Consider the following 286,098-nt stretch of genomic DNA (forward strand, 5'->3'; position numbering starts at 1 on the left):
GATTAGGACAAGTGCTGCCTGCAATCACATGCAACATGCGATCTTGGCATCTGATGGCTTTTCTGTATTCATATGGATCCCATAAAATACTTATAAAATTGATCATAAATTTTAGAAAAAGATTCGATGATTGTTGTCATTATAATGACTAAATGCATGTTTACTGGCCTGCATCTCAATAATCTACAATCTCTAGTTAATTAAGGCGTAGAAAATGTTTAGATCACCACCTATGAGAATTATGATAGAATTTTCCTTTTTTTTTCTCCTTTTAAGTAGGCATTATGAAGTATACAACTAAAGAAGTAAAGGAGGAGCTGCTAGTAGGCTGCGGTTTTCCCTTTTATTTTACATAATTTCTGAGTTGCCATAGCATTTTTCAACTCTTTATCAGACGGTTGATGGGCAAGAATTAACATAGAATAGTGTGAGAGTCTATGCCCGAAAAAACTTAGGTATCATATATAGATCCATATGGATAGAGAAAATTATAGTACAAATCTTTCTAAAATTAATGATGAGTCGATGTGTTGTTTATGATTGAATTTGATAAAATTTGAATTCTTAGGATACCGCAGTAGATTTTGGATACTTAAAAGATGCCGAGAAATACAGATTTTCCCATCGTATTTTGAAAAAGGGAAAAAAAAGTATAGCATACGGTGGTAGAGAAATGATTTTTTTCATGGTATTTTGAAAATAAAAAGTACAACATGGACTGGCACATACTAGCCCACGAATGCTATTCAACGTTGAACAGCAAATCCATGCAACTCCGGATCAAGATGGCTGAAAGTGACGTCGACGTGCAGTACGGAACGCTCGACAGAATCTGGAGAAGGAGAACGAGGTCGGCAGACATGTTCGGATCCTCACGCGTCCGATCCCCATCAGACCGCACAGAGCCGATCACCCCTCACATGCTTCCACTGCCGCATGATTCCTGCGTCTCCTGTCCGTGCATCGCAACGATCCACGTTTTACGCGCCGCGGGATAAGTGCACCAACTGCCCTCCGATCGATGGACCCCACGGGAACGTGGAAGACCGACCCACTTCTTTGACCAGTCATAGTGTCCAAAAAATTCCTCCGGTCGTCGGGCCGGAGTCTGGTCACCGTCGTCGATCGAAACAGCGAGCTTAGAGAGTTCCGAGGGGAGGATCGGCGTCCCATCCTCGGACCGTCAGGGACGGCGGAGGGTACAAGCTGTGGTGACCCGGCCGTGGTCGAGGGAGGTAAGCACACGAGGGAGTAAGCGAATCCATTAGTTAGTTAAATTTCCTGGAAGCCAGTTTAATTGGGCCTAGTAACGGTTCTCGTTAAATGTGTGGGAGAAAGAATAGGAGAACTCCGGATGACTGCTTTCCTCGCAGGTTCGTGTTTGTTTTCTAATGGATTTTATATGTATTTATTTCTAGTGTGTTTCTGCTTTTTTTTTTTTTAATGCCTTGTGAAATTCTTGGCTGATATTTTTTCATGGTGTTTCTCCGTAACTTTTGTTTGATGTTTTTTTTCTTGTTTCGGCGAGCTCTTTGTTTAATGTTTCTCGTGGAGGATTTCCGACCTCCATTGCGTGCTTTGGGGAATGTGCTTCGAAAGCGAGCGACGAAGAGCACCGCAAAGGGATAAGATCGCAGGGTCGTAGGCCACAATGGCTTGGACTGGAGATGTGACCTGATGCTTGAAACGCAGCAGCAAAACGTGCTTCGTCTCTTGTTCAAGAAAGTAATATGAGAAAAGGAATAATTAAAAAAATAAAAGTACAATTATTAAATAGCTTGGAGTGCTATTGTCATTAATACTTTTGTAATAACTTTATCTTAAAAAATTAGCTAAAAAAATTTATTTTTTTTAATTCTATACAAATATTTAAGATCTCATAAGGTACAGGATCCAACACACACGCTTACACTGATTCTCATTACTTTCTCTTACATGATTGCGGTCATCTAGATACTTGCCGGCAACTTTATGTTGGGAGATCAAATTTAAAATCCACAATGATATAGGACATGACCATTTCCATTCTTTATGAAGCGAATAAAAAAAAATTTGATATACATAATAGACAAGTAGAAGATTGGTTAGTCACTATAGATACAGGGTTGAATCATGTGACCATGATGTTTTCAATGAGTATTTCAATGGTTAGGATCAGATACACAAGATAATGACACAAAGCTTTGATGGTGGCATACTTGTTTTCTCAATCACAATTTTATCTCTACAAAAGTACATAAATTGTGGCTATCTCCATCCATAATTCCATATTATGCAAAATAAGATAAAAATAAAAAATTGCACCATGCAAAATGCGAGCGTAGTTATCGGTCACCATCGGGTGGTTTGCAAGAGAAGAGGAGAGGAGAGTAGCTAATTAGTTTTGTTTCGGGTAACCAAAATGCATTGGTGCTTTGATTTAAATATGAATGGTTAAGATCAATGATAAATGCAGGTTAATCCTTCTGTTTTGGTAATAACAAATTGAATCCCTCTGTTTAATTTCATGAATATAGTAAAAGAAAACAAAAGGAAAAGTTGGTAGTTTTCTTATTGAAACATTTCATGTCATGTCACCGTATACTATCCAAAACCAACCCCACGGGCAGCAGAAAAACAATGCAACTACCCTGATGGACGTCACCAACTTGAGACTGCATTTGTCATTTCTCAATGCAATTAGGATATGAAAAGAGGTCGTTGGCAACTCTAACTATTATACTAACAGAGTATGAGCAAAATTCTTCTATTTATAATTATATTCTTCGATGTTTTATAAAAAGATAAGACTTGCTCCCAAACGTTTCTTTGAGAATATGGTAATTCTCCCACGCTGTTCTCAGAAGATCTTTTTTTCCATGGAGAAACTCATTAACGCTCACCAAAGTAACAAAGATGCCTTTTAAGTGATCTAAACTCAGTCCTCTAAATCGTGATAGGTCATTACATGCATATATTCTTTATCGGACCATGAATTGGTATGTCAGGGAAGCCAAATGGCGACCAGGGAAGCCACTTTACCAGGGCCATAGGGAGCTCAATGATCCGGCAACAAGATTAGCTCATGTTTGTCGGCACTGATGATTCATTGGATACCATCCATCTTTCCACCGAGTCGCAGTTTGGCAGCCAATTAGCTTGCTGGCCTTGTCCTCTATGCTGCAGTTATTGAAGGTTGTCGATATAAATATGCCTCAGCAATCCTTGAAGAGCAACAGCTATGTACCCAAGTGAGCATGGAATGAGAGATTGCAATTGTTAATAATGCAGATTAATCATGGAAGCCATCAGATTTCATCCATTGTATCGGTATTTTGTACTCCATGTGGAAGTAGTTTGGTGTGTATGGAAATGGATGCTTCAAGGAGGCACTTCCTTTTTGGTCCCCTAAGATAAGCACTTGGAACTTCAACAATGGCGAAGAGATGGAGTAGTTGAAGAGATATCTGGACCGGAGGACTAGAGCTCTGGAGAAAATCTCAATATTTTGTGCCAAGAAGCCTCAAAAATCATTGTACAGTGGACTCGAGCATGGTGTGTGGGTGTTTAGATTCATCCAGAATTCTCCCAAAATGATCCAATGAGCTTGCACGCAGAAAACTTGCTTGCCAAATCTAATCAGCGTCGACAAGGCTAATGAGAGTGTACTACAGAAGGAATTGATGACGATTACCTGGAGAATGAATCGAAATTAAGTATGTATCTGACTTATAAATAAAAGAGTTATGTGCTTATAATTTGGTATTAGAGCATGTGTTGGACTGAAGTTAAATGCTAACCTTCCACAATAATTATGTGCCTGGAGTTGCAGAGCAAATAATAAAATAAGACCTCGTGCCCGTGGAGTTTTCTTGCTAAGGATTCCAAGTGAAGATTAATTGGCGACGATCTAAAACTTGATCGGTATCCTAAGCCCTGATCTGTGGATAACGGTGAGAGTAGGAACACAAGGGTGGGGAGGAATCAGCCACCAATGTCCAAAGCTTAGGAGTTGTTCTATTTGTTTGAGGTGCACTTACAATTCTGCAGGGTATGTCTACCTCTGTTCAGAATTATTTTTCTTATGGTTCTTTCTTCTGCTCTATAAAGTGCCCTTCCTGAAAGAATATTGCTTTCAGTTTCTTTGATCCGAAATTTTTGGGTAGTTTACGTTTTCAGGCAGCAATTCATGCTGCTGCTCATACAGATGAGTAGTCTAAGGCCAGTTGGTAAATCGTCTACTCTCCTTTTTGTAGCTGTTTCCAACCAAACTCAATCAGTGGAAAACTACGTACACATAGTTTTCACTCTTAAAAAGGATGATCTTTGTTAATGGTGTTGTTGATTATCTATGTATAGTTTCACAATACAATCAAGGAGCAGTCCTACCGAGCCAACTCATATCCTCCAGTTGAAGATTACATAGAGCGAAAGCAAATAGAACATTTTCTCTCTCAGGAATATAGAGAATGAAGAGAATAATTTATTAACCCACTCAAACCAGGATGCTGTATAGGTACATATATAGTTCTGATGAACTGGTGAAACGAGGAGATAAGTTCAGAGTTGTTTCCAACGTAACAACTTAGTTACAAGGAGCTTATCCACTAGACTTATCTAAAGAGAGATAGAGATAGAAACCAGTGCTACAGGATCACATCTGTTACAAGGAACAGTCTTCTAATCGTTCAACTTCATGCTCTCCAACAAAGTCCTGCCTTCAAGTTTTGCGGAGAAGAAGGTCTTCATGTAGTCTTGGTAGCTCATCGACTTATAATGCTCTTTGCCTCCTTTCAGGAGTTCCCGAAGAGGGCCAACCATGGAGTCATGGTCTGGACCATGGAATGCAGCGACTGAGAGGCGTTCTTTCTCGGTGTTTATGGTGGCCCTATGCACGCTGCTTTTATATTTTCCATTACTCAATATCTGTCTCAAAGAATAATTGGCCGTCAGTCATATGAAATAAACTCAGTCCTCTCTCCATCTCTCAATCAAAATGCTTAAATCTTTTTTGTGGAACTAATATAACCTGTTTGTTGTGCTGAACTTATTAGTTCATGGCGTCCTACAAAGCAAACAATCGCCATCTGGTGGTCCGGAAGTTTGTGCAAATATATCTGACTCGGCGTGTCTTAAATGGTCTGAATTAAACTATTCTCTTACGTGTTTCCTGCTGAATTTTTGTGTTTTGTAATCTTTTTATATCTCGGCATGTCTTCATTAATGGTCTAAAACAAACTATCCTCTTAACGTGTTTCCTGCTTCATTCTTCTTCTCTGCGTTCTTCTTATATCTCAGGACTCGCATATTAAAAATAAGGACCGTCTTTAAAAGAAAGGCATGAACAGAGTCCTTGATATAGGATTTTGATTACTTTAGTGGCATGAAACGACGATGAGGTAAGAAATTACTGATGCTAGAATAATTTACCTCTCTCTCTCTCTCTTGTTTCACATTATTAATATGTGACAAGTTCTATCAATAAAACACCATGCTCCAAACTTCAGTTGAAATTGCAAAAGTTTGGAAGCTTAAGCTTATCTCAAGCCTACAAAATATTTATTACCAAAAAAAGGACCAACAAAATATTGGTTTTCAGAATCTAAAATCTTTTTTCCCCTGATGAAAGGGAGGATTACTTTGCCCAATTTTCATTACGGAAAAAAAGGGTGGAGTGATATCCAATTTCATTAAAAAAATGTTTAGGTTCTGAAAACCAATATATTGTAGGTTTCTTTGGTAACAAATAATTACAGGTTTGAGATAAGCTTAAGTTAGTTTTATGCAATGAATATAATGTAGGCTTTCAGAATCTGAAATCTTGAAAATAGTTACTGGGCACTTATGACAGATTGATTAAAGAAAAACAATTTAACACATCAATTAAACTGAATAAAAATAAGCTTTAGAGTTAGTTACCTCAAGGATATCGCCAACTTGAACAACAAAAGCACCAGGGAGTGGGTCCACAAGGAACCATTTGCCGTCCTTCTTTATCTGCAATCCTTGAACGTCACTTACCTGAAGGAGCAATGTCAAGCCGGTGGCATCTGTGTGAGCTGAGAGGCCCAACACCTTATCGGCTTTCGGGCATGGTGGATAGTAATTAATCCTCACTCCTTGTGGCTGGTCCTTGAAAATATTGGAAATTATCCCTGGTTCAAGCCCCAAACTCTTAGCCAGAAACTTAAGGAGACATCCTGCCACTTGCTTCAGCTCCAACGAGTAGTTATCCAGGGTAGCCCTGAAATTGTCCAAAAAACAGATAAAATACATTTTGATGATACTAAGATATGAGAGAGCAATGGGAACTAAATTATTACCAATACAGAGACCTATGAAGGGGGGTCAACTTTAAGGGCCTTTTTTCAAAGAAAGATGGAGGAATTCAGAATTCCCAAGCCATTATATTTCTCAAGTGACAGATGCACTGATTGTTTTTTTTTGAAGGTTCCTCATGCATTCTACGTGCATATAAAACAGTGCTAATTAACTACACTATTTTCTCAAGAAAATACTAATTAATTAGACTAGAGTTATTCTTATTATTAAAAAAAGTTTAGAGGACAAATGTTTATGGTAATTATACTTAAATACAAGATCCGCCGTCTCGGTACTGGACCCCATATCAGTGTCACATTAGTACAGTACGGTACATATTTTTTTGGCATATCGAGTATCGGTACGATACGCCCCGTACCACTCGGTTGAGGTTGGTATGGCGTAAATAGATATGCCAAATCTGTTTGATGCAAATAATCTTGAGCCTCTGTTCAGGACTGAGAGGTTGAAATTTTTTTAGAAAGTCTAACTATGCTTCTCTTATTTTATTAGATTCTAAGGAAGGATAAGATCGAAACTAATAGAATGAACAAATTAGTGATGCACCTCCTAAATATTGGACCATTATGAATTATAAGAAGAGGAATTTGCATCAGTACCTTTTTCTTTCACTTATAGTATTCATTTAAATAGTAAATCTTAGTCAAAGAGCCAAAGCTCCTTGTTACCCAGATCTTGCGTGAGAGAAAAATTGGAGTCCCAAAAAGCATCCTAGCAGCCATCGAAAACCTCGGGCATCGAAAGCGTTAGAAGTCGCTCTTTAAATTGAAATATGGAGTATAAGATTCAATCTATGCAGTCCAATGAAGGGTTGATGCTTGACAAACTAGAATGGATTCATATTTAGGCTGCTTGACATCAAACCAAAAACTTCTGCACAAAAATTTTGTGAACCTGAATGTGGGAGGGTGAGTAGGCCAGAATCTCATGTTCCTTGAATGGAGTGGTCGAGAAATGAGGTAAATCATGTCTGCCCAGTCCAACTTCTGGTCCTCTGAGACCACAAAAGCTTGGCCATAGCCTTCGAGGCTGTTCGGTAGCTGAGCAAACGCCTTCTTTTCCTCCAGTGGAAGCTTGAAGAATTCCATGATGTCATCCTTCATTCGCTTGATCACTTCATCAGGAACTCCATGATTTATCAGCTGCCAAAACATTATGATTGTATTGTTAATCTTGGGGTAAGGATGATCCAATCTTAAAACAAATATAAATGAAAACAAGTAAGTTTATTGCATTAAAAGATTTGAAAGTCTAATAGAACTCTCCAATGCTGATTGTCACTGAAACTCTTGGTCATGTTCTGCTTGCCAGTAAAACTGAACAGGTGACCGTCCATATGTAACTCATTGGGCCACAACGTCATTCTAAAGTCCAGTTAATGCATAAGAACTCAGAGCAGCTTCTGTAAAGCAAACAGTTAGTTCTACATTAATCTTTTTATTTTTTTTATTTCCATTTCATGCATCTAAGCAATATCGCGCAATCTCTTTTCATACGTGAAAGCTACATATCAATACTCAACTACTTGAATCCTTGATTCAATTAAATTAGCAAATAGATGCAGAGTCCTCTCTTGCTCAAAGTTAATGATCGACAAAAAAGAAAAAAAAACATAACGAAGCCCTATCAACTGAGACAATATAGAGAAATATTTTAGAATATATATATATATATGCCGCCTCATGTGGATGTTTTTTTTAATTCCATTAACCCTAATAGCATAAAGTACTTTTTGAGAATGCCAACAAGTATAGTTGATAAAGTCTTTGGAGGTTGGCACTAAGTACCTGAATCCAAGTCTTGCTATCACCTAATTTTGACCTGATTTTCTTCCATCCTCTTCTCAAAAAATAAAAAAAAAACTACCTTATGATTAGATCAATTCAAATTTGACTTCAGTAGAAATTGGATAAGGATACCCCATCTTCCTTAATTTCTCAGCATTCAAGCAGTCATAAGTTACGTTATATTTGTTTATCAACCATCAATTAGAAGTCAGGTTGCCCCCTTCTACACATATATACTTTACAAGCATTCTCAAAAAAACAAAAAGGGGATATCCTTCACAAGAAAAGGAGTATTATTCTCTATTTCTGGAAGCAAATCAAATGAGCAAATAGATTATATGCTTCAGTTAACGCATAGCTTTAGCACCAATCTTTTCTCATTTGTTAATGAAAGCCAACTCCAAATAGTTTACAAAAAAAAAGAGGAAAAAAAGAATGAATATCATTATGATGATGCAAGGCATCAATCTCCTAAAGATTTTGTTGAGATAAAAAGGCATCCCAACATATGAGACTCTCAATGCTCCACGGTTTGGAAAGAGTCAAATATCCGACCCTCAAAAAAAAAAAAAAGAATGCCGAGATGTGATACTCTAATTTTCTCTCTCTCTTTTAAATTAGTTATTTTAAAAATAATTAATTAATTAGAATTATTCAATATTTTATAAGCTACGCATATATTTTATAATTTATATAAAAATTATTCATGAATAACTCAAGAAATTTTAATAAAAATACAAATTAATGATACTATATGCTGTCACTACTTAGTTTGCTTTGTTATTAATTTCTTATGTCTCCCAACCTTTTCACCTAAATAAATACATGTAAGTATTTCATAATTTTGTTTTCTTTATTTTTATATGTTAAATTTTATTTGTTTGTGATATTTTTTTTTGAACTTTTAGCGAATTATTTTTTGTAAATTTTTTAAATTTCAAATCTTTACCTCCAGTCAACGAGTTAGGCAGATAGGAAAGCATGCAGCCTCAGAGTTGTAGGCATTTTTTAAAATAACCTATGCATCTGCAAGAGCTTTGAAATGACATAAACAAGTTCCACCAGCAAGTTGGAAAATCTGAAAAAATATTTCTTGCGTAGATGTGAAGTACTAGAAAAATATATGTTAGGACGTGTGGGAGTAGACTTGCAACCACTCTCTATCTTTTCTTTTGTACCTTATATCTACGTACGTACAGAGAATAAGGTGGGGATCACTGGTTAGAATTAATTCCATTAAGCACTTGTGAAACATCTCCCAAGTTTCTTTAAAATGACTGCAATCTTGTGCAACTTCACAACTGCAACCCCTCCACTTCCTTCAATTTCTGCCTGAAACATCCTCTCCTTAGCTTAAGCTAGAAGTTTTGAAATTATATTTCCCAACCATAAATAGGATTGGAGAACTTATATGTTTGTTAACTTTTCTCAATGACAAAGCCTTAAATTCCTTGTGCAGGCCCCTGCCAAGCCTTGTCCATGCTTAATTTGTTCAAGCGTACATGAGCATTCACTCAAGTATGGCCTTGAACATGATCTATCAAGCGTTTTTATGCCTTGTACAATGACATAGGCTTGTAAACAAAGAAGATCCATAGCTAGACCTGTATTTTTTCTCGATTTCCACATCCTATCCACTATATATTATATTTCAGTAATCAACAGCCAACTCGGAGTAAATTCATGGCGTTCGCAAAACTAACCTGGAAGAAACCCCACTCCTGGCAAGCATGGTCAAGTTTGGCAGTCTCGTCTTCAGAAAATTCGGGATCGAGCAGTCTTTTGAGATCGATTACTGGAAACTGGCCGTCATCATCACGAGCAATTGGATCGGACTCAGCTTCAGGCCTGATGTACCTCGGAGGGATGTCCGTCTGGCCATCGATGGCAGCTGCAAGAGCTTGCACGTTTGCCACCGGGACGGAGTGACCCAGGGACTGGGAGGTCACTTCGGCCATCTCTCTCTTTTGATGATAAGGGAGGCAACGGAGCCCCTGCCTTTATTACGGATAAAAACAAGGGGAAGCTAATGACCGGTCCATCTATTGACCGGTCTCTAACGTTTATTCTCTGTTAATTGATTGTTTAACAACCCATCCAGCCACATTTCCAAATTCCAACATAAGACGAAAATACCCCCCGTCCCAACTGATCTCCCATTCTTACCGACGAAGGGGCAGAAAAAGGCCCCCGCCGGCCGCGGGCTGCCCCCTCTTGCGGCCGCCACAGCCGCGCCCCCACGGTCCCTTCCGAAGAAGGGGAAGAAAAAGGCCGCCGCTGGCCATGGCCCGCCCCCTTCAGAGCCCCCCTCCCGCGGCAGCCGCTGGTCACGGCCCGCCCCCTCTCGCGGCCGCCACGGCCCTGCCCCCTTCCGCACCTCCGGGAATGCCCCCGTCCCCACGATCCCCTTCGGAAGAAGGGGAAGAAAAAGAGCCCCGCCGGCCTCGCGGGAGGAGAAGAAAGAAGAAAGGAGAAGGGAAGAAGAGAAGAAAAAAGAAAAGAAAAAGAAAAAAAAAGAAGAAAAGGAAAGAAAAAGAAGAAAAGAAAAAAAAATAAATGAATAAATAAATACATAAATATATATATATATATATATATATGAAGAAATAAATAAATAATATATTGTAATAAAATAAAATAATAGATAAGAAAAGAAAAGGAAAAAAAGAAGAAAAAGAAAGAAAAAGAAGGAAAAAAAGAAAAAGAAAAAAGAAAAGAAAATTATATATATATATATATATGAACGAATAAATAAATAAATATATTGTAATGAAATAAAATAATAAATAAATAAATAAATAAAGCTCGGAACTCAATTCATATAGCTTCGAACACAGTTAACTCATCATTGCAGATAGGTTAGTAAGCTTGGTACACAGGTAATATAACACGGCACACATTTAAGTAAGCTTAGCACGCAATTAATCAATGTTTCAACACTTAATCTGTTCTGGCACATAGTTAAATCTTCTTGGCATATAGTTAAGTAAGCTTGAAACATATTTAATCTAGCTTGGCATACAGTTAAATCATCTTGGAACATAGTTAAATCTTCTATGCACACAGTTAAGTTAAGACGGCTCAATATTGCAAAAAGTTTTCCCTGCACATACTTAAATCTTCTTTACACACAGTTAAGTATTCTTTGTATACAATTAAGTCTTCTCTGCACACAATTAACGGAGTAGGTAACTCGTTCCGTATCTCTGTTTATATTGCATTCTATCTCATCGTATCACATTTTGTTCTACAATATTTGAGAATTGTTGTCAATACCTCGGTGTAGATCCGGGATAATCCCTTGTAAATAGCCAGTTAAGAATTCTCAGATCGGATGATGTACTAGCAGTGCATCTTTGATGCAGTCATCGATTCTCCTGATAGGCTACAATTACCGCAAGCAGGGACAAACTACTATCCGAACAGCGTTAGGGCTGTTCCAATGTAAGAGAGATGATAAGTATTCTCGAGCTGTTTCCAACAGTGTGGGATATGGAAAATTTTAATTTTTAGCATGAAAATTCGAGTTTTTTTTTTGAAAATATCTTTAAATTTTTAGATAGAATAAAATATTTTTTTATTAAAGGCATAACAGATTTTTTTAATAATTTTTTTAAACAATTAGATGCTTTTGTAAACATAAAGTATTTCGGAATAAGTCACTTTTCTATAATTAACTAAAAATGTAAAAACTATTTCTTTCTGAAAAAAATATTTAAATAAAAAATTTTTCCACCAGATGGAGAAAAGGTGAGGGCTGCTTTTATAGCCAAAATCGTATATTTAGACTAGAAAAAATGGAGCCCTAAATATCTCCGAAGAAGATGAATTCTTTTTTAGAATCTACGGGCCGTATGAGATGATTTTTGTTTTTTCGGGTCTTGCGCTAAGATTCGTGCTGGCGTTCACGCACATGGGCCGGTCAACGAACTGGGCCGAATCTATTCGGGACACATGGTGTGTCTAATTAAAGCCGTAGATGATTTGTACTCCAAAAAAAAAGAGCATGAGGCCACAGGCCCACAACTGACTGCAACTACGACCAAGTCCAAAGAATGCAGCTTCCAGCCCACTGACTGCGGCAGCCTAAGCCATATCCAGGCATGACACACTTATCCATCTGCGTCCCATTTTCTACTAACACCTATCCAAATTGCATCACACTTGCCAAAAAAATTGACTTTTAAAGAAGCGTACTCAAATTGTATCGCACTTGTATCACATTTTCTGCTAACACCTACTCAAATTGAGCTTTAAAAAGCCTACTCAAATTGTATCGCACTTATCCATTTGTACCACATTTTACCCAAAAAAAAACACCTATTCAAATTGACTTTAAAGAAGCCTGTCTTTTGTACAGCCGTGGACTGCATAAGAAACAGTAATGGATTCAGCTACTTGACTAGAGGAAAGGATTAGGAATTTGGATAAACATCTGATAAATCCCATCCAAAGAAAAACTAAAATAAAAGTTAAAAAATACCTTTGCAAAACTGTCCGTTGCCTCCTCCAACATACAAATTTTTAAAATGTTTACATATTTTTTCTTACAAAATAATTATAGAAGAGTAATAAATGATGCATGGCAAAAAAAAAAGGGAGGGGGGGGGGGGGGGGGGGGCTACAGTATATGGTATTATTAGTTTGTAACATATTAAAATATCTTAAATTGATTATAAATAACTCATAAATAAATTGTAAGTTCCATAGATAAAGAACTTTCTGCTCATCATTACTCGCAGGACCGGATTTTTCTTTTTTTTTTTTGTAATAAAAAGATCCCGGGAGATCTTATACCTAGATTGTTTGGACTTGAGGAGGTGCTTTTGTGCTTCCAAATAGCTTCTTTTAAAATTTTCAAGAATTGATGGAGATGGAGCTTGGACAGGAGAATAGTGACTCATCTTGATGCCACATCAACTTTAAAAAGATGAGGGCGCCGCGTATGGATGGCGTCAGATGTCAATTGGAAACAGTGGTGGAGAGATTATTTGAGAAAGCACTGCTTGTAAACGAACTCCTCAGCTTGACCCAGGTCCGACCGGATGATTCATATGTCTTTCATGGAACAGGACGCATAGGAATACTTAAGCAACTTGGATACCATTGATGTCTTCGTCGTCTTTTCGGGGTTGTCAAAAGGAGGGAACGCCTTCTACGAGGATTTTCGCCATCCCTAAGGAATAGGCTGGCGAATGTCAACTGTTGTTGGCTTCGGAGGGGCCCGTTATACTTTAACATGGGAAATCCTGTTCCCAATTCCATGAAATCCAAACAGGACCTGAAAGGGCACAAACAGGTGACAGCACGACACACCAACCTATTCTGGACGTAGATTAATGAAGGTTAGGTAGGATAAATAGTTTGGAATTAAGATAAATGGTCAGGAGAGAAGCTAGCTCCCTAATCTGCACTAGTGTTAAGGTTAATCCTGTGGCCACTCTCTATTTGTGTAGTACCTGCTCTAGTATCGTTGCTAAAGAAACTCATGACGCAAAGATGATGCACCAAAAGCTTAATCCCACACTGACATATGATACTACTCACAAGTAGTACTTAACTCTGGAATGCTCAAGGTTTTTTCTTGGCCAAATAAGCAAATTGGTAGGCCATTTAAAGCTCTTATGGAGTCATATCACCATGACATAAACTGCACGGTGGCATCTACTCATCAATCTCTCCACCGATATCCGCAAGCCGGGTTGCAGCAGACAAAGAACAGGGTCATACCTTCTTCCCCTCTACTAGAAGCCTGCAATTCCATAAATAAGCCACATCAGCTATATATAACATAAACTAACTAGCAGGTCTAGAAAAGCAGATTTGCAAAACTAGCCAGCAATAATTCGGCGGTCTGCATGTAATTTACCCGATTCCAAAAGCATGCAAAGAGATGTGGAATATGGCATCTCACGTGCTGGGTAATGAGATTTAGATAAGCTACAGTAAATTTTCAGAAGAGAGGGTATTGTGGACTAAAGAAATGTGGGTTGATTTCCAGGATGTCAACGTAAGAATGCATGGCTATCCATATACATTCAATCATCCAGGTATCTCCTCTTGATGATGCCAAGGAAACAAGATTTTACTGAAAACAATGGGATCACCAGGAACAAGTATGATATTTGAGAAACATGGCTCTTCATTACCACCAAGCACATCCATCAACGTTACGCTTATTGCTTTTCTAAGGTAGTGGCATGTCTCTGAAGAGCTGCAAGTGCATTCATGTAAGATACTACTTGAATACCAACTTTCAGAATCATCAATTAATCACATCAGACACTAGAACTTGCAAGTATTGGTTCTTAACTTTCGATCAATCGTACAGTAAACACAATAATTTGACGTCTGTTTCAAGTATGTTTTCTTTTTTTTTTTTAAGACTCTAATTTCAAACTCCAAGAATCCTTGCCAAACTGGGAAAAAAACTCAAAAGAGGCAAAAACAAGAGCTACTGGCATCAACTGCAAGACGAGGAAGTCCAAGAAGCAGGAGTTTGGTTCTTGATATAGTTTGAACTTGGTTTGCATATATGTGAAATTTTGAAGTTGGATTTTCTTGAACTTGTTACAGGACACATGTTTAACAGTCACATTCAAAAATACATGAAAAGTTCACGTCGCTAGAATCATCACCAGACTATCATGTGAATGTTGACACTCTGAGGCGTGTATGTTTCCTTTAATTTATTCTTTGAATTATATATCCGAAAGTAATTTAAAGGTTAAATAACTTCCTGAGTACACGCCTTGGCAGCTTAACATATGTATCTGCCAAATTGAAGCGAACAAAGAAATTGGGCTTAGAGCTCCACTAGATAATCAAGTGAGTATAAGTAATGCCTTCTTTAAGGACTCTACGGCATGGTAACTCCAATGCCCATGCCTTTTTAAACCTTAGCATTGAGAAGTCAACTCACAGCAGGACCTCTAGAAACAGTCATCTTGATGAGTTAAGCAAAGGACTTTAGCAGCAAGCTTCATGAATATAATCACAACATGGTAATCCACACTCCTTACAACCACACAACAAGAACGTGATGATCATTAACAATTATCGTTGTTAAATCCCACATTCAAAAGAAGAATATGTAGCACTTCTGAGACAGACCATAGCCCTACCTTTTTGGCCTCAAATTTGCATCTAATCCTCAAGGGCCTATACTTTTTCAGGATAAGCATATAATTCACAATGACATATGATGCCTGATGCCAGGTTTAATTAACACTGCAGCTCCTATGCCCTTAATAGTTGTTCAAAGCTTTGTATAAATCATAGCGGAACTCTTCCAAATCCTACATGCTACAAATAGCTTTTTTTGGGTAAAAATGTGCTAAAAATAGTGCAAGGACAATAGTTTATCTTATCATCAAATAAATAGCTCGTTGCATGTCATGCACATGATCATTGTCGCCCTATGCAATCTGTAGTAAATTCATATCACATCTCATGAAGCATATTCTAATGCTGCATGTGATAACCATAACAGATAGATGGTGTTTTGGAACCTTCAATTTTCTCGCCTCCTGAGGCTAAGAAAAGGACATTATCCTACAGGTCCTTCAGTTCTTCTCCAAATAACAAGGACAATAAAAGGATATAGAAAATATGATCCTAATATATTGTACAAAAGTAAATTTGTTCAGTACTTTGAAATGGCAAGGTGTTTGCAAACTCCATGTGGCAATTACTCTTAGCAACAATTCACAAATAGCTGGGAAAAATTCACTAGATGTCTAATACAATTTCACTCACAAACTCTTCTATACAAAGCAAAGCATTGAAAAATTAAATAAAATCAAAATAATGATAGATTTGTTTTAAAATACCATATAACTGAATTTGGTAAAGAACTAATAGTGAACTTTCAAGAATCACTAACTTCATTACAGCACACTAAAAATTGCACGGACAAATGTAAATAAAAACATGTCACAACTCACAAGAGAATTTTCAGTTTGCTAGAACTAGTGCAACTTAATTACTTCTAGGCTGCAAACACTGTTTCTACAAGGATCCATCAAGGATCCTGAGAGTAGATGATTTGAGTAACAGACTGATAGAGTGCTTTTGAGACTACTTCAATATGTGATGCATGGTGCATCATGTCACCATCTCATCCTAGCGACAAGGAAAGCATCATAAAGTAACACTGTAGCACCACAGATGCATCATTGCAAATCCAATGACAAAATTTGAAGATGTTTCATAAGGATTCCACTGTTGGAACAGGTGCAATAGTTAGTGCATGATTGGATACCTACCCGAAAATAATGAGGAAACTCAAGTGCCATTAATTGTGCTCAACTGAGCTAATAAAGTAAGAAATGGTGTTACTAAATACATTTTACTACTGGACAATATATGGACAGGATAGAACAATGTCTTTATTTTTCCATGAAAAATATCAGACTCAATAAAGAAATGAACATCAAGAATTAGTATAACTGTCTGTTTCTGTTTTTTTTTCAGTTCTTAGTATAAAACTAGGCCTTTTTGGAATGCAACAACACAACTCAAGAAACATTTAAGATTAAATCTTTAGAAGATATATTCTAGTATTTTTTTATTTTACTTCATTAGACAATGAAAATCTTTGTAATGACAGCTAAGACCACGTCAAGATAACATTTATTGATCATTGTCGATAACTAAAAGAAGCTGTAAAAGACGATAGACATAACTGGACAACAATCTTAGAGGTCATGCTGATAACTGTACAAAACACTTTCAAACTTTTTGAACCTAAAAACCCCCTCATTGAACACCTTTGAACTATACAAAAGAGATTATCCACTGGCTTTTTCGAATTAAATCCACTCCTGAATCCTCATTCACCAAGCATAGGTTTATTTCAATAGACTAGATTTTCCTTTAAATCATAGGCACCTATTCACTAAGATGTATGCATTACTATTGTGTCAGCTATTTGTGACCCATCATCTGAGGTCCAAGCTACTTCAAGCCCCAGCTTAAGAAGGTTTTAGGGGTTTGATCTCTCTTAAGAGTACTTAGCATATGACCATTCAAAACCAACCATGATGATGTTTCCAGCTCTCCTTAAAAGATCATGACTACAGAAGCACGTTCCTTGAAAACCTTAATTCTCTGTCTTCCCCATCAAACTCCGTTCACATGTTGTAAGGTGGCCCAAATCCCTTTTCCATCGAGACGAGCAGTTCTAAGTGCCTCAAAGATGGTAGTTCTGTGATGAATTTATCAGTATGTTGTGTTGACATGATTAGTTAAAACATCAATAAAGTTGTTTAATCAAATTTAACCAAAATGGTGATCTTATATAAAATCAAGCTTTCTTACTTCAAACATCAATGCAAGGAAGAGTTATTCAAAAATGATATCAATAACCAGACTCCTACCATCTAATTCAGCATCTGTGCTCATCAGTATAACATTACATATGGTGAAGTAGATCTGACCTGGAAGAACACAGCTTCAGGATGGTCGCATTTCACACATCTGACATCCTTGGTGCGAGGAAGAGTAGGATCATTTGCGACATCTTGTAGGATTTGAGTACGTTCACCAACTGCATGGTGCACTTCATTTCTATAGACACAAAAGCTGTCGGCAACCTCCTGCATCAGAAAAGATATTATTTCAATATAAACTTCAATGGAGCAGCACCACTAAAAATGAAATGATAAGAAAATTTTGTTACAGTTGGAATGCAAGCAACATAGGATAGAAATGTCCCTTGCAAGGATGGGATCTTAGATTTTGGCTGCCTGAAAAGATGATCAATGAGACCAAATAAGAGTCGACCTGTAGTTTCAAAAAGGAATTGGAATGTGGAAGACTTATCCTTCAATATGAACTAATAATGAATCAGAATCCACAGAGATAAACCAATCTGATATAATAAAGCTTAGTGATGCAGGACAGAACTGGGATGGCCTAAGTTGTATGAGATGACAATAGAAATAGGATAGTTTAGGGCTTGAAGCAGCTTTGTTGCTGAGAATAGGACAACAAAGAAATAATATTAGTTTTTTAGGATGAAGGATCAAAGTAGGTCCGCCGAACCGGTACTCAGACCCGTATCGGTCGACGGCCGATGCAGCTCAATACTGGTTTGGTACCGAACCGATATGGATAGGGCAGGCCGGTTCCGTACTGGCACACCCACTTTTTTTTAAAAATTTTCAAGAATATTTAATTGGTAATCGCTCTTTGAAAACTTTTTTAATGATTTTAAATCTAATTTGATTTTTTTTGTTGTTTTCTTGATGTTTTTTGATGTTTTTATGATCCTGATTTAATCTAAATAATGTATTTTATTGTTTTAAAATGATACAAATCATAAAATGATTAGTGAGATGTTGCATAAAATGATTAACATCTATAGCTATTCAGATGTTCAGATGCGCATAATTCAAGTTAACATGCCATATCCACCCTTATTTAGTTGCAAAACAATTTACTATTGCTTTACTGTTTATAGTTACTGTCATGAACAGTAAGACTCGTAGAGTATGGTTTAGAAACGAGAAAAAAAAAGGTGGTTTCGGAGTTTTATTTGAAAGGGTCACATGCTATATTTTTGTTCAGTGTTTGGAGACCTGGGGAAAGAGGGAGGGAAGAGGAGGGGGGGGGGGCTGCTTCCCCAGGCTTCCTGGTGCTTTCTTCTCTCTTTCCCTTCCCTCTTTTCTCTTCCTTTTCCATCCCTCATCTCTATATGCTTCCTTCTCTACATCCTTTGCTAGCGTTCTTTGCCACTTTTGCATCAATTGCCAACTGGATATTTCCTCTATTAATGCTGATCATATTTATCAAAATTCAGATTTCATACAAAATCATGAACAGCTATTCTTTAGCCATTTATTGGAAGTTTTGACATTCTAAAGCATTAATTTTCTGTCCATTACATCTTCTGAAATTTTGCATGTTGAAATTTCAGAGCAGCAATTAAACCTAATTCTTCTTTCCACTGTGCTAAGAAAACCTAACCTAGTGGTTCCAGCACTTAAATTGGGTCATATTGCTTGCTGAAATTTCTGGACAGCACCCAGAAATCTGGGAAAACCTAAATATTCCTTTCCAAAAGGCCTGCAGACCCTCTCGCATGCATACCTAGCAACAGGGCTGCATCACAGATTCATCAAAAGTCTAATTTCCTGGTCGACTTTCAGCCCATATTATCCCGTGAACTGTGATAATTTTTGCGGATGGATCTCCTAGAGAAGATGTGATCTGAACCACTCAGTTATTAGGTTACCATATGCACATGTTTAATTTAGTTGAGGAGCTGTTTGCACGGAGTCGATGATTATAATCCTGTCTAAATAAAGTCATCCAGTGATAAGTTTGAGGCCCATTTTTCACTTAGATGGAATTTATCTATATGGAATTCATCTATTTGGGGTTTGGAGTAATAATTAAGGATTTAGCGCCCATATATTGTTCAACTTGGCAAATGGCCAATGTCAACTAAGATCGAAAGATGGAAAAAGATAATCCAGGATCTCGGCTGATAAAGAGTAATCAAGATATCAGAAAATATACCAAAACTAAGATTAAACACCTAAGGCATTGGTTTCATATTAAATTACTGAAAGACCCATTTAAAATGTAAAAGAAAGGTTGGTGAGAACCTATCCATCCATCTAATATTCTCCCATTTTATTTTATTACATTGTATCTATATAGTTTATCTTATTTATGTTATTTTAAATTCTTGTGTACTTTATATTTTATCGTTTACATCTAATTTTTGGTCAGTTATATTTATTTTTGTTTTCTATTTCATTTTATACATTTTTATCCTTTCCTCGAATGTGAATTGCATATACTGGATCTACCATGTCATGCACCTTAACAAAAGATAACAGATCAAAAAGCTGAATTCCCAGCAAAAGTTGCCATGCGAATGTCAATTTTCTCAAAAAAAATCTCTAGAATGAACAGCTAATTTACTATACCTTTTTTGATCTTGTATTTAAATGTCTTCTAGTTGCTCAACTTTCAACTTTGCTATAACTTTATAAGTTTCAGGATCCATGACAAATGAATAACTAGATCGAAAAGGTTTTTCAGTACTTCTAGATGGTTTGGATATCAGGATCTGCAGGTTAAATATAGCCCCAGCTCCCAAGTCAAAGACATTAAAAATTTTCCTTCATTCTGCACCTGCTTTGCATCACTAGCATCAAGTTATATATATGGTGGATGAGATCATTCTCGTGGAAGAACTTTTCACTGATACAAACGAAGTTTCCAGCTACTTAAGCTGTTATCTCATCATGAACATTGAAGGAAACGTGGAATATGATCTTAACAAGCTTAACAAATTTGAGGAAGTTACCTCAAGGAATTTTATAAAAGAAATGACAAAATTTAGAATGTGGTCTAAACAACTTATAGCATAACTGAAGAAGTTAGCTAAAGGAGTATAATTGAAAAATTGGGAAGGTTGCCTATGTTTTAGGTTGTGGCCTAAACAATCTATACATATTGAAGATCATATATTCAGAGAGATATTGCTTTGACAAACTAAAGCATTGATTAATTAGAATTTAAAAGCACCAACATATACAAAATAACATAGGCAAGAACATGAAATTAGTCGGAAAACAGTAAAGGCTGGTGAAGACATAGAAATTAAAGCTATAACAATCAATGTTTATACCAGGACAAGCTATATATCTCTTCTTCTTTCACCACTTATTCCTGTTAAATCCTAAGCTGATTCCGTAAAAAAGCCAGACTAAGTCACCACGACACATCATCTCACGACCATCTAAGTATGTTTCTCCACCACCTTATCATGAACTGCTAAAGCTCGTAAGGTTCCCTTCGAAAGTAACCCTGTACTACAACCCTAATCTCGTCGTAACTCAAATCCACGCTAACAGCATCATCCCCGCTGTTGGACACTCCATATAGCACAATGTTTCTTGTTCCCGACATCCATAAGAGAGCGAGACAGATGAGAACATTAAGATGGATACATATTAAAAGCAGGCGGAGCGTTAGGTTAGAAACTGATCACACCGTGGAGATGCCATTGCGATCGATTGTGGACGAAAAAAACTAGATAGAGCAAATGGATGAATAATTCTAACTAGCTTTGATCGCAAAAAAGAAAAGAAAAAGAAAACAAAACCCTAGCAACTCGTGATTGCAGAAAAAAAGATCATCCCAGCACTCAAAAAAAAACAACGAAAAAAGGAAAAGAGAAAAGACGAGCGCTGAAGGAAGACGAAGAAGACCTCATAGTCGCAGTTGCGGCAGGCGAAGAGAAGGATCTTCTTCTGCTTGTCCTCCTTTGGGTACAGAATGTTGTTGCTGCCTCCAAAGAGAAAGGAGATGATGAGAGCTGAATAAAAGAGAGGAAGAGAGAGAGAGAGAGAGAGAGAGAGAGAGAGAGACGGAAGGGAAGGGAGAAGGTGGCGAGGGGAATTACGTACCACTCGCGGCAGAACTTCATGGCACTCATGGCGGCGGGCTGCTGTCCCCGTTGCCGCTGGCGGCTGTGGTCGGCCCCCCTGCCCCCTTTTTTTGACGCAGTGTCCTTCTGGAGTCGCTCTTTCCGATGGTTTATTGGGGGTGTGGGACCGTATGTCGGACCGGCCGAGGTATGTCACGTGTCAGTCACGTGAAGATTACAAATTACTCGCCACCAACGTCGGTCACGTGAGAGTCCAGCTTGACTCGGATCCTGAGGATTGACCCGGCTCATTTCTTGTTACAAGTTCGAGCAAGGTTTAGATCATGTCAAAATTCATAGGCGCAATAGTGTTATTATGTGAACGATGACGTAGTACATGAATGGAACTAACTACTCGAGCCATTGTTCTTTTTCTCATGCAAAGTTATTACCTATTAATATTGTAATATGGTGCATAAATGGAAAGGTCGCTATTCCTATCCCTTTGGATGGACTGCAAGCTGCCTAGTTGGAGGACATCTACCAATATCTTGCATACTAGATTTAATCCTCAATGCATACTTATAAATCTACTTTGTTCTTTTTTTTTTTTTGTACATTCATTTTTTTTTCTTCTTCTTTTTTGATTTGCGGAACATCAAATCATGAACCAAGATTACTTTCTCGTTGCTTTTGCACTTTCATGTTTAAATGTTTGTGCTAATGCTAGGTACCAATTATTATCTACAAAAAGAAAGAGAACTTTCCTCTACTTAATTCTAGGAAGAACGGCAATGCATTTTACATTCAAATCAATCAAGAAAAATAAAAAAAAAAAAATCATGGTTTAACATTTTAGGCAAATAAAGAAAATTCCAGAAACACATTTTAGTGGTCCGAGGAAGTTTGAAGAGAGCTAGATACCCTGAATTGGAAACTAATAAACTCGACAAGAAATCAAAAAGAAACAGAATTGGTGAAGCCCATCTGACCACAATTGATGACCCCGCATCTCACTACATCAACGGCCAAGAAACCAAGAGGGACCGCGATACACGTTCCCATCATCAGGGTCGCATGCCGGACACCGAGCGTCATCATTGCCCCCCGGTAATCCCGCTATGTTTTTTTAATTCTCCCAAAATCCCACTGCTCGTTCGCTGCTCGGTTCCCCGTGTAGACCACAGAAATCCCCTCCCCTCCCCTCCTCTCTCCTCCGCTCTCCCTTTCCACGGTGCACCGCAACGAGGCCCTAACGCCGTTTCCCCCATTACTCTCCCACCCGCCATTACGATCCCATCAATCTCTACGTACTAAGAAGATCCCTCCGTCCGTCCAGGGATCGATGATTGGCCCGCGCCGTTGATGCCGTGGGCTTTTAATTCGACGGCCGGGCCGACCGGGAGACTAGGGTTTGATCTTGATCGCGATGGGCGTGGGGATGGCGAGGAGGTTGGATCCCCACGGCTTCTTCTTGTTTTCCGCGAGGAAGCGGCTCCGCCCCACCTGGGCCATCCCTCGCTCGGTGCTGTGCGGGTCGATGCTCTTCGCCCTCGGTCTCATCTCGCTCTTTAGCGGCCAGATCGCCGCCGACCTCGAGTGGTCGCGTCTCCGAGGACGGTGGCGATCCAAGAAGGTACGAGTTCATTTGACAAGAATTGTCTGAGTACCAAGTTAATGATGTCGGCATTTTATAATTAGTTTCTGTCAATCCTGATATTGGATGAGCACAGCTCTTTATTTTTTTATTTTTTTTTTTGCTTGTTTCTTTCGATACGAAAAAGGAAAGAACGAAATAAAGAAAAAGAAAATAAGAAAGAAGATAACTAGCTATATTTATTTATCTTCTTTCATTTTTTTTCCTCTTTTTTTTCTTTCTAATTGCTAACTTGTTTAGTTATAAGGAGTGTGAAGGGAGCATTAGGTACTGGCTGCGTCTTGTGGACTTTCGGGTTGGTCGAACCTTCCGATGGTTTGAAAGTGTGCTCTGATTCTCTTTATTTTAGCAGTTTGTTTGACTGTAAGGTAATTTATGTTGACCATGGAGATCAGGCAACTTTTTACTAATTTTTGTTGGTAATAACCAATAGGGAACGGATGAGCATGATTGGCCGCTTCCTGGGATATGATGCTTATAATAAAAGCAACATTCTTTTTATTTTTTAATTTTTTCTCCTTTTTTTTTTTGGTGAGGGCGATCAATCAAATGACAATTATTTCTGCGTGGTGAGTTTTGCTAGGGCAGCTTGTTAACTTATCATCCTTATAGTTGCCTGTTCCTTTTCCGTTCTTTTTCTCATGTAACCTCATTTATCAGGAGGTTGTTGCATTGGGATAGTCCTTGGTTTTTGACTGTAACTGGTTACTAATCTGCTGGAAGGGAACTTGCTGATAGCATTTCCTCTAGGCTTGATTGTGAGTTAGATTGCCATGCCTTTTCCTTCATGAAAAATGCATGACCACCTTATTTGCCCCCTGGCGAAGTTTCCCTACATAACCTGGACCTTTTAGTTATAGCAACTACTCATCTCACAGATGAAACCACATCTGCTACATTATAACATCCGTTAATTTTGACTTGTGAAATCTTTTCCATTGCTGTCAATTTCATTCTATATCTAGATGAGGGTCTTTAACTTTATGCTGGTCTTAACATAAAGCATGTTTTCATGAATACTTTTGCACTGCTTGCTTCCAAAGATCGTTGACACGACCACCCTCCATTCTAGACCTTAATCTTCGAGGATTTTTGGGTCATTCCTATTGCATTAAAGTTTTATCATTTGCTGTTAAATGTATGGACTTTTATGATGCGGAGACAACAATCAAGGCCCTTCATATGAGCATGAAGGCATGGTACGTAAACATGGCTCATATGGAGAATTACCTGTATGAGATCAAAATAATGCCATGTTGGTTGTTGTGTGAATGATTGGACACATGAAAGTGAAGATCTTTAAAAAGAGGTCATGCTAGAGATGGTGCCCTGACAAGTATGCTTGGTCTTCGAAATGTGGTCGTGGAATGTGCAAAAAGGATACCTCATATTGATCAGATAATCTTTGCGGATTCAAGGTTGAGATAAAATTTGATGAAATGTTTAGAAGGCAAAAGACCTATAATTCACCAATCTGATAATAGGTACTATGAGGAACTATGAACATCTGCTGCTCATTATTGCTCCAATCCCTATATATTTCGCCATAATTTTAAAGGTTTTCCTTTTTTTTGTCTCATTCTTGATCATAAAAATTGCTTTTAAACATAGAGGCACATGCTAATAGTGATCCCTTAATCAAGACTAGTACAATTTCACAAGATTTTCTGCTCATTGTTGTTACATTCTCACGACATTTCATCATAATTTGAAAGGATTCTCCTTCTTTGTATCATTCTTTATCTTAAAATTGCTTTAAAATAGAGGCATGTGCTAATAGTGATTTAGTATTCTGGACTAGAAGTAAAAGTTCATAATCATCGAGTCCTTGTAATTAGGTCTCATGTCATATGAAATTTTAGAACACTAAGCACAGTTCCTTCGTATTTAGTGGATTGCCTAGACCACTGCCATTGATCACCAATTCAAAATTTATACATTATTCTTAGAATCAGTCCATGATCCTAAACTTATAATGTGGATTAAAATGGACCTGAATGATCCGGATCTCATTCTTGGAATGGGATCATTTAAGATCATAAGATTTAGCTCCATGCTATGGATCATGCAGTCTCTTGGATCATAAGATATCACTCGATCATGTCATATGCAAATCAAATCATGAGGAGTTCTGCTTTCATTGTAATTTAGTTTACCATATGACTTATAGAATTACTTATCTGCAACCAATAAGCCTGGATGATCATGTAAAAAATATAGCAAGTTCATTAGAGTTTTTAACCCCTAAAAAGTAAATAAAAAATTTGGAGCTCAGGAATAAAAAAAAGCAACAGGTAAGCATTTTGTATATTTACAATCATTCATTGAAATATGTTTTCTTTCTCAAAAGTATTCTATCTAAAAGGATAATTAAATTGATATCATGATTAAGTTGACAGTCGTTACACTAGACATGCTATATACAGGCTTATGATGGTGGAAACTAAAATTTTTTGGGGCATTAAATTTGACTTTAGAGATATCTGGGTCCATGCCATCCTTATCATCTGATCTTGTGTGGCTTTTTTCTTGATGAGCATATTCTCTTACCCTATCACCTTCATGGAGCTCGATCTGCATTAGAATTTTGTTTCAATACATCTTATATTGTTTGGCCTCACCTCTCTAGTTTTCTATTCAATCTAGTGAACCTCATGAGTACTAGTTATACTGTAGCTACTAGTTCATGAAACAAGTAAGGGGTACATTAATGATCATGTGTACATACCAATAAGTTGACTGATGATAATAATCTAGTGCGTCATCTAACACCTAGCTAAAACTTTTTTTTGTCAGGTATCCTCCTGTAATTTTGACTGAAATTGTAAGAGGGTATAGGAAAAAATTGCTCATGACATAGGAATCCTCTCTAGCATGACTTTATTGGTATATTTATGTCAAATATGGTGATGGCTGAAATAATCAAAGGTGTTCAAAGAGGATATCAACATGTAAATCCTTTACATAGTGGGTTATTAAGGCTAGGTGATCATGCTCCAAAATGATATGCATTGCAAACTTTTATTGTGATGAATTGTAATGTCCATTCATTTAAATCATTTTGATTAAGTGCCACTAATTTGAGCTATTTGCAGGATCGCAATGAACCAATTAATATATGGAAATCAAAATATTCAAATCTCTACTATGGTTGTAGTGATAGAGGTGCTCATTTCAGACGTAAGTTCTTTGTCAGTTCATCTGGCAATTTTCTTCCCAATTTACATACTCAGTTGCTAGTTTTTTTACCTTGAGGCAAATGTAACTACTTTCTGCATACCTATTCTTAGGAGTTTTCAACATTGGCTACATTGTAAAAGTACAAAATGCGCTAATAATTCTCAAATTTCCTCCAGAACAATGCCTTTTCACACTTTTTCTGCTCTTTCGCGTGCTGCCTACAAACTTGCTCTTGAATTTTGTATTAAACTTGCTCTAGCCATTGGATGTTGTATCATCATTGCAGTTAACAAATTTTTCTCATCTCTATTTGGGTTGGCTGTTCAAGTTCTTCTTGAAAATTTATTCTTTTGATGTCTTTAATGCATTCATCACATATGAGAATATGTTGTATGTATGTAGCATATGTTTTTTCAAAAGGGAAAACTGATACCAAAATAACGAACTGATTTGTCTTAAGACTACCAATTTAAAGAGACTCCATTTTCTATTGTAATGTACTGTTCTGAAGATTGTGTTGCTGCATAATTGCCACTAAAGATGTGCAACATAGGAAGAAAAGTAGCAAAATGTCAAATCTTTCTATTGGCAGCAAAATTTTGTGAGCTTTGAGGCTGGGTCATGACAACATGTTGCATTAATGGATGATACCATGTTCAAAGTGTAGGCGAGTTAGGTGAAGGAAACTAAGGAAGAGATGATCTGGAAAGTTATATTATTTGCAGTTTTGTGGGCTTCATGGAGTGAATGAAACAAGTTTGCTTTGAGGGAAAGAAGATGATATGCATACTTTAAATAATGCAATAGTGATGTATTATGACATTTTGAGGGGTTGGAGCAAAAATTCCAAGACCTAATGTTGTTGTTCTAAGACTTCTCTTATTAATCTTGAAGGGTTGCCTCTAGTAGGTTTTTAGATAACCTAACAATTAATCTTTTTAGATGCTATATATAACTTACATATGCTAAGGTTAGATGTGGCAGTAGGTTGGGCCAGATTGAATTTGTGCTGGGTAAACTTAATGCTCAAGCAACTACAAACATGACTTGTGGTCAAATTCATTTGTTCTAGATGGTAAGGATCAGATCATGCTTGCCATTTGGTTGAATCCCATGACCTCACCAAAATTTGTGTAGCTTGGAACTTATGAATATCAACTGAGTTTGTGGGTCGAAATGATTAGAAATACCAAATTGACCAACCCAACTTGAGATAGCTCACCCTAACACTGACTTTTCCCTGGCAAATGAGCCCACATTTTCCAAGTTTATTATAAAAGAAAGAGAGCAAATCTTACCATATCTTCTAGGTACAAAAAATTAGATGTATTAGTACTGGAAATGGCTCAACTAGAGGGGATCTTTGTAAATGTTGTCACCAAGATGGATAATGATAGGCACTTAGCCTTCTGGATCTCTAAGTGGATTGCCTGTAGTTGTTGAAGGGTATAAGACCATATGGTCGTGACTCGTGACAAACCAGAAAGAGAGATTATCGAGCTTTGCAAGCATTCCCATTTGCTATTAGAAGAGTTTGGGACCATTTAGGACTCGTAGCTAATCAAGGGCTGGGTGGGGTGGGGGTTGGGGGGGAATATGGGCAGACTGAACAACAGGCCTCCTTTTTGCCCTTAAATAAAATCTCTTACTTTCTAGAAAGATTTGAAGTACTAACTGTGTTGCGGTATTGTACACCCCTTACTGAGACATATGTACCATGTGCCATACCCAGGGATGTCGACGTATTGCGAGTGGATATAGGGGCATATCACAGTATGTACAGTGCTGGTATGTGACCAGTATGCTTGTGAACTGTGCTACCTGAAATCTAAATTTGTAGTTGTTTTGGAGGTTAAGCTCAAAATTTATATGATTAACTTAGAAACCCCATCTGGATTCAACCATCATATGTTTATGTAGTCATGACATCAACCTGAGTCCAAGTTACATGGATCCGTTGCGAAAACATCTGACGAAAACCAACTCAATCTGTAAGTATCATGACCCAAATTCAATGCAAATCATGTCAATTTGGGCTCCACTTATGAGGCTATCAAGTTTTGCTAACCCTGCTTGAGCTCTAATGCTAGTTAGCTTTACAAGAGTTTCAGTCTTTAACTTAAACATATGCTCCTAGGATCTGGTTTTAAGAGAAGCAAATACGTCTTGTTGATCAGGAAAGAAAGATATTAAAGCTTTGGCAAAGTCTAGGTCATAGTTCCTTCTCAGACCATTTTTCCCTACTCAACAATTACCATATGCCGTCATGGCTATCATTTTGAAGCCAATACTAAGGTATCTCCCACCTCCCCCTTTTTTTGTCTGCGTATGTTCTGCAGCAACTGTTAGCAGGAAATTGACTTCAAGGACATCCATAGTGAGGGAAGATGGAAGACGTTTTTACTTGGCCTTTTATTTTATGAGTACAGTTTCAGGCATGGAGAGAGGGGTTAGTGGACAATACAATCAACAAAAGTTAGCATTTAATGTCTGCTAACAACAGAAATTTCAATATAAGAATTATTAATCAACCTTAATGTAACATCATTGTTGATAACTCCCTACTTGGACCATATAGCTCAGGCACATCAAAATTTTGTTTGATCACTATGTTTTACAAAGCATTAATTTTTATCTGTACTGGTTTCCTCACCATCTCTATCTCCATGCTCACCTTTTTCATATACAAACCTGGGTATTATTTGAATAAGAATCCACCTCGCATTTTATACTTGTTTGCATAGTTGCCCATTTTTTCTTTGCTTATTTCTATGTGCACTAATTGCTTTATCGATGTCACTGAATCTTCAGATTTTAGAAGCTATAAGCTTCATAAGATTTTGGGCAAGATATGGTTACAAAAAGGTTTAGTCGAGTAGCAACCCATCTATCCAACACCAACATGATGACACCTATTTAAGAGAGGGCCCTAATGCAACTAACATGATCATTTTCGATTTTCGTCCATTTGTAGCCATATTCTTCATCAGTGTGTTATTCTTTTTTATGCAGTTTTGTAGGAGAATGTTTTTGATATCTATTTGTATCCTTGGATCTTTTGAACCTGGGGAAACATTCCCATGGTTATTGTTTCAATCAATGTTCACCATCTTGGTACTGGACTTCATACCGGCACCATGCTGGTAGCGTGTCGTTTATGCCCGATACAGGAATTAGTTCAGCATAAGAGACTCGGTACGCCCTCGGTACCGAGTTTCAGTTTAGTACTAGTGCGGTACGGTATGTCCAGTATGGAGCGGTACTCATTGGTATGGCAAACTTTAGTTTCAACTTTTTAACTACAATTTGTACATGTTCAAAAGATCCAAGGATACAAATAGATATCAAAAACATTCTCCTACAAAACCGCATAAAAAAGAATAACACACTAATGAAGAACATTCCCATGGTTATTGTTTCAATCAATGTTCACCATCTTGGTACTGGACTTCATACCGGCACCATGTTGGTAGCGTATCGTTTATGCTCGATACAGGAATTAGTTCAGCATAAGAGACTCGGTACGCCCTCGGTACCGAGTTTCGGTTTAGTACTAGTGCGGTACGGTATGTCCAGTATGGAGTGGTACTCATTGGTATGGCAAACTTTAGTTTCAACTTTTTAACTACAATTTGTACCTATTAGTTGAATGATAATGAAGCCGTCGTATAAACAGCTAGTCAATATTTTCTCGAGTGGTTTGTGAAGAGTTTCAAGAATTAGTAAAGATCATTTCTTTCTTGCACAATATTAATCAATTTCCTCCACATGTTTTTATTGTGACTAAACAAGTGTTTGTCCATAATCAGTTATCTGATTTTGCACACTTCATGTTTCATCAAATCATAATCCTCTGAATTAGTTTCGCCTCTTCCCAATGTGCTACATTGTATCTCTATTATTTTTTTTGTTCTGCTGCTTTGTATATGATGTTTGTGGTTACTATATAATATGGAACGCCTCTGGAGAAACATTGATATTTTCCATTCTTTTAGCGGAAGAATGCTTTCTATTCTGATTTATTATATCTTGCTGTGCTTATGTCTTTTAGCTGCGGTACGTGAAAGCAAATCTAATGGTTACTTATTAATCGCAACAAGTGGAGGACTAAATCAACAAAGGACAGGGGTATGCTTTTTTTATAAAAAAAAATCTTTCACAAATTTATGTTTTCTCTCCGTTTCATTTATTATTTTAGTGTAATCAAGCAGCAGTCTAAAGTAGGGTCTACATGTGTTACATTGGTTTTAATTTGCATGAACTTCAATATATTGTTTCGTTGTCTATCCTCTTCATTTTTCACCTTTTTTTGAGTGGTAAACTATCAGGAATGAGAAATTCAAAAGTAGAATACATAGTTCAAATCTTTCTTTTTTATGCACATACATATGTATGTATGACTAACATGTCCTCTTGGAAGTAGGCTACACTGAAATAGACCTATATATATATTTTATTTGTTTATTTATGTATTATGTAAATCATAAACTGCATGCCACTTATCTCATGGACTATTTAAAATAGAATATTGACAAATATGCACTGCTTTGCTGCTGGGCTGTACATGCTTATGTAGCCATTTGAAACTTGAATGTTGTTGAGATTGCTTCATGATGGAAGGTACTATATGTTTCAATTCTTGGAGTTCCCCTTTGGTATGGTTCATTCAATTGACCTACCGCCTTTGGTACTAAAGAAATTGCTAGCTAGTTTATTATATTTTTAATGACCTTCCGGATGCTTCAAGTACTTAATCATCTAAGTCATCTCATATCCTGAATGTGTTGCAAAATTTATGATGAAGCCAACCGATGATTCCTTTTTTCTTTGGCCTTAAAGTGAACATTGATGTATTATGGGAAAAAAGCGAACAATCCCAGGTTATCAATGATTTTTCTAGGTTCTCATTACAGCTTCAAGCAAGGTCCGGCGTACCGATGGCCGGTCCGTACCGGCCAGTACCGGTACTGTACCGGCCACTTAAAAAACTTTTTTTTAAAAAAGAAGTGGCCCGACTAGCCACTTCTTTCTGAAACCACGCGCGGCGCAGTGGTTTCAAAAACCACAGCGCGCGGCATTGTGGTTGTTTAAAAAAAAAATAAATTGGTACGAGGCCGGTACCACTTGGTACCGACCGGTACAAAGCACGTACCGGTCGGCTCTGCTATAAAAACAACCCGGTATCGGATTTCACGCGGATCCGGCACCGGTCTAGGGCTGGACCGGTACGGCAGACCATGGCTTCAAGTACTTAATAATCTACGTCATCCTATACTCCTGGATGAGTGGCAAAATTCATAATGAAGTCCAACAGATGATGCATTTTTTTTTTTGGCTTTGCACATTTTATTTACTAAGGGGAGAAGGAATGAGCCCGGGTTAGCAGCCAATGCTTTTTGTTGGTTCTCATTACTTTTTTTGATATTCAGATAACAGATGCAGTTGTTGTTGCGCGGATTCTAAATGCCACTCTAGTTGTTCCCGAGCTGGATCATTATTCTTTCTGGAAAGATGACAGGTAAGCTGAGATTCATGAAAATTAAATGGAAAAGTGCTTCAGGGTTCATTACTAGATTTGATTTACGTTTATTTAATGAAAACTCCTTGTGCAGTGACTTCGCCAACATTTTTGATGTTAACTGGTTCATTTCTGCACTTTCAAAAGATGTCACTATAGTTAAGAGGATACCAGATAAAGTAATGAGATCAATGGAAAAACCTCCTTATACGATGCGCCCTCCAAGGAAATCAACTCCTGAATATTATCTTTACCAAGTACTGCCAATTCTCTTGCGGAGGCATGTAAGTAGGCCAAGTAACTCAACTACGTACTTGATCGAGACTTTATGTCTGAATTATTTAATTGAAATCTAAGAAATCTACAGTACTCAGATGTAAAATGTCCTGCTACTTGCATCTTTACTTCTAGACCCTGGAGTATAGAAGACTTTGGTAACTGTAAACAATAATTTAATTAACATGCTATTGATGCATAAACACTGGCTATTACAACAACTAGTAGGGGTGGCTGACTTCCTTAAAATTACCTTAAATGTCTCTTCTTCACCAAAGAAGTTTAAAACAAATATATTGTTTGTGAGATATTAGACTAAAATTGCCATGTTGTTGCCATGCTGTTTTCTGATACAGTAGTCATTGACATGCTTGAGAGATGTGTGTATATTTAAAGACTTCAAAAAATTGCAGGCTGTGCAGTTGATGAAGTTTGATTACAGGCTTACCAACAGACTTGATGATGACCTACAAAAGTTACGCTGCCGCGTAAATTATCATGCACTAAGGTTTACAAAACCTATCAAAGTACTTGGTCAAAGATTGGTAAAGAGAATGCGAAAGATGGGCTCACGATTTATTGCCGTTCACTTAAGGTATACTCTTTTTTTGCATGGAAATTAAAATGGAGCATTATCAATTGCTAGAAATATGTTTAAGAAAATATGGCTTCCTGTATTCTTAGTTGATGTCGAACTTTTACTGTGATATCAAATAAGAAAATAGGCATCTGTATGTCCCATTTATACTGTCCGCCACTTCAAATCTTTCTTTCCTTCTTTCTTTCTTTCTTCAGATTCTCTTGAAATTGAAAGATCTTGCCTCTTGCATGATTGTCCAATTGACACCTTCATTTACAATATTATTTCCTTAAAATCTGAGATCCCCTTTATTGAAATTCACCATAATACTGAGAATCTCAGTTAATTAAAAGGTGGTCATGGAATATGTCAGAGTTGAATGGAAGATTGCCTTCACCAAAGTATAACCGGCAAACTTCATACTTTGTCAACTCTGACTTATCCCTCCCTGTTTTGACTACAATAAAGCCAATATTGTAGATTTTGCTGTTTTGAGGTACTACAACAATTAATTTTGATCATTGCTAAAGATAGCTATTCTAGTTTTGCATTGTCTCATTCTCTGGGCTTGACTGATTGGAAGTGCTTAGAGGCTCATGGATAAGCTAATTTAACACAAGGCATATGCATTAGAAAGAGAAGCTCATGTGAAGTGCGTGCATCAGACCTTATATTACATGCTATGAATATTCCTATGATTATTTCTAGAAATAATGAAATATAATGAATCTTGTATCCGCTTCCTTACCTAATCAAAGTAATTGTTCTATAAGTTAATGTATTTTCTAAATGGTGGTTCTTCTTTTTCCACTTATGAGCCACACTCTAAATCTTCTTTTCCATTGACACTGCAGGTTTGAACCTGACATGCTTGCATTTTCTGGTTGTTATTATGGTGGTGGGGAGAAAGAACGCAATGAACTAGGTGAAATAAGGAAGCGCTGGGCAACACTACCTGTAAGATTATTACTTCCATTTTTTTTATATTGTCTTATCATTTTAGAGTAAATTTATTATATGTTGAATAATTTTGTGGGAATTTATTTTGGTTTAAATTTTTGAGGGTTGACTCCGTACTTTATATTGGACATGGATAAAATGATTCTTTGTGCTCTCCTTATCTGTCAAGGTTTCTGTTATGTTATTTCTCTGGCAGTATCTTGATTTATTTTCACATTGATAAGAAATTTCTTAGCAACAATGGTCACATCCTGAGTCACTATGTTGATAAATTTCTGATATGTCATGATACTGCTATTAACTTCTAATGTTATTTATCATGATACTGCTATTAACTTCTAATGTTATTGAAATGCATATAGATATTATGCAGTTATTTTTATCATGCCTACAGAGCCACAATTTTTCAGTGCAGATCATGGTCTTAGAGCACTATCTATTGAATAAGCCAATTGAATCATTCTCAAATAGTAATTTATTGCTACAATATGTTACATGTCTGCCTTGGCTCAAGTCACTCTCCAAGGCACCACATGTGCCAAGCATGTCGAACCCCTGGTCCACATAGTCCCCAAGGCTGCCATGCAATGCTCTTGAAACATGTGGCTTGTGTTATTGAAATGCATATAGATATCGTGCCTTTGTTCTTTTTCAACTAAACCTACAGAGCCACAGTATTCTGGTGCAGATCATGGTCTTAGAGCACTGTCTATTGAATAATTCAATTGAATTTTTCTTGATCAGTAATGTAATTGCTAAGGTATGCTACATGCATGCCTTGGCTAAAGTCACTACCCAAAGCATCTACATGTGCCAAGCATGTTGAACACTTGGTCCGCATGGTCTCCAAGGCTGCCAAAATAGCTTTGAAACAAGTAGATTGTATTAGTCTTTGAAATCTTGAATTTAATTCTTAGCAATTAACTTGTAGGATGTATTTGATAGTTGTGTATCAACAATGTATTAAACATATGCACGTATCAGGTACTGTCTTGATTTAAGACATGATTGAAGCTGGCATCTTGGCAGGATCTGAGTGCTGAGGATGAGCGCAGTCGAGGGAAATGTCCATTGACTCCACATGAAGTTGGTTTAATGCTAAGGGCTCTTGGTTTTGAAAATGATACACACATTTACATTGCATCTGGAGAAATATATGGTGGAGAACAGACCCTCCAACCTCTTAAAGATCTTTTTCCAAACTTCTACACTAAGGAGATGCTTGCTGGAGATGACTTGAAGCCATTTATTCCCTTCTCTTCTCGTCTTGCTGCCATTGACTACATTGTCTGTGGTGAGAGCGATGTGTTTGTCACGAACAATAATGGAAACATGGCCAAGATTCTTGCTGGCCACAGGTGTGGGCTTCTAATCTTTATTATTTTCCCCTCTTTTTCTTTAATAATTTACTTTTGTTCAAGACTGTTGCTTTCCATGATCTGTGTCTTATTCTAGAGGCAAATAAATTCATCTGGAGGCCTGGCTGTAACCATTACAGGTATGATTTAAAATAATGGCCATTAGAACATTATAACAGCTGTTATAATGTTTTTGAAGGGGATCTGTTACTGCTTATTTAAGTAATGGCCGTTATTTGACCACAGTTGTATTATGACAGCCATTATATAGCAGAAATGATAGCTGTTATTTGACATTTGCTCTTTTCCTCAATAAAATAATTATTTATAAATCTCAAATTTTTATACTAATTTTCCTTCCTAAAATAGCTTCTACCACCTGAATTTTGTTAATGAGTGAACAGTGTTTTGGACAATAATGCCCTTATTTTTTCATTATTGCTGTTATTTTCTGCTATACTAGTCATTATTTTAATACCAAATAACTCCACATGACACATGATGGAGTAGATAACAGCTGTTATAAAATTTTATAATGGTAAAGAACAGTTTCGGTGGGTCTGCTATAACAGAATGCTGCTACTATTAAAACCTTGGTTGTTGGTAATCGTACAAAGTTCTGGAGACGTTTCTGAAAATTTATCCATGTAAAGTGTATAGTGCTTCCCTACCCCTTAACAAGTTTTCTATGCCAAGTTCATGATTGTGTCCTTGCTCAGTTAGTAAGACCCATGTACTTGATACCCTATGGTATGCATTCTTTGTTGCTAACACTTACTGCTGTACTGCCAGCAAGCTAACTTATTTCTCAATCTTGGGTGTTTCTTTATCTAGTCTTGGTATGAAACGTTTGCATCTGTACATCTTAGTGATGTTATATGTACAAAGACTACTGATTCGACTCAAGTTTCTTATTGGAATTAGACTTTTGTCAATTTTGGAGTCCCAGCCGCCTTTCCAGGGGCATAGCTTGAGTTATTCATATCCATTTGAGGCATCTTAGAATTCATCTTAAAGTTGATCTGAGATCCTAGTTTCTTTTTTTAATTTTAACTAGGTCGGTCATTGCAAGTCTCAGTCATTGGCTTACATTTTACTATGGGATTAATCTGAGTTTAGTTGAAATCAGAGATGCTTCTTGTAATTTTTGGATTGAATTAAGTCCTATGTGGTTTTTTCAAGTGTCCTATGTGGTTTAGGTGTTGTTTTAGTGGGCTTATATATAAAAAAATGAATAATCACGAATTTAACAATGTATTTTCCTTGATTTGTGAGTAAAAGTTTATCTCGCAGCGGCTTCCATGAAACCCAGAGGATCAACCCTTGGCCAACTTTTATATATTCCCTTTCTGCCATCTCAAAATCCCGGAGTATAAATTGGCAACATATTGATGCCATGATTCCACATTTGTTTTGACATTGTAGGACTCAGAGGTGTGCCTTATGTACCTATCTATGTAGATTTCTCGCACCTATACATGGCATGGATCGTGATCCTTGTGGTGTGGGCTCTGCTGCAGTCTATGTTGAACCCAGATGGTGGGGACCCACATAATGGGGAGGAGGATGCAGCTCGTGCTGTCTAGTTGTGAGAAACCTACATGTGGAGCCTAAGCATAAGTATCATCCCTTTACTTCTGGTCGGCTATAAGTGTCCTACTTTGCCCTTGGCTCCTCCTAAATGCCAAGGCTTGAAACTTGACTTGAAATAATTTATCCACACCCCACTAATTCTTTATTATTAACTATCTTCTCTTCTCTGATCATCCACCATTTGATGCCGCTTTTCATGAGGGCTTTCTCTAGTCTATGCTGTTCATGTCCAAACCTCATGTCTCTCACTTTGTTTTGTATAGGCATTGCCCCTTAGCCTCCTAATATCACCTACAATATGACTCTTACATCCTTTCCTTTGTTTATGTTTATCTCCATTACCCTTCCTCATTGTCCGACATTTGATGTGCATGATGGATCTGCTTTTATTGGTGATGCAGCCTATTGGTGATTACCCTTCCTCATTGTCCAACATTTGTCTGTCTAACTATTCGATGGACCGAAAGGAGCAAAAGCAATTTGTTTGGGGATCCTTTTTTTTTTGTTTTCTTTTTTGTTGTGTTAACGTTCTCTTCTCTCAGATACTCTCAGATTCCTTAGGGTTGCAGAAAAGTACTGATCTCCAATTGATTGACATTGAAATTTGCAGGAGGTACATGGGACATAAGAGAACTATACGGCCGAATGCTAAGAAGCTTAGTTCACTATTTAAAGCACGGAAACAGATGGATTGGGGGACATTTGCGAGGAAGGTGAAGGCATGCCAGAGAGGCTTCATGGGGGAACCAGATGAGATGAGGCCAGGACGAGGTGAATTCCATGAATTTCCTTCTTCTTGTATCTGCAAGAAACCAGATGAGCCCCCCAAAATCGGCGAGCATTCGAACAACCCTGTCAGACAGCTTACTGGAGTGCTTCATCGGGTGCCTGCCTAATAGTGGAAGTAAGGCAACAAATTGCCGAGCCTGACTGAGGGTAAAACTATTTAAATAACATCTTCAGGAGATACTATGGGAAGAGTCCGTGGCCAAGTAGAGTCACGGGAAAGGAAGAGGCTGCATGAAACAGTTCCCTGCATCCAAGCTGATACTAACTTGGTTAACTCAACCAACCTTCGCACTGTGGTCGTCATTTTCTAACTGGAAAACCATGCCTAGGCTGATCTTGGCCAGTTTTATAATGGCTGGGAATGTCAATTTCGTTGCTATATTGGTAGCTCAGGTTTAGGAACACTCACTCACGTAGAACAGTAGACTCAGATCTGCGTCGGGGGGAATGGAAACGACTGTAACTTGTGTATACGGCTTCTTTGTTCGCTATTTAATGCTTTGGGTCAGCCTCGAAGGAGGTCTGTCTGTTATTTCGTATATGGAAACGCTGAACTATTTCCAATGTGTATGATCGGTTTGTGGTATGTAGACCAAATGGGGCCTTTAGTTGCCTCGACTCCATAGGTGTTGCCAATGTCCGAAGGAAATAGAAAGAAATCTGTAATATAAGAATTCGCCATCCTGCCAATTGCTTGAGGTGGACGGTTAGAAACGATGGCAGCCGGTTTTGTCAAAATGACTCAATCAGTTGGTTCATCTCCCGCACTTGGCAAGGTCTGACACCTTTTAAAAAAATTTGCAAGACGGTCAAGAATGAATCAAAGTAAGTAACATTCCTCCTAATTAAATTAGCCAGTCTTTCAGCACTTGTACAACTATTTTTTTGATTGAAAGGGAGGGGTAGCCAACGATTGTACAACTCACTTATCTAATATTAGACAAACCTAGGCAAACAACCCTCTTCAAATTTCCTGGAGGACAATACTGAAATTAAAAGCTTTCATACCAAGCTCATAATATAAGAGAAATTACCAGTAACGAAGGAACTGGAATCGAATAGAATTAATCGAACACACGAAAACCTGGAGACCGTATCTATGACCAACAACGCCTATCCCAAAGCAAGAGAGAGAGAGAGAAATCAAAGGATCAGGAAAGGTGGTCAAGGGTTCCATGCGGCAACGGTGACCGATGCTTGAACTATCGGTGCACCAGCCATGCGTAGGTATGCTACCACTTTCACGAGGTGTGAACTACCGGGGCACTAGGTATAAGGTGGGAACTTTCAACTAAATTATTTTGATCCAGCTTGCTTCATGGCTGAAACGGAGATAAGGTGGAACCTTATATTTAAATTTTATTTTTAATGCATATAAAACTTAGGTACCAAAATCCATTCATGAAACAAAATTAGCCCCAAAAAGTAGTATCTCAAGAGGCGAGAAATCAACCGACATAGAAGACTACTAGATGGGCAAACCGTCAGAAAGTAACAACAAAAATTACTCCAGACTGGATTTGAGTATTTCTGTTGTCATGATGGAAAACCTTCTGTTGTCATGATGGAAAACCACACGAAATGCCCGTTTTAGAAACTCCCGAGCACCACGAGACATCTCGTCGAGCATCGCATTATAGAGGCCACTGCGACAATGACCTTTAATCAGGGCGATACGGCCAGCGATCGATAAAGGCAAGATTGGAATACCAAACTCGAGGCCTCGCGGCAAGAGAAACGGAGCGTGGTTATTAGTCCTCCCACAGGACTCGTGCCTTTCTATCCAGGGAAGATGATGAATTTAATAAGTATTATTGTAATTTTGGTAATACGAATGCGCCGGCACATTCCACGACTTCCATACCGCTAAATTTGTCCTCTAAAATATTTTTGCATCGAACTACGAAACGACTTCCCCAGGATCTTGGTACAGCGGCAGATTGGGGCTGCCCGTGACCCGGGCAGCAAGCTTCACCAACACAAGTCGCAGGAATACATGCTACTTTCTAATCCAGCGGTACGGTTGTGTCACCCCAATTGGCGTGCCATACCATGAAACGTATATTCTGGACCAAAGGCCAGCGAGCCGAGTATCCTACTACCATGAAAATTACCATATAAGTAAAATATATCAGAGGCGCAAGGAAAAAACCTGTCTGAACCCCCAAGAAGAACACCTGATCAACCTAATTAAACATTGGATCTTCATTGCTGAAGCTGCTATTCAGTCCTCAATTTTCACTCGCCAAAATATTGGGGTCAGGCATCATGTTAAACTAGTTGCTGATACCTCCATGTGGAAATTATTATCCCACTATTTCTGCACCATCCGATTCCACTGAGCCAACAACGATCATGCATCCGAGCGTCGCCGACTGGACATGTAGAAAAGCCCTGCAGAGAATGATTTATTTGCAATGGAATCAACATTAAATTAAGGATAAATCAAAAAAATATCACATTTTTTTTTATGTTTTCAGACCTTTTTTTGATAGAAAGAGAGACCGACCAGGACTATAATAACCCATCTAGATTTCTGGAATGTACCACCAACGAATCAAATCCAGAACCTTTGGTTACTAAACAGAGGTATGATTACCAGGGCAAGCCCCAAGTCCTTCTGAGGTTAATAAAATGAAGGAAAAAAGCAAGAAATGTAAATCGAAAAAACAAAGAGCAAGCAACCAAACTAGCAACTTTTAATTTACTCATGCTCATAACAAATGTAGAAAGAAATAAAAGCAAGGAGAAACCACATGTAAATACCAGCAATTCATGCCTGCAAATCAGCAAAACAGATGATGCATGTTCTAGTTCTGTCAATCTGTTGCATCACCTGAATCCGCAATATATGCGATATCTAAAGAGATGTCTCATGGGTGAAATATATGAAATTTCTGGTTCTATCGACAAATCAATAAAAAAATAAATAAATAAATAAATAAACAGGAATCTCCAGCTGCTCAAGATAAAGAAAATGATAAGATTAATTTAAGCTCACTATAGCATTTTACATCTAAATATATAAGACCAAAGCTTTCTGGTTCCACTCCTAAAATGTTACTTTTATGTACAAAACCCCTGATTGATGAACTTTCACTGAAACACAGGATTCCTATATAGATCAAATTACAGCATCCAAAAACCCTCCTCAACCATGAGCATTCCCTGCTTCAACAATTAAACTTAACATTACTTGATCTTGAATCCATGGGAAAAGAGAATCAAACTATTCAGAGAAAAGAAGATACCTCTAGAAGACGATGCACCTCTATGCTGGGCTCTGGCACCCCTGTCCTGTGAAACACTAGGAATCTTGGATATGATCAGCGAACTTTGCAGTCCCTCTAGCAACTGTTGCATAAACATAGCAAGTGTTAACTTCAAACATAGACAATTTGGGCTAGACAACAAGAAATAAAACATTCTTCATAAAGAGCTCTTTTTTCTAAACAAAAAATGGACACAACCCTATTGTCAGTATAAAAAGCTCTCTCTCTCTCTCTCTCTCTCTCTCTCTCTCTCTCTAGAGGGGAATGGACCAAGAGAATTAGTATAGAAAACATCACATCAAATAAATGATAATAGGATGAGACTGATGGAGGCTGGAGCGATGAGAGGAAGAATGGTTATGGGCTTACTGCACAAGTAAAATTCAAGATACAAAGTAGAATGGCAAAGTGTCAAACTATGCAAGGTTCAATACACTCCTGACGTAAAATGTCAAAAGTTCAGGTCGACAATTTGATCAGAATAAAAGTGACTTGCACTAAAATGGTTTAAGTGGCAGATGTTATTGTTAATGGACAGCAAAGTATCATTGAGCTTTGCTGAAATGGTTATTGAGATTTAAAAGGGAAAAGAGGATAATGAATCATATAGAGATTAAATGTTTTTCTTTGTCAGAAAATTATGCTGAGCTGAAAAAACTACAGGTATAAAGAATTATAGAATATAACGGCGAAAAGATGATAATGAATCATATAAGTGAAAAGGCTTCTACATACTGAGAGACAGGGAAACTGGTTTTCAAGTAGCTAGCTTATCACTTTTGGAGAGAATGTCTTTGTAGTAATCAATAATAATTCACAAAAATTGCAAGGAAAATGTTGATCTAGAAAAGTTCCTAAATGTTTCCTATGGAACTAAGAACTGTCTACCTCATATTACTCAAGGTCTGCAAAACATGGGAAATAATGAATTATTCATCTTAATATAAAGGAATAAAAAATAACCTCGATCTGGAACAGTCCTTAACATCTTAAATGGTAAGCTTAATGTTCCTTCGGAGCAAACACCACTAATTATTAAATGAAATATCATATATCATCGATTCATGGGCCAAAAAAAGTTAAACAATTTGTACCATCCTTGAAGTCAAATGCAAGGTTTCAACACTCTAAACATTTGCTAGAAGATTTAAGCCAATATATAAAAGAAGGTAGTCTAGAAGAGTTGCCATACGTATATCAACTATGAGCTACCAGTAGGATGGTAACAATTAAAAATAAGAATATTCTACAAATGGATACCTTCTCAACCAAACAGAAAAGGAAACTCAACAAACACATCACCGTCAGTCAAAATACTAAACATAGCTTACCCTCGAGGTTGGTTGAATTCTGCGGTTGGATCTCCGAGGCTCAATGGCATCAGGGACAGTTTTAGCAGGATTTTCAGAGCCCTTAACTTCAATTCTAGTTGATTTATCGGTAGCATGTGTAACCTTTCCTTTTACTCCTTCAGCCTCAACAGCAGTGGATGACTTCACCTTAGATGATGGAACACCAGGCATAGGCATCACAGAAGACTCCACCGCTGTGGTATCTGCTGTTCCGAGGCTAGTTGACAAAGGACCAGCTTCCAGTAAATTTTTCCTTCCTATATTGTTCTCTTCATTAGTAAAAGAAGCTTTGACATTTGGTAAAGAACCAAGACCACTTTCTCCACCATTTGAAGCATGCACAGTGGTAAGGGATGAATTCTCTCTCTCAACTGTACCTCTAGCCTGAACGTATTGCGATTTTACAGATTTGAGCCCCCTACGCTTGGAGTCACTGCCCCGTTTTCCTTTGGCATCCACTTTTGAAGTACTTCTCCATAAGCGGGATGCTTGTGGCATCAGATACTTTGCAAATTTAATAGAATCATTCCCTTCACTTGCCTTTTCAGTCTTATCTGCAGTGTAATGCTTGCTTACTTCCATAAATTTTCTTTTCTTTCCAGGCTTAGGTACACCAAAGACCACTCGTGATCCTTCTTTCTGCAGGCCAGTCCGTTTTACTCTCAGAGCATCAGAATTACTTTCTCTTACATTCTTTCCAACAGAAAAGATCTTATCCTTTGCAGATAAATTTAGTGATCTTGAATCTTCAGGTTTTCTAGAATCAGCACTGGACATATCTGTTGATGTACTCCCTACTCCTCTGCCATCAATTCCTGAATTGATCTTGCCTTCAAGCCTGCCAAGCTTCTGCCGTTTCTCATAGGGAGTATCACCCTAATAGTCATCATACACAAATCAGCCCAGTGAAAGTGATAATAACATGACTACCCATAGACAATTTCCCATAACATCAAAAATACCAAGAAAAAACAAAGAACTATATGCAAACCTCATAGGGTTCCACTGTATTTCTTTCTCTGACACGTGACCACAATATCCATTGACCATCCTTCCAAATGAGAGATGGCCGAAGATTCCAAGCTCTAACATTTGATGCATCACCTCCAGCTGCATATAAGCAAATAAATGCAATATATAGTTTCTTCAAAAAAAGGACCATCATGCAAACATACAACTCGGGAAACAAATAATGTCAGGATTGTTTTCCAAAAGAAAAGCCCAAGGCGGCTACATAAAAACTGACAATAATGAAGCAATGGTTAAAAGCACAAGAGTGTTCATTAAGTCAACTTCTTTGTAATAACTAGTTGTTTAGTCATCTTTAATTTCAAGACGCACCATAATTTAGATTGCATAAGTGAATTATCAAAATCCTGTATCTGCAGACCTGCTGTTCGACAAAATCTGTTTTTCTTTATTTTTCTAGGTCCGCAAATTGTTGAAGTTAGTGAACTCTAACCAACTCTGCACACTTATGTAAATGTTTCATGTTATTCATTAAAAGGTTATAGGCTAGCCATTTACATGAATCTATCATTGAATATAATCAGGTTATACATCTCTGGATGTGAAGGAACGTTGCTGGGAAATCACTCAGCAAACAGTGAACTTCATGCTCTAAATTCCCTCCTTCAACAACCAATCAGCTGCTTGATTGGCTTCATGGCAACTGATTGCAGCAGCTAATTGAAAGTTCTGCTGCAAGGGCTAGGATATCATTTAAGAACCACAAGCAGACAGCCGATCATAGTGGAAGATTTTTCACAAATTTCTTCTTAATTTCATCCACATTGTGAATTAATTACACTTGCTAATTTAATCACAAGTGCTGGTTTAACAACTAAATGAAACAAAAATTAAGAGATGTCTGGCTGCAGCTGTTACAAACATGTTTTGAAAAATAGAAATAAAATTTTATCAAAGGATACATTTTATGCAATTCTATTGATTAGCTGTGCATACGCTTCACCACAAAACTTCATAGACATCTACATTGTTAAGATCAGGATGGGATCACAAATAGTAGTGGGAGGTGGCTCAGATTGGGTAGTAGATTATAAGATGTTTTTCAGATTTCTTAAGAAGTATAATAAATAAAAAAACTGAAAAGTGAGCAACAAGTCACAAGAAAGAGGAGAAATCTGATTATCAGTGAGAAATCAGATATTTAACGGCAGTATTTTAACACATGAAAAAAAGAACACGCATAGTTGGCTTAAAATGAAAAAACAGGGATAAGGAGAGCTGAAGGAGAAGAGATTAATATGAAATAGAATAATAAGAAAGAGGAGAAGAGAATAAGGAGTCTGCAGCAAGTTATTTTACTAATCCTCCTCAGAAAAAATGTCAGTCCAATGTACTCCCAGCAGCCGGATATAGATCATTTAATAGGTTCCACTGACTCTTTTGCTTCTCATATAAGGCCTCCCAATACACTAATATAAACAGTAGACCAATACTCACCTATCACTGAATGAACCGGACTTGAAATGATACGGACTAGAATTCTTCATAATAAACAAGCAGGTAGCTGACAAATTGTTACTATGATAAAACAACCAGCTGGTCATATATTACACCCCAATTTGAATTCAAATAGAACTGTTTGAAAGGAGAATAATTCAAGAACCACATCCAAAAACAAATTAGCAAAATAAATTATAATTGCGATCTGAAAAATACCAATCTTAAAATAAAATCGACAATAAAGTTCAGGAAAATGCTCTGGCATCAGTTCATGAGCAGTGCACAGCCTGTTTAAGTCGATTAGGTGATCCAACGGATCAGATGATCCACATTTTGGATCATGCAATCCAAAATAAGATTGTCCAGTCCCTTCCAAAAAAAAATTAAAGTGCTCGATTAGGATCGGCATTTTTTTATCCAAAACAAACATTCTGCAAGCTACATTTGAATTGCAAAAATGGACTCAAATCTTGTGATTGAATATACAGACAAATTAGTTGCATTTCCAGTGACAAGATTTGTTGCAATAAGAAGCAAACCCCTAATCACTCTCTAACAACTGAAATTCAAAATTGTATAATTTTAATATATTAATTATTTTACTAGATATTATAAAATATGAATTTTTATTATTATAATAAAATATAATAATATAAAAAAAATATTATATTATATTATTATAAATATTGTTATTATAATAATAATATAATTATTATTATGATGACAATACAATTTAATTATTATTAACATTACTTTAATCATAGTAATATTAGTCATTACAATGCCATACTGTAAATATATTTTTATAATTGTAATAATATATCTAATTATTGTAACAAACTATTTTATTTTATAATGGTGTAATTATTGCAGTAATTATTGTTATAAAAAATCAATAATAAATTGATATTATTATTATCTTTCTATTATAATCATGAAATAATATGACAATTATTATATTATAATAGAAAAGGAAACAGTTCACTATTTCCAAGGGGGTAACCTTATGACATCATTTGCGAGGTTACCATATAATCAAACATATGCAATTGAATTTGCAGTTTTCAATTACAGACAATCCAACAGAAACAATTTTTCCAGCTGCAATTTCAATTGCGGCCTGTATTTGAATTGCATACAATTGAATTGGAGACAAACAAATGGCCCCTAAATACCATAGACATGTATTATTCAATGTTTGTTTATTAATTCTTGGAAGGCTGAGTTAAATGTAGTATCGTCTGATGTAGCATGCCATAATTTCCTATAATCCAGTATTAATGGTTTATGAAAACAGATGGTTTTAGTTCCATTCGGTTTACACCTAATTTAGTCCGACTGGAAGCTTAAAGGAAATGCTTTGGGGTGTCCGTTATGTGCACAAAAAAGTTGTCCGGTCCCACTATAGCTGGGTTGGCAACTCCACAACCAGCACCCTCCATTTACAGTGCACCAATATCTGATGATGATACCAGTCCATATTAACAGTTCCAGTGCATTAGATCATAAGATCAAATAGCTGCTTCGGATTTGTCCATTAGATTGCTTGCTTCTTAGGATGAACTTAACAGTTCTGGTGCACAGGACTCTTAAGTTTGATAGTTCTGTGCAACTGAAGCAAACCACTCCGATGGATTTGCAACCTTTGATCCCATAGTTTAAGATTCCTCGATGCTCCATCAATATAACTTGAAAAACTGTATGGCTCGCTAATATGTTCTTAGGAAAAGCGTGACATCACAATTATAACCAGAAAACTATTTTTAGGGTTTTTTGGCATATGAACACCTCAAAAATCAGTTATTTGCTTATTTACCCTTCAAGCAGTTGATGGTGCATTAATATCCTACCAAAGGTCTGAAATTTGCAAATGCACCTATCCTATCATTTTGTCATCATAGCCCTAGTCTGGCTAGGTTTAAAAATTAATTCAGCTTGTCCATTTAGATCATTTGAAAACTGAATATATATTTTTAATTTCAAGGCAAACATTTAGAATTTTGTGCTAATAATGTAAATTGATTTTTCCACTTTTAACATGCAAATTAAGTGACCAAGCACTATCTAAATAGCAGTTAAAAAAAGAATCCTTGAGGAGATAAAATGACAAGATAGTATGGTAAAATTACTTATCAAGAGGATGCCATCTAACCACAGAGGGCATATATCGCTTTTTAGACTTTGGCCAGACATATATGCAAGTTTCATAAATCCTATCAGATAGAAGTTTGTATGTAGTCATAAAAAGATCCTACGTGAGAAAAATTGGTTATATGTGCACGTCTTACACCTATTGAATCACAAAAAAAAGGCAGATGCCAGCATATGAAGACATCTGGATTACACCTTCAAGGGGCACACCTGGAAACTGGATGGTCAACTTTGTTTCATCGCCTGGGCTTTTCTCAGCGACAATCCCTTCCCACCAACTGAGCATAAAATAACCACAAAAATTAGGCGAGGATAGTTAGGAGGATCTGATACTAAAACAAAATGTTGAAGTAGATAAATGTCATGTAAACATGCACAGTTGAACACACATACACAGAAATATTGGAATCAAACATAATTATCTCAGTTTTGTTTATAGTCATGAGACTGACAAGTAAGATTTAAGAAAATCTATATCGAAATTAAGGAGAAATGATTGGTAAGGATTGATTTACCAGAGGAATGACCATTAATGAACAGAATTCTTAAATGCCAACCCAAAACATGCAGCTTTTGCTTTGTTGATTAAACAAAATTAGGTATCAGAAAATAGAATTGTGATCTGGTTATTTGGATAAATGAAGACCTCTAACTATCTGATTCAGAAGGGAAAAAGAAAACAACAACAAGAAGAAGTGTGCGCACCCAAATTAAGCATTACAAAAAAGAAAAAAAGTTTCGGTAATTAGAGGAAGCCAAAAAAAAAAGACAGAAAGCTCTGCTTACCTGATTATTTTTGTAAAAAAGTGAAAAGTGCATGCCCAAATTTTGAAAAAAAAAATGCAACTTTATCAACAGGACTTGTCCATCTAGATGCATTGTCTTTATAAATCAATATATGGTCCACTGAAGTTTGAGGACGTTTTACAACCAGCATTCAACCTGAATTAGCTCTCTTAAATTCGCAGGCCTGAGATGGGGAACAAGGACAGTACCTAAAAATCATATTGGCAGGTAATGTTAACTAATATAGCTTAAATCCATTCAATCATGGGATCACTCCAAGATGTCTTTGGACAAGGACAAAGTCTACATGAAGAGAAATATGACGTTGACAGCAGATCCATGTCAGATGCACAACTACAAAGGAAAACTGAACAAGTTCTGAACAAAAATATTTAAAAATTGAAAGATGAGGAGACCACAATTTAGAATTAAAAAGATGAATACGATGAAAGTTGAAACATGATCGCCAACTTCCAATGATCTCAAAGTTAATAAAATAGAGCAAATCAAGAAATACGAAAAAGCATGCTCACCCATCCCGTATCCATGCATCTACCCTATCTCCAACTGCCCAAGCATAATTCCCTACAGCCTCTCTACGCCGCTTCCTTGTTCCTTCAGATTTCACTGCAGTTATAGGATGAGCAACACGTATTCTAGGAACTTTATCTTTTCCACTCTCAAGTGGTATCCACTCTGTCAGCTGACCAGAGCCTGCATACAAGGAATGTGGTTTGGTCATAAAAACAAACCAATGAGAAGGGAGCGGAGATCGTCCACTTATATAATCAAAATGCAGAATAGAGTAGCTTCAATTAATTTAGAAACCAAGATTAGATTCTGATAGCCAATAGCTTTCTCCTCAACAAAGATGTATCTGGTGCCATTTAAAAACAGCCGTTTACCTTCAGCAGGAAGAAGATCATTGTAGCAGATAAATGCTTTACCATCTTTAACATCAAGAACCCGTGCAGAAAACCAAACCCCTCTGAGACCATCCTCATCAGCCACAACCTGAAATATTCAAAATAAAAGTATCAGGTAATCCTTGTGGAAATTTCAGAACATTAAAAGAACCAAGAGTAAAGAAGAAAACATTTCTTCCTAACGAACTGCAAAATTCAAAACCAGATATCAGAAAAGATGAGATAAACAAGAAAAAACAAATAGATGCTGCAGCCCAAGCAACCTCAGAAGCAGCCACACTCAAGTGGCTGCTTGTCACACAGGGTCCGACCACCTAGGTGTCCGCCTCCAGTGGCCTAGCTTCCTACATGCAATCAAGCAACCTGCCTAGACCGAATAGGTACATGTACCATCTAACATCGTTAAAAAATAAATGGTTTAAAACTAAAATAACTAAAATACCCTTATAGGTAGATATGCAAAAAAAAAGTTACAAGGATATACACGCAAATAGCAACTTTATGAGGGTATTCATGTAATTTTTCATATTTAGAAGGGTATACATTCAAAAAATCTATTAAAAAAAATCAAAACTCGGCTATCATGATTTAGTTGGATTGACAAGTCGAAAAAAGATTAAGCCACACTGTCAATTTTTCTTTTTAAGATCATGACTTGGTCAAGTTGGAATATTAAGTGATCATTTTGATAATACTATTCTCCATTTGATTTTGATATAATTATCATTATATAATCTATAACATCTATATATTCTTCATTATTTTAAAAAAATTAAAGCATATCAAATTTAAATTAATTATAGATGCTTAGATTATTAAAATATATTTTTAGTGATTAGTAAATGTTCAGTTTTTTGTTTTTGAGGCGAGAATTTCGTAAAAGCAATATGATTCATTCTATAAGAGTTGATATTAACATGAGTTTATGTGACATGATAATGTTAATATTTTTTTGCCATCTTTTTTTTATTAAGAACAACTGAATTATTTATACTAAATTTTGGTCATTTTTTATTGAATTTTTTAAGTGTATACCCTCCCAACTTTGCAAGAATACCCTTGCAAAGTTGCTATATGCATGCATATTCTTATAAAGTTTTCTTTTTGTTCATCTACCTATAAGGGTATTTCAGTCATTTTAAATATAAATCGTTTATTTTTTAACGACATTGATTATATGGGTACATATATAAAAAAGAAAGAAAAAGAAGGGTATACATGCGAAATAAAAATTTTATGATGGTATACATGCGAATAGCAATTTTACGAAGGTATTCATATAATTTTGTATATTTTGGAGGGTATACATGCATAAAACCCTAAAATGAATGACTTGAGTCCACTTGTCTATTAATTAATTCTCAAAATTGTCGTTTTGTTTATTAAGTAAAACCTTATCTTAAGAATTGTATTCTAATGGCACATTAGTGTATACATTACAAAAAATCATGTCAAAATTGCTCAATTACCTCTCCATATTTAAAGCAATGTTATCGCTTTCACACACTATCACATAGGGCTCAAATGAATGTCGATAAATCTCAAATGTTCTGTTATCTTTCTATGCACACATCAGCAAATACCATGTCATCCTAAACTAACATAGGTCCTCACGTAAATGTATATGTATTTCCAACAAATTTTTCTTTCCCAGAAATTTAAGATTTGCATTTACTATGGAAGTTTCTACTCCATCTGCGGAAATTAGAAATCTATAGAGATGCTACTTGGAAGAGCAAATTACAATAAGAATAAGCTTGTACCTCAACAAGAGTTCCCTTTTGGATGCTAGTTCCTTTAAGATTACTTGCCACAGAATCTCTTTCAAGTCTATCAGTTGGAACAGTTACTGATGTGATTCCTAATTCTGGTAGAGAAAGCCCAAATATCAACCAAATTGAAGTCTTCAGATATTCCATCTGCAGTAATCACAACTTTTTGAAAGATTGCAAGTTTAGCATACCTATATTATTTTCCTCTGACTGTGTGGCCTGTTCACTACGGGAAGTTATCCCCTCTTCATCGGTAGTTTTCTGTATCTCTCTATGACCTGGTGATCGCTTAGTAGATTTGTTAACAGATATGTCATGATCACCAGGCACGTCAATACCCAAATTCTCCTCTTGGTGCACGCCATTTGTTTTTGTATGTATCTCAATTGCCGTGTGCTGAACTTTCCAATAACCTTCAGGACCAGCTTCCACCAAATCACTGATAGTAAATGGTAAGGGATCCCCCATCGCAATGATCATTCCTGCCTGTGAAACAGCTTCTGCAGCCAGTTCTGCAGCTTTGAATATGGCATCTAAGTTCTCTGCTTGCTTTGTGGCAGCAGAAGCTGCTTCCACCCTTCTTCTGGCAGCCTCTCGTGCAGCGGAAATGATAGAACTAGATTCATTGATTTTGTCCTTGCCCTTCAAGATTGAAACAGGAGTTAACCTTGCCAAATCCTTTCCTACATCAAGGTCAGTTTCAGAATTTTGACCAGGATGTCCTGTTTTGGCAAAACTCAGAGCTTCATCTGCCACCATCTTAGCCTGCAAAGCAGCCTCAGATGCAACCTTAGCAGCTTCTGCAGCCACTTTTGCAACAGAAGCAGCTGCTGCAGCTGCAACGGCTGCAGAGACAAGTTTCTCTTCTACTTCTGAAACTAAGCCAGACTTCTTTTGGATAGCTAACTGACTCCATATTTCTTGGCTGTGCCGGATTGCAGCAGCAGCATGAGCAACAGCAGCTTCTGCTTGCAGCTTTGACTGCTCAATTCTACTGCATGTCTCCTCAGAAATGATGACCCTCTGTTCAGCATTACCACTGCCAACTATCTGAAAAGGAGGAGGAGACGTAATGTAAGATGAAGCTGAAGCAAGACCACCATGTGCAGGGGATAAAGGGAAGCCTCCAGAAGTTGGTAGATGCATAGAAACAGCAGTAGCGGAAGCAGGTTCAGTTTGAGGTTGAGAAACCAAAAACATTGGTCCAAGCTCTTCAAGCGCTGAACCTTTCTTCCTCTTTCTGGACTTCTGAGCAGTAGATGCATTCTTCGTAGTTGAAATTGCTGACTTATTTTGGCTTTCAACCTGAACAACAGATGTTGCAGAAACACTCATAGGAGCCTGAGTAGGCAGCAGAGTATTAGGGTACACAAGCTGCATATTGGAGGCACGAGGTGTAGATGAGTCTCTCAAAGGTGTTACTTGAATTGTTTCAGCAACAGGTGTTGCAGAATACTGTGAGCTAGCATCTAAAGTTGAACTTTGTGATGAAACAACCCAGGAACCAGGACGAGGGCTCAGAGAAAACAATGGTGTAGTGTTGCCTGTATATTGCCTCAATTGGGAAGATTGAAATGAATGCAGGGGAGGTATAGCCTGATTGAAGTCTAGACGTGTGCCTCTTTGTACATTAGAAGCTAAGGCATCATGAGAAGAAATACTCCACGGAGGTGGTGGCAGAGACATTGTGGAATTTACTATAGTTGAAGGTACAACCTTGATGCCACTTTGGCAAGCAGGGGTACTGAGGGACTTGCTTTGAAGTGGACTGGACTTTGTTGCTTGCTCAGTAACCCTAATACCTGCAAATGTCAATCACCCCAACCAATCATATAGTAATCAGATACATTAGTTAACAAAAACAATTTTCTAGACAAAAATTACCTGAACGAGAATGTATCGGTGTTTCAAAAATATTGAGAGGCGGTTTCTGATTCTGAAACCTTTCTGTAGCAGCACGCCACACTCCCTCCCATACACTCCTTCCACCATCTATTTGTTCATCAGCAATGATCCATCAGAATAGAACAGGCTAAGATGCATATCTAAAAAGTTTCATTAATTATGTCTTGCCGAAATACCCACCAGTTCCTCCAAATGCCGATAACATACAAGCCTCATCGGGTGGGATGCCTTGACTGCAGCAACATCCAAAAACATTTTAATAATAACTTCATAAATATAAAATAATCAACAAACAGAGATAACAACTCACATTAATGATCCATAAACAAAGATTTGTGCACGCAATTGAACTTGCTGTAGATCTGTGAAAGGTTGGTGAAACAATGCTGCGCTAGACACTGAAGTATTCAAGTCGGGCAAAATAGATGTCTGAACAGTCAGAGAACAAGAAGCCTTCATACTGCTGCCCTCGACATTAGGGATTTGTCGCATCTCCTCCAGCTGCATGTTGCTGCTTATAGTAGTATCACTGGTAGGAGAGGTACTGCATGTATTCCTTTCCCTTCCTTTTGCCTTCTTTGGTGATGGAGTTTCTTTTGTTGTCCTCTTTGATGTGCTTACTTTTCCAGTTCCACGGCCAGATATTTGCTTACTTTTAACTTCACCAGTAGTATTGGTGGTGGTTCTGTGTGGACTTCTTTCTTCAGATTCTTTAAGACCACCTTGAGAATTCTCTTTTGAAACCTTACAATTGGATTGCAATAGCCACAAATAGTAAAAGACTTACCAGTCTTCAGGAAAACACTATGACATGAAATATAAGCTATTTAAATTAAAGAAGAAGAAGAAGAAGAAGATCCTGTACTAGCTCAAGAGAGAGAAAAAGAAAACCAGTTACCTGAGGAAGTTCAAAAGAATGCATACTGGAAAAGGGTTTCCAGTTATTAGCAGTGGTTTTTTCAGACAACTCTGCTAATGATCCAACCTCAAATGTAAAGCTTCTATCCTCTTCAGATGTGGTACCCTCCTTAGAATCACGATCACTGGATTTGACTTTACCAGCACCCATTATTGTGTCAGAAGATATATGAGGCAAGTCATCTGAAGAAGCCCCAGTACGCTCCAGAACTCCTTTACCACCCTCTTGACAACCCACTCCATCTTGAGAATGTTCGGTGCAACTGATGACTGTGGGGGAACCACAACTTGTCTCAAACGAACTCTGAATGCCACTTCCAGGTTCCAGCAGGCGCGATTCAGCATTACTTCTAGGCATGGTGGACTGGGGAGATCTGTTTGTATGGCCATTTGATGCATCACCTGCAACAAGGCAAAGAGGGAAACTATCATAATGCCTACTCTCGTTAAACTATACTTACTAAAGAACCAGCAAAACAACACATGAAAAACAGATTCACTTATCTGACTAGCATTGGACATGTGCAATGCACATGATAAGTGAATAAAGAACAGTTGTAATTAGACTAAAAGGATGAGAGAGAGTAGTCCATCAAGATGGTCTGTGGTTTCTCTGGAGGGCATAATTTTTTTTGTTTTTCCCATCTAGAGAGAGAGAGACCAATAAGATATGTAAATAGGAATGGATTTCTTCAGGATTGAGTCCATTTCCCAAGAGTTATTTTTTCCTTATGTTCTCCTATTTCCATGCTAGGTTCTCTCTCGCATGGTGACACATGAGAGAGTTGAAAGTTCACAGCAGCCACAAGGACTTTCCATTATATAATAGTATATAGATATGCTACAATAAATATCAGCTGTATTAAATTGGCTGTCTCTACAACGGATGCCCCACACATAGGGATGCATGTGGGACAGGCCTCAGTTATGGATATCCAAAATTTTGAATAGGATTATTGGCATATGACCTGGCCCAAGCAATATTAAAATTGCCCATGATCCAGTCATGTACATCATTACTCACCTCCATGCTGAACTTGCTATGAAGCACTTGATATTAACTTGAAATCAGGAAGTCAAGTAAAGACAGTGAGTAGAACAATTTAGGGTACACCAAAGGAAATTTAGCTACCTTGTCTATGTAAGATCCTGCTACACAATACCTTTCATCTATTATTTGCTCAAAGAGAAAATTTCTAGTTCTTTTTTCTCAATCAATAGAGACAAATGAATCTATACACATCATCTTTTAGTTCCTAACTTCATAAAACAGATATTACTGATAAGAAGAGTGATAAATCAAAATCTGATTTATCAACATGTGAAACATTTAAAATGAAGAGGCAACTCACAGATGATTTCGCCAACAAGATTCTGCTTATCACAGTTACCTCCTGGAGTTAAATTAGCTTCACTATTTTGCTGTTCATTTTGGCAAATACCAGGAGAACATTCCCGTGCGGATGGATGTAAAGGCACCGGCTGCTTCTCATGATTCTTGGTGGTTTCTGCTGTAAAGAACATAGTTTTAAATAGAAGCCATCATTCATTATACATATTCAAGCAAGCATACTTAAATGATAGAAATAGAAAAAGAGGCAGAGTTGCACTTCCTGCCACAGTAACAAAGATAAAATTATTCCCACCTGAACTCCCACAGACCAACCAGATCCAACCCAAAGATCTAAAATCTTCATTAGTTTTACCCACCTATGGCACTGCCAACGACAATTGACATTGCTTCCTCATTCTCTTGAGATGAAAAAAATTAGATGCTTAGGAATTCATGTTACCCTTCAAAACTAACAAAGAAGACCAGCAGCCACGCCACAAATATATGAATAAGCTCCATCATTTTAGAAATTAGATTTCTAAATTTATCCATGACTAATATTATTTAGTAAAACAACAGATAAGATTACCTGAGTCATCCAGAAGCCTCTTCCTTGGTGATGAGCCATCCAGAACTGCATCAGCAACTGTAGTTGGCTCACTTGATACTTTGGAATCTTTGTTACTCTTTGTAACTGATACTAAGATTTTCACATCATTCTCATCGGAATGGAAACACTCTGATGCAGGTAAAGGTGACACAGCTGCCACTTTCTGTCCTACAACCACATCAACAGCAAGAGCATCTTCAGAACATGACTGGTGGAGAACAGCCGAATTATTGAGTGAAGTTGACGCGACACCAACAGTAGCAGGATCAGCAACTGATCAAAAGCACGTGCACATCAGTTCCAAAAATGAAGAACTATGCCTCCAAAATTAAACCAATAATCAAAAAGAGGAGTATTCAAAATGAATGGGAAAATGTAATATTTACCAGATTCATCCTGAATTAGTTTAATGACTGATGAACCATCTGTTGCCATACCAGCATTCTGGTCTGTAAATGAGGCCTCTTCCATCTTCTCAGTAACATTAGAAGTGTCAGTATTAGAACTTGCACCACATGAACCAGCGGATAGTGCTGTGTATTCCTTTCCAATAACAGAAATATCCTGAGCAATCACATCATCAACATTAGACTCAGCATCCAAGGTACCAGGTTTTTTCATCTCAATTGATTTGTCATGAGTGGAAGATAAGACCTGTACTTCTGCATCATGCTGTAAAGCAGGCAAAGGAGATTCTTTTAAAGAAGCATCTTCTGAAGCATTCAATGTAACACTTGATTTCTCAGCAGTATCTCTAAGATCTTCGTCCTCTACACTCTTTTCTATAACAATGGGTTTAGAATTATGAGAATCATTGTTGTTTTTGTCAGATAACTGGCCTTCAAGATTTTGTTTTTCTTCAATGACTTCCTTAAAAGAAGCGAGTTCTTTTTCCTCTCCAAAATGAGTAATATTTGTGTTTATAATCGGCATAGTACTTACATGAAAATCATCATCTTTAGAGAGAAATTTAGTTTCATTATGGCTGACATTTTTAGATGCTTCCGTCATATGAGATACCTTCTCCATATTTTCATTGCTGACTTCAACAGAATGCCTCTCAGTTTCCCTATCTCCTTCTACCTCTAAAGAAGATTTCTCATTGATGTTTGCCACAACTTTATCACCTGTCTCACTATCTCTGTTCAAGGCCTTACCCTGGTAAGCAATAGCTTCCAATAGTCCATCAGAGTTCTCAGAAAATGCAGATACATTGCACCCTTCATTTAGATACACCAAAGAGCCCATAGATGGATCCAAACACGAAGAATCTTTTATCCTGCAAAAATCATTGTTGAGTGCACGGCCTTCAGAATGCTGATCGTCCACTTTACCATCTCTGCATTTAATATGATTATATGCTTTCTGAAGATTATCAGGTCGGGGACCTTCTGATTTCTCAAGCATGCCAACCTCTTTGTTTTCCTCCATTATTTGCTCTGAGAATGACTGATTTTTCAGTTTCCCAGCACCCATACCAGATATATCAATGGATACGGCTGCAGGGTCATCTTCAGTATTCCTGCATTCAGAACTTGTTTTAGTGTCTCCACTTGGAGCACAACCATGATCATCAGGTGTGCTCTTCCTCATGAATGCATTATCCAAAGAATCATCATTCTTAACAGTCTCAAAAAACTCATTAATAACTTCATCAGAAGTTTTATCGGCACTATGTTGCTCAGGAACGACCTTTTCATCCGAGTTAAACTGCTCGTCTGACGAACCTATGTCCGTGTCTTTTTCAGATTTCTCATCTTTGGAAGTTTGAGACATACCTTCAACCTGAGGCACACCCCTAAATGCATCCTTATCTGACCCTGAAAGGATATTATTAGACTTATCAGCCAGTGGGGTGGGATCTGAGCACACAATATCACCCATGAAAGGGTTCTGCGAATCATCTTGTCTTATCAAGGGATCCATTTGATCATCTATCCCATTCAACTGATCATGCATATCTGCCTCTTCAATGACAGCTTTGTTGTTTACAATCTCATCTTCTCCGACAGCTTTCAGTAACATCTCCACAGATTCGGAAGACGTAGCCTCAGACCAGACATTATTACGCCTAGAAATGCAGCAAGATTCGGCAGCACTTGAACCAAATTCTATTGCACTACTTCCTGGTGAAAAATCCTTAATCCAATTATTTTCTTGACTTTGTATGCCAAGTAAAACCTCTGGTTCAACTAAACTGTCAAACCTCAGATGGACCTGGAGGTGTTCGTCAAAATCAAATTTTGGTAGAGCAAATGACCTCAAGCTTGGAGGAAATTTGCTGCTGTCCTCTCCAACTAGTTGAAAATTCTGGCTTTGAAAATCATTATCATCATAATCCATGGATAAATCCCTGCAACAAATTGAAATGTATATATGCAGGGTAAAGTACATATAGTAAATCCACAAATACGTTGGCCAGCTATGAAAAACCTTCTACTTGGAAAAAATTGGTGACAGCTTTACAGTAGAAGTTATAGAGGTACACGCAATTCTAGTCATTTTATGCAAGAACCAGTCTATTGAGAAAATGGAATGCACTGTTCTTGGAACATAAAAGACATTGCTTAATTATATACATAAAATGTTGTTTCAAGCTAATGGAGTACTTGAAGAATACAAAACAGGCCTGTAAACCATTGAAAACACCTTATACAACTATTTACCTGCGCATACAAAATTTGTAGGACAGACCTAATTTATGTTTGACCTTTTTCACGCCGTATTTGCTTGACCATCCAGATTGGTTTCAACAAAACCCTTATCCTACAACCATCTAGAAAGGCACAGCTCCACAACAATGGTGTACTCATTGGCCATATTTCATCTCTTTATTATCCCTATGACCCATGTACAGGGTCATTATTGATTCATAAACATAAATGTTTATAAGATTCGGGAAAGATATCCATACAGTAATGCGAGATGCTGTTGAAAATGAAAGTACCATGGTAAAAATTGGTTAAATAACAAGGACCATGAGACCCTCTATACAGGGTGACGGGTTTAGTTTCAGCCAAACCAAGCAACGTGTTAATCTCAACCGGCACTTTGAACATAGGCCAAAAATGCTTCCAAAAGATAGTAGGCAACCTAGTACTTACATATGAACCATGGAGGTACCAAACTAATTTTGGCCCAAAAAACCAAATAAGCAATTCAAATTATTGTGAGGAACCCGGACAGTTCTATTCGTCCGTAAAAACAGCTAATATAAGTCTATACAAGTTTTGAAATATGTCGGAAACCACTACCACTGACATGTTTTGACTCTGAATAATTGTAACTCCAGAAAAAGAAATATTACACAAGCTTTAACACAAATTGAAACACAATAACATCAACATATTATAACTGTGATAGCATTAACTCCAGAAAGTGAAACTACCCAGTTTTCCAATGGAGACTCAAGGTCAGCAGTCGTTTCGAACCTACTAAGGGTTTTTCTTTATAATTTTCTCCTACTATTAAAAGAAGGGCCATTACCCAGCTATGGTCCTAGCAATCCAAGGCCCTGTGACTGGCAAACTAGGGATAGACTTAGCATTGGCAATTTTTTGCACAAAGTGATTGCCCCAGGAGTCAAACCTGTGCCATTGCACAACCCAAGCCTTTTACCATTGGACCAAGTAATGGCTCCTATAATTTTTCTCTCACTATTCTAGTGCCCCCCAAAAAAAAAAGCGCTATTTTAACAATATCTGTGCTCCTTGTTCAAGATGCTAAATGATATTTTCCATTCTATGAGCAGCTACATCAGTGATGTTGTACCGGATAGTTCGAAAATAGCAGACACATACTAGCAAACTACCCGAGTTTTACATATGCTTTATTGTTATAATTTACCTCATTTGGTATTTTTCAAGATTAATATTTTTTTGCTTCAAAAGTTTTCAACTATTAATCAGTCCAGCACTGAAATTATTCCTTTTTGCACCAAAAAGTATTTGCTGCAGGCCAACTAGTTCATTAAAACACAACCTAAATTAAAGTTTCAATTGTTGTTTAAAAGTTAAATGCCAATTCAAAGTTGATCGTGCATGAATTTAAACAGCCTTCTTCCGCTAATGATCCACAACAAGAACGCTAAGGCAATGCAGAAATAAATGCACTAATTTCTCAATCACCACCTCTCGTGGTAAGGGCACCCCTTATAACCCATGTATTTACTTGGTAATAGGTTTGATTCATGGTAATAGAAGTACATTATAGTCTGTACCATATATAGCCAATAGATCTACCAGCAGAGTTACCTTGCTTTTCTTGGGTTATTGGACCAAGTAGAACTAATCACATTTACAATATTTTGCATTTACTTACCCAAATAACTAATGCATGAGAAGAAAATTTGAAATAATGAGGTCTGCAAAAGTGATTGGACTTGACGGAAAAGTGGTTGGACTTGAAGCAATCCATATTGAGGTTTGAAAGTGTTTAAGTGACATGGGAGTAAATTGGTTGACTGATAAGAATTTTAAAGATTAGAAAGATGCCTGACAAATGGAGAAAGGGCATGATAGTACAGATATATAAAAGTAAAGGTGATATTCAAAATTGTTCTAACCATCATGGTGTTTAACTTATGAGTCATACTATCAAACTTAGAGAAAGGGTGACTAAGCACAAAGTGAGATGTGATACAAAAATATCAAAGAACAAATTCGATTTTATGCCAAAAAGGTCAAGTATGGAAGGTATCTCTCCCCTTCAGACGTTTAAGTATAGAGAACAGAGATGAGATCTTCATATGATTTTCATTGATTTAGAGAAAGTATATTATAAAGTCCCTACAAAAGTCTTATGGAGGACAGAAATAAAAGGAGTTTCCATTAGATATATAAATGTGATTAAAGACATATACAATGCAACAACTACTAGTTTGAGAACTACTAATGATAAAGCAAGTGAGTTTCCAATTAAAATAGTCTTACACCAAGAATCTGCTATAATTTTTTACCTTTTTGCGCTAGTCATGGATGAGCTTTTGAGGCATATTCAAGGCGATATTCCTCAGTGCATGCTATTTGCAGATGATATGGTCTTAGTGAATGAATCTAAGGTCGGGGTTAACCGCAAGTTAAAATTATGAAAAATGCATTAGAACCCAGGGCTTTTAGGTTAGGCATGACCAAAACAGAATACATGAAATGCAATCATAGTCAAATCAGAAATAGAGATAAAGATGGAGTAAAAACTAAGGATCATGAAATTTATTAGAGTGATCATGTTCAACATTAAGGATTGATTATTCATAATAAAGAGGAGATTAAAAAGAATGCCAACCATAGGATTAAAGCAAGTTGGATAAAATGGACAAATGCAGCTAGAATATTATGTGATCATAAGATACCAAGTTGAAAGGAATTATTTATAGGATAGCTATACAACTAGTTAGAAAACAACATATAAATGAGTGCGGCCAACATGAAAATGTTGAGATGGATATATAGTAATAAGAGAAATGATAAAATAAAAAATGAAGTTATTCATAAAATATGGAGGCGGCAGCAATTGAGAACAAATTGAGATAAAAACAACTTCGATGGTTTAGGTTAAGGAATACACCAGTACAAAGGAGTGATTTGATAGATGTAGAAGAAAAGATTGGTAGAGATAACTGAAAATCACATGGTAGGGAGCAGTGAGAATGGACTTGATATCTCGACATCTTAGAGAAAGTATGGCCCTCAAACGAACATAATGGAGGAAAAGGTTCGTGTAACCATCCCCAACTAGTTTGGGATTAAGGGTTAGTCGAGTTGAGTTGAGTTGATGCTTCTAAGGTCAGAACATTTAAAGTTATACAAGAATCACCCTAAAATACGGATGCAAATGAATCTTCAATAGGATTTTCAAGTTATATTTGGTTGCAGCATATTTGGTTGTTTCAAGTTATGATTTGCACCCTAAAACCTTATCATGTCAATTCCACTTTAACTTGACTAGATCTGGGATAAAGAAAACACACATAACACATAACTGCTCTCTTAACTTCGCTACTAGTGATTGGTGTCAATACCTTCGACTTCAATAATTTCAAAGATCAACAAAATGTATTTAGAGGGTTGAAGCAGGAACAATATGGAGCAGCTGGAATTGATTCAAACCCTAAAAAGTTTAAAACTTCAAAGATATCTAAAAAAAGGAAAATTTGTCATCTCCAAGTATTCCTAAAATGACATGTCCATGTAACACTGCTGTCAACTAATTCTACTTGTATAAACCTCCAAACTAACCAGTTAACCTGACTTCATCCATGTTAACACTGTTCAATTGATCAAAGTATGTTCAGGTAGTTCTGGCAATGAAAAACCAGCCAGTAATTTAATTAATACGTGCACAAAATTTTTTAAACTGAAATGCCTGATCGCAAATTATTAAGCCATCTACTGTTCCCATTTAACCAGTAAAATTAGTTAAAAACTTCAAAACCTAGCAGCCTACATTGTGAGATCGAAATCAGTTACCTGGATCAACTCAGCAACAAAAAAGCCCAGACACATTTATCTTTCAGCTTGGATGATGTAAGTTCAACTGATCATACATTTCAGGCTAGTTCAGACCAGAAACTTAATTGTAACTGATCATCCCATGGTTCTCATGCACTAGGGACACGTAAAACAGAAATCAAGGGCACTAAGGACATTAACTAACATGTCATCAACAATACTGTATTCAGTAACTAGATATAACCTTAACCCACATAGTATACTGTCTGGTTCACCAGAAAGCATTCTCCGTTGTGAGCTAAATATACTTTCATCCTAATACACTGGATGGTGGTAACGTGAAAAGAGTGAAATTATGCTTGTATAAAACCGGCAAAATATTAACAAATAATTTACTCATACGTAGCGCGCGCGCAAAAGGAGAGAAATTCGGGGTCATCCAAGACCCAATTTATTGCAATAAAGCACATGTTAGTAAACCATATTTTCTACCAGAAAAGTGATCAAGTTAAAAGCAAAAAAGAAATAGCAATAAAGCCATCGGTTCAATCATTCCATGAAACGAATCACAAACCAAAGCTCTGCACGCAACACGATATAACCCTAAGCCAAGATCGTCGCTTCATTCAAAAAAACTCAATAAACAGAGAAAATCGCACAATTTTCAAAAAAACCCTAGCTTTCAAGAACGGATAACCGCGAAGGAAAACAAGATAAAGATTCCCGCCACATACCATTCAAATCGAGCAAATGAAACACCCTAATTTTTCTTCCGGGCTAAACCACCGAATTATAAGAAATAGTGAAACAGTAGGCAAGTGGAGCGCAGAGTGAGAGGCGGTAAAAAGAGAGAAGGAGCACAAGTACCAGAGAGAGTGTGCCTACGCATCCACCACCCTCCATCCGGAGACGAAATCTTGGCTGTCGAGCGTCCGAACCCCAAATCCTACGGCAATTCGCAGGCTCATTTCCCGAGGGACTCAATTGGCATCGGAAGGCTCCCCTCCGGGCACCAAACCCTAGCTCCGCGACCTCCCGACATGTGCTCCCGACGCGGCGGACGGCGGCAGCGACTCTCTCCAGCGAGTCTCCAAGAATTCTCCGGCGGATCGGAGGGCGGTTTCGGGGCGAACGCGGAGAAAAAGAAAGGCTCTTTTCTCTCTCTCCGTTCCTATTCCGCTTCCTTTCTCTCGCTCCCTCGCTCGCACGCGTTGTCAAATCGAAACGACGAGCGTGAGATTGGGGGTGAAATTTAATAAGGACGGCATTTGAGTGAGGAGCGCGGCCGGAAAGGCTCATGGTTTTGTTGGATAATTACGGGAAGACGCCGCACGTTCCTTTCACACGTGCGAGATGATGGAAGAGTGTTTTTTTTTGGACTAGGTAAGCAGGATCCGAAGCCTGTTTCCCTTCTTACACTACACGTGATAGTGTAATTACTCTTTTGACCCTGTTTCTCTTGTTATTTAACCATTAGGACTCATTGAGCAAAATTGTATTTTCCATTTTTTTTGTTCATTTGATGATCATCTATTTCTTAATAACTGGTTCATAAAAAAGCCAGGATACAGCTAGGACAAAGCAGCCCCAGTCATACATTAGGTTTCACTAATAATGTATAAAACTTTACGCATGTATAATTAATTTCATATTTTCTAGAAATAGAATTTACAACATTCAATTTCGTAATCTCTGGCAATCGAATGGAAGCATCTACCTATTAAAAAACATCGAAATAAAAATACTGGCAACTGAGGAATATGCTTAAGAAGAGTTATATACGGATTTTTTTTCTTAAAAAATAAGAGCCAATGCTTATCATTGTAGAAATATTGAATTAAAATTCAAAGTCCAAACAAGTGGAATAGAGGAAACTCTAGGGTTGTGTGCCCACTTCGCTAAGTTTTGTATAAAACTATAAGTAAGAGAATAAAAAACAAAGTATAGATGGGCATCACTACATTACACGAAGTAAAAAACAATGAAAAATTGTTGGAGACGTATTGTTAGACTATAATAAGATCAATGATCAAAAAGTGATTTTTCTGGCAGTACAATTCCAATAATGTATCCAAAAATAATTACTATAGATTTGGTGGACACTTTTCCTTGGTGCAAGGATGTAGGCAAAAGTAGCACATAGAGAGGCATAATTGGATGGTTAGTTGGTGTGCAATAGGTGTAGCTTGAATACTGATCATGCATTTTTAACGACATAGCTTGAATACTGATCATGCATTCTTAGCTAGTAGCAAGAAAAGCTACAAGTTGTTTTAAGGATTGGCAACACTCTTTCATTTGGCTTGACAGGCGTCCTATCCTCCTACCACTCTAGCGAAGAAAAACACTTGATGCACCCAATCTAAAAAACATCCGAACAAATACCTTCCAATTTTTACAGGCGTACCTTACGTGCAAAATAAGCATTCACCCTTATTCATGCGAATCCAGCATTGAATCGCACAATCATCGCTTTGAAAGGGATGAATAAAAAAGTTCAAGTACTTTGAGATATGCAAAAGATGTGATCCAACGGTTGGCGTCGTAAAAAATGTTCAATCATTATTTGGTGCTTGCGAAAGATACAACTCTTATCCTCGTTGGTAAATGGTCCCCATCTTGGATAGCCTTCAACCAAGAGGCGTGTGGCTGCCCGTTTTGCTCGTATGGTTGGTCGCACACCCTGGGATCCTGTGGATTTTTATTGCCCAGGGCCTAATATGTCCTAAAAGTTTTTCGGGGTCGCACTTGCTGAATCCTTCACGAGTGTGGACCCTCCGCAGCGTTGAATCAACATGGGTCCTGGTGACCCTTGAGTCCACTTACTAGTGTAGTACCTACGACGAGAAGTTCTAGGACTTCCCGTTTGATAGGAAGACTGCACAAGCTTAGGCGATGCTTGTCAAAAAAAAAAAAAGAAGAAGAAGGTACACAGATGCTGTCCTTCTCGCTGCTTCAACACTGGCGTTTTCTTATACAAATGAAGCGGAAGGCCCAACGGGGATGCTGAGAGAAACTTGGGATGATACCCAGTTGAGTGAACTCAAATTGCAGCTCATTTTAATTTTTCCAAATCCGCTGTATTGATTGTTGCAAGGAAGCCGTATGAGTCCAATGCAAGCCTGGATCTAATGGTGGGATAAGAGCGGCCATTTTGGACTTGGCCCCCCGCGTACTGCACTAGCTCGCAAGTGGTAAAAAGATGGGATATACGAAGCAGGCTGGGAGAGAAGCGATGCCTTTGAACTTTATTGGATCATTATGCTCTTATCATTAAATTAATGCACACATTTAGCTTATAAATGCATATGTATTTGTAATACATGTAGATGTAATACAAGACGATACACATGTAAATGTGTCACTTTACTGGTCAAGGGAGAAGGGTTGTAATGGTCCAGAAAAAAAGGAAAAGCCAAAACGGAAAAATTGTTCCCATGCAAGACATGTCGGAGACTGACGGAATTATTCTGAAGGGAGATTTTGCTGTATTGATTGATCGCCTTCAGACAGAAAGACAGAAGGAGGTGGAGCACCCGCTTCTGTGCGACATATGACGAATGCTATAGGAATGTCGAACTATCCAGATCAGGCATATCCTTCGAGAGCAGCTTGGTTCGCCTTTTTCGTTATTCAGCATTCCGAGAAGTTTCTATGGGTCTAGCAATTCTTAGTTCCTTTTGCTTTATAGTGATATGGCTAGCCGTGCTCATATAAGAGCAGATTGAGCAGCCGACCCACACACACAAAAAAAAAAAAAATCAATTTTCAAATATAAAAATAAACCTTTTTTTTTGTGGCAAACCTGCATAAAAATAATGCATGTTTCTTACCTTTCTTTTGCCCTAAAGTACATAGTCTAAAATCTAGAATATGGATTGACACGGGTATAGATGGAACTTTTAAGGGAATGGACAAAAATCCATTAGAAGATTGAGTTGTAGCTGAGATGAAAAGTCTCTTAGACTGCACTCGATGAGACAGTAAGGAATATGTACACAGATCAATGTTTGATATCTATCCTTTCGATATCAGCAGAAGTTGGGCCCGTGAAATTGTTACACAATTTACTAACTTCTGAATCATTGACAAGAAATTTACACCCACCAAGGTTTTTCTGTCAAGTCTTTCCCAAAGACATAATGGAATCTTGTGCTGTATGGTAACCATTCAATAACCTGGGAGGCTTTTCTCTTGTTCTTTGAATCCATGCATTTCTGGATTGACTCCTGCAACTTCTTATCTATGTTCTGCGACACCCAGACGAGAAGATCATCAGAGCTTTTGCAGGTTTCTTTGGCATATCTGTCGAGAATCTTTGGTAGAAAAATCTTCCTGGATTTCCTGACCACCACGTTGGCTTGAAGGAACTCCTTCTTGGCCTTCTCTAACTCATCCGTTACATTTTTTGCAGTGTAGACTCTCAGCTGCAAATGATAAGAGCTGCTTAAGAGATTTGTGAATTTGAAGTCGGTGAATGTTTTTGAAAGAGCTGAAGATTACCATAGGATCAGAAGAAGCTCCGGTACATAGGGCGAAGAGAACAAGTGGATGGGAATCAGTGATACCAAATTTTGACCCAAGGATCTGCTTTTCTTCTCCAGATTTCTTCCGCATTGCAGTTGAGAGTATAGTTTCAAACCACTAAAAAAATGTTGGAAATATTAGAGATGTGGACACAGGTCTCTCTCTCTTTATCTAATGATATGAACAATAGCATAAAAATACTTTGTCAGATAAGGTCTGAGATTATTTTTTTTGAGGTCATGATAAAGACTGCCATTAAACATTGCTTGATGCAACGCAAAAGACGCAAGCCAGCACAAGATAGAAAAATGGGCATAAATGTTGCTGGATACAATCCCTATGGAAGAACAATTACATTTTCAGATAGTTTTGGTGAAATCAATTCACTGAATAACTAAATGAAACAAGTTGAGCTTACACGACCAATTCGAGGTGTGCGACAGCTCAAAATGAAGTGCTCTACGGTGTTGGCAGTGATGATGTGTCCTCCTATATTATAAGCAGCCTGCAAGAACCAACTGAATAGTTAAAACCCTCCCAAAGAAAAAAGGAAAAGAAAAAGAAAATTGACATCAAAAAATATTTTTCTAGTATGACTTCAGTCTTTAGAAGCGCATGCAGATAAGTAGGAAAAACAGCTTTAATATCATTTTAATAACTTACATGTAGAAATAATTTATAATTTGGGTCCAATTAAATTGCAAACAGGATGGTGCTTATTCAAGGGTTGAAAAAGTATGTTTAAGAGTTTACACAGATCATTTTTCTCTGTTACATAAGAATCATTCAGGATAGCTCTGGTAATGACTTTGGAAATGTGGCTTTTCAATGAAAAGTAAATAAACAATTTCAGGAAATTATAGCAATTGCAAACTTTAACTTTTAAATGGAAGAAAAGGGAAAACAAGATCACATTCTGCTTGGTTAATAAAGAAATATATATCATGAAAAGATGTCAGCTAGCAGCCTAGCACAGTATCACATCTAATTGATCCTGGGAAGATGTCAGCTAGAGCTCTGAATTGTGGCATGAAAATAGCCTTTCATACCTTATGGAACAAAGCAATCCGTCTCAGAGAACTATGGGGGATTCCATAAGCCAAGTATGCCTGAAAATAAGTAATTGATTAAATACAACTTACATCCAAGACATGTATGCTGAGATTTATCAATTTGTAAAATATGAGATTTACATGCATAATGAGAGAATTGTAGATATTGACCCAAAATGCCAACTTGGCACTGCTTTCCAACACACTCAGATCTACTCTCTCCAGTTGTTCCACCAGTAACCTGCAATAACAACAGGAAAGATTAAACAATTTAGGCACTTCTGAATGATTTGAATCAAAGAATAACACAGGAAAATATTTTCTCTCTTTTCTGTTCTAACCTATAGTTATTTATTGCATATGATGCACTTGAAAATTGGCTCTTGTCTAGAGATATTGAAGATATTTCCACTGTAGATTTGCTAGACCATTGCTGCTCATCTGCAGTGCCTCTTCGAGGAAGGATAACACTGGTAGATGATCTTGACAGGAAGGGCGAGCGGCCTTTTTCAGGCTTTTCAGATGAGTCACTACGTACCCAACAATATATAGCAGCCATGCATCTAACCAATTCCTCAGATATTTTACTTGGACACTCGTAGAGATGGTCTTTCAAAGTACGAGCCAAATAATTCCTCCTGGCAGTTGGAAACTAGTCGAGAGCAAAAATATCAAATATTAGAGCCGTAGAATGTTTAGATGCAGTAGTTCATAACTGAAATTTTAGAACCCTGAAAATACAAGTAGAAAGTATGACTAGCTATGAGACCTCTAGAAAATTTACGCTTCCCTTTGCTGGGAGATTTTAAACTAGTATTCTACAATGAGGACTTCAGAGAAGGACAAATCTTGCTTCTGATATGGAGTGTTTATACGACTTCTAGAAGGCTTTTGCACTAATAGTCAACTATCATATTCTTACAATGATGATACACTAAATCTTGCTAAAGATGATATATGCACTGAAATATTATAACTAAATAGTGACTGCTTTTTAAATATCCCTAGGTACAAGCAGCAGTGGAACATAATATAGTAAGAAACATAGACATGTCATATATACTCATACCTTCTTAGGATCTGAGGAGTTGCTATCAACACCAGTATTCAAGTTTTCACTTGACAGTGATTCATGTCTGCCCTTGGGCTTGAGCAATGGATTACTTTTCCCATACTCTTTTATGGAAGCCAAAAGCTGGAAAGCTTGCAAGGGGAACTTTTTTGAGGAGCAAAATGCACTTGATATTATGCTTGGGTGCTTCCTTGCTCCACTTTTTGTGTGAGCAGGAGAAGCCATGCCTGAACTTTGTGCTGATGATGGCCCACTAATGCATTGGTCAAAGATACTTCTGTAGAGAGAAAGAACATGTTGCTCGCGATTTGCTATTTCTTCTTCAAGTAACTCGATCTCTGCAATAAGCTCCCTTGTCTAGAATGAAAAAAAAAAATCTTGAGTTATTTCTATCCAAAATCCACTTAAAGACCAGCAAAGAAAATTAGGGCAACTACTGATTATGGCAGTTATCATATTGCAACAACCTACAAAGGAGTCCAACGAAAATTGAATAACTTAATTGCAAATATGCGGGGAAGCAATGCAAAATTAACAGATCAAAAAAAATCTTTCCTACACAGAAGATCAAACTAGTTATCACTCTAATTACGGGAAGCCCAAAAGTGATAAGCAAAATATTGAATGAAAAAATGCACCTTCTATAAGTATTGTTCTCTATCATGAGCTCTTTACATTGTAGATTCACGTCCAGTTGGACCTTTATTAATTTCCACTTAGTTGATAGCTCCTAACTAAACAACAGAAACATCTCATTTCTCTCTCTCTCTCTCTCTCTCTCTCACACACACACACACACACACACACACGCACGCGCACACACACACACAAACAAAAGTAAGCATAAAGAGGAAAGGAGTTGTCAAATAAATATTGTTTAAGAATAAATATAACCATAAAAGTATGACATCCAGCTTGTCTAAAGCAACCATTCTATTTAGAATAGACAAAATGTCCTGATGACTTCTTGGACGCTATAAGTAAGCTGGACAGCTTGATCCTGGAATCAGTCTACACTCAAATCTTATATCTCTTGATTTGTATCTTGGCATTCATGAGTTATATCTTCTGTTGGTCCCATGACCATCTTCATTTTTCATCTCCCACCCACTCCACATGCTACGTATGAATGCACATACAGAGCACATCAGACAGAATTTGAACATCATTCTTAGTTGATCTCTTCAGCAAATTCTCAAAAAGATTTTATATCCCAAAAATTGAAGGAACATACCTTTTGAGAGATACTAGTTTTTCAGAATTCTGAAGATTACTTAGCATTTTATTAGAAATTTAAAAACTCAGACGACAACTAATTTAATAGTGATAGTCAATAGCATGAGCACTTGACAATTTCCATTATGGATGAACTTCAATGTTTATGAGAACTTAAGCAAACAATAGACCTTGGAAGTTGGAAAACAACTTAGAGTAATAAAGGTTTTGCTGATTAATATCAACACTGCATCCAGACCATCAGAGTGAAATCTTCCACATAAAATAGAAAGTTGTGATCAAAATTGAGGTCATTTGATATTCTACTATGGAACTTAAATTAGATGTGCCTTTTACACCAATTAAGAACGTTTCATACACCATTTTTTTCATCATTGTCATCTAATATTACTGCCTTACTCCAACCACCATCCTTTCTTATGCTGGAGTATAGCTATTTATTCGAATACCCTTTCATGTCAGATAACATCCATTCACCAAACTGCTCTCCTTACTCCCCATGCAACCTGCTTGCTCTAATGTAGATAAGGAGTATAGATATATTTTACTTTCAGAAGATTTAGATCATAACAGTGGAGGAACTTTCTTTTAGATGGTCAGACAAAAGTTAGGGCACTCAGCCTCTACTGCATTTGACAGAGAGCTGCCTAAAGAAGAATCAGATACTAATGTGATGTGATATAGAAAACATCATGCAGATGCAGGAATGGTGGTAGGAGTTCAGAACTCCTTGGGACAACAGTCAAAAACCATAAACTGGTTTGAAGCGGTAAAAGATTTCATAAAGAACCAAGGGACCTAAATCTTGAAGACAAAAATCACGAGTTTATTGTGATCTCATATTAGAGATCTAAGTTTTATGTGCATTTTAATATCATTCTGAATCTTTACCATAAACTGGTAGCATATACTGGCCTCCTGAACTAGCAAGAATCAACATTGCTATTTGGATTATAAGCATAAAAATGAGAAAAGAATACACATGAAACAAATGCCACAAAATGGGGAATACAGATAAGGAAAGAAATATAAAATGGTAAATGCACACACACATGTCCATATTTATACCCTGAGTAAGCATACACCATGTCCACTTGTATCTTATACTGCAGAGTTATAGCCATTTTCCCTTTTTTTTTCTTTTTTTTGTGAGAAATACAGGGAATGCCACTGCCAGGGTTCGAACACTGGACCTCTCCCATGTAAAGAGGGATGCGAACCAGCTGAGCTAAATCTGGTTGGCTGGTTATAGCCAATTTTGAGTGCGCCAAATTGGCTATTGCCTCCCATTGTGGATTGCCGCATTCCAACATTTGGAACTCAGGTAACATGATAGCAGAGCTATCTTTTTCTAGGTCCTCGTTGCCAAGTACAGTGCATATATGGAGCATTTCACCTTTCATAGTTGTTCGCCATCATTGTTATACAAAACTGGTTAGGGTGCATAGCTCAGGTCCATTCATCGAGCTATTTTCGCATCTGAACCTGGATTTTGTGGAACCAAGTGCTTCAAATACTCTCGACAAAGAATGAAAACCCTACTTTTTCAATTGCTCGAATGGTGAAAAGAATGCAAGGTAGAGTCCATATTAGGTCCAGCCTAAATTTATACTGAGCAAAAGCCGAGCCAACGCAACGCCTAGTTCAGACCAAAGTTTGGATTTAAGCTGAGCCACAGGCCTACTTCAAGTCACACCTAAACTGCAGGTTAGTCATGCCTCATAATAAAGTAACTGCGAAGTTTAACTGTGCCTCAGAAGGGCTCATCAAATGCTTTCTCCATGGAGTCAAAGGGCATAAAGGATCAATTTAGTGCTGATTTTTGCATTTTTCAAGCAATAAACAATCTATTGAAGAATTATATCAATAAACCATTGCTGCAATTCTAATGATCACAGGCATCAATAAATTCAACCTGGACTTTTATTATGAGAGTTTAAAGGAGAATTCAACCCTCAAAATTTACTAAAGAACTTCATAAGTTAAAAATATGAAGTTTACAAGCTTATCTGATTTAGTAGTGAGCATACAAAAGTTAAAATCATTGTCTTTCATATTTTACATGCACCAACAACTGAAGTACCTCTTTAAGGTAGATATAACTGTAAACCTGACCAGTAAATCATAACTTATTATTTGTAGGTCAGCAAAAAAATCCAGGAGCTTTTTGTTTTCCATGACCTATTGAATAGAAACAGGCTAAAACAACATTAAAAAAATATTTCTTGTCATAAATCTAATCAATCCAACATTTGGTGAATCAGTTTGAATTCTATGATTCTAGACTACTATTACACCTGCTTAGTACCAGTCAAGATATCCATTTAACGATGTTCCAGCTAAAAAAATTACAATGGGGCATCCATCATACCTGAGCAGGGAAATGTCTGTGTCCAGGAGATAAAGTACTAGAAGCTCGACCAATCGCCTTCTCGAGCATAAATCTGATAGTCTTTTCTTGATATAAATGCATCTGTAGTTGTTTGATCTGTAGAAAATTACATTCTTAGCCTAATATCCACAATGACTAATATTTTTAAGCCACACATCTCTATGCCTCCATTTCTTTTTTTTAAAGACTTTATGGTATGGTTTAGCACATGAAGCAATCCAACACTCAACAAGACATTATCTCCCCTCATCATGTGAAACTATACATTTTACTACTTTTGTCTCAGGGTCTCTTTATATATTCAACTTTTATATAAAGGATCCTATTGGTATGAATTTTATTTACATTATAGAGTGCCCTGCATGCATAAGTATTATGTGATTCATTTCAAATTGAAGATCTGTAGTATATGATCTTGATTCTCATATTTATTGTGTTATTACAGAGTGTGTTAATGTTGTTAGGCCACTACATATGATGGACCCATAACTGGTAATGTAACACACGCAACGAAGCCCATAATTCTGATACAATCATTTACCCATAAGTCATGGCACCCAAATTCTAAGAATAAAAGGACAGAGGGGTTCTGTCAGAGTAACAAGGCCAAACAGCCCCTTTCTCCTCTTATTCCTTCTCATTCTTCATTTACTCTCTTCTAACCATCTTTTCGATTATCCTTGCCTTTATTCACCACGTTTGTTTATCTTTTCTAATCTCTCCAAGGATAAATCTATATCTAATTTCTGCATGTCTGCAGTTACTTTTGCATCATTTGTCAGCCTTTAAAGCTTCTTAAGGTTAATTCTTGAGCTACTGTGTTGACATATAGTCTCTACATAACTAACCTAAGGGGCAAGTTTCAGAGTGAATCAGCAGTCCTGTTAAAGCGGACAATTAAATATAGTACAATGCGAATGCAAGATGAGGATGTTGCTGCACAAGAATAAATGTATTTATTGAATTTATGTATATAGAATAAACACAAATTCATTTTAAGAATGCAATAAGAGGTTAATTGACAACAGCAAGAGCATATGTACAGACACATTTCACTACACCATGCTTCTACTTCTGACCCACTATACACACCACATGAATGACCTGTATATGTAAATGTTTGTTTACTAATGTGAATGTGGGCAAGCAAACATATATATATGCTTTATGGCAGTTTCTTTGTCAATCCAAGGACTTTAGATGTTGTAAAGACTAAAGAGGCACTTCACAGTTCTGCCACTAATTCCAATTCCATTCACGATTCCCCCTTGGTAAAACATATAGATAGATTTGTAGGTAGCTACGTATGTACACACACACACATAGTAGCACATATAGGATAGAGATATAATGCTATTTCTCCCACTAGACCAACTTTCTGAGTTGATCTAGGGCAAAGAACAAGCTTACCTCCCATGTATTACACTTATAGTTTAACAAGCATAAGGGTCGTTCTATCATCTCTCATGACATCAATGCACCTTTTCGTGCAATAATTGCTTCAGTTTTTAGCATATTAATGGCATGAGCCAAATGACAAAAATACCCCCGTACATTTAAAATAAATCGATTAAGGGCATTGATCATTTGCAAGTAGTGTTTGGAAGCCAAGTGTGTTTTTGTGTGTGTGTGTGTGTATGTGCGCATCTACCACAAAACAGAAAGTAAAGAAAAGCCTAGAACACCAAAGAATGTTTACAAGGATTTTTTCTTACATCATTTTCCAAGGAAGCTCGGTGGTTTGATGAAGTCTTACTGACATTGTCGCTTGAATCTTGATTCAGAGAACCGTAGGTTGACTTCATTATGTTTCGCAAAGTCTAGGCATGCAGAAAAATGATGAAATAAGTAAGTAGCAATTCTCGGTTTCACAAATTCATCAAACTATGGTTTAAGGGATATGATATCCAAACAAGATAATAACATGGAGCATAATTCTCTGAATTAATCAGATAAAATACACTTTCGGAGTCTCACCTTAGAGTCATTGAAATCCTTTCCCATGCAATACAAAGTCCCGTGTTTCACAGTATCTAGGTTCCTATCAGATGCACTGAACAGGAAAACAATTGTTCTATGATAATTAGCAGCAAAAGAGTATGAAGAAAGACATTCAGCCTTAAGAAGGAAAATAATCTTTAAGTTCTGGAGTAATTTAACTAAGGTGATTGATTCTTTCACTATAAATTTACATATGCTATGATATACAAAAGTACATTCAGAATATGCTAGCATTGTCAACACATTGAAAAGTTTTAGAATTCAATAAACAAGGCTAACCTCAATGCTGGTGGTATGTTTTAACATGACATGCAGAAAAATAAGAGGTGGACATTAAATAGATGAGACTTTAATACGTCTTTGCCATTTCATAGATTGTGCTATTAATGCAGATATGGATGGAACCAGTGCAATGATGACAAGGCCTGATATGGTAAGTAGAAGAGAAAGTGAAGGAGAAGAAAGAAGGAAGAAACGGGGAAGACAAGGCCGGCGCAGTACACTGGAGGGAAGATCAGGTATATAAAGAAATTCACCTCAAAAAGAAAAATGTTTAACAATTAATTAGAATATGTAGTATCCTTTTTGTAAAGCCTACATCATACTCGGCTAAACTTTAATCCCTTGTTTAATCTGAACGTAATCACGTAGACTTTACTGACTCAGAGGAATCTTAAATATAAACAATAAATCCTTTAGATATGGAATAAAGTATATCAAACTATCATAAAGCCTGAATTCTAGATAAGCATGGATTCCAGAGCCTGAATCTTCACCCAAGCTAATGGAGAAAAGTAATGCAATACTTCTATATTTCGAAACATGTCAAGTATAATTCTTAGAAACATTTCATCTTGTGTCTGTTGATGAGTAATGGATAGTATTTAATGACTAAATACTTTCTGGTCCAGTGATGTCATATCCACATCAGCGTCATCGCTTGCAGGTTGTCTTTTATCTGGTCCATTGTTCTTTTTTACCAACTTGGAACCTTAGTAGTAACACCTAAATATTTAATTCTTCTATAGCCAAAAAACATTTTGTATTACAGTCGAATATGCTCAAAATTATAAAAGCATGATCCTCTTTGCATCTATACAAGTGTGCTGACAGTATAAATGGGATCATATTCATACTGTCTTTAGCATGCACATTTTGACAATGTAAATTTCAACCTGCAGAGATCTAAGTTTCATCTTTACCAGATCTTGCATAGATGCTTTTACAGCTTCATAGGGATCCTCTTTTACAAGCTTGTTGCACCAATATACAGCTTGAACTTATCTTAAATAAACATAGAAAGGATTCATAGTCTGAAACTTTTCCATCATAACTGAACCAAATATCATTTGAATTTGTGCTCGCACTAGCAGTGATTTGCCCTGACATAGATTACTTCTTCAATGTTCACTATGATACACCTGCATGTATTTGTGCAAGAGTCTTTTCTTTGTCAACTAATGCTGAACATTATTTGACGACTCAGGGAAAATCCAGATCAAACAAAGCTAAGTCAAAGGACCCTAGCTAGAAAGATCACAATGATATGTCCTCCGTTGCTTCCAGAAACCTTAATTTTCAACTGGTTACTATAACAACCAATTCTGACAAGTAGTTAAAAAGCTAAGGATCACCCCTAAAATGCATTGATGGCTTAGGTTGTTCCATGAAACAACTGACAAAGCTGTCGAAACCAGTCTGAAATTCAGAGTTACCATTTATATCAGGTTTGAGATTTAAAGTTGCCTTAGGCATTAGAATCAATAGTTTTCCAAGCCCAGTCAACAAGACTGAGTTAGTCTCAAAGTTGTTTGCTAGTTGTTTTTTTTTTTTTTTCAAATAACACCATCCATTATCCTTTACTCGCAACAAGACTGCCCTTTTTCATGTTTTCAGTTTAACACTTATATTTTGCTTCGATAATCCTCTAAGTTAAGGTTTAATCAGCAAATAAGACTTGATTAAGTTACCCTTCATTCATCGGCATCTTTACTCAGCGTCCATCATCATGTAGAGAACAGAGAGGCGGATGGTCGAGTCTGCAAAGTGGAAAAGGGGGGAATTTGGACGATTGGATAAGAAACATAACTGAAGGTAAGTCTGTACTTTTATTTGGCTAGTTAAGTCAATTAATACCAGCACTTGAATCCTTATGTATTTATGATAGAGGTCAATGGCAGGGGGTTGTTGGGAAAAATTGGCATAATGCATATAATAAGTTGTAAATTTGAAAAATGAAGGTTACAAAATATAAATGATAAAGAAGAGGATGATTTGCAAAAGCACATTAAAAATCTAGTATCTCATGTAAATTAGGGCTTATGATGCAAATCGGCTTTGCCCTTGCATGTGGCCAGTAATTTCGTCCAGGCTCCCTAGTGCATCAAGTGCATTCATGTGATTAATAAATTAAGTGCTCAAATCTTTTACTGGACGGTTCGTTGTTTCCATTGATGACATATTATACCCATGTTAAAAGCATATTTTTGTCATTTAAAGGAGATGATTATTATACTTAAAACTGAAATATGTACATAACTTGAGTTATTCAGTAAATGGCAAAGGGTAAATACATTAATTTTGATGAAGAGAACGTGGAGAAGGTGGCGGCCATTAGGAAATGGCCTGCATTGAAAATGATAGTGAAGCACAAATTTTTCACTGATTGACTTATGTCTGTAGGTTACTGAAGAAATCAAGCAACACAGTCCTTTATTTTACCAAAAAGGAATGAATGAATGAAAGAAAGAAAGAAAGAAAGACAACAGACGCAAAAATAAATAGTGGTCAAAAAGCAAGAAAAGTGCCGCATCAATGATAGTAATGTTATCTTCTTATCCTATTCTAGACGGCCAAAATTTGGAAAGTTTATTGGGTTGCCATTAAGGCCTCATTTGTTGTTACTGACACTATGTTGTCAAAAGGAAAACTAGTATGCTTATACCATATAGGTCATAAAGATGCCTATAAAAAGTGACAAATGTATGACATCAAGTTTTCTGTCATGATTCAAGCCAGGAACCATTAGAGAAACTAAATCCTGTATGAGTCTCAATAAGCAGGTCTTCTAACATGTCGATTGTTAAGCCAACATTAGATGATTGTGGAAAGGTAGTCGCCTTTCCCTTGCAGTATACTTATGTCTTGAAACATAGCCCAAGCTCTTGTTGCTAAGAACAAGTAACTTAGGGAGCAGTACATATAGTATATGTATGTAGAAGGTAAGTACTTAAGGATGAATAACGTCAAGTGCTAGATGGGATAGAAAAGTAAATTTTCATGCCTGATAAGATTTTCTATTGAGGAAAATATCTTGGCCATCCTGGATGTTACCTAGGAAAAAGGGTAAACCAAATAGGTTTTTCCTAGAAAATCATGTGGTCTGTAAAAAGAGATACCACTGGAGGTAGCTGAACAGAAAAGAGTTATATACAAAAGGTCAGAAATGTATCCCCAAGTTAATTGGTAGTAGAAAAATTTCAAAGCAGCATAACTCGACCAATCACACACATTTTCGAAATAACCAGCCTATGGTAAACAAAAGCTTATAGGACAAAGCTGAAGTGCCCAAAACATCTTACACACAAAATTCCTCCTAGAAATCAACGATTATGCATCTGAGCATCGCGATCATCCTCATTGAAAGATCGACCAATCAATTCAATCAGAAAATCATAAATCATGGAATTCCTCGAGTACGATACCTGGCGTACAAGCAATAGCAAGACCCCAGGAGTACTGTTAACAACACAAATCCTGAATTCAAATGAAATACTCGTTCATAGCCCTTTTTGCAGTTCAGATTATCTTAGATGAAAATTTCAGCTTCTGAACTGGGATGCAAGCAAGAAAATAATCATGTTTGTCTAATCAAAACAACAATGCTAAAAATACAACAGAGGAAAATTACTGGTGCACCACGAAAATTGGACAAAAATAAGCAATTATGAAGCCTGTCCCTTGGGATAAATCCAAGAACTAACTATATAAGAGTAATGCACGGCAGCAAAAACGACACAACCGCCCACTATCTCTAACCTTCCCAAAAGCAGTCTGTTTCGGGATAATTGGAACCTTAAAAACATAAAAGAACCCGCACATAACACCCAATTCATCATCCCGACCAAGAAAAACATCGGAAACAGAAGAACTTAGATAAAAATCACACCTTTTAGAGCGCTTGTGACGCAGAGAACAACTAGAGGAAATCTTAGAAACAGAAGCCACGCATTCGTCATTCTTTGCATCCGCGGCAACTTCCGCTCTCTCCATTCCTCCCCCCTCTTCCCCTTCTTCTATCCCCGGACCTCCACCACCTGCATCCGAACAAGTTAAGCTAAAACAGCACTATAGTGTGTGTGTATATATATATATATCTCATTCACATGGTCATAAAACCCGGATAACAAGCAAACGGAGGTTCTTCAGCAACAAATAAGTTTGGGGTTTCGCTCATTAATGGCGTCTCCTGAAATCTCGGGACCGACGTCGGATTAGTTGGGTAAAACAGAGAGTGGAAACAGGAGGCGGCAGAGGCCTCGGCCTAGCTGGGGTGGCCGCGGCCGACGAAGAGCCCAGCTGAATTACCGCGACTATTGAATGCCGTGGGGGCCCAAGGTTGTTGGGGATTTCAATGCCCAGAGTTAATGCAACCGAGCCATCGATCGCCAGAGAGAGGGGGAGAGAGAAAGGGAAGGGGGGAAGAGGGGAACGGTAACAGGGTCGAGGAGGGGACCTTTGGGTGGCGTGTGCAAGGGATCAGTGGAAGCTGAAGCTGTTCCCCCTACATGAGCCGTCGGGTGGAGTGAGAAATGACAATCGTACGGATGAGAATTTCTTGGGGTGGAGAGTCGATGCTGTGCCGCGGGTGAGTATAACGGTACCTCTTGGTTTCACCAAAATGGAGGCGCGGTACTCTCCTCTTCCCTGATCCGTATAGTTTTGATGATGGCTGGTTTTGCCACCTGTCGCGGTTCAATTTTGTTACGGCGAGCGGAGTGGGATGCCAAGTGTAAGAGCGTATTTGAGTTTATCATTCATGTGGGGATTTGGTAACAGCGTGGATCGGAGGGTGCGGGTGCGAGGGAAGCGTCGGCTTTTGGGGGATATCATGAATGTGCATGGGCCGAGTTGGTGATACAGTGAGAGGGTATCGGTATAAATTGGTGCCATTGGAGAGACGCAACAAGTTATTGCCATCAATTGGTTTGGTCACAAACTTTATAGCTCAAACGTACAAATTCTATGCATAGAATTTGAAAATCAGCAAGTTATTCCTCCTTTATCTTGTGCATTTGATCCATCTGCAGTGCGGGCCTATTGATGTTACAGCATAGAATTATGCATGCTGTTCAACTTGTTGACATTTTTGACAGCATCATGCTGCACCTCATCTACTTGACTGTAGAGAAGTGATGAGTGCTAGAAAGATAGGCATAAATCCTAAAAGAATTGAATATAAAAAATGAACTTGACTGCTCAGAATCTTATTGGTTGCTCGTAAACACCACATCAATCCGAGAAGACTTAGATATCAAAGCCTATAATTAAACAAAGATTGGTGATTGACTGCTAAAACAAACATGAGAATGGAATCCTAAAACTACAACAAAGTCGTTGAACATCGTTACTTGTGCATTAATTGAGAAAAAAGATGAGATTCAAAGAAAAATAATTCAACGAAGCAAGAACAAGATTGCACAACATAAGACTCATCTACCAATGATCACATAAAATAGAGGTCCCATTTACAAGACTTCCCCCTAGGATAAATATGTGGCTTGCTTTACCCCAATGGTTCAATTCTCGAGGGCAAAAATGCGAGCAATCAAGATAGGATCTATATTCTTTCACTCTTGTTGTTGCTGGTCCTAACCAAAAAAATCAGCAGATGGTAGAATTCAAAACTCTCAAACTTAGAGCACTAGAATAAATCCCTTAAAACTCTAATAAAATTTTTAATGTTTTTTTCAAATTTTAAATTTCAAAATAGGCCGTATTTCATAAAATCATACTTTATTCAAACCGCAGCACATTTTTCACTCCAGATAGGATAAAGTAGAGTGATGTAGCTAGATGCATTTTGGTCCCAGAAATATTAAACAGCCTTTCTCGCAAATACTAGCCATAGCAGTTATTCTTGCAAAAGAAAAAAGAAAAAGAAAAAGCTATTATACACACATACATATAACGGTGATGTTAGCATCATTTTTTCATGATGGGGGGAGAGAGATAAGAGATTAGACTAGCGTACGTAACTCTATTTTGTAATAATGAGGGAGGGGGTGAGTTAGATCAGCGTGCCAACTCTATTAACTCTGCCCCATGACACATGGCATGTACTGGGGTCATCTATAATTCTCCGTTGACGGATTCAAACGAAGTCAGCCCCAAGTGGCCGGACATGCTTTGTCGTGTCCTTCGACCGAGGAAAAATTGGCATCGATGTTTCTTTCGTGCAGGCTGACGACGGACCGGTTTGGACGTGCGAATGGGCTGACCCCAGCTGGCCGGTTTTAGAGGTACGATTCCGCTGTTGACCGCGCGGATGAGTCATACTTCGCACGGTGGGACAGCATCCGGTGATTCGCCCACTGAGATTTGCAGAATCCTGCGCGGCAAAACCTCGCCTGCGATGCACGCTGTTCAAAGAGGAATCTATTTGTATCTTTGGTATTAAAAGCGGGTCTGTACGATGGCCAGCCGTTACTGTGCCCGCAGGAGAAGAAGAAGGGAATCCGAAGTGCGGCATCCGAGGCGATCAACTCCTTAAATTTGGCCTCGCGCTAGCCATGAACCGCACAAAGCAGGACGGGAGCACGGTGGGAACGGACAGAGATGCATGTCTAATTAAATCGGCTTGCGGGAAGTTTGAAATTTTGTATTACTAGCTCTGTGCAAGTGAGGGAAAAACATAAATTGATATGATTATATAGAAAATGTAGAGAAAAATATTGAACATCCAATTAGATCGGTTTCCTTGATATCGGTATTACTTGGGATTAACAACTTTGGTGGAAACTAAAAAGCCATTTCGCTCTGTGCTAATAAAAATCAATAGTCATGGCAACATTGTATTCAATGCATGACCAATATAAGCGGTTTTCATACTGTAAATAAGGTTGCAAATGGGTCGGATCGACCCGTGATCTGATCCGACCTGACCTGCGTAGATTCGATCCGATCCGAATTTTTGGATCCGTAGATCCGGGTCGAATTTGGGTTTACCGAACGGATCCGATCTGATCCGAATGGACCTAAAGAGAGAGAAAAATAGAGAAAAAAGAAGAAAAAAAGTTTTAAGAGGAGCAGGAAGGATAGCAGCAGACATAGGTTCACAGAGTCCAATGGAACCTTGGACCCTCACGATTCTCTCTCGATCTATTAGACTGTTGATACTTCTGGTCTGGTGTCTCGGTAGCTGGTTTTTTTTTTTTCTTCTGATTTTTGGTTTTTGTTTCTTTTGACTTTTGAAGGGAGAAAGTGAGGGAACACTGAACTGATAGGTCATGTGCCAGTTTTCTGCAATGGAATCGGATTTTGGAAGAAGGTCAGGAAATTTTTTTGCCCTTGTGAGAGGGGAGCTGGGAGACACCAAGTTCCGTCCAATTAGTCATATCGATAAGAAAAAGTGTGATATGAAATTTGGCTTGTAGACCGACTTAGTTAGTACGTCACGGGCTGTTTTGACTGGAGGTCAACTGCAAGCCTTTCAAGTCATGGGTCACCCAGCACCTCATAATTATGATATGACCAAACCAGATTTGCCCAAATTCTTTCCCAAAAGCAAAAAAGAATTAAAAAAAAAGAAAAAAAGAAAAAGAAGACCGGATCCAAACCCGATCCGACTCGGACCCGATCCAACCCAATCTTCAACCTGGTTGGACCTGAGTCCAAAATTTAGACCCAAACAAAAAACCGGATTGGATCGGGATCACTCAGGACCTGATCCAATCTGACCCATTTGCACCCCTAGTTGTAAATATACAGCTAAATTTTATTTTACAAGTAAATTACATCATGCTAAATCGAATTGGTATACCATCTTATATAAAGAGGTGGCCTAGAGGTCCTCAACTAAGCTCATTCGTAAACTCCATTCTACAGAATTTCTTCTTTTCACGCTGTTGCTCTATTATTTTAACTTGGGCATTGGAGAATCTCCTGTCGGAAATTTTTCGGCAAATAGATTTTTTGTAAGTCATCTTTGAAGGCGACTGGTTCTTCCTCACGTCGATCACTTCATTCAATTCGGCTCTCACTGACTTTAGAGTAAATCGGACAGCACAACGACTTCGGTTCGGAATTTAGCAGCACTAGAATGAAATATAAATTTATACAATTCTTAATTTGATGGACTATTTCTAGGAGGAAAGGCTCGAGGAATTTTTATTGTAATAATATGGAAAGGTTTTGGTACATAAACTCGTATCAACTTCAAGGCTTTGGTCCAGCATGATAGAAATCATGACATAACTTTTAGAGTATCGCTACAGGTCACCATCCATTCGCCATTCCGAAGTTGAGGATTGTGTCGATCATAACACTAGGTACTGTTCAACCGACATCCACGCGAGGATACCTTTGTTTCGTAAAAAAAAAATTATCACCAAAATAAATTTTTCTAAAAAATTGATTTTAAAAAATATAATATCTAAAAAAATTAATATTAGCATGTTTGGTTGGCTATGGAAAAAATAATACATTCTAAAATAGCCTATATTTGGTTGAGCATCTATTTTTTTAAAAAAATATATAAAATTTTTGTTATATTAATAAAAAAATTTATTTATAAATTTTGATGGCTTGAATATAGTTTTTAAAATAAAAAAAATTAATTTCCAATTGATAGAAAAATAGTTTTTTATATTTTTCATCATTTTTTTATAAAATATAGAAATTTTATCCTAATATGAATGTTACTATTCCATCTTCCTCTTCGATTTTTTTTTTTTTTGGTACAACAGCTCTTCACACTGTTCTCGTATGAGTGCAACCAGCTCCCTCTTCAATTTCTAGCAGATGAGGTTAGGCTGCTACACTAGGGGTGGCAATCAAGTCGGGTCGGGTCATAAACTGGTTGGGTCATATGCAGGTCGGGTCAGAAAATCATAAATCTGAACTTGACCTGTTTATTAAACAGGTCAGAAATTACAATCTGAACCTGACCTGTTTATTAAACAGGTAACCCGACCCGATCCGTTTAACCTGTTTAATAAACAGGTAACCTGTTTACCCAACCCGACCCGACCTGTTTAACCTGTTTGCCCAATCTAACCCGTTTAACCTGTTTAGATCTGTTTAACCTGCCTAACCTAATCTGTTTAACCTGCCCAACCCGACCTGTTTAGACCTATTTAGACCCGTTTAACTTGTTTAACCCGTTTAACCTATTTAACCCGTTTAACTTGTTTAGACCTGTTTAACCTGCCCAACAGTTAAACGAGTTAAACGGTTTAAACAGGTCAGACATCTAAAACCCATATCCGACCCAATTAATAAACAGGTTAAATGGATCGACTTGTTTACGACCTGAACCTGTTTAGGCCAAATCCAAACCTATTTATGGTGGATCGAATACGAATTGGATTGGCAGATCCGACTATATTTTGCCACCCTTATGCTACACCCGACTATTAAAATCTGAACAACTTTCAAGCGAGGCCTACGCTTAACAAGCCACTAGTTAAATCATCATGAAGTTACGTAGGCTCGTTTGGTTCGCAGGGGAAAAACCAAGTCATGGGCTGGCCCGTCGTGTTTAGCTAGGCTACGCGTGTCAAACCACGATGTTAACCCAATGCAATCCAAAATCCGTACGACGTTGCACATCGCAGTGGTCAGGTATGCATAAAACAAGGAATTAATGCACCAACCTCGATCTCATGCCACCAAAAGCCACACACGTTCACTGACATGGGTGTGTCAACTGTTTCTCATGACAGGAACCTCTTATAGCATAAGTACTTACAAAAAAAATAAAACTAAACCGCTGAAAACTAGATAAATAAAAAGAATTGAACCCATTCATCTCAACTTCAAATATGATTCTAACATGGCGAGGGGCAAGCTGTAGCATGAAGCAATCAAGAAGGTACAGGGCCAAGGTGTTGCATGAAGAAATGCAAGAAAAATATATATATAATGCATCACTATATATTCTAACAAAGACTTTGAAGGATCAATGTTTTGGGTGTTAGGCTTGAAGGAAAAAAAAGTAAAAGAGCAACTCTTGGATGAGGATGGGACCATTTAATTTATTAGATACTACAAAGCAGACACCATCATAGTTTTATGGCAAATAAAAAATAATAATAATTTAAGAAAAATAAAGGATGAATGCTCTACCTAACCTCTGCCATAATCAGCAAGAGAAAGCAAGCTAACTACTACCAATAATTCTCTACTTAAGAATTTTTCCAAGTGTCAGCAATGCAAGTTTTAAATTGCAAACGTTGTCCGGTGCCCACTTTGCAATGCCCGTCTCGTAACACCTCCCTATTTTCCTCTTTTTCGCTTATCTCTTTTCAAGAGAAAGTTTTATGTCCTAGCCGTTGTATCATCATCGTTTAGGTGAAAAATCTTCCATATGTTCTCTCGTAGACGTAGCCGATTCTGGATGAACCACGTAAATCTCCGCATGTTTTTTTTTTTTTTTTGCCCCGTTTTTTATCGAGCATATTTACTATTTTTTATTTTGGACTTCCTGGGCTTGTTGCGCCGCAGGCAAATGCCTCAATTCTGCAGCGTATATATATTACAAAGCTGGCGGACGTAGAACGTGACAAGCAACGGTATTAGTGCAGACACTTATATATATATATATATAATCTACTATTTGTTACTTTTCTTTCACAAATAATCATCTACCGGATACTTTTATTTTATTTAATCTAAAGCTTACGTGTTTCTTTATGCCAGAAAAAAAAGAAACGGTAAGACTCCACCACTATTTTTACTTTTTTTTTGTAATCTCATATATGGCCAAATTTTTTTTTGTACTCTCGCATTAGACATCAATCTTTGCATATGAGTTGTTGCCTGTTTTTATCATAAAATAAACTTTTTTAGCCTGACAGACTCTTCTCTATCTATGCACCCACGGCTCTAGAAGTGAACAAAATTTTGTTTTCCATAAAGAGAAAAGATATTGCAAGAACCTCGTCTAATCCACGCGAGATGAACTCAATTCTGGCAATTGAGTAGCGTCTACGCTGGAGGTGATTCTGTTAGCGTGTATTATCAGGAAATACAAAGAGATCCGTTTGGAGAACCGCAATAATAACGTAATTATACAATAAAATCAATATGGAGTGAACTATCCGATGGCATTAAACTACTACTACGAACTACTAGTTAAATCCCAAATAATGTCGACCACATCAGCACCTCAACAAGTGATAGGACAAATTATTAAAACAGCTCTCTCGGAACGACCACAAACACAATTAAAAAATATTGGGGCTAGCCCCTTTCTTACACCCAATCAAGAAAATGACATATCGTCGGACTGTGGTTGATAATGGCACAATAAGCAAATACATGTCCTAAACGTGTCCCTGAGGCACAGTTCTCATCACCAAACATGCTCTCATCCTCTCTGAAGCACTCTCTTTTTTTTTTTTTTGCTTAAGCTTTGAAGCACTCTTTGCCCTCTGTCTTGTGGCATCTCCACATTGGACGCCAGTGCATTAAAAATGGAGTGAAGCAGCTGTCTTCACTCCCATTACTCCCATTAAATCTAAACAGGGCCGGTTGGTCGGCCATCCATGATCAAATAACTAATAATCCTCGTGATTAGCTCTCACCGCCCACAATATTATAAACCCCTAACGGCCACACTTTTTCGTCATTGGGCCGTAAAAATGGGCCCACGGGCGGTGCCTGGTAGGCCCAATTGTCCTATAAATAGTGCCCATAGGTCTCATGGCTCCGACGTGCAAAGCAAAGAGGGTAACAGAAGAAGAGGAGCAGTAATCAAAGATGGTGAAGCTCGCCTTCGGCAGCATAGGTGACTCACTTAGTGTGGGGTCACTGAAGGCCTACTTGGCTGAGTTCATCGCCACCCTCCTCTTCGTGTTCGCGGGCGTTGGCTCTGCAATCGCTTATGGTGAGGAATGCTACATACATAGCAACATACGTATTACAACTATAAAAATGAACAAGGATAAACGTATATCTCATGTTTTTCTTTCTCTTACACTAGAAAAATCTAAAATAATATATATTAGAATTTCATCTAGTAATACTTATAATTTTGAGAAAAGTATAAGAAGAGAAGAAAAAGCATCCAATACTTAATTTGACAAAATTAGCGATGTTTATGATTAAAAAAAAAGGGAAAGAAAAGGAGGAATTAAGTGAATATCCAATCAAGTATTGCAGGTGTGGTTCCAATGCTAGAATCGTTTGCCTAACGCGTTTCCCCACCTGTGGTGGGGCTACAGGGAAGCTGACGGCGGATGCGGCGCTGGACCCGGCAGGCCTGGTGGCGATCGCCGTAGCCCACGCCTTCGGTCTCTTTGTGGGCGTCTCGATGGCAGCCAACATCTCCGGCGGCCACCTTAACCCTGCTGTCACCTTCGGCCTTGCGGTCGGCGGCCACATCACCATCCTCACCGGCATCTTCTACTGGGTCGCCCAGCTCCTCGGCTCCACCGTCGCCTGCCTCCTCCTCAAGTTCGTCACCGGCGGCGAGGTGAAACAGAACAAGAACAACTCCCACTGCCCGCCATCATCCATCAAATAATTCAATATCTCTGAACCGTCTGATTCGTTTTTTCATTTCAGGCGATTCCGACGCACGGGGTGGCGGCGGGGATGAACGAGGTGGAGGGGGCGGTGATGGAGGTGGTGATCACCTTCGGGCTGGTTTACACCGTCTACGCGACGGCGGCGGACCCCAAGAAGGGCTCGCTCGGGACGGTGGCCCCCATCGCCATCGGCTTTATCGTCGGGGCCAACATACTCGCGGCCGGCCCATTCAGTGGTGGCTCCATGAACCCGGCCCGCTCATTCGGACCGGCGGTAGCTGCCGGGAATTTCGCCGGCAACTGGGTCTACTGGGTGGGCCCGCTCATCGGGGGTGGATTGGCTGGGCTCATCTATGGCGACATCTTTATTGCGTCCTATGAGCCGGTTCCGGCCCAGGAATACCCGTAGAGACGTTGAGGCGAACTGTTGGAATTAAAATATTCTCTCCCTCTCCCTCTCCCTCTCCATCCCCTCTCGTGTTTTGTGTTTTCTCTCATGGCATCATAATAAATGTACATGTTAGAGTACATAACGTGGGCCCTGTAGAATGTATGTATGTCAAAAGTGTGATCGAATTAATCATCACGTCTCTTTGTTTTGAGCTGTCTAAGCTAGCCTTCCCTCTCCCTCCCCCTCTCTTTACCTATTTATTTAATGCGAGGAAGAGAATATCACTTATGTCCTAGTATAGAGAAGTCTATAGCTCATGTTATTTTATACTACAAGATGACAACCCACGCATGGTGACAAGCCTGTATTTCTGCTTCAGTGGATGTTTCAAATCGGACTATTGATATATTTCTCCAATGCATTAAAGAATGTTCGCTTAGAGGTAATAGGAGTGGAGAGATAATTATGATGGTTTATATAGCTTATAATATTTGGTTGACTATAAATGGTCACATCTTCTAAAGTAATATTTGGAATTCCAAATTGATCCTAATGAATGCAAATAGCCATGCTCAAGAGTATATCAATGCAATTGTCTCGGAGATATTCTTTAACAATTAGAAAAATTGTGACTCTCCTTTTGTAAATTCTACAATCTCATAAATAATTTATTTTTTTTAGAAGCTAATATGATATCCTAAAGGTCAACTTTGACTATAGTGTTTTAAATAATGGTGAGTTGGATGGGGCAAGTTTTGTCATTAAGTGCAGGTAATACGGTAGTGGCGGCAGGTGTTAAATTGTGTGATTCTATAATTTTTATGGTTGAATTATCTACTGCATGGGAAGGCATGGTATATGTAATTGAAGTCTTGAGAGCATGCTCATATTATATATATTGGAGAAGGATTTTTGACTGTTATTAGATGGCTTACTAATTCAAGAACTTGAGATAGAATTGCTGAAGAATGAGATCATCCTTTCAGTCTTTTATAGAGAAGCTAATATGATGATAGATTAGATGGCAGCATATATTGCTGGTTATACAGGATATACTCCATGAACGATCGTGAAGAATATTCCTTTTGAATTATTAGATATTTTATTTTTGGATGCTTATAGATGTATTTATTTCAGATTGATTTAATGATTCTAATTTATCAAAAAAAAAATGAGAAACATAATGGCCAGAGGGAGTGATGCATAGGGCATAAGTATGAGCCACATGGTGCCGACCATTCCTAGATCGCCACATGCTTGATGAGCGAGTGGCAATCCAAAGCATCTACCAGACAAGATGCTATCTAAACTATTTCTTGGAAGCACAGATGTGATAGAATAGCCGGAGGGATTCTTCTATGACCGAAGTCGCAGGTTCTACATTGGACCATTGGCTAGGCGGCTAGATATGATCCTAAATAATATTTTAAAACAGTATAAGATTGAACTGATGGTTCTCATACCAATACCAACCCCCTAATCAAGCCAACATGATCATCTACCATGTGATCGGTGATTTATTTATCATAATCATTTTACGATGAGCGATTGCTAAGGTGTACTGTAAAAGGAAAGCAGACTACTTGTCCTTTCAGTGTCCTTAGACTGCAATTTCTGTAAGACCCAGGATCGTAATTCGTACGTGCACACCTTGGCTTGATCCATTCAAAATGCATTTAAATAAACTGCTGAAAACCTCACTTTATTGCTGTCACATCTCAAGTCATTTTATTTGAATATTGTAGAGAATTCACCAAATGGGGAGGACAACTACAGAATTTTCTAATAATTTTGGTGGCCTTGCTGCTGTGATTTAAGGAACTCGGGATCCCTTTTGCACCATCTTCTAGTTATAATCCATGCAGCCCCCCAAATCCGTTGTACAATGTAAACTGCCTCAGTTACTTGATACTGACAGTATCCAAAACTCTAAGCAATATTAATTTGAATTAAGCCAAGGAAAAAATACCTGGTGGGAAATTACAATTACATGTATATCAAACTGAGTACAAAAAAATTAAAAAAATAGTTGCAGGAAAAACGCCCTCTCAAACCACTACGGCTTCTTCGTGCCCGGAATCAGAAGCAGAAGAGAGAGACGGGTACACGAGATTCTGGTGGACCAGCGCGGCCAGGGCCGCACCGATCAGAGGGCCCACCCAGTAGACCCCGTGGTTCTTGAAGTCCCCACTGATGACGGCCGGTCCGAAGGACCGGGCCGGATTCATGGAGCCGCCCGTGAGCGAGCCGGTCGCCAGGACGCACGCGCCCGCCACCATTCCAACCGCCAGGGGCCCCACTGCCGAACCGGCGGACGTCCTGTTCCCCCTCTGGTCGGAGGCCACGTACACGGTGTACACCAGGGCGAACGTCGTCACGCTTTCCAAAATTGCCCCTCCTAATCCTGTCATCTCCGTGGCTATCACCGTCGTCGGAATCGCCTGCTTTAAGGGCATGTTAGTCAATTTACTTCCAAAATTCATTAAAAAAATATTGACCTTTTTTTTTTTGGTTTACTGACCTGGCCTGCGGAGGCGACACGGAGGACGAGGCAGGCGAGGGTGGAGCCCACCAACTGAGAGATCCAGTAGAAGATGGCGGTCGGGACGCTGACGTGGCCGGCGACGGCGAAGCCGAAGGTGACGGCGGGGTTTACGTGGCCGCCGGAGGGGTGGGCGGCGATATACACCGTTGCGAAGAGCGCGAAGCCTTGCGCCACTGCCGTCGCAACCAGGGACGACGCCTCCGATGTCACGTTCGGAGATAGCATTCCTACAAACAGAGAAAATGGAGCTTAGAAATAAAACAATTGAAAGAGAGATAGACCCGGGGGGGGGGGGGGGGGGACTGACGGGCAGAGATGGTGGAGCCGACGGCGGCGAAGACGAAGATAAAGGTGGAAAGGAACTCGGCGAGATATGAGCGGAGGGCAGGGAGAGAGAGGGACTGCTTGAACTGACTTCGGACAGTCATTTCTCTTCTACAGTTCTACTTTGTTTCAAAGTGGCCAGCCAACGAGGGAGGAAATGGCGGAAGTAAAAGAAGGGAGACGGTTGGTGGTGTTTTAAAGAGAGAGAGAGAGAGAGAGAGAGAGAGAGAGAGAGAGAGGGTTTGGGTGAAGGGTTATGACCGTCTGGGGAAGGACGTTGGAGGTCGTTGCTGGCGGTTTTCCATCCTTACGTACGGTTTTCTACGATGGTTTGCGACGTTGGTAACTGCCATGAAAAAAACCGGGCCGAGAACTTGAGAGATTTCACCGGGGTGTATGTACCTTGGATATGGTGGAGCTCACAAGGCCTTGGTGAAGTCGTGCTTCGCCAGTCCTGGAGGCCCAATTGAAATTGGCCCAGGATACCGTTTCCCAAGAGATAATGGGCCTGGTTAGGTGGGCTTGAGACGTCTGTCAGGGTAGCGCAAAGTGGGTTCAATTTTTTGCCCGTCTTTCAAGGTAGAAAGTCGTGATTATATAACAACAATTATAACTTGAGATATAAAGCTCGGCAGGAAGAAATTAGAAGGGCATGTTGCATGAATATATATTGCATGCTCAATAAGTATATGCATTCAGCATTCAAGTTATTTAAGTATATGGATGGAATGTATCTACCGAAGCTAGAGAAAAACATCCAAAAATTCTCAAATTAGATCATTTGTGGAAAATAGTAAAATAAAAAGTGATACACTGGTTATGTTAATTTTGCAAGCCAAGCTATATGGAGTTTTCATTTCTCTCCCGAAAAATTAAATACTATGTGAAACATAATGTTATCATTTAACAATCAAATCTGAAATTCAAAATTCAGTACAATTGGTAAAATCAGAGAAATAATTTTTTTATTTGTTGAATAGTGACTTGGACAGATGGACACTAATAAGATTATTAATCATCATCTTCTACTATAATGATGAATAATAGCTGCCGATTTTTTATTTTAGAAAATCTCAAGCAGTATGGCTGTAGACAAACAACAAGCACTATAATTAACAGCAATTATAATGTGGATATTGTGCTGATGCATAAGGCATACAAGCAAGTTATTAGGTGAACCAGCCAAGGTCATCCAATTTATACCCGACTAAAATGATGCCCCCAGTGTTCTTTCGGCTTTCTAGAATTCTGTAGCACGATAAGACTACGTGCAGCTCATTTGGGAGCGGCTCGATATCCTTATTACAAGCTAGCTAGTAGTAGGTTTCAAGCCTTTCTCCTCTTTTATCGCAGTGGGAAAGGCAAATATCCGCTGGGAAAAACAGCTGACCCTGCAGTCCTCGAATTCCAATCCGCCCCTCCGTAGGCGGCGTTCCACAGCCTTTCTGAAGGGAGGAAGACTGAAAAGAAGGTGACAGCCAGTCCTATCGTAGCCCTCACTTCTGAGGCCCAGCCTTATTGGCCGACATGTTGGCCCGCCCAGCTGGCCCGTCCAGCATCCAAATGCAGCCTAGAGGCCCGGCCGAATCAAAATCAGGGCAGAGCCCTATCTGGGTACGGTAGAGAAGGATGAATCCTCCTTCTTCTCGAACTCTACCAGAAACTAAAAAACCCAAATCTCCACTCTATATAAGCTCCTCCCCATCCTGCCCCACTAAAAACCTAGCCTCAATCAGAGTCTAATTGCCAAATTTCTCTTCGATTTCTTCCGCAATCGTTGACTGTATCAGCACCGCCGCCATAGCCCACCATCGCCCAAAGCCAAGTAAGAACCGGACAACTTTAAATCGACCTTTTTCTCCTTCTTCCGTGACCCTTGGAAGCCCGATTTCGACCACTGATCATTGAAATTTGGCCGAGAAAGGGCAAAGCCTCTATTTTTCCTATTTTTAAAAAGCAAGCTCTTTTTTTCTTCCGATTTCAACAAGTTCTTGTCGCTAAGGGCTCCCTTCATTCCTCTGCAGCGGCATGTAGCCTTGCCTAGAGTTTCGGTCGTCGGAATACCTTGATTCCGTGATTTAAGTGGTTGAAACCCTTGTTTTTGATGGTTTAGACGCCGTCGACCGCCTATTGGCTGGCTATGAGTCCTTGAACTCGGGCACTACTTGCTGCCACCTCTTTTTCTTCCTCTTTCTTGGTTAGAGAGAAAAACATGTTCTATCTCTTCCTCCCCCTTTTCTCTCTCTTTCCCATACTTTCTCTCTCTCTGATTTCTCTCTCTGCAAAGTTTCTCTTTTTATCTGGACTTCCTCTCTCTAGGGTTGATTGAACTCCGTAACTACAACTCTTAGTGATTTCTAGATCGACTTTGGTAAAAAGTTTTGACCTAGGGGCATCGGGTAGCGTGTCATCTTCCATCTTGGCTTTGCTAAACACTGTTAGATTTGATCACCTTCGATCTCTATTAGACCATCTGTGCCCTAGTCTGAGCATGATTCGATGAAATCACCTTAATCGAACTAACCCGGATGTCAGGCGCTTTTGCTTGGTTAGTCTGGTGAGGGTATTGAAATTTAAAATTTTATTTTTAAAATAATTATGATGAAATTCTAATAAAAGTAAAATTTTGGAATATTAGACTATGAGAAGGATTTTTGGGATTAATTTGATTTATTAGTTCGATTGCATTTGCAATGTAAGTAATGATCTGCCTCTTTTAGATTTTTTATTTATATAATATTATTTTTATATCAAAAAAATTATTAGTCGATTTATATGGGGCCTATAAATTTTATGAGTGGTGTTTTGAATGAAAAATAGATATATAATTTAGAGTACTATTTTTCAGACTATTGTTATATTGTTTATTGATCTTACATTATATATGCATATTTTGATTGAATTATGATATATATGTTATTTTATAAGTAAAATTTTTGATATGTATGAGATATGAACTTTCAACCTAACTATATTTTGAACTTTGCTAATTGGAGGTTATGCATTGGCACTCTGACTATTATATATTGAGCTTATTGATTTTGCTTCTAGTCCCACCACAGGATATAAATATGGTATTCTGGCTTGCTCCGTAAGTATAAGTATAGTTTTTTGGCCTACTTCGTAGGGTATAAGTACCTTTTTATTTCCGGTCTAGCCATAGGATTTAAGTATGGCCATAGTCTAAAGTTGTTGAGTTGAATGTGATTTATTTCGAATTACATTTATGATTACCTATACGAATATTTGAAAAATATAAATTTTTAATGATTTATGTTTTGAAACGAAATTGATTATGCCTTTATATTGATTTATCGTAATTTATATTTATATTTTATGTTATTATATGAATTATCTAGTTAAGGTATTCATTACTTATTGGGTTGCCTAGCTCATTATACGATTTTTTACTATTTTTATAAATTTAAATAATTAGCTCGACTCGGAGATTTATCATGAGAGAACGATTAAAGACAAAATGTTGATATCTTTATTTAGACTAGATTTTGTTTTAAAATTGATGCAAAATTTTGAAATATTATTAGTTTTGTAACACTTTTAATTGTATTATTTAATTAAAATTTGAACAATATTATTTAAATTATTTTTACTGTTCAATTACAATATTATGTCGAGATGTCTTGCATGTTCATAGGAAGAATTTTCTATAAGCATACGGCAATTGCCGTAATTTTTGGTTCGAAATTAGAGGCGTGACATCGCTGGACGTGTCTTGATACTTTGGCCCCATGCCAAACCTTTTTAAGTGTTGTCTTCTGAAGTCCCAAATGCTTCATAACATGATAAGATTAAAGAACGTCCCAGATAAACCGGAGATTCTGGCAGCAGGAACCCAATAACACTAATAAAAATGGTACATCATGAGCTATTGCTTCCTCCACAAGCAAGAGAAAAGATGGAAGCTTATGCCAAGCTTATCCTTTTATAAGTTATGAATCAAAAGGCATCGATACCTCACCAGCACTAGATTCTAAAGTCCGACCCACAACGGAAAGGGTTAATAAACTAATACGAGCTTTCAAGTTTGTCTTTTGTTCGGCTTACAGGGCGACGGGGGCATGCAAGAGACCGTCTACCCGATCAATACCTGCCAAATTAGTGGATGCCCATGGCCGGCTTGGAGTCACCATTTCCTCCTCGCTTTGATGATGATGCTTTAACTTTGCTGTATATTAATGATCTTGAAGAATATATTTAAAAGTTTGAGCAAGACGAGAACGTTTGACTCCACTCGTCTCTTTGCCACAGGCCTAGCATCTTTTCGCAAATCACTTGCACTCATCCACATATAATGAAGTTGAGCATGGGCCCATCCGCAATGTAGTGTGACAGCTTGATTGAGTCACCTCATTTATTGTTCATCATTTAAAAGATATTACCTAAACCTAGCTATCTGCCGTTTCTTTTGTTTTGTATAGTTTTATTGCTAGTGATCCAGTTGGCTACACTTATGTGAAAGCAATATGAGTGATGGAGCTGGCTGTAAAATCAACATGTCCTAATTAAAAAAAAAAAGAAAAAACAGCAGCAGCAGCAGCAGCGATCGAACTTCTTTTTTGGGCTATAAAATCAAACATATCTTAATTATCTGCTCGTCGATTGTTTTAAACTTAAAGATCATTACCTAAACGCGCATATTCCAATGGGGCCTGAGAAAAGATAACTCTGGTGTTTGGCTTCAGATGATGTGATGTAGAGTATGACCCATGCGAAATTGAAAGGGTGTGGATTTAAATGTTTACGGGGATGTGCACCTAGAGACAAGGAGAGAATGTCGTGACAACCCCTTTGGGCCGATCAAATGGCTCACAACACACTGGAGCCAATTATTGAAGACTATCTTTGCATCACAACCTGAGACGCCAACCCCCAAAAAAATAAAAAATAAAAAATATTTTTAGTCTTATATAAATATTTAAAATATTTTTAACAAAATAATTAATATAAAACTAAATATACATATGTACGGATCCTCACATACTCATTCTATTTAAGTTCTGATGTCCTTATCACATCAAATATTAAAATCTATTCAAATCTAATCACAAACACCATGATCAATTTCTAATCAGCCTCAATAAATTAATGCTACAGTATCTCATAGTCTATATTAGACCATGGGCCGAATCGACTATGATATTATTTGTTACAACCTAAAACTATATCTTAAAAAAACTAACTGAAAGATATCTTTTTTAAATTTCTTAGTGCTATAAAAGTATCCAGAATTTTCTCAGTAAATAATCGATGCGGAACTAAATACACATCCGTATAAATCCTCATGCTTTGTTTGCCGCTAACTTGTAATCATGGAAACTCTCTTATTAAAAATGGTAGAGAGAAGTAGAATATGAGAAACATACCACCTAAATTATCTCCAAATGTAAAAAACAATATCATGTTGGCGCACTCACTCCCTAGTTTAGTCTTTCATTCGCCTTTTCATAGAGAAAGCTTCCAGCCACCCACCGATCAGAAATGATCCAAATATAGCCAAATCATCCACTTAAACAGAGCCGAATTATAAATAGTTTTCGAGGTATAATTTATCCTTTTTCCCCTTCCACCAACACGTACGTAACCTACAAGACTCCAAGCGAACGTGAAAGTGAAAGGCCACAGCAAAACAGTAGGTCCGTTGGGGACGGGTGAATAATTCCAGCAACAAAGTAACCATCACCAGCCAAATTCGCTGTCCTACCGAAAGTTCCATTCCATCACCAATAATGGACAAAAACGAAGGCCCCAAAAGCGACGTATCGTCGCCACTCGTCACGTGAGACCAAAAAAAAAAAGAATAAAAAAAAGAGCAATGAAACAGCAATCCCCACCCTCCCTCCATTCCGCCATACCGACAAATTAATCTCCGCAACAAGAAAATAAAAGGTGTAGGGAATCGCGCAGCAGCTCACGAGCCCACGCCGGCTTAGCAGGATCACATGTTGCCGAAGTTTCTTTCTCCCATAATTAATCTGGTTTCTTGCACTCCTCCATTCACTTTTTTAGGATTCCCAGATTAGATTAATTATGGGATCGCTCAAGTCCGAGTAAATGATCGAACCCCAAACAACCTTGATCGAGTTATCTCAAATACTGGAGTGAGGGCGTGATCGATGGACGTCTCTTGCCACTATAAAAAGCTATACTAAATTGACCAATAGACAATCTTTTTTTTATGGAATTATATATATTATAGATGTCTACGCTGATATAATTATTATAAAACATTATTTATTTATTTATTCATTCAATTGCAAGATATTTGTTTGAATTATTTTTTTTAAAAATCGATAATTATGAGTTATACGTTATTTTACTACGACTCAGGAGTTAATCGACTCATCTGGGTCTTCATGCAACCGGATGACGGGAAATTCGAACGAACCAAAAAGTCGAGATTTCAAACGCTGCTTCCACCCCAATGACCCCATAACGATCTCGGTAGTCCATTGTCCACCGTATTGGGACGGGGGACAGGGACTCTAGGAATAGTTTCGGGAGCATAGAAAGCAAAGGCTAGAAAAAGGATAGCAGAGGGCCTGTCCACCGTCTGTCTCCCTAGTGCTCCGTGTGGCCTCCCTCGCTATATATAGCCAACACTAGGAGCATTCCAAGTGCCCAGTTAAAAACTTAGAAGGGGGAGGAAGAACGATCCTAATATCAGTAATTGGAGGAGGGATGGAGATGGGTTATTCATGGGGGAGAAAGATGAGAGGGGATTTAATTAGTCTGGAGAATGATGTGGGAGGGGAGGGGGAGGTGGAGGTTCAGAAATTACCGGCCATCCCCCCGCCGCAGACGCCGAGGGAGCCGATGGAGTTCTTGTCGAGGTCGTGGAGTGTGTCGGCCTCGGAGATCTCGAAGGCGCTTCTTGCCTTCAACAAGAAGAGGAACTTCGTCGTCGATCGCCTGCCGGACATGATGATCCCCGAGAACTTGGTTCTCGGTGCTGCTGCTGCGGCGGCGCAGAGTCAGCACAGAGTAAGCTAGTCTATTAACTGTAGTTCAAATTTCTGACCGTTTAGACACCGTTGAGACAGTTTCGTTTACTTGATTTAAAGTAGATTTTGGTTAAATACTTATATTGTTTAGAGATCAAGAACTGTCGGTCTAGTTGAAATCTTTGTCATATTGTTTCGTTACATCTGCTGTTAGGAGAAGTGACTTTTGTTATAAGGAGATCGAGGCCATGAACCATGTAAGGGTGTGGGAGTGGTGGTTGCAACAGGACCACAAGTGCGACAGGGCAGCATGTTGCATATTTAGGTCCATCTAGCATTAGACCATGTGTAAAGAAATAGTAGCTTACATTCTTTTGAGACAGCGGAACGTGACATGATAACGATTCTTTCAAATCATAGCACTAAATTCCTCGATTTATATCTAAAGATTTTTTTTTATATACATTTTACAGTATAGAATTTGGAAATGCTATGGCATTCTGTCCAAGTTATGATGACGTATTAAGTATGTTCTGAATTATGATGATATTCTAAAAACCTTTGAATCATACCAACGTAGTCATTTTTTCAAGATAATGAATTGACGATTAAAAAGAATTTCTAGTGCAAAATAATTATAGTTTGCTTTGCACGGATCTCTAAATAAAGAACTAAAGTTAAAGAACCGAACCCAAGAATTTCATCTGCTGAATAAATGTTTTATCGAGGCATCTTTCTGATTATTGGGCTGACCAATTTTACGGTTGGCCTACTTCAATGCTTTGGTTGGACTTTTCCAACCTTTTGCTTCAAACAAAGAAAGAAAAAAATTCCTCCTTCGTCAAGGAAGCACGAAGCTTTTAAGATAGGCAAAATTGAACATACAAATCCATGAATTCAGAATGAGTTTGTGCCCAAAAATTCCAAATTGACATCCAGGAAGCAAAGCTATATTTGATGTGCTAATTTTAGCTTTACGAACTCTTTCTTAAGAATGATTTTGCATTCTCAACTCACTTCCAATGCATTATGATGACTGCAGCCGTGCACAGGCATAAACTCGATCATCACACACCGTGCAGCAATCGGGAAATGGTTTCACCACAAGGAGCCCAACAGGTTCAAAGTAAAGAACAAAGAGAAGGTTCGAGCAGAGAAAGCCCGCATCCATGCTGCAGTATCAGTAGCTGGAGTAGCCGCAGCAGTTGCTGCCATGGCTGCAGGCACGAGCTCAGAGAATCAAAACTCAAAGATGAGTGCAGCCATGGTCTCTGCCACTGAGCTCTTGGCATCTCATTGCATAGAGATTGCAGAGCTAGCAGGAGCCAGCCATGAGCACTTGGTCACTGCTGTTAGATCTGCAGTAGATGTTAGAACCCCAGGTGATCTGATGACTCTCACAGCAGCAGCAGCAACAGGTTGGTGTTGCATCCAATTCCCAAGCGAGCACCCTGTAAGACTGTTCTACTATTATTTTGTTCTTGACTGCTCATTGATTTCAATCCATCAGCATTACGAGGAGCTGCAGCATTGAAACTGAGGGTGCAAAGAGAAGCAAGAAATGATGCAGCGGTCATCCCTTATGAAAGGGGCCACTTTGGCAGTCCAGATATCTGGTGTAAGGAAGGCGAGCTGCTCAAACGCACAAGAAAAGGTACATAATGTTCTCACTGTGATCATGACATCCAGTCACACTATGAAGTTTCTAAATGCAATGGAAGGTTTCAAAAAATCCAGTGACAATCAGATGATGCATTTCATTCATGTTGCAGGGACTTTACACTGGAAGAGAGTATCAGTGTATATTGACAAGAAGTCACAGGTAGGGAATTGAAATAATGGATATCACAATTTACTTTCCGATACCATGGGCTCTAACGCAATTCAAATTAATTTTAGGTTATAATAAAGCTTAAAAGCAAACATATAGGAGGCGCATTTTCAAAGAAGAAAAAGAGTAAGTTTTAGGATTCACCTAGTATGCTTAGCACTTGAGTCAATTCATTTAGCCTGCAGAAATGGAGGTTTCAAAACATTCTGACAACAATCTGTGATGATCAGGTGTTGTTTATGGTGTGTACGATGAGGTTCCAGCATGGTCAGGGCGTGAATGGGATTGTGCTGAAGAGAGATGCTCTTTTGGCTTGAGAACAGCTCAAGGACTAATAGAGTTCGAAAGTGAGAACAGGACTAGCAAACAGAAGTGGGTGGATGCAGTACAAAACCTGCTTCGACAAGTAACTGGTAGTGAAGAGCAAGTAGAGCACTCTCTGGAAGTACTAAAACTCACCTAGTGTGATTTATCTATAAATAGCCAGCTTTGCCCACAAGGCAATATGTAAGAACAGTGAAGTATATAGATACTCAGAAAGCAAAGAAATTTGGTTGTTTCTCTACTCGAAAAGCCCATATCACTGAATCATTGATAAAGATTGTGAAGCATTCTTCCTCTCATCGATAGAAATGAAGATTGTGAAGATTGATGCAAGGAGACCACAATGATAATATAAAAACCAAATAGGATATCAAACAGAAGAATCCTTATACAACTGAATTAATAGAGGAGTTGAACAAATTGAAGCAGTTTAAAACATACCTCCTTCAGAACACAATGATCTTGTTTGATTCATAAGGTAGCACTCGAGGTTAACAGTACGATTTTATTGCCTGTGCCAAACATTACTTTTAAGGATTTCCAATTTCTGCACAAAGCTTTGTAAGGTATCTCTTTGAGAAACTCTCTCAACCTGCTTTGAAAAAACAAAGCAACGAACTGGCAATTATTAAATTTGACATGGATGTAAGGAGGTTACTTTTGTACAGCAGAAGGAAGAAGATAAAGAGACCAAATGCAACTTCATATCCCATGTACATTCCGTGAATGGTTTCATCTGATGAGATCAACTCATAGGCATTTCGGTTTCAGGAGTCAAAATGAGATCAACTCATTTTGTGTAGCTTTGTTAAGCATCTAGATACTCGCATGCTTCACTATAGCATGGTTTCATGACAGCACATAGATCCATAGACGAACTATCTGAAAAAGCAAGAAATGGCATGAAAGGTTGGGAGAGATAAAGATCTTAATGGACAGAATGGCATATAAAAGTTATTTCCTTGTCTCTCCTTAAACCCCATCGAGCAGGTTATTTCAAAAAGATCTCCTATATATCTCCTATAATAGTTATACAATACTTGTTGATATAAAGTACCAGAGAAGTCTCAGCTCTCCATGGATTTCCCCCCACAAGATCTATGATGCAATTACTTGACAATTATAAGTTTACAATTGCATGTGCTAATGGAGTACAATTTTATAAGTTTAACTCAATGCGTAAAATGTGTCCAAAACAGTATCAGAATGCATTTGTCATTCTCACTCTTGCAAACTAAATATTTATTTACTTAGATGCCCAGATAAGAATGCAGTCATGAATTCTTAAGCCTACTGCTGTAAGATTTGAGAGTCTCTGCAACTCTTCCTGTTGATAAATGACTACTCCTAGACCAGAAATTTTTATAAAACTGTAAAGCTATTTAATTATTGAAAAGATTTTACTATGTAAGTTTCTATTCCAACCCCTTTTAGATATTGAACAAAATTCATCACTAGTTCCAAAACCTTTTTTCATCTCCCAATAAAATTTTGATTCTTCTAGGCTCTGAAATTAACAAGCAATAGAAAGGACACATGTCGCTTTACTTTCAATTGAATGCCAATGATCTTCAATTCCACTTCTTTTTTATCTTCTTTCTCGTCCAAGGATATAGGTGCTACTGGCACAAGGAATGTCTCATGCCAGCATGTCATTTATGCTGAGAAAAAAAAGGGGTACCTTTGGCTCAGTACAGAGGGTTGGCGTGCCCAGTATTTCATACTGACCCAGTGCCAGGTGTTGGTACCGGCCAAAATCTTTAACACATATTATAACTAACCATTTTAGAAAATACTAACCATCAACATTGCTTTCTTAGTTTCAGGTGCTGAACGAAACCTTTTCCCCCTTCCATTCCAATGGTTTGAGAAATATAATCCAAATCATTTTAGGCATCCAATTTTCAGTATAATAAACTCAAATAGTAACTAAAGCTAATGCAACTTTTAGTTTGTAAAAGCATGGAGTAATAAAATCATTAGCAAACATCCTGGAGATAATTCAACCAAAAAAATCTAGGTATAGAAGTGAATTGTGCTACTATGCTACCTGCATATATCTCATAAGTACAAGAAAATCAGTATCTACAACTAATGTCAAGATCTAGTCTTCTCTTTCATTCCCTGGAGTTGTTGGCAGGTAATGATATGGAATCCAGTGTCTTTCAAGAAATCGTAGGAGATGAGTATTCGGAGCTCAAACATGATTGCTGTGACAATATAATATATATTTCAAAGTTAGTGTAATAAAAGAATAGTAATGTAAAAAAGCATTACTAGTAGGGCTGAAAGCAGGTCGGATTATATTCGACCGTATTCGCTTCTGTATCCGATTCAGGTCGGATTCGGATTTGGTCTGATCAGATCCAGATACAGATTTGGATAATCAGTTTAAAAATCTTTTGGATATGAACACGGATACACCTGATTTTTTCGGATTCGGATTTGGATCCAGACATTCGTATAACAAGGATAAGTGAAAAGAATAAGTTTAACTTAAGTCAAATTAGAAAACCAATTAAGTGATTAACTAAACCTAAACTAAAAAAAACCCATATATCGGATGGTTGTCACTTAAGATAGTAACTGAAATACAGAATACCTGATTTGAATAAAATTTTTCGAATCGCCCTGCACGTCTGAAAGGCTAAAACTTTTTGTTTGTTTGTTTTGTTCCTCTTTCCTCTTCGTTGTCTTCAAGCAACTAGAGTTTTGAAAATTCCGTCCACTTTCTAGTTTCCACTCGACGATTGTAACTAGCGATAGCTGTGAGACACCTTCGGTGACAAGCAAACTTGAGCGGTATATCCTCTATAAAATTGTTAATTTTTATTATTGATAAATGCTTGTTAAAATTATATTTTTTAATTGAATATTTCTTTTAAGATCATATCTTTATTGCTAGTTTTTATCATTGAATTTTGCTCAAATTTGATTAATATCCGAAAAAGTATAGGATTTATAACCGTATTCGGATAAGAAAATATGGATATATTTAATATCCGCTTCGTATCCGTATCTATTTATAATAAATATGGATATGCTTAATATCCGATTCGTATCCGCATCCGTTTAGAAAAAATATGGATATTAATTTTGATATCCATTTAATATTCGTATCCGTATCCGTATCCGTATTCTTTGAAAAATATGGATACAAATATAGCTATATCAATATCCGATCCATTTTCAGCCCTAATTACTAGATATATGTTTCACCTTATGACACAAAAGATATCCACAGGAAACGTATCCTCCTTCCATCTGTGTAATAAGTCCACCAGGCAATGATCCTACAAAAGCAAAAAATAAAAATGATAAAACAATTATGAAAGAGGTATTATAAAGGAGACCTAAGAATGAGTGTTGACTAGAAAACCTAAAATGCATCCCACGGTGGAAGAGGGTTGGGGGTGGGGTGTGGGTGCACAGAATGAAGATCTCAGCACACATCTGATGTAGGATATGCCATTATTAGAATCACAGTGAGCAACTCTTTGTTTGCTAAAAAAAACGTAAGAAATTTTTGAGGCCATAGGGGGTTGATCCAGGCATGAATGCTTTTAATTATGAACATATTTCATCTAAATAAATTCAACAGAGCATATCACACCTGCTTTGAACAACTTGCAAGAACTGCATTATTGTATTTTCAGTCAAGATAAGGTACTCGAACAACAGAACTTTCTGCATTGAACAACTTGGATAATATCATGGTCATTGTTGATCTCAACTCGCGGCCAACATGCAGGATCAAATACAAACTCACCGCCAAGTTGCACCACTACATACTCTTACAATAACTTTAACAGCATAAGAGATAATAGAAGCATGTAAATCAAGATATTGTGGAACTTATGAGCACTCAACTATAGTTAAAGAACTCATCTTTCTCAGTGATACATAATCGTTTATGGTAGAGTAGAAGCATATCTATGTATAATACACTAACAAGCCTATAGCAGATCATCTTAGAAATCTCTTTATGGTTTTGAAATCAAAATAATAATTAAAACAACTGTCCAAATTGGAAATTCTACTATTTTTCATCAGGATAACTGAAGTGATATTTCGGCTGACAAATCATGCTAAGTTAATCATATCCAAAATTATAGTTAACCTGCTTGAACAAATGAGTAAAGTAAATCATATGGTGCCATAAGAAGTTCAATTACAGGATAAAAAGAAATCTTTTTCTTTTAAATTTGTTCTGACCTGTCTATACACATTTTTAAAGGCAATTTAGGAAATTAAATGGAGTTCAGCACATGCTAACAATAGGCTGATCGACTTAAAACAGTTTTTGGAAATGATTTTTGTTTCTTCATTCATCTTATTTACAATTGACTAATATCACAATTCTCTGCGGTTTTTATATTCTCAAATTTTTGAAAGAAATCAAAGAGTTCTTATGATCCATGGAACTTTTCAATCTGACCCTCTAATATTTGATAACTTGATGACATTTCTAACATCATTGTTTCGAGGCTGTATGGATGCCTCACCTGTGGAAGCTCCACCACCATATTCATGTGATGTCTCCCACAAAGGTGGAAATTAGATAAGGAGTGGAGGCAAACAAAGGGAGAACTAAGAGGGATCAAAAATGTCACTGACCAGTGACCACACAACCTTTAGATTCTCATGATACTTTTCAATACCTTATGGGACTACAACATCTCTCCCGAGCCAATTCCTCCCATGCATTCCTTAGATATGCTAATATGGCAATCACGTTCTATCCATCCAGGGATACTTGGACAAAAAGAATCAATCAATTAGGAGGTCTTCAGGTGTGTTTGAATGTCATCTGCTTGCAAAGTAGTAACTGGGAGGTCTTCATCGCCTTGATATGTCACTTATTCGCGCTCTTCTCATTCAATATTTAATATAAACCATGGCCGTCCTCCAGTTTCATACTTAGAAACTTACTATATTTTAGTAATCTAATACACAAATTTTCAGGGTATAGAGAAAAAAATAACTTATTAAGGAGGCCAACAGCCGTTGAAATGGTGAAACACAATACCTTGATCTTCTAAGAGAAATGAATCCGATTCCATTACTTTCTTCTTATCCTTTTCAACTAAGAATGCAATTAGGCTCCATCAAAAATTCATTTCATAATATCAACAACCCTGATTTCGACCAAACTTCGCATAAAGGAAATTTGAATCAAATGATAACAGTTAAAGAAAGTAATCGCAACCACCACCTGGAGTAGAAGACCAGAATATTCTCGGGAACAAACACATCCACACTCTCTCATCCCCCCTCGCAACGCAACACATTCCGATAGCTTCGATTAGAACCCTAACTCCCATCCATCCACACTCTCTCATCCCCATTACTTCCTCAAATTAACAAACAAAAACCAATACATTTTTTTTTAAAAAAAAAAAGAGAAGCGTACCGGGAAGGAGAATACATCGATTCAGCAGCGGCGGCGGCGGCGAGTCCTTCGGAGATTCTGGACGAATGGAGCGCTCTGGAGAAAAAAATCCCCTTGGGATTCGGAGGAAGCTCGAGGAGGAGGAGGACGAGGACGAGGACGAGGCTCCCGCAGGAATCATGACCTCGTTTTGCCTTTCTTCTTGTTTTGAGAGTTGGGTCGGTGACTCCTTGGGTTCAGGGAATGTTACCAGACCGCCATCGGTTCAGCCCCTGAACCGGACCAAGCTCACCCCTCCTGATGTCAACCATGTGGTAAGTGGTGACCCGATCGCAACGAGAAGCTTCCCAGTTCCTCCGTCTACCTTCTCCTGTCGCTTCTTGCCTTCTTCCTCCGCTTTTACCTCGCTCGCAGATCGGCTTCAAACAAGGATGCCGGTAAGCCTACCCCTCCTCGAATTCCCAGGATTAGGGATTTGTCTAGGGCGGTCCAAAATTGACTAGGTTTCGGCGGTGTTGGGTTCCAGATGAGGAGATTGATGGAGGTGGAGCCGCCGGGGCCGCTGAGGTATCTGATAGGCGCGGCGATCATCATGGTCGGAGTGGTGCTCCCGCTCGGGTACATGATGTTCCGCAACAAGCGCGTCCCCTCCTCATCTTCCTTTTCCAAGCAGACGTAGGTGTGCCTTCGATGTTGTTTTTTTTTTCCTTCCATTTTAATCTTTATCTTTCTATTCTGGATTTTTTTTTGGGGTGCCCTTTAGATCGTAAGTTCTGGTTTTCCGACAGCATTTGATCTTTTTTCTCCCCTCTTTTCTTTTTAAATGGGTTTGCAGGAATAAAGGACTGATCTAGAGATACCAAATGGGCTCTAGCTCTATTCTTCTGCCCGATTCTTTTTCCTATTTATCTCTTTTCTTGAAGAATTAGCGGCGAGTTGGGGGAGGGGAAGGAGCGAGAGCAAGCGGGTATACTGAATGAAGCCACTTTATTTCATTTTTTTGCTGGATAATGTATTCTTGTGTCCGCTAGATAGTTGATGTAGTTTGTGTGCGGTGTTTCTGACATGAAAATGCTTGCTTAGCCATATTCTTTGATCTGAGCATTGTGAAATAGTGGCAGCCTCGCAGTCTCCCTTTCATCAACTTTATAAGCTTTAGAAACTGTACAAGAACTTGCAGGCTAATGGGTGATTAAGAATCATGGTTGGTAAGTATTGCTGATCTTGCTGTTTCTTGAATCTCTGCTCAGTTTATCTACTCTTGTGGTACACAAAGTACTTACAAATAGAAATATTATAGTTGTATTGAATCTATTTCTTCTGCCTAGCACGAAGAATATCTCATTTTACTTTTTCAATAAAGTTGTTTCCTCTTGTTCTGGCGATCCCTTGCCTGTGCATCGACTCATCTCAAATTAAAGTAAGATATTCTAACGGCGTACTAGCATGGACATGAACGAAAAATCACGTCAAACAGTTCATTTAACTCTCCCATATTTATCTCTTAACGGCTTCTTTGGGAATGGTCTGCGAGATCCAGCAGGATAAGGAGGGGAAGAGAGTGCTGGAGGGGAGAGAGGGAGGCAGCGAGAGAAGGAGATTGCTGGGGTCCCGGTGGGATTTAACAGAGACCTCTCTAGGTCTTTTTCTTTAATTCAATAGGGATTGGGGCCCTTGACCCATTGCCCTCTCATGCGACTCTCCTGCTGCCTCCTTTTCTACCCTTCGACGCTCTCTTCGCCTCCCAATCCAGCCAGATCCACCGGCGGACCGTTTCAAAACAGGCCCTAACTGATTTTTTTCTCTTTTCAATTTCTATCCCATGAGACTAAGTCATAAATCTGATAAATCTTAAACCTTTTATTTCCAAAACATGCATTTGCACATGCCTGTTTACTAATATACAAAAATGTGGATGGTAGGCATGGAAAAGCAGAGATGTTATCTGCATGTATTTTTAAGCATATTCTGTTATGCTATCTGCGTATATTTGTAAACGTATTCTGTTATAAAAACACAATCTTGGTTCCAACATTTTATGAACCACTGATGGAAGCTTAATTTTTTTGCTAGTGTACTTCTTTAAATTGTCTTTGAGTTAATGTTGATATCTATAAGGAGTAACTTAATTAAAGCCGGCACAGAAGTTTGTCTTGAAGAGAATTTGTAAGGTTAGTGTAACATTAAATTGGTGAATGCTAATCAAATTATCCATTTAGCAAAGCAGTGACATAGCCTAGCATGAAATAAACAACCTCACCTTAGTTTTGTGTGACAACAGTGTGCAACCACAGAATTTTGTTTGAAGTCCTGCCTGCATTAGATGTGCTTGTTGTTCGGTTCCTTTTGGGCTTTCTAGGACAAGCAAAGGTTAAAAATTGGATATTAAACTTTGAAAAAAAAAACTCTGAAGTTGTTTTTTTTCCAGAAGATTTTCTGTTATTTCTAATTCTCTTATTTGATCACTTTCTGAACATAAAAAACTTGATCCATTTTGTCTTCCTGATGTGGCAACCTCCCTGCAATCAAATGGTCTCCCTTCTTCTTTCTTTCCCCTTTGAATTTTTTCAATTCTTTGGTCCAATTTTAGATTGGCTAATGTCTAATGCATGTCATTTTGGATGGCCTTTGTAATAATTTGGTCAGAAAAGAGATTAGAAAATAACAAATTAGACAATATCAAGTTCGGTTGACTACCTGCTTTACCATGAATTTCTAAAGTTAAACATGGATAGAGGCTCATTATGAAACCCATGGTTTATACTTTTTAAGATATGAATGAAGTATCAATGTTCGAATTCTGGACTGATAGATATTGAGGCTTGCTTACTACTTTAAGGTTTTGAGTACATCTGCTTGTTGGTGGGCCTTGGCAGAGCAAATAGTCAGATGTTGGATCCAGACAAAGTGGTAATTGAAGCAAATTGTAGCAGTGTCTTTGCGTCAACACTAAACAATGAAAGGTAAACTTGCAAATTGAATGGGCATTGTCATGCATCACGTCTCCAACTATAAGGTATGATATTACAAGGCTAAACATACAACAAGACTTGAGGGGCATGAATTTAAAGTTGTTTGTAGACTTGCAGATGTGCTCTTAGAATTGGAAGCAAGATATCATCGAGCTCTCCTTTTTAAATTACATCACCAACTCTGCTTTTACTATTGTTGCTATTGATATTATCTTACTCCATTTTTATGTAAAACTAGTTTTATCATCATCAGTCCATTCTCCTCTTGTTCTATGAGGACCTATTCGGGCATGTGTTTAGTCCCACATCTGTTATTTGCCGGATAGATCTTAGATACTTTTACAGAATTAAGGAACCAAAGTAATACATTCCGGCTAGCCTTTTTGGGTGAAGTTACATTCACATTACATTCTTGCCATTAGAAATAGTCTGATAGTTGAGTTTACAGTATGATGTTATTTTTTTTCTGTTATAACAATTACCGAAGGGTACTAATCCAGGGTTGTATATTAGTCAGGAGAATTGGTCCCGGCTATATTTACCAGTGTTGCTAAAGAGCTGTCATGAATAGCACTGCAGCTCACCATTTTGAGTTGCACTAAATATTCCTTTAATTAAAACTTGTGCATTATCTTGTATGATGCTAATCATTTGCTATTTGTAGCTCTCGTGAGAAGAAATTTGACATTCTGGATTGGATTGAGCTTTTAGATATCTCATGTTGCATTTCCCCTGCAAATTTGGATACCTTGCACCATTCATTTTGAGATATGAAGAGAGATGATAAATGACATGTTAATTAAGCGGTGCTCTGGAGTTTCCTTCTTTGAGAGAAGCTCTGGAGTTTGTTGTTATCATGAAAGATTTTTTTTCCCCGGGATAGTTGTGGAAAAGTAACTAGAAAGGTTCAGTGATAAATTTCTTCAAAAGATAAAGTGTCAGTTGTAAACAATGATGCTAATTGGAGGGTTATGATCATTTTCTGTGGCAATCTTGTTTCTTCTTCTAATACCATGGGAAAATCCATTATGCTCCAATTTGCTTGTAAGATGATTGGAATATTAGTTGCTGTTGGTATGGCTTCGGTAAGAGGCAAATCCAGATAGATAGTCTGATTGCTGATGAGGGCATTATCCAGAGAACTGGCAACTAACGGACTTCCTTTGTGAAAATGCTTTTCGTTTTCCTGTGATGATTGATTTTCTCTGATGTTATATGTAGCAGTTTGGTACGAATGGAGAGATGATAGAGCTAGGATATTTGTCGAAATGCTACTAGGCATGCCTTCAGAGACGATCGAGCAGCACTTAGGTCCGTTTAGATTCCAGAATTAATGTCGGTGCAATGCCAACAACTAGGGCTGTATGTAGCAATGTCCTCAATGGTGTCGGACCCTAAAATTTTACAATAGACTTAATTTTCATGGAAGGAATGATAAAATTAAATTGGTTAGTTGCAGAGCCAAAAAGGAGATAAAAGAGTATCACTCTGGAGTTGGGGCCTGGGGGGTTCTTTTCTCTCTTTTTATTTTTGTCTTTTTTTTTATACACTTCGAAGACCAGCTAGTGTTGTACTATGAGGAGAGAGTCTCGAAACATCCTGCTGCTGTTTCATCCATCAAGTTCCATTGGAATATTAGCTTTGAAGATCTATTGCTCCTCAACTTACACCCGATGTCCATTTGAGAGAGGTGGCTTGCAGCTGGTTGCTTGCTTCCCTTAACGAAACTGGGGATGTCATCAACGATAATGATCTCATCTTTTTTATTACCAAAAAAAAAAGAAGAAGGAAAAGAACAAGAGTTTTGTACTTCAGCTGGTCTGAAAGCGATATGGCTGCCATTGTCACACATTCTGCTAGCCTTGTTGCATTGTCAATTTTGCCATCGAAGTTAAGACCTTGTTTCTTCAAGCACCAGCTGTGATGTCCATTGATCCAACAGTAATATATGCTGTACTGAGAATAATTCTTCACTCCTTTGTTTAAAGATCAGCTCTAATAGTTCTTCAGTATAATAACTTTTTAACTGTCATTTCCTCCAATTAGCCTGAATCACTTTGATGTCTTATTCAAATTAACCCTCTCTTCAATTTTCTGTCGAGAAATAAATTCTGTGTTATTAACAGGTAGCTTCCACGATACTCTCCAAACTAACCTAAAGAAACAGAGGTGTTTCCTGATGTTAAATCTCGTACATGCTAAGTTCTTGCTAGTCCAGAGCATGCTAAGTGAAAGCACGATATTATTCGGCCAACAAAAAGTTGAACAAGAAAATTATATCATAAGCAGTACACTCAACAGTCAACATTGTTACTTGACACAGGTATCAAATATTACGATTTCAAGCCTCGCAAGGTCATTTTTATGATATGAAAATTATTCACGGTGCCAGTTACGGGCTCCAGCCTCCAGGCAGATGGGCCCGTGAAGCATCTGTGGGATGCACAAAAAGATCATGTGAGTGGGATGCGATAGCGAATTTAGTTCCAAAAAAACAAAGGCTCGAGTGGTGGGCGGCATGAAATCAAAACGTACTTCCTCCTGCAGGACATCACAAACTCAGGAATACACATGATGTATTAGAATAGCAAGCACAAAGAACCCTGCACATCTTTAAACAAATACAAAGCAAATAAAAGCCACCCCACATTTCTGAAGTAAATGAACCTCTCACATTGCTCCTCTAAACAAAATCTGCATGAACTGATCAAAATGTACATTTAACAAGTCCTATCTGGCCCAAAGAACTGAGCAAAAGGCTCTAACGCAACATTTCCTCTTTTTATTCTTTCACCTTTCACACAATTGGTCGGTTCCCAGGCAAAGATATAACATGACATTCTTAAGCTAAAGAACACAAAAAAGAAAGACGCCATAATGTAAACCTAGTACCTTTTTTATCTTGTCTGTGTGGGAGAACAGAGCAGACCTGATGCATCTGCACCCACCACCGCAAGCTCACAAACAGCACAAATCTGCCCCTCTATGGCTGGCACAAAGCGAGCCCCACAATACGGGCAGGAAATATCCTTCTGCCCGTGGTAGATTGGAACAAAAGTAGCCCCACAAACTACGAATGGATTCCTGTAATCATAATTCAGCTGGTTGGTATCCTTTTTATCACCGCAAGCCTGCAACACCTGCCTAGCCTTCTTCACTTGGGCTTCAGTAGGACTGTTCTCCAGAAGCATCCTAGCAAAATTGGATGCTGTAGCAAAGTTCCCTCCCCTGTAGCAGCTACTCATTGCGCTTGCAAGCACGAGTCTCATGTGAATCTTTTGAAGCTTACAGTTGGTGAAGTAGCATGCCAACTCCTGCTGACGAATTGCATTGTCCTTGATTTCCTTTCTTTTCACTTCCATCTTCAAGCCCAGGACATACTCTCTCGCTATCTCAATAAGCTCCTTCACTTCATCAACTTCCCTCCTCGAGTCCACCACCAAAAGGGGGATAGTGTGCAGGATACTGAGAAATTGACGCAAAGCCTCTGGAAACTTTCCCTCTGTTGTGACTCGGTACGCAGCCTTAAGCTTCTCATCCATCTGTGAAAACTTAAAAACAAGTGCTGGTGGGCCCCTTACATTAGGACTGGCAGACTCAGTCCAACCCTTCTCAACAGCAATTGATATCACTGGTGCTGTAGCGAAAGCACGAAGATATGTGTGGCTACCTTCGTAAAGATCCACAAACAACGGCTTTAAGGGACCAAAGTTCTTTATGCCCAGTTGCCGGCTAAGCAGGCGCATGGCAGTGTCGAAATTTCCAGCTGCCACATGCTCCCCTGCCAGAGAGGATTTCTGAATCCAAATTTGGCTTACCGGCATGCCTGGTGTGGGAGCGACAAACAAAGGTGAACGAGCATTGGTACTAGCTTTTGGTGTTTCCATATCTGGTGGTAATTCCAAATCTTCAAGGTCCCAACCTCCTTCCTCATCATTCTCTTCATCTGCTTCACCATCCTCAACTTCGGCTGCTATATCGCCATTCTGAATTACGCCATCAACATCAACAATATCCAAATCCTCATCACCCCAGTCAGCACCGTTAGCTTCTTCCTCCTCATGTCCTGCACTCCCAATATTATCCAACTCGCCTTCAAAAATACCTCGCATCACCCTTAACAATGGCCAGTCACCACCGCACATGAGCGGCTGAGGTGGCATCAGAAGAGAACTGACTTGTCCTTCAGGTATAGATGGAACATTATCTCCCAATTCAGCTGCAAGCCTGTCAGCAACATCAGCAAGCCCATGAGTGGCAGCTGTGACATATGCAAGAGGCAAATGGCCAGCTCTCTCCAAGATCGTGACACGTTCGCGTACGTCACCGAGATACAAGGCATTGTGGAACTGGCCCATCACATCATTTTTAATCTCAGCTATCCTCAACATTTTGGACAGTTTTTCCATGTTCCCTGTTACAAGATAGAGAAAAGATAGCCTCTCGAAGTTTTTAGTCCTCTGGTACGCATATTCCATAATACTGGTGTTTCCCTGCCGGAGAGCCTCAATGCCCAACCTGTACCAGTAGTCCTTCTCATCTATATCCTTTGCTGAAGCAACGGCAATCTGGATGTTGCCACTCTCAAGAGCCAGGTTGAACCGGGTCCTCTCATCTTTGACAAAATGGAGAGCTACTTCAGGGAAACCTTTCTGTTGCAGATATGCGATCACAGCCTGTCCACATAGCTGTGAATGCCTGATCATGCTCATCACATGGTCATACCTTTTTCGCAAAAGGGCAAGCTTGAAAATGTATTCTGTAGCATCAATTGACATAACCCGATTCTTCCCGTCACGATCCAAGCAATAGATATTGCTACCAGAAACCTTGGTTATGTAAATAGGAACATCAAGGGTTCTCACAATTCCACTGTCCCCATTAGGAAGGCAGTACTTAATATGGTTCAAGGTTGTATAAATAAAGACGCCATTCTCATCCCAGGCACCACTTTTGACACGGATGGTCTCATGAAGCGTGCAGCGGTGCGTAAGTTTCTTGCTAGCAATGACTATAGCATGTTTGCTCAACAAGGCAACAGACTCCATATCACTTGACCAAACAACATATTTGACAGATGGGGTCTGAAGTTCCCCAAGAACAAGCCTCTGCTGGAGATCAAAGATGACCACCCTATCCTCAGCCCTACACAACAGATTGCCCGTCCCGGCATAAAATATCGCATCTGTAGCAATAGGAAGAGGACTCTTTTTAACAATCTCATTCTTAAGGTTCTTCACCAATGCTTGATTGTTACTCTTGTCCAGAACTGCAAACCTGTTGCGAGCTACAAAAACAGCTGAGCCCCCAGATCCCTTCTTTGCTTCCTGCATAAAATCACCCCTTCCAGCAGAATCCTTGGGAACAATATAGAGTTCATATGATCCCCCATCCACATCAGAGCAGAGCAAGACAGCATTCTCTGTGGGGTTGTAAGACAGTGTTCTGGGTCCCTGATTCAAGCTGACAGAACCAGGCCTTCTAATTGGAACCACTTGATTATCCTTTTCGGATGAAAACTCATGGAACCGCAAAAACCGATCTTTTACATAGTAGAGAGCATCTCCACTCACAGAGAAAGCAGGGCGCTCTCTCTCCAATTTAAAAACAATCATACCGCTGTCATGACCAGCTGCAAGAAGGTTCATTTCTGGATGTGCAGCAAGAATCCAGAAACGGTCATGTTCACGGTGAAATGTCTGAATACCAGTGCGCTTCGTAGCATCCCAAATGCGAATGCTTTTGTCCTCCGAGTTTGACACAATAATATCCTGCTTTGCGTGGAACATTACACAAGAGACATTATTCATGTGCCCTCTCAACGTGTCCACTTCCCAAGCCTTTGTATCTATATAGCAAGACAAGTGACTTGTGTTAATACAGTTCCACTCTATTTAAAGATCAGAAGGTATATTAAAAGCTTACTTGTTTAATTCTTGAACATTAAAATTGTAAAAAATAATCTATATTGTTTATTCATTTTATTTTCATGATACTCACAAGAATCTATGCTTATTCCCCAGATTCAACATAGAGCAGTAATTTACTAAAGCTTCTTGTGTTGTTTCAATTCTTCCCCTTCATGGATACTTTAAAAGACATGAGGAAGCTTGGAAAGAGCTTGTGAGTTTACCATTCATTCGCCATAGTTTCAACTGTCGATCATCTGCTCCAGACACGATAAGAGGCAGGCTAGGATGAAATGACGCCCAGTTGACTCCACGATCATGACCTTCCAAGACATACTTGACAACAGCATCAACTCCACCAAACAGATCGGTGTTCATCTGGCTCAGGCGCAAGATGTCATCAGCTGGGGACACCGTCTTCTTCCTCAGCGCACCAATATCCCAGACCCGGACCGTCTGATCCAGGGAAGCAGATACAACCAGGTCCTCCTTTGGATGGAACAAGGCACACATGACATAGTGGTTGTGGCCTGTTAATACTGAAATGCAGGTGCGAGACTGCCAGTTCCAGATTCTAATAGTTTGATCATCACTAGCACTAACAATCCATGGATACTCATCATGAAATTGCACTGTCCGAATGTAATCGAGATGCCCAAGAAGGGTAAATAGGCACCGATGGGTCTTGTAATTCCAGACCTTGATCTTGTAATCATCACCTGCAAAAATATAGCATCAGTGCAGTTGCAGATATGGTGCAGACACTAGAATTGCACACATAAATTAGGTAATCCGAACTCACTATACAACTTCATAAAACTTAGCAATCACTATTCATTTCACAATATTTAAGATCTCAAAATATCAGATCAAAGCGAAAGCAAGCAAAGTTCGATCTTTTAGGTTTTACGGCAGATAGACAACAACATCAAACTCAAAAATAATTAGGTTAACATAAAAATTAGATAAACAAAGAACACACTCCAACATTAACTCACGATCCCGATCTAAATCATTTGCATGCAATTCATAAAGAATTGAACGGAACCGCCCAGATCTATATATATGATGATTAAAACCAAGATAATAGGAATTTCCTTATTTTACATTATTAACAACCAAAGTAGGGAATAAAAAAACTCCATCCGTAAAGGGAGGATTCTGATAACAAGAAGGGGAAGAGGAATCACCTCCGGAGACGAAGAGGGGTTGAGACTTATGGAAGTGAACGCCGCGCACTGGGCCGTCGTGCTCGTCGAATCGGTCGATGAGGGTGCCCATCCGGTAGTCCCATAGCTGGATCACGCCGCTGTGGAGGCTGGCGAGGATCCATGGCCGCTTGCTGTGGAAGCTCAGCCCCTTCACCCGATTGCTCTTCGTCTCGAACTTGGTCAGCATCTCTCCCCTCCTTCTTTCCTCCCTTTCGCCGCCTCCTTAATCCACCTGATCTCCGGAAACCCTAACTACCCCAAGAAGCCTGCGAGATCCAAAGAAACCCATCGAAAGGATCCATATTAGACGGGGGGAAATCAGATGCCAGCTTTAGGGTTAAGACTTGGATCGAAGAGTGGATCTGGAACCAAGAAACGGCGAGGGCAAGGGCTCTGACCTCGGGATCTCAGATCTAGATCTAGAGAGAGAATTGAGGAAACGAGAGCGAGGAGAGAGGTCGAGAAGAAACGATATCCGCCGGGCACGAGATCGCCGTTGCCGCGAGAGAGGAGTGGGGGGAAGGCACCACAATGAGATCTCTCCCGTTGTTACCCACTGCCACTCCTCTCTCCTTCGTTGTATGCTTTCGTTTTGTTTTTCTTTCCCGGAGAAAATTGCAGATACAACTCTCCTGGCCATTTACATTTAGCTCCTAAGCACATAACAAATACCAATTAACCATCAAAACTACAAATCCGTTATAATATGGCCCAGCGGTTTATCATCGTTATAAAATGTTATTATGAGAATCCTTGATAACTAAACTTTTATTAAAATCCAGAACTGCCTCTCCCACTAACTTAATAAGGACATTAATTGAAAGAGGGTGCTCAGATCTATTCAACTAAATGAATAAAGATAAAATGCTTTGAAATTTATACGGATGGATGAATTATAGCGTATGCTTCGAAATTTATACGGATGGATAAATTATAGAGAATTTAGTGTTTCGAGATACGTACAAACAAATGAATGATAGAAGATGTAGTGCTTTGAAATCTTGTAAGTGCATGAATGATAAGGGTGCAAATAGGTTGGATCGGGTCATGAGATCAAGATCTTAATTTTTGATACAGAGTCAACCCATTTGAAGGTCGGATCGGATCGCATTGGATCCACGGCTACAATTTTTGATCCAATGGATCATTCAGATCGGGACGGTCCATGTAAAACCCAAATCTGATCCAAAAAATTCGGATTCAGTTCGGATTTGAGTCAGATCCGAACATAAATTGATCAGTATAAAATTAGCCAGAGAAATGAGTGAGCTTACAACTTAAAAATGCCCATACGCTCTAAACAGCTTCGCCGCTGCATCTCCGAGGCCTTCATCTTCGGCTTGTCCGTAGTAACACCTGCAGAAACCTCGGCACAATCAGTATAATAACAGCAAATGTAGTCGCTACTGTTCACGTACAAATGTGGCACCCATTTCTGGGCCTCTGTACACAGTGTCTTCTGTCCAGGTTTAGAATCCTTTGCCTCCTCCCTGTCAAGCACGGCCTCATCACTCGGAGGCATTGCAACCTTGATTCTCTTCCAGACAGAACCAACTTTCTCCCCAATACTCCTTAGACTCATGGCAAGAGAAACAGAGGGTGGGTTAAAACAGATGGCATTCGACGAGCACCCCTTGCTTTGCCAATGCTTTGCCCATTTGGAGAGCGCAGCCAGCGCCCAGGGGAATGCCCGCCTATGCACACATTGCTGCTGCCAAACCTGTCGACCACCGACTTCAGCGCTTCCAATGCTCCGCCAAACCTGACAGAAACCTTCAAGCTTTCCAAAGCAAGGAAGCGGAGGTCGTCCTCTAAATCTCTCCTAATTGTCGAGTCCGGGTATAAATATAAAGTGCGACATAATGGAGAAGGATGCATGCAATAATGGGTGCAAATGTGCAATAGTAGTCTAATGACAAATTCCTACAAGTACTTAATGCAAGCAGGTGGCTTACAAAAGGATAAGTCTTGTCCTTACACGGAAAGCAAGGTGGATGCAGGCTGCGGCTGCAGCCTATGGTCCAAATGGACAATCCGGGTCTGAATTGGGTCATTGGGTAAACGATCTAAAATTGACCCAAAAAATAATAGATCGGGTTTAGATTCAGTAAATCTAAACCCAACCCAAAAAAGGAACATGTCCCATTTTAAAATTCGATCCGGCCTCATGGATCCTCTAAAATAGATCGGATCGGGTTGGGTCACAGATCAACCCGACCCATTTGCAGCCTTATGGATGATCAACAATGGAGTGATTTGATATTTGTACAGACGGATGAATGATAAAAAATGAAGCACTTTGAGATCTGTGCATGTAAAAATGGCAAAAAATGGAACACTAAAGATCTATTCGGGCAGACAAATGTCAAAGAGAGCTTTGAGATTTATATAGGTAGATAAATGATAAAAAGACGAAGTGCTTTGAGATCTATGCAAATAAATAGATGACAAAGGACGAAATGCTTTAAAATTTGTGTAGATGGATGGATAATATAAAATAGATCGCTTTGAGATCCATATAAGCACATATATAACAAACGATGGAGTGCTTTGAGATTTGTGCAAATAGATGAATGATAAAAGATGGAGTGCTTTAAGATCCATGCAGGCAAATGAAAGACAAAGGACGGAGTGCTTTAAGATCTATGTAATGAGATGGATGAAAGAGAATGTAGTGCTTTGAGATCAATGCAAGTGGATGGATAGTAGAGGATGAATTATTTTCAAATCTATTTAGATGGATGGATAAAATCGAATAAAGCACTTTAAGATCCATGTAGGCAGATAAATAATAGCGGATGAAGCGTTTTGAGATTTATGTGAATGGATAGAAAATGGTAAATGAAGCGCTTCGAGATCTAACATATAAATTGATGATAGAAAATGAAGTGCTTTGAGATCTATGCAAATAAATGCATAATAAAGGCTGGAATGCTTTGAAAAGTATGCAAGCTATAGATGATATAGCGCTTTAAGATTTAGGCAAGTGGACGAATAATAAAAAATGGAGAGCTTTATTATTTCTGCAAGTTGATGAATGGAGAGCTTTATGATTTCTGCAAGTTGATGAATCATAAAGGAGAAAGTGTGCTCCAAATTCTACGAAAAAGGGCATTTTAATTTTTTTCTCTCATCGCGCTAATGATGTCAGGATGGCTAGAATGAAAATAAAATTTTGATAGCTAATTGACTAGGCATGCATATATCAATTACTTGTCTTCTCTTCTCACTGAATCATAGGCATCTAAATATAGCAGGGTACATCCACGTAATTTCGGCCTCGTATGTTTCTGTTGCTAAGCCCAGGGCTTGTCACAAACAAACAAAAAAACAAGGCAGACAGCTGACTTGAAACATATAGAGCTCAGAAACCACTGCACTGATCAACTGTGATCTCAAATTGTTGCCAGGATTAAAAGTACAGAGCAACAAATAATTAAGAGGCAAATTCAATATAGTAGCCATTTAATGCTTAAAAATTATAGTAACCAAGCTGGACTAGAAGAATTCAAGATACTAAAACAAGGTGCAAGAAAGATTACTCCTCCATGGCAAAAAATTTGCTAATAATGACCAACGATCTCGAGAAGAGTTCACATGTGAGCAAATGGGCATTGCACGCCAGACACAAAATCCCCAGATAACCTTTAGCATAAAGATTTACTTTTCCATTGAAGAGCACCTACCACCACATCTTCCGTGAAAATGGAAGAAGAAGATGGATCGCTTTTTGACATCTTCTCCTGCCCCTGCTGTAATCCAGGCAACGTGTCTGCATTTCATCAACAGTTAGGGCCCAGCGAACATCCATTTGATATTGATCCAATATAAACTATTAGGTATTGATAGATAAGAAATCCATATCAAGTAGGATACGATGTGACTGAATAACGGGCTTGCTTTTTCTTTAGATGTCATCATAGTACAATCTGGCGAGCACATTTTGCTTGCCGAACTGACAGAAGTCAGACTGAAATGGCCTCACAATGAACGTTCCAACCATCTGCACTTCCCCCAATGACTTCAGGCTCAAGGCAGGAAGCCTCTATTTCTGTATGATTCACAACCCATTGATTCTCTGTTTTGCAGGATACCATGTTGATTCGGCTGGTTGCCAGAAGTATATACTATGCTGACAACGTTGCATTTTTAGGCGACAAGAAGGAGAAGTGTAGTAGGAATAAACAAAGATTAAAAAATGCAACACAATATGAAAATCTAGAAGCTAGCTAATCTTGCAATTCTTTGACATTCCTGAGGCAGTAATTCGTCGAGAAAGGAGCTAAAGATGTCATGGAACCACCCAATTTTGGAAGAAGGAGCAACCTTCAGGAAGAATATGTCTGCACAATGCATTCATGGATAAAATATCTGAGCTGCGGTCAACTCATCTTGTTCACTTTGACCGATAATCTGACTGCACCTGCATGAAGATGTAGCTCATCAATCAGACAAGAGTTCATTGAAATAGTGTTCTGCAAGACTGAAAACAGCTTTTACATACGCATGCAAATTTAGATGTAAGGCCCAAAGTACATGCTAGATATACCTTATTATCCGTGGTAGTGTTTTCATCAAGCTATGTCCATTATGAGAGGCCAATATTCATGTGCTCGGCTGTTAATTTCATCTGAAGACCACAGAAGCTCAACCCTGTCAAGATTCATCCCGGCAGCTTTCCAATCTCGATAAGATAACAACCAACTGTTTGGAATTTTTCAGATCACCCCCAATTTTATAGTTTAGCCGTGCAAACTAATCAGAAATCCACATACAGTGCACCCAGCAGATGTCAGCTTGCTCACATCGATTGTCTTCATGACACCCTGATGAGAAGCAAAAGTACTATAAGCAGAAGAATGCAAGAACATAAACATTTTTACCTGCGATGACTTTGGAAATCCAGAACCAGATAGTCATTTTACAAAATTTAAACAAGGTTTTTCTTGATTCCTTTGCGGTATGAAGATATAAAAAAATGTTTCAATGAAGTTTTTGAGCATTACAGAGTGATGTCATCCAAGAAGAATGATGGCCTATAAAGGATCAAAAAGTGGAGGAAAAAAATTGCAGAATTCAGACAAACAGAACGTAGAAGACATGAAACTGCACAAGAAATGATCATATCAAACTGGTCTTCACCTATCAATTTATTATCACTATGTTATCCTGCGAACTATATAAAAGTGCCAATGTTCCTCTAATGCGAGAACTTTCACACCTAGATAACATAAAATTAAGATCATGCGGAACTTACCCAATCAAACCATACGACCTCCCATCTCTATTACAATGTTAGGCAATCATGGTTAGAGACCTAATGGACCAATTCTATATTCAATAACGTGCATGCGTTAAGACTATCTCATGTTTTCAACGTCTCAACTAAAACATAACAACCCTTACATGTCCATCTCCTATCTACGAGATACCTATTGCTGCCAGGCTTCTGATGTGCACTCACTATTTGAAGTCGTGGAGGCTTCAAGCTCTCCATATATCCCATCTCTCTTCTTAGCAACACCAGACCCGCAACAAGATAATGCTATATCTCTTACAAGCATTTTTTCCATTGAAATCTGTCGCAATCATTCTTGGAAACCAATAGTCTGCCAAACAGGTCGCACTTCAAAATTTCGTGCTCGTCATATTGTTAATTTATAATGTTAGGCTCGAATCATGTTGACTAATCAGTTAATTTATACTCCAATCATATTTGTCCTGGTATAAAGCATGTCAAATGCAACCAAGATTGCTGCTACCCCTTCGTAAATAACATCCAGCATCCCTATATCAATCCTAATGGCCTATACACATTATCAATTATCTTTTGGCTGGACGCAGCTTGGGTATATACGACAACTGGGAACTAAGTCCACAAAGGATAACTACGCCACCCAAAGTCAACCTTCAAAATGCCTTCTTAGCAATCCTTTTTGCACACTGATGATTCTTACTACCAATCCACTCTCTCGTTAAAGCAATAAAAAGAAAGTTACTCATCATATCCTAGGATAAAATAATTCACTCGGAGAGTATATGATTTTAAAAAAACCAAAATGAACCAAACAGATCTACAAATTAGTTAGCTTGTGTTGAACTTGGAAACATGTGACTCCTTTAAGATTGGGGCCAAGCAAAATGAATTGAGGATATTGTGGCAATAAAAGTGCTGACTAGTACTTCAATGACCAATAGGAACAATCATGACTAAGTTTCCAAGTCAAGACCCACTGATGCATGCCCTCCCATCGCCATCCTTACTTTATTGTGTGAGAGGGAAACAAGGAAAGTATATCAATCTAGAAATGAAAGTATGTTTAGTTTTTCCAAGAACGAAAATAGGTAGGGAACATAATGAACCCTTCTAAATAAATTCACCTTTGATTGCAATACTTGGATACCCAAAAGATATTTTCTAAAATGCATGAAAAGATGTTTTGACTTTCTCTACAAACAATGAATAGAACTACTAGCATGGTTGGCTGAAACGACCTGATCCAAGCAATTCAGGCCATACCGAGCCGAACAGCTCAGGCAGTTGGGTTGATTTGGCCCTATAAAACCTCACGAGCCACCAACTTCTTGGCCTTTTAAAGGCTCTCGAGACCCCCAAAGATGCTCCCGTGCATCCCGAGCCCTCCCCCTACCAAAGCCCTAGAAGAAGGTCCTCTCTCCCTCCCCCTCTCTCTCTCTCGAAGCCCTGGATATCCCAAGCCCCTCATCTTCGTTGCTCAGCCGCTGTAGGTAGCATGGTGGACACCGTGAACGGGAAGCAGGATCCCAAGCCCCTTGCCTTCGTTGCTTGGCTAGGAGGGCAGTGTCGAAGCTCGAGAGGTGCTTGAAACTTGGTTGGAACTCAGAAGAATACAAGGTACTCTCTCCTTCTCTCTCTCCCTCTATCTCAGTCCCTCCCTCTCTCTCTCCTTCTCCCTCCCCCCTCCCTCGCCCTGTTGTTGAGTAGTAACAGTCCTACATCTGATAGGTTAAGAACTTTTGTAGTGCTTATATACTCTTAGGCCCATTTATCTAAATGCTCAGATTTTTAGATGGGATCTTAACATGGTATCAGAGCCCACCGATCCTTCTTGCCTTCTGAAACCTCCACACTCCCGCTTACTAATCCACATGCCGCCCCTCATCTGGATTCGATCCTTTGGGCTATACAAGTGAGAAGGTGTTCAGGAATAATAGTCTCACATCAGATAGGTTAAGAACTCTTGTGGTGTTTATATATTCTTGGGCCCATCTATCTAAATGCTCAAATTTTTAGATAGGATCATAACACCTATTTCGGTACGTCCTAGAATAGCACAATACAGACCCGTACTATACCATACCGGTCACAGACCGCTACGAGCCTTGGTACAGATTTGTCAAACCTTGACCACTAGCCTTATGAATTAAAAGTTAAAATGATTTCTCAACCACCATGAGAAGCAATTCATAAAAAGTTGTTTGACTCATCTATTTATTAACACCCAATCTACCTATTTGTCAATAGGATTGGTAGAGAATATTTATTTATGCCATGAAAAAAAATCTTTTGAAGCCAAATACTCTTGGATGGGCAGTTGAATAGGGAGGGCAAGAATTTTTTTCTCCCTCATATTTCATAAAGTATATCACTTCAAGGTTATGAAAACTTATACTTTAATCCTTAGTTATGCCCCACCATACATTAAAAGAAAATCTATCGTAGTATTATGCACCTAAATTTCATCAACTTGATTAAATTTACCCTTCAAGTTAGAGGGGTTAGCTAAAACCATCCATCCCCTCTAAAGGGATGAATTAAAAAAAAAAAGAATTGCATCTTATGTCAAAAAAGGATTATGATAGGTGGGTTTGCTACCATATCAAAGGAAACACAAAAAATCTAGACCAAAGGAAGAGATGATGGTGTCAAATAGATTGGGCAACAATACATAAAGCCGTTTCTCGAAATCCACTCCAAGCTTAGTAATTATCTATTCAATCAAATGATTATCTTTTAGAGAACAAGGTTCCTTGGTTATTCAGGCCCTTGAGGGAAGGGGTCCGGTTGTTAAGCCCATCACACACAACATGCTCCGGAGCATTTAACTACCTGTTAGAACAAGATTTAAACTAAGAGGATAAACAAGAGCATGTCAAAAAGACCTTTTTCCTCATTTTTATCTCTTTACAAACTATCTAATGGATCTTGACAACCAGAAGGTGGAAGCCCAATTAGTGGTGCTTTCATAACGTGACATGGGACCCGCCTTACATAGCACCGTGCCGCCATAATCTAGCACTCCAATAACTACCCCAATCAAGGTTTTAAATATCAGTATTGAAGGCTGCATCGTTTTTCCATCAAAACAGTATATGTACGGTTTTCATACAATATCAGTACTGACAAGTACATATCAAAATTGAAAACATCAAAAGGAATGAAAAATCATTGGTACCAATCGATACAGTCAGTGCAGTACCATCATGGCTGATACATATCGGTACTCAGTATGAATGTTTTCAGCATCCCAGCAACTGTATCTATGCCGGTTTCACATTGGAACGATATAGTACCAATGGTACTATCCCATTCTAGTGGTTTTTGAATGCATGACACCAATCCTAATTGCCACAACAACCCCATCCCCTTTACAACTGATGACAAAGCCCTCTACCTCCAACAAAGAACCACAATTATCCTAACACTTATGACATCAACTAAGGAAATGTGATTGTCATTATGCCTTACTCATACCCGAGGAGGCTCAACAATGATGGTAGCAACAAATATGGGGGATCACATTGTCCTACTAATATAAAGATAGAATTTGGACTTGCATAGCTCTACAGTGAAGATGGTGATTTTGCATCATGAATTTGAGCTTGTCAGCTGCAGACCCAGGCACGTGCATTTGATTCTTATCTCTATTCTTTTTTAGAAATTTAAAGAACTCTTCCGTGCTTGGATTTATCGCATGCTATACAAATCCATTCGAGTTTTAAGGTTTCTTTTAGGGAAAAAAACTCTAACTCTATTTAGAGGATGAAATACTATCTGTTATATCATCCTACAACCCATGCCTTACTTAAACCCTAGTAGGCCTAACGAAGCGTATGCACGCCTCCAAGCCATGCTTAGTTATAGCTTTAGGGAGGCTCAATTGCAATTGCTGCACAATGTGATTGTTGAGCACTTCCTAACTATCAATCATCATTACGAATGGTGCGCACACATTTACATCCTCCACAACCATCCCTCCTATCACAGCCCTCCTTTTTCAGCCTCTACCGTGATTTCATTCCTTGTTTAAATAAATTGCTACATTTTGTTTGAAGCCTAGATTTCTCTACTCTCTATGTTGACTTCCGGAGCTTCCATGGCTTCATTGTAATGGATTCCTATTAGTTTGCATAACTAGTGTCCTTTCCCCTATTTATGGGTTTCAAGAAATTCTAGAATGATAATTAATCTCACAAACCTCACAATATGTTGAAGACTCTAATAACTTCAGCAACATTTTTCTTATATGGTTTCCCTTGTTCAGGGGCTCTGGGCACTTTCTGTCACATTTGATCTCACAAATCTCATGTTAAGCTATAGACTCTTATAGGGGCTCTGACCACTTTCTGTGACATTTAATCTCACAAATCTCATGTTAAGCTATAGACTCTTATAGCCTCTTCAATTTTAACTTCTGCCCCTTCCTCCTATTTGTGGGCTTCAAGAATATTTCGAGTGTCATGCTTGATCTCATAAACCTCCAAGTGTGTTGTAAATGGCGATAATTTCCAATTTTTTTCTTTTTATCCTTCTATCTGTGGACTTTAAGAATTAGAATGTCACACTTGATCTCACAAACCCTGACAATATGTTATGGCTTGCAAGAATTGCAACAAATATTGCCACATCCTCCAACAAGATTGCAATTTTTTTTAAAAGAATCATTAAGCCCAGCATAAGATAAATCCAAACAAAAAAAAGCCATCTTCAAATTTAAAGAAAAAAGAAATGGTAGAGAAAGGAAAAAGCGCACACAAGGTTCCACAAATAAGGGGCTATGTTAGGCATCAATTCATTCACTGCAGAGCAATAAAAGCCTAGTCTTTTACCATCATAATAGTAGAACAAGGTGGCCTCTTTTCCTATCGCTACCACCGCTATCAAGCCTCACCAAAGTATGAGTTATGCATTGTGAGGAATATGTATGCCTAACAGGGTTGTTATCTTGGGTTCGGGATAGGTTAAGAAAAAGTGGAATATGAAACTCACATTTATGGGATAGTTATCTACAAGTTATTCATGTTTTTCTTTAGGGTAAATTATTTGGACTAAGGGTGTTTTTGTTCATAAAGATTAGGAGCCATGTATAAACAACGGCCTTATGCCATGATTAGATTATGAAACCTTTCCCTTGGAATAGTTATATATGGCATAATCAAGTTTGACTAGCATAACTATTCCTTGTGCCTTTTTCAGAAGTTGTTTGGCAGGCAAGAGACTTACAGAGCCTGACATTTGCTTTTTTTTCCAACCAAATGCTGCTAAAGGAGTAGTTGGAAAGTGGTTGAGAATACTGGTGGAGCCAGATCAAGTTAGGGATGTGGTGATGCAGGCATCCGACAGTGCAATGTAAATAAAGGTTGGGTCCAAAGTGGTGCTGCAGCAACATCACCATCCACCCATCGATTGCCATAATTCATCGAATATCTTGCACATAGAAATGAGGGGGAAGTCTCTTGGGCAAGCTCTCTATCTTTGTCCAACATTTTGGCTAATGAGGTCAAGGACTAGGCGATGTTGGAGCACATGGATATATGATGCCTGATGGGCTCTGCGAAACCCCCTCCCCTCCTCAAGCAAGCACAAACATCCTTACTTTTCAGAGGTTAAGCTTTAAGAATAGAGAATTCTTCATCTTACATAAACAAGTTATACGCAACCTAGAAAGAAAAGAAACATAGTATTGTCTTTCTAGTGAATTGATGTCACCCCTTGCATAGACTAGATCACTAACATATCAAAGATACTATTAACATTCTAATTCAATTACTATAATCAGAGAACTAACAAGCCTTATCCTATCAAATTGGAATGATGGATCTTTAATTTTCTTCATAATTTGCTCTTGCAAACGATAGGCATAACCTTCATAACCTATTAAATTAAGCTTTTCAACTCCACTCAGTGTACTACATATATTCCTACTTCCGTTCATAGCCCGGCAAAAGAAATCCAAGTGCCCCAGTAATTTTGTTCTAACCAAACCTCCATTCCATGACCCCACATGGTAAATAAAGTAGAGCTGCACTAAAATCAAAAAACTAGAAACCAAAGACAGTCTACCACATGGCTACACAACTAATCTTCCAAGCAAAGAAATTGTCTTCTCAAATAAAACCGAAAACCATATTTGGGTCCTAGGCGGTGCAACTTTTAGAAGGGAAAATCAGAATAAAAAACAACATTGAGAAATTAAATTACTAAACTGTGGTAATATCTGGCATTAGACGACATAATCATTGTAAATTGTAGAAGTTCCCTGTACCCAAATTAGATGTCACTTCTAAAAATGATAGCAAATAGATAAAGATCAAAACATCTGAAATGATTAAACCTGGGCAATGTGCATCCTCCCTGATGGTTCAGAGTCTTCAGACCCATCATAGCAGATCGGATTCGGTTTTTTCTCGAGGAGGTTTCTGGTTCGTCTTCTTGTGTGCATTCCCCTCCCACGCTCCTCACCGGCGCGTACTTCTCTTTCAATATTTACCTGTAGTCCAAGCGGCACAAAAAAAGCGGAAATTGTACCAATAGCCGAGATTGAGTTTAACTCTCCTCTTTTTTTTCCAAGGAGTTTGGATTGGAAGGAGTAAGAGATTCCAAGGTCCTTACGAGGCGGGGGCCGGAGCCGAGGAGGAAGGATCTAAACAAAGTGAGGCGACGTTTAGTGAGGATTCGACGGCGGAGATCCGCTTGTCTGTTCCTTCCGCCATGGATGCCTCACGGGAGGGACGGCGCCAGGTTTTGCATGGGGTTAGGGTTTTGGGCCGTTTACAAGCGGGAGGAAGAAGTCGATGAGAGCTAAGAAGGCAAAACTTCGATCCCCGAGCGAATGTATACTTGGAAATGTACTCAATAGACCGTAGATCTATTTATTAATTACCTAATATTAAATATAAAATTTATATTATATATAAAAATAGATATTTTAAATTTTGGTTTTTTTTTTGGGTGGATTTTGGTATATTTCTTGAATGATTCCATCCCCCTCTTAAAAAAAAGAAGAAAAAAAAAAAACGCTCTCCGCATATTTCTAAAAAAAACCTCAACATAATTGTTATTTGTTAGAGGGTTGGGGTTGTACGTTTCGTGTGATTCACCTTTGGATCACCCACCGATCGCTTTGACATCCGTGCAGTCAGCCAATTTCAGCGGTAGATGGGGGCGTCGGCATCTGCGAGGTTTGACCACGAGTTCACAGGTTTGCTCTGCGAGGAAGTGGAGAGAACCACATACAGATGTACCAAAAAAAAAAAAAAACAGCGACCACATTCAAATGTACAGTGATCCCACTGGCTCATTCCAGGCAGTCGGCATGCCTTCTGAAAGCACATTCTGCACCTATTCTAGGAAGTGCAGCATAGAATCTAAAGACCAGAGTTCCCATTTACCATCCAATGTACCAAAATCAACGTTTTAATAGGAGATTCAAAAGACACGTAACCCGATGCAGATCTACTAGCAGAAAGTGTGCAAAAAGTGGTTCTCCCGTAATACACATAAAAAAAAAAGCATTTCGCCCTGCCAGTCCGCCGCCAACACGTCTCAGCATCAGGAATGATATAAAAAACTCACAAGAAGTCAATCTGCCATCTGATCTTGATAAGAAAACATGGAGCCGATGGAAACCATTCGTATCAATTATGAAATTTTTTGCTAGCGGCAAGTACAGCTGGAGAAGCCAATAAATGGGAATAGATTTATCCAATGGTTAAAAACAAAAAGAGCACTAAGCAGTGCATAACTTAAAAACAAAAAAGAGCACTGAAGCAGCAGAGAGTGGAAACCTAGGAGAAAGAATGGATTTTAGAGAGGCAGGCCATAAGCCCGGCACTGTAGTAGTAAGACACCACCTAAATAACTAAGTCAGCCATAGAAAGCTTTCATCATGAACCAACAGCATGCCTGTGAAAGGAGAAACATTAATCAGGGTTTCAAAGCATATATCATTACAAGCCTGACCTCATATAGTCCACATCTGTTGCACTTTTAATTAGTTACCAGACGGATTGCCATGAAATGGAAAGTGTAAGCAAAACATCACACTCCACATGAAATCTTTTCCAACCTCTTACTCCTTTATCTGTAATAAAATCATCACTGGTTACTGCCACTTCTCACCTCTTCAGTATAATGACTTATATCCTCCAATTAGCCTGAATCACTTTGATGTCACATTTTCTTATTCGAAGTAACCCTCTCTCTTCAACTTTCTGTGGAGAAATAAATCCCATGTTATTGACAGGTGGCTTGCACGATACTCTCCAAACTAACTTAAAGAAACAGAGGTGCTTCCTGATGTTAAATCTCCTAGTATAGAGCATGCTAAGTGAAAGCAAGATATTATTCAGCCGACAAAAAGTTGAACAAGAAAATTATATCATAAGCAGTACATTCGATGGTCAACGTTGTTAGTTGACACAGGTATCAATTATTATGATTTCAAGCCTCGCAAGGTCATTTTTATGACAAGAGAATTATTCACGGTGCAAGTTGTGGGCTCCAGGCAGATGAGCCCATGAGGCATCTGTTGGCTGTACAAAAAGAACTTTATCAGGTGAGTGGGATGCGATAGCGAATTTAGCTCCAAAAAAACAAAGGCTCGAGTGGTGGGCGGCATGAAATCAAAAAGTAGTTCCTCCTGCAGGACATCACAAGCTCAGGAATACACATGATGTATTAGAATAGCAAGCACAAAGAACCCTGCACATCTTTAAACAAATACAAAGCAAATAAAAGCCTCCCCACATTTCTGAAGTAAATGAACCTCTCACATTGCTCCTCTAAACAAAATCTGCATGAACTAATCAAAATGTACATTTAACAAGTCCTATCTGGCCCAAAGAACTGAGCAAAAGGCTCTAACGCAACATTTCCTCTTTTTATTCTTTCACCTTTCACACAATTGGTCGGTTCCCAGGCAAAGATATAACATGACATTCTTAAGCTAAAGAACACAAAAAAGAAAGACGCCATAATGTAAACCTAGTACCTTTTTTATCTTGTCTGTGTGGGAGAACAGAGCAGACCTGATGCATCTGCACCCACCACCGCAAGCTCACAAACAGCACAAATCTGCCCCTCTATGGCTGGCACAAAGCGAGCCCCACAATACGGGCAGGAAATATCCTTCTGCCCGCGGTAGATTGGAACAAAAGTAGCCCCACAAACTACGAATGGATTCCTGTAATCATAATTCAGCTGGTTGGTATCCTTTTTATCACCGCAAGCCTGCAACACCTGCCTAGCCTTCTTCACTTGGGCTTCAGTAGGACTGTTCTCCAGAAGCATCCTAGCAAAATTGGATGCTGTAGCAAAGTTCCCTCCCCTGTAGCAGCTACTCATTGCGCTTGCAAGCACGAGTCTCATGTGAATCTTTTGAAGCTTACAGTTGGTGAAGTAGCATGCCAACTCCTGCTGACGAATTGCATTGTCCTTGATTTCCTTTCTTTTCACTTCCATCTTCAAGCCCAGGACATACTCTCTCGCTATCTCAATAAGCTCCTTCACTTCATCAACTTCCCTCCTCGAGTCCACCACCAAAAGGGGGATAGAGTGCAGGATATTGAGAAATTGCCGCAAAGCCTCTGGAAACTTTCCCTCTGTTGTGACTCGGTACGCAGCCTTAAGCTTCTCATCCATCTGTGAAAACTTAAAAACAAGTGCTGGTGGGCCCCTTACGTTAGGACTGGCAGACTCAGTCCAACCCTTCTCAACAGCAATTAATATCACTGGTGCTGTAGCGAAAGCACGAAGATATGTGTGGCTACCTTCGTAAAGATCCACAAACAACGGCTTTAAGGGACCAAAGTTCTTTAAGCCCAGTTGCCGGCTAAGCAGGCGCATGGCAGTGTCGAAATTTCCAGCTGCCACATGCTCCCCTGCCAGAGATGATTTATGAATCCAAATTTGGCTTACCGGCATGCCTGGTGTGGGAGAGACAAACAAAGGTGAACGAGCATTGGTGCTAGCTTTTGGTGTTTCCATATCTGGTGGTAATTCCAAATCTTCAAGGTCCCAACCTCCTTCCTCATCATTCTCTTCATCTGCTTCAGCATCCTCAACTTCGGCTGCTATATCGCCATTCTGAATTACGCCATCAACATCAACAATATCCAAATCCTCATCACCCCAGTCAGCACCGTTAGCTTCTTCCTCCTCATGTCCTGCACTCCCAATATTATCCAACTCGCCTTCAAAAATACCTCGCATCACCCTTAGCAATGGCCAGTCACCACTGCACATGAGCGGCTGAGGTGGCATCAGAAGAGAACTGACTTTTCCTTCAGGTATAGAAGGAACATTATCTCCCAATTCAGCTGCAAGCCTGTCAGCAACATCAGCAAGCCCATGAGTGGCAGCTGTGACATATGCAAGAGGCAAATGGCCAGCTCTCTCCAAGATCGTGACACGTTCGCGTACGTCACCGAGATACATGGCATTGTGGAACTGGCCCATCACATCATTTTTAATCTCGGCTATCCTCAACATTTTGGACAGTTTTTCCATGTTCCCTGTTACAAGATAGAGAAAAGATAGCCTCTCGAAGTTTTTAGTCCTCTGGTACGCATATTCCATAATACTGGTGTTTCCCTGTCGGAGAGCCTCAATGCCCAACCTGTACCAGTAGTCCTTCTCATCTATATCCTTTGCTGAAGCAACGGCAATCTGGATGTTGCCACTCTCAAGAGCCAGGTTGAACCGGGTCCTCTCATCTTTGACAAAATGGAGAGCTACTTCAGGGAAACCTTTCTGTTGCAGATATGCGATCACAGCCTGTCCGCAGAGCTGTGAATGCCTGATCATGCTCATCACATGGTCATATCTTTTTCGCAAAAGGGCAAGCTTGAAAATGTATTCTGTAGCATCAATTGACATAACCCGATTCTTCCCGTCACGATCCAAGCAATAGATATTGCTACCAGAAACCTTGGTTAGGTAAATAGGAACATCAAGGGTTCTCACAATTCCACTGTCCCCATTAGGAAGGCAGTACTTAATATGGTTCAAGGTTGTATAAATAAAGACGCCATTCTCATCCCAGGCACCACTTTTGACACGGATGGTCTCATGAAGCGTGCAGCGGTGCGTAAGTTTCTTGCTAGCAATGACTATAGCATGTTTGCTCAACAAGGCAACAGACTCCATGTCAATTGACCAAACAACATATTTGACAGATGGGGTCTGAAGTTCCCCAAGAACAAGCCTCTGCTGGAGATCAAAGATGACCACCCTATCCTCAGCCCTACACAACAGATTGCCCGTCCCGGCATAAAATATCGCATCTGTAGCAATAGGAAGAGGACTCTTCTTAACAATCTCATTCTTAAGGTTCTTCACCAATGCTTGATTGTTACTCTTGTCGAGAACTGCAAATCTGTTGCGAGCTACAAAAACAGCTGAGCCCCCGGATCCCTTTTTTGCTTCCTGCATAAAATCACCCCTTCCAGCAGAATCCTTGGGAACAATATAGAGTTCATATGATCCCCCATCCACATCAGAGCAGAGCAAGACAGCATTCTCTGTGGGGCTGTAAGACAGTGTTCTGGGTCCCTGATTCAAGTTGACAGAACCAAGCCTTCTAATTGGAACCACTTGATTATCCTTTTCGGATGAAAACTCATGGAACCGCAAAAACCGATCTTTTACATAGTAGAGAGTATCTCCACTCACAGAGAAAGCAGGGCGCTCTCTCTCCAATTTAAAAACAATCATACCGCTGTCATGACCAGCTGCAAGAAGGTTCATTTCTGGATGTGCAGCAAGAATCCAGAAGCGGTCATGTTCACGGCGAAATGTCTGAATACCAGTGCGCTTCGTAGCATCCCAAATGCGTATGCTTTTGTCCTCTGAGTTTGACACAATAATATCCTGCTTTGCGTGGAACATTACACAAGAGACATTATTCATGTGCCCTCTCAATGTGTCCACTTCCCAAGCCTTGGTATCTATATAACAAGACAAGTGATTTGTGTTAATACATTTCCACTCTATTTAAAGATCAGAAGGTATATTAAAAGCTTCCTTGTTTAATTCTCGAACATTAAAATTGTAAAAAAGAATCTATCTTGTTTATTCATTTTATTTTCAAGATACTCACAAGAATCTATGCTTATTCCCCAGATTCAACATAGAGTAGTAATTTACTAAAGCTTCTTGTGTTGTTTCAATTCTTCCCCTTCATGGATACTATAAAAGACATGAGGAAGCTTGGAAAGCGCTTTTGAGTTTACCATTCATTCGCCATAGTTTCAACTGTCGATCATCTGCTCCAGACACGATAAGAGGCAGACTAGGATGAAATGACGCCCAGTTGACTCCACGATCATGACCTTCCAAGACATACTTGACAACAGCATCAACTCCACCAAACAGATCAGTGTTCATCTGGCTCAGGCGCAAGATGTCATCAGCTGGTGACACCGTCTTCTTCCTCAGCGCACCAATATCCCAGACCCGGACTGTCTGATCCAGGGAAGCAGATACAACCAGGTCCTCCTTTGGATGGAACAAGGCACACATGACATAGTGGTTGTGCCCTGTTAATACTGAAATGCAGGTGCGAGACTGCCAGTTCCAGATTCTAATAGTTTGATCATCACTAGCACTAACAATCCATGGATACTCATCATGAAATTGGACTGTCCGAATGTAATCGAGATGCCCAAGAAGCGTAAATAGGCACCGATGGGTCTTGTAATTCCAGACCTTGATCTTGTAATCATCACCTGCAAAAATATAGCATTAGTGCAGTTGCAGACATGGTGCAGACCCTAGAATTGCACACATAAATTAGGTAATCCGAACTCACTATACAACTTCATAAAACTTAGCAATTACTATTCATTTCACAATATTTAAGATCTCAAAATATCAGATCAAAGCGAAAGCAAACAAAGTTCGATCTTTTGGGTTTTATGGTAGATAGCCAACAACATCAAACTCAAAAATAAATAGGTTAACATAAAAATTAGATAAACAAAGAACACATTGCAACACTAACTGTATGGACGATCCCAACCTAAATCATTTGCATGCAATTCATAAAGAATTGAACGGAACCGCCCAGATCTATACATAATATGATTAAAACCGAGATAATAGGAATTTCTTTTAAGTTTGGCAGATCTAAACCGATAGTTTACAATATTAATAACCAAAGTAGGGAATAATAAAACTCCAGCCGTAAAGAGAAGATTCTGATGACAAGGGGAAGATGAATCACCCCCGGAGACGAAGAGGGGCTGAGATTTATGGAAGTGAACGCCGCGCACAGGGCCGTCGTGCTCGTCAAATCGGTCGATGAGGGTGCCCATCCGGTAGTCCCATAGCTGGATCACGCCGCTGTGGAGGCTGGCGAGGATCCATGGCCGCTTGCTGTGGAAGCTCAGCCCCTTCACCCGATTGCTTTTCGTCTCGAACTTGGTCAGCATCTCTCCCCTCCTTCCTTCCTCCCTTTCGCTGCCTCCTTAATCCACCTGATCTCAGGAAAACCTAACTACCCCAAGAAGCCTGAGAGATCCAAAGAAACCAATCAAAAGGATCCAGATTAGACGGGGCGAAATCAGATGCCAGCTTTAGGGTTAGGACTCGGATCGAAGAGCGGATATGGAACCAAGAAACGGCAAAAGGAAGGGCTCCGACCTCGGTATCTCAGATCTAGATCTAGATCGAGGAGAGAGAGCGACAAGAAACGATATTCGCCGGGTACGAGATCGCCGTTGCCGCTAGAGAAGAGTAGGCGGAAGGCACCACAATGAGATCTCTCCCGTTGTTACCCACAGCCACTCCTCTCTTCCGTCTTATGCCTGTGTTTTGTTTTTTTCTCTATTTTCTTTTTTTTCCCGTGCTGCTGCGAGCCATCGACGAAGAGAGATGGGGAGCGGTGAGTCATCCGAATATTTTAGATCGTTGGATGGCAACGGTTGGTTGCGTGGGTTCGCCTGTAAGGGAGCGAACTGCTGTAAGGTAGCAATACGTAGCACGACCATATGCAAACTAAGCCCTATATGGAACGATTGTTGGGTCCAATTTTCAGGTTCAAATCAAATAATCAACCATCGTCCACCCGACCCATTTGCACCTTTTCACACCTGTGACGGATAAAGAACAAACACTGAACATTATCTATGTATTAGCATAGGTGATGCCGAACAGCAGGGAAAGAAAGAAAGAGAGGCCAGGTAGCCTCGTGGTAAGGGGGCTTGGACTCCACCCGATTTATCCGAGTTTGAAACACACGGGCGTCGATTAAATCAGGAGACCGCATGCTCCATGCCCGGATGGCTCTGTGTGGATATGCTTTTCTTCCATCAGTACTGAGGTGGCGTTGGGGTGATTGTACTCACATGTGGATGGCCCAGTGGGGTTTTCTACGGATTAGGGAGGGCACGCTGAAACTTGTGACCTGCATCGAACATTCTCTGGTGGAAAAGAGGCCTAGTGGGGGCTGCTACGCGGATGGAGTTCTGCCCTTCCCCCTCCCCTCCTATTTTTTACCAAAAAAAAAAAAAAGGAAGAAAGAGAGAAAAAGGAGAGAGAAGAAGTAGGGAAGAAGAAGAAAGGAGAGAGGAAGAGGAAGAAGAACTAGGCTTCGCACCTAGCTCCGCTCAGGGCTTCACATGCTAGAGCTAAAGAATTCAGAATCAATTTTCATTCATAGCATAACCCTAAACGATGTACGGTCCAACATATTTATAAGACCCAAAAAATGCAATAGACTCCTAAAAAGAAACTAGTCTCACAAAATATCCTCACAATAACGAAATACTAAAATAAGCCCTAAAGATTGTCAAATAACAAAATATCCTAATAAGTCCAAATAACATAAATTCACTCTCAAAATAAAATCAAACTAGCTGGACCATTCTCTTGTTGCGACCATAGACCCGAGTGGTGGATGACCTGGCACTTGTGTCCGCACCAATAGGTACCAAGAAAATGCACCCGCAATTCAACCCAACATGTGCCAAAACCATGTCGTATGATTAGCATTTTTTTTTTTTTCAAGGCATGCGACAATTCAACAAGATTTTAATCGTTTTCCGTCAAACAGAAGGAAGCCGGACGGTTCCATCTCAAGCATACACAAACCAAGGCAGGACACATCCCTACTAAACATGCATTGTTATAAGCCACTATCGGGGAAAAATCACATATAGCTGCATAACAATACATCGGACAAGCTTGTTACAAGATTTCAAGCATTTAAATCACACACTATCAGCCATATTCCTTCATTCCATACCCCTATCATAGGGTTGCTTTTTGGTTAAACAGACTACACTGACCTAAGTACAAGCACTCCAACAAAAAGTCCAATGATTACTACGAGACTCGGGCAAACACAAGGTAGAGGAATTAATCTGTTGCAATTTGAGTCGAAGGATCATCAGAAAGCTTCTGTTACATGATTTAAAATGTGAGCACAATGTAGCAGATATAAATTGCTAGCAGATGAAGAATACTGACTAGACAAGCACATATCAATTACCCGTCAACTCTTCTAACTGAATATTAGGCATAAAAGTATGGCAGGGTATATCCACGTAATTTGGGCCTCCCATGTTTTTTTCTAAGCAGGTTGGACGTGTCAAAAAAAAAAACAAACAAAAAAAAGGACAAACAGCTGACTTGAAGCATATAGAGCTCGTAAACTTTGATGGAAGTTTGTCTATTAGTGGAGAAGGCACGAGTGCGTCTACTTTTGTGATTAGGGTTCACAAATTCAGACTGATTGTAGCCAGTGGATGGCGCACCTTCGAGTCATCTGTTCTGAAGGCGGAGCTCAGGGCCGCATAGAAGGGTGTCTTCTATGTGAGGCGAGTTTTGGAGGCCCAATGCGTCATCTTAGAGGGGGAATCAGTAGAGGTGGTTGAGTGGATTCTATAGGGGGGCTGGGGGTCTTCGACCATCCACTTCTAAAGGACGTCAGACAATTACTGCAAGAGTGTACCGTCTTGCAGCTTGGCCATGTATTTCGGAAGGCGAATAGAACTACTAACTAGGTTGCCTCCTTTGTTGTTCATCATTTTAGAAAGTTTTTTTGGGCCCGTTGTGTACCTGTCCCTCCACCATTGTGGAATATCTTGTCTCTTGACTCTGTAGACAAATGCTCAGTTATGAGTGTGTGCAGAATTGCTGATACTTTCTAAATTTCTGTTGATGAATGCATGTGATCTGGAAAAGATTAGTATCAATTACACTCCGAAAAAAAAGGAGAAACCTTTATTTTCACGCTTCCTGGAGGAATTGTTGAGCTTGCAAAAAGCTTCACCTAATGGCGTATTGGAGTTGACAAAATATTGAATTAAAAATACAAATCCGATCCGGATCTGATCCGGACCCGATACGGATCCGACCAGACCTGGACCCGACCCGACCCGAATGACCCGTCGGGGTAGGTATGGACCCGACCCGACCCGACCTATTTTTCAACCGGGTCGGATTTGGGTCCAAAATTAGGACTCGAACATGCAACCGGGTCGGATCGGGATCACCTAGGACCTGACCCGACCCATTTGCAGCTCTAATGCTCACGTGAGATTAGTGGGAGCGGCCATAAACCATAAACCAAAAAGAACTTCCCCTTCAAGCAACACCCTAAACCACTTGTTAACACCAACTAAGTATGATCAAATTTGAAAGGCTATATTGATGGATGGATAAAACTAATCAGAAGGCTATTCTTACAACCATCACCCAACAAATACACACACACAAAAAAAAATACTTCTTTAACAGGTCAAGTTTTAGAAGCTCATTTTATTATATGATTTTACTAAAAATCCGCCGTGGTTACGAAAAAAGTTTCCCATTTTCACCCATCTCAGATCATCACCAGTAAAGTGTGATATTCTCATTTAATTTTTTTTTGGTAACGCATCATAAGGCCATATTACAAAACTAAAAATAAAAACTAATGCCAAATGTATTGCAATGCAAGCGATCACCAACTATACTTTTGGACGAGCTTCAAGTTTGGCGGGGGGGATACCATGATGCAAGCCAGCTGTTTCGTTTCGGTGTTTGGCCTGATGGCACGAACCTCCCGCTTCGGAAAGTAGTCGGGCTCGCTCCCATTCAAGACGATGGTACCGAGTACCTTGGCATTCGGCAGTGCTTTTCTAAAATAAAATAAAGTCAAATAAAAAAGTATTAAAGTAATGCTATGAGACGCCCGTTACGTGCGCACCCAATCGACTTTTGCCACGCGGCCGTGGCCCAAGTAAGCAATTTGTATAGAATGGGTGCCCCGAAGCGTTTTCCATGTTTGGGTGGCAGCTAGTTGCGTTTTCTTTTTTTTTTTATGGTTTTACTTCGGATTTATCCCCATTTGTTTTTTTAAAAAAACACGTTTTCCGTGCTGGATTGCCGCCCCTTGGCTTCGGTAGACACGAGGTGGTTCCACGACGTTATTCTTTCCCGGGGGTGAGTTTACCTAAGATTCTACCGGCGACTGGAGTCGTCAACTCTAAATCTTCTAGAGAGTTACCAGATCACGAAACTAGAAATAGGTCTCTTTCTCAACCGCTCGACTTTTTCTCTTCGGGGAGGAGCTGGACCTTGGCCAGTTGGCCCCGGGCGCTTCCTCGTTCTCTGTTGGCATTTGGGGGGCTCTCCTCCGTCTTTTCGGGCCCTAGCCTAGGGTTTTGCCACATATCCGAGTGCTATCTCGTTGGTTTTTCAGATCCCTGGGGATACTGGGAGAAACCTTGAGGAGATCCGAGGAAGGGCAGAGATCGATAGGATTTTGGAAAATTTTCCCCCTTTTTTTTATGAAAAATTGTTCCTGCTGCTGTTGCGGTTGAAAGGATGGCGGAGAATTCATCGCGGTATGTGAAACTAACGAAGCATCAGGAGGCGCCGGTAGAGGAGATTCGCCCTGGAGAGCTGAATCAGCCCGTTCGTATTCCCCAGGTTTGCTAAAGTCTCGATCTTGGATCCTTTTATGATCAGAACTCCAAGAAACGTTCCAATGAAGTTCTTTATTTGGAATTTTGACCTTGCTTTGGATCTGGGTTTATTCTGTTTATATGGCAAAACCTTCACTACTTCAGATGAAATTATGGTAGCACGCTGTTGATTGTTTGGCGCCCTTGTGTGTAACATAACCTATTTTATTTGGCCAGTTGGAGGTTCGCAGATGTAATGAGTGCGGGCAGCCCTTGCCAGAAAGCTATGAGCCACCGGCAGATGAACCCTGGACAACTGGAATTTTTGGCTGCGCTGAGGATCCTGAGAGCTGTAAGATATTTTCCCTTTTTCATGCTTTATATATCAAAGGTTGGAGCCATGATTCGTTTCTTTTATTACATTGTGTAGCATAATATAGTGGAGTTACTGACAGGCCCATTTGCTTTCTCTCAGTGTAGGTGGCATGACTATCTAGTATAATATACGAGTGGGTTAATTAATTCTGACATATGTTTATATGTTGTTTTGCTTATAACTGCTTCAGAACTAGTGTAGGTGAAAGAAATTCACCATTTCTCATGACAGCCTTTGTGTATCTTATGCATATGATATATTTTTCAATTGCTCCGTGCTGTTTCTTATGGATATTTAGTTAGATGTATTATGCATGTTTTTTATATATTCATTTGGTTTGTGATACACTGTATTCTTTTTTTGGACTACGTATCTCTGCCGGCATGATTTACTACTTGGTAACTAGGAGTGGAGCACACTCTCTCTTGTTCCTGGTGGCGTCTATAGAGAATAACTTTATGAAGTCCTAATTAAGCTATTACCCTCTGTTTGGTACGAAGGGTGGATTGAAGGAAAGATGGATAGGGAGGGAAGGTTGGATGAGGGAGAGGATGGATAGAAAAAAAAGGAAAAGAACTTTGCTCCAACAAGGAACTAAAACAAATTGAGGTGGGGTGGCAGGATGTTTGGGTGGGGAAGGTTGAGATGAAAGGAAAATAAAGAAGATACACGAAGCAATCTTTGAACAGCTTAAAGATATCTCTGAGTTCTGTTTTAATACCACCGAAGATGAAAAGGCGAGTTGATTACCAAAGGTTATCCTTGAATCTCTCTCGCTTGAATTACACTTTGATGTTTAAGAGGAATTTATATTACTAGAAGATAATTAAGGCTAATATAATTTCATTTTTTTTGGTTTTACGTTTTGATTCATTCTTTAACGTCTTGAGGAGTCAAATTGGTTGTTTAGGGATCAATTTTGAAGCCCACAGGTTTATTTGGAAAAGAAATCATAAATTCTCTCCTTTTCTCCATTTGGCGCCGAGCTTCTCCTCATTGTGTCTGCGATCAGATCATTTTCTAGGAAATTTATGTAGACTATGATCGCCCTTCAAATTAGGAGAATAATATGTATTGTGATTAGTTAGTTATGTTGCTTTTGGAGGCCTATTAACTTTCATAAGTATGAATTTTGGAGTTTCAAATGAAACCTCTCTAAACAAGGTCGATTTTATACAATTGCCTTCTTCCTCTTGACTGTGGACTCAACCAGGATCCCAACATATCCTCCTTTCATTACTTTCTTAATTTTTTCCCAATATCAAATTTAATCTTCATGCAGATCAGTTTGCTTGAACATGGTCTACAATAGAAGCTATAAATGTTTGAAGATCCCTGCATGATGGCATTAAGGTTCTAACTATATTCTAAATCAACCAATCTGACATTTGTTTGTTGTGGAATGTGATCAGAAGCTCAAACAACATGAGAATGTTTGCAACATTTTGATCATACCGTAATCTGTTTGGAGTAGTGGCTGGATGATCTAATCAACAGGATTCACAGAATCTGTGAGTGGATGGAATACAAATGGTTCTAGATAGTAAAATTGAGATCTATTGGCTGGAAATCTGACAGTTCAAGCCAATGTATTATGGAAGACTTGAACATGGTAGAAAGTAAGTTTGCTGGGCTTAGCTGCTGATGGTCACAAGAGAAACATCATACTTCATTCAAAATTTAGGCTTGCAGATGCAGCGACTTATATATGAGTCATTCTACCATGAGTTGAGGGATATGAAGCCTCAAAGGTGTATTGGTGCCTTATATTAATGGTCAAAGGACAGTGTGGCAACCATCTAGTAGTCAGATCAAAGATTGAATCTTGGAGATCCAATGATGGATTCAAAGTGGAGGTTCATTGGCATGATTTGTGAAAACCAGCCCATTTTAGTAGAAAAAATTTACCAATTTACTCCGTATTTTTGAATCATTTGCGTATTAGAAACTCCCAAAGACTTGAACAGCTTGTTTAGGACCAAAGAAAAAAGTCTACTATTTTGGAAAAACCATATGTCTACAAATTTTGGAAAAATGACTTCGTTTGTTTTTTCCCACTCCATTCTCATCCTCTGAATTGATTGATGAGCCCATTATTACTACAGCTGCAGTTTTTCCTTTTATTTGTGAAAGCTAGATAGACTAGGATCCTTAGTTAAACTATGGTTGATATGGTTACATAAGCTTTTGAAAAGTTATTCTGTCTCATACTTTTATATCGGTATACTGAACAACATTTTTTGCTTTTATTTAGGAAAGGTGGATTTTTTTATAATCATTTTCTTCCTTGTGATTGTGGTCTTGATGGAAACACACTTTCTCCTCTTTTATCAAATTTGTTTGGATTCATAATTAATTTTCAATTGTAGAAAATTATATGATTATTTTTACATGAGGGAGCTTCCCTGTAGCATGTAACTTTGAGAGTAAACAACTACATAGCATGAAGTTTGATGCTTAAAAGTTAAAACTTCATTTAGCTAGAACAAGCACTTGATCTGGAGATTTGTGTAGCTAACTTTTGATTGGGAGGTTATTTGGTGATCTCTCTTCCTATTTGTCTTATTGAATTCTTATTCATAGGTTTGAGCAACCGAGATACGACCAAAACCTCACAATATTGGTTCTCAGCATGCTAATTTAAACAACTAAAGACTGCTTAATGTCATTCCCCACAAGTAAAAAAGAGTATAAATCAAAATTTTCTTAATGCGTGAGATGTCAGGATGACTTTTGATCTCAACAAAAAATTCTCCCTCAACACTTTTCACCTTGTCCACTGGACAAGTGCTCAATAAAGTGCTCCAATAGTATCCTAAAACATATAGAGGTTCAGATTGGGGGTGGGGGAAGGGGGGAGGATGTCATTGAAAAATTGGAAAAATTCTATCATTGGAACTTTAAACTACTCTTCAAGGAATTATGGTTTATTCTATAGAGAAAGAGGGTCAGGAGCTCCCTTGCGCTGTGTGCTAAAGAGAAGCATAGGAGACATATAATGCATAACGACTTGATTTGAATAGAAAGATCACTTGATCTGAATGATGGAAGATTTTTGTTTTTTTTAATATGACCATAATGAAGTTGTTCATTCTCTAGTTCCAATATAACAGATAGGCGAGACCATAACAATGCGAAGATTTTTCTTTTAATTTTTATTTTCGTGTTTTAAGGCTTTCTGCTATTTTTGTGATGTTTTCTTCATTTTATGTACACTTCATCCAATTTATTCTGGAACGAATACAAAATATGAAAGTTTTAACTTTGAATTTTGAACTAGTCTATGTGTACCGTTAGTGCAAGTCTGAAAGTTCAAATCTCTATAATACTTTTACTTAAAATGGCAATACAACCTATATTGCAAATAGGCATATCATAGCTGATTGCTAGTGCATTGAGTACATTTTCAAAATTTTCTTTCGTATTATTCTTTCAGGACCTTCTGAAAAGGTCAGGATAGGTTTGTGTCCATCTGTTTATTACCTGTTACAGGTCTATCTTGTTCAATGTCAGTTATGCACTTTTATCCAGACTAAGTAGTAGGGATGGAATGCATATGAACATGCAAAAAATGGACCTTTCTTTTATGGGGAACTGATTTTGATCCTGAAAAGAAAGGCCATAGAACTCTACGAAAAACTCTCCCTTTGGATTTATTTTTATAGTTAGAAGCAGGAAGATGAAGTGCAAAAAATGGACCTTTCTTTTATGGGGAACTGATTTTGATCCTGAAAAGAAAGGCCATAGAACTCTACGAAAAACTCTCCCTTTGGATTTATTTTTATAGTTAGAAGCAGGAAGATGAAGTGTAATAACTGTTTTGCTGTCTTCTGCTCTAACAAAACCCAGTTTAATCTTGCCTGCTCTAACCTCATAGACCTACATATTTTTATTTCATAACCATGCAAGGGGATTATCACTATCGATCTGTACATCTATCATACAACAAACATATATCATGTAATATGCCATCCCTCAGATTAATTAAATTATTTCTTCTTTGTGATTGTAGGTTGGACTGGACTGTTCTGCCCCTGTGTATTGTTTGGGCGTAATGTTGAGAGACTCAGAGAAGATGTACCCTGGACAAGACCTTGCACTTGCCATGCTATCTTTGTCGAGGGTGGTCTTGCGCTTGCAGTGGCTACAGCTGTGTTCCATGGCATTGACCCAAGAACATCATTTCTAATCGGAGAAGGACTGCTGTTTACTTGGTGGATGTGTGGTATCTATACTGGTATTTTTCGGCAGTCACTACAGAAGAAATATCATCTCAAGGTGAACCTTTCTTCTTCTCACTCCTTTCAAGTGCACGTGATGCCAATGCAAAGTTAACAGAAACATTGATCTTATTTTTAACTGAAAACAATAGGGGACCTGCATTTTGTTGCATTTATAGCTGCTTTAGAATCAGATAAAAACAATTGATGGAGGAATTATGCACATTCGTAATTAGCCGAATGTACGCAATTGCACATATTCTCTTATTTTTTCTAGACGAGGATTCTTGTCCACTGGAAACATTTTGGTTGACTTATCCATGTGCACTTTGCTTGAGTACATGGGTTGATCCTTCGGTGACCATTAGGTTAGAAGATGGAGGCTGCTTATATGTTTTTTGATAGTTTCTACTATTTCATGCACATGCAATAGCTGCACAACCTTGGCCATTAATTTTGGGTTGGTTTACGGATTGTAGAGTATCTGTTTCTATCTCAATATCCAAAAAGTAAAGTGTCTTCAAAGCATTTCTCAGCTTTTCATTCTTCATAAAGTCTTCCTTTTGGTTACCCAACCCATGAGCTTGAGATACCTCGTCTCGGAGGCTATTTTTTATGTCTGTTCTATGATGCATGTTTCTAGAACTCTTGCTTGGATACTTGCATGTTTTGGCATCAGAATTGACTTGGACTCTGTGTTATCCCAGCTCGAAAAATTATGGTTAGCATCAAGACTGCACGTGAATGTGGATGCATAAATTTATGCACTTATGCAAATTTTTGAGTTCATCTTAGTATTCAAAAAGAAGTGTTGCTGTTATGTAAATTTTACTGTATAGACAAATAATCGAATCACTTAATGTCTATGAAATAACAATGGCCAAGATCAAATATAGACATGTCTTAATGATGCACTAGAAAAAAATAAACAAAAAACAAATGCACATGCCTAATATTTCTCATGTATATTTTGTTATTTAGTATGTTATTAGATATTTGACTTATTGGTTCATATGTTTTGCTTTTTACCATTAGAAGGTAGTGATCTTTTGAAAAGAAAAAGGAGGACTACAATTACTGGTTCCGGTTTGGGTGTTATATATTCAATAGTGGCACCTCACCTTGGTTAAATGAGAAAAGAAATTTATTTGAGTAGTTTGCCCCTTAATCTAACCTCAATTTATGTTTCTGGCTGTTTACTGTAGTTGTTCTATACTTCCTATATACTGGCGCATACGTGAAGCAAGGTGATAGTTGAGATGAATGGTAGCTATTTGGCCCACCACTTGAATATCTGCATTTATTGTAGATTTTCTTGTGTGTGTGACAGCTGAAAAGAGAACCTCAGTGATATAAACATAATGGTGTTAATACCATATATTAATAATCTTTTTCTCTTAGAGCCGATGTTTTTAACTTGGCAAACTTACATTAACAGCAGGCTACTTATTAACATGAATTGTCATGTCTGCATCTTCCTAAATCAGTTCCCATATTTTGCTTACACGTGCTTTTGACTTACTTGAGTGAGGCTTATTATTTACTAGTATCTTGTAATTGCCCTGCAGAACTCGCCATGCGACTCCTGTATGGTCCATTGCTGCATGCATTGGTGTGCCATCTGTCAAGAGCATCGAGAAATGAAAGGGCGCCTCTCTGATAATGTCATTATGCCGATGACTGTTGTGAACCCACCTCCAGTGCAAGAAATGAGCATGAATGAAAGTCATGATTCAGCAGCCCTTGATACAGGTGCTCAACAGTTATCAGGTGCTCAACAGAACGAACATGCCAATTTGGAGATGGAAGCTTTATAGATACTAGGTTTTATGCTAAGGTTTGAGGAATTTTTGAGGGAAGAATACGTACTAGAAAATCAGCTGTCCCCTTTTCCTTTTTTTTTCTTCTCTTTCGGAAAAATACTTTTATTAAGAGACTTTTCTAGATGCCTAGGTATGCCTGGAGAGCTTTTCTTCTGTTGGTTTGATACAGAACTGATGCAACTCTAGAAAGTACAAACTATGGATATTTGTTTGTCATTTCGAGATTAGTATCTTATCCTTGTTGGCTCAACTCCAAAAAGTACTACAACTTTCTTAAAGTTCATGCAATGATAACTGAGGCTTGCTGCTCTTCAATTCTTAGGGGTGCTTAAAGGCTTAATATGTCTTGGTATGGCTGAATTGAAACCATACGTTCAAAGTGCTCAAACTAGACTTGAAATTTTTTCAAGATTTGCACATGTATGGCAACTTTCAACCATCATATATGTGCATCTCTACAATTCCGATGCTTGCTTGCATCTGTTTTTCCTTCTTCGGAATTGTGGATTGTATGCCCTTTGAAATTATACTAGACGAATGGATGGCATTAAACATATTTTATGACTATAATATTTTTCGAACACTAACGGATACAAAACCAAGATTTCTCTAGAATTTTTCAGATCCTTGGTAATTTGGTGAATTGTTGGAATGTCTTGTTATGATAACTGAGACATGGACTATGCCTGGGAAGCTGTATTGGTGGTTCATCAACTTTATGATCGAGTCAAATTTTACACAGCAGTTATATCAATGTATGAAGTGACATGATCCGTTAGAAGGGTGATTTGGGATTGTGTGAAAACGCTTGGTACGACGACTTTGTGATGGATATTATGTTTGGGATTTTTGCAAATCGTATCCAGCATTCGACTAATATCACATATAACACTTCCTCTTATCCCTATTGACAAATCCATCTATACAAAGCCTATCTATATTGAATCTTAGGTCAAAATTCTGTCAATCAACCTTAAATAAATCATTACTGTACACATTAGATGAGATTAATATATATATATATATATATATATATATATATATATATATATATATATATATATATGATCAAAATACCATCGGAGTCGACGTTTCTCCAGGCCCTCCTCCTCTGCAGGTTGGATCATCACCATGTCATTGTCGACTTTGATATTGTACCCCACTTATGTGGAAACCTTTCCTCCAGCATCCGCTTTGATTTCTTAGATCTACTCTACCATTTTTTTTATTCTTTTTTTCAGTCTTTTACTCTAAGATGTTTATATAATAGTAGAAGTAGATGTCATTTTGGGGTTTGAGGGCAAGGCACCTGGCAGAAAGAGTTCCACTTATAAGAAACTAGATCTCTCTTTCATAAAATAAAAAATAAGAGCAATCTTAAGGGCTACTTTCATCTTTTCGTATTGGATAAATGGTTTGGCCGTTAGCTTCTACCATCTACTAGGCATAAGTGTAATAAAGAAAAATCTCAAAGAATTTTTGTAATTTGCTCAATTAAAGAACAAAAAGCTAGGGATCATCCACCATAAACCGGTCGGTCTACTAATTCGACCTGAAAAGTGGTGATCAGATGAGCCGCAGGCGAGATTCGATTGATATTACTGACCTGCTCATGTGACACACCAATATCGAATTACCACTCCAACATAGGAAACAATGTGGTGATCTGACGAGTGATTGGTAGTAGTACTTAGAAAAACAAGATAAACTTTGCTGATAAACTGCTTGTGAGATGAGTCGGATTTAAGGCCTACTTGATTGTCTATAACTGGGCATCCGAACTCAATTTGGCTTAGGGGAGCTCAATTTGAGCGTTTTCATTAACCGAAGTGAAGCTAAAGTATGTTTCCATACTCAATTTATGAAGAAATGGCCTGCCGAAGCCGTTTCAGTAACGTGGGTTTCCACTCGACCCATTTATAACAAACTAAATGGACCCTTACCCAAGTTGGCCTGCTGGTAGAGTCCATGCAATGTATTAGTCCTCAGTTCAGATCATGCCTTTGTGGATAGGGGGTTTAAATTTTGTCTTGTCAGTGCAATTTAGTCATAGACGATTCCCAAATTAGTCAAACCGGAGTCAGCCGGTGATTACTCTTCTTAACGGTTTGTCAACGGGCCACTTGAAGCCATGGTGTGACCCACTAATGGCCACTATCTACATATTTCCATGCTGTACCAACTTTTTTCATTGAAAGGCTGAACCACCCCATTTCCGTGTCCGAGATTGATCCATTCTACTTATCTTATGACCACGACTTTTAAAGTCTGCATGGCAACCCATCTCCGGGAAAGCTCTTTATTGAAAGGCTGATCCGCCTCGACAGCGAGATTTTCGGGTCCAACGCTAGTCCAAGCCATCTATCTGAGCATCTTCCAAGCACGAATCTCAGAGCTCTACGTGCATGGCATCTGCGAGTCTTATTGCCACCGAGGTGGGCGCCGTGATATTCCACTCGTGCCGCACGGAAAGCGGTCTCCCCAGGCTACGCTCTATAAATACCGCCCTCAATGGCGCGCATTTGCCATTTAGCCGGTTCAAGCGCTCAGAGAGATGGAAGACGGAGGCGGTGGAGGAGATAGATCGAGTTTCGTCATCGGATTGATCGAGAACAGAGCAAAAGAGGTCAGATTTCTGTCTTCCTCTCCATCTTCTTTCATCTATTTTCTCTTTCTTTCGCCGATCTCTCTCTCGCGCCGATATTGATTTTCGGGTATTTGAACGCAAGAACCGAGTAAAAATTTTGAATTCCTCTAGATCTATTGTTTCTTGGATGCGATATAGTCTGTCTTGATGATGTTAGAGATTGGAAGAGAATGATGCGCCGATCATTCTTTTCTTGCGATTATCTGTAGATGATGGATTCTTTTATCAATTTTTTTAGGTTTTCGAATTGATTGGATGTATTGAGAATCTCTCTCTCCCGCCGGTCTTTATTTTTCAAGATTTTGAAAGCGTTAACTGAGTCGAAATAAAAGATCTGATTATTGGATGCCTTCTTCTTATGGTTCCTTCATTCTTTCTTCTGCTTGGAATTCTGTTAGAGCTAGATACGCATTTTTGAGAAAAAGTTCAATCATTGGCACGAGAAATTTATTCCAAAACATAGTCATTGTTCCTTGAAGGCTACACTAAATAGGCCTAACACTTCTGATTGTCTCTGATCACTGGAATTTAATCTTGCCAAGAAATGCAGTTTACACGTAAGTAATGCTGAATCTATTTTTCGTCCATTCTTTTCTTGATTCTGTAGTGCTATAAATTTTGAAAGCATGCAGGCTAAATTTGGGCTTGCATCTTAAGTATCGCAAGACTTGTTTCCTGTACATCTATATTGAAGGAACCAGCGGATATTTGAAGATCAGAAGACCAATTAGACTATTCTTTCAAAGCAAATATCTGGTTAAGTGTCTTTGATCATGTCTAGAGCTAGAACATAAGTTGACAATAAACCTGAACTGCTGCAGATCTTTAATGATTGCAATATTTCTCCTAATATTAAAGCTATAGATCCTGTCAAATTGCTTCCTCCTCCTCCAATGCCTCTTAAACTGAATATAGATGCTTCTATATCTGATAGGTATCATGGTTTTGGAGGTTTGCTAAGAGATCATCAGGAAAACTTGTGATGAGCTTACTCATTGTCTTCTCCTTCAAGAAATATCTGGATCCTTGAATTTTGCAGCATTCTTTTTGGCATGCAACAATATTGATATCACTGAAAGTGATAAAAAATTGTTAGACTTGATAAACAAAGTCAATCCCAAATGCTGGAATATCTGAGCTTGTTTATCACTTGTTTGGGAAAGCAAAAGATGCTGTGTGAATCAAATTTCTGCATACCTAACTGTGCCAGCTTATCTATCATCTAATCAAGTCCTCCTGCTTCTCTCAAGTTCATAAGGTCTTCTCCTCCTATTGTTAACCATGCTTGCGCGTCTTGTTAGAGAAAGCAGATCATTCTTCACTAATGATTATAGTTGTTGGTGTTAGGATGTCCTTGATTCTTGTTCTAAAGAATGGTGATAATTGGGGCATGAAGAACTCTTAAAAAGCACGTAGATATTTTTGGACTATTTCAGTTGAAGTTTTACTTAATTGGAGCTTATAACAGCAAAAGCAAAGCACTTAGTATTAGTACACTGCAAATGAATTTCTAGTCTCATAGTATACACTGCAAAGGAAATCGTAGTCTCTTTTTTTTTTAACTTTTTTCAAATTAATAGCTGACATTGTATTCTTGTTTGGCTGTGGTTTAAAGGTACATAGAACCATGTGTAGAAGTACTGGCCCAGCTGAAAATTTTCTGGTAATATTTATGGTGATTTACAGTGCTGTAAGAGTGTGACCAAATCTCCTATGCAGGTTGGTGTGGCTGCTTTTGACTTGAGATCCGCTTCACTGCATCTTTCTCAATACATTGAAACAAGTTGTTCATATCAAAACACAAGAACCCTGCTGCATTTTTACGATCCTGTGGTCATAATTGTTCCCCCAATCAAACTGGCACCAGATAGTATGGCAGGAGTCTCGGAACTGGTAGATAAACATTATACATCACACAAAAAGGTGCGGATTTTCTATTGCTTTTTTTTGGATTTTTTTCCCATATGCTTACATATCTCTGCTTCTGCAGATTACAATGTCCCGTGGCTTCTTTGATGATACAAAGGTTCTATTGGAGCTGATTTTTTTTATGCTTAATATATTTCTTTGTGGTCTTTATATGCTTTGCTAACAATACTATTCCCTGGTTTACTTAAGGGGGCCGTGCTGGTTAAAAATTTGGCTGCTAAGGAGCCATCTGCTCTTGGTCTGGATACCTATTATAAGCAATATTACCTCTGCCTAGCTGCTGCTGCTGCTACAATCAAATGGTAAGATAAATTACTAATTATTAGCCCCAGATTAACAGATTATAGTGGACATGGTTTATATGTTTTGAGTTTCGAATTTACCTGATGGAAACAGGAAAGAATCTGTAATGTTGATTGTAGTGTTATGTAGGTGATATCCATCGTTTTCCGGTCGAACTTTATGCTATTTCGTTAGAAACTTGTATACCCAGAGGTTAAGTACCTAATATATCATAAGTGCCCAACGTAAAAAATACCCATGAAATATAATGCATTGTACATATTGTCACTAGCAAGTTACATACTAGACTGAGGACATGTTTCACTAATTTCATTAATTTAAACATGGTGAATGGACCAAATTTTGAAGATAGAATTAGAGGGCATTAAAGAGCCAGTTGTTTGCCTATTATATGTTTTTTAATAATCATTTCTATGACTATATGGGTTATATATGTAAGTAGAGGGGGCTGGCCACTAATTAGGCCCACAAATCTATCTTCTAACGAATCTTCAATCTCTTCTAATTAGTTTAGAATTAGATTGCCGACCGCTTTATTTTTTTTTCTTCATAAACCAGCAAAAGCATTTTTACTTTTAGATATCTTATTTAAAATCTTTTACCTAGGTTGTTGCACCACCTTAGGATTCTAGTCTCCAAAGGCAAGCATATGCTTTTAGATGCTTTGACCACTGTTAAATTGGGTTTATTTTATTGTTACTGATTTCCAGTAAGGCCATGCTTTGTTCAATTAACTTATTAATTTATATCCCATTTTTGACTTGTAATTCAACTAGAAAAATAGCCTTGGTTTTATAGGAATAGAGGGTGAGCCTTGGTTTTATAGGAATAGAGGGTGAGCCTTGGTTCACCGGTAAGGTTGCTTCATTGTTATTTGGAGGTTACTGGTTTGAAACATGAAAATAGCTTCTCCACTGGGATTAAGATTTGTATGCATCTGACCCTCTCTAGTTCCCGCAATGGCGGGTGCCTTGTGCACTAGGCCACCCTTTTTTCATATTTTATAGGCATGCTTTTATATATTCTGACTTTTAAAATATATTAAGACCGTCGCTTCCCCTCCTACCATATGCAATCTGTCTACAGTAGCTCTCGCTTTGGGCTACTAAGCTTCAAAGGGTTCGTGCATAATTTATTTTAAGATTATTAAACATAATTTTAGTTGGCAATTCTAATAAAAGTTAGTTTGATGAAATTTATTGTGTAAAGGTTCTCCAAGTCTAACATTTTTGAGAGAGAGGAGACCCACCCGCACTATAGCTACCCAAGTCTAGATTTTTGAGGCTGCACCACCCAAGAATTGAATCCAAAACTTGTGGTTGCTAAGCAGAGGGGTTTGACCACGGGTGCAAGCCCTAGTTCATCTACCATAGTCTAACATATGCACACTAACTGATTGAGTTTCTTCCCATTTTAAACTTTGATAATCATTAAATGCTTAGATGTTTCTAACCATGGTTGCAAGAACTGACCACCTTTGGTTTTGTGCCTTCTCCAAATACTTGTCCTAGTTTGCTCTCCTAAATGCTTTTGAGCTTTCTAATGCTTGTAACTTTGGTCTTAATTATCATTTTTATAATAAAGTGAAAATTTTATCCTCTTATCACCATCAAGCAAGGTTCTAGTCTCAGTACGAGGTTGTGTATTGGTAGGTGGCAGGAATGATATGATACGAGTTCCGTATTGAACCATACCAGTATTACCAAAAATATATATTTTATTTTTTGTTTTCATGGTTTTTAAGCTTCATTTATTTTGTTTTGAATGGAAAATGGGTTTTGTAATTTCATTTTTGTTGCTAAAACGTAATATACTTTAATGTTTACATTACATGCCTAAAGGATTGCGTGTCTATAAATTATGTAACATTGAAAATGTAAAATATTTATACTAAGGAACTGGAAATGCAACATACATGCATCTATTCAATTCCAACTCAAGTATCAATGTCCCTCATACATGTCTAGTTCATGTTTGTAGTTAAGCATAGGGCTCGTCTCCAGCCTTGGTATTGTGCCCATCCAGGATCCTGATAGACTATCTGTACTGGTAACCATGTTGATAATGTTGCTCTATCGGGCACGTTGGTGGAAAGCCAAAAAAGGACCAAGCAAGGCTTGACCTATAGTTTGATTGAGCCTGGAGAGGACGATACCCATGAGAACGTGAAAACTCAAAGAGTGAATATCCATATGGGTCATAACTTGGCACAGGAGTATCTGATATGTTCTAGGATTTCGAGTACCGAGGGGATGCTGATACATCTATGATTCCTACTTGACACACCACCTCATCAGCCATATTGGTATTGTCCACCATATCTTGGTCCTCTTTTCCTATCTGCTATGTTGTCCTTCCTAGCCTTATACCCACGGTCTATATTCTGCATCGCATACTTAAACTAGGACTCACTAGTGAATGGAGTAAGCAAAAGGGACTGAGTACCACCCCTCCTTATCCACTAGCTCCACTCCGATCATCGAACCCATCATCACTGGAAGTCATTGTCATCATTACTTGTATCATGAGATGATCCGGGTCAAGGTTCGTTGAACTAGTATCGCAGGGAGGGCGATTGGTTTGGCATGGTATGGATCTGTATAGTGTTGTTTCGAAGTGTATCAAAAACAGGGAGAGGGAGAAAAGGAGAGAGGAAGAGAGAGAGGAAAAGGGAGGGAGGGTTAAACCCTAACTCTAACCCTAGTGGAGAGAGAGGGAGGGAGGAAGGGGGGAGGCAAAACCCGAGAGAGAGAGAGGACTCTTATCGGTGATGCCACAGGTCAGAGGGAGGTGCTCTGAGCATTGGGGTGGGGGAGGTGCTTCGAGCACTAGGTGGGGGAGAGTGGGGTTGAGGGTGATTGCGAGAAATGGAGGGTGGGGTTCTTAAATGATTCGAGTTGGGGGGGGGGGAGAGAATGGGCTTTTTAAGTGACATTTTTTAAAATAAATCAACCTTAATCGAACGGTGTAAGCCTTCCTAGAGATTTAATCCAACGGTTTCAAACCAATAGGGCGAACCGTCTTGGCTCGCCGTCGGTTTCGTTTTGGTATGCCCCGAATAGGGCAATTCAAAGCAGTACAACCATCGTATACTGTGCTGGTATTGGGCCTCAGACCGATTGCCAAGCGGCACGGATCGATACGGGTCCGCACCATGCCGGGCTTGTACCGACACAATAGAGGTGGGGGAGAGGGCGTGCGAAAGAGAAGAAAAGAGAGAGAGAAGGGGGGAGAGGGAGGGAGAGATAAGGAGGGTGGCGGAGGCCAGTGGAGGGCTGTCGGAGGCTTGTGACTCGGGCAGGAGGCTGAGGAAGGCTCCGCGTCGGAAAATAGGCCGAATCCCCTATTTTGTTTGAAACTGGGGTTTGACCTTTTTTTTTATTTCGTGATTTTTAAGTGAATTCGGTAAACAGGGGACTCGGCTTGCTTTTTGATTGTGGAGCCCGAAGGAACGTCCTCCGTGCGGCTCGCCGGCCTCCGCCAACCCTCCGTCGGCCGGCCTCCATCTCCCTCTCTCTTTCTTCCTCTCTCTATCCCTTCCTCTCCCGCTCGCTCTCTTTTTCTCTCTTTCCTTCTCCTCTCTCTTCGGCAACGGATTTTGTTTCCGTTGCCAGAATCGTCGTAGTCCGCCGCCGGGATAGCTCGGTACGACTGGAACCGTCCAGTTCGGAATAGTTCTGCCGACCTTGAGTACAACGAACCCTGATCTAGTAATCTATTATCGGAGAACTTGGGAGTCTTAGAGTCACTATGAATTGGCTCCTCATCCACTCTGTCCAATGGATTCTTTCCTTTCATTTGCTTTCTCTTGAGTGGATATCTGGGGCATCGACTTCTTACTCTTGCTCGATTGATCTCCTTGACTCTCCTAGTGGGCTCGAATATGTATACTACTCTAACTGGCCCTTGTCGTGATGATCTCTCGTCAACATCTCTATCAAATCTCTAGATGAAATTCTTCAATTATGAACTAGACCATGGTTCATATTGAACCACTTTCTATAATAGCCCTCCACATATGTATACTTTCCATCCACATATCTATAATAGTTGCCCTTAATCCCAAGACATTCTTGCTATTCTTGTCTTTTCTACCATTGAAGGCCTTGAACATGGATGCTATCTGGCTGGTACTTGAAGCTCCGACTAATGGGGTTCTCCTTAAACCTTGATCTGGTATAGACTCAGATCCAAAAGTACCTTCGTATTGTGAGAGTCCAAACTAAACTCTATGTTTGGCCACCTTATCCATCTGCCACTTTTCCTCCTTACTAGTCCAGATGGCTGCTTGAATTTTGGCCTTCACCATGTCATCTAATTGGAGACCTCATAATTTGTTGGATCCCTGGAGTAATCAAATGGTGGCCTTTTCATCCTCTTATCCAACTTGGCATGTTTCTCCCATGATCTTCTTTTCCACTTAAAGTCTCAAAAAGTTCGTTGAAAAAGCCGATGGAACTGTCGGGAACATTTCTTACATGCTATAATATTGGGATACTTGTTTGTCGGGTACTTTTTCATCAGTTAGGTGACCTGTCCCCTCAACTCGGAGGAACATCACTTGCACTTCCAATGGTGACGGCAACTATCTAGTCATGCTGCCACTCGATATCCTTAGCTTACTATTGTTGCTTTTCGGCTCGATTGTTGACTACTTAATCCTGAAATTTTTAAAGCCACTCATCATTAAATACAAAACAAGGTTGCACTGATTATCACTCTGCATCTGCAAATTGTCCATAATTTTTAATTTAAAATTACTTAAAGAGTTTAGTAAATGTTTGAAAATTTCTAAAAAGGTGCTAGTTGCTTTAAAAATTACTTTTGAACTATATTTATATAATTCTAAATTTTCACAAATTTTTATTGCATAAATACTATTTATATTAAATTTATTGAAGATGATGTATAAATTGCATAACCATTGGAAAAATATGATATATGCTTCAAAAAAACATTTACAAAACATCTTTACTTGATGCTGAAATTTCATGTGTTCTTGAATCAATAATTATTTTTGAATTTTTTATTGAAAAAATCAATTGAAATAAAGTTCCAAAATTGAATTTTAATTTTGGCTAATGTGGCCTCTTCTAGGAGTACCACATATTTTTAGCCCATATTAAGCACTAATAGCCTTATTAATCTAGGAATTACTTTAAAGCTGGACTTTTATTTGACAAGAAAATATTATGCCAAAAATTAATCAAATTGTTGTAAAAAAGGACAGCATATAGCATGCTAGGCTTTGAGCCTTAAACTAAATTTCGGAATCTATGATTGCCTTTATTTTTTCTATTAATTTTTATCCAAATTTATATTTTAGTAAAAATTAAAATAAATATTAAGAAATTAATAAAAAAAATTTACTACTGTGTAGATTGGACTAAGATTTATGACAGATCATGAAATCATACCAAAATGTAAAATTTGACATGAGTTTCCTATATATTTTTCAATTTCTGTCCATCTAAGAGATATAAGAGAAATAGGAAAATAGAATAGGAAATATGGGAAAATACCTTGCTTAACATTAGATTTGCCCTCCCTCCTCACCCTCGCATTCTCTCCCTCTCTTTCTCCTCTCCTCACTTTCTCCTCTCTTACGCTGCTCATGGGCAAAAAGATAGCGAGTAAAGGGTATGGTTTGACCTTTTCTCCCTCAATTGTTGAGGGGGAGGGGTTGATTGGACCCATAACAAGCCCTTACTAGGTCAAACCACGCGGAATGGAGTGTTTCCGGATGGTTCAGCCTGGTTAAGGCTAGTCTGCACCTGTTCAGGTCCTATTGCATGTCAAGACTTCGAACCATTTTGGTTCGCGAGCAATATTGGTATGGTACCTGACCAAACTGAGTGGTTCGATACAACAATCCTTGTTATTAAGAGTCCAGTCATATCTTTCAGATGATGCCAATGGTGTGTTAGTACGATGTAATTTATATTCTTCTTGGATGCTCTAAAATGCTGTCAATTTATCATTTTCTGCGACCTTTGCTTCTATATATCTAGTCTTGTGTAGACATATGGCCACCCAGTGCATGGGCAACTTTTGTACCCAATACATGAAATACTAATAGGAGGTCAAAGGCAGCCTCTTTTGAGTTGATCTAGTTCATTAAATATATTTTATTTTTTGGCTCTTAGCTTGGAATATGTTCCCTTTAACTATGTTGATTTGTTAGGGGATCTGCCTTACATATAGAAATGTCTATATGAAGCTAAATGAGTAGGAAATATATTCAAGGATACTGTCATTGTTTTACAACCTGACCAAGAACGTAACTAGGAAAATGAAAATGAGGCTTTAAATATAGATGCTAAGAGCAGGCACCTGGATTGGAAATGGAACCATATGTGCTAAAGGGATAGATGGTTGTTCTGTATCTTATTGTTCAAAGTGGCACAAGGAACAGGAAAGGGCGCAGGGTTTGAGAACAAGTTCAAAGCCATAATTTGATTTTTCTGTTTTTTCCTACCTTACTAGATGTCCCATATGGAATGCATCCTAAACTAAACGTTTGGAAAGTCATAGTTATTACAATAATATTATAATGTTAAAAACTCAAATTTATGACATTGTTTATTCTGTATCCTTTTGTTATGTTAGCAGCTTTACTTACAGCTATTCAGTGTATGGAATTTCTTGATTTCATAATTACAGGACTGAAGCAGAGAAAGGCGTAATTGTTACAAATCACTCATTGTCGGTATGCTTTTATTTTTGCTAATGAATCCTTGCTTTTGTAATTGAGGACCTGAAGCTGTCAAGAGATGACTGCCATGTCCTTTAGATGCATGAAACATACTTCCTATAATTGAATTTGAATTATTACTTTCATACAATCCCAATGTTTTTTCTCTCTCATTGCTGCTGTTCATATGGAGCATCTTAGGCATGATTTCATTATATCATTTGCTATTCATACCCTAGGTAATATTCGTACTGTAGCCATGCATTACGTTCCACTATGTTTGAAAAAACAAGAATTCATTATATATTCTAATCACTAGTTTCCGATATTTAATTCTAATGTAGCTTCCATCTTCATTCATATAAATACCCAAACAGATCCATGTGAAAATTTGGAGACAAAGAACTATGTCTCGAATATGCGTACGAGCTTGTTTGCATTAGCATAATTTTATGCATGCTTATTTTGTTAGTGTATCATACTTTATATTAAATACATTATAGTGAGGCTTTGCTTCTTACTTGGGCAACTCTCAGATTGACTGATGTATGTGGTTTATAGATGGATACCCAATATATTCTCAATGTGCACCGTACTTCTATTTGAGTTATTATTCATAGTGTGTCTTGTAACTTATTTTTATGATTCAGTAAAGCTTAATAAATATTTTCTTTTAATAACTAGTTAAAATATCAGCAACAGAGAAATATATGAAATTATAATGCACTGTTCTCATGTGCAATTATTTTACTATGAGAGAGGAATATTGGGCATTGTGTCTATAGCAAATCTTGGACAATTCCTTTGTTGCTGACCCACTTAAGGAATAGTTTAAGTGACAGCTAGGTCGATATTGAGGCTTATTTCAAAGAACATAATGGCAACCGAGCAATATAAAGATATGTTTGCTGTTGGTTTGCTTTATTTTTCAGATATTGCAATCAAATGGCTTATCAAACAATCCTGCTAAATTCATGCGATATAGTGTTCCAATCCTTTTGTGCTCATGATTGAGATTGTATACATTTTTCTTGTTGGTTTCACCAAAAAGGACGATAAAATACAAATGACATTCAATGATTTACAATTCCTTAGTTTAACCCCTAAAAACTTGAACGGGTCTCCTAAGCAATTTTCCTTTGGGGTGGCATAGCTAAAAGATGCCAATACAGCAAATTTATGGTTTAGTTAATTCATTTTGACTTATTGTAGATCGAGCACAAGTAGAACATCCATCTCCATTTCTGCTTATTAAAAGTATATGGTAGAAGTATTTCTAGATAAAGAAACAAGTGGGCAGAAAAATTAGCACTACTCTGGAAGGTTATATCATGTAGTTTTGTGGTTATCAAACATGTTTAGCAGCATATGCCTCTTTTAGGTGCTTCTGACATTTGAAAATGTGTTGTTATTACTTTGTTTAATATCTGTTTTATCCACAATCATATAGAATTGTCAAATCCATAAAGAAAGAAGTAGTTTTTTTTTTAACATAAGAGCTGTTAAAATTTTTCTTTATTTTTTTCTTGTCTTTTGCCTGGAAGTTTGTTCCTAAAAACTGGTCAATTATAAAATGTGTGATGAAGTTTATAGACAAGCAGTTTTCTTCTTGTAATTTTTGCCTTATGGCCTTGATCTTATTTGTCCTAACATTTTCAGGTTACCTTCAATGGCTCATTTGACCACATGAATATTGATGCAACCAGGTACTTCCTCTAATTAGAGAACAAACATTAGTTATTATTAAATATTGATAAATTAGGAAGCCTAGATTAGTAGATCTGATCACACATTCAAATGTCATATGACTCATATCAATAGTAATCTGCAAATTATGAATGCCTGCTGACTTTATGAACCATATTTCGTGCTTATCAGTGTCCAAAATTTGGAAATTATTGACCCATTGCATTCTGAACTATGTGGCACCGGCAACAAGAAGAGAAGTCTATTCCAGATGTTGAAGACAACGAAGACTGTTGGAGGGTATGTTTCATTATAGTGAGAGTTAAACTTTGTTTATGCAATCAAGATGTTTAAGGCTTGCCTATTTGGAAAAAATGAGAATCATACATCAAATTTTTGACACAATTGTCTAGCTTCAAGTTTTCAATTCTAATCACTCATTATTCACAATAGTGGATATTAAGGTTTTAAATATAGTATCGAACCTTGTACCATTTTTTCACCAGAATGGTACAATACCGGTATCAAGTGTAAGTAACTAAGTACCAAAATTGACAGCATCTTAAAAAATGAAAAATCATCAGCCCTGACCAGTAAGGTCGGTATGGTAGCATCGAGTACTGGTGTCGATTTTGTGTTGGAATGGTACAGTATTGAGTATTGACAATACCATACCGACCCCTTGGTTTTTAAATTCTTCATGGGATTAAGTTGGTTGTTTTTGTCCATTTTATACTGAAATATTAGTCTAGTACCCTGTTTAGAGTTGCTTGTGGGCTAAGAATTTGAGAAAGAAGAATAAGTTGCAGGTAGGCTAACATTCTTTTTACTCAATATATACTTAATTGGGAAAACATGTCCATAAATTTCACACAATCTTGATTTTTATGATATGCCTCAACTTAACATGATGTATGCACGGAACATTTGCTGATATCAAACTTAAGAAAACATTTTGTAATGGATACTAAATGATTTCTATAAGCATTATGGTAGTCAAAGTTCTAAACTAGTCGTATCATGTAATCCATTCCACATTATCAATGATTAAGGTATGAACTTGTAGCATAATGTGACATATTATTTAAACTTTTAAATGCTAGTGCTTGTGTTAGCACAAATGTAATTTCTTTTGTGTAGTTTGTTTATATTAATCTTTGCATTGTTGGTGCAATAATATGCTCATTAGAATTATGACCTTGCACTATTGTGTATATGTTGGCTCTTTTGCCCTCATTAGTGGTAAGTAGACCTAAGCATTTGCCACACCTGGTCGGGCCTAGCTCTACTATCAAAAATTTTGTCAGGCCCAAGCGTTGCCCAATTCGATTACAAGCTTGAAATCCATAGCCTGAGCTCGGCTAGGCACAAACCCTGAAGGCCCAAGCTTGGGCCTAGGCCTGACCGTTTGGTGGAAGGTAGAGGTGATGATGGCTAGTTGGGGGAGGGGGGTGGGGGAGAGAGAGAGAGAGAGGAGGTGGAGGTGATGAGGAGTGGGGGAAGGTGGAGAGAGGAGAGAAAATGGAGGAGGGGATGATAGGTGATCAGGGATGTGGGGGAGAGAGAGAGGAGGTGGTGGAGGTGACAACTGGCTAGAGAGGTGTAGAGAGAGAGAGGAAGAGGAGGTGGTGGCCAATTGGCCGAGGGAGTGGTAGATAGAGGAGAAGACCTGGTGGAGCTAGTGAGCCGGGGATGAGTTGGAGCTGGTGGGGCATTGGCGAGTTGGAGCTTGTGAGGTGGCGGCCTATAGAGATGGGAGGGAGAAACAAAAGATAGGGGATTTATAGGATTTAGGGTTTTCCGACTCCCTTGCCCTTTTCATATTTCATTCCAAATATCAAAAGTTAAAAATATGATGATATAATCTAATAAAATATATATAATAAACTATGCAAATATAATATAAAATATATATAATTGTTTGGGATAGGTTAACAATGCCAAGTGCGGATTAATCCAATTTTAAATTGTGCCTAAATTTCTAAGCATGGCCTGACCTGTCGGGCAAAAAAATCTTGGCCCGAGCTTGAGTTAGTGGTATGATGCAATGAATGGCCCATTGCAACCAATAATTGCTGTCTTGTCCCAAATCACCCTGTTCAAGGTGTATCGATCTGTATCAGGTTAGACCCAGGACAAGACAGCCCCTTGAACCAATTGAATCAAATCACACTAGTTTGAATTGAGTGGCATCGCCCTGTACTAGGGTGCGGCCATACTGTACTAGTCTTACCACCCGGTTTTGGGCGAAATTATGATAAAAGTGAGAAAAGTGGTCAAGAGCTATCTTGATACAGGGTGCGTACAATATCATGTCAACCGTACCTTATTGAACCTGTAATGTACTGATATGATACCTGGCAGCAAGATTGTGAACCGTGATTTAAACCATTGATCTTCAATTAAGATGGTTCAAAAACCTAATTTCAGATGATCAAATTCTACTCTTCAACTTACTTTTGGATTAAAATATCTCGTCATCAACTAGATGCCTGTGCCTTTGCTAAAAAGTTGTAGGAAAACTACAAAATCTAGCTTTGAGGATTTATTTGCCTACAGTGTGACATTATATTTGAACATCTTTCCATTGGTTTCTTCATTTAGAAATATTTTTGTAATTATTGTGGTTTATATAGGAAGATAAATTAAAGTGCATTACATTATGAAGAAGATTCCATGAAGATTCACTGTGACTTTCACATCTTCTTATTACTCAATGTTCTCCACAACGCCCTTATGCGTATATACTATGGCATGTATTTCATTTATAATTCAACATATATCTACTAATCTAATCCCTCACACAGTTGCAATCTCAAATATGCAAACTATTCTTCTTCTTTTTTGACTATTGAGCTAAAATCAATTAATTTAAACTTTTTTTGGATAGTTAAGATATGTATATATTCACACTTTTAAAAAGGAGCCAATTGATTTGAGAAAAAGGGAGAATGAAATGGGGTGTTTGGGTCCGTGAAATATGCCCTTAGGTGTAAAGCAAATCATTAGCATGGAGAACTCTAACATATGATGAGTACGAATATGGAACGTTTGGGAAACTTGTTTTCTCTTATCATCCTCATCTATCGTTTGTCTCTCCTTGTCTATAAGAGAGACCTTGTTTTCAGCTTATCTTCTTTGTACAACTTCTTAATCTTCTCTTATCAAATTTTAGTATTTATAACTGATTCAAACTGGTGATAAAACACAATTCTTTTCCTGAATGTAAATTTACATGTATATATATACAGATATATAAATATTGACAGCTTTATGGAAGATGTTTATTTTCATTTAGATGATTTGTCATTTGGTGAATGTTATAATCATTGCAGTGGACTTATGCTTTAATGATAACATGTCATTATTATGTATGAAACTCGAAAGCTATAAGCTACTCATTTACTAGATCTGCCTCTCTTATTTTCTTATTTTTTCTGTGAATGATATTCATAATTTTTTTTTTCCTTATCTTATACATAGGTTGCACACAGTTCTAGCGAGTATAGATCCTGGTTTGCTTTCTTATTGATTAAGCTATGCATATGTTAACTTCAGGACTAGACTACTTCGTGCCAACTTATTGCAACCTTTGAAAGACATGGAAACTATCAATGCTCGTTTGGACTGTTTAGTAAGTAGTTTATGTCAGAAATTTCAGTTGTACTCATGTTTAGCACAGTTTTTGTTAAGGAGGCACCACATAAAATGGGAATATCACTATAGCATATGTCTTCATCTAAAATGTAACTCTTGCAATTGCATCTGTTTTCATTTATGCTTTGAATGTGTCATTATCATCATCTGAATTCTAAATTGCTCCTGCCCTAAATGTTATAGTTATATTTGAGTTTTAATATGAAATATGAATGATGCAACAATGAGATGAAGCTACTAATGAGGGGGTAACGACCTTCTATATAATTGTAATTAGTGATTGGTAACACAAAATAGCACGATCGACAACTTGTATAGGTACACAAGAATATGTGGTTGGAAGTGACAATCTATTTGAATATGGTTTTGTTTTGCTTCATAGAGTTAAAATTTTAAAATATTAGAGGTGATTTTAATTACTACCATTACTTTCTTTATCATTTAATGAGACCTAGATTTTCATATAAGAAAATAGAGTAAAGAAACTTAGAGAGTATGGGCATGTGCAAGGAAGACTATTTGACGACACAGTAAGTTATTTGTTAAGGTATGCATATATAGGTTCACAAAGAGAAGAGGAAGACTTAGATTAATCTACACAGATGCTCTCAAGAAGCATTTGTAAAGAGTTAGTATTGATAGATGATTAGATAGATGTAGGCTATCAGAAGCGTGGAAATCCACTTCCATGTACTCGGTTCTGAAATAATGGAATGCTACACCAAAAGCCTTGAAGGAATATATTTGCAATAAATAATGAACAAGTTCCTAGTTTTAGATCCTTAAATTCTAGTACTTTCAAACCACATCTGTTTCCTTGTTTTTGACACATTTGATAGATTTGCAACACCTTCTATGAGAATACTAATATTATATATATATATATGAATATATGTTTATGTGTGTGTATAACTTTATTATATCTTCTGCACATCGAAAACCAAGGTCTGCCGAACCGACCTGGTGTGAAACCGGGTCGGTTAGCCTAATACATTTGGTTCCGGCCCTATACCTGCCGGAACCTCTACCGAGCCGGCCGGAACCGGTCCTTTACCGACTAGAACCGGTCGGTTTGGTGCAAACTCGGTGCGAACCGCACGGTTCCAAACCAGGTTGACACTGTGGACTACACTAAAAAGCATCAGGTGTCTCTTGGGGAGGCCGAAGGATCAGGATTAATGTGTAGTATGGGCCATGCCTTGGGTCTTATTCACTTTTGCCTATGATTTCATTTGTGGAAACTTTTTTTCAACATATACCACCAACTAGATAAAGATCATTAAATGTTTCTAACATTTTATCTAAATTGTGTATTTTATTTTCAGGATGAGTTAATGAGCAATGAGGAGCTATTTTTTGGCCTGTCACAGGGCCTTCGTAAATTTCCAAAAGAAACTGGTAGACTATGTGATTCATTACTAATTTTTGTAATGGTACCATTCTGACATGCTTATTTATCCAATCTCTTCCCAAGATAAGGTACTGTGTCACTTCTGCTTTAAGCCCAAAAAAATCACAGAGGAGGTTTTGAGGCCTGCCAATGGTAGAAAAAGTCAAATGTTGATATCAGACATTATTATTCTCAAAACTGCTTTAGATGCCTTACCTTTTCTCTCAAAGGTAAAACAACATGCTTCTCTTTTGACCATGATAGTCTAAACTGCATGAAAAATTAAATCCAAATTCCAAATTGTCTACTTCAGCAATTACAACCATTTTACATTTTTTTTTTCATGTCAAAAATTATTCCTCTCTTTTGCACATCTTTTGCACATGCCTTTGTTGTTATCAGTGATGTATGACATGCTTTATGACTTTCTCTCCATTAAATCCATCATGCACTGCCAAAAACCCACTCTCTTCTTCATGTGCCTATTATGCAGCAAGTGCTAGTTTAGGACTGACTGAAACCCTAATGCATTTCAGGTACTTAAGGATGCAAAAAGTTTTCTTCTTTGCAACATTTACAGGAGTGTTTGTGAAAATGAAAAATATGCAGGCATAAGAAAGAGGTTAGATATTGTAACAGTCTTTTTATTGTTTACTGTATGCACCTTGTACATATTTGCACAGAATTTTTGTTGACTGCATTTACAACAGCAAAACTAATTATTCTTATGTACATTTACAATAGCAATATGTTTCATAAAAGTCAAAATTTACAGTTGGGAAATATTCTGTTAGATTATTATGAAATCTTGAGCAATATACAACTATCAATGATCGTAAACATGGAATTTAGAGAGATAAGAAAACTTTCCATAAAGCAATGGAGCATCAATGGTAACATAACTAACCTGCCATCCAGCCCATAAATGCTGACAATGCACACAGAATTATGGATGTTATTTAAAACTCAAGCTACATGCACATCAGCACTATTATGTAGTTCCCTGTCATCCTGTTCTACTTGTCATTAACAACCCCCTTTATGCAATAGTCCACTTAAGAGCAAACACACATTTTGGGAGAACCAAGTATAATTTATTGCAACATTCTGTGGTGATGCATCTGTTATATGGAATACTTACAGTTCATAGTTTCTCCTTGAATGTTTCCTCCTTGAACATGAAAATTTAAAGCGAGTTACTTGAGTAACCAAAGGCTTTTCATTTCTGATGAAAACCCATATCTCTTGGAGGAGGTAAATCCTATGTTCATATTGTGAAGTGTGAGAGTGCTTCATGGGTTTCACTTACAATATTAACTTTGTTCTAAAACTGCTGAAACTACAAAAAATAAAGATCCCATAGAACTAAGAATACTTTAAAGTTTTGTATAATAGTTTATTTTTTTCATTTTTTGAATTTATTCCTATTTTTTTTTGTTCAAAACTGTGAAACTTGGAGCAAAACTATTTAAAAAAAGACTGCTGAATTAACTGAATACAAAACTCTGCTAGCCTAATTGAAAATGAAACCAAAGTCTAGTTTTCAAGATGAATGGAAACATATTTGTGTTCAAGAAGGAAACATATTTTGATTTTGAATGTGTGAATAACCAATGATAATGCCCTCTTTAGCAGAATCTATGGACTGTCTTTCCACTCTTGAATCAAGGATCATTATTGAAGAACCATCGATCATGGCCCTCAGGGTAAGGAACGCTCAACCATGATTTTATTAATAACTAGGAGCAGTGCTCAACCTTGAACTCTCCATACTAGACAAGAGTCTAGGATTGTCTCACTGCTTAGGAGAATGACTTGGTCATCAAGTACCATCATTCCCTCAACAAGAAGTAATGGAATCACTCTCCATACAAAACCATTCTACAAATCCATTTCCATGTCCATGGACTTCATCAACATACCTTGCACTGCAAGTGAGGCTTCGCCATTTACCTTGGGAAGAAAAAGATGAAAAAAGAAAACTTATGGTACCTTTATGACACTTGTTGCTCGAGCATGACCAAATCCATTTTCGAGACCCGCGATTTCTTTTAAACAGTTCTCACTAATCATTTGCTAGGATACTATCCTCTCATTTTCTCTGAAGAAGACTTCTCATCTCTGTTTAGGTCCCTTACCATCCATCCACAAATGACTCCCTGACTTGATCAGACTGGTGCTGACACCTAACTAGTGACCTTTGATAAAAGAACAAATAGCCAAACACTGCCAAGACCTCCAATAAAACAGCTTATAAAATTAACTAAAAAGAAAAACTTGTAACATTTTGAAATCAAGTAGCTGTGGAAAAATTGCCTTCAGCACCCCTGCTAACCAAACAGCTTGCCATTTTCTATGCACATCTGGTAGTTCACTTCTGGTGGTGCTCATATATTGCATTTGCTTGTTGCAATGAGGATTGTCTTGTCAATTCTGGGATCTGTTTTATCTTCAATTTTATATGTTTATAATAATCTTTGCTTAGTCATGACATATATCTAAATTGCTATATGATTTGTATATTTCACTGTTGTTGGTATCATTAAATTCTAATTTGATAATGTTGATAATTATCACTCAATTCGCTATGCCATTTTGTCTTCATAGTGATTAACTGGATTTCTGCAGTTAGGTCTATTTTTAATTAGTTTATTCTCAATGCTCTAGCTTAATACTTGCATGCATGTTCTTAGAGCTTGCACTGTAATATAGTTTGTATTATTATGAGCATTGAAGTTCTCATTTCTGATTTGTTTTCTCATGGAATTGGTGATGCAATTGATGATGATGTAGTTTCTTCTCAATGCTCTAGCTAATGTTTGAAAACATGTTCTTACAGCTTGCACTGCAATATAGTTTCTATTATTATGAGCTGAAGATCTCATTTTTTATTTGTTTTCTCATAGAATTGGTGATGTGATTGATGAAGATGTAGTGCATGCAAGGGCTCCTTTTGTTGCCTGCACACAACAATGTTTTGCTATTAAGGCTGGAATTGATGGACTTCTGGATGTTGCACGACGCTCTTTCTGTGATACGAGTGAAGGTTCTCCAAAAGTTATAATTGCTGTCAATTTTAATTCTGCAATGCTGTTCTAATTGTAACTACAGCTATACATACTCTTGCAAACATGTACCGGGAGGAATTTAAGCTGCCAAATTTGAAGATTCCCTATAACAATAGGCAAGGATTTTACTTCAGTATTCCACAAAAGGACATAAATGGAAAGCTTCCTGACAAATTTATTCAGGTTTGTATATTTTTCCATTATTATTACCTGATTCTATGGACTGGCACATATGAAATTCTTGAATATGATTATTAGGTCATGAAACATGGGAAGAACATACACTGCTCAAGTTTTGAACTTGCATCTGTAAGTATATCTCTTAGTGGTTTTCTTTCTCCTTTACCGATTAAATTTGATGGTTATTAAATTATTTTGGGTCTACTGCCAATGCTGGCTGGTATCTTGTCAATGAGACAAGGCTTGGCGGTTACAGTACTATTCATGATCATTTGTAATCTAATGATACAATACTCATAAGTATGTTTTACTTTGATTTTTTAGTTATTATGTTTGCTAGTTATTTTATTTTTTATTCTTTTCATACTCATATGCAAGTATCTACATAAATGTGTGTTGAGCTAGAATCCTTCTACTATGATTGAGGCTCCAGTCCTACCAGTTCAAACTAAAAACTGCATCTTTCAAATTGAGGATCTGCCGTAGATATTTAGAATACCTAAAAACAGAAATCACATGTTTCATAGGTAGGTCTCTTGAGTCTTGACTGTGCATTACGTAAACAGAAATGGATGATTGTTATGGTAAAATGGATGGTAGGGCATGTAAATTTGGGACCCATGCTGTTGATCATGAACTGCATGTTTTAAAACATGTATGAAATGCAATCTGACGGATTTGGGTACTTCTTAACCAGAAAGCATGTAAATTTGATGGCTCTTAACTTTTAATTTTGTGCTAGAGGTGCTACCACAACAGTACACATGGTTGGAGAACCTGATTCTTTTGTATATGTTGAATATGCCATCTGACCTCTAGAATCCTTAATTATAAATGTAGTTGGTGATGGTGTTTACTATACTCATGTGTCACTTGTATACCTACCTTGCAGCTAAATGTGAGAAATAAGTCAGCTGCTGCTGAATGTTTTATGCGGACGGAGCTTTGCTTGGAAGGTCCTAATGATCTTTTTAGACAATGCTTGCATGCCTCACTTTTCATTCTATTGATATTCTATCTATGAGATAACTTATATTTTGCTATTTTTTGCTTAACTACTTGAGAAATATTTATATTTATAATCAGGAACATTTATGAAATATTGAGGTTCTTGATAATAAAAGTTGACAGTTGATATGTTAGATATTCTCAAAGTCATTGAACTTCTGTACTTGAGTATAAATATTTTGTTGCACTTGCACATGTGCTTACCAAAAATCTGTGGTGGTATCATATTTCTTTTTCCCTCATTGTACCATTTTATGTCCCTGACCACGACTAACCAATTGAACAATATCATTCCATTAAAATAATTAGTCATACTTAACCTTCTGTTATATGTTTGATATTGAACTAATGAACAGTCAACAGTGCCTTAAATTTAAACATACTTGCACTAGCAAATTTCTGCTTGCACATGTTCACATACATATGCACATGGGTGTATCAGCATGTTAACACTCATGTATGCACATATTTATATCTCTTGGCAGCATGCATGTGCGCATCCCAGCCATTAGTGGGCTCCTTGTGGTGCATCATCGCCGAACTGTGCCGAACTGGGCAGTTTTAGGTGTATAAAACCAGATTGGTTGGTAATCGATACGGTTTGGCTGTTTGATTCAATGCAGTCCTTGTTCTTCTTTTTACATAAAACCATCAAGTGGCCTTTTGAAACTTCCCTCTAGCTCTTCCTCTCTCACGATTCTCCTCTCTATGTAATACCTGACCCTTTTAGTGAGCTGGGCCTGGTTCATTTGACCGGCCCAGTTGAAAAGGATTTCGGCCAAAAAGAAAGGAAAGAAAAAAATAAAATAAATAAAATGGCGCACATGCTACGCAGGTGCGAGGAGGGAAGAGGACTCTTAATAGGAGTCTTCTTCCTCCCGAGTTCGACGAACGGAATCTAAGTCGGAGTCGGATTCCAGTTGCGACCGAGTTCTATTTAGAGCTCCTCCCATCCCTCCGTCCATCCCACCAGAGATGCAACTCCAATCGGAGCTCACCGCCGAAATATTTTCTTGGTTTTTCTCTTTGAACGCTAGCTGCTACTGACGCCGTTGCTGCTGCCATTAGCCGCCGAAATCTAAGGACTCGGCCTTTCTCGAGCTACTCATTTTCACTTTCTTCTAGTGCCTTTGGAGCTCTGATTCTGGATGGTGATCGTTGAATTTTTGTTGGAAAATGGGATCCTTTGTTTTCCCTATTTTCGAAAAAACCAGCCTTGTTCTGTTTTCCGACTGATTCCTCACCGACGCTTGTCGTCGCGGTCTATCCGCGATCCTTTACACTGGCTAGAGCCCATTGTCGAAGCTCCGGCCATCGGGATGCATTGGTTTCATGGTTTAGGAGGTTAAAACCCTTGTTTTTGATCGGCTTTAGCGCTGCCACCCCCTGTTGTCACCAGTCGTCGGCCGCCTATTCGCCTGACCCAGCCCCCTCTTCCTTTCTCTTCCTTAGAGAGAGAGAAGCTTGTTCTCTCATATCTCTCTCTTCCCCATTCTTTCTCTCTCTTCTTTCCCTCTCTACTTGGTTTCTCTCTCTACTCTTTCTAGGGTTGTTTGGATCCAGCAAAGGGCCCTTCTCTATGTTTTGGACTGATTGTGGTGAGAGGGGTTTTGGACCATGACCATTAGGCGGTGTGCCGATACCAACCTTAGCCCTTGCCAAACACTGTTAGATTTGGTCATTTTCGATTTCTGTCGAACCATCTGCACCCTAGTTCAGCCTTGATTAGATGAAATCATCTTGATCGGACCTACTGCCTACTGGGATGTCGGGTATTCCCGCTTAGTCAGTCTTATGAGAGTATCGAAACTTAGTATTTTTATTGTAAATTAATCATGATTAAATTTTAATAAAATAATAATGCAATTTTGGATATTAGGTTCTAAAGGAGGACTCAAGATTAGTCAGATTGTTTGCTTGTTGTTCGTGCAAAGTAAGTAATGATCAGCCTTTTCTAGATTTTTTATTTATATAATATTATTATTACATTAAATAAATTGTTAATCGATTTATATGTGATGTATCAATTTTATGAGATGGTGTTTTGAATAAAAAATAGATATGCAATTTGGAGAAATATTTTTTAGACTATTGTTATATTGTTTACTGATCTTACATCGTATATGCATATTTTGATTGGAGTATGATTTATATATATATATATGTTGTTTTGTAAAAGAACTTTGATATGTATCAGTTTTGAACTCTCAACCTGATTATATTTTGGACTCTGCCAATTGAAAGTTATGCACTGGCACTCTGACTATTATTGGGCTCATGGATTCTACTTTTGGCCCCGCCACAGGGTATAAATGTGGTATTTCGGCCCACTCTATAGGGTATAAGTACGGTTATGTTTCTAGCCTAGCCATAGGATATAAGTGTGGTCATAGTTAAAGGTTGTTGAGTTGAATATGATTTATTTTAAATCTGATTTATAATTTTATATATGAATATTTGAAAGATATGGAATTTAATGAATCTGTGACGGAATTGGTTATGTTTATACCTTGATGCATGGTAATTTGTATTTTACTATTATATCTTATGTTATTACATAAATTATCTAGTTAAGGTATTCATTATTTACTAGGCTGTCAAGCTTATTATCCTTCTTTTCTTCATAGATGCAAATACTTAATTCTGGATGCGGGTCCTATTATGGAAGTGAGACTAGAAGCGAGATTCGACAATATCTACATAGTTTAGATTTAGTGTTATTATAATCTTTTTATCGGGTTATTATTTGAGGTATAATTGATGTAAGACTTTTTATTATTATTTGTTAGTTCGATTTGGTAGTCAATTGAATTATGGCTTAGAATTATTTAAATATATTTTGCTGCTTGTTTATGATATCATGATGAGATGCGTTGCATGCTTGTGGGAAGAGTTCCCTATAAGTATGCGGCGGTTGCCACAAACCTGACTTGCAAACTCGGGTCAGGGGCGTGATCAAGATTTGTCGGACCGACCGTACCGGCGTACCGGTGAGCACCGGTACTGGTACGGTTCCAGTTCGGTACCGGCTTGGCACCGGTACCGAACCGGAGCCGCGCGCGCGCGAACATAAAAAAAAGTAAAAAAAAAACAACACGTCCGCGTGCATCCGCAGACGCGTCAAATGCCACAGAGTGGCATTTAATGATACTCTGTGGTATTAAATGGCGCACGCGGGCTGGTAGCCCGCGTGGGCATGCTGCCCCGCACGGGAAACCACGCGCGGGCGCGCGTTCTCCGCTCGCACGTCTGTGTGAGTTTCCCAAAAAAAATCGCAGCGCCCGCGCGGACGCATTAAATGCCACAGAGTGGCTTTCAATGCCACTCTGTGGCATTAAGACGCCCACGCAGGCTCTTCCCCGTGCGCGGGGCGCGCTGCCTCATGGGATGAGGGTTTGAAAGCCCTCTCTCCCTCTTTCTCTCTCTCTCTCTCTTCCTCCCTCCCTCCTCTCTCTCTTCCCCTCTTTCCTTCTCCTTCTCCCCCTCCCTCATCAGCTTTGGCATTCTCGGTATGGCTTAGAATAGAATGGCATGGTACCGTACCGTACTGCAAGGCAATTGGTATGGGTCCCGGTATCGGCATGGCATACCTTGGAATAGAGAATCAGAATTATCTCTAAGTGCAGCTCTAGAGAAGATTTTCATTTGGTTATGTTTTTGAGTTGTATGATTCTCTTGCCATGTGATTGAGAAGGTTTTCTGTTTCACTCAATATTTTTTAGATGTCATAGGTTCTTTAAAAATGATTGCTAACGATATAATTTTTCACTATCACAAGATTTATTTCAGAATCTATCATCTTGCCAAATCACTTTCACTTCCTATACTCCTCAGAAATTGATACATTCATTTTAACTGGCTATACTCTTCAGAAAATGCTATGCTAGAAAGCAATTCCCACTGACATGGAGCAAACTTTAATGAATGAGCCAACATGAGGGTAAATACTACTAATTAAATACTCGATAGAAGGCAAAATTTATTTTCATCTCAAGAGGATCTGGGAGTGCGAATCAGTTATATGAAGCATTTGGTCTTACCTGTCTTTGTAAGCTGTGGGGTGGAGGGTAATAACTTACGTAACCATTTCTATATAACATTTCAATGCTTATTTCAATCTTGGCAACTATAATGACTGTGCTGAAATGATTGGCTTGTACTCTAAAGAACTTGGATGATATTGTCTACAAATCTTTTTATGATAGAGCTGCCTTCTTTGTGATGCTTTTAATCATTTTTTGTATTTTGATATTGTGTTATGTTTTTAATGAAAATTGGTTCTGGATCCATGAATATAAAGTTCATACATCCTTCCCACTCAAGCTATTACCCAACATTTTATGGCTACTGACAAGTGACTATAGGACCGGGATGACTTTTTTAATTTTCTGTTATTCATGTGTCAGTTTTCTTTGCAGGGCTAGTTGATGTCATAAGGGAGGATGTCCCCATACTAAGACTGCTTGCAGAGGTCTTATGCCTTCTAGACATGATTGTGAATTCATTTGCACATACAATATCCAGTAAGCCAGTTGATCGCTATACAAGACCAGAGTTCACTGGTAACTGCTAGGTTCTATTTGTAACTAGAGTTTAGTTTTCTTACTGCTAAAAAAAAGCCTAACTGATTTATGATTGGCCAGATAATGGTCCTATGGCAATTGATGCTGGAAGGCACCCTATTCTAGGAGGCTTACACAATGATTTTGTTGTATGTATTTTTATCTATAGGTTGATTTAATACTACAGTTTATTGCAGTAAAACTATTGGTTAATATCCTAGAAAAACTAATTTTATAGCTCTTCTCATGCAGCCTAACAATCTTTTTCTTTCTGAAGCATCTAATATGGTGATTGTAATGGGCCCAAACATGTGAGACTGCCTTTATATGAACATCTTTTTGTATCTATCCCCCATAGTGATAATTACTTTTTTCGTCTCATATTATTAACATCATTGATAGGCATTACTCCCGAGTCCCAAGTTTTACAAAAAAAATCATTTAAATATTATTTATCATTTGCATGTGTTTTGCTCAGGAGTGGGAAAAGCACTTATCTTCAACAAGTTTGTCTGATAGTTATTCTTGCACAAATCGGTTGTTACATTCCTGCTCGTTTTGCATCTCTAAGGGTGGTTGATCGCATATTTACACGGATGGGGACTGGCGACAACGTTGAACACAACTCAAGCACCGTATGCAACTCAAAACTTCTACCTTTTCGGGCTAATGCATTCATTCATCTAAATTTAGGAAAGTAATTCAAGAAAAATTGGAAAATAATCTTTTTTTTAATTTTTAGTCTTGTAGACTAGGGAATGTAGACCATACTGAGGTCTTATTTTTGTGGACTTCACTCAATTGGAATGCAAGCTTCTTCTACAATAAGTTTAATATAAGATATCCATATGTTGTGTATACATTTTATTGCAGGTTTGCAATCTTGCCATATTTATATTGCACATATAACTGATAGCACATAATGTAGGTAATATCTAAGCTCTCCTTAATGATGTGGCCCATGCCAGCACGCACATAAACACTAGTTTGAACATTTACAAGTCATGGAGAGCTTTATGTTTTCTATGTTTCACAGACATACAAAAGGAAAGACGAAACAAACATTTTTGCTACTGGGAGCATATGAATAGCTATAGCTTTACCCACAAAAAGCTAAGACGATCAAAAACAAGGTTGTGAAAATACCTAGGCAGGGCTGGTCGGTAGACACTCTCTATGGCCTACGCAGGTGCCTGGGTGGCCACCTAGGAAAGAAAGCATCAGCAGCATAGTTACTAACTTACCATTATATAAGAAGAAGATGAAGGTGAACTGCTGCAGAACAACATAAAGAAGAACATGAGCAGCAGCAGCAGCAGCACAGCTACCACCACCGGAGTTGGTGGGGCTGAGTTCAACTTGGATTCCAGCTGTTGCCTGCTGATTTCGTCATTTGGACAATAGTTCTATTATGGTCCAAGGGTTTAGATAGTTGTATGGTTGTCATCCAAGTTATTGCTCGGGATTTTGGCTTCTGCTTCAAGCCTTTTCTAGTGGGACCTCGGGTGTGTCTGGTGCCAGTCTGGCCAGGGGCCGAATGTGCCCAAAGGGTTTTAGAAATGATCTGACCTACCAGTTACAAAATTTCAGCATGTACACTAACACTATTTATCAAGGTCCGCCAAACCAGACCGAACCAGGCAGTTCGTCCCGTACTGAGACGACCCGATAGAGGATCGGGTCAGTTCCTTTCTTTTTTCGGAACTGACTCCGAATCAACCGAAACCAATTCCGAACCATTAGGAACCAGCCAGAATGGGCTGGAACTTGCGCACCCAGTGCAAAGCTTCCGGTTCGCACCAAGCCGGACCGGTTTCGAACCGCCCCCCCTCTCCCTCCGTTTTCTCTTTCTTTTGTTTTAAAGGCTGATTAGGAAGGCCCGAGAAGTTTCTCAGGCGAGGGAGGGAGTGGAGGACATGAGACCACCTTTTATAAGACATAACTGTAGTTGCAAGATGGTGGTCTTCGATTCACCGATGAGTTTCAGTTTACGCATGCTACACAGGATAGGGACCACGGTGCACAATCTGGTAAAGCTCGTAAGGATATGATTGCATATAGGAGACAGGCTCCTCGAGGTCATTCAGGAGGACACGATGCAGCTGCAAATGACCTTGCATGTAGAATAGGATCCATAGACGTATCAGGTTCTGAGTCATATATTGAATTCTATCATCCACAGCCACAAGTAGCCTATGATCCATACTGATACGGATATAGATATGGTGTGTCTAAGGCATCAACTTTCGGTGGCTACTATTCTACACAACGCGAAGCATTTTACAGATTGGATTTTGCTACGGTATATTCGAACGGGCCCATCTACAGTCGTATTATCAGCCAGAGGACACCTCTCAGAGCCAGAGTTTCAGCGAGAGTTCCGAGAGTTCTTATAACTCAAAGCGCGTTTCTTATGAGATGAACATACAAGACTATAACGACGCTGGGTTAGAGGAGTGGGTTGATGTGCCTCTTGACATGCTAATGATCCAGATATCTACGAGAGACATTGCCACTCGACGAAAATTTAGATATCGATATGTATGTTGTATTTTAAAAATATATAATTGATTGTATTATTTTTTATTTTTTACTTCACTAGTTGATTTTAGGATGCTTCATATTGCTTCTTGTAGCATGCAACATCTCACTAATCATTTTATATTTTGGATTACTTTAAAACAACAAGATGCATCGTTTAGGTTACACCGGGCTAATAGAATCATCAAAAAACATCAAAAAGTATCAAATTATACTTAAAATTATTGAAAAAGTTAAAAAAAAATTGATAACTAATTAATCAAACATGAAAAACTTTTAAAAAAAAATTGGGTATGTAGATACCGTGTGTCGGTACGGTAACGTACCGACTCGCCCGTTGACTGATACGGGTCCCGGTACTAGTTCGGCGGACCTTGCAATATATCCTTTGTTCTTTAAAATTGACTCATGTAAATGCATAGATGTTGTGTGGATTTTCCTCGTAGCATTCTCAAAATTTTTGTTTACCTAAACAACAACATGCTTTATCGTTATAGTATTATAACCTAGAAGCCAATTATATTCTATGTTATCTGGGCACTTGTGTTTAGCTTCCAAACATACATACATGCATACATATATAAGTTGGACTATGCTCCCCTCGGTAAGAGAGTGTATCTACTCCTTTCCAATTCCAAAAATCAATAATGGGCGTCCAAATTAAAGATTCACGCAATTGATCATTATCCGTACCACTATAAATGCCTAAAGCCAGAAATTATATATTTTGGTGTTCTCTAACTTATGCATCAAGTGAGTGCTAATTTGAATGGTTAAAATATTATAAGGCCATGTTTTGCTATGATCTAAGTATTAATATATATATATATATATATATATATATATATATATATGTACGTACATATGTATGTATGTATGTATGTATACATATATATACTTGTATATGTATCACACATATATATGTATATGTATATGTATATATACTTGTATATGTATATATATATATATATATATATATATATATATATATATGGCAGCTAATTAGTTTCCTAGGAGCAACCAGCTTGATTGTTCCTTGGCCAAAATGACACAAATTGCCTCTCAAAAAGCTGAGAGAACTTGGATACTCTTGGTCATTTGAAAAAGCTGATCTGCATTTAAAGCTTCATTAGATTTTCTTTAGGGTGACGTCATCTTTTAAAATTTCATGAGATAAAGATGGAATTTATTCACTCTCACACTTCCTTCCATCTCTCCTTTCCTCCACTTATTTCCTTTTTCCTCCTTTCTCCATCACATTTGTTCCCTCTTTCTTTCATCTTCCCATCACCATGGCACTCTCTCTTTTATATATTGTCTTTCTTTTTCATGGCATCCTTCTCCCTTATCCATCCTCCTATTAGCGCACACCTTTCTCTAATTCGCTCTTATGCAAGCTTAGCTACATGGTATGTGCCACCATAGGTAGCTTGCAATATTGAGTGATCCTGATAATTTTAGTTAGCATTCCTTTATTGCTTATTTGCATTTGAAGATTGTGGCTCCATGTTGACTACTCTAAGTCCTTTGTAACTGGTATTGGTGTGGTGAGATACCAGCCATAGATATCCATCTATTTATTCAAATGTTTTTTGTTAGACTTCCATCTCTTTCCTCCCACCTGTTCACAATAGTCTCTTCCCACCTTCCACCCAGCTCCTTGTCCAGGGAGAAGTGATAGCAAGTGGAAGGATGAGGAAGAATGGTGGAGTGATCTGTGATGGGATGAGGGTGAGGTAGTGAACAATGGGAGGAAGGTTAGACGTTGGATATGACAAGATATGGGAAGAGTATGAGGGGAAAGTGGAGGGAGGTGATCTGTCATAGGTGAAGGTTGAGTTGGTGGGCAGTTGGTGGATAGACTGGTGATGATGGACGGTAGAAGAAAGGGGTGGTGGAAGGGGAAGGGTGTGGGGGTGGAGAGAGAGAAGGGGGTGCGGAGGGACCACATTCTCATGATATTTTCATAATCTCATGAGATAATAGATATTATAAAATGACCAAAATTATCCCACCCTGATTGCTTTAGAAGGGCATTTCTTATCTCGTCAAGAGAACAGCCAAGGTCTGTTCCTAGGCAACTAATTAGCAGCCCCATATGTATGTAAATAAATACATATATACATACATATGTACCTTACATATATATGTGTGTGTATATGAATCAAATACACATCAGAGATCAGACACTTGGTTTCTTATCAATTTTTTTTGGTTTCAGCTTTTAGAAACTGGTAGAGGTGGACTTTTATAAGTTCCAACAATGAGGTTGACTGACTATAATAATATTAAAAGTCAGTTTTTGTTCGTTCTAGAGATTGGCAAAGAATATAAGCATTACAATATCTTTTCAAAAATGTTATTTTTCTAAAATTCTTAAGCTACTTAAAAGGCTTGAATGACAAATATGTATATTGGAGGACTTTGATAAATTAGATCTTTTCGCTTTCTTTTATATAATACTAAACCTTGCATGTGTGATTCATGTGAGAGCTTGTATCCCAAGGGGTGCTGGGGTTGCGCTTATGGAGATAAAAAGGAGTTGTGTCATCATGATCTCTCATAAGAATAAGGATTAGTTGGGGGGGGGATCTGGGAAATGACAAAAAAAGTGGAGTCGAACACTCAGAGCAGAGTCAAAATCCGGAGCATTTGCATTATATAGTATACTTAAATATATATTATAGTCAAGATTAATTTTGCCTATGTACCTCAGTGTCTCCTTTTTCCCTCTTCTAGAGGCAAACAGTTGGACACATGTCCGAATGGGACTGTTGTGTTTGTGTCTATGCAATGTATATTGTAACTATAAAAGTTTATATTTGCTAGGTTATTGGAAGTTGATGTATTGCATACTCAAAAGTTGATTTGTATATTTCTTTGCTAAGGGTATGTTTGGTATTGCTTCTATTTTCTTTGTCCAAAAATCAAAGAAGAAAATTGAACTAGATTGAGTAGACATGTATGATGAAATCAAGGTTTGCCGTACTGATACCAGACCCCGTACCGGTGCCACACTATCATAGTGTCAGTACAGTATGGTATGCGGTACGCCACCGGTACTGGTATCGGATCGGTATGGTACAGTACGTTTGGTACTGTCCAGTATGGTACGGTGCAACATACTATGGATGAAACCCTTATATTTTTTAAATTGTTTGCAAAAACTTTGGAACTTTTGGTAGTAAATTATTTCTTTTTAGAAAAGTGAAAAAAAATGCAAGGAACGGCAGAAGTTTTGCAAATGGTATCTTCAACCTCAATCTCCATGTGGTACTTTGCAAATTTTTGGGAGAAAAAGAAATCCATAACAAGACCGAAAAGGCCCTAAATAAGTGAAGGAATGTGCAGCTGCTGCACAAGTTTATCCTAATAAACTAAGTACTTTTCCTGTCCACTATGTCGCTTTCTATCAAATAAAAGATAAAAATTAGATACTCTAATGTGGCATATGAAGACAGCAAGTAATTGGAAATACTAGCACCATAAATCAACTTCTGTGCTCATTTTTGATCCCGAGTCACTTCTGGTATTGGTGCTTTACTGTTTGCTGTAGCAGCAATCAACACAAGTATGTTTATTGGTTTCCTTGGTCAGCAGTGATTGAAATGTTATATTTGACTTGCATTTAACTCTTGATTTGCTGATGATATACTCTATATATTGGAAATACAAAGAACATTTTGCTTATCAGATAACTATGATCTGCAGTTTATGACCGAAATGAAAGAGACAGCTTTCCTCATGCAAAACGTTTCTCCCAAGTATAATCTTTTTATTAATTGGAATCTGATTAAATATGCCACAGTTGTTGGTACTATTTCTGTCTGATAGTCTTTAATTTTGAATTTAGGAGCCTGATAGTTATGGATGAACTTGGAAGGGCTACTTCATCCTCTGATGGATTTGCAATTGCATGGAGCTGTTGTGAACATTTGTTGTCTCTGAAGGCGTAATTACTTTCACTCTATGCTTTAATGCTGATGCCTTAAATGAGCTATAGAGTTCAGACTTCTGAAGACATATTTTGAAGAAACAAAGCAGACAATAAATTAAGACGTAGAGTACCTCTTGCATAGTTATCTATTTATCTTCTCTATCCATTTATTGGATAAAGATGTGCATAGTTTGCATATCAGTAACTGCCACCTATTGGCCTTAATGTGATCTCTTTGTTATATTGGTTAATTTTAAGTACCTTGTCCCTTCTTGTTTACTCCCACCCTTGCTTGCATTTAAGTAGGGCCTGGTGACATTGCTTAGTGTGGACCTCTATTTTACCTAATTTTTCCTCATCATCTTCATTCATAAGTTAGTTAGTCCTTGCTTGGATTTTTATCCTAAGCTCTGCCTTGCTTGGTTTCTTGACTCATGTAACTCTTCTTCATCAGCTACACTATATTTGCTACACATATGGAAGACCTGTCTGAACTGGCAACCATTTATCCAAATGTGAAGATTCTCCATTTTGAAGTTGACTTGAGGAATGACCGCCTAGATTTCAAGGTTGTTTCTTTGGCAGTTAAGGCATCATCTTGTGGGCTCCACTTTGTGTACTAACTTTTCTGATTAATTATCAGTTTTGTCTCAAAGATGGGCCACGACATGTGTCGCACTATGGTCTTTTATTGGCTGGAGTTGCAGGTCTACCAAGCTCTGTGATTGAGGCGGCAAGGAATATCACTGCAAGGATCACAGAAGAGGTAACAAGCCAATCATCTGCACCATTGCAGGTTAAATTATCATCTTATGGCCTTGCATATTTGCAAAGAAAGGAGACTCATGCCTCCATATTAGCTTCTGTATGATCCATCATTGTCCAAAGAGAACTGATGCCTTTCACCAGTTGGGTAACCTCATCCAAACTTTGTCCTGCTTGAATCATTCTAACAATGCAGAAGCAGGCTTATATCCAAAGTTAAACATCACTAAATTGTAACGGTGTTGGGCCAACAATTATGACAATGACAGATCTTGCTTTTTGTGTAGCATATGGTCCACGATGCTGCTACGGGTGGACTGCATAATGCTCCTGCATAACTCTGGAACATGATGTAATATTAGGTTTTTCATGTTTATTTTGTAGGAAGTGAAGAGGATGGACATCAACTGTGAGGAACACCATTCCATTCAAATGGTATACAGGTTTGCACAAAAACTAATTTGCTTGAAGTATTCAAACCAAGGAGAGGATTATATTCGGCAAGCTCTACAGAATCTCAAGGAGAGCTACAAAGATGGCAGGTTAATATGTTGATTAAAAGTAATGAGTTGCTGTATGTGCATCAGTCAACTTTGTTACAGGTTATATAGATAAATCCTCAATTTTCAGCATTACAAACCTTGTGATAATCTAATGATTAGACTTTTTCCCTTTCCTCATTTATCAATAAACTGGACTAAATAGCTAGTGATCATCTTCTAGAAAGACTTCACAGACAGGCTGTTTCCGATTCTATCAGAGTCTGTCTGACGTAAGATGAATAAGAATTTTACATCTCGAAATTGTGGGGAGTTCTATCAGCAGCCTGAGGTCTTCAGAGAAGAAATGATCAGTACTTGGGAGGGTCATCATTCTCATCCTCTTTATTCTGTCTATCAACAAATTTTGGTCAGTCAAAAAAATATGACCCAATATGAGAACTTTTCCTATCATTAGTACATCTCAAGAATTTTCTTGGTGCGTGATCGACTATATTGCAGATGAAAACTCTCCCTTCCTGTCGTGTGTCTTCATTGGATTCATTTCAAGACCAGTATAAGAAGATTTGTTTTTTTTTTTTTTTATCAAGCTTCAAAAATAAGGTAAAACTTGGTGCATATATTGCAACCTGAACACCAGCAAACTGCCTAAAATAGTAAAAAGAAAAAGGTAACTCTCTTGGGTTGTTTGAATAATCTTCCATTATTTCCTTCTATCTTATGTAGAAAATTTAGATACGAGAACCAAATATATCTTTATTGTGATATATAAATTATAAATCAATAAAATACTTGAATGATTTTATTTTGTTATCATGTCATTATGGCGAAATTGTTGATGTATCTAATCTTAAAAATCTTATTAGCTTTTTTAATTGGATCTAAAGGCCACAGTCCTCGATTCCCTTCCTTGTTTCAACGGACCCTTCACTACAGGAGAGCAAGCTCAAAAGAAACTTGAATTGTCGACGGTACTGCGTCTTGTGCGGGTTGGAGCTTTAATTGATGGAATGTCTATTTATCTCGTCCCTTAGCAAATCTAATGAGGAACAGTTTTTGTTGGGCTTCCTACTAGTGTTTTGGGTTAGCTCTATGAGCGGGCCATGCCAAACTACTAGTTATTGGGCATGGCCCTTGCTAATAGGATATAACGCGCAAGTTAAAACAGGGATTTTCTTGGATTGAAGTTCCAGGGACAAGGAACTTGTTTTTCTTCATTTATTTTCATCTACAAAAGTTTTAATACTTCCAGAAGGTTGAAGTTTCTCTTATTGAGGATGTGTCTACTTTGTACGTCAGAAGCTTGTTGATGCATCTTCTTGTAGAGGTTCTCTTGTGTTCTTGGAATTTTCTTGCTGTTGTGGACCTCCGGTACTCTTTATTTCATTGATTATTGGATTTCCAATTGGTGCCCCATAGTTTTTCCTTTTTTTAAAGAGTTTTTCATGTAAATTGTTGGTGTTTCTAATCTCTTGGTTACTTGGTTTTGCTACTTCCATGGAGTGATTAGTTGTTGCATTGGGTTTGTAAATATTATCTGTAGCTTGCCTAGGAGAGGAAGGGAACACTTCTTAACAGTTTTGCTTGGCATCTTGGACCTTCCTATTTCTATAACAGATATTTGGAGGGATAAGAAATCCTAAAAAGTGAATTCTCTGTGAGGTTTGGCATGGAGGCATTGAACATTTTTATTGAGACGAACTTTAGAATTTGAACCAAGTCCCAGATGGTTAAGTTATTGATAGCATCGATTTCTTAGTGAAGGAATGGGCTTCTATTATCTCAGAAGAAACAGAGAAAGTTGAAGGCTGTCCTTGAGATACATTTTTTTAGTTTGTATCTTGTTGCCGTTGTACTCTTTCTTGGTTTGCTTGGGCTAAGTAGTTTTAGCTTGTTGGTAAAGATAAAATAAATTTCTTTACTTGTTCGGCATGATTGTATTAGTTGTGAATTGTAATTCTGCTTTGCAGATTTTATGTATAAAACCGAGGCAACTAATTTTACCGTATCAAGATTTTCCCTTACCATTAAAACTCAAGGATAAGATTTGATACTATGGGAAATGATATCAATTAGAACTTAATAAAGTCATTGATTTCAAACATAAGTGGTCTTTATGCTTCATAATAAAAATTACATATACAATAACTAATACATAAAGGTGGAGAATTGAAAAAAAGAAATGCATCTGCGTGTGCATGGGTACATACATACAAGGGGTATATCAAGTTATTCATATTTAGAAGTTGATCTTAAATATATTGTTTACAAATCTAGTATGATATTGCGAGAGAAAAATTAACAATGTATCAGACAAAAGATATATTGAATGTAGAATTATATAGATACCAATATTGTATTATAAACTAATTGTTGAATGTTTATTATGATATCTAAAATTCTAAAACTATATAATGCAAAATAAAAATGTTTTTGATGTTTGAAACATAACGAATTGCTATAAATACTGCCGAATTGAAAACGACAAATGGAAGTTGAATTCATCATTTCTTTAGCAGACAATGTTGACAAATGGATAATGAAGAGTAATATTTTTTTGAGAGAAAGATCAGACACGGCGCCTAATTGATTGAATATTATTAGTAATACAATTTAACCATTTCTAAATTATGACTTGTGAAGACAAGTTGGTATCATGTCTTTGCGGCTGGGGACTGATTGCATTGGCAAGACATGGTGCTAAAATTTAGATAAAGCTAAAACTGGGGTGATTAAGATCGAATGGAGTAGTATACGATATATTGTACATTTGTATAGGATTGGGGTTGTGTCCGGGGTGACGCTTCCTCATGCTCTCTATTTAGGCTAGGTTCGGGTTTCGTGGCCCCAACCCAGGTCTCTGCCCAAGGGAACCAAATTCTGGGTCGTCCTACAACCTGACCGAGGACGCCCTTCCAGGTCCGATGAACCACGCAAAAAATTATGGCGATCCTTGTGATCGACATCGAGACAGATGTCAGCACATAGGTTGGCCCTCGTCACGGGGCTGTTTGTAAAGCATTCATAAATTGATGGGTCCATTGCTGTGGACAGACCCAAGTACAAACATGTGAACAAGGTGGGGACACGCACAATGGAGGTGTGGAGAAAATATCTTCTCGAACACAGACAAAGTTACGCATCAGATCACCACCGTTAAGGCACATGCATAACGCTTCGCCTTTGTCTCAATGTTACGTTAAGCCACGAACTCTACATCGTCCACCTCGAAAACAGAGGGATCTCGTGCCCACGTGCTTAGTAGCAACTCTACATATTTGGCGTCCCAACACTATGCCCCCCATTTCTAAGACGAGCAAGAGCCTTGTATTTCCAAGTATCCAAGCATGCCACTATTTCCAAGATCCAAATGATCGGAGGCGATATGGACCGTCCCATTCCGGCATGGAGTCTTCCAAGTTTGGCTGAGTAAACTTTAGAGTCAAAGGCTAACCTCAACCCCGCCAAAAGCCAGACAGACCTTGGCCCCGCCAAAGGCTAGAGCTGATCTCAGCCCGTCAAAGGCCAACCCGACCTCCACCAGAGGCCAGAGCCGACCACGCCAAGCACACATCGTGGCCTCTAAACCTCCTCGACCTCGCCCGCAGTCGAACCTTTGCGCACGCCCACGCCTACACAAGTGGCCGAACATCCCAGCCTGGCCAGCTCCTTGCTTGCTGGCCACGCCATGACGCGCCAACCAAGAGCCATACCCTATCACACCTGCCAAGGGTCACATCCCACCGCATCTGCCACCACGCTATCTCCAGCTATTGGCCAACCGATCACATCTCAGCTCGAGATTTCAGGTAACGGCCATCACCATCATCCTATAAAAAGGGGGTAGGAAAAGGCCCTTGATAAGCTTTTACAGGCATTCTTAAGCTCCTAGAAGCTTGACAAGCCATTACCAGCTATTTTGAGCTACAAGAGGCCATGAAAGGCACTCAAAAAGCTTCCCTTTCCACAAAAAGGTCCGGCTAACTTAGCCATTGGAAGATCTTCATCGGAATCCTCAGCCAAGGCTTTGAGTAGGTACTCCGGAGCGCAGGAGGTGGCCCTCTTTCTCCGCTCCGACCGGTACTTCTCAGGGGAACCCCAAAGCACCGAAGATGGCCCACTATCTCCATCCTCGGCCGGCGTCTCCTCGGATCCCTTCTGGCGTGGTCATCGTCAGGCCAGATTTCAACCACAACACAGACTCTCACCTCTCGCCCCTTAAACAGGTTGGCTACGTCTGCCTGTGGAGCAAGTCTACAGCATGGATAGGGTAAGACGAGCATAAAATGGATAGAGATTAGCCTCTCCTAAGTCCCAACTCTTAAAAAATTAATAAGTAAACAAAATAAAAACTCAACCAAAAGATGTTCATCTGAATTTGCTTATATCAGCTACTTTTAGTCGCTGGTGCTCACCGACAGCAGCGAGCAATTGCACCTTTGACTACTTGAGTGAGGCACGTGGAACAGCAAGTGCTGGGGATCCATAGAAACGGGAGCTTCACCGATGCACACTCTTGGGTATTTGGTTTATTTGCTGTATCAACACACACTCTTGGATGAGTGGTTTACATAATAGAATAGATACAACTTTACTCAGAAATAGTAGACTAGATACAGCACTAGCATGCCCCCTTACGCAGTAAATTGTCAGATGGAAATAAAAATAAGACAAATGAAAGGCTTATGGTTTGACACTACCTGTAAGGACAAAAAAAGAAGAAAGAATTTTGCCAACTCTTTTTCGTCAGGGACAAATATAGCCCTTGAATCACAACTTCCTGCAGCAACTTGTGCCATTTGAATTAGTCAAGATTAAAACTATGAAATGTATAGCTAGCAGGGCTCTAGATAGAAGAGCTAATATATGGATGCCCATACAACAATCCGAAAAAGATCCTTCTTAACTAGACAACTGAGGACCCCATCTTGATATTCCAAGCCATTTGATATGATTTGCTATCCACGCTACTTATTATTAAAAAATTATATAATTTAGAGATTTCTAATCTATACATCATTTATATATTGAGGGGCAAAAATGGACGGTTTAAATGATATGAAAGGATATTCCAAGGGGCCACAGCTTTCAAGCCTAAAAAGGTGACAAAGAAAAATATTTTTGAAAATATATAAATATATATATATACACACAATTAATAAACCATGTTAGATGAGTAAGATATAGCATTAACATGTACATCATTTTTTTCAATACTTAATCTTTACAAATACAAGGGATTGTTTGGTCGCTTGTGAGTTTTCTTAAAAGGAGATAATACATGGAATTCTATGTAAAACAAGGAAAGATTTATATTTTATTAAATTAATTTATCAGACTTTATGATCCACTGAATTTGGCAAAACAAGATTGGAAAGCTAGTCCATCTTAATTTGCTGTAATATCCATTCATTTTAATTTTTAATGAATGTGTTTTACTACAATTTGTTAACTAAAACAGTGTTTGAATGTCTTGAGAATATAATGAATTATCTATTTACTTGCCAAGAAGCTTGTTCTAAAAACTTAATGAACGTGAAAGTTAAAATGTTATTTTGTTTCTAAAGACAAACTCTTGGGAGACCGGTGCCAATCAGTTGCTACTTGATAGGATTCGTTACAATCCTCAAAAAAACAGATCGGGAAGCAGTAGGCCTAAGCACAGCCTATCCAATCCGAGTTTAGATTCATGTCTTTTAGGGGATTATTCTAACGGCCGTCGAATCCAATATTTTATTTTTCCGTATCTGATATTTCGTTGAGGATTCCGCTGGTGCTTAGGATTCGCGTGATCATGTCCCTTTTTTAGTATGGCTCTCATTAAATCCAATTTCATGAGATGAGATGGGGAAAAAAATCCCGAAAGTCTTTCTGCTGCGAGGATTCTACCGGTGCTCAGGGTTTTCTTTTTCAATTTAAAAAAAAAATCTCATTACGTCAAATTTTATGAGAAAAGAAAGGAAGAAACCCGGAGAAGCTTTCCATGCCTTTTCTTTTCCTTTCCTTATCACATATTTTGCCAAAGATTTTACCAGAACTTAATCTGCAATCGAGACTTTTGAGGATTTGTGTTTGAAATTGACTCAATTTTGTTTAAGAAAAAGAAAAATTAGCACTATTAAACCGAATGGATAGGAAAAAGATTCACCTCTCCTTACGAAATTGGGTTTTGGTCTTTGGCCTCCCTTGCTGCATCTTCCTCCGCTACGTTCTCCGTCCGTTATTTTATCCTTTCCGATGGGATATGCTGATATTGGAACCTATGCTCCACCCATCAATTGCAAGAGAGCACCAAGCATTTTCATACTTTATTTTAGTCAACATCTCTATAATATCAAAAAAAAATCGTATAGGTTTTGAATCACTAAACTTTCTGACTTGTGATTTTCAGATACGTACGAAATTATGCATGCAACATACGCATAAAAAGATCATGTCTGGCAATAGATCATAGATGTAGGCATTTTCAAAGTAGATGCGACAAACAGATTAATTCTTCAATGATTTCGGTTTTGACTTGTACCCTGTTAATCCATCCAACCGAGCTCGCTCTCCTCTCCCCATGAGAAAAGACGTACAGCGCCTAGATTGCCAGATAATAATGATAGGCCTTCAAAAGTTCACTAGTTGTTTTCCCAAATATCCACCACATGACCTCGCACTCGTCCGGCCCAACACCAACTAAAAGCATTCGAGTACTCCCCAAACCCCATCCATCCATCCCCACTCTCTCATCAGACCCATTGTCCTCGCACTGCAGTTTATTAATTAAGTAGGCTTGTGGATAATCGACATGTAACCCCTGGAAATGATTACCAGATAAGAAGCTCTCCAGTACGAATTAATTAATGACGAAACCCTAACACCACCACAGCTCATGCATGCACGCGGTACTCTACCAACCAGCTGCCCCCATTTGCCATCGACCTCCCGACCTCATATTAGTTAGCTTTCTGGACGAACCTCCCACTCCATTCTCTGGACTCCCATGCACCACGTATATCAACCACTCCAGTTCCGGTCACCTGCCCGATCGAGCTGCCCAAACCACTCTGACCCCATTAGCTACAAATCTCCAAACACCAAACATCGCAGCAGGCGCCTCTCCATCCGACATGACATGCTACCCCACCCCGTACCTCTCCAGAAGTTCGCAGGCACCGTCGCCCATTTTATCCGGTCCTGTCTTTTGAGGTGGCGGCGATGCCGGTGGTCGCTGTCTGGCTCGGGAACCAGAATTCCTTGCCCGCATAGCCCAGCTTCCCAGAAACGCATCCCATCCGCGCGAACGTTCAGCACCAAGCGTTTCATTTATGAAAAACAAATATAACACCAGTAACATGAGAAATAAAGGTGGCAGGGAATCGTCCACGTAAGAAAACCAGTGACGGCTTATATCTCTTCCTCGTCTCTCATTGGCCTGGCTCCCTCTCCCAAGAATATCAAACCACACATCCACTTAGCTCCCCTCCCCCCCCCCCCCCAAAAATCCGAGCCACCAGCGCTCCCCTCCTCCACTGGCCATCCGTAGCCACATGACCACAGCCATGTCGTCGTCCGGCCTATGCGGCGTGTGCGGCAGCACGGGCGATGCGTGCGCCCACTGCACCGATCTCAACTGCGCGATCCCGATGTTCCCGGAGGCAAGTCGGGAGCACGAAGCCCTCCATGAGTTCCAATTCTTCGGGCACGACAACAACGTCGCCTGGCTTTTTAACGATCCGAAAGCGTGCGAGCCGCGGGAGGAAGAGAGGCCGCGGCCGGTCGTTCCCGCTTTCAAGTACTTCGATAGCAGCTTCCGTGAAGCTTGCAATCCCGGGCATGGGCTGACCTTTGATGCTTGTTTAAGTACGACCAGCCCACCGGACCGCGTCCAGACATCAATGGAGGGTCCGCCCATGGGGCTGGCGGCAAAAAGTGCCACCATCGTGAGTGGTTCGATCCTCCTGATCTCGTAGGAGTTTTTGTGGTTTCGAGGTCGATCGTAGTTTAGCATGATTAAAGTCTACTCTGCTTTCACTCTCTTTGGATGAATTGTCTACAGCCATAATTTTAGATAGAGAGAAAAATAAGCAAGACTTTTTTTTTGGGTTTTTAATAATTTACTAACAATAATTAAATCATCATAATATCTTAGTTCAATATTATACTTTCCCATATGTTACAATTTCTTTTTCCACTATATGAGGAGTTATCGCTAGTGTGCTTCTTGAATTTTGCATCTCCTTGTCAGTCCAATTTGTAAGTTTGGCATTCGTCCTCAACTTGTTGCAAATTAAGGAAAGGCATTTGTTGAACTCTTTACCTGCCATTCATTTAACCATCAGACACTTCCACCATAAGAAATATTGGAATGACGAATTAAGAAAAGAACATATTGCACAATTTGTGGTCTTTGTTATCAGTCAAAAGAAGCCTATTTGTTGCATATAGAACAACTAAATCAAAGTGAAATAAGTACCCTTCCATTCCTGATTAATTGCTCTTGTTGCTTTAATTACTCTTGATTTTGATATAATTTCAGCCAGTTAAATTCGAATAGATTAAGAAGTTAATTACCTTGAATTGTTTTTAATCGATGATGTTCTGTCAATGCATTGTCTTGCCAATTCATAGAGTTACCATAATCATGCCTATTGTTTTACAGTCCTCGATCACCAGAATCTGATCTCTTACATATAGTAACAACCATCTAAGTTTTCCCCCATATATAGTGCATTTATTAAAAAAACACCTAATACAACACATTGAGGAATAATTATTTTTTATGCTTTGAATATTTTTTTTAAAAATTGAGTTCAGATAAATAAATGCACTGATAATGTGCATTTTAGTTGAAACGCCGATTCTATTCTATTTGGAGAACTTCCCTCTTAAATAGTTGCTAGCTACATTTTCAGTAGTATATCTATACATTCTTCATGCAAAAAGTGCTAAATCTTTTCCAAATTTTGAAATATGATGAATCTCCCATTTTTTTCCTAAAAAATGAATAAAAAAATTCTTATCTAATTTTTGATAATGACACCATCCTACATTGTCTGCTACCTAGTAATTGATCAAGATGCTGCAAGTTACTAATACCACATGGAATCAATATTGCCCTCAAGTATATAACCGAACACTCCTAGCTGCTCTCAGCTACATACTGCAACTCAACCTCATACTGCAATTATGGACATTTATACTATTTAATTACATGAAAACAAAAACTAGCTAGGAAAGGGCAGTTGCAGTAGTAACAAAGCTTGCAAGTAGGCCATTCATAGCAACCAAACACAAATTAAAGATTGTTTCTTTCTTTTTCCTGAGAAGAAATTGGACAAAACATGCAAGATTGCTGTTTCATGTTATCATTCCTTTTAGACATGCAGGCATAGCAGCTATCTGTTAATTTACTTTTTAACATCTTGATGAATGCAACATTTCTTTGTAGGCGTCATTTTCTGGCAATATGTTCACCGATGCCTCAAGCGGAAACAGCAAGGAGGTTGTCGATGCCAATGCTTCTAGCCAAGGCGACCCCAACATGGAGAGACAAGCCAAGGTCATGAGGTACAAAGAGAAAAGGCAGAAGAGACGGTACGAGAAGCAAATACGGTACGCATCAAGGAAGGCATATGCTGAAATGAGACCAAGGATCAAAGGGAGGTTCGCCAAGATTCCTGAAACAAGCCAGACAGCAGCTGAGCCGCCTCCGGATTATGACCCAGAAAGGCTTGACCTTCGATGGCTCCGTTCCTAACAGGCACCATGCAAGCACTCCTATAATAATTAAATAATGGATTCTTAACCGAAACTTTATGTTGTGGTTTAATCAATTGTCATAGGAATATAACCTGATAATCTGCTTGCTTATTTGCAAAAAAAAATTTATTTTTTTGCTTTCTTGTGTGTTTAATTGTGTTTTGAGTGGCGGACTGACCGTGAGAGAGCCAGATTTTATTATCACTATGTTTGTGCGTCTCTGTGTGTGTGTGTGTGTGTGTGTGTGTGTGAGAGAGAGAGAGAGAGAGATTAACATGTAGACTTAAGAGTGTGCCTAATTATAACCCAACTGTAAAAATAGATTAATTTTATTTTCATTATGTGATGGTAATTGCATATCTCTCGATCTGAGGGATCCATGCGAACTAATGTAGGCCAGTGATAGACACTTTAATAGCTAAGTTGGATAGATCAAAGTTCTTGTCTGGTGGTTTACGAGGCATGGGTGAATTATATATCCTGAAAAAGACGTGAGATGCCTAGGAAAAAGGATCCATTACCCACCATTGGAGAATAAAACTACGTTGGATGTTATAAAGAAATTTGTTAAAGTTATGCTGGCACAAAAAGAAATTAATATGTTAAGCCATGCAGCTTAATGGTGCAAAATCTTTGTTTTCATTATGCATTTGCCAGTGTTATTATTTTGTCTCAAGAACCAGCCCAAGTTATTGGAAAAGATAGAGGCATATCAACTTATCTCATGTGGCGCCTTGCTATCCATGTGTAGTGGAACAGGTGAACCCCACTAGGAATTAATTCTGCAACCCGAGAGAGAGAGAGAGAGAGAGAGAGATGTGATTTAGAACTGGGGAATCTCCCGTTCAACCTCAAACTGGAAGAGTCGGACCCTTCACAAATTGGTTTCCTTCACTCGCTTCCCTTCTTCCTTTGACTCTTTTCCTCTTTTCCTTCCATCGTTCTCCTTCATGAACTAGCAGGAGCCATGGCTTGGGAACCTAGAAGTCTTTTTTCTCTCGAGTGAAGCGAGTCCAAGCAACGACTAGTTTGAGAAAAGGAATATAGATCGTGCCTTGGCACTCTTATATTTGCATTTCCTTATGTATATTAGATATACACAGTAGGTAAAATCATACTTCCTTGGAAATGTGATTCGTAACTTTTTCAATGCATTCTGCCATTGTCATGCTTACTTGCATTTGTTTGATGTTGTATATATCGGATATAAACAATATATGTAGCCCTCCTTCCTTGGACATGGATACATAAATTCTACAGACTGTTTTACCCTTATCAAGCTTCTGAAGTGTATAAATGTCACGTCCTGAACCAACCATATAACAGACACCGTATACCTTTAAGGTGAACTATAGAGACATGCAAGGCTAATCGAATAACATTCTGTTCTGTTTATAATATCAATAATAAGATAACCTCAATCCTCAAGAACTAATGTAATCAAATTCCACAAATCATTTTCATCAACATATAATCCTGGATAACCAGAGTCATAAATCTTCAAGATAATATTAATGTAATCCAGATAAAAACCTCTGGATCTAAGCTAAACTAACAAAATGACCAAATTATAAAGATAACCAAAGCAACTAAAATTTACAAAATGCATACAAAATAACTAGCATGTTTCCTAGAGTCCCCCGAGCAATTATAGTTCAGAATCTAAAAACAAAAAAAGAAGAAGAAGAAGAAGAATGAGCTTGACAACCCAGTAAATAACAAATCACTGCAGAGTGGGCAAAGCATGTTAACACATAACAAATCAAATGCATATCATTGATTCGGAAAAATCTCATACTTATCAAATATTTGCGAATAATATCTCTTTTTTTTTTAAAAAGCATATTTTTCACAAAATGATCCTAATTTTAACTTTTGGCTATGTCCACGTTATCTAGTGGCATAGGTCGGATAACAGATCCGATAATAGATAACAGATAACAGGCCCTCAAATAACAACTATTTTTATCATCAATGGTGTACTGTCGAAACTAGTTTTTCAAATTACAAGTCAATAAGATCTACATATAATTCTCATTGGTGGGGTCAGATCAGATCATAGTTATGCTAAACATATAAGTACAAAAGTCATTATCCCAAGTTACCCTGTCAAATTTCATAATTCATTTTCAACATGTCACATGATCAGAATAATTGATTTTTAGAAATATAAAAGATATTTAATTCTTATATTATTTTTTGACATAAAATGTAACATGCCCGACTATTTAATCAAAAAGATGCAAAAATCATAAAAACTACCTTATCAAATAATATACACTATAACGTACCAAAATTTTTGAGAAATCATACCGTGAAAAGTTAAATCACTTACCTTGCAAATGTCAAAAATTCAAATAATCTAAAAAGGCCATATGGATGCTTCAAGATCTAACAATTCAAAAACATACATTTGCACCTACTCAACGGTATATTAATGTTGTCAAGTAATATCTAAAATTTCCAAAAATCTCAAAAATCTCAGATTTCTAAAGTACTATCAAGGGGAAATGGGTCACTAATATTATCCTATTTCCTGTCATAGGGCGGAAAATGGAGGTGGCGCAGTGGAAGCCCCTCTAGGGCTATAGCTGAGAGAGAGAGAGAGAGAGAGAGAGAGAGAGAGAGAGAGAGTGAAAGCGAAAGAGAGTGAGAGGGAGCAAGGGGGAGTGAGAGAGAACGAGAGGGATTGATGGAGGGAGGGCGTGAGCGAGAGTGAAGAAGAGAGCATGAGAGGGAATGGGGAAAAAGAGGGTGCATGAGGGAAAGAGCGGGAGAGAGCGAGAAAAGAGAGAGACCAGAGTCCAGAGAGAGGGCATGGTGTGGAAGAATAGAGGGAGAGAACGTGGGAAAAAAGGCGAGGGCACCGCCTTCTACGACAAAATAGTAATGCCAATATTCAGCATGCTGTGATGAAATCAAGATTGTCGCTAATACATTTGTGACAAAACTATTTTGTTACTAAAAATATGTAAATATTGTTTCCAAATATCTATTTTTGTCGTGAAAAGTTAGCACTAAAGGTCGCATACATCGTTTTCTGCTATGAGTAATTTTTTTTTGACGAACCACAGAAAGGCAGCTACTGGTGATGAGACTATTTCATTGTCCAAAATCAAGTATCGAAGATGACATGTTTTCATTGCAAATTGCAAATTATTATGCGACCAATACATCTTTGTTGCTAAAGGCTAACTATTAGCAGCAAAATAATTTTGTTACAAAGTGGCAAATTAGTAATGAAAATTTATTCATAATCAATAATACTCTTTAGTGAGGAAGATAATATTTGTCAACTTTGAGATTAATATTTTGTCAACTTATATTAAATTATTTTATAGATAAAATTTATTTCGTCATCAAAGTAATTTATTTCTAGGAAAAAAAATCTTTTTTTAATATTTCTATAATATATTATTAATATATCATCCATATTTTACAAAATTCATCCACCAATGACATATTTAGACCTAAGATCATGGAATCCATTAAATAATAAATCAATAATAAGTCAAAGATATCAAATATCCATATAATTTGTTAATTTTGATAAACATAATATTCCTGCAATAAAACTGAAGCCCACTAAATAAAATATCCCAATAACAACCACAATTACAGCCCAGTCCAAAATCTAACAAAATACAGCATTACTAGTTGGACAGAGCAGAGAAAGATTGGGAAGTCTAAGAGGTGGGAGACTCTGAACTATGTTGCTAGTGTTCAACAAAGCAGCGGTACTCAATGCTCTTGGTGTAGCAAGAGCAATGCATGGAATGGTTGTCGTCGGGTTAGATGTGCTAGTTTGATCCAAAACATTATTTTTTTAGCATGTACTACTTGCACCAATGTTGTAGGCATCAGCACTAATGGCACGAGTATTATTATACTGCTAAAAATTTGTTCTTTTCTAAGCGGTCCATCCACCATAAATAATTTCCACCATGAAATTTATGACTCATTCATGCATGTGGGACCCAGCTCTAGATGTTTATCTTGGGCACGCAATCAGGTCAAGGGCCAAGCCAAACCAAACCAAACCTCATGATCAACCAACTCTAACCAATCCAATCCCCCAAAGGTAAGTCATCACACCGGCCCGAATATACCTGCCTTCAAAATTTAGAACTTAGAAAGAGTTTGATTCGAGTCAGATTGGATTACGGCAATGATAAACTATTGACCATAATTTTGTCGAGTTGAATTGGAATGTACGTTAGGCCATTGGAAATACAGTTCAAATGGTGTTGACGTTGTATGGAAGACCTGGCATCAAGATTCTGTTGTGGCTCTGTACAATCAATCAGGCCTATGCTGCTAACTGAAGCACTCACATGTCGATGAAATTTATTTCTATTATGTTTGATGTTGAATTGAAATGCTCGTTCCTCAATTGGCGAGACAGTTTAAAATATGTTTAGTTAGAAGGTGTTGGGCTTTGAAATAGAAATGAAATGGATGGCTTTTATTTTAGCCTTGAAAGAAGTCTCATTCCTATTCCAAGAAAAATAAAAATTTCCAATCCTTCAAAACCCAACCAAATGTCATTTCAATTGTAATTCCAATCACAAATAAAATGCATCGAAAAATATAACAGCTCCGACCTGATTTCCTTACAAAACCTAAATGCTGTTAACATTGCATAAAGACTATTTAACATCAGGCCCGTGATGCTCGACGTTAGACATAGCTTCTACCATATAACAGAGAAGAAACTAGAAACTAGATATTACAACTTCTAAAAAATATTTTCTTTTGACTTCTTGTAACAATATATATATATATATATATTACTAAACAGAGCAAAAGCATTTTTTTTAAATAATACCAAACATGCTAACTCATTTCTAAGCCAGATTGGAATCCCTAGCGTTTCTTCGTGGAGAGACTGAGAAGAATTGGAAATGAAGATAGAATCACTGGTCATTTCCAACAGAGTGCCGCCAGTCTAAGATGGTTTAGAACCACAAGTACAAACTCTCAGTCTTCACCAATGTTCCAGAATTTATCTAAAGTTTAGATCAACAGACACAAGCCGGTTCCTAAAGGCAATGGAACTAACTTGAAAGCAAAGTCACCACAAGACTAGATGCAATATATTAATCTAGCATAAATGCACTACCAAACATGGAATGAGATAAATAAATGTACCACAAAAAAGCCCATAAACTGCTGAACTTCAAGACTTGAGCACATTTCAAGAGTCGAGCAACAGCTAAAACAAACACACCAAAAATGACAGGATTGAGTTCAACTGAAATTAAATCCAGAAAACACCAGCTAAATAAACAAGCTCAACGATATCGGCGAAGAGACAGTGTCTGGTTCCTCTTCCAGGTTGCCCTGCGCGATGGCCTGGCCTTGTGATGCAGGTGACCTTTGCCACGGAGGCCACGGTATTTCTTGCCAGCTGAAGTCAGTCCACGAAGCTCACGATGTTTGTGGACACCCTTGCAGATCCAGTTGATCCTTGGATCATTGCGAATTGTATTGTGAGCCGCATCAACAAGGATAACCTCAAAGTATTTGTATGTTGAATCCTACAGGAAATAAAGATAAAATGATGTAAATGCATGAGAGTAGCGCGAGACATTGGAATGCATAAAAAATAAAAGGTAATATTTATGCTCCCAGCAGTAAATCTTGCACCAGAAATAAGCCATCAAACCTCATTGATCCAGTAAGAGTTGAGCACTCTCAGACCTCCCAACTTCCGACCAGCTCTCTCCTCAGCAACTGACCTCTTGTTTCTTTGGAACTTCAGTTGGGTGATACCCTGATTCTTGGGCTTCCCATAAACAATACCCTTAGGAACAGGTCTCTTCCTGCCACCACGTCTAACACGAACACGATAAATCACATAACCCTGCATGTACAGGAATGAAGCAATTAAACCAAAAAACAATAAGAGCTTAAAATGCAGCCATCTGCCAGATATTTTGTACAAAGAAAAAAGGGGGTAGAAGTAGCATAACTGGAGCAAGAAGAAAAAGGCAGAGGTCTGAAATAGGAAACTGCTATCACAGGAAACAAGATATACGCAGTCTAAGGGAACCGATTTGTTTTACTTTGTACTCAGTTCCTTCACTGGTTTTACCTTATATTTGAAAAACAAAACTGGAGTCTGCTTGTACACTATTACCAAGGACATCTATAAAGCATTCACCCAGCAAAGTAATTGACACATAACCTAGCATGCTTGATTTTCAACTATTAACCTCTACATGCAAAATAGTCATGGCTATAGCTTATCTTAATCTATTTTGACATTAAGCTGCATTACATAAATATAATTTGGAAAGATAACCACAGAAATCAAACAATTGCATGAAACTTCAATCTCTTATTTCAAGAGAAGCAATTGATAGTTCATAAAAATTTACCTTTTCAAGGTAAGCCCAAACTCCATCAATCTCTTAATATTGAACCAGATATACACACCAACCAACTCTCACCAGATGCAGTTGAGTAGAAGATAACTGGAAATAAAATCCTCAAATTACGTGATCAGTTTTACATTCCTAAAAGCAAAGTCTTGGTCCAAAGACTCTATTACCTGGAAAAGACGAAAAAATAACATTGTATACATTTATTTAATCTCCGATGCAACTGGATACATAGAAGCTGCCCAAAGTTTCTTTTAGAGAAAATTACATTAAAATTCTACAAAGTTGGACCCTCCACGAATTTAGCCACTTTTTGAATTTGTTTTCATATTTGTTCACCGCATATGAGAAAAGCCCATTGCACCTTTTTTGACCCATCAAAACTACAAATGCACCATTCATTTGTCTTTACTCCCTGAATAGGTTAAATACCTATTTTACCTTCTTTTTTCCAATGCCACTTCAAAAGAGGGGTGTTTTGACAGAAACTGGCTCTGGTTCCTCTCTACATGTGCCAAAAACATCACCCTCGTGCCTGGTCTAGTTGATGCTGCTAGCACCTTCGTGGCCTGCCGAAATCTAAACCTTCCTGACAATGATCATCAGGAGCGGCCACCACCCCATGTTGAGAAATCATTTTGTGGCACATTGGAGGAAACACCCTTGGTCAATGACTTATTCAACCTTGTGCATCTAGATACTGACAAAGCTGGGGGAGGTGTAAATGATGCACTTGCATGGATGGCATCAAACTCGGGGGGTGGAGGGAAGTGAAAGAGGCGAACAACACAGGTGGTCATGCATCCAAGGTTGTGGACTTCACGACCTATGATAGCGGCAGCCTTGGCGAGAGGGAGGGCAAGGCAGTGGTGGTACACAACATACCGAGTGCGAGGAATCACTTGCCCGTACCGAGGGTGCCATCAACGACTTCGAAGGGGACAGCAGTGGCCATCCAAACAAGCCACAAAGGCACCAGCAGTTGACTAGGCAGGGTACAGGAGTCGTACCATCGACCAACAGAAAGGATCAAAGGTGGAGGGTGCGAGGATTGCAAATCAAGCAAGGAGGGGGCATGCCATATGCTGTTTCTTTCATTTCAGAATGTGTCATCATTTTTTTCATACACCTATCACATATCCAGCATGTAAGCCGATATACGCGCATCCTGCATATAAATATTTTACCAGCTAAATTTAGTTGTATGATTTTTAGTACCATGCCATGTAATCAATGTATGAGGATGGGTGGGAGATGATGTACACTTTGGAGTTATCATGACCTGACACATTATTTGGGACATGATTCGGAACATGCAATGGGGCATAGATGCAAGTACCTGCCTAGGGTGCAGTATAAGAGCAATACTTGATAAACTCCCTTTTGACATCACCTAGCCTTAGTGCCACACATCCATTCATGTTTGGACCAAACAACAAGACATCAAAACCAGAATCATAAGTCTTAAAATCAAGTCCACTTCTTGTCTCTCTCTATATGTCTACTACTTTTTTAAGAAATTATGTCTACAACTTCTGACTTATATATTTTAACTTGTTTGACTTCGCTGACATGCAATTTAAACTGATGGATGCTTGGTGCTATCCAAAGCTGCCACATGAGCACAAAACATTAAGACTCATGTCTTCCCATGTCATACTCTCCCACCCACGTTCTTGGCACAAGGCAGTACAAATCTATTGTATCCTGTTTAAGTAGTAAAAATTATACCACTCATTTGGAACCAATAAAGGAGTGGCATCTTCCATGGGCCATTTTCATCTGCATCTATATGGTTCCATAGATGATTTCACCCCTCTATTTCACGATAGCATTTCACAAAATTATGCTCACGCAATGAATGATACTTCAGTTGTCCCAAAAAACAGAATATCACATGCCCCTCCCACAAGGATCTCAATCCCTTGCCTTCCACATATGATTCCTCTCTTTGTCAATGGCACCATCCCTGTGGCCCAATTGCTAAACGTTGCTAATGCCTCTGTGGCCTGTCCAAGTCGCCACCAGCCTCACCATCGATGTCACTAACAATACCCTCGATGACGGCTAGTGGTTCCATGTCCTTGCCACAACCTGTGCTTACCTTGCCATGCGTCGCCACCACCTCCTCCTTGATGAGGTCACTGCCACCATCTACTGCAAAAAAACACGCCCTCAAATGCATAGCTACCTACATTGCCCGCCTTCCTCCGCACCTCTAGTTCAAAATTGACCATTCCGTCAAGCACACTATTCGCACCTCTAACTTCGTTAGGATTGAGATGCAAAAGGACGACTAGGTCATCAACCAAGGTGCTTCCTGTTCCAATGTTCCACCAAAGTGATTCCTTACCATGGCATCACAGGCACTCCCAATGGTCACCATCGAGGAGGAGGTAGGTCCAATATGCCACAAGGGCACCATCAATGTCAACCAAGCATGTCATGAGGTAGTGCCATTTTTGTGGAAAGGAGGAACCAGAGCTAATCCAATCAAAACACCTCTTTTCAAGTGACAAAAAAAACAAAGAAGGGTACATAACATGATATGCCGTACTGGCCCGAACCGGGCGGTACGGAACGTACCGTACCAATTCGATACTGGTATTCGGTACGGGTGGCATACTGACACTCGATACATCAAAAAAAATTTTGTACCATACTATACCGACACTGTCTAGTGTGGCCGGTACGGAGTCCGGTACCAAGATGGCGAAGCTTGGGTACATTGAGCATTTAATCTATTTGGATAATAAAGACAAACAAATGATGAATATGTAGTTTTGATGGGACAGAAAAAGATACAATAGACTCATTCTTGTATATGAACAAAGGTCAAGTGAATTCAAAACATGGCCAAACTTGTTGAATGTTCAACTTTGTTATGTAATTTTCCGTTTCTTTTACAACTTAACAGTGAACCGGCTATTAACTATGTCAAGTTTTCTAATATAATCATGCTTCCTATCAACTGGTTCATTTCTTCAACGGTCGCATTATTTTCAAATTTGACCAAATTAGAAAACAGAATCACTCTTTACCAAAATTCTAGAACTAAATCTAACGAAAAAAGTGCCCCAAAATTCAATTTGAATCATAGTATGTTGTACCGTACCGTACTGGATGGTACCAAGCATACCGTATCGTGCCGGTCCGGTACCGATGTCGGTACACCAGGCATACCGCAGTGTGGCTCCAGTACAGAATCAAATACCGGTAGAGCGAACCTTGATTTGAATTGAATAGCACTCATGCGGACTGTTTTCAACCAAAATTAACTATATAATAGGTCTCTTATGGAAACATGTGATGAGTGAGTCAACAAATTTTGCTCTTGGATTTTTTATGGACAGGAGTTTCTATGCATTTTAATTTTGTTGTTGCAAGAAATTTTCCATTACATAGCAACAAGGACTACTGACAAAAAAGGGAGGGAAATGACAGCAAAAGCAAACAAATATTACAGTATTCTAAAATTACCTGTGACCAAAAAGCATCGCACCAATATTTTACAAATGAAAGTAAAAACTACCATCACAACATAATTGTAAAATCAATATATCATAATCTTGGCTTCGATTAATATACTGAGCAGCATGATAAATGATATTTAAGTGGATTATCAATGTCTCCCAACATGTCTATTTCACTGTCACCTAATAAATCTTTTCTTCATATCTCTTTTCTCTTTCCTCACTACACTCTTCGATTCAATCACCATGACCGGTAATTTAAATTGTTCCATCAAAGAGAAGCATCATTTTCATGTGCATTTAATAAATGCTATTTTCTGATGGGAATATGATGATATAAGAACACATTCTTTTCAAACAACAAGTAGACATTAGATAACAAGTAGAAATAAGATACTATCTCATGCTTTCAATCTATTCCTTTCAGCAGGAACAACAGACCCACAAACAACGATAAAGAGTCATAAGCATTTCTAACAGGTTAAGAATACATTCCTCTTATCAACCAATACATCATGCAAGACAGCCATACAATCCAGCATACCCTTCCTTTGGGGGAAAAAAAAAGGAAAAGTAAAAAGGAAAAAGGAGGGATAATTCAAAAGTGAAATCCATTGTCTCAACCTAAGTGAAAATTTTCAGATTGAAAGATAAAAGATAAGATAAGAAAATAATAACTAATCCAATGAATCCAAACGGAGACCCAATCTGCAGGGAGCACAGATCTGAAGTATAGGAGAAATCCAACAAGGGCAGCACAAACGCATTGAAATCTAACGGCCAACATACCTGCTTGGCCTTGTAGCCAAGGCGTCGGGCCTTGTCGGGGCGCGTCGGCCTGGTGACGCGGACGATGGCGGGGAGCTGGCGGTACTCCCAGCACCTCACCCTTTGCAGGAACCGCATAACGTCCGACTGCTTCTTCCTCCATAGCTCCGACACGTACTTGTAAGCCCCTGGAATCCCAACAAACAACTTACACAAAGAGAAAAAGGATAAATCTAAAGAAGAATCAATCCGACCCTGGATATGGATCAGCTATAATGAAGAAATGCGCAATGATTTCAGGAGATCAAATGAGAAATATGAAACCCTACTTCAAAATGCACTGGAATCGGCGAAGAACCGGTCTATCTATTGAGGAAAGGAAGCTCACCCATGGCTCCAAAGAAGCTCTCCGAGGCGTCCTGGGGTTAGGGTTTTTGTCGGGGCGGGGGCGGCTCTTCGCAGGAGGAGACGAGCTTATAAAGCACAAGAGAGGTCTTCCAAACAAGAAATCAGAACCGTCAAATTACCTTGGTGAAATCTGAACCGTTTGTTTGTCGCCCGAACACTGGATCATGGTGACGTTCTTGCTTTAGATCTCGTGCGACAGTTACTCGGACGCGCACTATTAATAAAAGGCCGTTCATGCCATTCTATGGCAACGATAGTTGTCTTTGCTGGGCTAGAAGTTGGGCCGTTTTAGGCCCACTGATGACAAATGTACTCCATCCATCATCCTTGCAAGCCTCGACCGTAGGTTTCATTGCATTTAGAGGTGGCAATATGATTAGGTCAAGTCAGGTCAGATAATTAGCGGGACAAATTTAAGTCCGATGAAACATTTGTCAACTCGAACCTCATCCATTTATTAAATAGATTAAAAATTCAAGATTAATGGTCGGTCAACTTGTAATAATTTAGGGCTTCATCCAGAAAGGCTATAGTTGAAAGATATTATTTGGATTTCTTGGTTTTATATATAAGTATTTAAGATGGACTCACCTATAAAAGCTAGTCAGAAAATGTTATTTGATCATATTTAAAGACCTCCCCAAATGTATAACTGATGTGATAGTAAATACATACCTATAGAGTCCTTGCATATTTTGGATACCAAATAGGTTCTTTTTTTTGGACTCATCTTAGTTTTCCCTTTGATGATTGACTGGAATCAAATTCCAACAAATTTATTTTTTCCCTTTTTGTTACCAAAAAAGAATTGTTTCATTTTATTTGATATACATGGGAGACTTGGCCACTTTGTAAAGTTTGTTTGACTGGCAACTCTCCATCTAAAATAGCATCTTGCAAGAATTTATGGTCCATCAGATGAGAACCTGCATGTTCCTTAAAGTGACTTCCATAGCTGACAAATCGACCAACACCTAGGATTCATCCACTGGTGAGTGCACTCTTGATCACCTGTCCAATGACAAAAGCAATAGTGTGCTCCATCCTGTGTCCAGCTGGGGACGAACCTAATATCACTTTACAAATCTTTCAAGAATTCTAAGGGGATTTCTTCGATCATCTGCACCAGGGACCCACTATGATGTTGGATGTAGCCCCTGTTCTACTTGAGATTTTTGAAGTCAATATGCCTAGAGAGTGCCACTAGCAAAATCTCTCTGACTCTCTCTCTCTCTCTCTCTCTCTCTCTCTGTGTGTCTCTGCGTCTCTTCAGAGTCTATCCATCAATCCAAGCCTACTTCATCTGAAATCTTTTGGGAGACATTACATGCTTGTTCACTTTTACTGCAAAACTGTCGGTATGTTCTAGTCTTGCCAGAAATGGCAGACGACAACGATTAGCAGCAGCTTCTGGCCTTTTTGACCAAATTCCATCCAATTCTGTAACCAAATTCTTTGCAGGGTCAAATGAAAGTGGAAGTTGCCTTGCCACCAACCAGTGTTGTTATGCTGTCGCTACTTTTTGATTTTTTATGGCTGAATCTTATTTCTTTCTGTGAAAATTTTGCCAACCTTTCCCCAATTTGTTCTTTCTTCATGCAGTATATTTGGTCTGATGAAGTTATTTCATAAATTGCAAGCCTCGATATAGAATGCTAGCTTTTTAGCAGAATTTGATCATTTGAATGTTGAACTTCAAGTGGTTTTATTATCAACTATAGCATAACCTCCAAGCTTATTAGTTACGTCTTCTCTTGCAAATGCTCTTAGCAGTCTTGAAGCGCTAAACTGCTTCAACACTTCAAATATAGATGAACTCGAACTACTTAATTACAATAACCATGGAGTTAAAATTTTCAGACTATAATTCCATGGACATATTTGTATAAACTTTTGGACAGTCTTTTGCTTCCATTTCTTTTCCAAGTTATTTGTTTTCCTCATTGATATTATGACATAGTTGGAAACTACGAAACACGGAGTTCAGGTGAACACCCTAATGTCGCCACTGTAATCCTGAGATGGATCTTGGATAGCACCAAGTCTAAAATAGTGTAATTTATTGACAAGATCACGAAGCTGGTAAGTGACCTCTTTCACTCACAAGAGAAGGATGAGAACATAGATCTTTCCGATGATGCAATAGGATCTTCCTTTATGCTTTCTGCTACGGTCTTTATCATCGTTGTTTTGATTCCTATCCAAAAAGCTTGATGAGCATTTGCCACCAGTACTGTGCACTGCCCTCTCGCATGTATAGTATAACTTCTCGCAGCTGGATCTTGAGTGTGAGTTATTTGGATGTTGTCCAAGTGCCATTACAAATCTAAGAGAAGTTCGGCAGGCACAAATGACTTCCTATATCAGGGTGTTTGTTAAGTTTTGAACTATGTTATTGCAACTGTTGAAGAATTTTTGGCAACTGTGTCCCGCTTTTTCTTTCAAGTTGGTAGCTACATTTCAGATTTAATGTGCAAATTAATTGCTAAAAAGGAAAGATGCACATAGGGCTGTGTTTTGAGTTTTAAATGATGTATTCTTTTAGAATAATTTTAGTTAGATTTTTACATATGTGATGCACTGTGAGGACCTGTGCAGGCGTGTGTTTAGTCCCACATCGGTTATTGGCTGGGTAAATCTTGGGTATTTATACAGGATCAAGGAACCCAAATAATACCTTCCGGCTAGCCATTTCGGAGGAGATCCTGAGTTGTGACAAATGGTATCAGAGCGAACTCGGCCCATAGCCTATATGGACTAGGAGATACTACAGCCGGGTTCATGAAGGCTGACCATGGGCCGATCGTAGTGTTTGTGATTATATTTGAATGGATTTGAACCCTTAGCCTGATGAGAAAGTCAGAGCTTGAACGGGGAGGTATGTGAGGATCCGTGCGGGCGTGTGTTTAGTCCCACATCGGTTATTCGCTGGGTAGATTTTGGATATTTATACAGGATCAAGGAACCCAATTATAATACCTTCTGGCTAGCTATTTTGGATGAGGTTCTGGATTGTTACATGCACTTTGGAAGAAGTTGGCACACTCGAACAAAGGTTTTTTTTTTTTAATATCTTAGATATCAGTTACCGGCTGAGGTAGAGCATGGTAACTTCTAAGCCATTGCCACGCATGCAGGAGAGTCCATTTGAAGCTAATATTTCTGATTAAGTGCTGCTGTTGTAATATAGGAGGGAATCCAAAGGATTATTGTTTGGCCTGTAACTTCACTGCCTGAAGATAACCATGCATACTGTCCAATATGATGTTATAGTGCTAGTGCAGACAGATTCCATTATTGTCCAATTCTGAATGGTTGTAAATGCTCTCTCTGTCACAATTCTCTATATTCAATCTAATATATTCAGAAGAATATGTGAGTGATTGATATACGGCATCTTTCTCAGCAAAAAGGGAAAGAAAAAGAGAGAGAAAAAAGAGATACAAGTCATCTCTTTCTTTTGTAGAGGGTTCGAAAACGAGAGTAAAAGACTGCTAAAGTTGTAACCATATTTCTTAATGAAGATACAGATTGATTTGCGTTCGTCGAGGAAATGGATACTGTGAAATGCACCTTAAGATTGTACACACACAAAAAAAAAAAGAAAAGAAAAATTGTTTGGATGAGGGTGAAACGATCACATTTTCTTCTTCACGGTGCAGCTTATTGTTCCTGTCGTCTGTCGGCCCAAAATCCATGGAAGCCGATAGGAAACGTCAAATTTTTTGGCACTTCAAGCTTAGCTACAAATGCATCAGCTTCCCCTATTCTTTGTGCATTCAGTACCCCAAGGTAACATCTCTGCTTTGCAACTGCATACTGTTGAGTGAAAAGAAAAATAAAAACACTCAAAATGAAGAGAAAAAACACCCCAGAATGACCAAATGAGATAAACATATCATCCGTACTTATTCTCTGACCTCTACTACAAGAATATAGCCATCATCCTCCTTGGTGCCTCTGGGAACAAATATAGGCTCTCCAATGAACTCCCTGCTCCCAGCCGACCATGAAGTCGCCGATCCATCTGAACAGTTGATCTTCACAACGCTGTCAAACGGGAAATGCGGCAGGAATCGGCGGGAGCCGGAAGCCGTGCCTGCATAAACGTACTTGTTTCTCCGGCCGGCTAAGGCCGGATTGATCACTGGGAAATCTGTTGGCCTGCTCCATTGTTTGGAGGCATCGCTCACGATGCACCGGCTACATGCTCCTCTCCTGTCCAGCTCAATTGAAACCTAAGAAATGTATGAATTCATGGGTCAGTTGGGAAAGAAGGACATTGCCATGAGAACATAAACCGTTCAACTTACGCTATAGTTTCAAGCATGCGTTCCATAAGAGCGATTTTGAAATTCTTTCATGAATTCCGGTATGGTAAATACTTCTTTACAAATCTAAACAGATGAATTATTTAACTATTTGATAGTCCACATATTCCACAATATTTTCATGACTTTTTTAATGCATATTTTGAGGAATTATCAAATAATGTTCTGTTTATGCTCGTAAGTCCACAAATGGCAAAAGGTTTTCTTTTTTTTAATCTTAAATATATGGATTTTGAAGTCTTATAATGTTGCTGAAATATCAACATGGTGAAATATCCATCCGTGATTACAAATCACTATTTTTAGTTTGCTCTTTATGCTCGACGTCCAGCTTAAATCTTCACTTAGCAAAGAAGCAACTGAATGATTTGTGAAACTCCCCTGTTGTTATTTGGTATTAGTTCTCAAACGTTGTTAAATCTTGAAGCAGAACAGAGACTGTTTACCTGAACCAGGTGGGGTAGCAATGCCTCCTTGCCTGCAACCATGTTCATGAAAGAAGGATCCAGCCTCCCTGTGCGCCAGTTATACCCTACAGGCGTTGTGAACTGACTTGATGTTAACCAAAAGTTGTCCATTTGATCCAAATGCCAAAGTTTCATCGACACTCTTGAGACTAAATAGTTAGAGGGTGATGTTCTTTATAACGTACTAGATCTACGTGTATGAAGCCAAAAGTGTCAGCCAAGGAACGCCTTTTTTTTTTTTGTAGAATGATCTTCACATAGGTAAGTGTGGTTTATTTGCATCTAGGTGATTTCTACTTCATGTATAGGTTTTGTTCTTAAAATAGAACAGAGACAAGTAAATTACCAAACATCTTCTGGAAGTTGAACCACCGGTAGGAGCAAACTGAAGCCTGCAATTGGATATTTAAGTTGCCGACTTCGTCTCTTTCCTCGAAGGCGTTGCCGACGTGCAATGACCATAGTTGCGATGGGGCTTCGATGGGCACCCTCCAATCACGGCCACCTTTCGCACTCTCAGAGAATCGCGGTAGCAGATAAACTGGTGTTGATTGCTGGCTTGGGTTCACAGAGAGCGCTGTTATCATTGGACATATGCCTGATAATGCGAGCAGTGATCCTGGATTTCAAATGTATAAATCCATAACAATTCTGCTTCATTAGTTGAAAAGGTTTTAAGATGATGAAATATGAGGACCGTGAACGTATGTGTTTAGTCCCATATCGGTTATTTGCTAGGTAGATCTTGAGTACTTATATAAAATCAAAAAAACTAAATAATATTTTCTGACTAGCCTTTTTGGATGAGGTTTTAGGTTGTGATGAATAGCATACACTATAACGTCAATATGTGGCCTCATGATAGCTACTCAAGCCCAGGTTGCTTTACAAATCTAAAGTAACTAGTAAGTAGTAACAACTTCTAGCAACTTTTTTAAATGATCAAAAAAATTAGCTGACTCTTAGATCTAGCCGAAAAGAAAAATTAAAACTCAGTTTATTCCAAAATTTGGGAGGTTCGGATTCATTTTCGGTCCCTATAAGCAACACGTTTATGTCATAATTCAGATCAGAGTTATTAGGATTCGGAGGTGTTTTCTTCTAGTGGACTGCACCCTTATGTCCCGTGTCATGTTGTTGCTTTTACTTTATTTTGTTCATCAAGAAAGCTCTTGACTTATAAAAATGGTTCCTCATTACTCAAATATATTCCATGATCAAATTCATATGTTTACTAACTAGAGATCATTATAAAGGGACTTTTCTAACTAGAGCAAACTCATAGAAGTTTACCTAATGCTGTACCAGATGACATGTTATTTTAGAGAGATACCAGGTACATCGAGCTTGATACGGTTGCCAAGCAGAACATAGTGGTTATCAGTGAAAACCCAATCGTGGATCATCATGTGGTCCGAGATTACGAACTCCTTCTTCTGCTTCAGCTCAAAATTGCAGTCAAACTCTACATCCATGAAGTACAAAATATATCAGAATTAAAATATCAGTATCAAACGAAAATAGACCATTAAAATATTTGCAGAAGAAGAGAAAAATAAAATAAAAAATATTTATATCTCTTTTCCATCATATTCGACACGTCTCAGAGGTTATATATACTTGTGTACAGATTTTATATAAAAAAATAATATACGCGGATATAGGATCATACTAATAATGAAAAATATTAGTAATTGATATAAGTTGTTGTATGATCTCTAAAATCACTCTAACAAGAGCAGGCTAGTAAAAAAAAATAATATAGGTTGATACGGAATCACGCTAATAAAGAAAAATATTATACGCGATGCAAGTTGTTACATGATCCCTAAAATTATACTAATATGGACTATATAACGAAGCATGGGATTAACATCTATTAGGGCCATGGCCTCAAATGGGATGCTTTATCACTGTAAACGATAACTACTTGCCTAGCCAAAATTTAACAACTTAATTTTTATATTATTCTTTTGTGCTATTATGATTTTGTTATTATCTTGGGAAACAGAAACTGCAGTCCTCTAGTTGACAGCTTCTAACAATCAGTCCTCCCATAGCTATCCATTTTTATGTTAAGAACCTAATATAAATAAGAAAGCCATCAAAATCAACAGGAAGAGATTTATCATGGGGCTGGAGTTAAATTTCCCTTATTACCTATGGTGGCAGGAGATGAGGAGGTTGAAGTTCAATTATCATGCATGTTTATATATTTACAGATAAAGATATGATTATAAATATATTTTAAAACTTTTGTATACACGGTGTGTGGTGCTAATTTAATAGTAATCACTGTAATTGATATCTAACAGCATTACATGATGTCACCTAGATTACATAGCGACTATAATTCATAGGTATGTTTACTACAAAAAAAAAAAAACATGAAGATAAAAGCCAAGCTGGCCACTTACTAATACAACTGCAAATTATATTTTTAGGCTTTTGCAAGGCCGTCTGTGATGATGAAAGCTAAGGTATCCTACCCAAAGTGCCGGCCGTGACGCTTGTTTTAATGTTTCTTTTGGCTGTTGAGGGTGGTAATAATAGTTGGCAAGAAAGTACAGAAAGGTGGTGGAAATATATATACGTACCGTAGAAAGTGAAGTTGGAGCGAGGGAGGAGCATGTCTTCGGCATTGCAAGACAGCAACAAAAGCCTGTTCCTTGTCGGGTCGATCTTGTAATGGGCCAGCATCCTCTTTGGTGGCATATTAAACACTCCTGTGCCCTCAAAACCCATGTTATCAATCAGTCTAAAATTAATCATTGACTAATCTCATGTAAGAATCTCATTTATTTTTTTCCAAGACAAAAACCTCATGGAAGAGTAACTCTTTATTGTTGGGTTTTTTAATTTGTATACCTTGTAAAAATATAAAATTATATGTATATCCTCACAAATTTGCATAAATATTCTTATCAACATCTAAAATTATGTGCATATCTCATAAATTTACTATATATTACGTGTATACTCTTATAAATTTTTTTTTTTTGCTCCTCTATCATTATTGTGTAAAGGTATATAAAAAAAAAATATAGAGGCATATGTGCAAATAATAAATTTGTAAGGATATATATAATTCAGATATTTATAAAGGTGTATCTGCAGGAAGAAATAATCTATAAGGATATATATATAAATATAGATTTGTTAGGAAATGCATGTAATTTTAGATATTTGTAAGAGTGTGTGTGTGTATATATATGCATAACCTTTTTTGTTTATGTTCTAAACATGAAGGCTTTTTGCCTTGGAAATTTAGCAATCATGGTTGTTTTCTTTTTCCCACCAGAAGCAATGATGGTTGCTTTTCCTATCGTAATGGAAATTACAGTTTTCTTCTCTTAAAAAACTAGTTCATAGCAATAAATCATAGTTTTTATCTTCTATTTATAAATTGTATTCTTTTAGATTGATATCTAAATCTATTTAGAAAGATGTACTGACAATTTGCAAACATTTTCATAGCAATAAACAGTCACTGAAATGGACGTTCATGTCCAAACTTTATAAATATTTTCTCAAGTAGTTGATATTTTTAATCTATAATTGAGAGATTGCATTCACCAATGCCGACCTGTTGACGTATCGAACACCAGCGGAGCGGGGAAAAATCTTTGGCAAGAGAAATGAGCCCCGTATCAATATTCCTATTCTAAACCATCCTAGACGTAATCAAAGACGTGAAATGGTGGATGAATCCTCTATGGAAAAGAAGAACATATCATTAATTTATACGAAATAGAAGTTTAGTTTTTTAAAATCAAATAATATGTACTGCTCGGCTGCTGCTGATAATTCACCCGAAACCATGGCGGTTAGCTTCTCTCACTTTCGTGATGCCGAATATGTCCGCTGAGACTATCACAGAACTACACTCACCGTGGAGGACGGGCTTCAGGAAGTGGGCCGCGACGTCGACCGCGAGGCCGGCCACGTCCCGGGCACCCGCCAGCTCCCACCACCGATCCTTCGCCGTCCGGTCACCATCATGCCGCTCCCGTCCGACGAGGTCGACGGGGCCCACCGTTTCCAGCGACCGTGGGTCGATCTCGTAGGGATCCCCGCCCTCCCACAAGCACATCAGCCTACCGCCCCACCTGAAGACGCTGGTATTCGCCACGTTCTTCATCACCTTCACGTTGCCCACCCGCTTCCCGCCCCGCAGCACCGAGAAGGGCCCCCGGTGCGTGAACCGCCACCGCCCCGTCCCCTCCTCGCGTTCCTCCCTCTGCGCCTGCGTCTCAACGAATCGCGCCGAGTACCGGACGGTGCCTCCGTCGCCGGCGAACGAGAAGGCGCGGAGGTAGCCGTGGCCGTCCAGCGGGTGGACGGTGGAGCCGTGGTCGTCGGCGAAGAGGCCCGGGCCGGCCAGGTAGTACGTCCCGGCGGGGAAGTCGGCCGGGACCGAGCCGGCTACCAGCCGGAGGGGGACCGGCTCGGCCGACTCCGACCTCTGGGAGGCGAAGAGGAACTGGTAGTCCCAGAAGGCCGCGGCCTGGGAGTCCGCCGACTGGAGATCGATGGCCGTGGGGGAGGCGGCGGAGGAGGACGAGGCGGAAGGGGCTTTCCGGTGAGTGACGGCGGCGGCGGTGGAGGTGAAGGCGGAGGGGGGGAGTTTGGTCGCCGGCGGGGGAGTCGGGAGCGGGAGATGGCAGTGGTGGTGAATGGCTCGCATTTTCTTGGATTTTTTTTTTTTTTTTACGGGGTTTTGGATTTTGGTGGCTTTTGGCGGGGGAATCAAAGAGGCCGAGGTGTGGAATCCCCGGTGCGGCTTTTATAGCAGGGGAAACACGAATTAAGGCAAGGATTTTGGCGTTAATTACAGGGAACACCTCAAACTACTCTTTTTTTAATGATTTTATGTATACTAAAACACTATCAAACATTATTTTTATATTGTTATTTTCTTGCAAAGAGTCAAGCATTCAAATTGACAAGAAGTTACATGTCTCTCTTTTTTTACCAGTATTATAGTACAATGTGTTTACATCCAAAATTTAATTTGTATCATTATCGATCTAGATTTTTTTTATTTTTGAAGTGCTCATGATATTATCGACCTAGATTTTGGGAACAAGCAATGTGCGACTAACCAGAGAGGTTATATAAGAGTAATTATCCAAAGAAGTTATTTATGTAAATTAACAATCGAATAACCACCATCTAGAAGAAGTTCTTGCTAAAAGTAATTTTCTTTATTCTTAATAAAGATAGAGAGGTTTTATACGAGTCTCTTCTCGACGAACTTGACACTACAGCACTATCGAGCAACAGTTGTCTTCTATTTTAAATTGCACATCTTATGAAGCACTTAGTCTAAAGGCTTCATTCTATGATTTTAGAAATCAAAGTTTTCTAGTAGCCGAAGATTTCTAATAATTAATGGGCATGGTTCTAATCCTTCCCAAAAGGGTGAAGGCTCAATTTGCTCAAACATGGAGGGCGAGTAATTCACAAAATGAGGGTTTAAACTTATTCATACATGAAGGTCGAGAAATCCATAGAATGGAACCATGGATGTCTTTCTATGTATGTTTTTAAGGAAAATGTCTTGAGTCTAGCCTCCAAACAAAGGAATCTAATTATTTTATCTATTTGAGGCTCAAGTGTTAGAGTTGTTAGTCGAGTTACTTTTTCCCCTTTTATCAATAAATACAATAATATTCTCCACGACGTTTTCTCGACGCATTCTGAGGGGACTAGAGTTTAGGCTAGACCTCTACATGATGGCCCTTTCGCTACTACAATGAAAAAGAGTGGGGTGTTTACCTCATTATTTGCTTTGAAAACACATGCGGTCAGCTTTCTATTGATGATTTGTCGAGAGTGGAAGGATTTCCAGTAGTGGCTTAAAATAAATTAAACGAGGAGCACTTGGAGAAATGCTGTTAGTGGGGGTTTTTTGATGCCGGGGACGGTAGTTGGCGGGATGCTGCCGCGTAAATGACAAACCATGGAGCCCACGCAAAGCCGCCTCCTCGGTTTGGGCCTTCCTTGGTGGGAATCTACTGCCGTCATCCCAATTAGAAGAGCAACAAGGTTAACGATCTAGCTTCCGACAAAGGACCCCTCTATAGGTCTAGCTGAATTCTTTAGTAGATGCTAGTGTTTTCGTGCTGCTCCTCGATCTGGTGACAATATGCAAATGATGTCATGAGAAAATATATTGTTTTTGAGTTCTCATCCTATGAGCTGTTGGGAGATTGGTGCAACGTATAAGGAGCAAGTGACGGTCAGCACAGTGGTTGGATCCATCACCAGACACCATGTTGGAGAAGAATATTGGGCGACAGCAAAATTCTACTACAAAAACTTCAGTAACAGAAGCTCCAATCAGAAGTGCTTCGGAGAACTAGCCCTCAAATCTAATTTGGGGACTTGCCGGGTGCCATCTTCGGTGTATGAGATTTTTCGGTCAGGCTTGGACTGCTCGAATTAATTTTAGATGGATAGGTTGAATAGGAAAAGACCAGAACGTTGCGTGCCTCTGCGGGTTTTTCTCATAACTAAAAAAATTAAATAATATATTCTGGCTAATCTTTTTGGATGATATTCTAAAATGTAACAAATGATATCAGATCTGGCCCATGATCTATATAAACTAGGAAACACTGCAGTACATGTATATTTGAGCTGACCATAAGCTGATTGCCGTGTTTACAATTGGATTTGAATGGATTTGGATTTTTAGCCTAGCGAGAATGCCATAGCTCAAATAGAGAGAGTATGTGCGGATCCGTGCGGATGCGGATGTACATTTAATCTCATATCGGTTATTTGTTGGATATAATTTTAGGTACTTATATAGGACCCAATAACTTAAATAATATATTTTAATTAGTCTTTTTAGATGAGGTTCTGAGTTGTGACATAAAGTTCTAATGATGGATTTTTCCTTCTACTTACTAGCTACATAGGTGCCATGGACATGGAGGAAATAGGGATGATTGTAAGCCTATCTTATTTGAGTTTTTCATGTCCTTTTTGTTTGACACTTTAACTTATACGCATCTTTGAGACAAACTGCAGCTGCTCCAATGCTAAAATCTGCCATCTTATGTGCCTTCATCTAGACTCTTCGGAAGTCTAAGAAAATTCAGAGGGTCTGCCAATTGTTTGCATGAGCTTGATAGACCCTTCTCTTATCTAAATCCGCTTCGGACCTAGAATTAAACATCGATTTTAAAATGATCATGGTAAGCCTAAAGAGATATAGATATCAAGAGTTAGGAGGAATTAGTGCTCAGCCGAATAGGGTATTTTGTAGACCTAAGAAGCTAAAAGACTTGAGACTTTTCTTTTTGAAAAAAGAAGGGAAAAATTATACTCCTAACATCCTTTTGCACCACCATGATTATTTCAAATACTGATTCCTTCAAATAGACAATTGACAAGCTTGAATAACACCGACTCATCAGCTACCTCTTGGTGCATTTGAGACACTAAAGCTAGCCTTCTCCCTTTTAATTTAATTTAATTATGGGCAACCAGCCATGATCATGACTTTGCTTAACAAAAGGTTGCTAGCTGAGTACCACTAACAACCGATATTTCAAAGGATGGAAATACTAAAAACAACAGAATTAATCACCATGAAAGCAGGATCAGCATGGTATATCATTAAAATTACATATAAATCTTAAGAAACCTTTAAAACATGGCCCGAAATTTATAAATACCTTGCTAAACCCTATTTGAACACTCCAATACATTCCCAAGTACCGCACAGGAATAAAACTCTGCATGGTTATTCAGAGGACCGTTGCAGCTGAAGTGAGACGAACAGCAAAATAGGAAAAAACGTTTAAAGTTATTTGTTCTAGTTTTCTTCAGCTCTAATTGTTTCCGTCAAGTATATTATCAAATGCTGGCAATGGTTTACAGTCCTACAATGATAGGTTCTGTCGAGTGATCCTTTTACACTTACCACATAACACCACCGTTCCAAGATCTTACCATGCTGTTTGCGCTCATAGCCCATTTTAATAGTCCATATTCTAAGTGGAGAAGGAAACCTTCATGTTTGGCTGTAAACAATCTGAAGAATTTGTTATATATAGATTGCAGAATGTCCCTACATTAAAACAAAACTTACATCACTAGTAAGTAAACTGATACTGACCAAAGGAGACTTTGAACTTTTAACAGATCATGAAAATGATATCAAGTCTCTCTACTGACCAAGTAAGACAAGTGAAGCAAGTATAATATGTACAATGAGCTGGATGATGCTAATGGTGAGCCAGCTGAATACTTTTCTTCAATTGGATTGTGTCAAGGGTACCCTTTATCACCATATTTATTCAAGATAGCTTGACTTTGCAGTGCAACAGGGTGGGTTGACAGCTTATCAGGCAACCACTCTAATGAGCTCGGTTTCTCATCTGTTGTTTGCCAATGACTCTGTTGTTGCCAGGGCCATTGCATCCAATGCCTGGTTGCTTAGACAAATAGTGGAGGAATACTTCTGCTCTTCGTGCCAGATAGTGAATATGAACAAATCAATTGTCAACTTCAGCCCAAAAGATAAAAACACTCTATGAAGCAACATCTGTTATACATTTTATCTATCCTTGAATCAGATTCTACTTGGCAGTACCTTTGGGAGTTCCTGCATCAGGTCAGAAGGGCTATGGCTTCTGATTTTAGTAGTCTCATGCACATGGTTACTGATAAATTGGAAGGTTGGAAAACTAAATTCAATGATGGATAGAGTAGTACTAATTGAACCAATTCTTCTCTCTGTCTGTTTGCTTGATGGCCAACACTATGATACAAAGATCAGTTCTGTATAAAGTAGAGCAGTCAATGAGGAATTTTCCATGGCAGGGGAGCTATAATACAGAAAAAATCCATATCTTGGGATGGGATTTGTCGATCAACTCGGGATGGTGGTCTTCGAATTCCATCTTTATTGGCTAGACATAATGCTCTTCTCACTATGATGGCAGCCAAGTCGGCCGGCAAACCTAACAATTCTTGGAGTATTGATTCATGCAAAGCATGTATTGTGGTCCCATGAATCTAATATTTTTGTTCCTAGAAGTGCTACTGCAATATGGAGGAAGTTGTGTAAATATGCTCCTAAAACATTTTATTTTAAATATTAACCGACACTAACTATTATATTATTACATCATAATAATATTGTATTATATTACATCTATTCTAATAATATATTAGATTATATTACACTATAATATAATAATATAACATGAAATAATATTTTAATATGTGATAATACATTATTATATTATATTTTATCATATCTTATCATACTATTATATTATATTATTACATTATAATTATATTATTATATTTTTAATGTAATATTATATTATATTATAATAATATTATACTATATCATAATAATTTAATATTTAATAAAAATATTATACTAAATTATAAGTTACTATAAAATATTGTTCTTTATTATTATTTTGTCATACCAAAAGTATTTTCTCAGTTTAGTCATCAAATATATATTAAAGTTTTAAACACTTTATAAATCTAGTTACCAAATAAGAAACAACTTCTAAAAGCTTTAGATTATTTTTTTTATTTTTAATTTTTTCTGAATTTTGGACAGAGGTTAAGTTTTCTCTCTCCAATCTATTTATTAAGTATAGGGATTGAATATTTACCCTGCAAAAATAAATATTTACATATATACCTCTTAATTTATTCTATTTTGAGATGTTACCACTTCTGTTAGATTCTTAGTCGACCGCACTAATAAGTAATTATTTTAATATGATATGATTCAATTTCTCTTTTGCATCAATCCCCATTAAAATTTGATGTAAAAATAACTCTTTGCCATGCAAATTGAATGTTAATTATTATTTTTTGGAATATTGAAACAAAAAAGGTAATAAATATGCAATACCTTATATTTGTAGGGGTATATATAAAGAGTAACTAACTAATCAAACTATGGATGACATATAACCATCCTCATGCTTCACTATTTTGCCTCATGCTTTGTGCTTGAATTTTACTTCAGATTTACACAATTCATAGAACCATTCGATGCCCATAGAATGACCTTGCAGGTTCTTGAAAGAACTTGGAGGCAAGAACCTACGAGATAAGTCTTCATAAAAACATACAAGGCAAGAACCTACGAGATAAGTCTTCATAAAAACATACAAGACCCCTCTTCTTGCCGATTAAAGGTTCCAAGCTCGAAAAATTACCAGTGCATTCTCCAATATTTGGGCATGAATAATTAATATGAGGATGGATCTTTTTTTCTTTGGGAAAAAAAAAACTATAGGATGCTCTTCTTATTTATTTTAAAGTAAAATATTTTTTTATTTTTTTGAAACTAGCTTTTTTTTTTAGTAGATAATTCATACATATTTAATACAGATACATGCAATAAAGTGAGAAAATAAAAAGTTTCAGAATATTTTAGGCAATTTTTTTTTTTTTTTAACCTATAGGATGTCTTGAAGTGACTGGCCACCTACTCCGCGGTCATATTTACTTTTCTAAAAATATGCCTGGCGGGGCCTCTCCACAGCCGCTAGAGCTATTTTGAATTTAGTTAATCATGGCTGAGTCATCCTTACTCATGGAGCGTTTTGCGGCTCCTTTGGACTCCGTCAAAATAAAATAGCTGGTAGATGACGCATGGGAAACGTGATCCCACCGTCAGAGTTTGTTAAGAACCGTTTATTGGCTTTTCACCGTGTTAGCCTCCGGATAGTCTGATAGGTTGCATCTAAGCAACCGTTTATTATACTAAATTCACTATATTCGTTCTCCAGTTCAGGCGCGGGCCAAAAATTTCACGCCTTTCCCAGGTCCAAAATTCCAGGGAAACGCCTACCGGGCGGTTGACGGAACCTACTGGTCCGGATGCGCATTGCCGCCGAGAGGCGTCCAGGGAAAGCAAAGTGATCCAGTTTGCCCTTGTTTCTTGGGTACCCCCACCTCCTGGCTATCTTAAGGTAAATTTCGACGGCAGTCGGTCAGCAGATGGTGCGACTGAAGGGGTTGGATTTGTGATCAGAGACCATTTTGGTAGGCTGATTGCAGCAGGAGGGCGGCGCACGCCAGGTCTTACAGTGGTTGGGGCAGAGCTGCAGGCAGCGTGGGAGGGTATATCCTATGCATGCCATGTACTTGGTGTGGAGCGGGTATGCCTTGAGGGCGATTCTTCTGTGGTTATTGATTAGATTCGAGGGGCGGATCGGTTTGGGATGGTCACCCCCTCATTCGAGAGACCCGTGGGATTGCGCGGATGATGGGTGAGGTTCGGATTGGACATGTGTTTAGGGAGGCGAACAGGGCTGCAGACTGGGTCGCCTCTTTTGTTGCTCGGTATTCTGGGGATTTTCTGTGGACGTTTGTATCGAACATTCACCCCTCCTTGTATCTTTTACTTTTTCGTAATTTAGCAGGGTGTACTCATGTCACAGTTATATGAAATGCGTAACCGTTTTAAAAAAATAAAAAATAAAAAAATAAAAAAAAAACGTAAAGTGCCAGCGTCATTAGAGGCTGGGTGGTGACGGGTAGTTCTAAATACACCCCCCCTATTGCTCAGGACACCCCCCAAAAATTAAAAAAAAAATACCCAAACTAACCTTTAGTGTAATTACCATATTGCCCTTGAAATTTTCTCAGTACACCCCCCTTCCTCCTCCTCCGTTTCGTGCTCCGTTCGGCACTGGATCGCCGAACAAAATGCTTCTGTTCGGCGATCCAGTGCCGAACAGAAGGCTTCTGTTCGGCAACCCTCAACCGAACAGAATCCTTCTGTTCGGCGGAGGGGAGGGGAGGAGGGGTAGGAGGGTGGGGAGGAGGCGGCGGAGGGGGGAGGGGTAGGAGGGGTAGTTGGAGGAGGGGGAGGTGGAGGAGGAGGAGGAGGAGGGGGAGGTGGAGGAGAAGGGGGTGGAGGAGGAGGCAAAGAAGGGGGAGAAGGCGGAGGGGGATGCAGAGTAAGAGGGGATGGGGGGCGGAGGTAGAGGGGTGGAGGAGTAGGAGGAGGGAGGAGGGAGGAGGAGGAGGAGGGTGAATCGGCGGAGGAGGAGGGGAGAGGGATGAGGGGGAGGCAGAGGTGGGCGGGAAGAGGGGGAGGGGGAGGAGGAGGATGAGGAGAGGGGAGGAGGAGGAGGCAGAGGCGGGGCGGAGGAGGAGGGGAGAGGGATGAGGGGGAGGCAGAGGTGGGCGGGAAGAGGGGGAGGGGGAGGAGGAGGATGAGGAGGGGGGAGGAGGAGGAGGCAGAGGCGGGGGTGGGGAGGGTAGGGGTAATTTAGGAATTTTTAATTTTTTAGGGGTGTCCTTAGCAAATGGGGGGGGGGGTGTAGAGAGTATTTAATTTTTTTTTAATTTTTGGGGGTGTCCTGAGCAATAGGGGGGGTGTATTTAGAACTACCCGGTGGTGACCCGATCTTATTTTCTTGAATGACAATAATACCCTCAAGGGTTCCTCAAAATAAATCCCGTCGGCACCGCGCCCGTATAATCCTAATGTTATTCCCTCTCTCTCTCTCTCTCTCCCTCTTTTTCTCCTCTTTTGTGTGCTCGCGTCTTCCTCGCTGCATATCCGAAAACCCCTCCTGTGCGCCCAGGCCCCAACTCCCACCCCCTCGCTGCTTCCCTTCCCAAGAATTCCCATATCTCCTCGATTTTTAGCCTATTTGGTGGGTAGAGGAGAAGGAAAGAACCTATTCTGGTAGACGAGTCGAAATCTTTAGCTGCCTTGTCGCCCTAGTTTTGCTGGAACTTCTTTTCTTCCATCGTTTTTCAGTGATCTTTGAATTAGGTTTTGATAAATTTCATTTTTGGCAAAGAAAGAACCCGTTCTTGGATCTATCTTTGGCTTCTCCATTGCGAAATCGGGCTCCTTTGAAGCCCGGATGTGACTGTGGGACGGTTGTCTAGGGTTTCTCTTTTATTAGTATGTATGGGGAGCACTGGCGAGCCGGACCGGAAGCGGCGCCATTTCAGCTCCATATCCCCCACTGCCGGAGCAGCTGCCAAGAAGCAGCCGCTGGCACCTTCCTCCGATGACAAGAAGGTACGTTCTTTATGGATTTCATGAACGCCTCCCTACTGGTAGTTTGTGATGATCTCATCTGATTGTGGTCTCTAAGAGTGTTCTTTCCCGTGGACTATTTTTGTAATCTCTGGGGTTGGGGTCGGGGGAAGACGAATCTTGTAAGATGGAGGGGCACTTGTGGTGGTTATGCGATATTGATTGCTGGTATTCTTGCACTAAAGAAAGTAATTGGGTGGATTGATCCAAGGATTTGGTTGATGTGTTCCCCAATCGTGCACCGCGGTTTCAAGATTTTAATTTTTAGTTTTTTTGGGTTGCTTCTATGAAGTTAACTGCTTTGTTGTTTGCCTATCAAATACAAGGAAAATTTGTTCCCCAAAGAGTATGCGTGGACTTATAGAGAGCTTTGGCGAAATGAGGCTGGAGAGGAGAGTCCAATTGATGCACAAGATATAAGACTGAAATTGTTACACGTTTATCATCTAAAATATCAGTTGCCATAGTTAGTATATGACAGTATAGATTAACTGCGATGTTGTTTTTAGAGTCTCTTTCAATTAATGAAATCCAGTATGATTCCATAAAACTTTTGGAGTAATTGTTAATGCTGCAGTAGAGGAGAGGATGCTGTACCTGTTTGAAGCTTGACTCATATCTATGTTGTATAGTTGTTTCATGGGTGCATGTGTCCCATTATTTATGTGCTAAAGAAAAAATAGACTTTACATGGAAAACAAATACATATTGTATTTTATTTTGGGTTTTTTTGCATGTATATTCTTATAAACATTTGAAATTATGTGAATACCTTTCCAAGTTCACTACATGTATACTCTTATGAATTGTTCTTTTTGCACATATACCTTTATAAAAATCTAAAACTGCATGTATAACCTTGCAATACTTATATGTATAGCCTTATAAATTATTTCTTTTTGCATGTCTACCATTATAAATTATTTTTTTTCCATATATACTCTTATAAATTTTTTTTTTCTCCATATATACTCTTATAAATTATTTTTTTTGCGTGTATGCTCTTATAAACCATTTCGTTTTGTGTGTATATGTTAACTCAATAAAGATAGATGTGTATAAAAGAAAAAAATTATAAGGCATGCAGCAAATAGTAAATTCGCGAGGATATATACATAAAAAGAAATACTTTATAAGGACGTACAAAGAAACAACAAATTTGCAAGTGTATACATGTAATTTCAGATATTTATGAGGTGCACATGAATAGTAAATTCACGGGGGTATGCATGCAATTTCAAATATGCAAAAAACCCTTTTATTTTCTTGAGAAACTATCAGTTGGAAAAGGATGACAAACTGTCAGTGGGAATTATTCTGTGTGTTAGGTGACACCTAGCTAGGTTGGGTTAAAATTAAATCGATGATTGAATGAAAGCTTCAAATCAGTTTTCAATGCGACCAGTTGACATTTATATTATTTAATGTATCTAACACTTTTAATTTGAGGTTCACTTCATGTTGAGGTTGGGCTATGCCAAATACCTCGAGGCTCATAATTAAGGCTACATGATATGTGGCACGTATGTGTGTGGGCATGTTTGAGGCTTGCACTTTGTGCGATGAACTACCCCAATAGCAAGAATCTTTTACATAGTTTAATGAACCTACTTCCAAATCTCCTTAATCTTGAACATGCACCTGCTTCTTAAGTGCTTCTGTACCGCGAGAGTCTCTAAAAAATCTTTTCTTGCTTGAATCCGCACCAATACGTGTTTCTAGTTATGGCAACTCAGGCCACTCCTCATATGAGATGTCTCTGCTTGTATGATGCTGTTTTTTAGGGACTTAAGTGCCAAACCTAATTGTGGTAGGATATATTATCATATAATAACCATTATGATCTTTTTCTGGTGGTCCAATTTTTGATATGTACCAAAGTTTGGTGGTGGGTCTGAACACAAAATTCATATGTTTGCTTCCGTTGGTATGGCTTTTCTTTAAATTCTAAATCTTTTAAGGAATGTTTTGAAGGCTTAGGTCTCAGTTCTTGAGGTTTGCACCTTTCATTTTGAGCGTTTGAAAGCCTCGCCTTATGCCTCTAACCTTCTAGACATAGAAAACAGTGAACAGATCAGGGATATTTTCTGATTTTAATGTATGTTTTCATGAGTTATTGGTGTCAATCACTTAAAGCCTTGACCTGTTGAACCATGATTTTGATGGCATTGCTTATTTTATCGATTTATCTTATTGATATCAATCACATCGAGCCCTATTTAGCAAAATAAACGGTTATTTCCCTTCCTTTATTGATTTATAGTCTGATTGTGAAGAAGCTTGTTTAAGAAATATCCAAGAGTGAAGGAACATAGTTGCCTCAAATGAGAGAGGGTGAACAAGTGGGTGCAGGTGTAGGGCAACGGATATTTTAAAATATTACAATTAAGGAAGTATTTATGATGAAGGTGTGAGTTAAAGTTACCAGGCTGTTTCCAAAGCGGGCTCATTATCCTAGGTACAAGTTTCTTTTGCTACTAAGATCTGGAACACATAAGCTAAATTTTTTTTATGATGTTATGCCATCTATGAAATTTTATCCTGATTTAATTCTGTGCTCATAAGTTGCCTTGGAGATGCATACAATTCTAATATGGAATATTGTGATCATCCATTTTTGTCTTCCCAGTATAGGGAAGTTGTGGAGGGTATTTCTTGGCTTAAGGAGCTAAAACTGTCAATAATATGGTATACCTTGTTACTACCAATTATCTTCTAGGTTTTATGACTCAATCCTCTTGCCTAAAGTTTTATTAATAACTGGAATTAGGTTGCTAGCTGGTTGCAAACTCTGCTCAATCCTTACATGGAGACTTCTTGACTTAGAGGTGCTTCATAGCTGATCCCATTTTTATGGGAAACGGTTTGGATTAAGCTTCTGTCACTGCATTGCCATCTATGCACAAAGTGGAGGCCATCAGGAAAAAATGAAATTTAAAATAAACAAGTACGATACACTTCTATTGTCATAAAAATGAGTGGAACTATCGATGCACCGTATCATGCTGACAAATTTGGCTACCTGCATCATTTTTTAATGGAAACAAAAAGATTGACCACATATTCTGTGTGAATTATTACATCCTTTATATGTTAGTATGTTGCTTGGATTCTGTTGTTACTACTTATAGATTTAATCTGGCATCATCAGATTCCTGTGAATAGAATAGCATAGACTCAAAGGCAAAGTTAACCTCTTTGATTATAAATAAACTTTATCACATTTCCTTTTTTTTTTCTTTTTGCGAATTCTCTCTCATATAATCTAATTTCTGCGGTAGATCACCATTATTTTTACAGATATATCAAAACATCTAGTACACTTTTACATAGTAGATGCATTTGCTTCATGTTCTCAATTTGTATATCACTATAGCCATGTGTGTTGCTTGCTAGAAATGCCGTTTGTCATCAGACATGTAGATTGTGACCAACCATGAATATGTATTTGTACTTTGAATAATTATGAAGTTCTATGTAATCTATGTATTCGATGTGAGTGGCTGATTGGACTAATGCTTATTGAATTAATTCTACCTGTTACACCAGTCATCTCTTTACAGTTAGTAGTTTATGTTCTCTTGTATTCTAATATTTTATGACCGCAAGTAATGCTTATCTTTGAAAAAGGTGTTCAGCTTCATTTAAGTATTTATCTCAAGCAGTACTTTGTTTAGTGTTTGTCTTGCTGCTTTAAAGGCCAGGCTAGTTTTTTAATTAATCATTATATCATGAACAATTTACTGTCTAGTTATTTCTAACTTTTAACATGAAGATGATTAATGTGTTGATGCAATTTGCTTTCTTTGATGTCAGCCACCAACTTCTGATGTCATGTAAAAGAAACAGTTTTTTGCCATTGATTGTGTAGATGCATTAGTTTCTAGCTTGTTATAATGAAATTGCTAGTAATTAAGAAGCATGCAAAGAAAAAAGCATTTAGCGATTATCAACTATTAATTTCACCTTATGCTTTAGTAAAATAGTATATTGTCCCAATTTCAAAAACAATGCACATGTCTTGTTGCGACTGTATATGCTTGGCACGGTTTGCAGGTTGATTTAGTTCACTTGTATTTGAATCAGATCCAATTAGACAAGAAATCTGGACCTATATCGTAGGGTGTATTAGGATGAGTCCTAGACATGGACCTACTTCTTAACCGAGCTGGCTATGGATTTCGCATATGAATGACACAAGCACATGTTAGTTGAATAATTATAAAACCACTCTACTAGACACAAGAAGGGTGTGTGATATAAAAATCTGAACAAATACATGCATACGTATGCAGAGGCATGCATTATGTATGAAGAAAATAGGCATTATACCATGTGGTAGTATACTTGAGAACCACTAAAATATTATTATCAATCATGATACCAACGTAGTTTCTCAAAAGATATTAGATGTTTGAGACACTGTAATTAGCTCTGCAAGTAGCTGCAAATCTCGTGAAGGTTAAGATGCACCATTTTGTCCTGCTCCATCATCCATGCTTTAGATTGATTGGTGTGAATTATTTATTATAGGTGTATCATGTTCTGGAATAATTTTTTTTATCTGGCATTATATGAGTGTCAAATATTTAAACATTTATGAACTACTTATATTTATTTCTCTACCTTTTGCTCATTTTCTGGAAAAAGAGTATTGTTTACTTTTTAATCATTTTCTAGAAAGGAGTATTGTGTACTTTTTATTTTGGAAGTAAACATCTTGTTGAGATATCAGACTACTATTCTGTTTTTTTATCTAATTGTAATCGATATATCAGACTGTTGTTCTGCTTTTTTATCTAATAATAAAAGTTTACTAATTCTAGACCATAAGTCCAATGCCTAACATGTTGAATTTTCAGATATTGTTTTTTAAGACAAAAACAATTATTTGTTTAATCTTTCTTCCATGTCTTTCATTATTTTAGATAGCATCAAGTTCTTGTAAAAGATATGGTTAAATTTGTCAGTTAGTGAAATTCGTTACTAGTGGCACCTGCATGGTTTTTGTAGATGTTCACTCTTGTACAGCTTGCAGGAATAATATTCTTTAGTAAAAAGATTTTAGGAAGTTACAAGGTTATTCAACTACACCAATGATTAGATCTTGCACCTCATTTTAACCATTCAGGCATCTGAAGGTATTTGTCATACACATTATGTAATGCATGATATTTTTAAGTTGAAAACATAGCATCGAAAGCTTTCGAAGTGTTCTTGTGTACATTTGCTCTTTATTCTTTTCTCATGCATGCTTAATAGCTACTGTGTAGTTGCATCATGTGATCTTAATCATCTGATGAGAACTGAAAATTGAAGTTGTGCCTTTTAATTTGAGAAGAGAGACTGTTTAAACTTTGAAGGGAGAATCGTACCTTTTGTTATATTGGTTTATTTATGTTTTGATAAACTTATCTGAAAAGAAAGATGCAGGCTTCTTAATAAAATTAGGACAAGCTTAGGTTTTTGATAGACTTCAAGCTGTTAGGATAAAAAGATAGATTGTTTTATCTTAAATTTTGATAGTTGAATTTTGTGTTTGTCCTAAGCATTGTATACCCATCACAAGATGAAGTAACCAGCTTTGGGTGCAAACCAGCAGGCATACATACATACATACATTTTATTATATTATGATACTGATGTTTGATGTCATAATGTACACTCACCATCTATAATTTTTTTCCCATGTCACACTTGATGCACTAGATTTTTTTCCTTGAAGGATACATGCTCGAATACCATTTAGCAGTCAATTTCTACTGAAGTATGCTCAACCGCTATAGTTTTTTTTTTTGCTGCTAGTTTTTTTTTACTGCTGTTACTGATTCATTCTATATGGTCATGAAACCAAATATTTTGAGTTATGCTTAACAGGAAAGGCAGGCCTGTTTTGGATGTCTCCAGGCTTGATAGTTCTGTGAACCCTCAGTGAAAAGCTACACTTATGACAAATGTTTTTCTCTCAATATTTTTTTCCTTCTTTGTGATATAAAGTAATTTGTTCTCGTAATTTAATTCTTGTAGCTTGATGTTGCTGTCCTTCAATACAAAAATCAAAAGCTTGTCGAACAATTAGCATCTCAGAAAGTTGAGTATCTTGCTCTTGAGAATAAACACAATCAGCTGAAAGAGAAACATAAGAATTACAGAAACACATTACTTGTGGTCAATAACTCCTGGGAGCGAGTAAGCAAACTTTCGTTCTAACTTAATTATGATATTCCGCCTTTTCATCAAAAAAAAAAAAAAGATTATGATATTCCACACATATTCTTGTGCATTGCATTAAATAATATTCTTGTGGATGTTTCAACAGCTTGTTGGTGATTTGGAATCGCTTTCTGTTTGCACAAGTGGATCTACAAATGATGCATATGATTTAAGACATTCTCATATGTTAGATGGTGAGACTTTCTAGCCTTCTTTCTGATAAATTGGCTCCATGCTCCCTCTTCAGAGATTAGTTTTAACATAATTTGGACAAACAATTAAAAGTTTTACCTTAGCTTATGTTCAAAAGATTGCTAGTTATGAAAGTTCGTGCATATTAGATATTTGATTTGAGTGCTTTATGGTGCTGCCTTAGAAACTCGTGTGGATTAACAAGAAAACTATTGTTTTTTTTCCCTAACAGCTTATGAAAAGAAATTGCTCCATTGGGGGGATGAGGAATGCACATACACACTTTTTGCAAGGCTTGTTGCATAAGGATTAGATGAGAAGGCTTTCAGTAAAGTCTATGCTGCCTTTTGAGTTTTAATGCACATCTCATGCCATTCTTTTTTCAAAATAGAAGACTCACCCCACTTTAGTCAAAGTCATGTTCTTCTTATTTTTCCCTTCTCCCTTTTGTTTTGTTGCTTAGTGGATGAAAAGTGCTTCTGCAAGACTTATTAATAAGATACCAGACATTTAAGGAAGTGATGTTCTTAAAATAATTTTCATGGTGATGCCTATTGCAAAGCTCTATACTATTCAAAGGAATATATGATATATCCATTGCTTCATTGGTATTTCTTGGCATTTCAAAGCTCTATATAATTGGTAGATTTATTTGTAGCAGAATTTGGTAGGCCTGCTGTTTTTTCATGCTAAATTCGGTTTTTACGATAGCTAAACTAACTAGTTCCATACTACCTTCCTTGCCCCATCCGAAGATCCGGAACTCGAGGTTCGTTAATATTTTTCAGTGGTCATATTCCAAATGTTTCACAAATTACAGTACCTAGGCATACAACTTGTTAGAAATGTCGTTTTTACGATTCCTCCTGACTGCTAGTTTGATCTGTAACTAGGTTTTAGAAGCAGGTGCTGGTACTTGCTCTGTCCCATGCATCTTTGCAGTATTGCTGTGTTGACCGCAGCATGCAATGCGCTGTTCTGTGCCGATGCAAAAGAAAAAACAAAAATAAAGTAGAAGTAAAAATAAAACCTCTTTAAATAAAAAATGATTTTGATAGGTTCCATGCCAACCCATGCTGGTGCCAATATTGTCTCAGCTTGGTGCACGGTGACCAGCAGAACCACCTCTTGAAATCATTAAAGTTGTGCAGCTATTTGATGTAACCTTGAAATCCTTCTTTTGTCTGAGATGATAAGGTAATGGATGTTGGAGTTGCGAGGGCTTTCGTATTATAGTAGGAGTTGCCATGGGTCAGGGTTAGCTCAGGTCTTTTTCTTTCTTTTGGTCAGGAATATTTTATGCAAACGAGCATCTGTATGTATGACACTGTTCGACCAGCTTATCAGGTTATGTGCTCATTCAATGGAGAACTGTGTAACTGATAATTCTGTTTTCAAATCATCTTAATCTGTTTCAAATGTTACGTTTCTCATATAGTCCTTTCTTTAGTTGTTGGATTAACAAATACTTATATCAGATTGTTAAATTTCTCATTCAGATGGAGCATCCTGCCCCACAGAGGATGATTTTTTAAGCAGACTCCTCCAAACTGGTGCTACTGAAAGTTCGAATTCTGTATGCTCGAGTCAAAAGGAAGATGATGTAGGAGCAATGGAGTTGATGGGAAAAAATGTTTTACAAAATATTATAGCTTCATTTAATGATGTGTGCCATGTAAATGAGGAACTTGCTGCTGCTGTCCTGGTGGCTCTTCCAGAAGATGGTAAAGCCTCCAAGCTCATGTTGCAAATTATTATTTCAGCAGTTTACACTTCGAGTTTGTGTTTGAAATTTGTTTCTGACCTATTTTGGTTGGGTGCACCATAGAGCCCAGCAGACAATTATGGAAGACCACTAATGATCTGCATGCAGAACTTGGGAACTCCTTAGTGGCATTAGGTGATCTTCATCTGAAACACAGACTGTTGGCAGATAAGTTTCAGAATCATCAAGATGCAGATGCTAAAAATAAGGCTGAGCATAAACGTTTGGCAGGTATTTTGTCAAATCTATTAGACAATCCTCTTAAAATTTCCTGTACATCATACATGCAGTGTGTGCTTGCATTCTTGCAACAAATATCACGTTACATATATAATAGTGGAGTTAACAACTTTTTGTTCATAAATGTGCAAGAAGATTGTTGATTACATTCAAGGGCATGCCCCATTCTTCTACAGGGCACCACCTTGTAGGCACCAATCTGGACAAAGAATTAGTGTGTGTGTGTATGTATTACATAATGTTGAGAATGTATATATGCCCTGTTCCTTTAACACAAAGTAATTATGTGTTATTGCTGCTACCCTGTTTGTGAAGAGGAGTTGGCAAGTACTATTGCTGAGTTGGAAGAAAGCAATCGTAAACTGGCAACCCTCAAGGCACAAAGAGACACAACACAAGGGACATCATCTCCTTTTCCAATGTTAGGAAATAAACATGTTGGTGGAGATAAGGTCAGAGATAAACAAAAAGAACTGCAAGATCTGGAGTGTGCACTCAAGGAACTGACGGTAGATATCAGCGCTTAATTTCTTGTGATATTTAGCAGCTCTTTTAATTGATGTGATACACTGATAGTTTCATGCTTTGATTTGGGAATCTTGACCAGAATTTGGTTTCAAGCCGGCTGGTAGAGATTAGGAGTCTACATGAAGAAAGAATTGAAATTTTGAAGAAGTTAGCTAAGTTGCAGGTCAGTTTTGTTGTTTACTTTCAGTTATCAGTTTAAATACAAACTAATCATGTATTATATTCTAGACTTTTTCAGTCTGAGTACAGTTGAAATTTCATTGTGTTGGGGAAAATAATTTGCAGAATACTTTAGTGGATGTGAAGAATATATCTTCATCCAAAGCTTTTCAATTGCTGAATGATCAGTTAGAAAAATCAAAGGCAGAAATGGATCAGTGTCGAGCATCTTTGGAGAAATTACAGGTGATAACTGGTTGGTAGATATGAGTAGCCTATGTAGATATGCTGGTTGTGTGAGTCACTTCTTGGTATGCTGAAATTCTTTTTCTTAATTATCACAATAGGTTGAAAAGGACAACTTTGTTTGGCATGAAAAGGAAATGAGTTTGAAAATTGATCTAGCTGACATATTTTGGAGAGTATCATCCTTTTCTGAATCTAGAACTGCTGAGCTAGAGCAGAGGTTGCAGAAACTAGCTGAGGAAAGGATTCTGTTGGAGACCAAGCTTGAAGAGGCTTCAAGAGAACCAGGTATCTTGAAATTTTGGTTGGTTCTACTTCAGAACATCGGCAGATCTTTTTTCACCTTGTCATTCAATACGGTCTTTTTAGGCATCGCTGTTGTGCATTTCAGGTAGGAAAAAAATTATCGCAGAATTCAAAGCGCTTGTATTATCACTACCTAAGGATATGGGGATCTTGCAAAGTGAACTTAGTAAATACAAGGAAGCTGCTTCAGAGCTCCATTCTCTACGAGGAGAAGTTCAATTTCTTTCTGGCATGTTAAGAAGAAAGGTAAGGGTTTGCCTAGTAGGCCATACACAAAAGCATCTACATTAGTTTGTCCATATGAGATCGTCGGAAGGACTTAAACCATGTTCTTGCTATAGGAGAATGAGCTGGAGTCTTTATCTGATAGATCTGCTAACCAGCTTTCTGAAGTCAACAAACTGCAGCTAGTGGTATGCTATCTTCTGTACATCAATTTTTATTTTCAGCCTACCAACAACTGATAACGAGCCACATTTACTAGTTCAAGTAAATAAATGAAATGGGCTGGTAGACTTTCAAAATCTTGCCTTCTGATTACTGTTTGATTTGGTATTGTTGTTCTTTTGTTTCAAGTAAGCAGTTATCAGTAAGTTAGAAGTTATTGTGAACTAGATCCAAAAAATCAACAATCAGCTAGGTCCTGCTTGGTTACTGCATAAGTTTAATTGTGAATAAACATATAAATTTGGCTATCTGTTCTTAACCTAGAAAAACTATTTGGCTATAATGGCCAAATAGTTTTGGCCAGGTTAAAGAGGGACAAGTACCTGAAACTGCTTTTCAGCTTTTCTGAATCCCAGATCCCCTTTTCCTACTTTATAGTGGTGCTAGAAAAGTTGCTTGGCTGAATAAATTTGGTAAGTGAACTTTGTTCTGCTTTTTATTCAAGGTTATTTGTGAACAAAAAGGGCGCCCTAGAGTAGGATGGTTCTTGCCTAACATTGACTAGTGCAATTTTATTGGGGAAGGACAGACTAAAAGTTGTCAGATTGCTTGCATGCTAGGTTCTATGACAACATGAATCAAGAATGATATTGATTCTGATATCAATATTAGAAGCTCTGTATGAGCGACATCAGTTCTTATTGCAGGATATTGGGTTGTCTGAATGGTAGAATAATATGCAGTTTTGCTATTCATGGGTATGATACCTGCCATAGGCTATGTTGAAACAAAGGGTGTACACCTAAAATATTCAAAATTTTCACTCTATGAATAACCCATTCATGTAACATGAATTGTCACACTGTTTAATGCTGAAATTTGGGATAGAACTATTATGCTCTCTTCTTCTTCTTCAGAGAGTTATCTTAGAATTTTGTAGTTAAGAAAAGATATATATATATATATATATATATATATATATATATATGTATGTATGTGTGTGTGTGAACTAGCTAGCCTGAGCTCTCATAATATTTTTTACAGATGAAACTCTTCAAGGGCTTACATGGTAAATGAGATGACAAATAAAAATGTGATTTTTGGTGGATATACAAATAAATCTGGTCCCAACATTTTACATCTGTTAAGGGATTATTGTTGTTATCTCAACACTTCTGTATAGTAGCGAGATGAATGAGATCTTTCAACATATAACTAGATTTTGTTTTTTTTTAACAGAAGAAAATTCATGACATTGTAAGGAAACCAAATTTATTGATACTGTAAGGAAAACAGATTCTATTTAAATTCATATTTTTTTTCCATGATATGATTGATATGATGTCTCATTCAATTTTATTATTATTTTTGCAAGTATTTTCAATGCGCTAGTATCGGTGCCAGCACCATAAACCTAACCATCAGCTCAAGTAACCCATCTTAAAACCTAAATTTTGACAAACAACTCCCAAAAACCTTTAAATAATAAAAAACAAAAGAAGGGGGTCCCAATGAATCACAGAGATGCCAACTTGTCCAAGTTTCGGGTTGAGAATGTCTCAACCCAGCCCCGGACCGATACGGCTCCTGGGACTGGGATTTCGACACTTGTTTTGGATTGTTTCAAGGGCTGCCCCAAACTGGGGAGGAGGTTTTCTTTTTTCTTTTTTCTTTTGATTGAAGCTTGAATTTAGGAATTGGAGTAGTAGTTAAGACCTAATAAACTAGCCATGATCTTTGAAAAAATTGGAAATTGAACATGCTGGCTAGCCTGATGGTTAGTTGTAATGGTTGTATTGAAAACCTGAGACAGAATGCCACCTTTCTCAAGGTTGGGGTGCTCTGCAAGGTTTTGTGGGAGCTCTTCCCAGTTTTGTAGCTTATTAAATAAGAAAAGGAATTTGGAGAATCATGTTTCTGCTAATTTAATATTTAACATGTAAGAGGAAAGAAGGGAAGATTATTAAAGTTGCCTAATTAGTTAAGTCAGATTAGATACGATATGGCTTCTCAGTTATAGTTATACATATTAATTGCCTATACAAGATGGTGACATGAAAATACAACATCCCACGTACAACCTCTTTCATAAACATCAAATGTAAATGATACTCATTGTTTGCTACTTAGTTGTTTAATCATATCAAAGGCTAAAATAAAATACTTTGAAATGGCAAGCTTGTTAAGGTGATTTTGCACCTAGTCCTTCTTTCTTGGTCGTCCTCCAACTTTTTCAACATTTTGATTTGATCTTTGCTTATTTCTAAACAATTTCAGAAGGATTTACTTTATTTTCTTTTCCTGTTAGTACTAGTCCGAATCTTTACATAGTGTACTGATTTTGAGATCGCTCTTGGTTCTCAACATGCCCATCCTCAACTTGGCATATTCATCATATGTGCATATATCTCCTTTCTTGCCAAACATTTTGAGTTGGACTAATGGCCTGTAGATCTCATCGTTGCATATATTAAAAAAATAACCTACATTTATACCATCATGTTTGACTTTGACTTGTAATTAAATCGACAACTCTTCTGGTGATAGCCTTTGTGATAGTTTTACATTACCTGTAAATGTCATGGTAAAAACCAATTTTACATTTGGTAGATCTAAGGTATTCTTTAAGCTAATTTTTCTATCTCTACTCCCTCTTGTCATGATGTGTTAAATGATATATTGGTTTGTTTGCTATTTTATATCTTGTATTTTGCACTTGCTGTATCCTGCTTTACCATCGGTTGCATGTTTACGGTGATGTAGGTTCGAGATTTAAGACAGACTAATCAAGAGTTGAAGCTATTTCTAGAGATGTATAGATGTGAATTCAATGATTCCAGGTAGCAAGTTTTATTCTTTAATATAAAGCCACATACCTTCTTTTAAAGCATTGAATTTTGCAGGAGTCTTTAGTTTTAATATACTGGAATTTAGTTAATTGTCTTATTTTCATTGTGAACTTTTATTGGCATTTTTTTGTAAAGGTTTTTGAGGATTGCCTCATTTTGTGCCTAAAGGGAAGGCTCTGTAGAACATTTGGTGGCTTTATAATGTGAAGGGTGTGAAGTCAAGCTGTTCATGCAAACTGCACACCCTATATTTTTAACTTGTGCCTTGTATGGGAAGCATGCAAGTTAGGTTATCCGAAGAAATGGATCTCTTTTAATGTGTTTTGCATCACATTGTGCGTGGACTCGAATTCAAACCTAGATGTTGTTTGATAGTGTCGTTATCATAAAGTTTTGTGCATACTGGTGTGTGGGATATGCTATCCATGCCAATTATTGTAGTCATTTGCGAGTGTAGTAGCTATATCTTATACTTTCTTATTTTTACATTATTTGTCGATGCATTTTTAAACCATTTAGTGAATACAATATGGCTCATGCCTTGCCTCTTTCATATTCTGGACGCCTTGCCTGCTTTGCACCTCTGCCTTTTTAAATTAGCGCGGGAATCTGGCCTGGCATAGCCCAAATAAGTTCAAAACAGCCTATGCTTCAGCTCATGCCCCATCTGAAGAAAAGGAAGTTTGGCTGAATAGATGTAGGGGAATGAGGACTGAGGGTGGGCTTGCTCTTCTTGCTGAAGGCAGTAAGGTTCTTCCTCGAGCAATTATTGGTTGCAAACCAGGAAAAGAAGGCTTCTTGATATTTTAGCAAGACTTTTGGGGCTTCCGTAGCATGGGAGCAGATTAGGGAGGAGGAAGAGGTCAGGAGTGACTTGCTCCTGTTGGAGGTTGCATCGTCCTAGGGTGGGGCTTTGGGGGCAATGTCTGAGAAAGCAGGCCTTCAAGTTGTTGGTCAAAAGAGAGGAGAGGAAGGAGAGATTAGCTGGGGTTTGGGTGCAACAAGAACTCTCCTAAACCCAACATCCCCTCCCTCCCCCCAACAACAATGATGACTTGTGAAAGATCGACAACGATGAATGGCGATGGTTGGGGAATGCAACAGAGGCGGCACTACACGGGAGAGAATAGGGAGGGGAATTGAGAAGGATGTGATTGGGTGATGATTAGGGTATTAGAGCTGGAATTAAGTATTAAAATTTTAATTCAGATTGCCCATTTTAATGGACACTCTGGATCTTTAAAAATGTAATCCCCCACCCCACAACCAGCACACAAACCGTTGGGGACTCATGGCCTCAGCCAAGGGCAACAGGCTCTTAATTTGCTCCAAGGGCAGCACAGGGCTGGCTCGGTTCTTGTTTGGTCCTTGAATTTGGCTGGAGGATCAGGACCAAAGGGCTGTGTCGCTATTGGCCTACTTCAAGCATTGCTTAGGGCTTAAAATTAGGACAGCCTTTTTATGTATTGTCAGAATGACTTAATACAGGGAGAGAAGAAATAGTTTTATAATTTTATTTAGAGTTTAGTGTCTTTCTGTTGACAATTACAATGTGGGTGGGACGTGAGACTTGTACCTTTTTGAGTGTTAAGTTTATTGATTATAATGGCATCACTTTTTGAAAATTGTTGTGATTGAGTCCTTAAGCAAGAAAGATCAGCCTATACATATTAATGAGGTAGGAGTGCTCATTTTATTCTCCTTGATAAATTTAAATTGGAATGCCCACTCCTTTAAGTTCTATGATTGCTTAGAAAGTGAAAGAAAAATAATTACTATTGGATTCATTTTATAATTATTCTAATACAATATTTATAATAATATTTTTGTTTGCATCATTTTTTTAATAATATAATATAAGATTAAAATATTATTATTATATTAATATTGATGATATGATATTTTTAATAGAAAAGTTATTAAATATTTATATTATATACTATTTTATATTATTTTACATAATATATTATATATTGTTGCAATAATGTTACTATAATTATTATGATATGTTTTTTAGTCATTATAGTAGTGCATTGATATTATTATATGGTATATTATATGTTATTTATATCTGCTTATTTTTTATTATTGTTATAATAGTATTAGAATTAGTGTTTTCTAATATTATATTACATTAACATGAATTATGTAATTATTATAGACATTGTTACAAGATTAATTCTGATGTCGCTATATTAATAATTTGAAATTATTATATAATAGAGTATGTTATACTATTATTGGTATATAGTTCATAATTATAAACTACGATTATATAGTATTATATATAATTAACGTATATTACATTATTTTATTTATATATTATCTGAAACTAACATTAGTAATATTAGTATTATAGTAGCATCATGAATATTAATAATATTCTATACTAATAATATTCATTATTAAATCATATTAAACTGTATCAAGATAATATTATTATTAAATAATGCCATTATATTAATATTATTATTGATATATTAGTGCATATTATATTATATGCTATCAGATTTCATTTTCCATGAATTTACCTGGACTTCTCCAAACAAAGGAATTGAACTAATCATTCCCGATGATTTCTAGGAATGGTTTTCCCGCTCTGACAATGAAAAATAGTATTAGAGTTTCCCCTTGATTACCAAGTATTGGGAAAAAAGATTCCAACATAGCTGTCTTTTCTTTTGCTTTCTCAGCAACCAAACAAAGCCTTAACCTTACAACTTGGAACGGATTTTCTATTGTTCTGATAGGCTGTCCTGTTGACCTAATGCACTTACGTGCACGACATTATTAATCAGGAATAAAATTTGCTTTCATAAAATCCTTCGTTACGCAATATACTTGTAAATGCTGTTCCATGATTTCAACATGCTCATTATGGGTGCAGTAAGTGGAATTCATTAGGTTTAGTTCTGTGTTTCTGATCATTCGAATACTGTCTTCATTTAACTGAAGTTTCCGCGGAATTGCTATAAGCTTTTTGGATGAGCATGTATAACTATAGTAAAGTCAATGACTGATTTGCGAGAGTTTCATTAACATGCTTGTCAATTATAGTATTGTAATATGGTTTGGCCATTCATATCCAGATTATAGTAATTTGTTAATAAAAGACTTAGGTTAGGTTATAGCTGATTTGATTTTCCAACATGCTTTGTAAGAGCCTATCTGAGTGGACAATCCATTTCTTACTCTTTCGTAATTTACAATACAGTTTTGCTTGGACAGATTAAGTCCTCTTTCTATCTGGTGACTTTCCTAATTTTATTTAAGGAATGGAAAGAAAAAGTGGAAGCTCTCTTATCTTTCTTTCTCTCAATCTCTCTAATATATATATATATATTGCATATGTAGTGTCTAGTTTGGTATGCAAAAGTTGTCAGCAGTTGCTGGTGAGACAGCTTGCTTTTAGGGACATGATTGCATTATGTTTGTCAACTATTGAAATTGAAACTTTATGCATTACTGGCTTTTCACTATTTGCAGATTAATTGATTTTATAAGTTGATGGCATACCTTCTTTTAAAAATAATGTTGTTAAGCAACAAAAAAGACCATAAGTATAAAACTGGCAGTGCTTCTGTTTGTTAATATATGTTAATCTACTGTCTTTGTCCGATTCTTACCGCCAAAATTGCTGCTTTATTTTTGTGGGGGGTGGGGGCTATGCAGAGAAGTGATAGAATCTAGGGACATGGAATACAAGGCATGGGCTCTTGTTCAAAGCTTTAAGTCATCTCTTGATGAACACAAACTGGAGCTTCGTGTTAAGGCAGCCAATGAAGCTGAAGCAATATCCCAGCAGAGACTAGCCACTGCTGAAGCTAAGATTGCTGAGCTGAGGCAGAAGTTGGAAGACTCTGGAAGGTACTTGTTTCTGTCTTTTTCTATGACTCTTGGACTATTGAAGGAAGACAAATGTGTAAACATACTAATATAGGACCATACTTTGCCAGCAACGTAAGTTCTAGTCCTCGCATTTAACATGTTGCAGATTGCATGAAGCATAAATCTTACTACTACTACAAAACACTGAACTGACCCAGTACTATATGCTGAACCAACCTTGGTACCGGATGTACCGATGCCGTACCAACATGATAGTGGTATGGGTCTGGCAGTGAGGTTGCAAACCTTGATATAACTTTGTAACTACCGGATGTACCGATGCCGTACCAACATGATACTAGTATGGATCTGGTAGTGAGGCTGCAAACCTTACTACTACTACTACTACTATATGCTGAACCGACCTTGGTACTGGATGTACCGATGCTGGACCAACTACTACAATATGCTGAACCAACCTTGGTACCGGATGTACCGATGCCGTACCAGCATGATACTAGTATGTGTCTGGCAGTGAGGTTGCAAACCTTGATATAACTTTGTAAAGAGCATGTATCATTCCGACCATGGTACCAGCGCTATACCAACATGGTACAGGTACGGGGCCGCTGGTGGGATTGCAAACCTTGATATAATTTTGTAAGGAGCATGTATCATGAAAGATTGGTGAGGTAAATTCACCAAGCCAGCTAATAATTGTTGCAGCGGTTCTTGATTGTTAGTGGAGTCGATTGTATCATCTTCCCTCCTTAGTATATGATCTAGAAGCTCAAGAGCTATCCGTTTTCTACTGATTTAAACTTGTCAAGGTCAGCCTTTTATTCATTTTTAGACCTATATTTGTATTTGTTCAAGCAGAGGAATAGAAACTGGTGGGTTGTTTAGAGTTTTTTTTTCTTTGTTGTTGTGCTTGAAGAAGTTAATGATGAAATGCCGGTTACATCCTATTTAGGGAAATATGTAAGCACTCTGAGACTCTGAAATCCAAACATGAGGAGGGCGAAGCCTATTTATCTGAGATTGAGGTTCGAAATTCCTCTTGTAATATTATTAGAAGTGACAGTCTTACTTGATGGAAGTATATTTAAGAGTAAATATTTCACGTTTTCCTTTCAGAGTATTGGGCAAGCATACGAAGACATGCAAACTCAAAATCAACACCTGTTGCAGCAAATCATAGAAAGAGATGATTACAACATCAAGGTGATTTTTAAATTTATATTTGTAATGGCTACAGTTGAGTTTGTTTATAGTCCGTTCCTTCAATATTTGTCATAGCACCTTGTAAGCTTACATTCTGTTAGATAGCATGGCATGGTTGTCATCTTTGCATGGGAGAACATAAAAATACTATTTTTATGAAGTAGGGGATTAGAATAAGCAATCAAAATTTTCTTGGTATAAATCATAGGATGTAAACTGGACCTTCAGTAGCCATTTGTGTCATTTTCTGAAGATTTAGTGCTTAATGATTTTACAAAGAAAGCTATCTTGCTACACCACATGCATTCTTGTATTAAAATCAGAGCCAGACATGTATGAGGCATTTGCTTCTCTAGATGTCGTGCTACACAATACCTACAGCATGTAAAATGGACATGCACATTGACATTTACGATTTTACAAGCATGTATTTATGACATATAACAAGTTAGATGCATAGTCTTTGTTATGATCAGCAAAAAGAAATTACAAGTACAACACAAAGCAAAGGAAGAAGCCCTTTGTCCTGGAGAATTTAATGTTTTTCTTTCATATCATGAACATGGTTGAACCTAAGAATTGTGAATAATCCAATTGCCAATATGTGCGCAAAACCTATAAAACAATTTAATAAAAGGAAGAATGTTGTGCATATATGTTGAACAGAATGCCATGCACGTATGTTGGCTTGGAATATCTGAGGACATTTTGTGCAAATTAAACATAATAAAGAAGCTTCTGTAGAACATATCATTTTGTTTAATGAGGATGCATTGTAAGTTTGGCCTATTGATTATGTTCCATAATCATTTTTCAAGGGCAAAAACACAAATAGTTGTCTTAACTTTGGCATAGTTAATAGGAGGTTGATATAGAGCTTATCTTTAAGTGGAGACCTTGCTGATGTTTTTGGAGGACACTGAGGTGTAATTCTGATTGGATTTTTCATACTCACTGTTTTCTTAAAAGAGGAAATTAAGGTCATATTTATGTACAAAATGAGCAAAATTATAGAAGAAGAACAAAGCCAGCTAGGAAGCAATCAAAGAGAAGATTGGAGAAAATATTCAAGAAAAGACAAAAGGACGAAATGCCTTTCATCCTTTCCAAAATGCCAAAGATTTAAGTTTGGTAATGCTTAAACAATAGGCCATCATACTAATCTTGTGGACTGCTTTTAAGATCACTGCAAGATAGTTATGCATTAAAGCTGAGGGGATGATGCAGGTAAAGGTAGGGGTCCACTTTTTCTTCTGATGTAAAGAGTAAGCACAATTCAATAGACAAGTAGGTGAAAGGGAGATAAATTAATGGACAATGGAAGTGGAAACAATGAAATAAAATGAGGAATAACGCAGGGTTCAAGGTAAACCGGTAATATAGATATTTATAAGGCCTTACACCTTTTCCAGCTTGACCTTCCACCTTGCACTTGTTTTTAGCTTCACCTTCAGTCACATGTTTTTGACTTCACAAGGCTTTGTTGGAACTGTCCTGGATGTACACAAGATCATGACGTAAACTCTAATTGAAGTTGCTCGACCTCTCACCGTGGCCTCAAACCACAAAAGAAGGAAGAAGAGAAAACTTAAACATTATTAACTTAATTATGCATGCGAAAAAGTAGAGTACATCAGTTTTTCTAGCCATAGCCTATAGGTTTCCTTCTCAACTTTAAGAGTAACACCCCATCTATATTGGATTCATTGCCTAATTCTTGTAGGACCCAACTCCAATGAGAAAATAAAACAAAAATATATTTTCTAATACTAATAGGACTTAGTAGTTTGATAAGCAATCTTTCCTAACAAAGCTTAGTAAGAAAAATAGACAAATAGTTGTCACATCATGTTTCAGTCGAGCCAGCCATGCAATGGCAAGATTGTAACTATTAGCATCCTTGTCCTCAACTTTTACCAGTACAATTCACTAAAATGACCATATCTCCCTTATCTGTACCCCAAAATTGATACGTTTCAAGATGTGCTCGAATTAAGCTCTATGTTGGACGTGATGAAAGTGATAAAGTTTCAGTTTTTCTATATGTTGGCTTTGGTGAAGTATTCTTTTGTGCACAATGTTGGTATTCAAAAGCAAGTAACTTGAAATATAAAACTTTTTAGGTCATGGATGCCTGTGGTCAGGATTCTGACATGTGATGCCTCATATTTTTAGCCGTGGGACAGCTGCCACATAGCTTTGATGTTCAATTTGGCTTTAGAGGCACTTGCTGGCTGATGTTGTATGGATGAAAGGATCTGATGGTTTTGAGTCGATTGTCAGAAGCATGGGACAGCATCCTCTTTGCTATCGGATGACTTTGCTGCAAAAATTGTTGTAGACTGACATTTGGCTGGATTAGATAGCAGCCTGCTGTGAGCATTTAGAATATTCTGACAATATGAATTTCTCATCATATCTGGTTTTCGATTTTAGTGTCCCCTTACTTCTCTTGGGATTCTTTCTTTCTTGTCAGATATATACTGTAACTTGGAGATTTTTTTTTTGCTTCTTGCTGTTCCATAGTATAAAAGTTGATTGCAGGAGAAATGGCAATAAGTATAGTCATCAAGGACTCAATTGTTTGTTGGGTACATAATTAGAAGACTTATTTTCAGGTTCCGTCCTATTGATTTTGGAGGATCACACAGAAAGCTTACAAGGTTTGAATAGGCTTGGGTCTTCACCTTTATGATTGCTGCATGGGTCCAATCGTTGATATTGGTGCTAGGTTGGTCAATCTTGTCTTACCTAGACCGCCTTATTGGCTTTGCAATTTATCATCCAAATGTGTTGTTTCCAATACATTGTAGAAAATAATGGGATCTGTAAAACAAAAAGGTTCATTTATCTGCTCTCAACCTGTTGACTCGTATGCAGAAGTGTATCACCCCGATAGTTGATGCCCCATTTTATGAGGTGGCCTGGAGCATGCATCCTTGGGATAACAGAATAGAAAGGACCTCTTGTATGATTTTGCTAGTTTCTGAATGGCTAGAGGGAGGGGTTGTGAGCAGTAGCAGCCTCGATGCTAGTCATGGCATGTTTGGGAAAGAAATTTGCCTCTAAATTTGTCTAAGTAATCAACCATCATACAGAATTGCAGGAGATCAAAGATTGATTCGTTCATGGGCAGGGAAAGAGGGCATATCATGTCTGCATGTTTCATCAAATAAAGCAGTTTGAAAATGAGAAGTATTTCATGAAAATGCAAGATAAACGAAATGATTGTTGTGTTTAGGGGTGGTTACTTGGCTAGGTGTTAGTAAAGATCTAGAACTTCATTCTTCAAGTGCGAAAAAAAATTAATTGGTTTAATATCACTGTTATGTAAAGCTTAAAATTTTACAATGACATAGCCTCATATTTCTCATTTAGCCACAAAAAGAAAACCATTCAAACAGATGAAATTTATGCCCAAATTTCCATTGGTTGTGAGTATTTAAAGCTTAATTATGTGCACCTGTGAAAGGCATTTTGTGGGCATAAGACATGTCTCAAACAATACAATATTTATTCCTCACTTTATATATAGCTTAGCCATGAGTCTCAAGGCATTTTCAAAGAGCTTTGCCTTAAGGCACAAGGCAAGATGAGAATCAAGCCGACTTAAAATTATCATGACTATAATGTCTTTACAAAATTTCAGATTTATGGTATGGAAACTATGGAGGAGGTGATGAAGCTTGGAGGCTAAGTATACTCTGACGATTACCTTACATCGGTTTTAGTAGGTTAAGGTTATAGGGGATTTCTTATCTTTGGTGCCCTAGTTAGGTAAATGGTTTCAGTGCGTTGAATTAGATTTAAGATGTTTGGAGTTAAATCACATACATTTTCTGTAGCTAAAAAGTTTATGCCAACAGAGGGCTTCCTATTCTCTAAAGCTATTTCCTCATTTACCATTTTTCTCATGTAGACATTTAATTATTAAAGATTCCTGTTACCTGCACCAGCCCCCCGCTTCCACATCTGCTTCTGGTTACTATGGCAAACATTTCACTCAGCCTAATGCTAGCAAGAACAGATTTTAAAATTATAAAATGAGCAACTAGTGAAAATAGTTCCTCTGCTGCATTTGTATGAAGTACTTTGAAGTTCTGCCTCATTCTGTATGATTCCTTGTCTAGCTTGTTATTGAGGGTGTGAGAGCAAGGCAACTGAATGATGCGCTGCGAACAGAAATACAAGCGATGGACCAAAAATTGCAGCAAGCAAATTCAGTCATGGATTTATACAACCTGAAATTCGGATGTTTGGATGAGCAGGTAACTTTTTAAATGGTAGGTTCCCCAAGAAATGGGTTCTTGAAATTTAATATTGTGCTTTTTGCAGTTAAAAGTTTGGTCAGAGCAGGTTGGGAAACTGGCAGAGGATGGGTCGCGGAATTGTGTTATTTTGGAGAATGCCCAGAGGAGGCTATTGGATGTGCGGAGTGAGCCTCACCAGTTGAGGCAATCATTGGATGGAATACAAAGTAAGGTGGAGGCAAGCCAGCTGGATGTTACTGAGCTGCTAATAGAGCTAGAGATGGAGCGGTAGTCATTGCTAATCTTCTATTTTGTAGTTTTGATGGGATTGTGTTGCTAAAAGCTTATGAATTCTTTGTTGAATCAATCAGGTTTAATAGGAAGAGAATAGAGGAGGACTTGGAAGTCATGACAAGGAAAGCTGCACATCTTAGGGCTCAAACTGAGGGCTCTTTGGTCCTGGAAAAGCTTCGGCAAGAAATAAGGGAATACAGGGGAATACTGAAGTGCAGTATCTGCCTTGACCGGCAAAAAGAGGTAAGAACTCAACATAGATTTTTAGTCTTTTTTTTTTATAAAAAAAAATTACTGTATCTGCTTATGGAGCCTATTTGATTACATAACTGAAGCGTAGAAAAGGACATAACGTTAACTTTTTATTGGTACTTTCAGCTATATGTCATACAATGTGAGTCTGGAGTATGTGATTATTTCTTCTGATAAGTGCTATCATGTTAATCATCTGGCTTCTACTCTCTTTGTTGTCCACATATGTTGACATGCAATTCTTTTCTCATGGACCTAGGTGGTTATTGCCAAATGCTACCATTTGTTCTGTAATAAGTGCATTCAAAGGACCCTTGAAAATCGCCAACGCAGGTGTCCGACATGTGGAGTGAGTTTTGGGCCCAATGATGTGAAACCTATCTATATATGATCAGGATGTGCAAGCTGTTTGTGCTGGAGATGGAATTCCAAGGGCATTGAGATCCTTGTGAACAACAGTTACCGGCTGTGCGCATGCTTGTGTTTGTAACATATCTTCAGGGGGAATTGATTGGGTAGGTGAGTTTGCAGCCCTTCTCCATCCATAGCAGGTTGCAGGAAATTGGTGGCCCATGCTTAAGGTGTAGGTCTTTCTGCACATGACTTTCAGGTCATCTATGTAGAGACCCATGTGCATCCATTGAACTATTGGATCAGCCTACCCCATCCATTCAATTGTTTCGAGATACAATGGGAGAGCCCATTGTTCCCCTGCATATCTGTCATTGTACAATATACAATTAGTCGGGCCTGCAATAGCTAATAAGAAATTCTAAGGTTGCTCCGGTTGATTCTAACAGTTTGCATGTTGATGTACATTTCTTTCGAGCAAGTGGCATGGTAAAATTTTGATTGTTTGACACAGCTTTTGTCCTGAGGCATCTGTCCTCTGTACGTGTACATATGGATCTGGCTACTTGTGAAAAATCAGTGTAGCAAAGCTTCTAGTTATTTCTTGTTTCTTTCATGACATCATTTTGAATGACCTGGTCCTTTCATCTAAGGCAGAACGATGTGTTCGATTGTAAGTTCGATACAGCAGTTCGTCTGTGCAGGAAGATTAAAGCTAAAATGACACGTTCCGCTCTTGATCTCTTGCTGGGATGCAGCTCTATGCGCCTGCAAACCTGCTGCGGAATCTCTTGGGCACTGTACTAAACCTATATTCCTAATCTGCAGCCTGTGTTTTAAACCTTACTATATGCAAAAAGATTGTATTGAAATATATATAGTTCCCACATTTTCTGCTTTTAGCCCATTCTGAGATGATGAAAATGGTGCAGAATGTGGTGATGGTGTGACAATTTTTCCTTTTCCTTTTTTGTTTTAAAGTCGGTTTACAGTCATATTCAAGCGGGCACGTAGTGTCTGCATGGTCAGCATATATCTACTTCCAGCTCATTGCAGGAGGATTAGAAATGATGAATTAGAGAGTACATGGGCAAGTTTTCTCTATATGCTCATTGCATAGCATAAAGCCAAAGTTTAGCAGGCAATCTATTCCGAAACAGTTTCCACAAAATGTTCTAACCCGAGGCACGATAAGCAGCTTCCATAACATGATCCAATTATTCAAATGTTGACCATGAGTTTGAACAGCATCCTGTGACAGAAAATGATAAACATCCCTGGCACGTTTGTGCTGGTTGGAAGAGCATCGACAAAACCATCTATCCGGAGTCTGAGTACATGAAAGAGGAATCATTTGCGTAATATCAACCCAGGCAATATGCTGTTGTTACAGGGGTGGATTCCAAGCGCTATAAGAAACAAGAATAGACCCATGGATCTGCAGTAAAAATAGATATCAATCCCGATAACATGCCAGAACCCCTCTCGAATAGACCTGCGTGCACGTATGGAGAACAGCTCGCCATGCCCAAGACGCATTGGACAAAGTTTCCTCATGGGTCAGATGTGCCATATCTCCTCCTATGCACAAACTTGCCCCATAGGGAAAGCTCTCCACATGCACATTGCGAAAGCCTAAACCCCTTATGTTAGGCAACATCAGATAATTGAGGACCAACATAATGACTCCTCGGCTTTGTTAAGTGCCTTATCCCAAATAAAATTCCGATTAATCTTTAAAATAGCATACAATAGACCATCCGGGACCCATGAGGTGGGTAACTGGGAATGGAGTCAAAGCACTGAACAAAAGTTAACGCTTCCAGCCTGTGACAAATGCTCTCGGTGCTATCCTGCTAATTTTCTCTGCACCCGCAAGATAGATCAATAGTAAAAACGTCTATCACCAAGGGGCAAATCTAGGCATTAACAATGCGCTTGAGTCTGACAAAAGGCTTTTGGTAAAATTAACATCGAGCTACCGCTATAAACCTTCTGATTAGATACTTTGTTAATTGCATCATAGTCATCCTGAGAGCCTCTAGTGAAAATAAGAACCTCATCAGCATAGAATAAAGGACGGAAGCACTCCTGGTCACTTAATAGTAAATTAGTGAAACATCTCTCCAGCATTTTAACATTCAAGGAAGCAACAAGAACCTGAGAAAGTAAAATAAACAAATAAGGAGACAACAGATCTCCTGCCTGATGCCACAACTACCGGTAAGAGGAGTAGACACTTTACCGTTAATGAGAAAAGTATAAGATGCTTTTTAGATATAGGACCAAATGACCAATACTTTTTTTTTCTTTTGTTTAATTTTTTTAGTAGCAAATAACCATCAAACTATTTCATTTACATAAAGACAGTTTAGAGCCACCAGTAAGAGTTTGAACAAGCTGCCATCATGTTACTGATAATTCAGATATGCATGGCAACTCATGGTACGTACACTGGCTATGAAGATATGCTGCAAATTGACATGCATGACTACTCCCAAGCGCCTTCTCAACCATACCTGCCACCTGCTTAAAGCCAAATTGTAAATTAGAATCTGAGTGTAGCCTGCCAAGTCACATTGATTACATTATTGATGGTGTCGACAGACAAAACATGCACAAAGCTAATTCAACAACCATCAACCCCACCTGTGAGCCCACAAAAAAACAAAAAAGAAAAAGAAAAAAAGACACAAGAAAAAGAAGAGAAGGAAGAAGAACAAAGCCGGTCAACCTAAGGTGCAATGCATATAGAATAAGTGCATTAACTTTGGTTGGTATACACATGTAAACATTTCCTTACTATGATATTTGCATTTAATATTTCCTCCCAAATATTGAGAATAATAACCTTACTATATCTCTATTTCCCCCTTTCACACCTGCAGATAACTGCAGTAGTGACTCAATCAGAACTTAAATAGCAAGTTGCACATACCTCTTGTCAGTGACTGGAACTACCAAGATCAAAGTCCATAGTGTAGTCATATTCAATGGTCGGAATCACCGAAGCCATAAATTTCAAGAATAAAAAAAGGTACCTGCAATAAAGTGTAAAGACAATATAAAGAAAACATAGTCCAAAAGAATACAGAACAGGAAACTGTTAATAATAATACATTCTACAGAACATTAACATGGACAGGTAAAAAAGGACAGTTATTAACTGGAAGGGGGAATCAAATAAGCAGGCAACTGCATAATAAAACTGAAAACTTTGAAGCATTAATGTGACTCTGCACATGGTACGAAAGGCACACGGAGAACATATACCATTTATTCAAATTGGCCAATTTAACAAGAGAAATGGAAATATTTTTGGGCCAACATGAATTCAATATACAGGCTTAGAAGTACCAAGCATGCCACAATAAAGAATATTACTTATCGACTTCCGGTTCAACACCATGTGATATTAGAACATCAATGATCTTTTTCATCACAGCACCATGTCGACATGGATGAACAGATGCATGCTTCCCAGGCAAATGAGGATGGTCCTCAATTGTCACCTGTATTTTTTTCCAGATGTGATGGAAATAGTTAATACAAATCAAACCAGATAGTAACATACAAATCATAATTCAACTTTTGGAAAACAAAGAAGATGATAACATCAGAAAAGCCATGCTAGAAAAGTGAAAAACCTTGTACAATGGATCAAACAGCAAATTCATCATACAACAGAATGCAAGATTTGTACGTGTCTTTAGAGGAAGCTTCTTTCGAATAACTATAATTTATAAAGAGTAGCATGACTCGGAGGAAAAATGAAGAACTTCATTATGGATAGAGAAGGCCCTGACACCAACCCTTCATCTAAAATTCAATTAATCATAAACATCCTTTGACTTAATCTTTTAATGATAAAAAAAAACTTAAACAGCTGTATATATAAACCTACCTAGTATCTAATGACCAACCATTTAACAGTACTGCTTGTCTATCTTCTTTGAAAAAACAGAACATTGCCTAACTCAGAATTCTCAGATGTTGCATGAGCTTAAAATCCAAAATCACAATGCAAATCTGCCAAATGGTAATTAGAAATGAGGAGCTCATACGTGGAACAGAAGTCCAGTATATAGCATGATGTCAAATATTAACACAAGGCATATGGTGCTGCATTTGAACATTAGACCAGTTATAAGGCATCACCGTTTTATGTGCATGGTCCTGGCTAACATCTTCAAGTACAAGCTCTGGCTGTAAAGGCATTCTTGACTGCAACAATACATCAAAATAAGTTTATAAGATAAATGGCCTGTTAAAATTATACTATTTTATGGATAATTCTTGCAAATATTAACATAAATCCCACTGCTTCAGTAAGTAATCCCAAAAGTCACCAACCATAACATCGTCTCTACTTATGGTCAAGTCTCCAACAGTCCATATCCACCAAACAACAATTAAGTAAAACAAATTGTAATTATAAGCGCAAATGTCCCCAACCAGCCCCATCATATATAAACGTATATCCAAAAAAAAGCCATAATTTAAAAGTTAAAAAGAAAAAAAGAAACAAAAGATAACCATTGGTTCTCTCGATTTGGAAAATTCAATTACAAATTTTTAGCACTGATACATAACACTGCTTAGTCTAGCACCAACAACCCACTAAACAAGTTCCAACATAAGGTATTTAATCAAAACCTAAAATCAGGAAAACAAATAACAACACAAATTATAGAATTATGTTCAAGAAATCAGTATAATTGGGGACATGTATGCTGGAGCATTAACAAGTGTTACAAATTGCCGCAACACAACTGTATTCCAGTTCCTATAAGCTTGCATCAAGGATTAGCACTAAGCTCATATATGGATTAACTTACTGCTACTATTCAAGAAGATGTATCATGGTGCATATTATTTGCAGACGACAGTGTTGATTGATGAAAAAAGAACTAGATTAAATACTATATTGGACTTCTGGAGAAAAACTTCAGAGAATAAGAACTTAAAAAATTACTAGAAGAAAGAGAAATTATATAGAATGAAGATTTAGTGAAAATGGAAATAAAGATATGATAACAACTAATTGACAACCAACAGATACATTAAAGTGACCATTCTATTACTTAGGGTCTGTTATACAAAATATTGGAGAGATAGATGAAGCTATATGTCATAGAATTAGAGTTGGTGAGATGAAGTGAAGAGGTGCATTTGAAATATTATGTAATAGGTACATCCATTGGAGACTTAAAGAAAAAATTTATATAATTAAATCTGGTTGGATAAATTGAAAAGGTAATTTGAAATATTATGTGATAGGTGCATATCTTGAAGACTTGAAGAAAAATTTTATAGAACAGTAAGACATGCTATGTTGTATGGTTCAGAGTATTGGGGAATAAAGAAAGTATATAAAAACAAGTAGAAAGGAGAATGTTGAGATGGATGTGTAGTAAGACTACAAAAGATAAAATAACAAGTGAATATAGTAGAGGAGCTATAGGAATTGCACAAATTAAGAACAAAATAAACAAAGATCCAAGGAGGCTTCAATAATGAGAGGTAACTTTGGTTTGTATTTAAGGTGATACCAAAATGATAGAAGACCTAAGATGACATGGATGGAGGTCTTGAGAAAGGATAAGGAGAAATTTGGAATAATACCATTGGTGGTCCTAAATAGGAATACTTGGCGAATAAAGATCCATAAAGCCAGCCCCAAATAGTTAGGAAAAGGCTAGATGGTTATGTTATGGTGACTTCGGGCAAAGATATTTTAGGAAATATAACTCATTCTTAATATAGACTGGTCAATCAACCATTCATTCTGGAATTCTTCTTTTAGGTATAACATGTTATACGGAGGTTTTATATGCTTTCTAGACATCTAAATGATTGGTAGTAGCTTAGTTGTAACTGAACGCCAACCGATGGCTAACAACCTAACACTAAACTTGATTCATATAAGTATATCACATCCATCTTATCTTGTAAAATATTGTTACATTCAATAATTTATTATTTTGCATGTATTGCCACATTATAATGACATAACTAAAGAGGAACAACCTCATCATATCCAGTAAGCCATACACGAGGAGTTTGGTAATATTTATCATACCTGCAGCAAGAATTTCTAGGTTAGACCTATGCAGAATAAAAGAATAATAACAGAATTATCAAAATATTTTTAAAAAGATATTGAATGCACTACAGGAAACAATGACATAGTGATAAACAACTAGCAGTTTACAAAAGCCTAGCTAGAAAACAGAAAACTTGATAAAACTTGAAAACTTGATAATAACAACTTTGGTGTGTTCCCATAAGAATGTAAAGAGCTCAACTTTCGATATAACAGCACTTATTAGATGGCTCACAAGCTCCTAAGACATACGATAGCTATGTGCATCAAAAAAAAATAATTTACACATTTCAGTAAAATATACAATCTGTCAAGATCCGAGACAGGAAGAGGACACTCAATATACTGGTATGAGCTCTGAATCCTTCTGAGTCCACTACCGCATTAGCTTCTTGTTGACCTTTGTGCAATTGCTATAACTTTTATATCCTGATCCTCAAACTAATAAAACATAATCGTTGGCATATACAAATAATCAATCAATCAGTATATTGTGATAAGATTAACATACAACAATCTACTAAGAAAGGGGAGGGGTGCTTTTAATCATATATTTCATCCTTTAGATGCATTTACATCTGTCTAACTTGCTGCCTTCTAAAACTTCAAACAATTAATTCATTATTAATGTGATACCAGATGCAAGTAGAGGCAACCCAGGATCACATCCAAGAAACGAATAATTTATAATCCACCAGAAAGGAAAGTTTTTCTGAACTACAACAAATAATTAATAAGCAATGAAATTAACATGACAGTGGAAGAAGGGAAGCCGAGTTAATGAGTAAAGGTTCTAGATGGGGTTCGAAGTACAGGAATGAATGCAAGGTTCCACTTAAGCAGTAAAAAACTGATTGATGAGTTCCCGCATTAGTCATTAAAGTTTAACTGAAAAATCCTTTAGGTTTTATTGTAACAAGCAGGCAATTAAGCATACAACTCTGGATTTTCATGGGATAATGGAACATATGAAATGAGCTACTAATTTACTGAGAGAAGGCAGCTAGTTTTATACTAGGGAAGGTTTGGTTGCTCAAATTTCTATCCTTCAATTTGAGGAGAAACATTGACAATTTGATTTTGGTGGATCTTTTTCTTTGATTTACTTATCATGTTATTGAGCTGTTTAGTGCGCATGTGGACCCATAGTCATGCACCAAAAGCACTGTAATGGGCTACTTGTTAACTGGTAAACCTGTTGGTTACCCTTGTCAGTGGTTGCCCTCAGAAGATAGAGCTCCAAGGGAGGCAGACAGCATCACGATTAGATTGTGGACCTTTATTGCTTCCTCTTTTCCATCTTAATTCTCTCTTTCTCCTCTCTTTTTCCATCTGAATAATTAAATGGAAGTATATCTAACAATTAAGAATATTAAGGAAAATCAAGAAAACAATTACGATGTATTCAAGTAACTGCTTAAATGTAGCACATTTTAACCAGTAAAACAATTAGCCACCCCAAAAGACGTGCATTAATTAAAGCAAATGCAGCTACCAAATAAACAAAAAAGAATACAAAGTCCAGGAAAAAAGAAATTGATGAAACCCGAAAGCTGCAACCGAGGCAATCTTAGGGATTATGGACCAAGTGGATGCGGAGGTTAAAGTACACATGTCCTGACTGATACCTAAACCACCCAAAAAGAGGCTAAGTTGAGCTGCTTTGGCACTTGAGAGATAGCCAAGCTGCATATAGAGATCATTTGGTCAGACCTCTTGGACACCAACTAGGTGGCAGGACAGAACTAAGGGTTGGGATCAACCTATACAGTCCAGGAAAGAGCCTTCCTCAGACACCAATAATCTGATACTGTCAATTATACAACCATACTCTACAAGCAAACACAAAAACTATCAGATAAATGATGTAACTAAATCCAGAAAGAACACTGTGCACATGCATGTATATGCTCGCATTCACGGGTAAGCACTGTATGGTATGACTATATGCAACTAAGCATTTATGTCTGTACATAAAAATAAAAATAACTACATAAAATGAAACAACATATACAAATCTTGGATGCAATAGGAGTATGTAAATTGTTAACTGCATCCTTAGAGAGTTTATATAAGAGGATGGTCTTTATTTCCATAAAATTAAGCACTTACGTGATGCTAACATCATATGTTCTGGTTCGAAGGATGTTGTCATCCTCAGGTTCATGCGTAACAAAATAAGTAGGCTGGAGAGTAGCCTGAATTAAAAGCAATATACAGATCAAATATTGAAGTATACTTTTATGTGACCGAAAGCGTTATAGCAATTCAAATTCAGTAATCGTTAGGAAAACTACTAAAAATGTGATATGGAGAATGCTTAAGAAGAGATCAACCTGATGAGGCAAGCACAGGAGGAAAGTGTGGTCAACTGAGTGTCTGTGCGAGTGTCTTAGCTTGTACAGGCATTGAAGGGATACACTAGAATGTTAAAATGTTGATACAAGCTATGGGAACACATAGAAATGCTTCCCCTTATTTATGATTGTGATCATAATTATAGAAGTGAGAACCAATTGAAAGAATAGAGTTTCAATCAAAATGAAAATTTTGGATGGAACCTTTCAATTTTTCTTTGCACTAAAATGATTAATATAGATGCCTCTTCAACAATTACATATCAAGGTTTTGCCAAAAAAAAAAAAAAAAAACGATTGATATCGGTTTTGGCCAAAGCGACCGAGTTTTGGTTTTGGCAGTTCTAGCAGTATCAATGGTTTTAATCTGCTTCCAGTAGTTTTAGTTGAAAATATAAAGAAACTAAAAATATCAATATAATTAAGTAAAAAACAGTGAAGGACAATATAGCCAAGAATAATAAACCAGAAAAAAAATCCAGAGCAAAAAAATAACTTTTAGTGCTTAATGTTATAATATCTCTAGTAAAAGTACATGTGAAAATGCACGTTGGGTTAAACATCATCTTAAGGAAAAGCATAGATATATTTAGTGTATACTACATAATTTTAATTTTGAGAATAGTTAGAATTTAAATATTTATTTTTGCAATTTTGAATAGGAACTATATGGGGGGTTTATGAGTCTATTGGACTACACTTTCAGTGGTATGAAACTAAAATTAAAGTTCATATTAGTTCAATGTATCAAAGTGGAGCCTTAGAAGTATATAAGTATACTCTTTGGAGTCCCATGGCCACCAGGGAGAATAGAGCCGGGAAGACTCTTGGCTAGCACATAGGTCTGAAAACTCCTAAGCTTCTTAAATTATCAGAAAGTTGAAAGATCAGACCTTTCTCATCTCATAAATTCAAAGAAGTGATAACAATGATCCAATCGTCACAAGCCACCAGCTAACGTCACCCCTTTTATTTTGTTTTGTGTGTAGAGGAGGGGATGTAAATTGTTCTAAACTCTTTCAAAAACAAAGAAAGATTTTGGCCCATGACACTAACTGTTCCTAACTTGATGTGGTTTTACAAGCTCCATCACAGCCATCCATAGTAATGATTTTCAGATTGTTACAGTAACTTTTTTAAAATAGAAAGTAACAATTTTGGATAATCTGTTGAGATGATATCCTTTTGGCTAACATTCAAAGAATTTGAATTAAAGAAGGCATCCAACTACTCATAAAGAAAGGAGGGTTTTAAGGAAAGTGGGAAACTTAACCAGAGGAAGTGGGGACATGCACTTGTCTAGGAAGCAAAGGCTATTGAACAGAGATCTGGCCCTCCATTCCTCAAAATTGTAGTGGGACTGGTTTCAATCTAAACGTTTGCTGAAGTCCTGATGGTATTAAATCGCATCTTCCTAGATTTATCTACTCAATGACTACGATTCTATCACTTAAATTCAAGGGTTGTGATCGTTTCTGGACAGAAATTTATTGGTAATTCTATAGAGTATGCATTAGCAATCTAACACACTATAACAAAATGTCTATGAATTTAGAATCTGAGATAGCCAAAACTGCATAAAAAAACTTTTTTCCTTGGATATCTTTAAAACTTGATGTCGCTATGCTTCCAAATGTTCTCAAAACTTGCAAAATTCAATCTTACTCTAGGGAAAAGGGTTCGTGAATTTAATAAAATAAAGAGATCCAAACTTTTAGAATGAACAATCTGTACATGCATTTAATTTGGTCACATGAGTTGGCGTCAGCCAAACTAAGAAACAGATGTCAGTTTTGGATAAGGTACAAGCTGAAATCAAACTTCTGGTTTCGGTTTCAGTATTCCAAACAAAATATCCTCTACTTGTGCAACTGTTTACTTTGCCCATAATTCTAACAAAATTTTCTTTTCTTCTAGTTTATGTATCTCAATAGTCATTATGTAAAACTCTATTTCTTGAATCGACAGTCTCAAACTCCTTTTCCATGAGACTTGAGGCTGTCCTACATGGCTACATCACCTTTCAAACCCTACATTCTTCTTTATCTTTGCATTCCTTAAAACATAGCAAAAAAATTAGTTCCCATTAATTAGTTTGTAGTACGGTAGCCTGGAATTCCACATCTAAAGAATGAGCTATATATTTAGAGTATTTGTTGTTTAAGATATAACTTTTGCAGGCTACCACCGACATGCAACAAATATTGTGTCATCAGCAGTCCGATTGTCCCTCTAATAGAATTCAAAATACATAAACAACAGATACATTTCACGCTTGAGATAGAAAGTGGGCCATTAGAATGCGAAACAATGACAATAAACTTGCCACTAAAGCACTGTCAATTAATTAAGAAATATCTCAGACACAAGGGCTACTTGGCAATACAAATGAAAAATGCACCTCAGATAAGCAAAGCAACTACATATTCAAATTGTCAAGTGGCAAACTGCAAGAAAATGCAACATACCGGATCATTCTCAACAAGGTTATCAGAACCTTCAAAATCCCCAATGTCAGGTATGTCTTCCTCCACCTCACCGGTGAAATATGGGGGGATGGACCGAATAGCCCTGTCTTTGCTGATCTCTAGGGTGTCCATGGAAGGTAAATTGTCCTCCTCATCATGCTTGGTCTCTGGAAATTCAAAGCCAAGCCATCAATAATAAGGAATCATGTCAAGAAACCCAGTCCAGAAGAATCAATGCATCACCTTTCGGCTTCCCATGCGTGGCAATCCAGCCATCATTGTCATCATTATCAAGCAGAACTTCCCCTCCTGCAGCCTCATATTCTTCTTCCACCGAAACAGCCCTCCTTAGACAAGGCACTGAGAACAGAGAGTTGTTACCCTTAGATGCATGTCAAGAATATCCACTGGTCTCATTGAACTCAAGAACATGGGGAACCCAAGATTGCATCTTTTTTGATACTTCCATTCGTCTCATTAGATCAAGAGCCTCGGGTGCCAAAAATTCAGTTTTTTGCGATCAAACTCTACCCTACCGAGTCGGAAACATCAATTTGGAACAAAAACGAACCGAATTTGAAGAAAACTCCAGAAAGTATGTCAGTCCGAGGATTCCCATACCGTTTCTCGTGATCAGATATTGCTTGTCGGCGGGCAGGTAGGACTTCCTCTTGCTGGGCTCGCCCGACTCCCTATCCAGATCCATAGATCAACCATCCCACAAAAACGTTAAAGATAGAATTCGAAATTGGGGGAAAACGGGAGAGAAGAAGAAGAAAGGAGGCTTCCAACCAGGACCACGTGGGGCACTTGGAGACGAGATTATCGCCGGCGAGGACGAACTCGGAGACGCTGAGGACGCCCTTCTCCTTGAACGCGGAGACGGTGCGGGGGCCGGTGATCCTCTCCACCGTCCCTTTGAAGGCTTCGTGAAGTTTCTGGGACAGCACCATCCTTCCTTCCCCTCTTCCTCCCTTCTTTGTTAACGATCGAATCGAAATCCAATCGTCAAAGTAATTAATAATGAGCGAAATCAGGGCGAAGAAAGGAAGGCAGGAAGGATGATGATGCGTGAGGAAGGGCTTCGTTATAGCTCGGATTTCTCCAAGAACGGCCTGACTGAACCGTGAACCGTTACTGTGAAACGTGAACCGGGTCCGGGATTTTATAGGTGGCAAGTGGCATCACAACCACTGGACGCAGCATTCTTTTTGACGCCGAATGTAACGATATTGTGTTTTTAACTTCTAAAGCAAATGCTGACCTATCACCTAACTGAAATCCGCTCTTAGCTCGTCTAATATATGAGAATTTTTTTTTTTAGGTGTGACGTATGTGCTTTTGCATGACCTAAGTTGACATATTTGGAATTTGTGTTAATGGCTAGACCTAATTTATTTCAGGTTTGATTAATCATGAATAAGAATTTTGGGCAAAATCTTTTCCTACTAGCATTTTCTGTCTTCCGGCTTCTCTGCTGATTTAAAAATTTCGAGATGAAATTTCAGTCCCTCACACGTCAAATTCTAGTCAACATCTTGCATTTTGAATAGTCACTCCCCTCATGGGAAGGACAGGTCAGTCTAACTAATGCCGTTTTAGATATTTAGCAATAATAATAAAAAAGTAAAAAAAAGGCAATAGATTACATGGGGAAAAAAAGCAATTAAGTGATTCACTTAGGAGCCTGCCCGCCATATTTCAACTAGAAAGAAAGCAAACTACCATCACCAAACGCTTAATATTTTATTTTGTAAATAATAAAAGCCTACCGGCATATTTTTTTAGAAAAAGATAAGAGAAAATTACTTAAATATCTTCTCAACTTAAAACCAATTTCACTTCATACCCAAAAATTTCAAAGTGGTCTTCGAAGTTAGTTAAGCAATTACGTTTAACACTGTTGAGATGTTGTTACAAAGAACAATTTCACCATCACCAAAATAATTTATTAAAAAATAATCTCTCTTTCCCTTTTTCGTCCCTCACTTACACCACCTCCTCCTTCGTAAAATCTGTTGTTGTCTCCCTCCTCTCCATTTTTTCTTTTTATCTAACTTTGTTCCACTTGAGCTTTATCCACTCTGATAATTTCCTCCTCTTCCAGCATGTCTTCCTCCTCTCTAAACCTCGTTGTCATCTTATCCTTCCTCTCCATCTAACTTGAGCTCGAGCTCCACCCACTTTTACCACCTTCTCCTCTTCTCTAAACCTTGCCGCTATCCTCATCCACTCCCGCCACAACCTCTCTAAATGTCGTCGCCATTTACATCCCTCCTCTTTATCTAACCTTATCTCAAGCCCCACACAAACCTCACCCATTTCCACCACCTCCTCTCTAAATGCTATCGCCATTCTCATCCCTCCCCTCCATCTAATCTCATCCCGAACTCCACCTGGTTCCATTCTCATCCCTCCTCCCCATCGATCTCCACCTCATCATCTTCTTACCTTCCCTTCTTTTCCACATTATCGACCTTCTTTTCTCCACCGCCACCTCTACCACCCTGTTACCACCTTCGATCTCGTCAGTGGCATCCCCAATACTGCAGTCTACATTGCCGCCATCCTCTTCATCTCCCATTTTGTCCCTATGGTCATGCATTGCACGGAGATCAAAAATATAGCACCAACTTTGACTCCACGACCTTCGACCATAGCCCTATTAGGAAATGCCACCAGAATAAGAATATCTCAGTCTTAAAAATCTCATGTAATCAGATAGAATCTTGTAAGTCTAAAAAAATGAAGATAAATGATGAGATACATTGAATCACTCAACTTGAGGAATCATTTTGAAATTTTTTAAAATCGAAAGTAGCTCTAAATTGAGGAGGAATCAAAATATTTTTTTTTCAAAAATAAAAAAATATTATGATATGAAATTTATTAAATAAATTTATTTTTTTTAGGTGAAGGAAGGAATGGATTGAACGAAATAAAAAAAATAATCACATCCTTTTGCATGCGAGCTGCATGTGAATCACATTTTTCTTATACTTGTATTGTTGAAGACAATATACTAATTGCTTGATGCCTCAATTACACCTACAAGACAACAACTATCACATGAGTATGCATCTAGATATTTAAATGCAACTGATGGAGCAGTTTTCCACCAGATTATCTGTACAAAAAGTGGCATGCAATATAAAGCAGAAATTTAAAAAATCACCAGCTTTCAACTCTAGTGCAGAAATTATAAGATTAGATAGCAAAGTAGAAGGCAAACCTGTGAAACCATCTGAATAACAGACTCCACATTTTCATGGAGAAACTTGCGTGCAAACCCAAGAAAATGCACAACTAATGCACTGTAGAACTGATAATTGGACATCACATAGCTTTGCCAGGCAGGCGAGTATAAGGTTTGGACTCGGCTCCGCTCTTTATCTTCCTTAGTTTTCTCAGGGCTCTCCTTTCTGGAGCTTTCTAGATTCTGGGCAGCTCCCGGCATGTCACACTCGACAAAATCTTCTGGACTAATCTTCCATGGCTCCATATAGGTCACCCACAAAGAGAACACTTGAGAAGCATTCTTGATAGAAGCCCCCATTGGCAAAATGAAAGTCCTCAACATAAACCTATACAAAGGCCTCGGTGTCACCGCATTCCAAGAACCAAAAGAATTATCACCAGGAATCATCACAGCTGGTACTCGAAGACATTGAGCTGGAGCTGGTGCGAACCCTGGATCTTGTCCTCCTTGATCCTGTTCTTGAAGAGAGGGCATGGATCGCAGAGGACGGCGGAGGGTTTATTGTTTTGGAGGGCGATGGAAGACGTATTTGACGAGGTCGTGGCGATCGACGGAGGAGATGGAGGAAATGAGGATGCGCTGGGGAGAGAGGAGCGGCAAGGTCGGAGTCGGCGGAGACGCGGCGGATCCAGGCGGAGGAGGAGGAGGGGGAAGGGAGAGGGGGAGTCATCGAAGTCAAAGATGAGGAAGAGGAGGGTGGGGAAGGCGATGGAGAAGAAGGCGCGGAACTGGTAGGATGCGTGGCGGCGGAGCAGGCGGCAGTGATCTGGGAAGGGGAAGCGGCCGCTAGGATTGAGGCGGCGAGGTTCTGGGCGTCCATGGGGAAGAAGGAGCGAGGGGTCAAGGGGATGGAGAGAGAGAAGGAGAGAGAAAAGGAGAGAGAGAACTAGGGTTTGAGAGGAGGAGGAGGAAATCTTAGGGTAAGGTAAACAAAGGGGATTTGAAGATTTAAACAAGGAGGGCGAGGAGCAGCGAATGGCGCCCTCTCGTGGCGGTCGCCGCGTGTTATGGGAGAACTCATCTGGACCGTTTGATAGGGAGGGTATGGGCCGGGCCTCGTCGAAGTGTGATGGGCATCCTACAGGTAGCGGGAGCGATGGACTTGCCACAAGTAGCGGACATCAAACTCGGGCCCGTGAAGACTTGATCGAGCATCACCTCTGCTATATTTCAATGATTAAAAATTTTCAGAAATCTATAATTAATCCATTTGGTAATCTGTCTAACAACCAGCGAGAACCTTGCAATCCACTATTCTCAAATAAGTCATAGAAAAATATACATGAAAATAAATTGAAACATTATTTTTATCATAGATCGGTATTTCTTGAAAAAAATTATCCCACGGAGGAATATTTTTTATCCCCAATTTTTAGCCAAACATCATTGCTCTAGAATGATTCAAAAAAAATTGTCCACAATGAGAGATTTTATATCACTAGGCTAGATGGTGATTTTAGAAATAGAGATGTAGAACTTACAATGATATCGTCATCTCACCAATATCGCTGGGTCATCACCCCATACTAAATGTAACCCTAGAGAAGAAGCAAAGTCGAGAATAAGCCAATACTAGGACGGCGATTCCTGACTTCCATCCTAAATTTTTCAGGATACCCTGATGGTGGATGCCTTTGGAGCAACACATGACATCGATTAAGGTGGTTCAAATTGATCAGAGGTGGTCCTCGGATGGTTGGTGCAAATTCTAGTTATGGGTAGATTCTTTGTTTTTCTTTGCAGGGCATTGGTTATTGGATTAATTTTTTATCTCTATCATTTCCTCTATTTTTTTTTCTCGTTTCGTTTTTTAGTTTATTTTGTTTCTTCTTTAATTTGTTTCATTTGCGAATGAACTGTAAGATGATTTGTCTCTAAATAGAGGAAAAATTACAAATAAATTAAACCTAGTAACTGTAAATTCTTGAGTGTTGGTTAGGTGAGTTTTGTCTCTAAACAAACCCAGACGATAACCAATCCGAAAAAATTACCAATAAGAAAACATGTTTCCTAGCTCATAAGCTTGTATAAATACATCCAAAGCTTCAGTTAATGCCGATAAATTAAAGATTGCAAGACGATTCCAAGCACAACCAGAATATATAGCAACTGTTTTTGCTGGAATATCAGCAGCACGAAGGCTTCATGAACGCAGCCGCAACGGCGTTTGCTAGTTCCCGTACTTACGAGCCCAGAGAGGCTTTCCGTTGATCAGGAAACGAACCATCCTTTCGCCGTCGACCGCCAACCCAACGAAGGAGTCGGTGGCGAAGACCACCAGCCCGTACATCGGCTTGAGTCCGGGCTCATCCTCCAGCGTCACTCTTTCTACGCAATGACCCCACCGCCTGCTCCCAACCAAATCACAGCTCTACGTAAAGATCGCACGAAAATTAAAAACAAACATGCATCTAGTTTAACGAAAGGGGGTTGTTTCAACCTACCCAGTGAAGTAGGCGACGATATCTTCAAGGCTTAGAGGAAACGCTGGGGAAAAGGTGACGAACAAAGACCGGGCATCGGCAGGAGCGGGCACGGCCGGGAGGTGATCATATGGCCTGGCCAACTCTTCCGGCAACTCGGGAAGGGCGCCCGTCTCGTATGCACCAAGCAATGCATGCAAGTTGTCGTCGAATATCAGTTTGCCAACTCCGTCCAGGACGTGGGCGATGCCCCTGACCGCGCGGTCTCTGTGGTAGTGGAAGAAGCGAAGATTAAATGGCTCGACGGCGAGTGCAGCGGTAAGAGGAATTTTGACACCGTCGTCAGTCAGCAGAGGAGCATTCTGGCGGAGTTGGCCAAGAATTTGCAGCGCTTCATCGATCAAGCGACCTACGACGTCTCGATTTCTGCAGCCGCAGACAAACGCCACGACGTTGATACCAAGTAGCTCAAGCCATAACCACAAAGCTAGGATCTTCTGTGCGAACGCCGGTGCTCGGGTTGCGAGCATGTCGAACAGACGGCGCTCTTGTTTGTGGAACACGAGAACGTCTCTGACGGATGCCATGAGATGATCCCTTGATTGAGAGGAACAGCTTGCTGCTGGTGATTAATTGTGGTGGTGCGATGCATGGCATGGGCTTCGTTCAGTCCAATTTAAAGTGCTCTGTGGGATGCTTTGGTGTCTCTTGGGAGGAGACGAAGCGCCCTTTGGAAAGAGAAGAGAAAGGAAACTATATATGGACGAGAAGGAGCGACTGTTAGAAGTTTTGCATTGTTTCTTCTCTCTCGCCCGATCCGTTGCTACGCGCCATTTCAAAGAATCCGAGTGTAAGAAATGACATTACGATTCCATTCATCCATAGAGATAACGTTCTTAGGGCGGCAAATTTCAAAGAATGCATCCGCTCGCAAGTTTCAGACCGTTCTCGAAGGGTCGTTCAAGCTTCCAAATCCCACTATATAATGAGATCAATCCTACTTTTCTACTCAATAAACTGGGGAAAGTAATTAATTCACTTCCTCTCCTTTTAATTCCCATCAGAAAAAAAACAAAAAATCCTATATAAAAATATATATGAAGGATGTAGTCTGGTTACGTTATGAGATTATTTTTCTTTCTTTAGTTATATTGGTTGTTTCGGAATGGGAGTATCGGAAAATGACATTATATATGAAGGAAGTAGTCTGGTTTCTTTCTTTAGTTAGATATGTCGTTGTTCCCCCGTGCTTTTGGAATGGAAGAAAGGAGTGAATGGGTTCTTCGTGAGTCTGCTTTGCTGGGTTAGTGATAGGCTTTTTGATTTGAGCTTGGTCCCGAGATTGGCCTGTCAACTTCATGATGCGAACCGGGTCCTGGGATATTTCGGTGCCACAATGACTTAAATTATGGGCTTCTGTGGGCTGGGTTTCCTCTGGCTTACGTGGACCATTCATGTCTCTTTCGGAGCTGAGAGGGACATAACTTGAAATTGACTCACTCAAATATGATACAGATTACATTTGGTTCGAACTCAATCTAATCAATGACTCAGCCAAACTTACCACGAACGGATTTCACATTATGGATTCAATCATCGGATTAGGCATTTTCTTAATTTTATTCACTTTCATAAGATAATCCTTCTTCCATATCTAGGGCAACCATGTGCACTACACATGCATAATAACTAGCTGCTTTAAATATAGGGAGGTTGGGCCTGTTCATGTGAAATGCAAACCCATGCACTTGTACTTATATAACTAGATATAAATTGACTAGATATAAGTTGACGACGTTAAGAGATGCTAGCCACTTCCTTCTCAGAGAACAGTACATGAGACTTCCACACCATACGGCTCTACGTCGAGCTTTCGACATCGGCCCTTATTATTAAACTACTATGCTTTGCTTGTTTTTTCCATCTTAACCTTCGAATCTTTTGCTTCTTATATGGTAGCAATGAGTAGTCACCCTCATAGCGGTGGCTAGACGAGGCGCTTCAATACCTTAGGCACTTCATAAATAATGCCAACCAGAAGAATTGGGTAAGTTTGCTGGACCTTGCTCGACGATTAAAATTATACAAATGCCAGTTCATTTATGCTCACTGAACAGGGGCTTTGACAGCTCACCTCAGGAATTGTTTGGTGGAAAGTATGAACACAAAAGCTGGTGTTGAACGACAATCCTTGGATCTCAAAGCATGTGCCGTACGGCTGTTAGATTTCTGCCGGGACAAAAGGTAATCGCAGTGACAAAAAACGTGCGCTGCTGGAAGCATATGGTTCTCGTTCCACCTTTGCGTGCCCATATGGAACGGGTTGGTAAACCACGAGGGAACTGCCAGCTTTCGTACTTGTTTAGGTGAAGGCTCACACCCTTTTGCAAGATAAAAAAAAGAAGCATGGAGTACGTGGAGAATTGAAAGCTTAATTAATAAGAATATTTAGATCCGCGTTAGGTAACAGGTAATATGAATTGCCATAGAGCGATGAAGAATATACCTTCGCTAGAGACGGACAATGCAGCTAATTGAGTAATCTCATTCGCAACTCACCATATATACTAGAGGATTTATTTGGGCTGGCACCGATGAGGAACCCACGCTTTGTGTCATTTATTTGTTTTTTTTGATTCGGTTGGCCTTATCCATGCACGACATGTGTGAGCATAGATACACTCTCACTATCACAATATACTTCCAGATTTCTGGAGGGGAGCATCATATCGGACAAATACCTGCAGCATTGTTAATTGGAATAAAAAGATGACCTTCTCCAGACCTATCATGCCTTGATATCTGCATCTAATGCAATACTTGAAGCACTGCAAGCGGAAGATGACGCTGGGCAAGTTGTTTCGGAATCCTTGATAATTAAAATGTTGTACAGCAATTGCCTCAATTTCTGTTTTCCTATCTGCCATAATTTCTCTATTTCCCCTTCGCAGGAAGAGGGTGTCATCAGATCATAAATTTTGATGTATGTTGATACCACAAGGACCATTTGGTTACTTCCTCTACCTGATTTCGCAAATTTAAGAAAGTATATTTGGAGGCATAATTAGGTGTCTGAGGATAAAACAATCAGTTGCAGCTAAATATATCCCAAATTTCCAATTCTGTGCCATAGAGTTGGCATACAAGAATTGTTGGAAAAATGTAATTAAGAAATAATAATATTGCAAACTTTTTTTTTTAAATTAAATGAGATATCATTCACTAAGCAATAATAACCTCTGCAACCTAACTCAAGGGGGGAGGTAGCATTTGTGTGGCCGGCAGGTGGACTACGAAATGGAAGAGGCATCATATGTAGAGGCTGCTGGAGGCAAATGGGACATGGGGATTTGATGGCGATGATGGAGTACCTAGCAGATCCGATGGTGTACGTTAACTACCTCGGGGCAGTGGGCCTCCAGGGGCTGCAAGTAGAGGTGGTGCTTTGGGAGGAAGCACCCCAATGGGGTTAGCATTGAGTATGGGGAGCTTTGAACCGACGTCCTTGGAGGTGGCGGAGGAGAAGAGACCGGAGATGGAGTGGTGGCCGCAGAACTAGGTGAGGGCGAAGATGGAGTGGGGTGGAGGACGGAGGGAGCCGTGGTTGCAAGCGGAGACGGAGTTGAAGCCATAGGAGTTGGGCAATCTTGGCGCGGAGGTGGTCGTCGACGTCGCTCTCTCTTCCCTCTCAACTTTCGCCGGATGTCCTGGATGGCGAGTGCACCGGTAGCACCAGAGTCGTCATCTCGAGCGCCGTAACTTGGCTGCTTGGGGAGGAGCCAAAATATTTTTTTTATTTTGAAAAATTTAATAAAAACTCTGGAAATTAATCCTGGGGCAGCAAAATGTTCACGTGATGGCAATATACTGATAAAAAAACTGCCAACGGTTTTTTTTTTTTGGTAAATACGGCAATTTATATAGCTTTAACTTGAATACATTCTGCCGAATTGCGAGAAAGTAAAGCATACAAAGGAGAGGGAATGTCTCCTGTAGATGTCCATAGAAAATTTCCAGAGTGTCAGGCGACGAAGGAGGCAACCCAGTCTGCTGTCTTGTTCGTCTTTCAGAACATATGTGCTACCAGCAAGCCACCCATCTTCCGGACCAGCTTACGAGTCTTTCTGATGAGAGGGTGGCCATCACCATATCTATCCACATCTCGGATCCAGTCAAGCACCACGGAAGAATTCCTTCAAGATACACTCTCTCGGCTCCAAGAGACCTCCTCGCATATGACAGCCTCTCCCATGCGGCCCAAAGCTTTGCTCCTACAATAGTGATCCCAGGCGTGCGCCAACCTCCAGCTGCTACCAATCTGCCAGCGTTTGAAACTCGTACTTGGATGTGTGGTTCTTGACTTAAATACCTATATGGAAGTGGCTTGCAAAATATTCCTGTACATGAAAAAGATAGTTATCTTGGCTAACTCTTCTTCCAGAATTCTAAATAATATTTCCTACTCCGAATCCCTTACTTGGTCATGGCATCAACAGAATTTAATAATCTGGTGGACTCTTAGGGAGTGGTGAGGTCAATTTCTTACACGACACCTAAACTTACAAGACGATTTAGTATGAAATGGACCATTTAGAAGTCTTTCTTTGATAGACAGTGCCATAGCTTGATGTGTAGGATTTGGTCAGCAGAAAAATAAAAAAATATTTTTTATTTGGTTGGAATTTTTGAAGAAAAAAAAAAGTATTTTTATGAAAATAAGAAACAAGAGTCCATGAAGGATATGAAAAAACATACAACTTTCCTATAAAAATAGGTGCTCAGCCACTCTGTAACGTGTTATTTTCTCCTAATTAACCAAATATGCTAAAATATTCCAGTGAAATTTATTTTTTTTCCGCGAACAAAACGAGTCCTTGAGGATAGCCGTGGAGCACGAGGACAATGTGGTGCTGAATAACAAAAAATTGGCATTGTAGACAGGTAAATGGTAAATGTTCAATACAACATTTGTTCAGAAGATCTCATGGTCCCCCTGTACTTTAGAATTATTTGAGGAGTATACAGTATTTGTTCCATGCTGACTGGATGAGGAGTACCTACTTTAGTACTGCTATCCCTTGGTGTTGATTGCTCCACTTGTAACAATAATTTGAGAGGCAGGTAGTGCATGGTTTTCTCCTTGACTGTCTGTAATGTGATTATTGGATAGCAGTTGAGGGGACCCTGTTAAACTCAGTGGCTAAATATCATAGATTCTCTCTAATTGGAGGTTGCTGATCTTTCAACAACTTTTCTAAGCTACCAGGCAATGCTTGTTGTGTTCTCTGTTCCACCTAATGCTAAATCCTGGGCAAGATGGCATTCTAGAAAGTGAACTTAGGCTCCAATCTGAAGAAGCTGCACTTTGGTGCTTTTTTTTTTATTCTTCTTAGAGAAAGGACATTCTAGAAAGCAAACTCAGCCTGATCATAGATCTTTAGATTAACTCTATCAGATTAGTTCTTCATGCTTCAGCCCGCAAACTTGGAACTTGGAGTAACTTGGTTTCCTATGGCAAGCTAGATAATTTTTTCCTTTTTTCTTCCGAAAGAAATTAATTTATAATTTAATCTGATGAATTATTTATCTAAAAAAATGATTGTAGAGAAAAAATAAATTTTACTGCATTTGGTTAATAAAAATATACTTTTAAAAATAGCATCAGAAAAAAAAAAATAAAGATACCAGCCAACCAACCGCCATGGCTGTTTTTAATTTAAAACAAAAGTTGGTTTCTTTTATTTTGAAAATATCCAAATTTTATCTCTGATTTTGGATGTTGGAAAATAAATGCGCAAGGGATGGTTGAAACTAGGGCATAGCATGGGTTGGTTCCTAGGGCACAAGCTTGGAACAATTCTTGTGAAACTTCGAGCGCTATATTGAAGTGTGATGCCGGAATCAGTGTGAACCGCTCAGTTAAATCATTCAACATGAATATGAAAACCCATGTGCATCGCATCCCACCATATGAACCTAACATGCATCCATTTTGTTGATTCATGAAACAAGGAATCCCATGCACTGCATGGAAATCAATTGAACCATGCATGTGTCCAAAAGAAACATGGCAGTCACATTTTTCTCCCGGCAGATTTGTTTTCAAGAAGACTTTTCCAGTAATTTCTGGCTTAATCTTATGAATTTCCTACAATCTAAGCCCCGGACATGGGCACCTTAGATTCAATGGGATCCATAAAAGGTGGCCGGCCTTGCACTTAATGCCCCGAGCCAAATATTTGTGGGCATGTAATTAACTAGATTTGTCGATCCTACAACAAAGATTAAACACCTAACTCTTCTTGAAAGATTGAATACCTGCCAGTGATTATTAATTTCCAAATATATATGATCGATGCCCGACAAGAACAAATACTGGAGACCAAACAATTGTGGCTTTCACCGCCCCGAATTTGACCATGAGAGGTACAGGAGAGCAGTACTCCAATAATTGAAGAGAAAGAGAGAGAGAGAGAGGGGAGACAGAGAAGGCCCCTCTTTTTCAGTCCTATGTATTGCTCCATCCGCCCATGTTTTTTGTTTATTGGCCAAACGAACATGAGACCCTACTGGTTCGAACTATGAGACAAAGCAGTCCTCCCATCTATGGAGGGACTCTCACTCTCTTTCTTTCTCTTACTTTTGTTATTATTTTTTTTTAAAGAAGACCTCTCGGAATCAAAGGTACAACAAGAGTCAAGAGGACATGGTCACACATGTCGTTGTCCTCCTATCGTCAATAGTGCACCCTTCCCCTTGGTCCAAACCATACGGGCGGCCGCTGGGTCTTGGCTTGGCCAACTTGTGGTTCGCATGGATTTGAAGTTGTGATGGGAAAAGAAGACAACAGCATGTCAACACATGAGTAATACCTATTTGCATGGAACTATGATTAGTGAGAGGCTGCTGCAGGTTGGTGCCTGAATGGATCCATCTAGTGTAACTACAAAGGTCGAGCTCTTTGCCTGCAGGAAATTCAGGGAATTATCCTGCAGAAAAGTGGAAAAAATTCTATGGGATCCTTTGCCTTAAAAAGTTCTAGGGAGGTTGTTGGTTCTCTATAAACCCATAATTGTAACACAATCATCAGGAAAATTTTCACTTCTCTCATGTTAGAGTAAGTGGCTCATATTTGAGTGGTACACTGGTACTCTAAAAAGACAGGCAGATGCTGAAGCGAAGCGGAGTGGAGTGAAGGGAGCGTAAGCGCACTGAACAGAAATATATGTATCGGGCTAGGGTTAGCATAAATATGTTGTGACCCTTATTATTTTGCACATAGTGAAAAATACGGCCGCTTCGCTCCCGTAGATGTAGGTGTTAGAACCATTACTCTCGTCGGATGACTCCTCCTCTCAGCAGACTTCCAACGGCTAGTGAGCAGTTCCTCCCAACCTCCCAACGGCTCAGCAGCTTCGAGGTTCTCCCCTTCACGTGGCTACTCACTGGATTATTCTTCCCATGAGTTGTCTGAGGAGTATTCCCACGAGCAGCTTCTTCCAGTTATAACAATATTCTGTTGTAACAGTAGTTTGTTTTTAAACTGTTTCTCTTTCTGAAACACTAAAGCTTTCTCTCTCTGAAACTCTATATATTTGAATGAACAGTGTAAGGTTTGGTGAGTTAGCCAAACTAGTTATTCAACTGTCCTATTATTTCTTACATGGTATCAGAGCTAAAAAGCTCACGCTTGATCCTGGTATAAGCTTCCATACTTCTCACAAATGGCTGCCTCAGAAACCACTTCTTCCTTCACCCCACGAGATTCCTCTCTACCATTTCTCATGCCCAATATTGCACAGCTTATCTCTGTAAAACTGGATGGCTCCAATTATCTTGTTTGGAGATCTCAGTTCCTACCGGTGCTTAGAAGCCATGATTTGTTGGGTATTGTGGATGGCTCTGAAGCATGTCCTCCCAGCATTCTTCCTGATGGCTCATCAAATCCGGCGTTTATAGTATGGAATAGGAAGGACCAATGCTTACTGAGTTGGTTCCTGTCTTCACTTTCAGAAAAACTTATCTCTACCGTTTATGGCTTGGATACTTCCAGGCAGGTATGGGGTGCTCTCGCAACCCGTTTTTCTTCTCAATCTAGATCTCGCCTTGCCCATATCCGGCGTCAACTTCAAACTCTTTCTCAAACCAACAAAGGTTGCATGGAGTACCTTGAATACGCCAAGTCTTTGGCAGATCAACTTGCTGCTGCTGGAAAACCAGTAGATGATCAAGATCTGATCTCATATGTTCTTGGTGGTCTGCATCCAACATTTAATCCGTTTGTGACTTCCTTCAACTTTGCCTCCCGAGACAAAGACTTTTCATTGGAAGATTTTCAAGCTGAGCTGTTGAGTTATGAGTCCATGCTTGATATTCAGAATGTCTCTCTTCATTCTGATAATGCTCAGTTTGCCATGGCAGCTATGAAATCAAAGCCTTCAAATTTCATAAGAAAGCCAAAACCTCAGAACAATATCACTCGGCTACAACAACAAACTCCAACTGGAGGTCCCACCAATCGCTCACCAAAGTTTGCATCTCGACTCAATGTAAACATGAATACTACAACTCCTGTATGCCAGATTTGCAACAAACCACGGCACACTGCAATTGATTGCTACCACAGGTTTGATTACTCCTATCAAGGTCGCCTTCCACCATCTGATCTTGCAGCAATGGTCGCTGAGGCTAATTCTGCTTATGAACATCAAGTCTGGTATGCAGACAGTGGGGCGAATGCACATATTACCCCTGAGGCTTCTAATCTCATACACCAACAGCAGGTTCAAGAAGGTGATACTGTCACTGTGGGAAATGGCTCAGGTTTGCCAATAACAAGCATTGGTTCCTCCTTCCTTCACGTTGGACATTCCATATTTAATTTGTCTAACGTTTTACATTGTCCTACTGCTTCTACAAACCTACTGTCAATCAACAAATTTTGCCTAGACAATGATTGTTATTTTGTACTCACTGAGTGTGATTTTACTGTGAAGGAGAATCAAACAAACCGAACACTACTCCATGGACAGGTTGAGAATGGACTCTACCCAGTTGCTGATCAAAAGAGCTCTCAAAACAAGATAACATGCTTCACTGCCAATTTAGGTGTCAGTTCATCCCTTGATACTTGGCATTCACGGTTAGGACATCCCTCCAACAGTGTTCTAGAACATCTGCTGCGTCTCAAACTTCTTTCTGTCAATAAATCTTCTAAGCATTTGGGGTTTTGTTCTTCCTGTCAACTTGGCAAAGGGAAGCATCTACCCTTTACCGATTCTACACGACAGTCCACAGTCCCTTTAGCTCTTATTCACTCAGATGTTTGGACCTCCCCAGTACCATCAGTGAGTGGCTGTCGGTTTTATGTCATATTTGTTGATGATTTTTCTCGTTTCTCCTGGTTGTATCCTCTTCGTCATAAGTCTGATGTATTTCCTACTTTTGTGAAATTCAAAACTCTTGTCGAAAACTTATTCTCTTGTTGCATCAAACAGTTGCAAACTGATAATGGTGGCGAGTTTTTGTCTACCCAGTTTACTGGGTTCTTAGCTCATCATGGCATTTACCATCGCTTAACTTGTCCATATACATCCCAGCAAAATGGGATTGCTGAACGCAAACATCGCCACATTCAAGAAATGGGTCTTACTCTGTTAGCTCAATCACATCTTTCACCACAATATTGGGTAGATGCCTTTCAAACCGCAGTGTTTTTAATCAATCGTTTACCTACCAAAGTCTTACACCATACCACTCCTTATTTTTTGCTTTTTCGGCAGCTTCCGAAGTATTCTGATTTACGAATCTTTGGCTGTTCTTGCTATCCTCTCTTACGACCTTATAACGCCCACAAGTTAGCATTTCGAAGCAAACGCTGTGTCTTTTTAGGTTACTCTAGCAATCATCGTGGTTATCGTTGTCTTGATCTTCTTACTGGTCGCGTGTTTGTCTCTCGTCATGTTATCTTTGATGAGCATTCTTTTCCAGCATCAGTGGTGGATCTGCACTCAGCCAACCCACGGAGCTTGCTTCCTACTAGTAATCTTCTTATTCCCAACCACGTGGTACATCCTGCTACTTCTCCTTCTACTTCCCCAACTCTTTCACTGGTAGATATTTCCCTCCCTCCACATTCACCCACCTCTGGTCCAGATTGTTTGTTACAAGGGGCTTCTACTCCTCCGGCTGATACCAACTTTTATTCTCCACCTACCACCAGACCAGACTCATTACTCTCTACTTCACTCAATACCTCTTCTGATCTCCCACTTCGCCACACCATGGTAACCCGCTCTCAAACCGGCAACTCCAAACCCAAACAATTCCCAGATTACAAAGTCTTTCATTCCACCCGTTATCCCTTACATGCTCTCTCTACTGTCCATGATTCTGAACCCACATGCTTTACAAAGGCAGTTTCTCATCCTCAATGGCGCGCTGCTATGGGTATGGAGATTGATGCTTTACTGCAAAATGGCACTTGGTCCTTATGTCCACGGCCTACAGATCATCGCATTGTTCGAAACAAATGGGTGTACAAAATAAAGCGACGCCCTGATGGATCTGTGGAGAGATTTAAAGCCCGGTTAGTTGCCAAGGGCTTTGACCAGCTGGATGGAGTTGATTATCATGAGACTTTCAGTCCGGTCATCAAACCATCCACCATTCGGCTTATCTTGGCTCTTGCTGTTTCTTTTAATTGGCCAATTCGCCAATTGGATGTCTCCAATGCCTTTCTTCATGGTGTTTTGGATGAGGAGGTATACATGGAGCAACCGAGGGGATTTGTTGATTCCTCCCATCCAGACTTTGTCTGTCGTTTGCACAAATCCCTTTATGGCCTTAAACAAGCTCCCCGGGCCTGGTTCAGAAAGCTTTCTCAACAGCTACTAGCATTTGGGTTTACTGAATCCTCTGTGGACTACTCCCTCTTTACTCTTCATTCTATGGGGTTTTCTCTTTTTGTGTTAGTTTACGTTGATGACATCCTTGTCACCGGTTCTGATTCTGGTGCCATTATGAATTTACTTACTTACTTACAATCCTGCTTTCCTCTAAAGGATCTTGGGACTTTAAGCTACTTTTTGGGTGTTGAAGCTTCACGAACTTCCACCATGTTACATCTGAAACAATCCAAGTATATCTTTGATCTGCTGCTCCGATCCAAGATGGAAGGTGCTAAGCCTTTGTCTTCTCCGCTCGCATCTGGTCAGAAGCTTTCTGCTCTTGATGGTGATTTGTTATCTGATCCTACTGAGTATCGTCAGATCGTTGGTGCATTACAATACTGCACCATCACCCGTCCAGACATCTCCTTTGCAGTCAACCAGCTCTGCCAGTTTATGCATGCTCCAAGAACACCACATTGGGTTGCTACCAAACGTGTTCTTCGTTACCTCAAAGGCACCATTGACTTTGGTTTACTATATTCACCTTCATCTGTCACTTTACATGCTTACAGTGACTCTGACTGGGCTGGCAATCCTGATGATCGACGTTCCACCAGTGGCTATGGCATTTTTCTTGGTCAGAATCTTGTCTCCTGGAGCGCTAAGAAGCAATCTGTGGTGTCTCGATCCAGCACGGAGGCGGAGTATAGGTCCATGGCTCTTGCTACGGCTGAGCTTTACTGGATCAGGATGTTGCTTCATGAGTTTCGAATTTCCTTGCCATCCCCTCCTACTTTATGGTGTGACAACATCGGTGCACTAGCTCTGGCATCCAATCCGGTTTTCCATGCTAGGACCAAACATATAGAAGTTGATTATCATTTCATCCGAGAAAAGGTTGTGAACAAAGACATTGATGTTCACTACATTGCCACTCAAGATCAGGTGGCTGATATTTTTACAAAAGGTCTTTCAGCTTCTCGGTTCGGTCTCTTGCGATCCAAACTGATGGTTTGTCCCCTCCCATCAGTTTGCCGGGGGGTGTTAGAACCATTACTCTCGTCGGATGACTCCTCCTCTCAGCAGACTTCCAACGGCTAGTGAGCAGTTCCTCCCAACCTCCCAACGGCTCAGCAGCTTCGAGGTTCTCCCCTTCACGTGGCTACTCACTGGATTATTCTTCCCATGAGTTGTCTGAGGAGTATTCCCACGAGCAGCTTCTTCCAGTTATAACAATATTCTGTTGTAACAGTAGTTTGTTTTTAAACTGTTTCTCTTTCTGAAACACTAAAGCTTTCTCTCTCTGAAACTCTATATATTTGAATGAACAGTGTAAGGTTTGGTGAGTTAGCCAAACTAGTTATTCAACTGTCCTATTATTTCTTACAGTAGGCACACTGCCGAACCACATAAAATTTCTGTGTCGATTTCTCTTGCTGGCTCTATCTTTTTATTCTTCGTACTATTCACCATTGATATCGCGCTTAACTTAACATCTTGGAATGGATTTGATCGCAAGGTGGTTCGACTTGGTAAGCTCTAGGAGCTTTGCATAATTCTGCTAGGAGGATTTCCTTGTATAAATTTTTATCATGTTACCTCGTGCAATTTTCCTATGTACAGATAAAAATTATGATACTAGTTCTGGAATGAGAAGCTAGAGAGCAGATGAGCATTTTACTCATCCGCCTTCGCCTTGCTAGCTTTTGGGTGCAAATTTATGGATATGCAAGTTCTGTTGAAAGCTTTAATTAGCCATATGAACAACGGCACTTGTTGGAATAATGAAACAAGAAATCACATCTTGCCATCATTGCCCTATTAATACTGAGAGATAAGTAATTCAACTCATTCACATACGGATCATGAATATTTGGAATTTTTAATAGAAGGGCCTGAGAATGGTTTTCTGCTCCTATTCCCACATTCCAGCCTGAGGCTAAACCTGATGCACAAGATGAAATCTAAACTTAAGGTATGTTCGAGTAAAATCAAGTTTCCGTACATTTGTATGCTAACAATCAAACCCCAAATAAAAGTTAAGACATATCAACACTCTCCCAAGTTGTAGCTATCTTGTGTTGGGTCAGAGCTTTGACATCTATCATTCTAAATTCAAATCAAAAATACATCTATCATTCTAAATCTTGGTTTAGTTATCTTGAGAACTAGTCTAAGAATGGCTGGTAGTGGATTCTTGGGATGTGATTCTCAAAACTAAGTCTGCTGTTTTTTATTTTTTTATTTTTTGATGCAGATTCTCAAAACTAGTCCCTAAACAAAACTTGAGATTATTAAAGTAACAAAATTGATTCGCGGCCAAGTTTTTGTTGAACATGGTCAAATATGAAAATTGTATGTGATTACGGTCAATCATCGCCAATTACAGTAAAAGATATTGTGTTATTAACTAAATACGGCCACTTTTAACCCATGAGAAGTGATTTTGGATTGCTGAAAAAACTTAATTTATGTCTTGAATGTGAGAGGCAAATATGTAAGCTGAACTAATTTTTTGACCTGCAGTAGATTCTAAATGCTTGGAAGGACCATAACTGAGTAACAAGGCTTTTCCCCCCTATGGGCTCGTTTGGTTCGCGGGAAAAGAAAAGGAAAAAGTGTGGTCAATGGAAAAATAATGAGATGCCTCTTGTTTGGTTGGAGTTTTCAAAAAAGAGAGATGAAAAAGTTATATTTCTATAGGAATATGATTTCCACGTTTTATGGAACAGTTACTTTTCCGTGAGCCGAGAAAAATACTTCTTAGAAATCTGTTTCCCAAGAATCTGCTTCCCATAAATTATATTCCTAGGAGATAAAATGCTTCTCGCGAACCAAACAAGCCCTATATTCTAAATGCTCAGAAGTAGATCACTTATCTAACTTGAATGCCTTTCAGGTCTCATTATATGCAATCAAAAGAGAAACTATGGAGAAAGTATGTTAAAGGGGCAATATTAAGTCAAACCTTTTCTTAGAATCATGCAATGGAACTTAGCGGTTTTGAATCATACGCTTGCCTGGGAGCTTTTCTCTTGCACTTGAAGTAGGTGTACACCCTTTTCTTCCTTTTTTTTTTTTTTAATATTCATAATGGTAGGATTTGAACTTAGGTCATGGCACCTGACACCCGGTGACTCTTATCAATTTAGCTAATTAGCACCCTCAGCAGATACACTCCTTTTTAACTAGCTAGGTTAAATGAGTACATTCACAACCATTGGTTTCCTAGTACAATAACGTTTTGTTTGAAAACAAATTGCATTTAAGTGTTATAAAATTGAACTACTTATAATAGGCAGCGAGCGGTGTAATCGACGGTAAAGAGTTGAGAATCGATTACTCTCCGGGACCCTAGATGCAGGCTTATTATGGGATCAATTAGTAGCATCTTAGTTTGAGACACTACAACAAAAATAAGTTTCTCTGACTTTTAGATGCCAACGCAAGAAGAAAGCGTCGGCAATTTGATCACCGTGCCAAAATTTGTCGGAAAAAATTTAAATTAGACGACGCTTATGAATATAAGCATCACCGTCGGAGGCCAAAGCTAGGCTAGCTAACACGATGTTTTTAGAAACGTCGTCGGAAGTCCCCCTACCATGAGCTAACGCGAGCGCCGGAGGCCAGATTGTGCCAACCCAAACAGAGCGGTCGACCTCGCTAAACCTGTCCCTTCTTGTGCTTGAAGCTGGCGTCGGCCCCCACCGTATTTACTTTCTTCCTTTCATGTCAGTTTTCCTTCTTTATTTTCCTGCTTTCTCGCGTCCTTTTCTTTCCTTTTGGTTCTGTTTTATCAATAACCATGCCTTTCTCTCCTTGTCTTCTGAGGTGAGTTACTGCCTCATTATCTCGTCGTGCATCCGCTTTGGTATGAACAGTTTCATGATTTCCCTTTGGAAATTCCAAGCATATTATTTCATGGTTCTATCCTGCAGCAGCCCGCTGCGGTATTTTAAAACCGTGGGGTAGCCTCCCTGTAGTGTCCTCATCACCTTTTCTTTGGTAGGTGCTACGTTCCTTTCTTCTTATAGACGTCAAAGAAGCAATACATATATTATTCCATAAACTTAAAAAAAAAATAATAAACACAGACTGTAAAATATTCTAGAGGTGCTAGAATACAAAAATATCTTGCAATGCATTATTAAATAATGCAGGTCTCTCGGTTTATATATATATATATATATATTCATCTTGATTTCTATGATGAACGCATGCTTAATTTGGCGCCTAGAAATCTTCGCAATAAAGCTCTGATGAAAATGTTGGCGTATGAATTTCAAAATTATTTTAGATACAATATATCTACATTGGAAAGTAAACATAATTTTGATGAAACAACTCGGCAGATATTGTTTTGATGTCATAATGATATCGATTCAAGTTATGACGATATTGGACTACCATAAGTTGTTATGTGAATGCCTATATCAACTGTTAAAAGGAAGAACAGTCCATATGGGATAGATTAAGAAATTTTTTTGGTGCTTAAATGCTTGGATTTTTAGATAGAATTTTATATTTGCACTTGTGCTCACGGGCATCACGTCCAGATTTTTAGATAGGATGTTAACATCGACATAGGGTCGTTCATGATGCTGCCAAATTAAGCATCCCATATTACAAACTCTAGCTTAATCCAGCATCTATGACCAGATTAAAGAACATTGCTCAACTTGAAACAGAAAAGGAACATTCTTTAACCATAAGCTTATAATCAATGGAATCTGCTCATATTCCCCTTTGTAAAATGGGCTCCTTCCCCTTGTTTCTTTTGGCTCCCAAAGACAACCCAAAATGAATGAAACATGCATCAAAAGCATACAAGTATCTCATGGTAGACTGGTAGTGGATAAAAGAGGCATATGATGAGCTTCTTTCCAACATAAAGGAAAAGTTAAGTCGGGCTGTAGATTGCTCTTCCCCTTCCTTGGAAAAGAAATGCAAATCCTATGTGAGGCTTTATGTTTTTCTTGTCCTGAACCTCGTCTAACTTTTTCCTAAGGGCTATTAAGTCTATAAGTCAAGCGAAAAAAAAAAGCATCTTTCTTCTCATGATCTAATCATTACCATATTTTTTTTTCCAAATCCAACATAATAGTTAGCTTTCTCTTTTCTAGATTACTAAACAATGTTTTATCCTGCCTACGTTTTACTAGATTTTCCTCCATCGTCTAGCTCAACGGATTCAACTCAAAAGGTTGAATATGAAGTGGATTGTGGAACTTGAGAAATGAATAATAATGACTACTGCTGGTTCTTGTTGTTAATAGCATAATTTGGTTATTATTTTGCAAAGAGATTCTTGAGGAGACCCTTAACTCTGATTGCTCTGGTAGTTTGTTTGGTTCTTCTCTTATCCGTTGTTTTTTTTTCTTCAGATTTTTGCTGTAAACTATACCCCCCCCCCCCCCCCCGGTAATTATCTCCATATAAGCATAAGCATTCAAGTCCTCATCATATATTTTTGCCTTTTTCCGCTGCAATCAATGCACTTTGGTCCCACAAACCCAGTGTTAGCGAGGCTAAAACATGACATTTGGTTGACGATGTGGTACATTAATTACTACATCACCTGCGCGTAATTCGTGCACCGAAGCGGATCGTTACCTTCCTGCGAGCTTCGCTGCTATCGCAAAGGCTTAAATCCGCACATTTGAGAAAAATCTGACCTCTGTGTGTTAACGTCGTGGGTCTTAGTCCTATTTTTTATGGTAGATAAAGATCAATATCTTTTAAATCAAAATTATTTAGCTGGTTTAATAATTTAACAGATCTACTTACAAACCACTACATTTTATTATTTTTTTATATTTTTCTTTCTTACAAATTTTTTATAAATAGTTTCTGTAAACTTTTTTTTTTTTGAATAAAAGCCAGATGGCTTTGCCTCCATCTTAATAATAATAATAATAAAAAGAAAAGAAAGAGGTAGGTAAGGACCTTGGTAACCAAGTTATCACCTATGCTTCTTTCTTGTCTGCTTCTTCTTCGTCCTCTCATGGTTTATAGCATAGAATGCAGCAAACTGTGGCTGGTTACTTCTTAACAAAGGTCATGGCCGGCACCATAATGTGGGCAGATACATGGTCCTATTCATAGTTTAAGGTCATTTATCTCCAAATAGGCCCACCTTAATCTTAGACAAACCCATCAACTTCTACTTGGATTCACCAGCAACAGTGTTTCCTCACTGTTCTCTTTCGGCAATATGCGCTCGACCATCCAAGGCCACCAAAATTATGCACCCCTGCACGTGCATCACGCGTGCCATCCAAATCGAATTTACCCTCTCCGCGATCGCCTGTCCTTCGCTATTAATAAGTAAATAATTTCGACCTGGCTTCTTGACACATAGTTAATTCCAAAAGCCAGCTCCCACCAATGAGGGAGTGACATGTGGTTACAGTGACAGGGAGAGGGACTATGTTGAGAGCTTAGTGTGGTCCATCGCATGCACCGCTCACCTCTTTGGACAATTTGTTCACGAGGTAATAGGGTAAAACTAGGGTAAATGTTAGCCTAATTAATCCACATGAAGATATTATTCTCTGTGCAGAAAGGGAGACCACATATCCTTTTTAATCAATGCAGGCAAGGTCTCGAGTGCAAGAATTTTTGATATGGAGTTTTTTTTTAAATAAATCAGTTAAATTAATCCAATCGCGCATAAATACACCTATAAAAATCAGATATAGATGCTTCTTTAAGCTTTGCAATTAAATAAAGTATTGTGCCCGAGATATTCTCCCAAATATATATATATATATATATATATATATATATATATATATATATATATATATATATAAGAATGAGAAGGGTTTTGAGGGCATCTTCATCACCATGTAATTCCAGTAAAGCATCTATATTCAATGTAAATTGGTTTCCAAATTAAGCAAAGAAAGGCAAATAGATATACAGAATTGAAAGCTTATCATCACCCATGCCTTCACATATTAACACGCAGAAGCTAAGTATATTGATATATATATATATATATCAGACATAACTATCAGTGCCTAATATATGTTGAAGAGGTGACGAAGACCCTGCTTGCCAATAGCTACAGGGATTTACCCTGTGAGATCCTTTGGAGAGCAACTGGAAAAGCTGACAAGCGAAAGATTTCGAAGGATTTTTTGAGACTTGATCTGTGTCTTCTGCAAAGCGACGAGAAACGGTGCCTAATTTTGATAGTTTGGACTGCTGAGGACTGAGATAGAAATGGTGCCAAATGTGGTAATTAAGATCCTTGGCGGTTTCACAATTCCCACAAGAACGGTTCCTCGAGACGGAATCCGTTGGCGTCCTCCTCGGCCGGAGGCAGCCACGTCGACGAGTAGTAGCAGAACTCATCTCTCAGGTCGAGCAGGAGGTCCGGCAGGTCGAAGAGCGCATCGTCGTGATCGCTAGACGGGGTCGCGGGGGAGCGAGAGGCCGCCGGGACCGCCGCGTCCCGGCACGGGCCGCAGTCAGCAAATGCGGCCGCCGCAGCGAGAGCAGCCGCGGCCTGGATGTCCTTGGGGGAGGGCGTGGCCGGTCGGGGGAGCCTGCCGGCCAGCTCGGGGAAATTGAGGTGTGCGGACTGGCCCTTGATCGCGAGGGCAGCAACGTCATGGGCTCGTGCTGCCATCTCGGCCGTGGCGAAGGTCCCAAGCCAGATCCTCGACTTCTTCCTTGGCTCTCGGATTTCCGACACCCATTTGCCCCAATTGCGCATTCGCACGCCGCGGTAGGTCGGATGCTTGCCGTCCTTGCTGCGCTTCTTAGCCTCGCCGCCGCTGCCCGCCTCCGCACCTCGCTTGGAGCCGCTCTTGGTAGCCTTCTTACCGATCTTCGAATCCTGGCCTAATTCTGGCGAGGCATTGGGACAACAAGAGGTGATGGTGGTGGTGAAGCAAAATGAGTTAGAGGAGGAGGAGGAGGAGGAGGAGGAGGAGGAAGTCGTGGTGGTGGTGGTGGTGGTGCAAGAGGAGGAAGGGGAGGAGGTGGTGTTAGCTTCACCACATTCATGGATGGGTGGCTCTTCCATGATGAGGAGGGCCAAAACCTGCAGGGGAGAGGGAATGTGATGTGAGGAGCTTTTATGAGTGCCCAATGAGAGAGGGCAGCTGTGGAGATCAACAGCAAAATAAGAGAACGGGCCCATGCAAAAAGGAGGTGCGAGAAGCTGTGCTATTACACCACGCTGTCTCTGAGTTTCCTCCGCTTGGGAATCCATATTTTACTACTGGCCCCCATGTTCCTTGAGACAAACAAAACAAGTAGAACTAGGATCATTGCATGCAAGATGGTATGTTCCATGTGCCTTTTGACCCTCTTCGAGTCATTGGAATTCTTTGAATGCCCACAACCAAATAATTGAGCTCCCTCATCAACCCCATGGCAAGGAAAACTCAAGCAATAGCAAACAGTCCGCATATGAGCCATGAGTTCGGACATCCGTCGACTCGTGCTTCTGATCTCACCGATGTGGCTACCTCAACTACTACCTTCAGCCGAACAGCTCACCTTAGCTTTTATTAGCACTCGGCGTGCGCGATTAGCAAAGCACTAGAATACCCACCCCCATACTTATTACTTGATGATGAATTATAATTTTCTTAGGGGCTGCGACGCCATGCGATGTGTTTTCTAATCCAATAAGATCTACGGATCTAACTTTTTTCTCGCGCAAAATCTTTTGACCTCGCATTGGCAACTGGAGGACCGACCCGGGGATTTGTTAACATTAAGAATACATTCCTTGCGGGCTACATTAGTTTAAGCTTACTCAATCAAACAAAGAGAGTGCTTCCTTGTGCAATTCAAGGCAGTATTATAATAAGGGGATTGGCTGTTACATTGTCTTATGCGATTCATTATTTAAATCCCTCACATTGACAATAAATACAAGCTATAACTGGAGTGTAGCATATATATTAGGCAAAAGGAGAAGCTTCTTGTCTTATTTAACCACTGGAGATACTATACTACTCTAAAGTCCGCCAAGGAAACCAACCCATCGAGGTGATTTGTGAGAGTGAAAGCAATGGGAGATCATATTTGAGATTCGACACCGGTAAGAAGGTTAAAATAAGCCAAACCACATAAAATGAGAAGTCTAAGCATAAGTAGTTGGTTGCCAAATGGGGCTCTATGAGGGAAGAGTTCTTCGCTGCACTGCCTTTGCTATGTCTCCTTCCATCGTTTACCCCGACGATGCGAGTAGCGATCATGACTCGGAAAAATTAGTCTGAATCTCCTAATGGCAAGAGGATCTAATGACCAATTGATGAAGTACTCTTTGGCTGCATCACCTGTTTTAGATACAAATACGTCACGCTTGACTTGCATGATAGCCATTAATTTAATTTGGCTCGCCGCCTAGAAATGCGTCATCTGGCCCCTTGAACCTTTACTCCCCACATGGGCCTTAATTCCAACTTTAATTAACAATCCACTGCACCTTATTCTCTTAAATAAATCATCCTAGGAGAGCTTTGGCCCCTACCCTTTTCTAATCAAAGTTTGGAAGTGCTTTCTCAGTGCATGCAACAAATAGTCTTGATATGCTATATGATTCATTCACATATTATGAGGACCCATGCGGACATATGTTTAGTTCCACATCGGTTATTCATTGGATAGATATTGGGTACTTATACAGGATCAAAGAATCCAAATAATATCTTTTGAATAGTCTTTTTGGGTGAGATCCTGATTAGTTATAAATGATTTCGAAGTGATCTCGGCCTATAGCCTATGTGGAGTAGGAGACGCTGCGACACAAGTTCATGAAGGCTAACTACGGGCCGATTGTGGTGCTTATGATTAGATTTAAATGGATTGAATCCTTAGCCTGACGAGGACGCCAGGACTTAAACAGAGGGAGTATGTGAGGACCCGTACGGGCGTGTGTTTAGTTCCATATTAGTTATTTGCTAAAGAAATTTTGAGTACTTATATAGGACTAAAAAACTCAAAAAATACCTTTCTGCTAGCTATTTTAGATGAGGTTCTGGGTTGTTACGCATTAAGAGCTGCAACGGGTATTAAGAGACAATAACATGGACTAAATAAATTTGATATTGGGAATACAATGACTAGTCTACATCACGATCTAGCATCTTTTAATAACTCATAGCAAGACTAAAATAATCTCCACCATCACCCTTGCAAGTAGGAAGCTTTTTCAACCATGGAGCACATGAGGCTTCGCATTTATCGAAGATGATGAACGTACGGGCCAACAAATAGTAAAAATGCTAGTAGGAGGTCAGCTCATTGAAGACCAAACTAGTGCAGCATTGTTTGCTTAATAAATTGAAATTGGAATTAATGAACAATCATATTAGTGAGTTCGGTGATTAAATTTCGATAGGAGCAATCGAATGTGATAAAAAGCAGAAATATCTGTCAATCTCGTGTCTATGCTGCAGAATAAGCATTCTCTCTCTACAATCTGTAATAAGTATATTATTACATGTAATCCTAGTTTATATTGTTTTAAGCAAGTATAATGGACTTTTAGTGTAATGGAATGTATGAAATCTGAAAATCCATTATTACTGGCTAAAAATGATATAAAGTAGGATTGCGTATATTTTTTAAATTAATAAAAATAAGTAATAAAATGTCTTAAGTTGTAAAAAGTCCTGAAAACTATGGATCACTAAGCCATCTCTAAATCTCCAAGAAATTTAACTGTTTGTACAAAACACAAATGCTATCAAATAATCAAGCTCCAATATTTCATGACCTCATAGAATCAACAATAGAGCATGCAACAGAGGTGAACAGAAATGGTATATTAAATAGGAGAGTTTGATGATGATATCATGATTGGACTAATTCTGAATTTTGGAAAAATAAATGATATGAGATTGAGGATAACTCCGCCCAATGAAGAATCTTAGCTTGTTCGGTTCTCTTTTGCGAAGAAGGGGAGAAGGGGGAGGGGGAGAGAGATCAGTCCGCTGAAAGAAGTGCAGTCTCAATGCTTCAGCCAACAGACTAAGCAACTATAAATCTCCAGTTTTTCTTACTTATTTGTTATTAGAGTTATTGCATGACTTAATTCGTCAGATCCTTGTTGCTGAACCATCCTATTAACTGATGCTAAAAAATGCGAACTGTGATCTTGCCTTTCAAATAAGTTATCAAAATTCAACACTGGAAGGTACAAATTATTAATTGAATTTTATAATCATTTACTTGTAAAAATATGAATCAGCGAGATTAAGTAATATATCAGCCTACTTATGTATAGAATCTCAGTTCCATCAAAGAGTGAACCACCAAGGACCCAAATAGTCTACACCATTTTTTTTTCTGGCACGCTTTAAGGGCCAGAAGCTAGCCAGCTTTTTTCGTGGTGCTTGAACATAAATTTTATTAGGCGATTAGAAGTGTATCTCTCAAACACATTCAAATCCACCCATGCATGGTTTTGTAGTTAAAAGTCTTCTTACACTGACATGATGCCACATAGGATTAATTGGATGTATGCCTTGATAACAACATCATCGACAGCATTACACCTCAATCAATGCCTTTTGAAATTTGTAGTATGGCCCAACTATTGTTGGCTACGATGTTTCATTCATGTGTGTATGTGTGTGTGTGTGTGTGTGTGAGAGAGAGAGAGAGAGAGAGAGAGAGAGAGAGAGAAAGAGAGAGCTATAACAGTTACCCGAACCTATGAGACATTGGAAGCTTCTCCGATCAGATAGTTTTTACTTCTTTTGCCACTTTGATAATCTAAATGAGCAATCATGCCACCAAACCTGCGCACTTGTTAGATCAATCATCAATGTATTAAAGTCTCAAGTTTGATACCTCCAGTGGTAGTTGGATGGAATTCATTACTAGCAATGTCAGAGACTTTCTTTTCTGATGTCTTGCATGAGAGAGTTGTGCCTTGTTACCATGATAGCAGCTCTGTATGCCTCGCGTGCTCCACCTCAAAAGTCATGGCCATGTCTTCTTGCATGAAACCGGCAACGAGGTCTATCTCACAGAACTGGACAAGAGAAGGCTCTATAGAAACCAAACTGCACCTTCGATACGAAGCATTAATTATTTTTCTTTCTTATGCTAAGAGTACAGAGGGGGCTCACCTTACTCCACTGGCCCTCACCTTATCTTGCCCAAAAGCTTAAACAGCAGCAAGACATGAGATTAAGAAAAAGAAAAAGTAAAAAGAAAAACAGCAAGAAATGCGCTCACCGCTCAGTATATATAGGACTTGCAAATTGTCTTATACCCTCTTTTGATAACTTGTCATTTGTTTTATAGCCTAAAACTTGTTCCAATGATCATATCACTTTGCCTAACAACCAGAACCTAAGGTGAAAATTTCGAGTGAGGTACATCCTAAGTATTAGGATCTAAATAGTTATAGTATGGGTGTGTCTCTTCTTTTTTTAGTTTTCCAAAAATAATACCATTGAGTGTATTTGACGCATTGGAGTAATTAAAAGGGAAGGATAATTCGATGGTTGGTTGTGATCATCTCAAACAGACTTTGGTCGAAATATTTCTTTTACTTCTTTCTCATGGAGGGAAAAATGACAAACTACCATGGAGAATTTACAAAGAAATTGTTAACATGAATAAAAAATGCGAGACAAAATGGAGATAAAAAAAAGAAAATAGTTTTATGAACTATCAAACCATAGATCCCTTTCGGGCTTCTGCCCAGTTCATTCCTCAGAAAAGCCATAGATCTTTTTCCCCTTGCAGTAGTAGATATATGTACAAGATACTGTGTCTGAGCTAGCGACTGAAAGAAAAGTCACAACCTAATGAGGGGACTCATCACTGTTCAAATTCTTAGTAGCACGTTGGCTGATCAGTAGTTTGACACCAAATAACTTCTTGTGCTAAACCATGTGCGTGTTTACTTACCTTTTTGATGGATTCAATCATTCAATCTTGGCTGCAAAGCTTTTCTTGTCCACGTTCTCACCAACTTCAACAGTTTATCCTTTGAAATAGATTTGTTTACATGCACAAAGGTGAGATAAAGTGATTAAGCATCATGCAATCTCGCCTATGCTTTGAGAGACATTGGAAAGCCTCTTTAAGATGGAAGTAGATTCCGATGAGCGTCTTCAATTTGTTTTTGTCGACAAATGACTCTGTATATTTCAGTTCCCGAAACGTAAGTGGTTAAACAAATTCAAAGTTCATTAACTTTTAACCAATATGTGTCCATTCTAATAAGCCTTTTCTTTTCCCATGAAGCTAATTCCATTGGTTGTCCGTAGGTGCAACTGTGCGAGTGTTGGAATGTTATACATGGCATAAAGATGGTTTGAATGTCACACCAAAATTTCAATGGTAAAAGTTGCCTCATCTTCCCTTCAACACACACACACACACACAAAAAAAAAAAAAAAAAACTCTCTCATACGCAGACGCAGACGCACACAAACATACGCAGCTCTTATCTGCCCGTGCATAGCCACAGAAGGAGAAAATTTTTCCTTATTTTTTTTAAGAACGAAAGCTTGAAGGGCTGAAAAAAAAATAAAAAGAACAAAAAACGTCTGGTGAGATCAGTATACTCCTTTTCTGTTCGCAAATAGGTTTTAAAAAAATCAGATTTCTTTTTTGCTTATGGACAATCTTTTCCTCTTAAATCCTTTCACCAGAATCTCTCACTGTTACCGCTCGGGAGAAAAAAAATTATTGTTGCCTCTACTGCCATCGAGGGAGGGATATCAATGTTATGCCACTTCTAGAATCGCCTGCATTGGCACTGTACGTTCTACCAACCTCTACTACTACAATCACCACTGAATTTTACTATTTTATTTAAAAATAAATATTAATAGTAACTAGGAATTTTTTTCTTTTTCTCAAATATATTATTTAATTACTAAACAAAGGACAATGATGCTAGAAGAGAACCGGCATTTGCAAATCGGTACAAAGAATGCCTAGCCTCTTAGGTCTCCTAGAGGACCCCACCTAAATGTTGGACAATAAATGAGGCGACTCAGTCAACAATCCTATTTGCCTCTTGGTAGACATGAGTAGCTCGGAATGTACTGCAATCCCTCGTCAACTTACAGATGTTCTGTAAAAGTAAGTGCCCATCGTCAGTCCTAAGCTGGCCCCAGATCTACTCGATCACCGTGGTAGAATCTCCTTCGAGATGGATGTTATTTGCTCCCAAAACAAGCCTTGCATAAGTAAGGCCTTCCTAGACAACTCTCGGCTCCACTCTAAGGATGGAAGTATCATAAATACGCCAACCCCTAGCCATGATAAGTCTGGAATCGTGATTCCTGATCACAAAACCAGCTCCTCTCCTGCTATCGCTATTGGTCACGCTGTCGTCGAAGTTCACCTTAAGAAAACTTGGAAGTGGGGGCTACCAAAAGATAAAGAACATCCGGTTTGTTGTAAAAGCTGCATGGGAGTTTTAGATGTCCCTTGTCCCAGGTGCAGCATAAGAAAGAGGCTGGGTGATTTCAAAGCATGCAGTAGAGACCTGTCAGCCGCGGTCCTCGGATGTTGCCTTTTGTTTTTGAAGACTCGAGTATTTTTGTCCAGCTAGATGAGGTAGGCCATGTAAGCACACCTAACACCCCAAACAATAGTAGTAGGGCTCCTCATGGATCCCTTTAGGTAATCAAGGAAGGTTTCAACCGGAGACGTGGACAGCATAAAGCTTGAGATAGCCTCGAGCCCTCTCCAAATCAAAACCATCCACAAACATCCAAACAGAACATGGGCAATGGACTCCTTGAACTTTGGACATCCATCACATGCAGGACTAAGCCTCAACCCCTATTTGGTCAGTATGCCCCTAGTCGGCAGACAACTCCATGCTATCTTCTAAATGAATAGAGAAACACGAGAGTGAATGTGAAGCCTCCAGATCCAACCTCCATCCATCCGTAGAGCCACCTCAGCTCTGACCACGTCACAAAGGTCACTAGCTCTCATCTTCGACTTGTCTGTCGATCTTTAGACTCTCTTGTCTCCAACCCCTCAAGTGGGAATCGATAGAGCCAGGACTCTCTCAGCCAACTAAGCCCCGAAGATTTGCTAGATGACACCCTCATTCCACCTTATCTTCCCCAGGATGAACATGTCACAAACCTTGAGGTCGATCAAGGTAGGCCATAGAAAAAACGGGTGCCCCATTATCCATCTATCATCCATCACATCTATCGACTGGCCGTCTCCTATACACCATCTGATGTTAGGGAGCACCAATAGGGTGCGAGCACATATCTCCCTCTAGATGAATGAGCCATGTCACTCAACCTGGAAGTCGGAAACCATAGTCCGCATACCATATTTGACTCTCATCAAGATACTCCATAGATTCTCAAGCTCGAAAAGGTACCTAGCTACATGTCTAGCAACAAGGAGTTCTCTCCTCATGAGCAAGGGATCGAATGAATGCCTAACCCTCCACAGCTAAGAGGCTGACAAACAACCTCCCAAGCCACTAGGTGAACTCCACTTCTGCCCTCCCGTCTGCCCCAGATGAAACTCATGAAGATCTGCTCCAAGTTTTTCAATGGTGCCTTGGGCACATTAGTATTAGATAACAGATAGATCGGACCCAAATTGAGGACAGACCACACTAGAGTGACTCTACCCATCTTAAAAAGTGCGCTCGACTACCACCCCTTGAGCCTTTGCTCGATACCCGTTCAATGGTAGTGCAGTCCGACCTGCAAAGGCGTCTTTCAGTGATAGGCACTCCCATATACCTCCAAGTTCCTTCCTGCTCTCCCACACCTGAGGCTTCCTTAATGATAGACCTAAGCCGCAGCTTGATCTTAGAAGTAAAATAAATGGTTGACTTGGCTAGGTTGACCTGCTGCCTAAATGTTATACATCCTCCAAGATCCTCTTGATCACTCGTGCATCCTGCCTCATAGCCCGAGAGTTAGCACAGAAGCAAAAAAAGAGATGCGAAATTGAGACAGAAGACAGTGTAGGCCTCAAGGACCTGAGTCACAAAAGCTGCCTGGAGGGCTCTAGACAAGGCATTAGCACATATAATGAAGAAAAAGGGAGAAAGTTGACAACCTTGTCGAAGCCCGACCATAGACTTGAAGAAGGGCGTAAGTGTGCTGTTCTCTAGGATAACGAAGGAAGGAGCCTAGATACAACTCATAATCCATCTGATCATACCTCATGAAAACCAAAGCTCTCCAATGAGTGAATCAAAAAATGCCAACTCATGTGATCGTAGGCCCTCTTCATGTCAAGCTTGACTCCCATCAAACTTCTTTGCCATAGGGCTCTCTAGAGATCATATATGAACTCCTGGACAATGAAGATATTATCGGAGATGCTGTGACTCCCAACAAAGGCCTCCTGCTTATGGCTGATGAGCCAAGGTAGGAATTTCCTCAGCCTAGATACTAGGATCTTTATAGTGGCTTTATAGAGGGTGGTACGCAGGCTGATTAGTCTATAGTGACCTGGCTCCATAGTATCCTGCCTCTTTAGGATCAGTGTGATAAAAATCCTCTTTCAGGCCCTAAACATCAAGATCGTCCCAAAAAACTACTAGATAACTGCAATCACCTCCTATCGAATAATAGCCCAATATCTTCTGAAGAAAATTGAAGAAAAATCATTCGGCCCCGAAGCCTTGTCCTCTACCAAAAACTAAATAGTATTCTAAATTTTTCTGGCCGTAATCGGGATGACAAGGGCAATGTTCTCCTCCTCTGACACTCTCTTCATTAATGCTAGCCCGAAAAAGGGGGGAAGGGCTGATTCTCGCCACTCGATGAGCCTTCGGTAGGTCTAGAGCGCCGATCCTCACTGCCAGAGGACTCCTCGGCCAATCTTGCACTCCGGTCACTCATCTTTCACTGTCGCACTCCGGTCACTCATCTTTCACCGCCCATCACCCATTCGACAGAAAAACTCAACCACCACATGGAAATTAAAGCACTCTCCTACCGGTCGCATAAGGCGAGTCCCCTCTCAAACCTTCTATATTTTTCTTTTTTTACCACTTTATGTGTGGTTCTGAAGAAAGATTTTTTATGTTGCAGGTGGAAGTACGGGCGCGATGTGTGCCTGCGAGGCATGGTACATAGATAACCTAAGTTTCTTAAGCTAAACTGCCTACATTTGGCCTTCCAGTCTGAAGAGGGAAGATATTCCTGCCCGTAGTGACTGCAAAATGGACCAATAAATACAGCCGTTAAACATACCCATACGTGGTTAGTCTAATTAGCTCGATCCACCATAATCACATAGTGGAATAGCTACAATGGCCATAACGAATGCCGGCGAACAACATCAATACCTAATCCCCAGCAGTCTTCGTTCGTTCTTCCGTCCAAATCGCCATGCACCGAATTCCCACTAGTTCTACAGAGGGACGGGCTGAGCTCGTACCACAACCCTTGCACCGAATTCCCATTAGTTCTACAGACGGAAGGTACATCCTTCAACGAACTTCCTGTGCTATTCTCTAACCCATAACTCTGCCAAACAACCATAATCGTCTGTATTTCTTTTGACCCACCCAGATGGAAGGGTAATCCACTTCAATTAACTTGTAGAGGAGATTTGAAAAAGAAAAAGAAAATGGGGAAAAGGAACCAAAAGCTACGTATCTGCCACGCGCCTATGATTTAGAGGCTCCATCCCCAGCAGCATCTGTGTCCATGGCTCAAAGCGGCAGCAGGAGCAGAAGTTCATTTGACCAACTTTTCGGTCCCAAAAGAGAACTTGTAGAATATGAATATAAGCATCATCAGCACCTATGTTCATCCGACTTTTTTCCCCAAAAAACTTCCAAGCAAAACGCAGGAATGGTCCGACTTGATGAACCATCTCCGATTTTTAATCTTCCTCCACTTAGACTCATCCTGGGACTCAAGAAATGGTAATTTATTTCAATAGAAAGAGAATGACGACGGGCCATGAGCGAAGAGCGCCACAAATGGTCCCACTCAAGTAGAGGCAGAACCATAAACAATGAATTATTTGACAAGAAAATAAAGGAAGAATGATGCATCCTTCTCGAGGCACAGACCAGCCATGCTTATAGCACATGTATGGCCAGAACGAGTCATATTTAATCAAGGTCTGGAAAGCAATAAAGTTGACATAAGCAACAACCAGTAGCACTCCACGAGAATCACAACAGAAAAGAAGACAATCCATGATTCCAACTACCCCTATGGTTCAC

The 286,098-nt window shown here is 38.6% G+C and overlaps 22 protein-coding genes and 2 pseudogenes across 74 annotated transcripts in view; 8 read left to right on the forward strand and 16 right to left on the reverse strand.

The window, feature by feature from the left end:
* Window positions 1-4,442: 4,442 nt before the first annotated feature.
* On the reverse strand, window positions 4,443-10,161 carry LOC103711647 (2-oxoglutarate-dependent dioxygenase 11-like). The gene is made up of 4 exons (XM_008797883.6): window positions 9,812-10,161; window positions 7,216-7,463; window positions 5,899-6,223; window positions 4,443-4,905 (listed from the first exon to the last, which is right to left on the reverse strand). Exons 1-4 carry the CDS (start codon window positions 10,064-10,066, stop codon window positions 4,660-4,662), a joined length of 1,074 nt encoding a protein of 357 aa, XP_008796105.4. The 5' UTR covers window positions 10,067-10,161; the 3' UTR covers window positions 4,443-4,659.
* Window positions 10,162-13,356: 3,195 nt separating this feature from the next.
* On the reverse strand, window positions 13,357-22,323 carry LOC103711648 (DNA-directed RNA polymerases II, IV and V subunit 9A-like). Its single transcript, XM_008797884.5, has 4 exons — window positions 21,539-22,323; window positions 21,341-21,416; window positions 17,549-17,707; window positions 13,357-13,860 (listed from the first exon to the last, which is right to left on the reverse strand). The coding sequence occupies exons 1-4, from the start codon at window positions 21,565-21,567 to the stop codon at window positions 13,780-13,782; spliced, it is 345 nt and encodes a 114-aa protein (XP_008796106.1). The 5' UTR covers window positions 21,568-22,323; the 3' UTR covers window positions 13,357-13,779.
* Window positions 22,324-22,593: 270 nt separating this feature from the next.
* Window positions 22,594-37,973, forward strand: LOC103711649 (O-fucosyltransferase 29). Its single transcript, XM_008797885.6, has 9 exons — window positions 22,594-23,134; window positions 26,251-26,335; window positions 30,387-30,463; window positions 31,765-31,853; window positions 31,948-32,137; window positions 32,543-32,724; window positions 33,564-33,666; window positions 34,699-35,027; window positions 37,231-37,973. The coding sequence occupies exons 1-9, from the start codon at window positions 22,928-22,930 to the stop codon at window positions 37,514-37,516; spliced, it is 1,548 nt and encodes a 515-aa protein (XP_008796107.4). The 5' UTR covers window positions 22,594-22,927; the 3' UTR covers window positions 37,517-37,973.
* A 1,420-nt stretch (window positions 37,974-39,393) lies between these two features.
* On the reverse strand, window positions 39,394-62,593 carry LOC103711651 (protein SWOLLEN 1). Of its 19 annotated transcripts, none has more exons than XM_088723831.2 (18): window positions 62,220-62,593; window positions 55,558-57,256; window positions 55,290-55,467; window positions 54,883-55,176; window positions 54,313-54,468; window positions 52,941-53,362; window positions 52,353-52,786; window positions 52,223-52,275; window positions 52,022-52,129; window positions 50,329-51,939; window positions 50,129-50,232; window positions 48,345-48,453; window positions 47,973-48,153; window positions 46,849-46,931; window positions 43,025-43,143; window positions 42,013-42,909; window positions 40,661-40,763; window positions 39,394-39,803 (listed from the first exon to the last, which is right to left on the reverse strand). In XM_088723831.2, the coding sequence occupies exons 2-18, from the start codon at window positions 57,244-57,246 to the stop codon at window positions 39,763-39,765; spliced, it is 6,582 nt and encodes a 2,193-aa protein (XP_088579957.2). In that variant the 5' UTR covers window positions 57,247-57,256; window positions 62,220-62,593; the 3' UTR covers window positions 39,394-39,762. The 19 variants fall into 19 exon arrangements, with proteins under 19 accessions (XP_088579957.2, XP_088579958.2, XP_088579956.2 ...); XM_088723832.2 differs by having other exon boundaries at window positions 46,864-46,931; window positions 54,313-54,471; window positions 62,220-62,592; XM_088723830.2 differs by having other exon boundaries at window positions 54,313-54,471; window positions 62,220-62,592.
* Window positions 62,594-65,297: 2,704 nt separating this feature from the next.
* On the reverse strand, window positions 65,298-78,384 carry LOC103711652 (electron transporter, putative (Protein of unknown function, DUF547)). Of its 3 annotated transcripts, none has more exons than XM_088723836.2 (12): window positions 78,220-78,384; window positions 77,801-77,948; window positions 73,609-73,684; window positions 73,347-73,451; window positions 71,611-71,727; window positions 68,001-68,360; window positions 67,273-67,583; window positions 67,073-67,172; window positions 66,929-66,988; window positions 66,298-66,384; window positions 65,856-65,996; window positions 65,298-65,779 (listed from the first exon to the last, which is right to left on the reverse strand). In XM_088723836.2, the coding sequence occupies exons 2-12, from the start codon at window positions 77,902-77,904 to the stop codon at window positions 65,450-65,452; spliced, it is 1,791 nt and encodes a 596-aa protein (XP_088579962.2). In that variant the 5' UTR covers window positions 77,905-77,948; window positions 78,220-78,384; the 3' UTR covers window positions 65,298-65,449. The 3 variants fall into 3 exon arrangements, with proteins under 3 accessions (XP_088579962.2, XP_026662232.3, XP_088579963.2); XM_026806431.4 differs by lacking the exon at window positions 78,220-78,384 and adding an exon at window positions 78,018-78,199; XM_088723837.2 differs by lacking the exon at window positions 78,220-78,384 and adding an exon at window positions 75,603-75,671 and having other exon boundaries at window positions 77,801-77,909.
* Window positions 78,385-85,555: 7,171 nt separating this feature from the next.
* On the forward strand, window positions 85,556-86,983 carry TIP2;2 (tonoplast intrinsic protein 2;2). Its single transcript, XM_008797894.5, has 3 exons — window positions 85,556-85,741; window positions 86,079-86,329; window positions 86,422-86,983. Exons 1-3 carry the CDS (start codon window positions 85,615-85,617, stop codon window positions 86,791-86,793), a joined length of 750 nt encoding a protein of 249 aa, XP_008796116.1. The 5' UTR covers window positions 85,556-85,614; the 3' UTR covers window positions 86,794-86,983.
* A 1,657-nt stretch (window positions 86,984-88,640) lies between these two features.
* On the reverse strand, window positions 88,641-89,877 carry LOC103711683 (putative aquaporin TIP5-1). Its single transcript, XM_008797928.5, has 3 exons — window positions 89,628-89,877; window positions 89,297-89,547; window positions 88,641-89,216 (listed from the first exon to the last, which is right to left on the reverse strand). Exons 1-3 carry the CDS (start codon window positions 89,746-89,748, stop codon window positions 88,824-88,826), a joined length of 765 nt encoding a protein of 254 aa, XP_008796150.3. The 5' UTR covers window positions 89,749-89,877; the 3' UTR covers window positions 88,641-88,823.
* A 6,174-nt stretch (window positions 89,878-96,051) lies between these two features.
* Window positions 96,052-99,002, forward strand: LOC103711656 (VAN3-binding protein-like). Its single transcript, XM_008797895.5, has 6 exons — window positions 96,052-96,646; window positions 97,649-98,024; window positions 98,117-98,260; window positions 98,379-98,428; window positions 98,506-98,563; window positions 98,668-99,002. The coding sequence occupies exons 1-6, from the start codon at window positions 96,344-96,346 to the stop codon at window positions 98,898-98,900; spliced, it is 1,164 nt and encodes a 387-aa protein (XP_008796117.3). The 5' UTR covers window positions 96,052-96,343; the 3' UTR covers window positions 98,901-99,002.
* On the reverse strand, window positions 97,450-104,312 carry LOC103711655 (uncharacterized). Of its 11 annotated transcripts, none has more exons than XR_016395792.1 (5): window positions 104,175-104,272; window positions 102,375-102,448; window positions 101,981-102,054; window positions 99,203-100,971; window positions 97,450-98,238 (listed from the first exon to the last, which is right to left on the reverse strand). XR_016395792.1 is itself a non-coding variant. In XM_088723838.2 (5 exons), the coding sequence occupies exons 1-4, from the start codon at window positions 102,452-102,454 to the stop codon at window positions 99,267-99,269; spliced, it is 315 nt and encodes a 104-aa protein (XP_088579964.1). In that variant the 5' UTR covers window positions 102,455-103,905; the 3' UTR covers window positions 97,450-98,238; window positions 99,203-99,266. The 11 variants fall into 11 exon arrangements, 1 of the variants encoding a protein (XP_088579964.1); XR_016395790.1 differs by lacking the exon at window positions 104,175-104,272 and adding an exon at window positions 102,141-102,214 and having other exon boundaries at window positions 102,375-102,512; XM_088723838.2 differs by lacking the exon at window positions 104,175-104,272 and adding an exon at window positions 102,141-102,214 and having other exon boundaries at window positions 99,203-99,353; window positions 102,375-103,905.
* Window positions 104,240-108,116, forward strand: LOC103711657 (uncharacterized). 3 transcript variants are annotated; one of them, XR_015988200.2, is made up of 4 exons: window positions 104,240-104,590; window positions 104,680-104,828; window positions 104,989-105,361; window positions 107,790-108,116. XR_015988200.2 is itself a non-coding variant. In XM_008797899.6 (3 exons), the coding sequence occupies exons 1-2, from the start codon at window positions 104,240-104,242 to the stop codon at window positions 104,830-104,832; spliced, it is 504 nt and encodes a 167-aa protein (XP_008796121.3). In that variant the 3' UTR covers window positions 104,989-108,116. The 3 variants fall into 3 exon arrangements, 2 of the variants coding, with proteins under 2 accessions (XP_008796121.3, XP_008796119.3); XM_008797899.6 differs by having other exon boundaries at window positions 104,680-104,832; window positions 104,989-108,116; XM_008797897.6 differs by having other exon boundaries at window positions 104,989-108,116.
* A 1,658-nt stretch (window positions 108,117-109,774) lies between these two features.
* LOC103711684 (coatomer subunit alpha-1-like) lies at window positions 109,775-115,596 on the reverse strand. 2 transcript variants are annotated; one of them, XM_039126555.3, is made up of 5 exons: window positions 115,520-115,596; window positions 114,644-114,898; window positions 114,225-114,511; window positions 113,259-113,753; window positions 109,775-112,973 (listed from the first exon to the last, which is right to left on the reverse strand). In XM_039126555.3, exons 3-5 carry the CDS (start codon window positions 114,430-114,432, stop codon window positions 110,023-110,025), a joined length of 3,654 nt encoding a protein of 1,217 aa, XP_038982483.2. In that variant the 5' UTR covers window positions 114,433-114,511; window positions 114,644-114,898; window positions 115,520-115,596; the 3' UTR covers window positions 109,775-110,022. The 2 variants fall into 2 exon arrangements, with proteins under 2 accessions (XP_038982483.2, XP_038982484.2); XM_039126556.3 differs by lacking the exon at window positions 115,520-115,596 and having other exon boundaries at window positions 114,615-114,911.
* On the reverse strand, window positions 115,516-128,026 carry LOC103711686 (uncharacterized; annotated as a pseudogene). The gene is made up of 5 exons (XR_016395660.1): window positions 126,118-128,026; window positions 125,840-125,995; window positions 118,795-119,071; window positions 118,572-118,668; window positions 115,516-116,007 (listed from the first exon to the last, which is right to left on the reverse strand). The product of XR_016395660.1 is annotated as an uncharacterized LOC103711686 (transcript).
* A 138-nt stretch (window positions 128,027-128,164) lies between these two features.
* Window positions 128,165-133,395, reverse strand: LOC103711687 (coatomer subunit alpha-3-like). The gene is made up of 4 exons (XM_039126553.3): window positions 133,150-133,395; window positions 132,731-133,017; window positions 131,739-132,233; window positions 128,165-131,453 (listed from the first exon to the last, which is right to left on the reverse strand). The coding sequence occupies exons 2-4, from the start codon at window positions 132,936-132,938 to the stop codon at window positions 128,503-128,505; spliced, it is 3,654 nt and encodes a 1,217-aa protein (XP_038982481.2). The 5' UTR covers window positions 132,939-133,017; window positions 133,150-133,395; the 3' UTR covers window positions 128,165-128,502.
* Window positions 133,396-136,955: 3,560 nt separating this feature from the next.
* On the forward strand, window positions 136,956-144,068 carry LOC103711688 (cell number regulator 6). Its single transcript, XM_039126552.3, has 4 exons — window positions 136,956-137,424; window positions 137,637-137,751; window positions 141,788-142,053; window positions 143,564-144,068. The coding sequence occupies exons 1-4, from the start codon at window positions 137,320-137,322 to the stop codon at window positions 143,810-143,812; spliced, it is 735 nt and encodes a 244-aa protein (XP_038982480.2). The 5' UTR covers window positions 136,956-137,319; the 3' UTR covers window positions 143,813-144,068.
* A 2,151-nt stretch (window positions 144,069-146,219) lies between these two features.
* Window positions 146,220-179,857, forward strand: MSH4 (MUTS-like protein 4). Of its 11 annotated transcripts, none has more exons than XM_039126551.3 (24): window positions 146,223-146,444; window positions 148,185-148,388; window positions 148,456-148,491; window positions 148,584-148,696; window positions 155,361-155,406; window positions 157,051-157,097; window positions 157,270-157,377; window positions 160,636-160,711; window positions 162,060-162,132; window positions 162,209-162,354; window positions 162,661-162,746; window positions 165,031-165,170; window positions 165,236-165,375; window positions 165,451-165,501; window positions 166,265-166,328; window positions 170,787-170,942; window positions 171,024-171,091; window positions 171,195-171,253; window positions 171,421-171,577; window positions 177,195-177,247; window positions 177,337-177,435; window positions 177,875-177,989; window positions 178,077-178,186; window positions 178,570-178,708. In XM_039126551.3, exons 1-23 carry the CDS (start codon window positions 146,373-146,375, stop codon window positions 178,143-178,145), a joined length of 2,178 nt encoding a protein of 725 aa, XP_038982479.2. In that variant the 5' UTR covers window positions 146,223-146,372; the 3' UTR covers window positions 178,146-178,186; window positions 178,570-178,708. The 11 variants fall into 11 exon arrangements, 6 of the variants coding, with proteins under 6 accessions (XP_038982479.2, XP_088579965.2, XP_088579966.2 ...); XM_088723839.2 differs by having other exon boundaries at window positions 146,234-146,444; window positions 148,185-148,358; window positions 178,064-178,186; window positions 178,570-179,857; XM_039126550.3 differs by having other exon boundaries at window positions 146,236-146,444; window positions 178,064-178,186; window positions 178,570-179,857.
* Window positions 179,858-186,115: 6,258 nt separating this feature from the next.
* On the forward strand, window positions 186,116-188,573 carry LOC103711661 (transcription factor GHD7-like). Its single transcript, XM_008797901.6, has 2 exons — window positions 186,116-186,613; window positions 188,122-188,573. Exons 1-2 carry the CDS (start codon window positions 186,221-186,223, stop codon window positions 188,428-188,430), a joined length of 702 nt encoding a protein of 233 aa, XP_008796123.1. The 5' UTR covers window positions 186,116-186,220; the 3' UTR covers window positions 188,431-188,573.
* Window positions 188,574-193,494: 4,921 nt separating this feature from the next.
* On the reverse strand, window positions 193,495-199,599 carry LOC103711662 (large ribosomal subunit protein eL15y). Its single transcript, XM_008797902.5, has 4 exons — window positions 199,448-199,599; window positions 199,081-199,247; window positions 194,101-194,298; window positions 193,495-193,972 (listed from the first exon to the last, which is right to left on the reverse strand). Exons 1-4 carry the CDS (start codon window positions 199,449-199,451, stop codon window positions 193,727-193,729), a joined length of 615 nt encoding a protein of 204 aa, XP_008796124.1. The 5' UTR covers window positions 199,452-199,599; the 3' UTR covers window positions 193,495-193,726.
* A 3,312-nt stretch (window positions 199,600-202,911) lies between these two features.
* On the reverse strand, window positions 202,912-209,189 carry CCD7 (carotenoid cleavage dioxygenase 7). The gene is made up of 7 exons (XM_008797931.4): window positions 208,157-209,189; window positions 206,863-206,991; window positions 205,599-205,730; window positions 204,612-204,884; window positions 204,245-204,330; window positions 203,388-203,705; window positions 202,912-203,286 (listed from the first exon to the last, which is right to left on the reverse strand). Exons 1-7 carry the CDS (start codon window positions 208,950-208,952, stop codon window positions 203,131-203,133), a joined length of 1,890 nt encoding a protein of 629 aa, XP_008796153.4. The 5' UTR covers window positions 208,953-209,189; the 3' UTR covers window positions 202,912-203,130.
* Window positions 209,190-216,739: 7,550 nt separating this feature from the next.
* On the forward strand, window positions 216,740-240,858 carry LOC103711663 (E3 ubiquitin-protein ligase BRE1-like 1). Of its 6 annotated transcripts, none has more exons than XM_008797903.6 (19): window positions 216,740-217,310; window positions 223,356-223,517; window positions 223,648-223,735; window positions 225,233-225,457; window positions 225,562-225,729; window positions 226,054-226,247; window positions 226,346-226,429; window positions 226,552-226,671; window positions 226,773-226,959; window positions 227,063-227,223; window positions 227,319-227,390; window positions 230,128-230,204; window positions 233,886-234,080; window positions 235,015-235,087; window positions 235,179-235,265; window positions 239,396-239,533; window positions 239,601-239,803; window positions 239,887-240,052; window positions 240,321-240,858. In XM_008797903.6, the coding sequence occupies exons 1-19, from the start codon at window positions 217,197-217,199 to the stop codon at window positions 240,450-240,452; spliced, it is 2,646 nt and encodes an 881-aa protein (XP_008796125.4). In that variant the 5' UTR covers window positions 216,740-217,196; the 3' UTR covers window positions 240,453-240,858. The 6 variants fall into 6 exon arrangements, with proteins under 6 accessions (XP_008796125.4, XP_026662234.4, XP_038982477.3 ...); XM_026806433.4 differs by having other exon boundaries at window positions 216,756-217,310; window positions 225,607-225,729; XM_039126549.3 differs by lacking the exon at window positions 233,886-234,080 and having other exon boundaries at window positions 216,756-217,310.
* Window positions 240,859-242,485: 1,627 nt separating this feature from the next.
* LOC120103693 (autophagy-related protein 3) lies at window positions 242,486-252,521 on the reverse strand. 4 transcript variants are annotated; one of them, XR_015988208.2, is made up of 11 exons: window positions 252,136-252,474; window positions 251,965-252,035; window positions 251,587-251,703; window positions 251,344-251,510; window positions 248,631-248,716; window positions 246,443-246,494; window positions 244,571-244,636; window positions 243,797-243,924; window positions 243,351-243,453; window positions 242,866-242,938; window positions 242,486-242,572 (listed from the first exon to the last, which is right to left on the reverse strand). XR_015988208.2 is itself a non-coding variant. In XM_039126482.3 (10 exons), exons 1-9 carry the CDS (start codon window positions 252,294-252,296, stop codon window positions 243,357-243,359), a joined length of 945 nt encoding a protein of 314 aa, XP_038982410.3. In that variant the 5' UTR covers window positions 252,297-252,521; the 3' UTR covers window positions 242,660-242,938; window positions 243,351-243,356. The 4 variants fall into 4 exon arrangements, 2 of the variants coding, with proteins under 2 accessions (XP_038982410.3, XP_088579970.2); XR_015988210.2 differs by lacking the exon at window positions 242,486-242,572 and adding an exon at window positions 244,317-244,441 and having other exon boundaries at window positions 242,660-242,938; XM_039126482.3 differs by lacking the exon at window positions 242,486-242,572 and having other exon boundaries at window positions 242,660-242,938; window positions 252,136-252,521.
* A 116-nt stretch (window positions 252,522-252,637) lies between these two features.
* LOC148703251 (uncharacterized) lies at window positions 252,638-255,518 on the reverse strand. The gene is made up of 2 exons (XM_088723845.2): window positions 254,576-255,518; window positions 252,638-254,005 (listed from the first exon to the last, which is right to left on the reverse strand). Exons 1-2 carry the CDS (start codon window positions 255,074-255,076, stop codon window positions 253,724-253,726), a joined length of 783 nt encoding a protein of 260 aa, XP_088579971.1. The 5' UTR covers window positions 255,077-255,518; the 3' UTR covers window positions 252,638-253,723.
* A 1,050-nt stretch (window positions 255,519-256,568) lies between these two features.
* On the reverse strand, window positions 256,569-257,612 carry LOC103711690 (uncharacterized). Its single transcript, XM_008797932.4, has 2 exons — window positions 257,047-257,612; window positions 256,569-256,950 (listed from the first exon to the last, which is right to left on the reverse strand). Exons 1-2 carry the CDS (start codon window positions 257,610-257,612, stop codon window positions 256,773-256,775), a joined length of 744 nt encoding a protein of 247 aa, XP_008796154.2. The 3' UTR covers window positions 256,569-256,772.
* A 17,431-nt stretch (window positions 257,613-275,043) lies between these two features.
* On the reverse strand, window positions 275,044-276,084 carry LOC120110805 (ethylene-responsive transcription factor ERF024 pseudogene; annotated as a pseudogene).
* Window positions 276,085-285,965: 9,881 nt separating this feature from the next.
* LOC103711665 (chaperone protein dnaJ A6-like) overlaps window positions 285,966-286,098 on the reverse strand; it is a 6,314-nt gene continuing 6,181 nt past the window's right edge. The window contains exon 8 of the mRNA XM_026806435.4: window positions 285,966-286,098. This exon is cut by the window's right edge and continues 436 nt beyond it. The gene's annotated coding sequence lies outside the window, so the exon portion shown is untranslated.

The sequence above is a fragment of the Phoenix dactylifera genome, chromosome 6 (genome assembly GCF_051530095.1).
Source record: "Phoenix dactylifera cultivar Ajwa chromosome 6, Ajwa_hap1_PhDact_Kaust_v1.1, whole genome shotgun sequence".
Lineage (NCBI taxonomy): Eukaryota > Viridiplantae > Streptophyta > Magnoliopsida > Arecales > Arecaceae > Phoenix > Phoenix dactylifera.

Bases quoted from the DNA above. Each gene is read 5' to 3' on its own strand.
- LOC103711647 (XM_008797883.6), bottom strand. From the start codon at position 10,066: ATGGCCGAAGTGACCTCCCAGTCCCTGGGTCACTCCGTCCCGGTGGCA. The intron at 7,464-9,811 runs GTTAGTTTTGCG...ATGTTTTGGCAG, and splicing joins AGGAGTGGGGTTTCTTCCAG to CTGATAAATCATGGAGTTCC. The intron at 4,906-5,898 runs GTAACTAACTCT...TCTTTGAGACAG, and splicing joins AAGTTGGCGATATCCTTGAG to ATATTGAGTAATGGAAAATA.
- LOC103711648 (XM_008797884.5), bottom strand. From the start codon at position 21,567: ATGAGTGCCATGAAGTTCTGCCGCGAGTG. The intron at 21,417-21,538 runs GTACGTAATTCC...CTTTGGAGGCAG, and splicing joins ATGAAGTTCTGCCGCGAGTG to CAACAACATTCTGTACCCAA. The intron at 17,708-21,340 runs GTCTTCTTCGTC...TTTCTGATGCAG, and splicing joins GCCGCAACTGCGACTATGAG to GAGGTTGCCGACAGCTTTTG.
- LOC103711649 (XM_008797885.6), top strand. From the start codon at position 22,928: ATGGGCGTGGGGATGGCGAGGAGGTTGGATCCCCACGGCTTCTTCTTG. The intron at 23,135-26,250 runs GTACGAGTTCAT...AGCTATTTGCAG, and splicing joins GACGGTGGCGATCCAAGAAG to GATCGCAATGAACCAATTAA. The intron at 26,336-30,386 runs GTAAGTTCTTTG...TATGTCTTTTAG, and splicing joins TAGAGGTGCTCATTTCAGAC to CTGCGGTACGTGAAAGCAAA.
- LOC103711651 (XM_008797892.6), bottom strand. From the start codon at position 57,246: ATGGATTATGATGATAATGATTTTCAAAGCCAGAATTTTCAACTAGTT. The intron at 53,363-54,312 runs GTGAGTTGCCTC...GCCTTGTTGCAG, and splicing joins TCTTGTTGGCGAAATCATCT to GTGATGCATCAAATGGCCAT. The intron at 42,910-43,024 runs GTTTGCATATAG...GATGACTATTAG, and splicing joins ATACAGTGGAACCCTATGAG to GGTGATACTCCCTATGAGAA.
- LOC103711652 (XM_088723836.2), bottom strand. From the start codon at position 77,904: ATGGAGAGAGCGGAAGTTGCCGCGGATGCAAAGAATGACGAATGCGTG. The intron at 67,584-68,000 runs GTATGAGTATAT...GCTCTCGACTAG, and splicing joins ACTCCTCAGATCCTAAGAAG to TTTCCAACTGCCAGGAGGAA. The intron at 65,997-66,297 runs GTAAGCTCAACT...ACATTTTTTTAG, and splicing joins GCACACCTCGAATTGGTCGT to TGGTTTGAAACTATACTCTC.
- LOC103711683 (XM_008797928.5), bottom strand. From the start codon at position 89,748: ATGACTGTCCGAAGTCAGTTCAAGCAGTCCCTCTCTCTCCCTGCCCTC. The intron at 89,548-89,627 runs GTCAGTCCCCCC...CTCTGTTTGTAG, and splicing joins CGGCTCCACCATCTCTGCCC to GAATGCTATCTCCGAACGTG. The intron at 89,217-89,296 runs GTCAGTAAACCA...CCCTTAAAGCAG, and splicing joins GTGTCGCCTCCGCAGGCCAG to GCGATTCCGACGACGGTGAT.
- LOC103711656 (XM_008797895.5), top strand. From the start codon at position 96,344: ATGGAGATGGGTTATTCATGGGGGAGAAAGATGAGAGGGGATTTAATT. The intron at 96,647-97,648 runs GTAAGCTAGTCT...TGATGACTGCAG, and splicing joins CGGCGCAGAGTCAGCACAGA to CCGTGCACAGGCATAAACTC. The intron at 98,429-98,505 runs GTAGGGAATTGA...AATTAATTTTAG, and splicing joins ATATTGACAAGAAGTCACAG to GTTATAATAAAGCTTAAAAG.
- LOC103711655 (XM_088723838.2), bottom strand. From the start codon at position 102,454: ATGCAGAAAGTTCTGTTGTTCGAGTACCTTATCTTGACTGAAAATACA. The intron at 102,215-102,374 runs GTGTGATATGCT...ATCCTACATCAG, and splicing joins TTGCAAGTTGTTCAAAGCAG to ATGTGTGCTGAGATCTTCAT. The intron at 102,055-102,140 runs GTTTTCTAGTCA...TTGCTTTTGTAG, and splicing joins CACCGTGGGATGCATTTTAG to GATCATTGCCTGGTGGACTT.
- LOC103711657 (XM_008797897.6), top strand. From the start codon at position 104,240: ATGGAGCGCTCTGGAGAAAAAAATCCCCTTGGGATTCGGAGGAAGCTC. The intron at 104,591-104,679 runs GTAAGCCTACCC...GTTGGGTTCCAG, and splicing joins GGCTTCAAACAAGGATGCCG to ATGAGGAGATTGATGGAGGT.
- LOC103711684 (XM_039126555.3), bottom strand. From the start codon at position 114,432: ATGCTGACCAAGTTCGAGACGAAGAGCAATCGGGTGAAGGGGCTGAGC. The intron at 113,754-114,224 runs GTGATTCCTCTT...ATATTTTTGCAG, and splicing joins ACCCCTCTTCGTCTCCGGAG to GTGATGATTACAAGATCAAG. The intron at 112,974-113,258 runs GTAAACTCACAA...CTTGCTATATAG, and splicing joins GAAACTATGGCGAATGAATG to ATACAAAGGCTTGGGAAGTG.
- LOC103711687 (XM_039126553.3), bottom strand. From the start codon at position 132,938: ATGCTGACCAAGTTCGAGACGAAAAGCAATCGGGTGAAGGGGCTGAGC. The intron at 132,234-132,730 runs GTGATTCATCTT...ATATTTTTGCAG, and splicing joins GCCCCTCTTCGTCTCCGGGG to GTGATGATTACAAGATCAAG. The intron at 131,454-131,738 runs GTAAACTCAAAA...CTTGTTATATAG, and splicing joins GAAACTATGGCGAATGAATG to ATACCAAGGCTTGGGAAGTG.
- LOC103711688 (XM_039126552.3), top strand. From the start codon at position 137,320: ATGGCGGAGAATTCATCGCGGTATGTGAAACTAACGAAGCATCAGGAG. The intron at 137,425-137,636 runs GTTTGCTAAAGT...TTATTTGGCCAG, and splicing joins AGCCCGTTCGTATTCCCCAG to TTGGAGGTTCGCAGATGTAA. The intron at 137,752-141,787 runs GTAAGATATTTT...TTGTGATTGTAG, and splicing joins CGCTGAGGATCCTGAGAGCT to GTTGGACTGGACTGTTCTGC.
- MSH4 (XM_039126550.3), top strand. From the start codon at position 146,373: ATGGAAGACGGAGGCGGTGGAGGAGATAGATCGAGTTTCGTCATCGGA. The intron at 155,407-157,050 runs GTATGCTTTTAT...TAACATTTTCAG, and splicing joins TTACAAATCACTCATTGTCG to GTTACCTTCAATGGCTCATT. The intron at 177,248-177,336 runs GTATAATCTTTT...TTTTGAATTTAG, and splicing joins ATGCAAAACGTTTCTCCCAA to GAGCCTGATAGTTATGGATG.
- LOC103711661 (XM_008797901.6), top strand. From the start codon at position 186,221: ATGACCACAGCCATGTCGTCGTCCGGCCTATGCGGCGTGTGCGGCAGC. The intron at 186,614-188,121 runs GTGAGTGGTTCG...ATTTCTTTGTAG, and splicing joins CGGCAAAAAGTGCCACCATC to GCGTCATTTTCTGGCAATAT.
- LOC103711662 (XM_008797902.5), bottom strand. The intron at 194,299-199,080 runs GTATGTTGGCCG...CTGTACATGCAG, and splicing joins TTGGCTACAAGGCCAAGCAG to GGTTATGTGATTTATCGTGT. The intron at 193,973-194,100 runs GTTTGATGGCTT...TATTTCCTGTAG, and splicing joins ACTCTTACTGGATCAATGAG to GATTCAACATACAAATACTT.
- CCD7 (XM_008797931.4), bottom strand. From the start codon at position 208,952: ATGCGAGCCATTCACCACCACTGCCATCTCCCGCTCCCGACTCCCCCG. The intron at 206,992-208,156 runs GTGAGTGTAGTT...TTGAGGGCACAG, and splicing joins CCTGAAGCCCGTCCTCCACG to GAGTGTTTAATATGCCACCA. The intron at 203,287-203,387 runs GTCAGAGAATAA...TTCACTCAACAG, and splicing joins GCTATATTCTTGTAGTAGAG to TATGCAGTTGCAAAGCAGAG.
- LOC103711663 (XM_008797903.6), top strand. From the start codon at position 217,197: ATGGGGAGCACTGGCGAGCCGGACCGGAAGCGGCGCCATTTCAGCTCC. The intron at 227,224-227,318 runs GTAAGGGTTTGC...TTCTTGCTATAG, and splicing joins CTGGCATGTTAAGAAGAAAG to GAGAATGAGCTGGAGTCTTT. The intron at 227,391-230,127 runs GTATGCTATCTT...ACGGTGATGTAG, and splicing joins TCAACAAACTGCAGCTAGTG to GTTCGAGATTTAAGACAGAC.
- LOC120103693 (XM_039126482.3), bottom strand. From the start codon at position 252,296: ATGGTGCTGTCCCAGAAACTTCACGAAGCCTTCAAAGGGACGGTGGAG. The intron at 251,511-251,586 runs GTGATGCATTGA...TTGAATTTCCAG, and splicing joins CACGCATGGGAAGCCGAAAG to AGACCAAGCATGATGAGGAG. The intron at 244,637-246,442 runs GTTGTTCCTCTT...GTATTGTTGCAG, and splicing joins GGCTTACTGGATATGATGAG to TCAAGAATGCCTTTACAGCC.
- LOC148703251 (XM_088723845.2), bottom strand. From the start codon at position 255,076: ATGCCCTCTCTTCAAGAACAGGATCAAGGAGGACAAGATCCAGGGTTC. The intron at 254,006-254,575 runs GTTTGCCTTCTA...ATTTCCTAATAG, and splicing joins TTATTCAGATGGTTTCACAG to GGCTATGGTCGAAGGTCGTG.
- LOC103711690 (XM_008797932.4), bottom strand. From the start codon at position 257,612: ATGGCATCCGTCAGAGACGTTCTCGTGTTCCACAAACAAGAGCGCCGT. The intron at 256,951-257,046 runs GTAGGTTGAAAC...GGTTGGGAGCAG, and splicing joins ATCGTCGCCTACTTCACTGG to GCGGTGGGGTCATTGCGTAG.